The following is a 228,692-nucleotide window of genomic DNA, read 5'->3' on the forward strand; positions in this document are numbered from 1 at the left end:
TGCTCTTGAGAAAGAAGAATCCTTTGGAAGCGTCTTCCTGTCAGGGACTGGAAAATTCCCACACAGGAGGCACCACTTAATTTTAATTATTGTAATTCACGGTGAATGCAAGCAGAGCTTCCTCAGGACATAAACCAGAAGAGCCACGGAGTGATAGAGGTGCCAAAGGCGCGAAACCCAGCAGAAGAACCTACCCAAAGTGGTACTCAGATGAGAATTTGAAGCCTCCAGTAGGGTTTTGCCTCCTTAAAGATTCCTGCAATAACAGGATTTCCTCCCAAGTAATTCTGAAACCTGCCACATTTAGGTCATGCCACGCTGAAGTCCTTCGGAACTACTTACTCTGGGTTCCTGAGAAATTATTCTCAATATTCAAGCAGAAAGTCACTCTGAACCGAGAGCTGGCAAACTTTTTCTGGTACTAATACGCGTTTTCACTTTTGCAGGCCATATAGTTTCTGTCACGACTTCTCAAATCTGCTATTGTCGCTCAAAAGCCGGTACAGAAAATACAAAGTGAGTCGGCGTGGCTGTATTCTAATGAAACCTAATTTAGGGACCCTGAAATTTGGATTTTATATAATTTTCACAGGTCACAATTTTTCTTTTGTTTTTTTCAACCATTTAAAAATGCAAAAATTATTTTTAGCTTATAGGCCATACAAAACCCAGCCGGGTTTATCCCATGGACTGCAGTTTGCCAACTCCCACTCTAAGCTATCTCTTGACACAAACTTTTAACTCCATCTGTAATTTCTATATCTCTTTGAGAGAATATCCTTGTAAATTTTTCTCTCTGGGACCATCTAGAAATATTCAGCCTCCAAGAAAGATGAAGGAACCAAACATCTCTTTGAGGTCCTGCTATGTCTATTACTGAGCAAAGAGCTGTTGAAAATTCAGAAGTTATTAAAAACACATGATTCTCAAGGGTCACCACAACTACTTTTTCTGGTGTGAAATGGATTGTAAGAGCCTTTTGAGAGCAGGGTACACACCAAGTTCATCTTTTTCTTACTCAGTTTAGCTCAGTGCTAGGCATCCAAGGGGATCTCAGTTGTAAGGAAAAACCTGTGCTTCAGGGGAAAGTACACTCCTCTGAGTTATTCAGTTCTAGTTCCTGGGGGCTCTGTCCCTTTCCTTGCCTTTGAGCTACTGTATGACTCTGTGAGTTGTAGATAACTGATAGCACTGTGAAATAGCTCTTGGTTAGACAAGCAACTATGTTCTGTCTAGTGAAGGTTCAATTCGCTTCTCTCCCTCTTTGTGAAAGAGGCTAGTTTTACATCCATTTGCAAATCCATTTCAGTATTCCTGATCTGTAAATGTCTCTGCTGTTTGACTTTTTCTTTGTACCTATTGTAACACTTGCCTGGTTTCCTTATCAACAATGAGTTAAATCAAATCTTTGATATGTGTTTATTTTACACCTGTGTGAGAATCATGATTCTACCGTTTTTTTTTTGTTTTTTGTTTTTTTTTTTGATGGAAAATTATCTCCTAACACGCTGTTTAATTGTGAAATTGAATTCAGGAATGTTTTCCTAGAAGACATTTGAGCAGCATCCAAGGCGACAACCTAAAACACTTCCATCTTCCCCTTTCGAATCAAATCATCTTCTCTCCTCAAATTCTACTCTCGACTCTGCCACAAAATAGCTGCATGATTTTAAATGCCGCTTAAATTTTCCCACCTGCCAAAGAAGGGGTTGGACTAGAAAACTATTGATAAAGCAGTATTTCTCAAACTTTATGGTCTAAGGACTCCTTTTCACTTTTAAAAATTATTGATAACCTCTTTGAATTATGAAGACTGGTTTAGGTGGATTGTATCTATTCTATTTACCATATTAGGAATTAAAACTGAAAATTTTTCTTAACATATGCATCTATTAATTCATTGAAAATAACAATAACAAACCCATTACACGTTAACATACATAACTATGTTGTCCAAAACGAAGAAAAATGTATATAATGAGAAGAGTGGCTTTGTTTTACAATTTTGCAAATCTTTTTAGTGATCAGCTTAATAGAAGGCTGCTGAATTCTCATGTGTGTTTGCATTCGATCTGTTGCGACATCGATATCATTGTAGCCTCTCAAATCTCCTCTCTACACACTCATGAATGAAAGCAGAAGAGGCAACTAACAACCTAGTATTATTATAAAAATAATTTTGACCTAGCAGACCCCCTGAAAGGATCTCAGGGACCCTTAGGAATTCCCGGAACACTCTTGGAGACCTGCTGTTGTAAAGTAAATGGAGATAACCTGCAGGTGGGAGTAGTGATGGGATGTACCAGTACCTCATGCTGACCCCTTTCTTAGGGTGCCAGTTTGCTTTTGCAGGCGCTCTGGAGCAGTAAGCTTTTCCTCCCGTGTGCGTGCATCAGATGCCAGTGCAGTGCAGCAACACCTGTTGATCTGTGCTGGGATTCTGCATTCCGAGCTTGAGTGGGATACTGCGTATTCTTGGAGTAGGGACAGGAAATGGGTTGGGGGTGGGGGAAGGAAATGAGCACCATTCTCATCCTTTCCCAAAGATGGACTGGGTGAGACCTTGAAGCTACATTTGCAAGAGCCTTTTTCCTGGGCTTCTTCCCTGACCCTTTTCTCCAGTGAAACCCCTGGAAGCCTCCACTGCCACTCAGACTCTGCTTCTGACCCTTGGAGGGTTACTGGGCTCTGAGATCGCAGGGGAGCAGTTGCTAGAAAGGGAAGGGATTTTCCCCTCCCGAAAGTCCTGAAGGAAAAGAAACACTCCGACCTTCCCTGTTAAAATCACCCTTCTTGGTTTTCCTTGCTCAGGCTTCTTGATACCAGGATATGTTTTCTGTGCCAGGTGAATACTTTCTAGGTACCAAATGACTACAGTGAAGAAAAGCTAAGTATTGACAAGAAAGAATTCACTGATTTCTTCATTCCAGAGAAGTGATTCGGAGGCTTGAAGTTTACACACACTCTGCTTATTCTATAGATAAGAGCAGATTCAGAATTTTTTTAATCACCTCCCTCTGATGCACTTGCATTCTAATTTATAAGCTAGTAATTGGGAGTTAAGTTTTTAGAATCAAGGCAGATTTAGGTTCATGTCCTCGATTTCCCACTTAATAGCAGTGGGAACTTGGGGGAAATGTCAGACGTTCTAAGTTTCAAATTCCTCATCTATAAAATGGGGGTGAATTCGTTTGAGTCCCCTAATGCAGAGCCTGTATCAAGGACTTGGATGCAGGTAATTCATTGGGGCTGGTGATCTCAGAAAGCAGAAATGTAGGAGTAAAGAAAATGAAACAGATCCGGAGGAAAAAACCAATGTCATGTGTTATTGGCCTGGTTTTTATTCTGGTCGATTAAGACTCAGGCCTGCCAGAGACTATCCGAGAAACCCTACAAAACGCACCCCTAAATCAGACTCTGCAAGGCGGGTGCCTCATCCCTCATTGGTTGGGGATTGTCCCTGAGGGTATTCATTCTCCCCTCCCCCCCTCCCCCCTCTGGACAAGAATGAGTCTCTGCTGCCACTATGGCTGAAATCAGAAGTGGGTCACCAGATGTGACATGAGGCAACAAAGATGTTTGCTACGCGAGAGCAGTAACATCCATGTCATAGAGTTACTGTGAGAATTAAATGCAATGACGTCTATGCAATGTTTAGCATCAGGCTTGACACATAGTTAAGTGCTTAATAAGTGTTCACTTTACTGTTGCTGCTGCTGTTATTATTATCATCATCATCACGATTATTATCACTGCACTTTCTTGAATGAGAGAGACAGGGGTAAGTTTACGGTTTAGAGGACTCTAGGAATGAACATACTCTACAGCATGTCTCTTTCATACCATCATTTACCATGACCTATGGCCAGTTGTTATGGTTATCGTGGATTATTACAGTATTTTTACTTTCTCCCCTTTGTGTGTGTATGTGTGTGTGTGTATTGTCAAAATTTGGGTACAAGGAAAAGGCATATTCTGTCAGTTGTGTGGGGTGGAAAAAAGTTGCTAACCATTGCTCTGCAGTAGCACTTGCCAATAGAACTTCCTGAATGATGGGAATGTCCTATGTCTCTGCCGTCCAATACACTGGTCACTAGCTGCACGTGGCTACTGGACACTTAAACTATGGTTAGTGTGGTATGTATAACCAAATCACTTTGCTCTACACTTGAAACCAACACAACATTGTAAATCAACTATACTTCAATTTTTTCAAAAGCCACATGTAGACACAGTGGAGGGCAATTAGAGAAAGTGTTCTCAGTGGAGAGTGGAATGGACCCCCTCCCTGGGGCTAAAATTAAGGCGATGCAGTTAGCAGTGTTTCCTCTGGCCCCTGGGCCCACAGGGGCCCCCAAATCTCACTTCCAGGTTGGGAAGTGGCGGTATCTTCTAGACCAAGGGGCTGCTAGCTGAAGAGAATGAAGTCGTGGGGACATGGAGCTGGCACCAGCTAGAGAGGAGAGGCCACAGGCACCCTGAGACTTGGTCCATCACTCTGTGCACAGAGCCCGCTGCTGACCATCGGGGGGGTGGGGCAGCTGGGGGCGGGGCTTCATTCTCAGGCTCACAAGACGGCTTTTATAGTTATGCCTCTTCCTTGTCCCATTTCTCTGCAGGCATTTGCCCTGTGCTCAATGCATCAATGATCATTGCTGAGTACCTCCTGTGTCCTCAAGTGCTGTGCTACACACCGAGGAGGATTAAAGAGAGGCCTGCTCAGCTGGTGTTCTCTGCTCCCTAGAAAATGACAGTTTACCCTGGGAGACAAGATTCTCATAAAAGAAGTCATTAACTCCAACGTCACCTCCTCTGGCTGGCGATCCACCTCTGCCCTCCTCTGCCCCTCGGCTTCCTGTGTCCTAGAACTTCTCACCGTGACTGATAATTACTGTCTACTTGCATACTTCCTCTACTAAACCAGGAGCTCCACAAAGGCAGGGCCCATGGTGTCCACCTTAGCACAATGCCTCAGACTCAGTCAGATACTAGATTTTTTGGTGCCGATGACAAGGGCAACAGCAGCTGAGCGAGGAAAGAGATGAGTATTCCCTGAAGTCATTCACAGACAGCGTGGAATTCAGACTGGGCTTGAAACCTAGCGAGATTTGCTTACTTGAGGAGCTGAGTAATGGCATTCCCGAGGGGGTAACATCATAGGCAAAGGCATAGAGGTAGGGTTGAAGATCTTACATTTACAGGAGACAGGATGAATCAGAGGAGAGTTTAGAAAACAAAGTAGGAATAGTCAGGTGGGTTTGCCTCTCCAGGGCCTTGCCAGCCAGGCAGCTGCGTGTGGACCTGATGGGTTGATAAGAGCTCCGTGAGCCAGATTACCCTGGGTGGCTGCATGTGGGGAGGTCTGGGTTACATCAATACGTCAGGCAGGATGTGGTTGGCACCAGTTATTTTTGCCTTTAACCTTCAATCCCTGATCCTCTAGTACAAGTACTTCAATTTCCTTGGAACCACTCTCCTGCCTGTGTGGCAGAGTGATCTCTATGCCCAGGTTCAGGGATGGGTGGGCACATGAACCAGATCCAGCCAATAAGAGTCTTAGGAAGTGTTTCGGGGATACAGCCAGGGACTTTTGCTGGAGCTGCCATTATCTTTCTTCTGTGATGGCTAAACTGGTGGGATGTAAGCCTGGAGCTGCAGATACCATCCTGCTGCTGCAGGGGAAGAGTCTGTCTGAGAATTAAACCAGCACAAAAGAAAGCAGAGCCGAGGAAATGAGAGAGACATCTGATGACATCATCTGAGCACCTGGATCCAGCTGAGGCTGAATGGGGATCTGTTTCTGAGCTCTTCGGTTATTAGCCAGTTTCAGCTAGATTTCTGCCACTTGCCTCCAGAGGACTCCTGATTAATGAATGCTCGGGGGTAAGTGGCATGACTTAGAGTGGGAGGAGATGAGAGAGTGGCTACACCAGTGGGTGGACATGAGGCATTGAGGGTCTGAACCACAGAGCCCTGGGGTAGAGAGAAAAGGCAGTGAGTCAAAAGGCAAGAAGGAATGATCTAGATTTTTCCTCTCTTCGAAAGTTGTGCAAGCAGGGTCTAGTGATTCTTTATCACCTCTTTCTTCACGATGCACTTTACCTACTCTCTTTCATTTGGCTTAGACAACTGTGTGAGGCAAGTGAATCAGGTACACTGTCCCCATTTTATAGCATGGAGAGGTTAAAGGACTTGGCCAAGGTCACATGGAACTCTGGGGCCTTGTTCCTGTTCTCCAGCTCATGCTTGCTGGGCTCTGGCTTGCCTACAGTATGAACTGAGGTCACCAGGCACCATCTGTCTGTCACCTTGGTGTGGAGGTACACCCTGCCTCTGGGCTTCTTTTATTATGGACATGGAGAAGCAGTAGGAGTTCTTACTGAGGAAGGCCCGGGAGCCCGTGACCCCCTTCATTAAAAATAAATTCTGCCTGAGTCTCCTGGTTCTAAATAGAAGAGAATGTAGATTTGGGGCAGAACCGAAGGGAAAGGGATTTCCCTTGGCAAATTATTTGCAATTTGTGGATTGGAGCTGACCCAGCTCCAATTCCCACGTCATTGTGCTGTGTAAAATGTTAGCAGCTTATTAAAGAACCAGAGCTGGAGGCAATCCTCCCCTGGGGGCTCAACAGAACAGGAGCAGAGTTAAAACCCACCAGCTTCCTCCTCTCTGCGTCGCACGTCTGGGAGCTGCCGAGATTCTCAGTCGCGGGTCACGTGTTCACTCCAGGGCAGCTACTTCCTGCAGCTGTGGGAATAAGAGCCAGCGTGTTGTCAATTAGTTTGTGCCTTTCGTGAGGCGTGATGAAAAGCCAGCAATGGAGTGCACGGTCTTAAGCACCACTGCTAGCAATTCTGAGTTAGTGGGGGGCCCAATGTCTGCCTTTTTCATCGGCATTCCAGGTGATTCTGAAACAGGTGATCCAGGGATCACAGTCTGAGAAACAATGATGTAAGTGGACAAATGCACAAACTCCAAGTGGCCCCTTCCCTGGAAGTTTAAAGATGCTTTTGTCGCAGGCACGAATCCTGGGAGATCCAGCATCTCCTTACTAACAGGCTCTGTTACTCACTGGCATAATTTGAAGGACATACAGAAGGGTATCTTGACTGAGAAATCTCCAAGAAGCTGTGAATCTAGAGTTCTAAGCCTTTATCTTCTCTAGTCCTCCTTTTAAATCATGAGCAGCTTATGGAGAACAGCATGTTTTCTGTTCAATGTTTTCTTTTTGTAGAGGAGGAATCCCCGTGTGGCATACCCATAACATATTCAAGTGTGAATGCACCTCAGGTATCTTCACGGTCCAGCCTGCCAGAGCCTGGACTCTTCCCCATCACCTTTCTCTGTCCCCAGGCACTGTCCCCAGGGAGAAAGGCTTTTAAAGAGCCTCATGTGAGATGTTCCCTCCTTAGGTGCCTCTATTAACAAACCCCTAAAGAAAAGTCACGAATTCCTGTTTCCTCATCTATCTTGTTACGTGTCATCATCCTTCTCAAAATAACCATAGAATCGATGGGCGAGGTGGTCCACGGGCTTTCACAATAAAATCGATTGCATATGAAATGAATCTGAAAATTCCATTTATTAAAACAAATACATTGTCCATGGGGGGATGAAAATGTACACATCACATTCAGGTTTTTCTGCTTTAACATTTCTGTATTTCCCTCTCTTTGAAAGATACACTCCATAGATCTTATATAGGAAAAATGTGAACAGTTCTAGGGCTGGGAAAACATTAATGTATACGTAACAATTCACCATTGCCAGGAGCAGCTAGAAGCAAATATTAAAAAAAAAAAGTACAAAAATCCCTTAAGACAGCATGCTTCTCAAAATGTCTTTTGTAAATATGAGTATATGGAGAAATGGTTTAAAACTTTTCCTTGGTGAGCAATCTCTTTCAAATATTATTAGCAAAATTAGCCTCAGTTCAAAGTACTTATTCACACACTCTGACTTAAATAGCACTTGGTTTAAAATGGAAAGAAAAAAAAAAGAAAACAGATTTAATATTGAGGATGAGGCAAGATTGGTTTTTTTCTTAATAGAGTTTGCATTCTAAATATGAGCTTTATTATTACTGTTTAAAGAATTCCATGGCAGATTTTCATTACTACCCAATATATTATATATGTAAATTAGGGCCTTGAATAATTAAGCTAAGTTTTCCTATTAGTATACCCCTTAAGATAAAATTATGCTGGTGAAAATGATTGTTAAATTTCTAAAAGAATTAAAACTCTTTAGAGGCATAAGTAATCAAAAGATTAGTTCCCCCTTAACAAGTAAAAATACCAATAAGTCAAAACTCATAGAAAAACTCTGGGATTATAATTCCCTTCTGTAGCACATGAAATTATGAAAAAGTCAAACATTTTTCTTAAATTTAATTTCAGATGGGCTGTGTATTTTCTGCCTTCTTTCTCCTTTGACAAACAAGGTCACATGAAGTTTGGAACTTCCTTAACTTTTAATTACCAGAGCTGTATTCCTAAAAGTTTTAATTACATTTTAATTGCTCCAAAGACCTAGCTTTACATGAAAATATAGAGTCCTTCTGAGAAAAGTAAATGGTGTGGATTATGAAAAGCATCAGGGTCTTATAATGACGCCTTAATCACCACCAAAGAGTGTTTTATTCACAGTTGTTTTTATGTGACCACATATTCAATTCATATTTCTGCTCATTTTAAAAATGTGGTTGGGTTTTAGCTGATTCCACAGTATTACTAAGCCAATGGTACAATACTGTAGTTTAATACATACTCTGCCAGGGTTTTTCCCCTCTAAATCTTCTTCAGTGTCCCACTGACTGTAGCAAAATCCCAAGGTTTGAACAGAAGTATCTGGTTATAGGAGTGCATTCATACACTTCACAATGTCTTAATATTCTCCTCCCCCTCCCCAGGCATGAGTTTTAACTGGATGTATTTATTCTTTTACCGTCATGCCCATACAAGGAGCTAAGGAGAATGTTTATCAAGTCTGTTTCAAGATCTGTCCTTGGCATATTACATCTTTTTATCTTCTTTTTTCCCTTCCTTTCCATCTTTTTTTTTTTTAATGGGAGGAAGAGAATGGAAAGAGAATAAAATTAATTCAGAAATGGTCTTTCGGGATTTCAAAGCAACTAAGGAATTGTAAGAGAGCCCACACCTGCCTGGGAATGACACAGAAAGAAATGAGACAGACTTCCAGACCTCCCGTTACTGGTGGAGCCACAAAGAAAAATCACTTTCAACATCATTTCTTGGGAAGAGAGAGCCCGAGCTGCAAGGAAGTTTGTAAATAAGACTCTAACAAACAAAGCAGAGAACAAAAACAAAGAAAAGATTCTATTGAAAATTTTGGTGGGTAAAAAACAAAGGTCATTTCAGGGGCAAAAAGAGCCAGAACCCTTTCTGGTGGAGCTGCTGGGGGCAGCAGCTGCCCCCTTCTCCCTAGCCCGTGAGCAGCCAGGTTCTGAGAGTGGGTCTGGTCTGGAGTTGTGGGTTTATTTCTCCTGATACTTAAACAAACAAGGGCCACGTTTTTTCTCGTTAAGAACAGCACAGAAAGGCTTCTTTCAATCTAGAGTTTCTGTGATTCAGGGAAAAAGGGAATTTGCTCTGACTCTTCGATTAAAGCACTTCCCAACTCAGGGTGAATCCTTGCCTCTGTCACTTGGCCCTCCCTGTGCTGTCCTGGGTCCTGGATCAAACCAAAATGCTTTGGATTCTGGAAAATATGTGGAAGAGGTGTGGATGCCACTGTTAACTAGGAGGTATTTTAGGCATGGCTAAGGCTCTGAAGTCATCTCAATTTTCAAGATACTGAGTTTTTTCCTCCCCAGCTTCCTTTCTCTTTCATTCTTTTTCTAAAGTTTATAGTAAAACTTTTTCTTTACTTTATAGTAAAACTGAATGGATGTAACATGGGGACATTTTCATGCAGTATTACTCAAAAATTGTCACAAATATATGAAAGCACCAGTCACAACACATGATCTACTTTTACTTGCAGAATCAAAGCTACCATGTACAAATGTTAGGAACAGTGATAAAAGAATACAGACAACCGGCATTTGTTGTTGTTGTTGTTATTACCATGAGGATAAACCACGGGGAACATCTCCTTAAACCCTTTGGGCGCTCATCCTTTGAGTTCAATCTTACAGACAAATCCAGCCTTATCTCTTTACTACTCTAATGGGGAGGGGTGGAAGGAGGGGTAGGGGAGAAGGGAAAAAGAAAAAGAAAGGCACAAAGACGAAATATCAACGCCATTAAACCGAACCGCACCTACACTGGACGACTCAGCTCGTCAAAGGGTATTCTAAAGGCAATATTCATTCCAAGAAGGTCATATATATCTGAGCTCAGTACAGCTGTCTGTTTTATTTTTTAAATATGAAGCAGAAACATAAGGTTTGGGAGGGATAGCAGGAAAGAAATGACACCGATTTTATCTTTACATACTCCCCTCCTCCAGGCAATTCTGCAGACATCAGATCTCTTAACTCGGGGGTGTGGATCAGCTCTCATTCTCATAAAGGGGACCAGTTCTTTAAACATGCATAGCCTGGAGTCTCCAGGATGGTTCTCCTCCCTCTCTTTAAATGCTGTGGACTAGAAAGGCGCCCACTTTGCTAAAAACTCTACATCAGTGTCCCTGGAGCCCCGAGGCTCCTCAGGTTCCTCTTGAAGACTTAAAGGATAGCACAGAAAAACTTCTTCTCCCTAAATGGGTTCTCTGAAGCCGGAACAGGCGTCAGGAGGGGATCTTCCTTGGCATGCGCTTCACAGTAGGCCATCAAGTCTGCAGCTGCCTTGGACACCTGGAAAAGACGACAAAAACAACCAAAACTTGAGATGGGGCGTCGACGAAGGCATTGATGCAGGCGCAACGAGTCAAGGCTAAGGCCTGGGTGTCCAAACTGCCTGGGTTCAAGTGAAGCAAGATACTCATGCCCCATAAGCCTCTGTTTCCTCATCTGCGAAGAAAGGAGCTGATGATCTTGACCTTACAGGACTGTTACAAGCAGGTCCGGGATTAGGGTGAGGTGAGGCTCTGAGGGTACAACACTGAAGGAGGCGTTCAGGGTCATGCAAATATCAACCTTGTATTTGTCCAGCCCTGAGAGTGGGTGTCTCCTCAAATTCTGTGCCCCAGGTAGGTTGCTTCCCTCGTCCTAGTCCCAGCCCTGGCTGCAAGGATTAAGTGAGGTAATTCACATAAATCATTTAGTGCCTGGAACATAGGAAGATTTCCACATAGGCTGGCCATCATTATCATTCTGTAGTTGTGTCTCTCTGCTTCAGAAATTGTGTTAGGGATGCCTAAAGCCATGTTGATTTCCTTTTTTAACAAACACATCAGAGGTATTATATACTTATACATACACACATAACCTTATACGTTATGCATTTTTATATTTTATATATATTATGTACGATAAGATATTAATATGTTATCATTTATTACACATTATATATATTCCTTCAATCAAGCATTGCACCTTTTAGGGAGTCCCACTGGGAGGCTGGTCAGTGATCTCATCTCAGTGATGCTGTTGTTTCATAACACTTCTCACAACACTTCTGTAGCTCCTTGTTGGTAGTCTTCTGGAGTACCTTCCTTTGATCAGCTTTGACAGTGGCAAATTTTCACTACTTGAGAGGGGATTTAATTTGGGGTAGTAAACTAGAAGTTATTTGTAACCACATCTGGAGACTAGGTGGATGATGATCTATCTGGAGAATGCCATTGGGGGTCAAAAATCATAAAGTCAAGAGTCAATTTCTTATGTGACCTCATACGTTTGCTCTGGAAATCACTCCAAACATTCTCCACATCACTGTACTACTAAAATAGCCTCTCAAAGTGACTACTGAAAGGATAATCCTCTGTAAGAGTGGGGAGATTGCAGTATTTCTGAAAAGATTTACTGCCCCTCCTATATGTGGGTTATACATACCCATACAATGGCATCAGACTTGCTCTGGCCAATGAGACACGAGTAGAAGTGATGTGAGTCACTTTGGGGCAGAAGCTTCAAGAACCAATGCATAGTTCGCCTCTGCCATTTTGTCTGACTGAAATCATTTACTGTAAACCACCTGAATTGATTCAGAGGTTTTAGTAAAACATGGTGGCCATACTCTTGATTTGTTCCTTGTCCCAGGATTGAGTTGATTAGAACTTTGTCACTTAAAGGCTTTTCAATATTATAGTTTACAGGTTGGAAATGAGAATCAATTTCATCTTCTAATCCCATAAATCTCTGAATGTTTGGACTCTATCTTCCATGTTTCTCATACCAGATAGAGGCAATATTCCAAGTAGAGGTTGCTTGAAGGTAACATGGTGTGGAGTGGCAGCTATCTGTGATGACATGTGGGTGAGAAGAAGAATGAAAAGTATATCTTTGCTATTGTAGCCTCTAAGAATCGGAGGAGAGAGTCTTTTTTTACTGCAACAAAACCGAGTCTATGCTGACTGATATAAAGAGGTATAGGTACTGATATGTGTGTTAGTTTCCTCTTTCTGGCTAAACAAAACCCAATCTAGGTGGCTTAAAATAACAGTAATTACTCCCTCAGTCAGTGCTAGAGGCTAGAAGGTTGAGATCAAAGTGTCCGCAGGCTTGGTCCCTACTGGAGGCTCTGATGGAGAAGCATCTGTTCCATGCTTCTCAATCAGTGTCTGGTGGTCGCTGGCACTTTGAGTACCCTGGCTTGTAGATGCATCATTCCACTTTCTGCCTCCACCTTCACATGGTATTCTCTCCTGTGTGTCTCTGTCCTCGCATGGCATTCTTCTCTTTGCCTATGTCCAAATATCCTACCCACCAGTCATCAGATTAGGCCCACCCTAATTCAGTATGACCTCCACTTAACTTGATTACACCTACAAACACCCTACTTCCAAATAAGATCATATTCTAAGGTTCTAGGTGGGCATCAATTTTAGGGGATGCTCTTCAACCCAGTATAGCATATTTGTGTAAAAGTCAGTCTCACTATTTTTAAATTGTAAATAATTTTTTATTCATCTTTATTCCAGCTCCACTGAGATATAATTCACATATAATGTTGTGTGAGTTTAAGGTATACAGTGTAATCATTTGATACACTTCTATATTGTGAAATGATTACCACAGTATGGTTAGTTAACACCCCTAACACATCACATATTTGCCTTTTTCTTTAATTGTGGTGAGAACATTTAAGAGTTACTTTCTTAGCAACTTCAAGTATGTAATTCAGTATTGTTAACTATAGTCACCACATTGTACATTAGCTCCCCAGAACTTATTCTTCTTATAACTGGAAGTTTGTATCCTTTGACTGACATCTCCCCATATCCCTCACCACCCCCAGCCCCTGACAACCACCATTCTACTCTGTTTCTCTGAGTTCAGGTTTTTTAGATTCCACATATAAGTGACGATATTCATCTTTCTCTGTCTGACGTGTCTCACTAACATAATGCCCTCCGAGTCCACCCAAATGGCAGAATATCCTTCTTTCTCATGGCTGAATAATACTCCACTGTAAATATATAATACATGATACATCTTCTTTCTTTATTCATCCGCAGATGGACTTAGGCTGTTTCCATGACTTGGCTATTGTGAATAGGGCTGCCACGAATATGCAAGTGCAGATACCTCTTTGAGATGTTGATTGGATATATATATATATATCAGAAGTAGGATTGCTAGATCCTATGATAGTTCTATTTTTAATTTTTTGAGGAACCTCTCTACTGTTTTCCATAGTGGCTGTACCAATTTATGTTCCCATCAGTAGTACACAAGGGTTCCCTTTTCTCCACATCCTTGCCAACACTTGTTATTGCTCGTCTTTTTTGGTAATAGCCATTCTAACAAGTGTAAAGTGATATCTCATTGTGGTTTTAATTTGTGCTTCCCTGATTAGTGATATTGAGCATTGTTTCACACATTCGTTGGACATTTATATCTTCTTTGGAATAATGTCTATTCAGTTCCTCTGTCCATTTTTTTTTTTTTTTTTGGTGGTACACAGGCCTCCCACTGTTGTGGTCTCTCCCGTTGCAGAGCACAGGCTCCGGATGCACAGGCTCATCAGCCATGGCTCATGGGCCCAGCCACTCCGCGGCATGTGGGATCTTCCCGGACCGGGGCATGAACTCATGTCCCCTGCATCAGCAGGTGGACTCTCAACCACTGTGCCACCAGGGAAGCCCTGTCCATTTTTAAATCAGATTGCTTGTTTGCTATTAAGTTGTATGAATTCTTTACATTAACCCTTTATCAGATACAAGGTTTGACATTTTTCTCCCATTCCATAGTTTGCTTTTTCATTTTGTTGACTCTTTCTTTTAATGTGTGGAAGCCTTTTAGTTTCATGTAGTTGCACTTATTTATTTTTGCTTTTCTTGCATGTACTCTTGGTGTCATATCCAAGAAATCATTGCCAAGATCAATGTCAAGGAGCTTACCCTCTCTATGTTTTCTTCTAGGAGTTTAACAGTTTCAGATCTTATATTGAAGTCTTTGATCCATTTTGAGTTAACTTTTGTGAGTAGGATAAGGCAGGGGTCCAGTTTCACTTTGCTGCATGTGATTATCCATTTTTCCCAACACCACTATTGAAGAGACTATCATTTTCCCATCAAGCACTCTGGTTCCTTTGTCAAATATTAGTTGATGGTACATGCTAGGGTTTATTTCTGGGTTCTTGATTCTGTTTCATTGTTTCATGTGTCTATTTTTTATGCCATACTGATTTTATTACTATAGCTTTGTAATATAGTTTGAAAACAGGGAGTGTAATGCCTCCAGCTTTGTTCCTCTTTCTCAGAATTGCTTTGGCTATGTGGAGTCTTTTGTGGTTCCATATGAATTTTTATGATTTAATTTTTTATTTCTGTGAAAACTTCCATTGGAATTTTGATTGAGATTGCATTGAATATATAGATGGCTTTGGGTAATATGGACATTTTACAGATGTAGAGAAGAAACGTATGGACACCAAGGGGGGAAAGCCATGGGGGGGGTGGTGGTGTGATGAAATGGGCAATTGGGATTGACATGTATACACTGATGTGTATAAAATTGATGACTAATAAGAACCTGCTGTATAAAAAAATAAATAAAATTAAATTAAAAAATTAAAAAAAATTAATTCTTCTGACCCATGAACACAGGATATCTTTCCATTTATTTATGTCTTAATCTCTTTCATCAGAGTCTTATAATTTTTAGTGTACAGATCTTTCAACTCCTTGAGGAAATTTATTCCTAAGTATTTTATTTTTGAAGCTATTGTGAATGGGATTTTATTTCTTTTTCAGTTATTTCATTGTTAGTGTACAGAAACACAATTGATTTTTGTATGTTGATTTTTTATCCAGCTACTTTACTGAGTTCATTGATTAGCTCTAACAGGATTTTGTGGGGTTTTTTGGTGAAATTTTTAGGGTTTTCTCTATATAAAATCATCATCTACAAACAGAGACAATTTTACTTTTTTTGTTTCTATTTAAATATCTTTTATTTTTTTTTCCCTGATTGTTCTGGCTAGGACTTCCAGTACTATGTTAAATAGAGTCATGAGAGTGGGTAACCTTGTCCTATTTCTGATCTTACAGGAAAAGCTTTTAATCTTTTACCATTGAGTATGATGTCAGCTGTGGGCTTGATATATATATGGACTTTATTATGTTGAAGTACATTCCTTCTATACCCAATTTGTTGAGAGTTTTTATCATGAAACGGTGTTGTATTTTGTTAAATTTTCTTTCTGCATCTAAATGAGATGATCATATGATTTTTATCTTTCATTCTATAAATGTGATGTATCACATTTATTGACATGCATACATTGCACTATCCTTGTATCACAGGAATAAATCCCACTCGTTTGTGGTATATGATCCTTTTAATGTGCTGTTGAATTCGGTTTGCTAATATTTTGTTGAGAATTTTAGCATTCATATTCATCAGGGATATTGGTTTACAGTTTTCTTTTCTTGTAATGTCCTTATCTGACTTTGGTATCAGGGTAATGCTGGCTTGTAAAATAGTTTGGAAGTGTTCCCTACTCTTCAATTTTTTGGAAGCATTTGAGAAGAACTGGCATTAATTTTTTAAATGTTTGATAGAATTCACCAGGAAAGCCATCTGGTACTGAGATTCTCTTTATTGGGAAATTTTTGATTACTGATTCAATTCCTTACTAGTAATTTGTCTGTTCAGATTTTCTATTTCTTTCTTTTTTAAAAATAATTTTAGTTATTTATTTTTTATTTTTGGCTGCATTGGGTCTTCATTGCTGTGTGTGGGCTTCCTCTAGTTGTGGAGAGTGGGAGCTACACTTCATTGTGGTGCACGGACTTCTCACTGTGGTGGCTTCTCTTTGTTGCAGAGCATGGGCTCTACGCACACGGGCTTCAATAGTTGTGGCTCACGGGCTCTAGAGCACAGGCTCAGCAGTTGTGGCGCACGGGATTAGTTGCTCTGCGGCATGTGGGATCTTCCCAGATCAGGGCTTGAACCCATGTCTCCTGCATTAGCAGGTGGATTCTTAACCACTGCACCACAAGGGAAGTCCCCAGATTCCTTATTTCTTAATGATTCAGTCTTGGTAGGTTATGTATTTCTAAAAACTTACCCATGTCTTTTAGGTTATCCAATTTGTTTCATGTGATTGTTCATAAGTAGTGTCAGGATCCTTTGTATTTTTGTGATATCAGTTGTAATGTCTCTTCTTTCATTTCCAATTTTACTTATTTGAGTCTTTTTTTCTTAGTCTAGCTAAAGGTTTGTCAATTTTGTTCCATCTTTTCAAAAAACACAGCCCTTAAGTTTGCTGATTTTTTCTGTTGTTTTTCTGGTCTCTATTTCATTTATTTCTGCTCTTTGTGTTTGCTTCCTTCTGGTAATTTTGTGCTTAAGCTATTTTTTTCTAGTTCCTTGAGGTATACAGTTAGGTTGTTTATTTGAAATCATTTTTAGTTTTTTCTTAATGTAGGTGTTTATCACTATAAACTTCCCTCTTAGAACTGCTTTTGCTGCATCCCATACATTTTGGTATGTTTTGTTTCCTCTTTTTGTTCAAGATTTAAAAAAAATTATTTTTTGTATTTCTTCTTTGATCCATTGCTGATTATTCACAAGTGTGTTGTTTAATTTCTGCATATTGGTGAACTTCTTAGTTTTACTCCTGTTATTGATTTCTAGTTTCATACAATTGTGATTGGAAAAGATTTTTGGTATGATTTCAAGCTTCTTAAATTTGCCAAGACTTGTTTTAGACCTATCATTTGACCTATCCTAGAGAATGTTCCATGTGCACTTAAGAAGAATGTATATTCTGTGGCTGTTGGATGCGATGTTCTGTATATGTTTGTTAGGTTAACTTGGTCTAAAGTATAGTTCAAGTTCAACATTTCCATATTGATTTTCTGTCTGGATGATCTATCCATTGTTGAAAGTGAGGTATTAAAGTTCCCAGCTATGACTGTATTGTCTATTTCTCCCTTTAGGTCTGTTAATATTTGCTTAATGGTACTAATGGTTAATATTTGCTAAATAGGTACTCTGATTTTGGGTGTGTATATATTTATGATTATTGTAACCTTTTAATAAATTAACCTAGTTATTATATAATGACTTTCTTTGTCTCTTGTTACAAGTTTTGACTTAAATTCTCACTCTTTAATAGGTATTACATTGCTTATAGAAATATTTTTATTGTGTTTCTATTTTGTTCCAGACATTAAGTTTTCTTTATTGATCTACAAAATAATCCTGAGGTAGGAACTATTATCCTCCTTTTTTTTTTCTTTTTTTTTTTTTGCGGTATGCGGGCCTCTCACTGCTGTGGCCTCTCCTGCCGCAGAGCACAGGCTCCGGACGCGCAGGCTCAGCAGCCATGGCTCACGGGCCCAGCCGCTCCGCGGCATGTGGGATCTTCCCAGACTGGGGCACGAACCCGTGTCCCCTGCATTGGCAGGCGGACTCTCAACCACTGCGCCACCAGGGAAGCCCTATCCTCCTTTTATAGATGAAAAATTTAGGCTCAGTACATTGCATGAGTGGTTCAATGTCATATAGCAAAGTACACAGCAGAAGAAGAACTTGAATGTTAATGTTTTGCCATTAAGCCACAGCCATCTACATACAAACTACTCAAATGCAGGGGTAGTTCCAAAGGTTGATTGAAATTTTTTGTGCATCTTTATGAAATGGTATTATGACAGAACAAAAGGAAACAGCCTGTTCTTGTCTTAGCTCCTGTAAATGAAAGCAAAGAACAGACTTTCAGAATCTCAATTACCTCTTTTTTGTTTTGTTTTGTTTTAATTGTTCGAGCTGTAATCATTATTATGCCAAATGGGAGCTTAGCTGCAAGCAGCAGAGACTGGACAATAGTAATATGTAAAACTTACTTGTTAACAAGAGATCCAACAGTATCCCTACTCATCTGCAATGCTCACATACAAATATGTGGCAGAAACTCTCAAAATCTTTTTATGGTACAGGAAGTACTATACTGGGCAAAATTTAATAGCTTAGAGTTGCTCATATCTTGTATTTGAACACTTGACTCTGAACAATTTCCTTCTAAAAATATATCATGTGTTTTATCATGTTTCCTCAACTAGATTGCAATCTCCTGTGGGTGATGGTCCAATACAATGTCAGAATCCTAGCAGCAATTAGAACAATTGCTAATATTTATCTGCCCTTGCTACATGTCAGAACTGTGCTAACCACTTTACATACAGTATTTTATTTAATCCTTACAACATTATGGGTCACAAGCTATTATTATTATCCTCATTTTTAATATGTGAAGCTGAGGCTTCATTAGGTAAACATTTGCCCTAGTTCTCACAGCTCGTGAGTACCTGAGTCATGAGTCTCAGTGTTCTTGATTTATTCTTTATGAATGCTCTTTCTTTCGAACCCATAGCTTCATCCTTGTTCCTTACTTTTCAGTGAGTCACAGCAATAGTCTGCCTGGCAAATCTTCTTGCTTTCTAACTATCCTTGCTAACATTGTGCATACAGATTCTTTTACGTTTCACATTCCTAGGCCTAGTTCTTCCATGAAGATTTCACCAGTAACTTTAGGTAATCTCTCCCTTTTCCATCCTGTTGATTCTTCCTACAAAAATATCTCAAATTTGGGAGGTGATCAAGATGGCAGAGTAGGAGGACCTGGAACTTACCTCCCCCGACAAATACAACAAACAAACACCTAAATGTGGAACAATTCTCACTGAAACCGAACTGGAAACTGGCAGAAAACTCCTGAACAACCAAGGCTGAAAGAAAGATGTACACGGAATTGGGTAGGAAGGGAAGAGAAGCAATCAGGTCAGGACCTGCGGCCCAGGGAGGGAACTCAGAAGAAAAGGGAGATTATAGGGGTAGAGATCCTCCCTGGGGAGTGAATGGTTCGAGCTACCTATTGTAGGCTCCAGTCCTGGGGTCTGGCACAGAGAAGACAATTGGAGGGCTGATTGGAGGGCTGGGGGGGACTAACACAAGGGCTGTGGGAAGCCTGGACTCTGTCTGCTTGTGAGGAATGCACATGCGTGCTTGATTTCTCCTGAGGCAGAGCGGAGAGGGCTGACAAACTGCGTGGGTGGCTGGCTGGTTTCCCATGTCTGCCTGGTGCTCTCCAGCTTGAGGAGTGAATGCTCCAGCCCTGTTTACTTCATGTCGTAGCTCCACACTGGAGTGAGCGCTGCCATGACAGAAAGAACTCAGCTAAGAGACACAGAGGTGGCTCAGACCTGAAGCACTGTGTGAGCAGGGTGGGGGCAGCCATTACTGGCACTCGCACAGGCAATGCATCAGAAGCAGCCTGGGACTCTGTGGCTGGACCACTGCAGCTTGTACCCTGTCAGACGCTGAGAGATCAAGTGGGCCCCTCTTGCTCCAGCACTGCTCCCAAGGGTGCTGGTGCTGGGAGAGGGGAGAGTTCACACTTAAAGGGAACAGAGCCAGCTCAAACCTGACCCTCAGAGCTTCTGCTCCAGCAACTTGGGACCTGCCCGCACCCCAATTAGGGCAGTAACAGCCACTGAGCAGACAGGAAGCCCTGGCTCGCACCTGGCTCTGGCCCTAGCCTCTCCACCTCCAGCCCCACCTCCTACCAAGGTGATAGCTGCCAGCACACCCTGAGGAAAGACATGACTTGTGTTCACGTCAAATCCAGCTCTCCCACCAAAGCCATTGAGTACATGCAGACTGTATAGGGATGCTCCCAGAAAAATATCTCAAATTTGTCCCCTTATTGTCACCTCTCTTGCAACTACCCTGGTCCAAGCCTCCATCTTCTTTTCCCACAATTACTGAAATAACCTCTTAAATAAAAAATTCCAAGGGATATTTTATAGACTGAATGTTTATTTCCCCCCCACCCCCAATTCATATGTTGAAATCTAATCCCCAGTGTGATGGTGTTTGGAGTTGGGACCTTTGTAGGGTGACTAGGTCATGAGAGTAGACCCCTCATGAATGGAATTAGTACTCTTATAAAAGAGACCCTGGAGAGCTCCCTTGCCCCTTTAACCATGTGAGGTCACAGAGAGAAGGTAGCCTTCTACAAATCAGGAAGCAGGCCCTTACTAGACACCACATATACTGACACCTTGATCTTGGACTTCTAGTCTCAGAACTGTGAGAAATAAATATCTGTTGTTCATAAGCCACCTAGTGTATGGCATTCTGTTATAGTAGCTCAAATGGACTGAGACAGGATCCATGAATAGAATGCAGGGTGTGGTCTGTTAAGTTCAATGATTTAAAAAAAATTACATCTTTATTTTCACTAACCTGAAATGGAAATCTAACATTTCTTTCCATTATAGATGCAGACAACACAATTAGCATTAACAGTTTCTGTGACTTAGTCACCAATAAAAATCAGATCTTTTCCATCACATTACAGTTACTGCAGATATCTCAACATTTATTTATGTTCTTTTGCTTTATAAGTATAGACCCACTATTACATCCTATATAATCAGTTAATAAAGAAGTATATATATTTAGCTGTACCACAAATGTTTTCTGATAAACTATATTTTAATATGATTCGTTTCCTTTGTAATTTAAAAGCATTATTCTGAGAAGGAGACCATATGCTTCGGCAGACAGCCAAACAGGTTTGGGGCACAAAAGATTTTAAGAATCTCAGTTGTAAATAACTTCTCTACTTTTACAATTGTGCCAGGAGTAGTACTCTCTGTACTACAGCTAGAAAGATATTTTAAAAATATAAATTGGCTCATATCACTCCCCTATTTAAAACTTTCAAGAGCTTCCCATTGTACTTTGTGGAAAGCCAAGACATCATAAAAACAGCCTGTGGGTCCTGCTTACTTTGGGCCTGCCATCTCTCCAATTTCATGTTGTAGCATTTTTTTCCTCTCACACAGGTCTCCTCTCTCTAAGTTCGTGAAACTTCCAAGTTCTTTTCTGCCTCAGAGCTTCACATATACAATTCCCTGGAACAGTCTTCTCCCCATCTCCTCACCAGGCTGGCTTCTTCTCTTCCTTCAGGGGTGAAATAGCATTCTTTGCAGAGTCTTTACTGACTACCTCATCCAATAATGACTTTCATCATTAGTCTCTTTCAGAGCATACCATTCTTTTCCTTCACAGAAAAACATTTATTACAATTTATAATTACAACCATTGTTTGTTTATTTGATGTTTGATGTTTCCCTTTTGGCATTCTGCTCTATGAAGGCAACAATCATATCTATTTTATTCACGACTGTGTCATCAGTGCCAGCACATAGGAAACACTCAAATAATTGCTGAAGAAGTTCTCAAATACAAGCTTAATCAACAAATATTCCATTCACCTAATATTTACTGAGTACCTAATTGCCAGTCACAGTTCTGGGGGATTGGCATAATCAGGGAACAAAATAAACAAAGCTTCCTGTCCTTGGGGAACTTATGCAGTATTCTAGACTTCCAATTCTGATGATGATGGAGGAACAGCAACCAATTAAACCCTCCTGCTTTAACTTAAAAACTGAAAAAAAAAATATGTGGACAAATGTTTTTTAAATAGTAGAGAACAGGCAGCAGAGGACAGTGATCCCTGAGAGAAGGGAGGCAAGAAAAGCCCCAAGAATGTTTCAGCAGTACTGCTTGAAAATGGTTTCTAGGCCACAGCACAGGGAGGAGCTACCCAAACAGATTTCATGAACCTCCTTGAGTTGAGGAGAGAGTGACAGAGAAGAAAGAGCTACACACTTACACAAACAAAGAGAGAGAGAGAGAGAGAGAGTGAGAGAGAGTGAGAGAGCAATCTGGAGGCCTCCAGAGGATTCCTTTTGAGTCTTTAGTTAATTACTGATCAGCATATATGTGGGAGAAAACTTCTTGAGGCTGTGCAAAGAATTTCAGAAAGGATCAAGTGAAATAATCCCTGGTGATCACACAGGGCTGGAATAGTTTGTGTTTCTACTGGCTAGAGTACATAGATCACATAACACATAGGGGATTAAGTAGAGTCTTAAAAAGGGTGTGTTCAGTAGTGGTGCCAAGTAGGCCTTGGTTAAAGGCTGTTGTGGACCCACCTATCAAAGTTTAAAAGTAAGCCTTGAATAGATCAAAATGTTTCCAAATAACTTAATTGGACCACAGAACAAAACCCCCAAATATTTAAAGAAACAAGAAATTTCAGTTTGCCACAAAATAAAATTCACAATGTCTGGAATCCAAAAAAAAAAAAAAAAAAAAAAAATCCAGACATACAAATAAGTAGGGGGAATAAATCTATCCCATAATGAGGAGAAAAATTAATCCAAATTGATTAATCTCATAATGAGGAGAAAAAGACCCAGAACTGACGTAGATGATAAAATTACTAGATAAGGATGCTGTTAAAACAGCTATTGTAAATATTTTCTATATAATCAAGAAAATAGAGGAAAGCAAAATAGGATTAAAAGAGACATGGAAGATATTAAAATGACCCAAAGCAAATTTCTAGAGATAAAAAACACACTGAATGGAATTAGCACCTGATTAGACATTGCAGAAGAAAAGATTAGTGAACTTGAAGACAATAATGGGAACTCTCCAAAGTGAAGCACAGAGAGAAAACAGACTGAAAACAACAACAACCCCCCCCAATACAAAAAACAACCCCCTGCAAAAAAATCCCAGAACACACTGAGCTAGGAGACAACTTCAAGTGGCCTAATATATATATAATTGGAGTCTCTGAGGAGAGGAGAAAGATGGTATGTGGATGAGAGGAAAGAAAAAATATTTGAAGACTTAATAACTGAAAATTTCCAAATTTGATAAAAACTACAAACCCACAGGTTTAAGTAACTCAACAAAATCCAAATGAAAAAATATGAATCAAACTACACCAATGCACAGCGTAATCAAATTGCTTATATAGTATTTGAGTAGGAGGATGGAGAGAAGAAAATGAAACATAATAAATAGCTATAGAGAATGTTAGATGGTAGTAAGTTTTATAAGAAAATGAAAAGTAGAGAAGGGTAAAAGGGATTAAGAGTGTATATACGGGTGGGGGTCATGGAAGACAGGTTGCAATAGTTAGGCTTAATTGAGAAGGTAATCAATCTTTGAGTAAAAACTTATACAATAAAGCTTATGGTAAGAGAAATGGGGAGCCATTGACGTATTTTAAAGAAGCATTCTGGATGCTGTGTTGAGAATAGGACTCTATGGGAGTAAGGGTAGAAGTGGAGATTCCTGGAGACTATTGCTGTAATCTAAGTGAGAGGTGACAGTGGTTCAGAACAGAGAAATAGCAGCAGAGGTGGTGATGAGAAGTATAATTCTGGATAAACAGCACTTGAATCTAGAATCACAGGATTTTATGATGGATTAGAGATAGTGTGTGAATAAAAAATAAGAACTAAGGATAACTCTAAGTTTTTGGACTGATCTAATGGAAAGATGGAGTTGCCATCATTTCAGCTGCAGGGAGAGAAGATTTGGGGAGGAAGACTGGGAATTCAGTTTTAGAAAGGTTGAAATTGAAACATTTGTTAATGAGATATACAATGCTGGAGTTAGAAGCAAGATTTAGACTAGAGACATAAATTTGGGACTTGAGGCCATACAGATGGTACATAAAGCCTTGGGAATGAGCAAGATCACCAAAGGAGTACATTTAGATAGAAAAAAGAGGAACAAGGATTGAACCTGGAACAACTTCAATGTAAGAAGTTGGGGAGCCTAAGAGGAACAGCAAAGGAAATTTAAAAGGAGTAGCTTGTGACAGTGGGGAGTACTGAGAGCCAAATGAAGAAAGTGCTTCAAGGCATAAGGAATCATCAACCATGTCAATAGGTCAAGTGAGATGAAAACTGAGAACTGACTACTAGATTTAGCAATTTGAAGTCATTGGTGACCTTGATGAGAGAAGTTTCAGTGGAATGGTGGAGTGAAATGGGTGTAGAGCAAATGGGGCCTCCTCCTCCCTCTTCTTTATGAACAATTCAATCTTAAAGGCTTAGGGTAGGACCAAGCAAGGTATTATAGTTTCTACACTAGGTCAGGGGCCCGTGATGGGTTGTCAGAGCTGGAGCAATGTGAGGAGAGCATCTGTGCAGGGGGCAGCCTGGTGAGGCGTATGGGAGCCCAAGTGGGATGTGAAGGTATCTGCATCAGGCAGAGAGGTTATGGAGTGGGAGCTTGGTTCCATACATGGGAGTTGATCAAATAAGGATAAGGGGAGCCAGGTTTCTCACCAACAGTGAGGGGAGTTACAAATATGGAAAGTAGAAAGCTGGAATGAACCCTGTGGTGTAGGATAGGACCCGGTAGTGTCGATGTGAACTCATGGTTACCTATACACATATGTACAGATAAAGAAATATAGATGTAAAAGTGTGTGTGTGTGTGCGTGCACACACATGTCCTTGTGTGCATGTGTGTATGAATTCTCTAGCTCTGTCCACTGAGAGGACCCAGGAGCAGCAACTCTTCAGCAATGAGCACACTTAGCATTGAGATCTTGATTTCTAAATACCATTCTCAAGGGAACTAGTGCTCTTGGAGAAAAGAATGATTCCAGGGCTGGGCCAGGGAAATAACAAGAGGACCCTAGAGAATTTTTTGTGTTGAAAACTAAGGAAGTACTCAAAGAATGAGGGAGACATTTCAAAGGACACAGTAGCCAATGATTTAGCCTGTGCCAATTTAAACATAAAAAAATTAATGATGACAGTATCAGATTATAAATCATTCAATAAAAGAGGAAACCACAAGTGCATAATAAATTTAAAAAAATAGAATGTTTGATGAGGAATGGGATAGTTATATAGCCTCAAGATCCTTCCCTCAAATTCCAAATAGTTCTTAACTACAAAGGAAAAAAGAACACCTTTACATGGAGAAACCTGGAAGACACCACCTTAATCAAGTACTTAAGGTTAATATCACTAGTGACAATTTGAAATCATGTGCCACTGATAGAATGCAGTGAGATGGACACCCCATCAGTTCTCTGCTATTAATGTTTTGTTACTTTAATTAAATCATAAAGAAACAGCAGACAAACCTAAATTGAGTGACATTCTATAAAATAATGGCCTATAATCTTAAAAACTGTCAAGGTCATAAGAGTCAAGGAAGTCTACGGAACTGTGCCTGACAGGACAACTAAATGCAACCCATGATTCTGAACTGGGTTCTTTTGCTCAAAGGGACATTATTAGGATGATTTGCAATACTTCAATGGGGTCTGAGGAGTAGAAGGTAGTGATGTATCAATGTTAATTATGCATGATGACTATATTACGATTATGTAGAAAAATGTTTTTACTTGTAGGAAATATTAAAGTATCCAGAGGGATAGGGCACCTGTTAACAACTTTTCTCAAATGGTTCAGGGAAAAACAAAATTCTTTGCCTTGTGTTTGAAACTCTTCTGTACCTTTGAGGTTATTTCTGGAGTAAAAATATTTTTTCTAAAGAAAGGGAAAAGAGATATTAGAAACAGTGAATATGGACAACTTTCTCAAGAAGTTACGTTGCAAAGCAGAGCAAACAAATGAGGCAGTTGCTGGAGAAGGAAACGGGAGGTTCAAGAGAAGAAATTTAAATTTTATTTAAGATGGAGAAATAACACTATGTTTGAATGTTGTTGGAAAGGATGAAATAGAGAACCCAAACTGGTGATTCAGAATGGGCAGTGAACTGCTGGAGCGCGTTCCTGATGAGGGAGATGAGATCTGATGTGCAGTGAAGGAATTTACTTTTGATAAGAGCAAGGATCTCCCTGGATTGACAACTGCTGAAACCCAGCTACCCAGCAACCTCACCAAACTAGACTGGGGCTGAGAACCAGGGAGTAAGGGGAGGGGGCCTCTAGACAGTCCCAATAAAAGCCACCAGATTGTGATTTTAGGTTCTGAAAAAATAGGAACCCATTCTAGGCAAATGCCCTGACAGCTTTAAGAAGAAGTAGTTGCCAGTAAGGATAAAAACCAGACCCAAGAATTTAACTGGTGAGTAAGTCTATAGCTCTGTCTTCATTACACCCTGAAATTGAAACACATCTTAAAATTAATGTTGCAAAATGCTTGCAAGCCACCAGACCAACAAGCACTGATAGGTCGTCACTGCCTATGCACGTGGGAAGTTGCCTGTGTGTTAAGGGTATCAGTCATTCAATCACTCCTTCAGTTGAGTTGCCTGCACTAATGGAGCCATCAAGGGTTGACAACTTTAAATTGATGCTTAAAAGGACTTGAAAGATCACGCTGGGACAAAGGCTTAGAATGAGAAGTTATTGTGAACTTCCAACATTGCCTGCCACAAGCCTGGCAAGATAGCTGAAGGCAAAAGAAACTGCCACACCTCTGGGAAGAGATCATAAGATTTTCACACTAGGAGCGATTGACCTGATATTTGTCTAGAAAGATCTTTTTACTCAGGTCAAAAGCTGCTGGCTACTTTAAAGTCTTTATTTTTCTTTGAATCATTAATATGTAATTCAAGTAAGGGAAAATTAAAACATCTAGTTTGATCCTTAGTAAATGAAGAAGAAACATCCGTATTCTTTGCTATGCCTTGGAATTATACTGAAAATACAACAGGTGGAATGGTCAGCAAGATTAGTCATGCCAGAAATGGAAAGCACCATATCACCATGATGTCCTACATCACCAGGTGCCCGTATCACTGCTGGTGGCCAAAGGTGAGCCTAAAGGATCTCTCCACTATGACTATGAAAAGCACCCAGGATCAAACTTTGACTGTGATATAGAGAAAGTATAATTGTATGGATAAATATCTACTATTTTAAATTTATAAAATAAAGTGAATATTCTAAATTATCTTGCCCTCCCTGTTCCTCCAAGGAGATATTAAACTGATGATACACATCAATAGGATTTTTTTAAAAAAGGAAATAGAAGAATTAATTTTCAAAACACGCATCAAGAAAAGTACATGATGGGCTTCCCTGGTGGCGCAGTGGTTGGGAGTCCGCCTGCCGATGCAGGGGACACGGGTTCGTGCCCCGGTCCGGGAGGATCCCACATGCCGCGGAGCAGCTGGGCCCGTGGGCCATGGCTGCTGAGCCTGCGCGTCCGGAGCTTGAGCGTCCGGAGCCTGCGCGTCCGGAGCCTGTGCTCCGCAACGGGAGAGGCCACAGCGGTGGGGGGCCCGCGTACCGCAACAACAACAAAAAAGTACATGATATTTAATTGATAAATCTCAATAAAGAAAAGACATTCAAAATTATCATCCAAAATAGTTATGTTTTTTAAGAAGGGAGAACTTTATCTGGCCTGAAAACTAGGCTATTCAGAAAACTACATTTCCTAGGGATTTTGAATTTTCAAGCTTTAACAGTACTGCTTCTCTAGCTCCTAGGTATAATGCACAAGGCTAAGAATATACTTGGTGCTTAACAAATATCTACTGAATTTTAAAAATTATATCAACCCTCATAAAAATGAAGTTTTATGCTCAATTATTAATGTATGCCTGGGTTCAAATTAAATTTTTTGCTCCACTTTCAGCAAATCAAATGAATTAGGACTGGATATCTTTGAACACAGCCTTTTCCTCTATAAATCCTAGACATACTATACCTATTTTATTAACCCTGAAAATACTCTCAATTGGCCTATAAGGAAGGTTGAATCTTACTGTTTCTAATAAGTTGAATGCAAGCATTTTAGGGAAGAGATGTTAAAACTTTCAATTCAAATGCTGGAAAAGTATTTGAAAAGTCCCAAACCTAAGATGTCTGTCCACTCTCTAGAATGAAGCATGATGTCTACCTGGCTTGTTTCTCACTACAGCTTTCCCTGAAGTTCAGTTCCAATGTATTATGAGTCAATTGTCAGAAAGATGATTTACTTATTAGAAACGTTTATATTTGGTTCCATAATTACACATATTTGTCAGTTATGAAAATCGATCTGTTCTTTTTATGTTGAACTGTTTTCGAAAGAAGGTATACTATAAATGCTGGCTACTTATAATCATACATTTGACATGAAACAATTTACCTGTCTTAAAATGATCAATTATGCCCTTCTTGTTGGTATTTCACTGAATTTTATCCTGTTACAATGAGTTTTATTTGGCCCGTGACATCATGCTTGGAATTTCCCAAACTATAAATGTAATTGGAAACGTCATGCAAAATATAGTTCCTAATGTCTTGTTATATGACACTCTTAGTCTGTGAACTTAAAGCTATCCACTAACAAAAATGTTTTCTGACTGCCTGCATATCTCATCACCAAGAAGTAGACAACAATGTCTTTGACATTGAGGACTGTGTAGTCTAGTTTGAAAAATTATCTGATGAAGGTAAAATTATTTAGTAAATTGAGTAGTAAGTAGGATCAGAATGGAAAAGGAGGTTCATGAACAAGTGGGGATTTAAGCTGACCTGTAAGAGAGGAGTAAGATTTGGATAATGCCCTAGTCTAGCTGGGCTGCCGTAATAAAATACCAAAAATGGGTGGATTGTAAACAACAGAAATTGATTTCTCAGAGCTCTGGAGGATGTAACGTCTAAGATCAAGGTGCCAGCAGATTTAGTGTCTGTTGAGGGTCTTGCTTCCTGGTTCATAGATGCCCGTGTTCTTGCTGTAACCTCACATGGTAGACGGGGCAAGGGAGTTCTCTGAGTCTTTATAAGGGCACTAATTCCATTCCGGAGGGCTCTGCCTTCATGACCCAATCACTTCCCAAAGGCCCCACCTCCAAATACTATTCCATTGGGTGTTAGGATTTTAACATATGAATTTTGGGAGGGACACAAACATTAGGTCTATAGGACATAGGAAAAGAATAAGAGGAAGGGTGTTCTCAGTGAGGGATCCAGAATAACCAGAGAGATGGGAATCTGCATAGCATATTCTTGAGACAGTGAGAAGAGCCAGTTGGAAAGGTCTATTGGAACCATTTGGGAGAAATGAGAAATAAATTTGACATTTTTATGTGCGATTTAAAGAGCATCCAACTAGATAAGAAGCAATCATTTCACCCAGGCTCCTGGCCTTGGCTTTTTTGCACTTACATCTACATTATTCATGATGTCAACAACACCCTCTGTTAAAGGGCATTCTTCTAGCTTACAATGATTCTCACTCCTCCTTAACTGTCTGTCCCCTCCCCAACCATATGGGTGGGTTAGTTCCTAGGAGCCGTGTTTGTGCAACGTGGTTCAATTCTAGCATCAGTTGATTGAGGCTGCATGGCTCATCCTTGGTAGAACAAATATACCACTCTAGGAATATGGGAGTGAGACTAAAAGGGTTGACATGAATCTATCTCTTTCTTCATGGAGCTGAAAGTATGACATGTGATCCTCAGAGCCATGGGCAGCCACCTTGTGTCTGCCATATGGAACAGGCAGCTGAGAAATCTATTCCTCTCAGGAAAAGAAAGAGGCAGCTATACAGGGAGAAACAGAGGCATATCACAGAGCACTTGCAGTTCCCGCTGGCCTTCCAGCTCTCACTCCCCCTGCTTAATCAACTACATTTCTGCTATTAGATTCTGAGACGCCCTGTATCTTTTATAATCGATCCCTTCTTTCTGCTTAAGTCAGCTTGGGTTAGGTTTCTCTTATTAGAAACCCAGAGTCCTAACATAATGATGAATAAATAGATTTAACTGAAGTCCTACTGTCCTTTGCTTTTACACATGCTCTCTCAACTTGCGCTCTCAGGACAAGCTTTCTTTCACTGGCCTTTGCTCGACAGCAGTGTATCTTGTTTTGTACATCTGAGTGTCACAGTTTCCACAATCTCTCTCTGCTCCTTTCCCCAGAGCCCTTCCCAGCTCTCTTTGGTTTCTCTTTCCTTTCTCTCCTTGAATGAAATGCTAACAAAGAAACACAGAGAGGCTGGGAGTGTCATTTATATATGCCTGAGGCTTATGAACAGATAATGGGTTCATTAGTCCAAATCTCTCAGGATCTGTGATGCAAAGGGATAGGAAACAAGAAGGTTTAAAAATGAATATGTTATTCAGACCCTCTCAAGTTAGGGCCTTTCCAGGTTATTCTGGAGGCCACAGGAGGGATAAGGCCACCCCCTGCTTAAGGGACCTTTGACAGCTCCAGTGTCAGCTGTGTCCCCTTTTCCTTGTTCCTTTTTTTAAAAAAATTATTTATTTATTTATTTTGGCTGCACTGAGTCTTACTTGTGGCACATGGGATCTTTAGCTGCGGACTTCTTAGTTGTGACATGCGGACTCTTAGTTGCGGCATGCATGCAGGATCTAGTTCCCCAACCAGGGATAGACCCTGGGCCCCCTGCATTGGGAGCACAGAGTCTTACCCACTGGACTACCAGGGAAGGCCCTCCTTTTCCTTGTTCCTTGTTGCCTCAGCTGTACTAGGCTCTGCCAGATGGACATAAAGCCACTGCCACCTTTATAGCTTGAAGAGGTCACTACTCTAATTGGAAAATCAGAAACCTGAGATCTTCAGAGAGAAGCCCCTTCTTGCTGACGGGATCATGTACCAAAAGTAGGTGGAGAAGCCTGACCACTCAGAAGCCTGGAAGGGACTCCAAAAGGCAAGCCCTAAACCAGCTAGCTGTCAACAGTGTCAACACAGTCGCAGTTTTACCCAAGAGCTAAACTAAAAATAATCTGACACTTCACCACAGCATGCCTGCCTGGCTCTGATGCGCAGAACAAATGCTGAGATACAGGCTGCCACTGCATTTCCAACAATTTCAGGTCTAATGACGTCAAGAGGAATTCAGAGATATGAAAGTGACGATCATGTAGGAAGGCAGTCACTCATTGTTCAGCTCATCAGGCTAATGCTTTGTCGCTCTAGAACAGATAGTGATTTATTTGGTGTCTTCAGAAGCCGTATTCAAAGGGAATCAGGGTGTGGTGTTGACCTCTTTCTCATGGTATTTGGTGATTATGCTTTTTGGATATCTTATTTGTGTTAATGATAGGTCCTGTTCATTTTTTGGGTAACCTCTTACCAGACTAGGAGATCCTTGAGAGCAAGAATCATGTCTTCTTTTTCATCTAGCTCTATACCTCTACAGAGCTATAGAGATCTGACAAGGCCTGGCAATTTAGAAAGCTCTCAATAAAATATTTATTGGTTAAAGGAATAAATGAATAACCGAAAAATAGCAAAAATCCAACCTAATGATGAAGGTTTGGGAAAGTGTCTTAAAGGATATAATGACTGAGTCTTCAAGGGGTCACTGGAGTTGGTAAAGCAGAAACGTAGAGAGGAGGAGCGTGAATGTTAAAGGCATTTGAAATAGCCATCAAGGGAATTAAAAATGGTTCAATATAGCATGTGGGTGAGAGGAAGGGGATGAAGCCGAAAAGTGGGGCAGGGGCTTTGCTATCGAGTTTGAATTTCATTTTCCAGGTGATGGGAATCATGAAAAGATCTTCAGTAAGAGAGGAACCTAATGAGGTTTTCTTGTAGAAAGCTGTCTGTGGCCACATGGAGAGTAAGCGACGGCAGGGATGGAGATGGGGTTGAGACGGGATTGCAAAGATCAGCTAAGAGCACCTTTCAATCAGTAATTCAGGTGAGAGGTGATGAAGGTCTGACCTATGGCTGAAAAGGTTTGGTTTTTTCCTGATCTTCCCACTGTCAGCTTTTCATCACCACCAACACCATCACACCCTCCTTCAGGATGTGGGCCTGGGGATGCTGAGTAGTGACAGAAAATGCCAAACACAGCAGTGCTTTTCAAACACTTTTTTCTTTGTTGGGCCACGCCAAAAGGCAAGGTGGCATTTTCCAGAAGGTCCATGGGCAGAACCAAAAACAAACAAAGAACCGAATGACTCTTTTTGGTGCCACAATCTTTGGGCCACCTCACTTCTCTCAGCAGGTACTGTGCGCACTTGCCATATTATACTTTTTTTAAGAAAGGAAATAAAAAAAGAAGAGGCAAAAAAGGAGAAGAGGAAGGTAAAAAAAGCACAAGACAGATAGTGAAGACCCTTTATCATATTCATAAATAAAGAATTAAAGTTATTGCAAGAAAGAAGCTGTTTACATTTTGTGGTCCATTACCAGGACTTGAATTTTACAAAGCAGATTCAGGACAGATGGAAATTTGCTCAGTTTACTTATGGAGGAAGACCAGCTCTCCCTTCATGCTCTAGCCCAGACCTGATGGGAGTTGTAAGGAGTAAACCCCTTCCTATAGGACCATGGTTCCCAACCTTAACTATACATTGAAATTAACTGATAATTAAAAGAAATACTGCTGCCTGAATCATACCCTAATAGACTCTAATTTAATTGGTCTACGGTGTGGTCTTAGAATTGGTCCTTTTATGAAATTCCCTGGGTGATATGAATATACAGGTGGGCTGAGAATCACTGCTATACACCAGTGGTCAGCAAAGTTTTTCTCTAAAAGGCCAGAGAGTAAAAATTTTAGGCTTTGTGGGCCACAGGGTCTCTGCTGCAACTACTCTACCCTGCTGTAGTGTGAAAGTAGCCACAGACAGTATGTAAACGAATGGGTGGGGCTGTGTTCTAATAAAGCTTTATTGAGAAAAACAGTCACTGGGCTGGACTTGGCTCGTGAGCCATAATTTATTGACCCTTGTTTTAGAATCACATTCCAAAGGATGGCTGGATTGTTCAGATTGCTAAGTCAGGTATGGACGAATCTTCCAGTTTAAAAAAGGCATCTGAAAGAATGTTCTAATTTTAGTAAAATGAGATATGTTGCTGAGTTCCATTTCATAAAATGCTCAGGTCTTCTGGAAAGTGAAGCTTTGATAGTTGACATAAATTTACTTTACTACCCTACAGTAGCTATCTGTGTGGGTTAATTTACATTGAAAATCTGCCAACAAAAGGTTTAAAGTCCTGGCTTAATATGTTAGGTCCAACTTAAGGCAAAGCTGTCAGGTTAGATCTGGGGAGTGAGAGAAAGAAAGAAGTGGAGTATTAAGTTCCATGAAACCTCTATGCTGTTTGACTTCTCAGGGAGACCACATGTGGTTTTTGCGTTCTGAAGAAAAAAACTCCAGTAAGGTATAAAGAAGAAAAAAAATAACAGGCAGTGGTGGATAGAAGGATTAGACATGAAGATAGACACTAAAAATTAGAACTGACATAAGGACAGAAAAAATTAAACCCAAGTGAGAAGGGGGTCTTGTACAAGGTCAGAGAAATGAACTGGTAGATTTCTATGTTTTATGGGTTTTCCAAATCCCTTGACTAGAATTCAGCCATGAGCCTAAGTTTCGTTTTGACGTCCACATAGAGAACCAGTTTTAATTTATACTACCATTTTATTCTTGAGAAATCCAGAAGAGGCAAAGACACATGAGAAAAATGAACTTCTGCCTAACCATTAAGTTTCTCTTCCACCATCACTGGTTTTATCACTCTCTATAGAAAAGTAGCCAAATGACACATGGCTGCAAGTCACGCTCCTGACAATCAAGGCTCGCTGGGCTGTGTAGGTTACGCCATCCTTACCTTTATCCTATCGATGTTGGCTTCCATCTTCAGCTGTTCTACCAGTTTCCTGGCTTGAGCTATGCTGGCGGTGTTGTTGCTGGCCATTGGAATGCTGGGTGGGTTTTTCAGACACACTGGGAAAGAAAACAAGGAGGAAAAATGCATCAGAGAATTCTCCAGCTGCCAAATGTGCAGATTCATCATAGCTGGGGGATCCCCTCAAAATGGCTATAGTCAGGCCAAGCTCCTCCAGCCATCTACATCCCCTATCCAGCACTGAGTCTGAGTGGCAGGCAGGCCAGAAGATGAGGTTTGTTTTTCCAACTCCCTACCTCTGCCCTTCCATCCTTATTTGGGGGAAAAAAAAAAGAAGAAAGTTCATCAAATCAGATAAGATATGCTGCCACATTAAGAAAGCAAGTTATTAAATTTATATCAATTTATGAAATAAGTTCAAAATGGTAAGGGTGACAGTATGCATAATTACAGTTGTTATTTATTGGGTACTGCCATTGTTAGATACTGTGTTAAGTGCCCTCAGAGGATGAGGAATGAAAGGTGAGCAGAGGCAGGAATGGTAAATTATATAATCCCTAAGGACTAAAAACACTATGTTTACAATGTTCTCTTGATGGGCTCAAATGCTGACTCTCTGGTTAACTGTAAGCACCTCAGTCTCTTATACTGCAGAGACACTGCAACAGGACTTGTGGCTTTTTTGTGTTATTTATCCAGCACAGTCTATTTGAAATATGGCTTGATTCACAACCAATTACTTTACTCATAATTCTTCAGGAACAAACTATAATGTCAAGGGGTAGGCGTTGCTATGTCTAAATTGTTACTTGCATCGATGAGTAGACCAGCGGTATTCTAAATTAAGTACAACAGACTTAATACTTTTATGAATATGGAATGGAACATAAATGTTTAGAGAGTGGAGTTCTGTACCTATGTAGATGGTGAGATGGTTTCTTTGTCTCTGGCTCTACCAGACCCACTCCCATCCTTGTCCCCCAATCCCTTCAAGTCCTATCCCAATTTCATTTCTCTTCTAATGATTTCTTGACCCACCATCTCACTTTATTCTTGTTGTTCATCTCAGAAAGTATCCTATTTATTTTCAGTGCCCATTTCCCCCACATTCTCATCAGGTCTTGCTCCATGTCAAGGTGCCATATACTATTTCAGGGCCGTCGATGTAAATTTGCCCCTTGAGGTCACTGACACCCAATAGTGAAGGAATGTCTGAGAGCTGCAATTTAACTAGAGTGCACGACCCAAGAAATGAGAAACATTAAACACTGCTTCAGTCACCACCAGTCATATCTTGTTCTGAAGATATTATATTAAAAACCATGACTTCTACTAGCTTTGGGGAATATTTTTATCTAGGGATAAAGTAGGATCAGGCTACTATCTCAAAAAGGAAAGAGGACACATAGAAAACCTACAGAAAGAAAAATAACCCATAATAAGTTCAGTACATAGGTTTTTACATATCCATGAAAATCAAGAAACAATTTTTATTTTAATTACCAAAAAAGCAAAAGTCTATGAATTATCTTCTTTGGTTCTTATTTCTTGACATTTAACTCTCTGTAACCAAAGAGGTCCCTTCATGGATAGTGTTATTTTATAAAGAATACTGCAAAAGCCAGCCCAACAACATTTATAGTATAAATTGGAGGATAGTAAACTGTTCCCTCAATTTATTTTCAAAGGGTTTGGAGACAATAAAATGGGAAGGAAGACTGAAAGAATTTTGAAGCCACAAAGATCTCTGAACTCTACTTTCAGATGCTTGAAGATCAAGGGAGGGATCCTGCATGCAAAAACAAACAAACAAACAAAAAAGGAGGCTTTAACAACAACTGCGATTTCATCAGCATGGTTAGGGACCTAATCATCTTAGCCCCACAGGGAAATTATGTGCCCCCAAATCAAATGGACATCCACCAGCCTTGCAAAACTTCACAGGGCCAAGATGGAGTATTGACTTATCCAGTAGAGTAGCCTAACTCTTCCAGTGATCCAAAGTGGAAGGAGTCCTGGTCTACAGGCCTCTGGACACTGTTCTGTAAAGTTCATGTTTCCTCCAAACTAGAATTTATCACACTAGAATACAGACTATCACAGAATTTCCAAATCCTCATTGGGCCTGAGGGACCTCTGAGAGTCTGGTCAGCTATTCTTCTGCCCTTGAATCTAAACCAGATAACATAGTAACCTGTGGCAGAGACCACTGCTTGCTCCCAGTACCCCTTTTCCTCTTCTTCATTAGTGATAACAATTTTTTTTTTCTTTTTAACAGAGACCACAAGAACCTTGAATTTTAGTTGGGGACATTTTGCTGAAAGATGCATTCTCAGGTTCCTTTGCAGCTTGGTGTCCTGATATGACTAAGTTTGGCCAATGAGACATAAGCAGAAGTGTCATGAAGGGAAGGGATGTGCCCTTTGCCTCCCCTTCTTCCTAGAAGGGGCCTAGAAGATAGTCATATTGACCACAGAGCTCCATCTTGAACATCTGGGCTACACTCCAGGAGGAGCAGGAAGGATCTGGGTCCTTACTGATACTGTAGAGACATCATGCCAGCTGTGAACTGGCTGCCATCTATGTGAAGAGAAATAAGCACCTATCTTGTTTACGCCACTATTATTAAGGGTTTCTCTACTGTTGGCTCACAGGTCTGCCATTAACTGATTAAATAACCCATTATTTTTATTTGAGTATCCAGGAAAGTCTATGTCCTAATGCCTGTTAATGTTCCCTGGAAAAAGCTGTAGCTGTCCTGAGGAGGCTGAGATGGAAAGTGTATGCGTTTTCTATTGCTGCTGTAACACCTTACTACAAATTTAGTAGCTTAAAGAATATAAATGTATCTTAATAGTTCTGGAGGTTAGAAGTCTGAAAGAGATCCCACTGGGCTAAAGTCAAGATATTGGCAGGGCTTCATTCCTTCTGGAGGTCTAAAGGAAAATGTCTCCTTTCCTCACACAGCTTCTAAAGGTTGCCAGCATTCCTGGGCTCTTGGCTTTTTTCTTCATCTTCAAAACCAACAAAGGTGAGTTGACTCCTTCTCACTCTACATCACTCTAACCTCTTCGGTAGTCACCTCTCTCTCTGACTCTCCTCTGCCTCCTTCTTCCACTTTTAGGAACCATTGTAACCACACTGGGTCCACTCTGATAATACAGGTTAATCTCTGTATCTTTAGGTCAGCTGATTAGCAACCTTAATTCCATTTGCAACCTTAATTCCCTTTGCCATGTAACATAAAAATCTGCAGGTTCCAGGTTTGGGGACATGGACATCTTTGGGGGCCTTTATTCTACCTACAGTGGAAGGAGACCTCTGTGCAGGTAGAGAAGGAAAGTGGAAAGGTGGGATGTTGAGGTGGGAAAGAAGAGGGATGGGGCAGGACGTAAGATTAGAAATGCTGAGGAAAGAATAAATAAAACCTAAATGGACTTAAGAAAAAAAAGTAGACAAAGACTTTGGTTTGTGCTTCTAGCTTTAGGAAGATCCTGTATGTTTTTCTTTCACCATAGGACCCAACAAAATCTAGGGCCACTTTCAGAATCACTTAGTGCATTTTCCTCTTTTTCACATCCGGCTGCTTTCCCGTAAAAGCAATGAAGAAATCCCCCTCCTGAAAACTGAAAGAACTGTAGAGTCCTAGACCAGTGTTCCAAAGAAGTATGTGATATTGAGATTTATAAGAAATATATATTTGGTCTTTGACCTATTCTTGGCACAGAGCTCCTAAAACCCTTGGAATCTCCTGTGGTAAGACCAATAAAGGTCTTTAGTTATGTTAATGAGGTGACTTTTGGAAAGCCCTTAGGCAACCTGAGGATGGGGGAGCTGTTTGCCACGAGAACCAACCATGTGATTAGAGGGTTGAAACTTTCAGAACTCACCCCCAACCCCAACCTCCTGAAAGGAAAAAAGGGCTGAAGGTTGAATCAGTTGTCAGTGGCCAATGATTTAATTAATCACGACTATGTAAAGAAGGCTCCATAAAAACCCAAAAGGACAGGGTTTGGAGAGCTTCCAGGTTGGTGAACGCGTGGAGATGCTGGAAGAGTGGCCCACCCAGAGAGGGTATGGGAGCTCTGCACCCTTTCTACATACCTTGCCCTTTGCATCTCTCCCATCGGGTTGTTCCTGAGTTACATTCCTTTATAATAAACGGGTAACCTAGTATTTAAAATGTTTCTCTGAGCTCTGTAATAGTAAATTAATCAAAACCAAGGAAGAGGTTATGGGAATCTCTGATTTATAGCCAGTCAGTCAGAAGTACAGGTAACAACCTGGGCTTGCAATGGGGGGCCTGAATTGTGTTGGTGGGTAGGGGGAGGAGAAGGCAGTCTTGTAAGATCAACCCTTAACCTGTGGAACCTGATGCTATCCCTGGGTAGGCAGTGTCAGAATTAAAGAATTAAGTTAAATTGTAGGACACTCAACTGGTGTCAGAGGATTGTTTATTGGTGTGAAGGGAACTGCCCTCCTCCACACACTGGGATTGGGTCCTGGAGCCCTACTGAAGTATGTATTTTCCTAAAAAGTGACTATGGTAAATAAGAAAAAGTTAGCTTATCTTCTAAGCTTGAAGCATTTGGACAATGCATCACACACACTCACACACACACACACACACACCTCTTTTCATCTTACAAATCTGAAACTCTGTACCCATTAAACAGTAACACCCATTCCTTTCTCCCACAGCCTGGGAAACCACCATTCTACTTTCCGTCTCTATGATTTTGATTACTCTAGGTACCTCACAGAAGTGGAATCATACAGTATTTGTCTTTACATGACTGTCCTGTTTCACTTAGCATAATGTCCTCAAGGTTCATTCATGTTGTAGCATGTGTCAGAATTTCCTTCCTTTTTAAGGCTGAATAATATTACATTCTATGTATACACCATATTTTATCAATTCATCTGCTGAGGGACACTTGGGATGCTTTCACGTTCTAGCTACTGTGAGTAATGTTGCTGTGAATATGGGAGTACACATATCTCTTCAAGACTCTGCTTTCAGTTCTTTTGAGTATATACCCAGAAATGGAGTTGTTGGATCATATAGGGTAAGTCTATTTTTAATTTTTTGAGGGACAGCAATACTGTTTTCCGTAGCAGCTGTACCATTTTACATTATCACTAAAAGTGCACAAGGGTTCCAGTTTCTCTTCATCCTCATGAACACATTCTTTTTTTTTCTTTTTTTAAAATAGTAGCCATCCTAATGGGTGTGAGGTGGTACCTCATTATAGTTCAATTTGCATTTCCCAAATGAGTAGTGATATGACTTTTCATGTGTTCATTGGCCATTTGGATATCTTTTTTTGGAGAAATGTCTATTCAAGTCTTTTAAAATCAGGATTGTTGTTGTTGAGTTTTAGGAATTTTCTATATATTCTGGATACCAATCTCTAATCAGATATATGGTTTGCAAATATTTTCTCCCATTCCATGGATTGCCTTGTCACTCTGTTGATAGTGTACTTTGATGCATAAAAGTTTTTAATTTTCAGGAAGTCAAATTTTTCTATTTTTTTCTTTGGTTGCCTATGCCTTCGGTGTTAGAGCTGGGAAATCACTGCCAAAACTAAAGTTGTGAATGTTATGCTCCATTATTTTGAAGGAGAAAAGAATACGCCACTCCAAGATATGTCACTATGGCATACTGGTTATTTTGAATTGAAGTTAGTTGAGAAAATAGCCAGTGCAAGAAGAATACCCTCACTCTCTTTGTCCCCCTGAAAGCAGGAAATAAATCTCCTGTGTGAAGGCACCCTCCCTCTACCAGGAAGGTAGAAGGCATCCTTATTGCCAGAGACAGGAAATTCAGAGCCCAGAAGGCTGTATCGACAAACCTTGTTACTTCTTCAGTAATTTGCTATCCCAAGCCCAGGTCCATTCATCTTGTTGATTCTTCACAAACGTATTGTTTCCCTGTCTAAAAGGTATAAAAGCTGCCTGCTTTGGTCACTTCTTTGAGTCTCATTTCTTTATGGACTCATGTATATGTACAAAATTAAATTTGTTTTTCTCCTGTTAATCTCTTTTTTTTTTTTTTTTTTTTTTTTGCGGTACGCGGGCCTCTCACTGTTGTGGTCTCTCCCGTTGTGGAGCACAGGCTCCAGACGCACAGGCTCAGCGGCCATGGCTCACGGGTCGAGCCACTCCGCGGCATGTGGGATCTTCCCGGACCGGGGCACGAACCCGTGTCCCCTGCATCGGCAGGCGGACTCTCAACCACTGCGCCACCAGGGAAGCCCTCTCCTGTTAATCTTATGTCAATTTAATTATTAGACAAGCCAAAGAATCAAGAATGAAGAAGGGGAAAGTTTTCCTCCTCTCCAGTTTTGGTGCCTGTACACAGTTCACTCTCCGGCTGCGGCAGCTGAGAGACCCTGGGAGCTCTGGTGGGTGCTGGCAGAAGGAAAGAATTCGTACCAAATCAGTCTCCCAGGTCTCTGCCTGCAAGCTCTTGTAGAAGTGAGAAGGGTAAGAATCATTTTCTTTTTCTAAATTCAGATTAGTAGGAGAAAATATTTTTATGAATTAGTTCCTTGGGTATGGCGACTTGTAAAGATAGGTTGTGAGTACTCTTGTTATCTATTTATTCCTTTTCTCCCAGAGATGGTCATTGTTTTCCTTTTTCTCTGCCTTTTGTGTCATTTCTCATAAGGAGAAGAACCATAGGGCAGAACACAGGCATAGGTTCTAGAAGCCTGTTGTCTGATCTGGTTTCACACACTGGTGAGTTCACGGTTCTCAAGAGACTGGGAGCTATTTAGACAAACTTTGCTCTGGGTCCTCTAATGTAAAAACCGGGTGAAGTTTTCCTTTCATCTTGTTCTATGTCCTGAAAGTATAACTCTATGAGCAGTAAGAATATTCTCTGGTTTCTGCTAGCCGGAGAATGCAAGTAATAGCTTGCACTTGGTGGCCAGTTGAATAGACTGGATTCCAAGACATGAAGTCACAAGCAATGTTCTCTTTGTCCAACTGTGCCAGCTTTCAGGGAAGTTTGTTATAAGGGGCCTTTGTCATCTCAGCCTTCGTTGTCTTGCTAGTGCTGGAAAAGTCTCATTCTATTAATGCCTGCCTGGTGTCATAGATTAGTAGGTCTGTGACTAAAGTGGCCTCATGCTCTTGTGAGAGACCAGAGACACTGTTTGCACTATACCGTTCTTACTACCTATGAAAACTTTGCTTTCTTAGGTTAAATATGGAATGAAGTCTCTGGATCTTCTGAGGACTATGTCTTTTGTACTGTCCTTTGTGATGCCTCTTGCATCCATGGTTAAACTGTAAAAAGACTTACTGGTTTGAGTCTCTATTGAGATTAATGTAAGTTCCTACTCATCAATGGCCAAAGGATCCTTTGAACTGGCAATATTTGAAAGAAAGAGAGTTTTTAAGAGCGCTCTCATTCTAAACGACTGTCTTACTGGTACCTATGGAAAGACCAAATTAAAAAGAGAACACAAGGGCTTCCCTGGTGGCGTAGTGGTTGAGAGTCCGCCTGCCGATGCAGGGGACACGGGTTCATGCCCCGGTCCGGGAAGATCCCACATGCCGCGGAGCGGGTAGGCCCATGAGCCATAGCCGCTGAGCCTGCGTGTCCGGAGCCTGTGCTCCGCAATGGGAGAGGCTACAACAGTGAGAAGCCCGCGTACCGCAAAAAAAAAAAAAAAAAGAGAACACAAAGGAATATAATGTCTAGCCTTAGGGACCCTCTTAACAAGATGAAAGAACAGACATTTGACTTAGAAAAAAAATTAAAGACCACATCCAACATAAATTCCCCCTTTAAAAAATCTGGCCCCATCTCCTCAGTAAATTCCCTTAGCTCCTCAAACTCCTCCACCTTCCCCTTAAACACCCAGCTGCCTGTTTTAACTTCCCATTCCCTAAAAGATTTATAGAGAGCACTCTGATCTCTAGGCCTCAAGTATACAGGTTACTCATGCAAATGCCAAAAGCCGGGAAGTAAATTTAACAGACGTATCCAGGATGGAGAGTAAGGCTTTCTTTGCTATTCCTTACAACTCCTCCTACTTTCCAGGGCTCCATAATCAGGCTCTGCCAGCTTCAGGTCTTTCTATACAACGTCCTTTGTAGATGTATCCTGGACCCCTCCACCCAACACCACAAAGAATTCATATCCCCTGGAAAGCAACAGACCTTTTAAATGACAAAGCCCTTTACCTCCACTTTCAGAAGATCCTACCAAATGTAAAGATGTATTTAAAAGAGTATTGGCCATTTACAGCCCTTCTCCCAGAGGAAACAGATGACCAGAATTTCTCCCAGGCCCTCCTATAAAATGGTCAGGAAATGGACCAGCTGGAGGCTGATGTTTAGCAAATATTACATTATATTATATATTAAATATTATATATGATATGCAAAGGTAGAGGCTTTCCCGCCCAAGGTGAATTGGTCTAAGGTTAAATTGTACACTCACAAAAAGGTGAACATCCAAAGGCCTTTATAAAATGCTTTCAAGGGATACTGCATTAAGCCCTGAAGCCCCAGAATACAGAAATCTTTTAATTTCTTCCTTAATATGAAATTTTCTCCTAAATTTAAAAAGGCAAATTCAAAATAGTGTGCCTGGGTGAACTAGTCAACCTCTAAGCATTATGATGGAAGCAGCTACCCAATTCTTTGAAGACAGATTGCAGGAGAAAAAAAGGAACTATAATCAACAATACTTGATTTGCAACTTGAATCTTCAGAAAAACAAAAGCATAGCTCTGAGAGCAGCTCAAAGTCCACTCAGACCCTTTCCCATTTGCCTTCAGGTATTTGCAGATATAATTAAAAAATCAAGACATTGGAAGTACAATTGTCCTGACTTAAGAAAAAGAAGGAAAAAATTAAATAGTAATTACCTTAGACTTCTGATAATAGATATACTCCCAAATTCCTACATTCTTTCCCTGTCCCTTGAAGATGTAAATCTTATCATGTATTTATAAAGCAAACAGCTCAAGAGGTAAATAGAACACTGCTCACAATTGCCTGAGACACAAGATAAAAAAAGGAGGGGGGAGGCTTTTAAAAATACAAACTACTATAAACTCACTGGCCTAAATCTAGTCCACAGCATTCGTAAGATTACTTGTCAAGGACAAACACAAATCTTAAAAGTCTCCTGCACAAACATTAGTAAAAAGCTTTAGCCATTTAAGAGAGTAAGCTTAACTTGTTCTGTCCTACAGAGATACAATTTGAATTCAACTGTTATTTATAAACTAGTGAGTGTTATTTTATTGTACCTGATTCATGGCTAAAGTTTTAGAACAAAAGCTATAAAGTCTCTGTGTCTGTCTGTGTGTTTACATATGTCTATAAATCTATGTTATGTATATGTGATATTTTTCTACCTCTGTATGGTATTGCCAAAATCATTTTGTAAATGAGCTCTATTTAACTGGCTTAAACTTAAGCTCTTGTGAATTAAGCATTCCTAAAACTCAGAAACATAGAAACTAACTCAAATGTTTTTCAAGTTCATGTGATGTGGGATATCCCTTGCTAAATAAATGCTAGTTTAAGTTCGTTAAAATAGACATGTCTTCAGAGTTATCGCATTAAATATAATGCAGACATGCAACTTTTATTCTACCTGGGTTTACTAGTCAAGTAAGCTCATGTTATCTCTGTTGCAAAATTTGTAAACAAGAAAAATAACTCAAAATGATGGCTGGCCACTTTGATGTCTTAGGAAATTTTCATGAGTGATCTAGATATGACTGTTGGGAACAAGTGAATTAAATAAATGTAAGCGGGCTAAAAATTTTTAAGTGAACTTTTCAATAATAATTATGTTTTATGATATATACTTAAATAGTTTCCCAACTCCCTTTGGTAACTTATACCCTTAGAGTTTTGCTAAGTTAAATTAAATGATAGAAATTTATGGAATATCTAGATAATTTCCAAATAAGATAAGACACAGAAACATTAATTATTGAACATGGATTTATCCACTTGTGGTTTCTGATTACAGAGAAACTAAAGATATTTGGGTCTATTAGGAAATATTATGTACCACATTGAAAGGTTACAATACAAAGAAACATATGCTTTTAGAAATTATAAAATGTATTCATAAATTTGCCAATCCAAGAATGCTGGTATAATATACAATTCACAACTGCTTACTTCTTGGTTTTTACTAGAAATTAAGGTTTCTACAAATTAAAAATTCTAATTAATAAATGCAATTGGAACTACCAAAAATAATAAGAAAAACATTTCTGTGTAAGAAAAGTAGGCTGTGTTTAGGGTTAAAAAAGGTATGAGGGGGATTCAGGAGAAGATGGCAGAAGAGTAAGACGCAGAGATCACCTTCCTCCCCACAGATACATCAGAAATACATCTACATGTGGAACAACTCCTATAGAACACCTACTGAACGCTGACAGAAGACCTCAGACCTCCCAAAAGGCAAGAAACTCCCCACGTACCTGGGCAGGGCAAAAGAAAAAAGAATAAACAGAGACAAAAGAATAGGGACAGGCCCTGCACCAGTGCGAGGGAGCTGTGAAGGAGGAAAGGTTTCCACAAACTAGGAAGCCCCTTTGAGGGCGGAGACTGCGGGTGGCGGAGCGGGGACGCTTCGGCACCGCGGAGGAGAGCGCAGCCACCTGGGTGCGGAGGGCAAAGCGGAGAGATTCCCGCACAGAGGATCGGTGCCGACCAGCACTCACCAGCCCAAAAGGCTTGTCTGCTCACCCGCCGGGGCAGGAGGGGGCTGGGAGCTGAGGCTCGGGCTTCGGTCGGAGCGCCGGGAGAGGACTGGGGTTGGCGGCGTGAACACGGCCTGAAGGGGGCTAGTGCGCCACGGCTAGAAGGAAGGGAGTCCAGGAAAACGTCTGGACCTGCCGAAAAGTCAAGAGACTTTTTCTTGCCTCTTTGTTTCCTGGTGCACGAGGAGAGGGGATTAAGAGCGCTGCTTAAAGGAGCTCCAGAGACGGCGCGACCCGCAGCTATCGGCGCGGACCCCAGAGACAGACATGAGATGCTAAGGCTGCTGCTGCCACCACCAAGAAGCATGTGTGCGAGCACAGGTCACTATCCCCACCGCCCCTCCTGGGAGCCTGCACAGCCCACCACTGCCAGGGTCCTGTGATCCAGAGACAACTTCCCCGTGAGAACGCACGGCGCCTCAGGCTGGTGCAACATCCCACTGGCCTCTGCCGCTGCAGGCTCGCCCCTCATCCGTACCCTTCCCTCCCCCTGGCCTGAGTGAGCCAGAGCCCCCGAATCAGCAGTTCCTTTAACCCTGTCCTGTCTGAGCAAAGAACAGACGCCCTCAGGCGACCTACACGCAGAGGCGGGGCCAAATCCAAAGTTGAACCCCGGGAGCTGTGTGAACAAAGCAGAGAAAGGGAAATCTCTCCCAGCAGCCTCAGGAGCAGCGGATTAAATCTCCACAATCAACTTGATGTACCCTGCATCTGTGGAATACCTGAATAGACAAAGAATCATCCCAAACTGAGGTGGACTTTGGGAGCAAGTTAGATGATTTTTTCCCCTTTTCCTCTTTTTGTGAATGTGTATGTGTATGCTTCTGTGTGAGATTTTGTCTGTATAGCTTTGCTGTCACCATTTGTCCTAGGATTCTGTCCGTCCGTTTTTTGTTTGTTTTTACTTTTTAAAATTTTCTTCTTAATAATTATTTTTTTTATTTTAATAACTTTATTTTATTTTATGCTCTTTCTTTCTATTTTTTCTCCCTTTTATTCTGAGCCGTGTGGAGGACAGTCTCTTGGTGCTCCAGCCAGGCGTCAGGGCTTGCCACTGAGGTTGGAGAGCCAACTTCAGGACACTGGTCCACCAGAGACCTCCCAGCTCCACGTAATATCAAACGGCGAAAATCTCCCAGAGATCTCCATCTCAACAACAACACCCAGCTTCACTCAACGACCAGTAAGCTACAGTGCTGGACAACCTATGCCAAACAACTAGCAAGAGAGACACAGCTTCATCCATTAGCAGAGAGGCTGCCTAAAATCATAATAAGGCCACAGACACTCCACAACACACCACCAGACGTGGACCTGCCCACCAGAAAGACAAGATCCAGCCTCATCCACCAGAACACAAGCACTAGTCCCCTCCACCAGGAAACCTACACAACCCACTGAACCAATCTTAGCCACTGGGGACAGACACCAAAAACAATGGGAACTACGAACCTGCAGCCTACGAAAAGGAGACCCCAAACACAGTAAGATAGGCAAAATGAAAAGACAGAAAAACACACAGCAGATGAAGGAGCAAGGTAACACCCACCAGACCTAACAAATGAAGAGGAAATAGGCAGTCTACTTGAAAAAGAATTCAGAATAATGATAGTAAAGATGATCCAAAATCTTGGAAATAGAATAGACAAAATGCAAGAAACATTTAACAAGGACCTAGAAGAACTAAAGATGAAACAAACAACGATGAACAACACAATAAATGAAATTAAAAATACTCTAGAAGGGATCAATAGCAGAATAACTGAGGCAGAAGAACGGATAAGTGACCTGGAAGATAAAATTGTCTACTGCAATATCTACTGCAGAGCAGAATAAAGAAAAAAGAATGAAAAGAACTGAGGACAGTCTCAGAGACGTCTGGGACAACATTAAATGCACCAACATTCGAATTGAAGGGGTCCCAGAAGAAGAAGAGCAAAAGAAAGGGACTGAGAAAATATTTGAAGAGACTATAGTTGAAAACTTCCCTAATATGGGAAAGGAAATAGTTAATCAAGTCCAGGAAGCACAGAGAGTCCCATACAGGATAAATCCAAGGAGAAACACACCAAGACACATATTAATCAAACTATCAAAAATTAAATACAAAGAAAATATATTAGAAGCAGCAATGGAAAAACAACAAACAACACACAGGGGAATCCCCTTAAGGTTAACAGCTGATCTTTCAGCAGAAACTCTGCAAGCCAGAAGGGAGTGGCAGGACATATTTAAAGTAATGAAGGAGAAAAACCTACAAACAAGATTACTCTACCCAGCAAGGATCTCTTTCAGATTTGATAGAGAAATTAAAACCTTTACAGACAAGCAAAAGCTGAGAGAGTTCAGCACCACCAAACCAGCTTTACAACAAATGCTAAAGGAACTTCTCTAGGCAAGAAACACAAGAGGAGGAAAACACCGACAGTAACAAACCCAAAACAATTAACAAAATGGGAATAGGAACATACATATCAATAATTACCTTAAATGTAAATGGATTAAATGCTCCCACCAAAAGACACAGACTGGCTAAATGGATACAAAAACAAGACCTGTATATATGCTATCTATAAGAGACCCACTTCAGACCTAGGGACACATACAGACTGAAAGTGAGGGGATGGAAAAAGATATTCCATGCAAATGCAAATCAGAAGAAAGCTGGGGTAGCAATTTTCATATCAGACAAAATAGACTTTAAAATAAAGACTTTTACAAAAGACAAAGAAGGACACTACATAATGATAAAGGGATCAATCCAAGAAGAAGATATAACAATTGTAAATATTTATGCACCCAACCTAGGAGCACCTCAATACATAAGGCAAATACTAACAGCCATAAAAGGGGAAATCAACAGTAACACAATCATAGGAGGGGACTTTAACACCCCACTTTCACCAATGGACAGATCATCCAAAATGAAAATAAATAAGGAAACACAAGCTTTAAATAATGCGTTAAACAAGATGGACTTAATTGATATTTATAGAGCATTCCAGCCAAAAACAACAGAATACACGTTTTTCTCAAGTGCTCATGGAACATTCTCCAGGATAGATCATATCTTGGGTCACAAATCAAGCCTTGGTAAATTTAAGAAAATTGAAATCATATCAAGTATCTTTTCCGACCACAACGCTATGAGAGTAGATATCAATTACAGGAAAAGATCTGTAAAAAATACAAACACATGGAGGCTAAACAATACACTAGTTAATAACGAAGTGATCACTGAAGAAATCAAAGAGGATATCAAGAAATACCTAGAAACAAATGACAATGGAGACACGATGACCCAAAACCTATGGGATGCAGCAAAAGCAGTTCTAAGAGGGAAGTTTATAGCAATACAATCCTACCTTAAGAAACAGGAAACATCTCAAATAAACCACCTAACCTTTCCCCTAAAGCAATTAGAGAAAGAAGACCAAAAAACCCCAAAGTTAGCCGATGGAAAGAAATCATAAAGATCAGATCAGAAATAAATGAAAAAGAAATGAAGGAAATGATAGCAAAGATCAATTAAAGTAAAAGTTGGTTCTTTGAGAAGGTAAACAAAATTGATAAACCATTAGCCAGACTCATCAAGAAAAAAAGGGAGAAGACTCAAATCAATAGAATTAGAAATGAAAAAGGAGAAGTAGCAACTGACAGTACAGAAATACAAAGGATCATGAGAGATTACTACAAGCAACTGTATGCCAATAAAATGGACAACCTGGAAGAAATGGACAAATTCTTAGAAATGCACAACCTGCTGAGACTGAACCAGAAAGAAATAGAAAATATGAACAGACCAATCACAAGCACTGAAATAGAAACTGTGATTAAAAATCTTCCAACAAACAAAAGCCCAGGACCAGATGGCTTCACAGGCGAATTCTATCAAACATTTAGAGAAGAGCTAACACCTCTCCTTCTCAAACTCTTCCAAAATATAGCAGAGGGAGGAACACTCACAAACTCATTCTACCATCACCCTGATACCAAAACCAGAAAAAGATGTCACAAAGAAAGAAAACTACAGGCCAATATCACTGATGAACATAGATGCAGAAATCCTCAACAAAATACTAACAACAGAATCCAACAGCACATTAAAAGGATCATGCACCATGACCAAGTAGGGTTTATCCCAAGAATGCAAGGATTCTTCAATATAGGCAAATCAATCAATGTGATACACCATATTAACAAATTGAAGGAGAAAAACCATATGATCATCTCAATAGATGCAGAGAAAGCTTTCAACAAAATTCAATACCCATTTATGATAAAAACCCTGCAGAAAGTAGGCATAGAGGGAACTTTCCTCAACATAATAAAGGCCATATATGACAAACCCACCATCGTCCTCAGTGGTGAAAATCTGAAACCATTTCCACTAAGATCAGGAAGAAGACAAGGTTGCCCACTCTCACCACTCTTATTCAACATAGTTTTGGAAGTTTTAGCCACAGCAATCAGAGAAGAAAAGGAAATAAAAGGAATCCAAATCATAAAAGAAGTAAATCTGTCACTGTTTGCAGATGACATGATACTCTACATAGAGAATCCTAAAGATGCTACCAGAAAACTACTAGAGGTAATCAATGAATCCGGTAAAGCAGCAGGATACAAAATTAATGCACAGAAATCTGTCTTTCATATATGCTAGTGATGAAAAATCTGAAAGTGAAATCAAGAAAACACTCCCATTTACCACTGCAACAAAAAGAATAAAATATCTAGGAATAAACCTACCTAAGGGGACAAAAGACCTGTATGCAGAAAATTATAAGACACTGATGAAAGAAATTAAAGATGATACAAATAGATGGAGAGATATACCATGTCCTTGGATTGGATGAATCAACATTGTGAAAATGACTCTACTACCCAAAGCAATCTACAGATTCAATGCAATCCCTATCAAACTACCAATGGCATTTTTCACAGAACTAGAACAAAAAATTTCACAATTTGTATGGAAACACAAAAGACCCCGAAAAGCCAAAGCAATCTTGAGAACGAAAAATGGAGCTAGAGGAATCAGGCTCCCTGACTTCAGACTATACTACAAAGCTACAGTAATCAAGACAGTATGGTACTGGCACAAAAACAGAAATATAGATCAATGGAACAGGTTAGAAAGCTCAGCGATAAACCCACGCACATATGGTCACCTTATCTTTGATAAAGGAGGCAATAATATACAGTGGAGAAAAGACAGCCTCTTCAATAAGTGGTGCTGGGAAAACTGGACAGCTACATGTAAAAGAATGAAATTAGAACACTCCTTAACACCACACACAAAAATAAACTCAAAATGGATTAAAGACCTAAATGTAAGGCCAGACACTATCAAACTCTTAGAGGAAAATATAGGCAGAACACTCTATGACATAAATCACAGCAAGATCCTTTTTGACCCACCTCCTAGAGAAATGGAAATAAAAACAAAAATAAACAAATGGGACCTAATGAAACTTCAAAACTTTTGCACAGCAAAGGAAACCATAAAGAAGACAAAAAGACAACCAGGATTAGTCTCCAAAATTTACAAGCAGCTCATGCATCTCAATAACAAAAAAACAAACAACCCAATCCAAAAATGGGCAGAAGACCTAAACAGACATTTCTCCAAAGAAGATATACAGATTGCCAACAAACACATGAAATGATGCTCAACATCACTAATCATTACAGAAATGCAAATCCAAGCTATAATAAGGTATCATCTCACACCAGTCAGAATGGCCATCATCAAAAAATCTAGAAACAATAAATGCTGGAGAGGGTGTGGAGAAAAGGGAACACTCTTGCACTGTTGGTGGGAATGTAAATTGATACAGCCACTATGGAGAACAGTATGGAGGTTCCTTAAAAAACTACAAATAGAACTACCATATGACACAGCAATCCCACTACTGGGCGTATACCCTGAGAAAACCATAATTCAAAAAGAGTCATGTACCAAAATGTTCATTGCAGCTCTATTTACAATAGCCAGGACATGGAAGCAACCTAAGTGTCCATCAACAGATGAATGGATAAAGAAGATGTGGCACATATATACAATGGAATATTACTCAGCCATAAAAAGAAACGAAATTGAGTTATTTGTAGTGAGGTGGATGGACGTAGAGTCTGTCATACAGAGTGAAGTAAGTCAGAAAGAGAAAAACAAATACCGTATGCTAACACATATATATGGAATCTAAGAGAAAAAGAAAAGGTCATGGGATAGGGATAAGACAGGAATAAAGACACAGACCTACTAGAGCATGGACTTGAGGATATGGGGAGGCGGAATGGTGAGCTGTGACAAAGTGAGAGAGTGGCATGGACATATATACACTACCAAACGTAAAATAGATTGCTAGTGGGAAGTATCTGCATAGCACAGGGAGATCAGCTACGTGGTTCGTGACCACCTAGAGGGGTGGGATAGGGAGGGTGGGAGGGAGGGAGACGCAAGAGGGAAGAGATATGGGAACATATGTATATGTATAACTGATTCACTTTGTTATAAAGCAGAAACTAACACGCCATTGTAAAGCAATTATACTCCAATAAAGATGTTAAAAAAAAAAGGTATGAGGTATGAAGATGCATTTTTCTTAAGGGAAATGAAGGTAACTTTATCTTAAAGTAAGGCTTGTTATTTCACAATGGGAAAAAGAGAAACAAAGGACAAACTAAATGAAAATAGAAAGTTGGGAAGTGAGAGAGAAAGAGAGACTTTTACCTTGGGTAATGGAGCTGGCTAAAACGAATTGTTAATATAAGGGTTTAAAAATAAGCTTTAATATCAACAGTGTGCTTATGTAAAACTAAAGTTTAATTTTCTGCTTAAAAGAGCAAGTTTTATTAAACTCTTGGTCTGCTCCTGATAAGAGATTGTGAAAGATTTTTCTTTATCTTGTAAGTAATCTGCCTAGGAAGCAAAGATTTTATGTTTTACTAAAATAATTTTCTGTGCTTCATGTTGTCTTTATCAGGTCTTTGATTACCTAAGTGAGCCTTAATAATAAGAGCTAAATTTTGCTTAAAACTATGTAACCTTCTGTATTTGCCTTTAAAATCTTTTATCATTTTAATTAAATAATTATTGTTTCATAATTATCTGTGATCTTATTTAGTCAAGTGTCCAAACCCTTTGATATTTTTGACAAACTTCCCCAAATCAAATTCTAAATGAAGTCTTTTGATCTGGAAGTAACTTGGGATTTTCCAGAGGTTCCCTGGAACATCTCAAAAGGTTTGTTCTCTCTACTTATTAAAAAAAAGGGAGATGTTTAACTAATTAGGCTTATTTGATATGTTAAATTACATGGGAAGCATTGTCAAATTATAAGTTAATACAGGCCTGCTTTATGTTATACTTGTATAGGTATATAAGTGTTCCAGAAATTATATGAAATTCCTAGAAATCTGATATGTCCAGGTATAATGTTATTACTAGTTATTATCTTAGAATGTATGTCACAGAAATAACTAAATTTCCTTGTTAATAGCATTGTAATGAGCTTTCATTAGATCTTTAATCCTGGACATTTTAAAGTCTTTTGTCATTTATACTTTTTGTTTTACTTTGATGACTTTTGCAAATGTGTTTCATCTTCGGAGAAATTCATGGAAAGGACTCTGAGAAGTCCTGTGGAATACAGACTTCTGATAACTTTTAGATCATACCACTGAACTGGGTAAGGATTTATAGAACTCTAAGGAAAACTGGATTCACAAAACTGCTAACAAAAGACCAAGATCAACAAGAATTCATTATTATACATGGAACGCAATGAACTGAAGAGGATGATTATAATTTTTATGACTTTTCATTTGAAACACTGCTGGTTCTTTAATGTATTGTTTTTCCAGATTTAAGGAAAAATTTTTCCCTTTTCTCTTAAGCTACCCATGACTTAGAGCAATTTGGTAAATTATACCTCTGTGGACAAAGATGAAACATTTACTTTTTCTCCCTACTTTGTCCCTCAGGAATTAAGAAACTCTCAATGAGTATTCTTATTTTCATGGCAATATAATTATTTGCATAAGTTCAATAAGAATCTGTTTTCCTTGTAACAGGACACAATTGGAAACATTGGTCCAAGGCTTTGACTGGAATGTTGTATTTGAGAGAGACAAACATAGACTCAGATATGATCAGAAAGCTTTAAGGAACTAAAGCTGACTTTATGGAGCCAATAAAACGCCTTGGAAAAATCAGCCAACCCTGTTTACAGGGTTCCTGGCAGCCTTACCAGGTGAGTAAAGAACGTCACCTCCTGGCAGGTCTGGGAGCCTTAGGATATTTTGCTGATTTCAAAAAGAGAAAAATGCATCCAAATCTATAGGTACTGCAAGCAAAGTCTGACAGCAAATTCTCTGCTTCGCTTCCTAGCCTAGAGAGGCTTTTAAGAGTTTAATCTGAGATTTCTTATAAAAAGTTCCAGCAAAGCAAACTTTGAAAGAGTCTCTATGGTTAATCACTAAATAATCAGGCCAAGTTTATTGAAATTAGACTTAATTTGTGAACAAGTTAGTCTTATTGTGGTTATCTTTGTTAGAAATGCAGGTAATTATAGCAAAAAGTTTTCCTCTGTTACATTTTCTTCTAAGAGTTTTATAGTTTTAACTCTTATGTTTATGTCTTTGATCCATTTTGAGTTAATTTTTGTGTATGGTGTGAGGTAAGGGTCCAACTCTATTATTATTATTATTATTATTATTATTATTATTATTATTATTATTATTATTGCATGTGGATATCTAGTTTTCCCAGCACCAGTTGTTGAAAAGATTGTTCATTCTCTATTGAATGGTCTCATCACTGTTGTTGAAAATCATTTGACTATATATGCGAGGGTTTATTTCTGGGCTTTCTACTCTATTCCATTGGTCTATGTCTATCTTTATGCCTGTATCATAATTTTTTATTACTGTAGCTTTGTAGTGAGTTTTGAAATTATGAAGTGTGAGTCCTCCAACTTGTTCTTTTTCAAGATTCTTTTTGGCTATTCAGGGCCCTTGACCTTCCACACAAATTTTAGGATGGATTTTTCTATTTCTGCAAAAATTATTGCTGGAATTTTAATACAGATTACATTGAATCTGTAGATTGCTTTGAGTAATACTGATATTTTAACAATATTAATTCTTCCAATCTATGAACATGGGATGTCTTTCTGTTTATTTATGTCTTCTTAAATTTCTTTCAGCAATGTTTTGAAGTTTTTATTGTACAATTCTTTTACCTCCTTAGTTAATTCCTAAGTATTTTATTCTTTTTCATGATATCGGAAATGGAATTGTGTTCTTAATTTCCTTGCCAGCTTGTTTATCATTAGTGTATAGAAATGCTAGACCACTGATTCTTAATGGGGAAGAGGAAACCTTTTGCCTTCCGCCCCTTGCCTGAGTTGAGAGTAATTGCATGCAGTGAGAAGTGCTGTTGAGGAGAGGGCACTGTACCTTGTGAACATAATGGGGCCAAGATAAAGTGTTGACAGAATCCTGTTAGATGCACAGGCTGTTTCAACAGGCAAGCACAGATACTCTTTGCTAATGTTTCTGTTTCATTTTACATGTAACCCAAATTGGGCTGAAATTATTTTTCTAAGAGGGAAGGAAATGGTTTAAATACACTGACAACTGAAATAGCTAAAAGTAAAATTCTCCGAAAAGATCATGTAGACAAAGCTTTAAAATACACACACATACAGATACAACCCTCTTAAAAATAAACAAACCCCAAAAACCCCTTTTAGTTAATAAGAAAGGGTGATTAATTTATGGACACCACTCACCCCATCAGCCTAGTCTTTAGCCTGCTTTGTGATGCCCTGGAGTTTACCTTTGCAGTGGCCCAGACTGACAACCAAGTTATGGCACAGACTATGAGTGGTTATACATCTCTGAATTTGAATCAGGAGGTATAATGCTGCAGATGCATTCTTTCAGAATCCTACAGCCAATATCTCATTTTAAAATTCTAAAGTCTACTCTCTGGAAATTCCAAATGGGGTTCAATTTATTCTCCAAGCCCCACACTAGAACCACTGGCAGTAGTTCTCAGCCAGGGGAGATATCACCCAATAGGAACCATTTGGAAATGTGCGGGGGTGGACTGAGTTATGACAATAACTAGGGGGCTACTGACATTTAGCGAGCAGAGGCAGGAACTCTAATGCCCTGCAGAATGCCAGGCAACAATGAATCATGCTGTTCAAAAGGTCCACAGTACCCTCAGTGAGAAAGGACACTGAAAACATAGCCATAGAGCCATGAATGAAAAATCTGCTCATAAGAAAAGGTTCAACACACTGGGCTTTTGTACTTATGTCTTATGATCCCTATTACCCTCCCAGTGATGAATAAGTGTAAGTGCTCATAATTCTCATTAGCATTATTACGCTTTATGGATGCTTAGTCCATGTTCATTTAAAAAAAGAGTATAGTTTCTTTCTTGCAATGCACTGGTGGAATGAGATTATGCTGAGTTATATCTGCCAGTGAGGAAAAAAAAATTACAAACAACAGAAACCCCTAGAATAATCACAGAGCTTTTGTGTTAGAGATTGATGGAAGAATGTCCTAATTATCCCACCAATTCCAACCCGTGAATAATAACAGAAGACATTTTATTATTTTCAACTGATGAGACTTGTTCCCCATCCCCCAGAATGAGGGACAGGCCTGTTATAACCATCAGATGAGTTTTCTTTCTCTAAAAATACATCCCGTATTTTAATTTCTTTCAGGAGGAACTTTTCTGTTAAGAAACCATACATTTTCTTGTCATTTAGTGTTGGGAATCAATACACAACCCCTTATTTCTGTGGCACAAAGATAAAGAAATGTTTTGATTGAGGGATCTTTGCCTTAGAGACTGTAGGTTAATTGTGGAGGATTCCATTCTTTTCATACTTTAATGGTGTTTTTAAAGTGTGGATCCAGGCAGGTTTCCCTATAGCCTTTCATTTTAATTACAACTGTGTGTTTCTCTGAACTACATTTTGATATTTGCAGTAGGTGCTGAGGGGGTTTGATTTATTTGTTTTGTATATTTCCAGGTTAGGATTACATTGGCAATAAAACAAACAATGTCTAGGTCTAGAAAACAAATTCGAGGTTTAGTTTCCCAGTCACTTGCTATCTTTACTATTCTCATTTGTCAGTTAGCCCTAGCATAGCTGATTGGTTAGTAGCTGCTTTTATATTAGAGGACTAATTCCAAACTATTCCAATTTAGAATTCTTCAGAGTTTCTACAATTAGTCACCTGGAAAAATGTCTTTGTTAACTGTTCAGACACACAACCCAAGTTTGAGCTTGGTCATTCTGCCACTCATTTTTTGATCCCCACTCTAATTTATCCTGCAACAAGTAAGTACATCATCATCAAATGGATTAGATTCTATATAGGGAGGACATTTAATATCCTTTCCTGTGAAGGGCTTTCAGAGTCAGAACACTAGTAAATGTATGAACAGTGGCTACACTGTGAATCAAATAGGAATTGTAAAATAGCCTGCTAGCTTTCAGGGTTGTTTTTTTGTCAGGCATTATCCTCTAATACCAGTTGGCCATTTTGACTTGAAAATCCCAAAATAGCACATTGCAATCTCTACTCCTCAGCAAACATGAATTTCCTTTTGGTTCTCCAGCCACTAGGGACATTTAAAATCCATAAGGGATTTATTTGTGAAGCTCGTTGCTTTTCCCTCAACACTTTCAAGGCGCAGGGCATCAGGGGTGGAATTCATCTTGTTCACTCACTTTTTTCCCAATCATGTGTTTCAACAATTGGAGACGTCACAAAGGTTTCTTTTGGGTGTCACAATGTCGTGGTTTCCTCACTTGCCTTTGCTCATCTTTGAGGAGCCGTGTAGAGGTTAGAGATGGAGAATAAAATGGAGAGATGCGAATAAAATAGAGAGATGGAGAGCAAGTTGGGGGAATAGGCAGGGTGTAGGGTAGGGTATGTGCACATAGGCTTAGGAATGGAAGGGCTTGCATAGGACGGAGGCTGTGGAATGATCCAGGAGTCCAGGAGGCACTGGTGAGCATAGCAAGAGGGAGGGGAGCAGGGAAGGAGGCACGGGAAGGTATCCTCCCCAGGGAGCCTCAGGGAGCTCACGGGCCCGAGAGGATGCAGACAGCCAGACACCACCACCATGCTGGCTAAGGTGACGAATTTGTAAACAAAACCAAACAGGAGCCTTCCAAGTGACTTTCCCCTCCTCCTATCTCCCCTCCACATCTTTGAGTGTTTCCCACTTCCCAGAACTCGATTTTCCAGGCCTAAAGCTCTGTTCTTTCAGCAGAGGACCAGGAACTCAGACTAAAAATGAATATTAGCCTATAAATCAAAGGCTTGCCATGTGTCAGGAACTGGGCCAAGCACTTTAAAGAATTATCCTATTTAATCCTCACAACAATTCTAGAGAATTAAGCACCGCATCCCTGGTTGGAGGAGACTTAGATTAAGTCAGAATGTGAGCAAGAAGGCTGTTTCTAAAGCAAGGTCCCCAGGGAAAGATTTTTTTCCTTTAGCCCACCTCAATTCATGTTTTCAGAGGCAGCAGACTGATCCTAACCTGGAGACTATGGTACAGGTTGGCCATTTTCACAAACATAATAGCAATTTTCACTGTCTGTACAGCTACAGGGAGAGCTAAGGCGAACGAGGGCTGACGTGGAAGCTGTACCAACCAAAAGTGCTCTCGGGCCGAGAGGGAACAGAATGAACCAAGGGAGCAATCAATCCATTCTGTACTATTTCCATGTGGTTTGCTGGGATGGTGCCACTTGCCAAACGGGAGAAAGACAAGATGATGTCTGACTTCCTCAAATCAGCATGGGGGCCGTCTAGGCTGTGTAGGTGGAGAGTAAGACACAACCAGCCTCCCTGTCTCACTTGCTGCCAGAAACCATTCATTGAAATGACAGCTCTCCGCTTTCCAGCAAACTGTTGTTTTCAAAACAACACATCTCCACAGATACAGCTTCCTCTTGGAAGAAGGATCCTCAGTTAGCTGCTTTTAAAGACCTTGACAAACACATAACCCTGGAAAAATGTTGACTCAAAGTCATGGATTTCACGGATTTTGTAAAATGCCGCAGGAGTGAATAGGCCATGTTGCAGCTTAAGAAATGACATGTAAGCTTTTAGTTCTTATCTGAGCCTTGGACAAGGAAATGGCTTGTGTCCACAAATGCGAGCTGGCATTTTTAGATGTTAGATGGGCTTTGTTCACTCCAAGGAAACAAGATGATTATTTTATATGGCATATGTTGGGTTTTCTTTTTTTTAATATGGAAGCCCAGACCACGAATCAGTAGGGTTCCAACAAAAGAAAAATAATGAGCCTGTTTCCACAGAAATGGCTCTGTGAATCTATTGATGCCTAATACTCCACAACAAGAGGCAAGGCAGATCTGACAGGCAGCAGCCCTCTGCCTCTCTGTAGGAAATTACCTATCGGTTAATTAATTTCTTTAAAAAACCCCACAGCTTTAATCCTAAATCCTTGGTGGGTCTCAAGCCTTAGGCAGCCCCTGGAGTCCAGGAAGACTCACCTGCCCAAGCTGCCTCGCCACTGCTCAGATGGCTCCTTAGGTTTACAAAATGGTAACACCAGAAGTCCCTTGGCTGCGCTCCCCAGTACAGTCCCCCCAATAAGAATCGGACGTCCTCCATTCAGGTTAGTTTTTAATCACTGTGTTGTCTGGAGATATTCCCAGTGATGCAACTGAGAGATAGTACAAAAGTGGAAAAACAGGTACTAGGAGAAGACCTGGATTCTAGTCCGGGCTGATACTCCCAGCTGTTTACAGCAGGGAAATCATTTAATCGTTCTGGGACTCAGTGGTTCAGTTGTCGAGTGGGAATGACAACTCCCAGACTGCACATGTGTGTCTAACATTTGTGACAGTGTTTTGTAAATTCTGGAGTGCTATACAAGGAGCAGGCATGAATAGAGAGAATGACCACCACCATTTATTGAGCAACTACTAAGCACTGTAACCTGGAAGGAACATGGGAAGAGAATCAGGGACTAAGAAAGGCAAAGGGGAAAATCTACGATTATGACTAACTGTGACTATTAATCAAGACCTTAATAATAAGCAAGAACTCAATAAACAATCCAAAGAGTGGGGGAACCTTTTTTTGGGGAGGAGGGAGGATGGGTAATCTTTACCCGTCTTTACCTCCAATTTTGAAATTTCCAATTTGTGTTGACAACCTTAAAGAGATTTGAATTTTTTGAAAATCAACTGTGATACAAAATTAGTTAACAAGGATTTATTGAACGTTTAGTGTGTGTGGCCCAGAAGCATGTGCACTTGTTACACATAGTAAGTTTCTAAGGAAACCGGCCACTGGGCGGATGTGAGCACGCTGTGGGCCACCTCAATAATTCTAGGACGGCACTTTGTTTCATTGGGATCTTCTGGAAGGAAAGGCTCACATCCACATACAGTGTTTGAAAGGTTCTCTGTGGTCACAGAATTAAACTTGCAAGCCTAGTATCTGAGGCCGACAGGCTTCTGCCTCCGCCTCAGGATGATTTAATTTCCTGTATGCAAAGCCAGCAGGTGTCCGTGCACACATAGCAACAATTTCCATCAAAATCTCCCCTGCCTGCTGCTCCTCCACATCACCAGCCCTAATCTTCAGCCAAATCAGCCTGTTCTCTGTTCTCCAAACACAGCTCATCCCTCAGCAGCCATGGCTTTGCCATCTCTCTCGTCCCTCACACACATCTATATTGTATAGCCCAGCTCAAGCCTCTTTTCTGCCAAGGAATGTTCCTCGGCGACTATAGCACCCTCCTCAGCCCCTCAAGGCCACACCAGCCTACGAGCCTGTGCTATAATAATGCAAGCCAGGGCTTCCCTGGTGGCGCAGTGGTTGAGAGTCCGGCTGCCGATGCAGGGGACACAGGTTCGTGCCCCGGTCCGGGAAGATCCCACATGCCGCGGAGTGGCTGGGCCTGTGAGACATGGCCGCTGAGCTTGCGCGTCCGGAGCCTGTGCTCCGCAATGGGAGAGGCCACAACAGTGAGAGGCCCGCGTACTGCAAATAATAATAATAATAATAATGCAAGCCATTTCTCTGGCTTTAGAAAGTACAGCATGCTGACTGGTGTTATTAATTATCTTTATTTTATCCAGCCATTGTTCTCATAAGTATTTATTAAACCTGCTATTCTAGCTCCAAAATTGCTCTAAATCTGTCTGTCTTTACTGGTTAAACAGACTCAGCTAGGTTTCATCAAGGGGCCCTTGTACTTGCTGTCTCCCCTGTTTGCAATGCTGCAAGGCCCCCGGGTGGTGCGACCCATAGCTATTACTTTCTCCTTCTGGCCTATATTCAAACACCAAGTCTCCTCTTGATCACACTACCTAAAGGACCCCTGTCCAGCCCCTGTCATTCTCCTGCACATCACCCTGTTTATTTTCTTCAATGTATTAAAATAATCTGGAATTATCAAATTAATTTATTGATGATCAGCCTCTCTCCTCCTCTAGATGTAAGCTCAGAGCAAAGACCTCGTCTGTCGTGTTCATAGTAGGTGCTCAAGAAATAACTCTTAAAAGAATGAACGTCCTCCATAGCACCCCCAGCACCCCGTAGATCCTCAGTAAACGTTTGCTGCTTCTGAGGACGAGTACCTGGCACGCAGCATCATCCATGCCCCTCACCACAGCCCCACCAAACAGATGCTCCTGGATACAGATTGCTTACACTGGCTTTTGTTTGGTAGCAAATGGGCTTACAAAGTATGTTCCCTGAAATGGCGCCTCCCAGACTCTTAGCTATATCTCATCTGATCTTCAAGTATCCCCACATTCTTGGGCCAAAAGAGAAGCTTGAGACCGGTGCACATCCTTCCCTCTCACCATTATTTGGTTGTTTTGGGCAACATCTACATCATCAATAACTTTTCCCAGGTGCAAAGTTACACACAAACGCAGTTTGGAAGCGTAAACATCAGTCTGATACGGAGCACTCCTTTGTAGCACTGGCCCCTTGACCAATCTGTGACCGCTCATCTCAGACAGAATCCCACAGTCCTGAGAACATAAACCAGGAGGGCTCATCTCCTTTTAATTAGTTGAGTTGCAGGGATGGCAGGGAGCAATTCACTTTTTTAAATGTATTTTTTTCTTATAAGAGAAATACATAGCCATTATTGGAAGGCTGAAAAAAACAAAGATTCAGAAAACAAAAATTTCCTATAATCCTACCACCGAAAGACAACCAAGTTCACCTTCACAGTAATTTTCAAGTGCCTTTCTCCCACTTGAAGTGTTTATTTTTGGTGTGTAATATCATGCTGGGAAGATAATATTAACTAATATACATAATCATTTGGTGGGTCCTGCGTAAATGCTGACCTTCTGAGATGTTTTCTCATTATCCATTCTGCAAGATTTATCCTTTCCCTCTGCCCTCATTTCCCTCTTTCCCTCATTCTTAAGAAAATGAAGTTATTTTAATGTTTCCCCATTACTCAAGTGTCAAATTTTATATCTCATCTTTTAAGGCTATTACACAGCTCTGATACATAGTACAGCGTCATTTTTTCTTCTTTTAATCAATATTGTTCTTAGAACTACTGCCCTAGGTGCATAAAATAAATTTCCATACCAATATCCCTTTGATTATATGGAGTGAATAGAAGAAAAATGTAAGAAATTAAAGAGAAAGGGACAAGTTTTCTTTTACTTTGTCATAAAGTAAGGACAGCTATTACCCACACTGGTTCAGAAATACCCTGGGCTGATGGGGAGTAGAATCAGGAGAAGGGACTCTTCTCCCCAGGACAGCTATTTATTTGCCATCTCCAAAGGGTGAAAGGAACTGTCTGAAATGTTGACTTGGGAACCAGTCATCTTATAGATACTATTTTTTTTAAAGTCAGATTTATCAAGGTATAATTTATACACATTAAAATTCACCCTTCTTTCATGTGCTGATAAAAGGTTTTGACAATTGTGTATACATAGTCCTGAAACCACTTCAACGGTAGATACTATTTTTAGGAGCTATTTAACTACCTTGACCACTCACTTTATTCCTTTTCTAGCCTGCCCTCAGAATGAACACTTTTGAGACCAGTCCCCAGGTACTAAGAGCAGTTCTGCGAAAGGAAAGGCTGTGAACTTAACTCGCCTTACTTAATATACCATGGAGTTCATGGCGTTATTAAATCTCAGAGTTCAGCAGGACCCAGAAGCTACCTTGCAGAACCCTCTACCCAAAACAGAAATCTGTTTTATAACCACTGAATTAATACACTTTAATCACTGGTGACACATGTTAAGAAAATATCTATAAACATGTGGAACCCGAGCGGCCCTATGTTTTATTTAACAAGTTTGGTCCAGCTTTGGCAGGTCCTGGGGGCTCATAAAAAGGAAGGCCTCTTCAGAATTAGGGTTGAGGATTTTTCTAGGAATGAGCAAGTTAGAAAATGGCTCTTCTGCAAATTTGTGCCACTAACCCTTAAAGACAAGCTAAATATGAGACATTTGAAACCCTCTAAACCAAGACTCTAACTTCACAGATAAAAACAAAACAAAACTTAAGGGCTAGAGTGATTAAATGAATTGCCTTAGAAAAGGTGTCTACAACCCAGTGTCAGAATCAAGGACTTAAATCTGGGTTTAAGATACCTGGTTAGATGCACTTTTCACTGTTTCTTATTTCTAACATTTTGTTACCCCCTAAATTGGAAGCATTATTAAGGTTCAGATTTCTTACTAAATTCCCCACCTACCCCACATACCCTCCCATGTGTGGTCACCGTTAGAGAAACCGTATTAGGAGAATGTGGGAGGGGTCAATGAAATAAAAATAATATCCTACTCTCTCTCCTGACCCTTCAATACCCTATGGTGATCACTACCCAGCAGTGAGACATTTTAATTGATTTAGACTGAGGAACTGGGCTTGATTTTTCCACCTTAGTTATTTTTTGTACTATTTTTGCAAAGAACCTAAATAGCCAGCAAATGCGATACAAGGGTTCCTTGATTAGTGAGTGAATAGTATTTGCTAAGCAGATCTCTACATTTTAATAGAATAGGTTTAATGTTATGTGGAAGGAGAAAGAGATAATTGTGTAGATTTCCAAGGAATTTTTTAGAAGCTATCTTGTTTTAGTAAATGCGTGGTGTCTTTTGATGAAAATCTAAAGGGAAAGACAAAGGGGCATGGAGGTAGCAGAGCCACAAGGATGCTTAATGAGCTGTCCGTCATAGCTCTCCAAGGTACTGAACTGACGTTCATGAAGAAACTGTGAGGATCAGTGGAGGCTATTAAAGAGAGCTGTCGGTTCTGAGGCTGGAGGTCTGGATTCGAGTTTCAACTTGGCTGAGTAATTATGAACAAGTCCTTTCACCCCTCTGGGCCTCAGTTTCCTTTTCTGTAAAATGAGAGGATTGGGGTGGAGGACTGCTCGATTCCTTTCTAGTTTTTTTGCTTGTTGCTCAAGAGATAATAATGTAGCTTCACTCTTGTCACTCTACCATTAAATCCCACAGCTCTGGGATTCTCTCAATGTAGTTAAGTTTCAGCCCAAATTCCAAAACTCAATGTCCAAGGGAAGTAGATAAATATGAAGAAAAGCCCTGTGACCAGCTGGTTGAGAGAACGGTTTCAAGCTTCCCATTCTCTCATGTTCATTTCCTGTCTTTCCAGATTACTCCCACTGCACCCTGATTCTAAGAATTCAGGACACCAATCCATTGAGTCTGCTGCCTTTTCACTGTCTCTCACGACCCTCACGTCCTCGTGTGCCACCTCACCTGGCTTATCTCCCACAGTCCATCATGTGGCCACTCCCCTTAAACAAACAGCAACTCTGCCTCTTTCTCCCTCCATCACACCTGCTGCTAAAATCCCCAACCCTGGTTGAATCCAACTCACAATCTACCCTTGAGCAGCTAAGAGTGTTGAGTAAACATATAAGCACAAATTCACAGATATTAACTTCAAGTGGGTCCTTAGTGCTGTCCAGCTTTTCTTCCACATTTCCTTAGTCAACTTCCACTGACTTTTCTCACATCTTCTCCTTTCTCCTTGAGCCTCTAATACCTCTTCTCTCTCTCCATCATCATTCTTAGCTGGTGGCCTTACTTCTTATTTCACTGAAAAGTGAGCAGCACCTAGAAGAGAACGCCCATATTCTACCATGACTAATCCCACCAACCTATGTGCATGTGCACTTCTATGCTCATAAACTCTGCCTTCTCTTCTCTTGTGATGAGGAACTGCTTGTGCCCTGTTGTTTCCTCTGTCTTGGTGAGGAGTCCCTTCACTTCAGCCTGGGATCCCATATTTTCTTATCTATTAAAGGACTTGATCCTTGCCCTTTTTTTCTCATTTTCTCCTGCATCACCAATTTTCCTCTCCTCTTTATTGGAACAATCCCATCAGCATACAAACATGCTAAAATATCTCCCATCTTAAGAAAAACAACAACAACAAAACCTGTCCCTTGACTCTGCACGCCCTCCCCAGCAAGAAACCCATTTCTCGGCTTTCCCTTACAGATGGCCTGGAAAGCTTGTCTGGCCTCGCTGCATCCATTTCTCTTCCTGCAGTTCCTTCCTGTGCTCACTCCAAATAGCCTTTCCCCCACCACTCTATAGAAACTACATTTGTCTTGGTCACCAGCAGGTCCAGCTCCCAGCTTGCCGAGTCCAATGGGCATTTCTCGGTCCTCATCTTACTTGACCTTGGTCTTAGTTTGCTATGGTTGCTGTAACAAATTAGTTTGCTATGGTTGCTGTAACAAATTACTACCAACTTCATGGCTTAAAACAGCAGAAATTTACTCTCTCCCAGTTCTGGAAGCTAGAAGTTCAAAATCAGTGCCACTAAGTGGAAAGCAGGGCCATGATTTACCCTGGACTTTCCAGGAAAGAATCCATTTCTTGCCTCTTTCAGCTTCTGGTGGCTGCTGGCATTCCTTGACTTGTGGCCAAATCACCCCAATGTCTGCCTCTGTGGTCACAATTCCTCCTCCTCTTCTGTGAGTCACCTCCCTCTGCCTCTGTCTTGTAAAGATACTTATCATTGAATTTAGGACCCACCAGGATAATCTAGGATGATGACTTCATGTCAAGAACCTTAACTTAATCACATCTGCAAAGACTCTTTACCCTTATAAGGTTAATATTTGCAGATTCCAGGGATTAGGACTTGATATCTTTGGGGGCCATTATTCAGCAACTATAACCTTCTAGCAGCGTTTAACGCAGTGCTTTGCTTCCTTTTCCTAAACACTTTCTTCATTTGACTTCAGGGATGCTGCCCTTTCTTTCCTGATTGATTCATTCAGAATGGTGGTAAAGGGCACAGAACAAAATCTACCATTGTAACCATCTTTAAGTGTACAGTTTAGTAGTGTTAACTACATTCGCATTGTTGTACAACAGATCCCTAGAACTTTTTCATCTTGCAAAACTGCAACTCTATGCCCACTGAACTCATTTCCCTCGCCCACTACCCCTTGGCAACCACAATTTTACTTTCTGTTTCTATGAGTTTGACTACTTTAGACACCCGATGTAAGTGAAATCATACAGTATTTGTCTTTTTGTGACCAGCTTATCTCATTTAGCATAATATCCTCGAGGTTCATCTATATTGCAGCATGTGGTGGAATTTCTACCTGTTTTAAGGCTAAGTAATATACCATTGTATGTTTATATCACATTTTGTTTATCCATTCATCCATTGATGAACACTGGGGTTGCTTCCACCTCTTGGCTATTGTGAATAATGCCGTTATGAACATGGAAGTACAAATACCTCTTCAAGATCCTGCTTTCAATATGCCCAGAAGTGGGACTGCTGGATTATATGTTAATCCTATTTTCTAAAAATTTTTTTAAGGGACAATACTTTAGTTTTAAATTTTTATTTATTTATTTAGTTTTAAACATCTTTATTGGAGTATAATTGCTTTACAATGGTGTGTTAGTTTCTGCTTTATAACAAAGTGAACCAGTTATACATATGTCCCCATATCTCTTCCCTCTTGCATCTCCCTCCCTCCCACCCTCCCTATCCCACCCCTCTAGGTGGTCACAAAGCCCCGAGCTGATCTCCCTGTGCTATGCGGCTGCTTCTCCATACTGTTCTCCATAGCAGATGTACTATTTTACATTCCCACCACCAGTGCAGTGCACAAGGGTTTCAATTTCTCCACCTCCTTGCCAACACTTGTTATTTTCTTTCTTTTTTAAAAATTTTAAAGTCTTTTTGGAATTTGTTACAATATTGCTTGTTTTATGGTTTTTTTTGGTTTCTTGGCTGCGAGGCATGTGGGATCTTAGCTCCCAGATTAGAGATCGAACCCGCATCCCCTGCATTGGAAGGCGAAGTCTTAACCACTGGACCGCCAGGCAATCTGTCTTTCTTGATTCTTATTTTACTTTACTGTCAGTTCCATCTCAGTCTCCCTTCTTGGTTTTATTCATCTCCTCAATCCCCAGGTCTCAGTATGTTTGCACTTTCTATGTTTACATTCAATAGCCATCGCCACCCTGCCCTGCTAATCTCACTCAGACCCATGGTTGTATCATTGTATCATTGTTTTGCTTACACCTCAGTGTATCAAGTACCATTGTTTTGCTTACACCTCTCAAATCTGTATCTCAATTACTAGTTTTGCTCCTGAACTACAGACTCATATATCCAACTACCTACCCAATCTCTCTACTTGAATGGGCATCTCAGGCTTGATATGTCCCAAACCAAATTCTTTTTTTGTTTTGGTTTGGTTTGGTTTTTTTGCGGCACGCGGGCCTCCCACTGCTGTGGCCTCTCCCGCTGCGGAGCACAGGCTCCGGACGCGCAGGCTCAGTGGCTATGGCTCACGGGCCCAGCTGCTCCGCGGCATGTGGGATCTTCCCGGACCAGGGCACGAACCCGTGTCCCCTGCATCGGCAGGTGGACTCTCAACCACTGCACCACGAGGGAAGCCCCCCACACCAAATTTTTAATTTTTCTCCCCCGAGACCTGCTCCTCCCACAGTGTTCCTCATGCAGTCAATGGCAGTTCCATTCTTCTGGTTGCTCAGATTAAAAACTTCTAGGACATTCTTGTTGCTTCTTTGTTTCACATCTGACCTCCAATCTCCCAGCAAATCCCTGAACTGTTCTTCAAAATATATCCAGAATCACCCCTCTCTCCTCCCTTCCACTTCTGCCATACTGGCTTAGCCACCTTTATTTGCTGCTTGAACATTTCAATATCATCCTGTCTTCCCTGATTTTGCCCTCACTCCTTTCAGTCTTCTCTTCATGTAGCGACCAGAGTGTTTGTTAATAAAAGGTATGTCAGAAGGACGTCAGTCCTCTGCCTGTAACTCTCCAATGGCTTCCCACCTCATTCAGAGTAAAGAAGCTCAGTCCTTTACATGGTCTACAAGAGATGAATAATAAGCTCCATGGGCATGTCTCTGATTTCATCTTTCATCTTTTCACTCTAATACAGCTACAGTGTCTCCTTGCTGTTTCTTGAACATGGCGAGTCTACTCCTGTCCCAGGGCCTTTGCACCTCCTGACCCCTCTGGAATGCTCTTCTTATAGTTCACCTCCTCACTTTATTCAGGTGTCTGCTCAAATACCAACTTATCAGAGGCCTTCCCTGGCCTTCCTGTCTGAAAAATCACCCCTCCTTCTTACACCTCTCATCCCCCTTACCCAGTTTTATGTTCTTTCTTAGCACTTATCACCATCTGACATATTTTATCTTTATTTATTTCTATGGCTTGTATTGCTTACTAAAATATAAGCTCCTTGAGCATAGGGAATTCATCTGTTTTGATCACTGCTGAATCACTGGTGCCTAGAACAGCGCCTGGCTCACAGCAGGCTTTAAATAACTATTTGTAGAATGAATGAATGAATGAGGCACCTATAATACCTTTGTCCAAAAAAGTCATTTCCCAGAAGGGGGTTTGCTTTTACTGATCATTTATAGATGGGCTTTGAGAGCTTTGGTATTTTGGAACTTAAAAAAAAAATTACAGGAAGTTAGCTTTAAAGCACGTTTCCTGATGGACACTCTAAACGTTGCCCTTACCTGAAGGTTAGGGGATTTGATACTAACTTCTAGGTGACATTCCTGAGGCTTATTTGTTCCATTTAATTTTAGGACATCAATATAGAATGATAAGTACAATAGTGGAAGCTTACCTTCAAGAACTCATATTGTATTTTCCACTGTTTGGGGGAAACACCTCTGAGGCAAACCAGAACCAGATTTGCAGATGAAGAAATAAAGAGATCAGGCGACCTGACGAAGGTCACAGATGGTGACTACGAGCCAATTCTTATGTCTCTGAGAACTAGTACTTTCACTAGAAAACCCCAGAAAATAGAATCCCTTTTCTTACTAGGTCGTTCCTATGAAAATGACTAGTTTCTTCCATGAAGCAGGGCCAAGGATGGAGCTCACATCCAGAACATTTTGCTTATGGTGGTGATGGATGGGTCAGGCTCATGGCTACTGTGTCCCCCATCACCAAGGTACAGACAGGACAGGGCTGATCAAGCAGTTTGTGGTCCTGAAATAAAGCAAAGCTGATTCTGCCGCAGAGGAATGAAAGCGTTCAGACCGTATTTGTACAGTGTGCTAACCAAATACATCAAAGGAAGTACGCACAGAAGAGTCAGAAGAGAAATGCATGCCCAGTAGAGCATTATTGTCTTGGCTAAGGGTTATTTACACTGTCATGCAGGTTGAGGCTAAGATAAATGGGCCACTTCACAGACGGGGGTGGTGATTAGTCATCTGTATAGAAACATATTCTGGAATTTCTAGAGATAAATGCTTTCATTACTGGTGAGTTTAAAACTAGGATGACACATTTACTTCTGGCTGGAGAGAACAGATAATATCATCCTAGCAAATAGTTTTCCAGAGGCACTGAAAATCTGCTATGAAAACTTTCATTTATCTGTCAAAGTGGCATCAGAGCAACCTACTTCAATTACTACTGCCAGCCTCATCTCTCAAAACCAGCCTCATATATATGGAATCTAAGAAAAAAAAAAAAAAGGTCATGAAGAACCTAGGGGTAAGACGGGAATAAAGACACAGACCTACTAGCGAATGGACTTGAGGATATGGGGAGGGGAAGGGTAAGCTGGGACAAAGTGAGAGAGCGGCATGGACATATATACACTACCAAACGTAAAATAGATAGCTAGTGGGAAGCAGCCGCATAGCACAGGGAGATCAGCTCGGGGCTTTGTGACCACCTAGAGGGGTGGGATAGGGAGGGTGGGAGGGACGGAGATGCAAGAGGGAAGAGATATGGGGATATATGTATATGTATAACTGATTCACTTTGTTATAAGGCAAAAAGTAACACACCATTGTAAAGCAATTATACTCCAATAAAGATGTTAAAAAAAAAAAAAAAAAAAAACCAGCCTCACCTCCTCCTTGTGTTTTCCACCCTACCAAGCATAGAAAGATCAAGGGATTTGGTCTTCTCTCATCCTAAAGAATATTTAGGGGCTTCCCTGGTGGCGCAGTGGTTGAGAGTCCGCCTGCCGATGCAGGGGACACGGGTTCGTGCCCCGGTCCGGGAGGATCCCACATGCCGCAGAGCGGTTGGGCCCATGAGCCACGGCCACTGAGCCTGTGTGTCTGGAGCCTGTGCTCCGCAACGGGAGAGGCCACAACAGTGAGAGGCCCGCGTACCGCAAACAACAAAAAAGAATATTTCCATGAAAATCACACCAAAACTGAGAGAAAAGAGAGGTAGACGTACTTGTAGCTGCAACATGTGGATGTCCATTAACCTCACCCACACTCAATTACTTTGGGCGGTAGCACACAAGGCTTATATTTATGACTAAAGCCTGTGTATTCTTTCTTTACTTTTTGTCTTGCTTGGAGAAACAAATTCTGCCAGAGTTCCTAGAGAATTCTGTGGTTTATGGATACTCATTTTCAGAAAGCCTGTGTGTCCTGAAAGGCTGCTTAGTGAGTGACTCGGGACTCGGCATCCTCACACCTTTTCACGTCTTCGGCAAATGTTAAATGGGTCCTGCGGATGCGCGCTGCATCCACCATTGGGGAGTAGACAGGAATGGGATGAACAGAAGCGGTCAACGGCCCCATTAGAGCAGCTATTTCAAATAGCTGGAAAAGAAACAACAACTAGCCCTGTATCTACGCCAGTTTGCTTGCTGGGCCGTCATTCAGGTGACCCCTGATTAGGCAAATGAGCCCAATTCATTTTACAGAGGTCTAATTAATACTCTGGCATTACAGATTCATTTGAAATCCCTGGGATTTGGTCCCCAAAACCCTAATATCAGTAATCCCACTTGCTTGTAAAATGCTTCTTATTGTAAATAAAAGTCTGTAAAAGTGACTAGAGTTATGGTCTGGTAAGAACAAAAAGAGTACATAAATTATATGAGACAGTGGTTCAGTTCCTACCGTTTACTGTGATGGTTCAAAGGCTGGCAAAAGCCAAACACCCAGCAGGGACTTCAGAGAAGACTTGGTATTTCCATGAAGTGTTTTGGTATCATGACAAAACCTTATGAATCCAGTTACACAAGGGGATCGGTTCATTATTTGCTGAGAACGCCGGAAGGTGTAGTTTCAAAAACATTGTCTTCCTTTAAGTAACATATCATTCTTTCTCAGCATCTGGGTGGCCTTATTTAACGTAACTGGGCAACTAAACAGAAATCTTGCCGGCCCTCTGGCACTACTTTCCTTTCAAATCTCAGTATAATCAAGAGATTTCGAGCTTGCCTACTTAACGTGTCAGGCAGTACTGGGAGCCAGGGGTAGAACAGAGAACCAGACGCAACCCCAGTTTACAAGAAGCCCACACTATAGGTAAAAGAGACCACAAATAGGTAGTTTCAACATGGTGTCTTGTGTGCGAAGCTAGGAGGAAGCCCAGGGTATAACGAAAGCATCTAGGAAGGGTACCTAACCCATTTCTTTTCCAGAGAGAGAAAGAAAAAAAATTAGAGTTTACAGTACTACTGTGAAATATAGTGATGTGTTAAGTAAGAATTTCTCTCTAAGTAGTAAGATGGTGTTTGCCGGGGGTTGGGAGTGAGGGATATGGGGAGATGTCAGTCAAAGGGTACAAACGTCCAGCTACAAGATGAATAAGTTCTGGGACTCTAATGTACAGCATGGTGAATATAGTTCTATAGTTAACAATACTGTATTATATACTTGAAAGTTGCTAAGAGAGCAGAACTTACATGTTCTTAGTGCCTACATACACACAAAAAAGCTAAGTATGTGAGGCAATGGATATGTTAACTAACATTATTTTGGTAATTACTTCTAAATACATTGCATCACACATCTTGAACTTATACAATGTTACATACTAATTATATCTCAATAAAGCTGGAAAAAAAAAAAGAGACTCTGATACATAAAGGGTCCCCCTGGAAACAAAATAAGTACTAATATAAACTTGTTTTGTAATACCTGTGTAAGGAACATTATGATTCAATCTTGAATAATGAAACATTGAAGTCCAAAAATAATAATTTTTCTCTAGCTAATAAATGCAAAGCACTTGAGGGCATGCTCAGTACAGAAGTATATAATTGGTCCAAGTCATATACTTAAAGGTGAACGAAACGGTCCAAGTGACAGTGAGAAAGGCAAGGAGCTTAATTTAAGTATGTGACAGAAGCTGACAACAGAAGCAGAAAAGAAAGATGCCAGCAGTCTTCTCCAGCTTTGGACATGAATTGATATTTGATCCTTGGCCACATCCATGATCAAGACAAACTGAACCAGTGGAATTGCAATTTGAGCCAATGACACAAAGAATCCGACCCGCCTGACTTCAGAGGCCTGATACAGTTCACTGTTATTCATCCCACGGCAGCTGGGTCTTAATTGAACTAGAGACCCTGACTTACAAAAGAAAATCTGAATATGAGGAATTTTAATGCTATTAAATTGGGAAAAGGGATCAGAGGAAAGAAGAGTGGTGATCATAATTCAACATGACCTCAGCTCCAGATAAGCAATAGACATTTGATTCCAGACAAAATTATTTCCCATGTTGATGGACTGACTATTCACTCAGATAGAATTATCTTACCAAATGGAACCGCTAATGGTCAGGGGGGACAAAAAATGAGAAGGCCAGCACAGCCCAGGCAGGAGGGAAGACTCTTCTCTTCATTAAAAGCCCAAGAAAAGGAATCATTGAAGTACGTTTGGCAACCTGCCCCAATTCAGACAGTCGTTATCTGCCCCAACTGGCTGCCTCTTTCTGACTGGAGAAGAGCTTATGAAAGGTGCCCACACATTGAGTTATTGATTGGGCCATGAGTGAAATGAATGAGCCTGAAAATAAAGAAATATAAACATCTGGCGCCTATATCCAAGGGTTTCCTCAAACTGATTACTGTCTTTTGGTGACTTTAATACCTAGACTATTATAAATGTTAGTCTATTTTTTATTGACTTAATAATAGTTGGTGAAGGATAACAAAAGTAATCTTTCAAAAAATTAGAAATCTCTGACAGGGAGCAGCATTGGAGCCACCATGCTCCTGTGTCAATGGTCATTTTGGGTCGTTCATGCGCTAGAACATGAAACTTTGGCCTACATTTCTGCCCACTGCACCTCCTCCCCCAAATTAGTCCAAAGCTCACTCTAGAGACAGCTATAAACCCTCTGTTGTTTTCCTAACATAAGGATCTACTCTTGCCTGTAATTTCTATGATTTGTTTAGAAGGGAAGAGATGGGACATTGTTAAAAGTTAAGATCTAAAATCCACTATTTTGCTTTGCTCTTCATGACTTTTCTCTAAATAAACTTAAGTGCGTCTCGGTGAAGCAGGGAGTTAGAAGCAAACATAATGTCAAATTGAGGGATTTCAGAAGATTTGGAAGACAGCAAAACAAGCCAGTGCCAAGAGCAGATTTGAGAGCTCACTAAATACTAACAGATCACTTTTTAAAAAAGGGACATTTTCATTCCCTAAATCTCTGTTCTTCTCAAATCCTTATTCAACTTTGAAAACAGAAGCACAACTGGTCACTTCCTTGGAGACTTTCCCTTTCTGGCTCTACTCTGTCCTCATCTCTCCAAGTATATTTAAGGCTTCAATGTCAAGTCTTGAAGAAGAGAACTTGAGCACCAGGTCCCCAAGAAGGGCACGTCCTCTGGTTTTCAGAGGAGCAGACTGCGAGAGCTTCCTGTCTTCTGCACTTGGCCTGCAATGGCTATGCCATCGGTTGGGAGGAAGTACAGGGAGACACAGAATCCATCCAGTTCTATAGTTACACTACTGCCATTCGGTGGGACCTTCTGCCCTATACGAACTGGTCAAGTTTCTTAAACACTCGGCCTCAGTTTTGTCAACTGTAAAATGGTAATATTAAAGTATCTATTTCTTCGGGTTGCTGTGAGGTTAAAATAAGATGAGTCATGCATGCACCGTGCTGGAATAGTGCCCCATACATAGCACATGCTTAGAAACCGCTGGTTGTCATGAGGAGGATGACCACCAGGGAGGAGACACAGGCTGCACCAGACAAGAGCATTGCTTATTTTGAAAGCTAAGTGGGACCAGTGTTGACCTATTGGCACTTTGGGCAGATCCTCGCTTTGAGAAATTCTATACTTAGAACTCCACAGTCTGTGTCTTGGGGCTGCCTAACAACTGAAGATAAATGTCATCTATGGACTTATTCCTTTGGAGCAACTTGGGTCATCAGGGGCTGTTTTGACCTCAAGTTCCCTGTGCTGAACCACACAGCAGAACTTTGTTCTGGCATTTACTCACCTCTTTCTTCTTCCTTCTCTCCCCTGACCTGTGATACTTTCAAATACTGAAATCCTTCACTGAAGTAACGCTGTTGGTCTGATCTTCCTAGATGTCTACTGGGAGGGCCAAAAAATTAGTTCCGCTTTCTCCTGTTACAGGAAAAACCCGAACGAACTTTTTGGCCAACGCAATACTTCAAAATTACCTCTCCCGACACCATTCTTCTTCATCTGCTGACTAATACATTAGTAAAATGCATTATTAAGCATGATAATGTGCCACTAATCTCAACTAAAATGATTCAGAGGGATGACATATTTACTTTATCATTTACTAGAGGTCTTCCATGTACATTATGTCATTTGGACTCCATAGCTGTTCTCTGATGGCAAAGCAGGTGCTATCATGCCTATTTTCATTTAGGAAACTGGGGCTCAAGTGAATGAACTGATTTGCTCTAGTCCACAAAATTGTTAAGGGACCGTACATTAGGAACTCACGGCTTCTGATTTGGTCTGTGAAGCTAATCAGAACAGAAAGCCAGCTGTTTAAAGTAATTCAACTTAGCAAAACTAAGATGTGAAGGACCAACAGCGTAAATCAAGAGACATATGCTTTTAAAAAGAGAGACCTGAGAAGGCTACTGAATTTACTATTACAGAATGAAGGTAGGGGTGGGGGATTTAACTATCTTTGATCAGAGAATCTTTCTGATTTTTGCTGCCCAGTGTCTCAGGGTATCTGCTGAGGCTGAGAGAGGAGAGGAAATCCGTGCCCCTAGGGAATCTGAGCCTTTCCTTCCACAAGCAAGGGTTACATCCCATTTTTGTCTTAAATCCATATCCATTTTGCATTATAGTCCATGTTTAACGTAAAATTTTTCAAAATAAGAAAGAGTGAAACTTTTACCATATTAATCCTGGTACATGGTGCATTCTCCATTTATAAAGATGTCCCACATACAAATTTCTTTTCATTTAAATCTAAATCATATATACATAATATATAAATATATATTTTAAATATTTGCATATTTATATAGTATAAAATTTATATAAAAATGTAAAATATATTTATATAGTTTAAATATGTATACAAAATATATATATTTACCAATTCAGAACGGAAAAATGAAAATGTGTATACATATGTATTGTATATGCATGGGGAAAACTGAAACTAACCATTTGATTTCACAGCTTCAAGAAAAAGTTGTGCATCACTAAACCGACCCTCTCTTTACCTCCACAGTTCCGATTCAAGGTGCGGACTGTGTGATGACTTCTATGTAATTCTAAGCTAAGACCGGAGACCGAGAGGGAACTCTCAGAATAGCTCCGCCTCTCCGTGGGCACCACCCTGATGGTTGCAACAGGAAACGCCGCAGGCTGGCTTACCAGGGTACCACTTTGCAGGCCTGCCACAGAAAGAAACCTTAGGTTCCAACCATTTTCTACTTAATGCCTATTATTTTCTCTGCTCAGTTGTTATTTTTAAGTAAGGGCATTTTGTGAAAAATAAAACCACCCTGTACATGGCAAACCATAAAGAAAGTTATTTGGTAGAAAGGACCGCCCTGCTCAGGAAATGTGCTTTGGTCTGTTTAAAGGCAGAGCTGGTGGCTCTGGGTGACCTGGGAGAGCGTCTACAGGGCCACGAGCACCCTTTCCTCCCCCTCCCCCCTCCTCCCCCGCGCAGCCTTGGATGGAAATCAGCAGTTGCAGCCTGTGACTGGGCTCCATTGAGCCGTCCCACCCGCGGCTGCTCAGGAAGCACAGACCAGCAAACAGAATGAAAGGGGCCTTTATAAACAGGAGTCGGTTAGTTCTTAAGCAGACTCCCACATAAAGACATTTTTGTTTCTTACTCTTTAGGAAAAACTGAGCTCCTTCTGAACAGTTTTTGGAGAGGGAGGAGAAACCAAAGACGGGGAGAGGCTCCACAGAGATGCTACACGACTGGGGACGACAGAGGGGCAGTGGGAAGCAGCAGAGACTTTTCTGAGTAAAGGGTCCCGGGTTTGGTGGATGATTGGGAGTGAGGTCTGGCTGTGTGCTCAGGGCTAAGAGGTGCTGGCTCTCACAACCACTTGGGGTCTTCTCCCCCAGAAAGGGATCGATCTACGCAAGGACCATTTAGAAGGAATCCTAGTGTCCTGGTCTCCAGAAAAATGTCAGGGAACTATGTTTTCTCTAAGTAGACTTAATGTCTTTTCTCTTTTTTCTCCTTTTCTTTTTATCTAAAAAGCTATATATATTTTTTTCTTGCCACGCCACACGGCATGCGCGATCTTAGTTCCCAACCAGGGATGGAACCTGTGCCCCCTACAGTGGAAGCGTGCAATCGTAACCACCGGACCTCCCCGGAAGTCTCTTAAAAGCTACATTTTATATTTTGCAAGATTCACAAACAATTTTCTTCCCATCATACTATCCTAGTTTGTCTCTTCAATTTATTCTTTATTAATTAAACATTTAATAAAAATTCAGGTACCAACTGAATCCAGGGAGTACCATTTATGAAGAAAGTGCTAAGGAAACTACTATAAAGAAAAAATGACAGGGTTTTAGAGATTTGGATGCATGAAGGAATGAAGAGAAAATGATGCTGCAATTCTTCATTAGCTTCTTTAAAACAGAGTCTCTGCAATAGACAGAAGGTAATGCTTATAATATTTTAATAAATTTTTTCATGATTTCAAAACTCCTTCCCAAGTTTAATTTATGAGGTCTCATTATGTTGCTTAAAAAGAACAAAAACTCATTTCCTTAAGAGAATCCACATCTCAGCACCTTTGGTCACGGCATTTATCTCTGCTGCTTTGTGGTCCTGGCTGCAGGTGTGAGAGCATTATGAAGTAAGTGCTAGTTTCATATCCTGTACACACCTCATACCCAGAGGCTTAATTACTTGCCTATGTCCTAAGGAAGAGGAGAGTCCCTGTAGGTATCCAATAGAGCATTCTATGGTTGTAGCTCCTCTTCCAGCAATAAGAAGTTGCCCCTTTAAACCATGCTGAAACAAAGGGAAGTGTGACAGGAATTGTGGAAATGTAAATCTTGGTTCCTACACACTGTTCTGTTTATATGTTCGCTCCAGTGTCTTGAGCATTCTGCCTCTATTGGAGTCCCATCCTTTAAGGAGGTAACTTCCTTTGAGAGTATATTAATAATAGTAACACTTAAGTACTTACTATGAGGCAGGCAGTGTTTTAAGTTCTTTAATTCATTGAATTCTCACAACACTATGAGGTGGGTACTAATATTATCCTCCATTTTACATTTTTGGAAATGAATGCACAGAGAAGTTAAGAAGCTTACTCTAGGTCATGCAGCCAGTAGGTGACAAAGCTTACAATCTGGTTTCAGAGTCTGTACTTTTTATCACTATACTATACAGTCCTTCAGGACTTTGGATCTAAAAGGACCTCAGAAATCATCTCATTTCAATTCTCTCATTTTATAGAAGAAAGAATGAGATTCAATGAAGTTAGAAGACTCATCTTAGGACATACAGCAAGTTCTTGGCAAAGTCCAGAGCAGAACCAACATCACTCTAATCCTAATGAAATATGTAAATATTGTCCTCTTCTCTCCCCACCCCGCTCCGTGACCCTTAGAAGAATTCAGGTCTTCCTGAGGAGATCGGTACTCTTTTCAAGATTCCACATTGCCTTCCATGTTTCCATGACCCCAATGATTGCAATTTATCAGGCCTCTGTAAATTCATTATATCTTGGTTAAGAAAGATCAATATTGGCAGTAACACAGGAAAAATTCATGGTTGGGGCATTCTTGTTATCGTCCATTGTCTAAAAAGGATGGAAGGGAAGGAGAGACTAAGAACCATTCAATGGAGACTATTCTAAGAGCTCAAAATCCCTAAGGTTCACCTGGACCCTTCCATTTATAAGTTCTATCCAAAGTAAGTCTTCCTACTGTATCTCATGGCAGCCTGTTCCTATCCTTCCGAATACTTCTGTATAATAATTTGTAAATATATATATATAGTTGTGTGTTTGCTTCCTGTCTCCCCAGCTAGACTGTAAGCTCGATGAGGACAGGGGCCATATCTTTTTTATTTGCCTATAAATATCTAGAACCTGGCACATAATAGGTGCTCAATTAATATCTGTTAAATGAACCCACATCAAAAACTCAACAACACAGTGTTAAAAGATAATCTTAGGTTGCTCCATATTTTGCCTAATGGACATCTATGCTTCAGTGCCCATTACCTTTACACAGTCAATGGACCATATCCATTACCAGGGCAGAACATGTTCTAACAGCCAAAGTCTCAAGCAGCAGAAGCCTAGCTGGCTTACAAATCTACCTTTCATTCAGGGTCCAGGAACCCACTGAGTGGGGCTGGCTATACTGTCAAACCTCAATTATCAAACTAAGTAGAAGGAAAAAACAGTCTAAAACATCTAAATTATGGGATATATTGGGAGGAAATGTACGGCTGACCCTTGAACAGCTCGGGGGTGGGGGCACCACCACTCCTCGCAGTTGAAAAATCCAAGTATAACTTATAGTCACCCCTCCATATACATGGTATCCGCTGCTCCGAATTCGAGGATTCAACCAACTACGGATCGTGTAGTCCTGTATTATTTACTATCGAAAAGAATCTGCTTATAAGTGGACCCATGCAGTTTCAACCCGCATTGTTCAAGGGTCAACTGTATTACTTTTAAGTTCCAGGGTAACTTAAAGTACGTGAGCAGAGTTTTCTGCTAGATGCTTCTCTGAAGACCTGCTTAAAAGACCACATAAGCGGGCTTCCCTGGTGGTGCAGTGGTTGAGAATCTGCCTGCTAATGCAGGGGACACGGGTTCGAGCCCTGGTCTGGGAGGATCCCACATGCCGCGGAGCAGCTGGGCCCGTGAGCCACAACTACTGAGCCTGCGCGTCTGGAGCCTGTGCTCCGCAACAAGAGAGGCCGCGATAGTGAGAGGCCCGCGCACCACGATGAAGACTGGCCCCCGCTTGCCACAACTAGAGAAAGCCCTCGCACAGAAACGAAGACCCAACACAGCAAAATTAATTAATTAATTAATAAACTCCTACCCACAACATCTTCTTTAAAAGAAAAAGAAAAGACCACATAAAATAATTTGTGTTTGGTATGTTCATTCTTTATATGTAAAGGGCTATTTCAAAAGACCTTAAGGATCTTCAAAAACAAATTATTCTTTTACTATTTTAAACATTACTCTTACAAGCTTGTTTACACATTACTGCATTATAATCACTTGCATTATTATCCACAAAGAAGAGGTTTGCTAAGTAAAATTAAATGTCAATCCAGTCACTACCTGAAACAAAACAAACTGGGAATTAATAGAATTTAAATTAACAAAGCTTTTACTCTAGCTGAATTATAAAAAGTTTTCTAACTTCTATTTTCTTAATGATGATATATAAAAATGTCTCCAAAAAATAACACCTTGTCTTTTAACACTTTCAAAATGAAGAAAACAGATTCAAACCAGTAGCATTAATTTTGTGCCTAAGTAACTACTCTGCTTTAGTTTCTGTTCTATAGCTGAATTCAAGTAAAAGCTGTCTTATTTTTGTGCTATATATGTTAGTGCATTTTTTTATTTACTTACTTATTTTGAAAAGCATAAATTATTGGCAAGAGAGACTGCAAAACACAAGGTGAAGTGCTCTCTCATGGTGACCCTGTCAAAGATGAAGAGTTGCTCTTTTATTTTTAGAAAATACCTCTGATTTGCTGTACAGCAGAAACTAACACAACATTGTAAAGCAACTATACTCCAATAAAAATTAATTTTAAAAAATTTTAAAAATTAAAAAAATACCTTTCCGTAAGTTGGGATTAGTTATTTTAAAAATTTAGATTCAACCCTTAGCCTTATCTCATCCAGGTGAACCTGAAAAATCCGCTCTCTTTTTAAAATGAAGATAAAAGTCAACTTTGTATTTTTAAAGTGCTCTCTCTTGGGAGTAATGTCTACATAGGAACCATGGCCGAAAACTGCTCTGTGCAGTGCAGAGATAGTGCAGCTCTTTATCAACGTGCACGACTACATCTCCATGACGTGGCTAAATCTTATTAGGTCTCAACCTTGGCAGCTGCCTTTGACGCTGTCAAATAAACAGGCTTTGGGGATCGTTCCTATCCCACTGTCTCCCGCTGTTTCCCCCCATCACTTCTGGTTCATTACCCTGTAGCTTCAGTCTTTTTCCCTTTTCTGGAGAGAAAAGTGGGGCTTGTTTGTTCATTTTGAATATAATATAGCGTGTCTGATGATTAATAAATGATCAAAGAGGGTTCCCTTTTCTCTCTCCAGCATTTGTACCACAATGTTCATTGCAGCACTATTTACAATAGCCAGGACATGGAAGCAACCTAAGTGTCCATTGACAGATGAATGGATAAAGAAGATGTGGCACATATATACAATGGAATATTACTCAGTCATAAAAAGAAATGAAATTGAGTTATTTGTAGTGAGGTGGATGGACCTAGAGTCTGTCATACAGAATGAAGTAAGTCAGAAAGAGAAAAACAGATATACCTTATGCTAACACATATATGTGGAATCTAAAAAAAAAAAAAGATTCTGATGAACCTAGGGGCAGGACAGGAATAAAGGCGCAGACATAGAGAATGGACTTGAGGACACGGGGAGGGGGAAGGGGAAGCTGGGACGAAGTGAGAGAGTAGCATTTACTACCAAATGTAAAATAGCCAGTGGGAAGCAGCTGAATAACACAGGGAGATCAGCTCGGTGCTTTGTGACCACCTAGAGGGGTGGGATAGGGAGGGTGGGAGGGAGATGGAAGAGGGAGGGGATATACGGATATATGTATATGTATAGCTGATTCACTTTGTTATACAGCAGAAACTAACAGAACATTGTAAAGCAACTATACTGCAATAAAAATTAATTTTAAAAATTTTAAAAATTAAGAAAAAATACCTTTCAGTATGTTGGGATGGATAGATGTTTTAAAAATTTAGATTCAACCCATAGCCTCATCTCATCCAGGTGAAACTGAAAAATCTGCAATTATACTCCAATAAAGATGTTAATAAATAAATAAATAAATAAATAAAGAGTCAGATTTACTTTTGTGATTGAAATAAACATGCCTAAATAGCTCAATGGTATGGTTTTTATTTTTGTTTTAAAGCCTGATTTTTACTTTCAGGGAACAAGAAAACACCCTTGATTAATCCTAGCTACCTTTAATTAGAGGACATCAGTATGTGCAGGATTTATACCATTTGCCGGATATCAAGTAATAAAAAGACATGGCTCTGATAAACGGGGCACCAGGTTAAGTTTCTGGCTCTAACCCCCTAGAGGATGTTGAATCCTGAAGGAAGATTCCAGAGGAGATTGCAGTACGAAGGAAACCAATCACATCATTGCCGTCTGACAAATGGGATGCAATTTTCTTGTGTTTTCCTCCTGGGGCTTAGCAAGTACATCTATGGAAAAATCACCCTTTCTCCGTCACTCTTCCTGGCAGTGGCTGGGTTTTGCTGGGAAGTGTTTTACTGTTGGTATTTTGACTCCAGAGCATTTGGGGGGACTGTTTTCACTTTTTTTTTTTCCTTTTCACCTCGCCTCACGGCATACGGGATCTTACTACCCCTACCAGGGATCAAACCCGTGCCCCCTGCAGTCTTAACCACTGGACCGCCAGGAAAGTCCCAGGACTGTTTTCACTTTGGATGGAAGAAATTTCAGAAAGGCGATATCATTTTGAAAGGGAGAGGGATCAGCTGAAGTTGCACTCACATGCCTAAGGACTACCGAAGGTTTAGGGAAAGTCTGTTAGGCCAAGTCTTCCCTAGCCCGTCCCTCCTCCTTTCCAGCTACCAGCTGGTTTTTGATTTTTAGAAAATACCTTTGTATAAGTTGGGATGGATAGATATTTTAAAAATCTGCTTTACTTTCGGCAGACTCTGCCCACCTGGTACCCAAGCAGCCCTGGACAAACCTAGCAGTGTATATAAAATCAGATGTCCAGCAATGGGTAAGGTCTGAAATAGATTTTGCTTCTTAAGCCTTATGGCCAGGGAACTGGGGAACACCTGGGCACCCAGGTAATGTTCCCTGCATCCTGCCCATTTAGTTGGGCATTCTGCCAGGCCTCAACCCCCGATGGCCAGACCTTCCTTCCTGAATCTTAATAAATGCTATTAGAAGGCAGCATCGAAGCTGGCAGATGAAACCCTGACTCTATTCACTACCTGACATCCTCTGTCCATCACACGGCACCTGGGATACTTACACCAACCCGAGTGTGATCCCAGGCACCCTGCGTTGTCCCCACTGCCCTGCAGGCAGCTGGGTCTCCCTGGGTCGCACTCTTCTGCTCCTGGCTTCCTCCCCTCTTACCGACCACCGCTGACGCCGCACCAGCTACAAATTCTGTTCTCCCAGGAGACTGTGTTTAATTTCATTAATTTCCATTTCTTTTTTTTTTTCAGAATTATTTTGGTGGTGAAATTTAAGTACTTTAAGACGTTATAACATTGGTATCCTAGAGACTGAAATATGAAATAGCAGCACAAAATAGGTCCTTGTGGGAAGCCAATGTGCAAATTTTCCCACCATGTTCTGCCATTGGTGCACTATTCTCAACCACTCCATACATCTTCAGGGGGCAATTAATGGAGATGTTCCAGCACCCACTCAATCTCTGTATTTTCTTCTGGCTAAAATAATACTAGATCTAAAACATGGCTTTCTATCTAAAATTAGCCCTTGGTTAGACACTATCAGCTACCACTCAACACAAGGAACTTTCATACAGAAATAAAATGATTATGTAGATAGAACGATGCCTGATTTTGTTAATTGAATCAATCATTCTTTACTCGTTTGGTGCCTACTCTATGTAGCATGTTGTAAAGTAGGGAACAAAGAAACAAGAAGAGGTCCTGTTCTCAAGGAATTTATCTTTACGGTTGACTTTTATAACAGCCCCATTATATCCTTTGTATTTCTAATGCCTCCCTCTCTGAAAAATGACAGTAATTATAGGTTATTCTTACAATAAATATTGTTGTCACTTGTCACCTACTGTCACACTCCCAGGAGAATGAAAAAGCCCAAAGGTGGTATTCTGCAGTGTGTTTCTACCTGAGAAAAGCGTATACTATTTATTTCCAAAGTTCTAAGTACATGACCTTTAATTTACATATGTAGGCAAAAATGATTATTCCATGCTAAGTACGTGCACCTTTCAAAGAACTAATTCAGAGCAATGCTACTTTTTTAAAAAATAGCATTTTGTCACAAAACATTTTAGAAAAACATCATTTTTTTTGTTCAGGAGAAATTATTTTAAGGGCCTAACGTTCATAGAAGAAGTTTTGTTTTTTTTTTCAATAGAAGGTCACTTTAATCTTACTGGGGAAAGGTGTTGGCAAGGATTGGGGTCTGCTTGAAGGGTGGTGTGAGCCCCATCGCATACTGACAAGTCTACTACAGAAGAGAACTGTTAATATATCATATTTACCCATTTCCCCCTAATTTTCCATTTATCCCAAGTTTAATTTGTTTTCCTGCTGCTTCTCTAAATCCTCCCATATCCTGGAAGCAGCTTAGGTGTCTTTTATGAATTAATTTATGCTCTTTGTTCTTTTCATTTTATTTGAGGCAGTAACAGTTTACAAGGAACAAAACACATTATATTATAAATCAGTCATAATTATTACACTCAAACACTTCCTTTTCTCTCATTAATGGAACAAAGGCACATTAAGATAGAACATAAATTTCTCTACCAAAATTTGCCATTCTTATCCATAAGCTAGTTAATGGCCTCGATAGGGCTCTTTTCCTGTAAGGGTGATGCCCTTATTCTAAGAAAAGAACAAAGATGAAAGGAAGCATAGGGAACAGATAACTGAACTGATTAATATACTCAATTGCTAAACATGGCCAAAGTTTCTGAATAGCAGAGGCACAACAGTGAGTACTTTGGGTTACATCATTTTCTGACAAGGTAAAAGCAAAGCAAACTCACAAGTAGAAAGAAATGCCCCTGAAGTTAAACCCAAGGGGGAACTCATGAAGTGGCAGGCTCTTTGGCCCTTCTTGATGGCAGAGGGCAAGGCAGTAAGCCACAACAGGAAGCCATGTATATCTTTTCTCCATTTCCCCTGTCTTATTGAAAGAGCTCCCCATCATATTATCTTCAGGTTTCTTCGAAGACTTATGAATATGTGAGTGACTCAGGTCAATATTAAAGACCTATTCGAACCTGTATTACACTTTAAAAAAAAAACAACACATTGTTCAAATAAAGTGTGATCAAGCTAACTAGCCCATGGGAATCTGTCCAACAAGTTTCATCGGCCAAGAGTAACATCTCTCTCTGTTACTGGACCCACAAGATCATGGCTGCAACTCCTTCAGTTAGGTATTTCACTTACAAACGAATGAATGAATGAGTGATAAGCACCCGAAGTACATCACGCACACGATCTCTCTAAAGCTTTACCTAGATAAAAACTGAGGCCATCTCATTACTCTCAGATAGTGTTGCATGGGGCTTAGCACCCAAGATGATTTACCAAACTTCCTGTCAAAACAGTTTCCATTTATTCTAATTTCTTCTTCACTCTGCACCCTTAGCAGGAAGGATTTTCCAGGAAGATTCAGGAAGAAAGGATTAAGCAGGAGTTATAGTCACTGTGGTCAGTGTTTCTTTGGGTCTACCAAAGCTGCCCAAGATGGCAGTCCTCTCCCATTTTCCCTTGGTCTGATATCTATTTCTTGTTGCCCAGTGACCCCTATGCAATGATGCTGCCATGTCTGGCAGCCTCTAGCTGGAATAAAAGTGGAGACAGACACAAAGAAGAGCAAAAATGGAACGACTACATCCTCAAGAAACAGAAGATGGTCACAACTTAAGTACCTTCTGCAAAAGTATATAAAAAGGCAAACAAGTGGGCTTCCCTGGTGGTGCAGTTGTTGAGAGTCTGCCTGCCGATGCGGGGGACGCGGGTTCGTGCCCTGGTCCGGGAAGATCCCACATGCCGCGTAACGGCTGGGCCCATGAGCCATGGCCGCTGAGCCTGCGCGTCCAGAGCCTGTGCTCCGCAACGGGAGAGGCCACAAGCAAGCAAACAAAAAACCTTGAACTTTATACTCAATACAGTGACTCCCAGTATTAAGCATGTATCTGGAAATTCCTACCTAAACATTGTTCAAATAGACCTACTAAATATGGCAAATTGGGTAAAAATTTGAAATTAGGGCAGAAAGAATTTTGTGAGTCCTTTATAAAATTCATTCATGCAAATTAAAAAAAAAGCATTTGGTTATTTGTAGACATAATATGGGCCTACGGATGAAAATATGTTTGTCAAGAAACTAAATGAATTATTGGCATTGGTCTTTATTGAGGAAACCACTAGGGAGATTCTGATCTGAAAATAATCTTGGGAAAGAGAAATGTCTGAGCAATTAAGTCAAACAGTGGTCAATGCACATAACATCCTCGACCAGACTGACTGCCATCTAGAGAAGTTACCAGGCCAAGATGTTTTTGCTCCAGAGTTTTGTTTGTTTGTTTGATTTTTGCGGTACGCGGGCCTCTCACTGTTGTGGCCTCTCCCGTTGCGGAGCACAGGCTCCGGACGCACAGGCTCAGTGGCCATGGCTCACGGGCCCAGCTGCTCCGCGGCATATGGGATCTCCCCAGACCGGGGCACGAACCTGCGTCCCCCGCATTGGCAGGCGGACTCTCAACCACTGCGCCACCAGGGAAGCCCGCTCAAGAGTTTTAAAGAAAGTAAGGTTGAAATTGTGGAGGTACTGGCCAAAGCACTGTTAAAAATCAGTAAATGTGAAAAACTCCTCAAAATTGGGCAAATTATTAAGGTGGTCAAGACTCATAATATTAAAAGTATGAAGAAAGCCATCAAACGTTTATTTATTAACTCCTTTTAAGATATAGGGCAGATTCTGGAAATTTCTCACTTTAATTTCTAAATAAAAGAAATACATCCCATTCAATGTGGTAGTTAATAGTGATAAGTATAGAAAACAAGTTACATAGAGATACTACCTATATGACATTTATTTTTCATATAATACTGACTTTTTCCTGATTATAAAATAATATGTGTCACTTGAAAAAAATCTGGAAAATTCAGAGAGGTAATATGAAAAATATAAAAAGCATCTGTAATCCCACCATGTAGAGAGAAATTTTTAATGAGGTTCTTTTCATTATTTTTCATATATGTGAAATGAAACACATCAAGGGAAAAATATTTCATATATATGTGCAACATTTTTGTTGATGTTGCTGGATCAGTTTCAAGGGAAAATAGGGAGGACCTTGATCTTAACATTAGAGTTAAAAATATAACTTAAAGTTTGTAAACTTCACTCCCGCAGTAACTTAGAGTTCTGAAGCAGTATCAACAGCCATGGGACTTATTTCTTTATCTGGAGCACCACTTTTCCTTCTGTTGCCCCTGCCACACACAACCTCTCCAGGTCTCTGCTGGTCCTGTGAATGATGACATGGGAGAAAAGGCCACCAACCCTTCCACTGTACAGACCCCACCAATAGTAACTGTGTTTTTTAACTCTTCCCCATAAACCTTATTTTTTTAAATATGTTTATTTTTCCCCAACTTATTGTTTTTAGATTGAAGTATGGTTGCTTTACAATTTTGTGTTAGTTTCAGGTATACAGCAGAGTGATTCAGTTATATCTTTTTTTTCCAGCTTCTTTTCCCTTATAGATTATTAAAAAATATTGATATAGTTCCCTTTGCTATACAGCAGGTCCTTGTTCATTATCTATTTTATATATGGTAGTGTGCATACCATATGTTAATCCCAAACTCCTATTTACCCCTCCCCCCCTTTCCCCTTTGGTAACCATAAGTTTGTTTTCTATGTCTGTGAGTCTATTTCTGTTTTGTGTGTAAGTTCATTTGTATCATTTTTTTTAAGATTCCACATATAAGCAATATCATATGATATCTCCAACTTATTTTTAAAAATTGGAAACATACAGAAAAGTTGAAAGAATAAAACCATATACCATCTACCTGGATTTAACAACTGTCACTTCTGCTTTCTCTGTGTCCCCACCCACCGTTCAAAACTAGATAGCAGACAGCAGTAGGCTCCGCGTCTGAACATTTCAGCGGTAGCATCCCTCTGAAAGCAAAACTATAAGATTACAGGTTAAGCTAACTCCCAGCAGAGTTAATGAACTTTAGCAGTTTTACCTAAATATTTGTTTTAGCCTTTCCTAGGCAATCTCCCACCTCAAGGAAATGAAACAAAACCAAGCCAGGCAACTGAGATATGGATTGCAGCATAGTATCTGGAGTAAGGATTTTAGAAAGGACTGCTCACATGATGTTCCCCTGTGTGGTGACTTTGGCCTTAGATTAGAATTATTGACGTATTAGAAGAAAGAATCTAGGCTGTAACCCTGCAGGGAATAACTCTTCTCTAGAATGTCAGATTTGGTCAATCATACAATTCTGTTCTGAGAATTTCACCCCCAGGGAACTTCTTCTGGTCTGAGGAAGCCCATCAGTAATGAAAGCAGACAGGACTCAACCCACAAGAGGGGCTCTGCCCCGGCCATGGTTGCAGGTACCCCTGGACAGACCCTTGGCAGCCTTCACTAACCTGGGCAGCTGTAGCAACAGCAGGAAGTGACAGTCTCTCCCTCACCTAAGCGGGCTCAGGAGGTTTCAGTGAGGGTGTAACACTCTCAGGTCACACTCTGTATTTAGTCTGACTCACTGGAATTAAGGGATTGGGGGGTAGAGGGTGAAAAGGGCAAGAGGTGAGGGGGTGGAGAGCAGAGAGGCTCACAGTCCTGCCTAAGGTACAGGGAATTCAGCATTCTCATCTTCCTCTCCTGGCCATTTCTACCATATTTCCCCCATCCGTTCTTCCCTCTCTCCCAATAATAACGACAGCTAACATGTATGCAAGGCTGAGACGCAGTGCAGGAAAGCGGTTAAGAGCTTGGACCCTGAGCAGTGGTGCCAGGATCTGAGCTCAGATGGTGGATCTCCCAGGCCACTTTCTTAGCCTTTCAGCTCTGTGGCTTCCCAGGTCAGGACACAGGGACACCAAGGTAATGCTCAGGGACTATTCCATTCTCCAGGGCTGGGGAGCATTCCCTTCTCTGCCCCATAACAGAATTTGCTCATTCACTGTCCCCATCCCAAATCCACACACAGGCACAGTTTTTATAAAGCCTGACATTAAAGGCATGACACCATGAAAGCAGCACACCAAGCCATAGGATACTCTTTGTTTTGCATGCTTGCAAAACTGAAGCTGAGCAGCTTGGAAGCTGACAGGCCCCTGGCCCAGTTCCCAAGCGCCTGACCACATTCCCTTCTCACCCCTCAACCGCACCGCCGGACCAATCCTGAAGCTAGGAGCTCTCAACCCTACGTCTCTTTGTTAAATAATGACTCAGAACTGACTTCAGCGGCAGCAACGCACTTCAGAAGTTCAAACACTAGAGGCCAAAGGGAGGGAAAGTAGGTTGTTCTGGAAGCTCTGCCAGCTAATTCCATGCAGGCAGGTGACCCATATTATGTCAATTAAGTGCCGCTTTGGAGGCACGCTGCGCTGGGCTTTTTAAAACATGGAATGTTCTAAGGTAACGTGGAGTTGGATTAAGGTTTGCTGAATGCACTAGGGCCTTTCCTCTGTAATTCAATTAATAGAATCAGAGATGGACTTTTGTTGGAATCCTCCCAGGCGGCTGAAAGGCAAAGTGGGGCACGGACTTTTAAGTCCATGAGGGTAGGAAGGTGGGCCCTGGCAACGCTGCTCCACCCCTAGAGTGAGTGCCAAATGTAGAGCAGGTCCCAACCCGACAGTGCTCTGCCCACGAAACCCAGGTAGACAATGAGGGGAAGGACAGACGTGGCTAAGGGAGCTGCTGGGGCCTTCTTACCCAGCCGACATCTCTCCCTTCCAGCCCAATGTCCATCACTTCCCCCTCCCCTCCCTATCTGCCCCTTTGAACATTTCCAGATATGTAGGCCCTGTATGACCTGGCCCCGGGCCCCTTCTCCAGCCTCATCCCCCTGACTATGCCTTCTGCTGGCCACACTGGCTTTCTACAGTTTCTCAGAAGAGCCCAACGCCTTCCCACCTCCAAGCCTTTGCAAGCATGCTATTTGTTGCTTTGTTTCCTGCCTAGCAGAGTCTCCCCTACTGATCTCAACTCATCCTGTAGATTTCCAGTGTCCTGGCTCATTCCTAGACAGAATTAGTTTGTAACTATATTGGGAATTATTTGATCACTGTCCGTCTCCTCCACTAGACTGACGGCTCCATGTTGATGCCTGTTCTGGGTGACGATTATATACCCAGGGCCTATGATAGCATCTGGCCCTCAGTGGGTACCCAATCGGTATCTGTTGAATGAACCCATGAACGAGTGAATGAATGGCCTCTTCAACTAATGTGAAATGTTAATCTCGGCTTACACATTAGTGGCTGATATCAATGCATTACTTTTCTCAGACAGTTTGTATGCTGTTTAAAGGATCTTGAGTCCAAGGTGTCAGGCAAAGCAACAGTGAGGTTTTCAGCAGGAATGGTGCCAGGCTGTTGGGGAGAACTGGCGAAGCTGCTTTCTACAACCCCCTTATCTTCTCGTCTATTCTATTACTGCCCTCACCGATGCACGGACAGACACCTGAAGACATCAGAGTTATCTCGTTAAGGGATACACATCCCCAGTGTTCATACGCAAAGCGGAGAAGCCAAATTTGGGCTCTGGATCTATGTGCAGAAGGGCTTCTGCTACCTGGGGACCAGCCACTCACGGGCTCCTTTTCACTCTCCCTGATGGTTGCCCTGATCTCACCGCAGACCTTTGCTCCCCTTCTTTTTGTCAGGTTTCTCTGCCAAGTGCAACACCATATGCCTTCCTCAAAATCACAACAAGTAGCAAAGGGAAATAATGCTGACATTAGAAGGCAGGTGTTTTCAGTGCTTTTGTCACCGCTAGAAAGAGTGTAAGTACACTATTTTTAGCAGACAACTCAGTGATATCTAGTAAATTTTTAATGCGCATACCTTTTTTACTCAAGAATTCACTTTGAAAATTTACCCTGAAGAATTCTCAAACAGCATGCAAAGATATGTGTACAAACACGATCCTTATTTTGTCAAAAAATGGGGAAAAACTCAACTGTCTGACAGTAAAAACTGGTTAGATAATCCTGATACAGTTACCCTATTTGGTACAATCATTCAATAGAATATTATGCAGCTAGTAAAAAGAATGAATTTATATCCTGACATTAAAAGAGATCTACAATATACTATTTAGGGAAAAAAGTTTAAATAATTTTATAGTGATATTTAAATGTATTTTATTAACTGTGGTTTAGAGTGTTGTATAAATATATATTGTTAACTGTAGTTTTTAGAATAAATATGTTTTTATAGTGATATATAAATATATATTAACTGTGGTTATAAGGAGTTTACATGAAACTTTAAACTTCTATATTGTACACTATTATCTATTATTTACAGGCTTTATAACCATATTTTACTTAACTATAATAAAAATAAAGTTTACATTTTAAGCCTAGATATAAAATTTGTTTTCAAAATATGATAGATCATTATTATTAACTTGATCAAGCACCTATCCAATCACGGTTTCTAGAAAAGCTGGTCATTTGGACCTGTGGTAGCCAGCCTCCATGAGGACCTGCCTGCAATAATTCCTGCCTCCTGGTATTCACACCCTTGTGAGACCAACAGAGTGTGGCAGAAATGATGATATGTTACTTCTAAAATCAGGTTCTAAACGACTATAGCTTAAGTCTTGGGGCTTTCTTTCTCCCAGATCTCTTGCTCCAGGGGAAACCATGTCACGAGCAATTGTACAGAGAGGCCCCTGGGGTGAGGAACTGAGGCCTCCTGCCAACACCCACATGAATGATCCTGGAACCAGATGCTCCCGTCCAGTCAAGCCTCAGATGACTGCAGTCCCAGCTGACACCTTAATTGCAGCTTCCTGAGAGCACCTGAGCCACACACACCCAGCTAAGCCACTCCCAGATGCCTGACTCACAGAAAGTGTTAGACAAGAAACGTTTGTGGTTTAAAGACACTGTGTTTGGGTTAATTTGTTACGTAGTCATAGATAACTAATACAGGACCTGAACTATGTAATTTTTAGTGCCTGTTTCTCAACCTACACATAGAGCCTTTTAAATTACCATCTTTATGCTCTAAACTTAGTCTCACATTGGTTCCCACTTTGCACCAACCTCAAATTGGTAACGACTGGCAACTAAAGTCAGTATCGGGCATTTTGCTCTGTCCTTGGGAGGTCTCCACAATGATGAGGGGAGGGGGACTGAATCCAAGAGAGGTCACCGGAGCCTGGAACTGACTTGGTCTCAAAACTTCAAGTTAAAATCCTGTGCTTTTAAAAAGATTTCTGCCTTTTCAAACCATTACTTTATTGACTCAGGCAGTAATTCAAATGAAATGTCACAAGAGGACACTCCCAACAAAGAGAAAAGGACAGAACAGCTGAAAGAGCTGTCCATTATTTTCTTGTAAGTGAGGGTCTCTGATGAAAGAAATGAACTCCTTTCATACGTGGGTTTAATTCTCCTCAATGTCCAGTGCAGTGAGGGAAGTTAGCTTTCACTGCTGTAGTCTTTTCTGCTTTTATTGTTGGTGTGTTTCCACTCAAGACCCTTATTTTCAATGGTTTTTAATCCAGTCATAAGCATCTGTTTAAGTTGTTCTAGGAATGGCTTTTATTTTCTGTTTTTAAATGGTTTGCACTTGTATTGTGTGTTTCTGCATAAGTGAAAAAAAACATGTGTATGAACCACCATCTCAAAAATCAATGAGAGGTTGGGAAGCATGGCCAGCATGTTCAGGGAGAACCAATCTCTCCCAAGGCACCATCAATTCGCTGCCAGCTTGGGCCAAGGAGACTTGGCAGTGGACACCAGCCTGAGTACAATCCAGGAACTGTCATGCCCGTGCCTCTAGTGTGGCTTAGTAACAAAGTCATGGAGTCCTGCAAGGAGTTCTCCGACAGGCTGCACGTAAAATATATTCTACACATATGTGTTCTTCCGTTTTCACAAATATACGTAGATGACAGTGTGATACATCAAATGCAAATTCATTTAAAAGCACTCTTCAATTAAGGGCTTTCTTAACGGACATTAAAAGTGTACCTTCTATTATATAATATACTGAGATTTGTAAAATTTTATTTAAAAGAAGACTTTTTCAGTTGACATGTTGAGAATCATTGTTCTAGAAATGCTACAGGGAGATAAAAAAATTCTTGGTCTCCACTGAAATGTAACTGTATTCTAATTGTTTCACCCACTGCCTGAATGTGAAAATCTGGTACACTGGTTGAAGCAAATCATGCTCCATGCATACATTTACATTTACAGAATACACATTTTAGAAAAGAAGAGAAGTTTCATTATAAAGGATGGTATATAAAATGTACCATCATAATGTCATGATTCCTACTGGGTAAAAAAAAATTGTATGAAATTGTAAAATAAAGAAGGAAAGGGGAGGAAAGAAGAAACAGAGCAAGGCCTTTGAGGGCCAGGTGTAGGAAAGGCAGGGAGTAGAAACTTCTGCCTCATATGGAAGATTCTAGAAACTTCAGTGGACCAGTGACAGCAATAATCCCTTTGCGTGTACTGGCTTAGAAGGTGAAGGAAAATGTGTCTGTATCAGGTCTCTGTTGTATATGATGTCACCCCCTCCGTAGTTATGGGTGACCCATTTCCATGGCAAGTTCGGCTTCCCTTCTTTCTGAGCTTGTCTATGGTTCAAAATGAAAAAGTAATTTAAGTGAATCCAATTTCTCTAAATTTATTTTTATTTTATACTTTTAATCTAAAGGTGTGTTCGGAAAAACTCAGCTAAACCATGTAGACGAGGAATTTAGGGTGAAAATTTGATTGCAGTTTTAACCCAGATAACTAACATCTTTATTTTCGAGCTACCTACCCACTGTTGTTTTCAATTATATGGTAAATACCCAGAAATGATAACCACAGCTGTGTTAGTAAAAAATAGTTAAAAATTGTTCTGCCAAGAAAACTCTTTAAAATGAAATATTATTGAATCTCAAATCTCTAGAAAACAATACCAGAGTTTCCTAAAGACGGGGCCACAGCAAATGGTAAATAATTATTTTGGACCAACTACTTCCAGTCCCTGGATGATGGAGTGCCAGAAATCACAGAGAGCACAGCCTGCCTACCCCTGCACCCCTTCACACTCATGTAACAAGGAATTTATAGTGAAAGATAGTAAATAAGATGGCAAAAGAAAAGCATATAGATGCAGATGTATTTGCTAGCAAGGTCTATCCAAACCATGGTGTTCTGTGTGTCCCCAGCTATCTGGGCAATCAGACAGATGTAGAAACTGTTTGAAGATGTCTTCTATTATCAATGGGTACAAAGTGCCTTCTGAAGAATAACTTTTTAAAGAAATAAAGCTGATCAAAAACTCGCCAAGGGGCTTCGCTGGTGGCGCAGTGGTTGAGAATCTGCCTGCTAATGCAGGGGACACGGGTTCGAGATCTGGTCTGGGAGGATCCCACATGCCGTGGAGCAACTAGGCCCATGAGCCACAACTACTGAGCCTGTGTGTCTGGAGCCTGTGCTCCGCAACAAGAGGCCGCAACAGTGAGAGGCCCACGCACCACGATGAAGAGTGGCCCCTGCTCGTCACAACTAGAGAAAGCCCTCTCACAGAAACAAAGACCCAACACAGCCAAAAATAAATTAATTAATTAATAAACTCCTACCCCCAACATCTTCTTTAAAAAAAAAAAAATCAACTTGCCAAGACACAAATATGACCCTGAAAATCGTATCTGAATCTCACAATGGATGCAGAGGTAGAGCCTTTTAGAGCCTGGATTTTGGGCATCATTTGGGAACAGGCATGAGTCAAAAGGCTTGAGATTTGTTTGGTTGTTCTTTAAAAGTGATTTTTTTTAATCCCCCTCTCTCTCCTAACAGTAGAGTCAAAGGGGGGTGTACACAGAGCAGTTGCAGCAGTCCGGCAGCCCAGGCACCCACATGGATCATGCTGGAATAGAGCTGTGGACCAGACAGTGGATAGAGGTGGGAACAGAACACAGTTCTCTGAGCTCTGAGTCTTCATTATATCCAGCATGGGCCATCTGATTAGGAGTCAGGTCACAGTCACCCTGTCACTATCTGAGTTCTTCCCAACCATAGAATTGGTTGTAGTTGTCAGTTTCTGATCTCATGGGGACATAAAGAAAAATATTGGATACATCTTCTAAGGTTCTTGCCATCTCCTTAGGATTTATTATGCAGATCTATGTTACTCAAATAAAAATATTCTTGTTGATCTTAGAGGGAAAAAAAGGGAATAAGAAAAACTCTACAGGGCTTCCCTGGTGGCGCAGTGGTTGAGAATCCACCTGCCAATTCAGGAGACACGGGTTCAAGCCCTGGCCTGGGAAGATCCCACATGCCGTGGAGCAACTAAGCCTGTGCACCACAACTACTGAGCCTGTGCTCTAGGGCCCGTGAGCCACAACTACTGAGCCCATGTGCTGCAACTACTGGAGCCCGTGCACCCTAGAGCCCGTGCTCCGCAGCGAGAGGCCACCTCAATGAGAAGCCTGGACACCTCAACAAAAAGTAGCCCATGCTCTCCACACCTAGAGAAAGTCCGTGTGCAGCAGCGAAGACCCAAAACAGCCAAAAATAAATATATAAAATAAATAAATTCAAAACAAAACAAAAAAAAAACCCCATAAACATTGGTGGTGTTAAGCTCCTTTTAAAACAAAGAAAAGAAAAAAGAAAAACTCTACAAACAACTAAAAGCTACGGAGGTCTGGAAAGGTGTGTGCCCACTGCCATGGGGCAGTAAAGATTACAATAACCTAAAAACAGATGTCTTTTTCCATCTTGCCCAAGATTTTGAATATCACTGATGATATCTGACCAGATGTGAACATGTAAGTCTATGCTTCCACTAGAACCACATACAGTCAATTCTTATTATTCACAGCAGTGTGTTCTCTAAGTTGCCACAAACAATCAATGAGCAAACACTGAAGCATTGCATCCAGGGGAAATATAGGGTTAGGTTCCTGGGAGCCTCTGGTCACACTAGTGGTCAATCGATCAACACATAACCTTGTTTTATGTGTGTTTCTGTTTATTAAGATGCCTTATCTAATATATATTGTTGATTCATTCACATTGAACTCAGGGTCAACAACAGTACAATTCATGACTGAAGGAAGCTTATCTAACACATGTATTTTCTCCATAAGGCACATCACGGACTTCTTCCGCTTAGGAATGCCAGACAGCACGTCAGCACTATGCTTTGGGGAACATTTTAAATAGTATAATCACCACCAACAAAAAAAAGGGCACAATAATGTGAAAAACATGGCACTAAATAGACCATGAAAAGAACACTTTGTTTAAAGTATGAGAGCTGAAACAAAAAGGCAGAGCGCCGCTTTGGTTTGGCCTAAGCTGGGAACATATTATACACGCTGAGCAACTCAGACTTTTCCTTCCTCTGCTTATGTCTGTGAATGACTGTGAAAGTGCCGTTGAGTTTCGATTGGGGGATTACAAATACATTTTAGTAAGTAGGCCAATTCACAAATATGGAATTTGCAAATAGAGGAACAACTGTATACTTCGTTCAGAGAAATATTCCTGCGTACCATGAAACTGCTTTTGAACACTGTTATTACACACCATCCTTTCGAATTTATCTGTCATGAATCTGTGAGGAGCAATATAAATTGCAAAGAGAAAACAATCTTCAGTTTTGAAAAAATTAATTTGGGGTTAAACTTTAATGTGCTAAGAACGATCTGTAGTGATTTCTACATTAGCAATCTATAAGGGAGGTAAATGGTTCTTTAAAATTTCTTGTTCATTCATTAGCAAAGCAGCTTAATAAAAATTACATCCCAACAGCTTTCCATCTAGATGCTCTCTGCTGCCCCTCAAATTTTCATTCGATAGATGATGTTTTGTTTTTAAACATGGTTGCAAACAGAATACGCATATTAGTTAACATTTCTTCTAAACTTCTATATGTAATATTCACGTGTATCATTTCAAATGAGTGCACAATATTCCACTGAGCTGTCGGACGTTTTGATTGCTTCCAAGTTTTGCTATTTTAAACAGCTCTACAATAAACATTTTTCAAGAAAACTTTTTCATTTTTTTAAAAACATTGTTTTCTGAGGATAGCTCCCTAAAATGGGTGAAGAAAGTGAGCATCCCTGATTACTAGTAACTATAAATGAACTAAGTCCTTTCAGAAAGTGGTGACAAGCTTTCCTGTTTCCCCAATGGTTCTTCCGTATTGGTTTTATTCCTTTAATTTGCTAAATTAATTGCTGTGAAATTGTATCTCATGATTGTTTTAGTTTGTATTTACTTAATCACTGGTGAGGATGAAGAGCTTTTTCATATAATGATACAGTTATTCATTTAGTCAATTAACATTTATCAAGTCCCTACCTGACACAAGGCTTATGTCAGATACTATCCCTGCCCTTGGGGAACCTCCCCTCTGCCTGTCTTTACTTTTATACAAAGTTCCTATTAAAATTCAGCCATCTGACTATTAGAGGCTGTGTCATCTTTTAAGCTTTGAATAAACACTTTACTTATTTAAATTCAGACAATAAATCTTTACCTATTATAATGCCAATATCCTCTCAATTAATTTTTTCCTTAGTTTTGATGGTTGAGTTGAATAATTTTAATTTTTAAATAGCCAGAAATGAGTCATATTCAAAATATTTAACAACTGGCAAGATAAAATATTAATACATAACACAATAACTCAAAAATATTTAACCAAAACATATTTAACATTCCTTTTAGTTGCTGAATTAACTACATCCTAAAATATTCATGAATGATATGCTATAGAGAAAATGACTCACCAAAATATTCTAGAAATTTCTAAATCAATTGTTGACTTTTACAAATTGTTGTGGTGATCTTAAGTTGATGTAGCTGTCACCTAGATAAGTGATGCCCCTGTTCAAACCACAGAAGTACCACATCAATGACTTCACCATGATATTGACAGTCACACAACCTCTGGTATCTTTGTTGCAGCTGAACATACTGCAGGCCCTTCACAACAGGCATAGACCAGGATGCCAATGCCTCCCAGAGGGCCTGTGCCAGCTCTGCCACCCTTGCAACTCTAGGCAGCCCTGGCCCAGAGGGAGGACACCATGCACACCTCCATTATTGCCTTCCAGACCACTCAGTGGCTTCTGCAGCCACCAGCCTCTAGCTGGCACTCCTCCCAGGTCCATTACCACCTCCATGGCCACTGGTGGGTGACATCATTACATACCTTATAATCTTAATCAAGAGATAATTTCTCTGTACTGATATGAAAACACTGTAGTATATTAACACTCAATGCAGCTCTACCACAATGTACCAGCTGATGGTTAGCCCTGGCTACCCCATAAGAAATGTTTTACATGAAATTATTATTCAGAAATATAATTCCTGCAGATTTGACACCTGCTTAGATAACAGATCCTAAACGTTCCCAAATACTCTAGACGGTCAACTTGGCAGGATGTAGGAACACATTGGAATCGTCCTTAAATGCTCCACATTTGAACTCTGCATGCACTGGCTGACTATCTAACCCAAATGAACCAAACCCAAAGTCAGCTGACAAGAGCATTTAAATGCCAGGAGGTACATTTACACCATCACTTTTATTCAACTGTGAATACTGAGTTCCTCTTTCTGGCATTCAGACAACCAATAGGTCCAAATCTCTTTAAGGCCAAGTCCCTCTGGCTGGGAAGAACTTAGAACAGTGAAAGTTAAGTGACTGAGAAGTTTCTCTCTGTTCTCCCCTAGACGATCTCCACCCTCTTCCAGAGAACCTGGAAAGAAGGAAACAGGATTGCTCTCTGAGACTAAAACTATTAAGTCTGTTAAGAAAAATCTTCTAAAACTCAGAAATAAGGCAGAATGATTACTGTGTACCCTTCAATGTCACACAAGAGCACTGTCTAACAAACTCATCCAGCTTCATCTGACACTGCAGGAGGACAGTTTTTTGACTCACTATTGATTAGGGCCTGACTCTGTAAAGCTAGACATTCACGTGTAGAAGTTTGATAAATTACAAATGATTTTTTTCTGGTAGACATGCAAATTAGTTGATTGAAAAAATAACCCCAAAGGTTATTTCTTTATTGCCCTATAGGATATTAACCAGTTTCATATATAACTTGGTAACATTATTTCAGCATTCTTTCTCTCATTGACTGTATTTACTTCTTTAGTCAGTTTTTTCATTTGCTATTTCCTTTAATGAGTTAATTAAATCTTCGACATGTGATCACTATGTATTTGGATGAGACTCATGTTTTTAACTTTTTCAAAATTGACTTTGACAATCATAATTTAATGGGTTGCAATGGAGATTTGCAAAGACATCATCAAAGAGACAGAATTACGTACTTCCAGACAGATCCGACTAGATTGATGGCAGTGACTCAACTGAATTAATTTCATCAGCTGTCAGTTAGGAAGGGGAAATGGGTGGACCAGCAGTGGAAGCTTTGTAAGTAAATATCCACCCATCTAAGCACTGCCCAAGGGAATGTGGGCCACCTGGCAGGTACATCCCTATGTCTTCAGTAGGTAACCAGCCTGATGCCACTAACATACAAACCATATATCGAGCTCCCTTCTTTCCATTTTCAAGCTCACTGAGTAACCTATTATAGGATGGTTCCTCAGGCAGGGAAATGACTCACTGGTCAGGCCAGCATGAGTAACCCAGCCAGGCTGTAGTTTCATTTCTCACCGTAAATTAATAAATTGTCATTGGCATGTGGTTTCAGATTCCAGTTCTTTGTGGAACCTGACAGCGTGTATCTGTGTTGTGACTTCAATCAACTCTGGTTCGTCAACTAGATCGAGTTTCTAGGCCTGCAAGCTGTGGCCTACCCCAGACCACGTGATCCCACCAAGGGAAATGCCAGTTGGTCAGGACTCTGGTGACAGTGCTTCTCAAACTATCTGTGGTTCTGGAGACGTTTTTCGTTCATTTTTTTTTTTTTTGATTTCCAGTCCCTGTGGACCAATACTTTTATAAAATTTAATAAAAATACATTACCAGGAAGATGCAATTTTTCATTTTTCTTTTTTTTTTTGCGGTACGTGGGCCTCTCACTATTGCGGCCTCTCCCGCTGTGGAGCACCGGCTCCGGAGGCGCAGGCTCAGCGGCCATGGCTCACGGGCCTAGCTGCTCCGCGGCATGTAGGATCTTCCTGGACCGGGGCACGAACCCGTGTCCCCTGCATCGGCAGGCAGACTCTCAACCACTGCGCCACCAGGGAAGCCCGAATATGCAATTTTTAAAAAGCCGTAGAAAATGAAGGCCCAATTTTTTTTTAATCACTAGATTCAATAAAATCCAAACTACTCTTCAATATAAAAGTTCCTTTTAAAAGTAGAAAAGTTTCTCAATTTGTGTACTTATCTCAGGTCCAGGGATTTTACTTCATTTGGGAATTTGTTAGAAATGCAAATTCTTGGGCCTCATCCCAGATTTGCTGAAGCAAAAACTCTGGGGTGGTGCCCAGCCATCTGTGTTTTAACAAGACCTGAGGTGACTGTGATGCCTGCTCATTTTTACGAGACTCACTCACCTAGAATGAACACACATCAGAAATCACAAGCCTAAATGGCAAAGCGGCCAGGCAGGGACAAAAATGAAATTTTGACAAGATGAGGATTATAAGGAAATGTAGAGTCTCTGGCAAACTGTAGCCCCGATGTCCCACACAGAAGCATTCAAATTCAGACACACACACACACACAGACACACACAGATACACACACACACACACACACACACACACACACACACACACACACACACACACACACACACACCCTGGTCAAACGAAACTTCTACTGGTAAGTGTCAGACCCCTGTCTATTACCTTTTCTACATGTGGATTTATAGTAATCTCAGCCTTGATAAAATGATGAGTTGCTTTTTCCCAATAACTGTTTACACTCAGAGTATTCGATAGTAAATCCTACATATATGAAGCCTTGTTCTTGAGGTCTTTTCTGTCACAACAATCTATGTTTCCATTTTTAATTCTATATCACACCACTTTGAATTGTGAGACATTAATATGTTTTAAATCATCCTTGACTATTTTTCTTTGATAGTTTGAAAATTAATTCTCACCAATTAGTTTTAAAATAATTTTGTTATACTCCATAAAGTGTCCTGTCAACATTTCAACTGAAAGTGTTAACTTGGTTAACTATTAGTTAACTATTAGTTCACTTGGTGATGGGTTAGAAAAAAACAGGCTTTGGGTTCCCATCCCAGCTCTGCTGCTCTGTAACTCTGCGGCTTTAGGCAAGATACTGAGCCTTAGCCTATGAAATGGCAACAGCAATGCCTCTCTCAGAGTCTGCTATAAGAAATTAATAAAACAACATATGCAAATCACCTGCCAATTTGCAGATGCTCCAGAATGTCACTGCCTTTTCCCTTCTTCCTATTCTCAAATATGGTAGCCCCCTTCTCTTTCCTATCTGATTAACAGTTTTCTTTATTCCACAGAAGAAAGAAACAAAGAATAAACAAGCCTGAAAGTGACAGATTTCTCCCTTTGTATTGCCTGTCTATGACCTAATTATTTTATACATAGTATTTTTACTACAAATATTTTTGGGTGAGTTGTACTATGGTCATAAAATATGACATATAAGTTCTAATTTTTTGTTCTTATTGAAAATTTCTATGTGTTCAAGTAAACAATACATTTTTATAACTCCCCGTATATCTGAGAGAAAAAATATGTATTTTCCACTGCCAACAAAAATAAAAATAGATAAACTGGATTACATCAAAATTTAAAACTTCTGTGCAGCAAAGGACACGATCAACAGAGCAAACAGGCAACACCACAGTGGAAGAAGACATTTGCAAATCATATAAGGGGTTAATAGCCAGAATACATAAAGAACTCCTATAACTCAATAATAACTAACAACCCAACTAAGAAATGGGCAAATGACTTAATATACCTTTCTCCAAAGAAGATAGAGAAATGGTCAACAAGTACATGAAAGGGTGCTCAGTGTCACTAATATTTGCTTTTGCTTGTGTACTTTTACTGAGAATATAAAATGGTACAGCTGCTGTGGAAAACAGTATGGCTGTTTCACAAAAAATTTAAAATAGATATACCATATGATCCAGCAATTCCACTTCTAAGTATATACCCAAAAGAATTGAAAGTAGAGTCTTGAAGAGATATTTGTACACCCATGCTCATATCAGCCTTATTTACAATAGCCAAGAAGTAGAAGCAAATCAAGTGTCCATCAGTATATGAATGGATAAACAAATTGTGATACACACACACACACACACACACACACAATGGAATATTATTCATACTTAAAAAGAAATTCTGACATGCTACAACATGGATAAATTTTGAGGACATTATGCTAAGTGAAATAAGGCAGTCACAAAAAGACAAATACTGTGTATAAATACTCTGTGTATAAATTCTTATATGAGGTACCTAGGATAGTCAAGTTCCTAGAAAAGAAAGTAGAATGGGGGTTGCCAGGGGCTGGGGGCAGGGAGGCATGGAACATTACTGTTTAATGGGTACAGAGCTTCAGTTTTGCAAGATGAAGAGAGTTCTGGAGGTGGATGGCGGTGATGATTGCACAATGAGAACGTGCTTAATATCACTGAACTGTACATTTAAAAATGGTTAAGATGGTAAATTTTATGTTATGTGTATTTTACCACAATTTCAAAACAAGAAACCTCAAAAAAACCCAAGATGTGTATTTTCCTTTCTCTACCCTTAATTTTGTCATAAATCATAATAATTCTGCCTTACTGTTGGTACCATTCTTGCTTTAGTTCCAGCTGAGGCCTGGACTGAGCATGGCCCAAGCCCCAGGGAAGGGGCTGGTTCAGAGTCTGTGGGTTCAGCCAGAGAATGGCTGGACCTTAGCTGAGGCAAGGCCAAGCAAGAGCTGATGGGCAGAAGTGTGCTGGGAGAGGGAAAAACAGTGAGTTCCCCCCAAAGAGCCTAGAAGCAAACTCTTATTTGTCAGCAAGGTGTCAGGGTCAGAACTATGCTACAAGACAGAGGAAAGTTTCATAAACAACCTAGTCCTTGAAGATTGATTCTAGAGTAGAGACAGGTTTCCAAAAACCTGACAAGGCACTGACAGAGATGGAGATTTTATCACAGCTACCCTTCCTCCTCTTTCTTTTCCATCTTTCCTCACAGCTGCTGAAGAATCTTAAGGTCTTTCTTAATTAGTAGTCTGGATCACCCTACCTATTTTATTTTCACCAAATCCTCATGATATCGCAGCTAGAACCTAGAAGGCAGAGTTGACAGTGTCTAAGTGCTGTAGTGGACTACCAAAGAAGGTAGGGGGAGGGTCCTCAAAAAATTAAAAATAGAAGTATCATATGATCCAGCAATTCCACTTGTGGCTATTTACCTGAAGGAAACAAAATACCAACTTGAAAAGATATCTGCACCCCCATGGTCATAGCAGCCTTACTTACAATAGCAAAGACGTGCAAACAATCTAAATGACCATCAGTGAAGAGATAAAGAAAATGTGATACACACACACATACACACACACAAGCACGTGGATACAATGGAATATTACTCAGCCATAAAGAAGAAGGAAATCTTGCTATTTACGCCATCATGAATGGACCCCAAGGGCATAATTGAAACAAGTCAGACAGAGAAGACAAATACCATATGCTCTGGCTTATACGTGGAATCTTAAAACAAAAAAAACAAAACAAAACAACCCCCCCCCCAACCACCAAATTCATAGATGGAACAGACTGGTGATTGCCAGAGGCAGTGGGGTGGGGGGACACTGTGTGAAATGGGTGAAAATGGTCAAAAGGTACAAACTTCCAGTTATAGGATAAATAAGTCCTGGGGATGTAATGTATAGCATGGTGACTACAGTTAACAATACTGCATCGTGTATTTGACAGTTTTTTTAATAAATAAATTGATTAACTTATTTATTTATTCATTTTTGGCTGTGCTGGGTCTTTGCTGCTGTACGCGGGCTTCTCTAGTTGCAGCGAGTGGGGGCTACTCTTTGTTGCGGTGTGTGGGCTTCTTATTGTGGTGGCTTCTCTTGCTGTGGAGCACGGGCTCTAGGCTTCAGTAGTTGTGGCACGTGGGCACAGTAGTTGTGGCTCGTGGGCTCTAGAGCGCAGGCTCAGTCGTTGTGGTGCACGGGCTTAGGTGCTCCACAGCATGTGGGATCCTTCTGGACCAGGGCTTGAAACCCTGTCCCCTGCATTGGCAGGCAGATTCCTGTGCCACCAGGGAAGTCCCTATTTGACATTGCTAAAGAGTAGATCTTGGGCTTCCCTGGTGGCGCAGTGGTTGAGAGTCCGCCTGCCGATGCAGGGGACACGGGTTTGTGCCCCAGTCCGGGAAGATCCCACATGCCGCAGAGCGGCTGGGCCTGTGAGCCATGGCCGCTGAGCCTGCGCGTCCGGAGCCTGTGCTCTGCAACGGGAGAGGCCACAACAGTGAGAGGCCCGTGTACCGAAAAAAAAAAAAAGAGTGGATCTTAAAAGTTCTCATCCCAAGAAAAATAAATTTGTAACTGTGTGGTGATGGATATAAACTAGACTTATCATGGTGAAAATTTTGCAATATATACACATATTGAATCATTATGTTGTATGTTGTACACGTAAAACTACTGTGTTATATATTAATTATATCTCAATTTAAATAAAAAGAGAAGAAAGCAAGGGACAGTGACTTAGCCCTAGCAACACTTGTCTGGGAAGTTCTTCCCTGTAGTGGCAGGGATTGCAAAGTTACAGAGCTGAAGGACTCTGCAATGAAACAAACATTTGTATTCAATGCACCTCCTACCATTTTTTGGTTGTTGTTATTTTTAATTCATACAAAGAACTTTCCCTGGTCCTTTGTGGCTATTTTGTTTGTCATTGGGCTTTTGTTAGAGCTATTATTTTCAGTTTTTTCTTTCTTTGTTTTTTGGCCACGCCACGCAGCATATGGGATCTTAGTTCCCTGACCAGGGATTGAACCCATGTCCCTGCAGTGGAAGCACAGAGTCCTAACCACTGGACCGCCAGGGTAGTCCCCTCTTCCTTTTTTTAATGAGTGATCTTTTCAGCTTTGTTTCATGTTACTTTCTTGTATTTTTCACTTTTATTAAACAGGAATGAGGAAGTAAGGAAAGAACTCTGAGGACAATCCTTATTCCTGGCCAGGTCTGTGGTGTTCCTTCCGATACTTACCCCAACACACGTCTACATCAGACCCAGAAAAACCTAAATGCAGGGCTCTTTCTACCCTTAAAATTGTTCATGCAAGTCATTCAAAAGAACCACTAAGAAAGAAAGAAATTCTCTGTCCTTTCCTGTATAATTTAAATATTTCACAATCATTTGTAAGCAATAATATTAGCCTCAAAGGTTGGAATAATACCACTCCAAATTTTTCAGAATATGAGATGTATAAACGAGAATCTGTGGTCTCTAACATAGGTAACCACAGTTCAGAGACAATTCACTTGCGAAACCAGGGCCTTGGAGGGAAAACAAAATAAATGGAAAACAATACCCTGAGAGAAAGAATCTTCTAGAGAACACTCAGAGTGTTAAATCCACAGTCAAAGGATTGAGCTCCTTTCATAGTGACCTGCCTCCCAACAACCTCATTTCAAGGCAGGACTTGGAAAGACTATTACTATTATGCAGATATTTCCCATGGTCTTCCTTTAAAATATTATTCCTTCAATACATTGTAGGACATGTGGCTGTTATAACCCTGTGGGACCCTGGCCTCAAACCTGGCAGGGCCAAGGACATGTTCTGTCTACCTGGCCCCAGTCAGCTCCATCTAGCCTTTCACCAAAGGAGTTCCCTGCCCTCCCAAAACGAGATAAGATGAGCAGGGCCCCAGACTATTTGGTAATCTCCTCAGGGAAATACAGACCATATTACAGACAGGCTTATGTCCCTGGAAAGCAAATTTGATCACTGATTCCCCCACCCAATAAATTTTTCATCCAACTTCTCAATCCATCTCTCCTTCTTGAAGTGACCACTAGAGTTCTGATTCAATTGCAAACTTGGTTCCATCTGTATAACCTGCTCAACTGATACCTCTCAATTCTAACATTATCCTTTTTACATCACAGCTTCATGCTCACAACTTTCCCTGGAGTTGTGAGTGACATAACCCTGCCACATCTATCCTCATTCTTGTTAGCTATAGGAGCCATCAGCTGCATGGCCTCAGGAAGTCTCTTTCCTCCTCAAGACGATCAAGCCAAGGAAACTTACACATTTCCTAACTATAAGTGAATGAATGGTTTGACTCAACTATATCCATTCCAGATTAGGCCAGATGGTCCAACTCTACTCAGTGTTAGTAAACCAGGAGGTATACAACACTTACTCCCAAATTTCAAAAGGCCAAAGCTTTTCCCTGGCCCTGAGGGCTCCTGGAATATACCCTATGATGTCAACCTTCACTCTTGGAAGTGAAGTTTTCCCCCAAGGAGAAAACTCACTCTAATATCACCACTTGTACATTTTATCATTATTCGCTTCTTCCTTTTGTTTCTAACGGTTTTCCCCTTTATCCATTTTGTTGTGATATTCTCAGATATTATTATTCTCCCTTTCCTTATAATTTGCTTAATTAATGTATCATAGTCCTGACTTGTATTTTAATATATAATCTTTTGTTTTAACTACATCTGTTTTATGTGGCATAATTAAATTTATATCTGTTACGATTGTTATATTTGGACCATCAGCTATCATTCTTTATTTCATCTTATTTTTGCTATTTCTTATTTATGCTTAATACATGCCATTGGTATTAATTAAACACTGTATATATACTCCTTTCTCCTTTCTTATTTTTTTTTTGCGGTACGTGGGCCTCTCACTGTTGTGGCCTCTCCCTCTGCGGAGCACAGGCCCCGGACGCGCAGGCCCAGCGGCCACGGCTCACGGGCCCAGCCGCTCCGCGGCATGTGGGATCCTCCCGGACCGGGGCACGAACCCGCGTCCCCTGCATCGGCAGGCGGACTCCCAACCACTGCACCACGAGGGAAGCCCTCTCCTTTCTTTTGAAATATGTTCGGAAGAAAACATTGAGTAAAACTATTTTCACTTAAATCTGTACACCAACACACACACAGCCATGTCGACAATCATCAAATTCATTTTTCTGTTGTTTTCTAGTTATAGCCATGATAATAAACATCATATCCTTAGGCTTTTTCTTTTTTTATATGAGTAAAAAATATATATGAGTTATTGGCTTCAGCTCTTCCCTATCTTATCTAATTCTTAGTTTTTGGACTGTTATTCTGAAACTTCTACTTTTCTTGGGGGTTCAGAAAGACATGAATTCAAATTCTAACTCTACTACTTACCAAAGGGAGTTCCTTAACTTCTCTGAGACTGTTTTTTCATCTGAAACCAGGGGATCATACCATTAGGGTTTTTTGAAGATTAAATGAAACAATGTATAGTAAAGAACTTGATACACAGCAGTTGCTCCCTAAATATTAGTTCCCTTCCTCTCTTCCTTTTACACTTTAGATCACAATCCCATTCTGAAATGGGATGATATGGTCAGAAACATTGATCCCTCCTAGTTGATGTTTTTAGTCTCCCATCTTGAGTTAAGGCAGCCACAATATGAAGAAGTTCTTGTTTTGGATCCAAACTGTCAGTGACAATTTGGGGTTGGTGGGATATGTGAAAATCTTTCTTTACGCTTTCCCAAATGAATGACATCTTGCCTCGATCTTTTTTTTTTTTTTTCTTAAAAAGAGCTACAGATGTTGTTTCATTTCCTTGGGGAGTTCATGGTCTCAATTGTGGCTGCATCTGAAATCATTATTTGAATATTATCTGGACTTTCTTTCCAGATGTTTTAAAATTTCTTCCTCACTAAAGACTGAAGATGTTATAAGTAGTAAATATCTTGATATCTTTCTCTGGGTGTTCATTTCCATTTATAGACCAAGTCTTTAAGCAATTCGGAAAACACTTTTATCTTAAATTGTTGATTCTTCAAAATTTATTTATTTTATTGGCTCAAGTACTTACTCTATTATTTTTAAGTTAAAATACTATGCTCAATTTTCTAGAAATGAGTCATTTTGATCCACCACTATTTATACGCATTACTTAAGCCATCTAATTTTGGATTTCATTCAGTAGTTAATAAGCATACTACCCTAATTAACTATTTAGCAGTTATCAATGTAAACTCTTCACTACTTCTAGAAATGTCCTTATTTATGGTATTGCAATTTCACTACATGGCTTTTGCTTCATGGCCTTATATCTTCTTTCTTATCATTTAGAGTATATTTGAGTCATCTTTTCTTCTTTTACAAATTTTTTTTTATTTACTTATTTATTTGTTTTTGGCTGTGTTGGGTCTTCGTTGCTGTGCATGGGCTTTCTCTAGTTGCGGTGAGCAGGGGTTACTCTTCATTGCAGTGTGCGGGCTTCTCAGCGCGGTGGCCTCTCTTGCTGCGGAGCACGGGCTCTAGGTGCGCAAACTTCAGTAGTTGTGGCACATGGGCTCAGTAGCTGTAGCTCGCGGGCTCTAGAGTGCAGGCTCAGTAGTTGTAGTGCACGGGCTTAGTTGCTCTGAGGCATGTGGGATCTTCCTGGACCAGGGCTCGTACCCGTGCCCCCTGCATTGGCAGGTGGATTCTTAGCCACTGTGCCACCAGGGAAGTCCCTATTTGAGACATTTTTTGAACTCTGAGACTTTTTGGTTGTTCTGTATCAGATAATTTTAAAGTTTATTGTTCTTTTGTAATTTTGTTCTTTGGAATTGCAACATTTAAAATTTAGTTGGGTTATTTTGAAAATTCTTCTTTGATTTGCTTTTTGAATACTGAGGTTATGCTATTAAAGATGTTTGCTTGAGACATTTTCATTGGCATTTTAATGGGTTTAATATGAAGAAGGCTGTCTACACTGCTACTTAGGCTATTGGTTTCCAAGAGGTAAAAATATTTCTACTTGTAAATTCTAGTCTTTAAAAGTAAATACCGGAGCACCATAGATATTTTTTAAACAGATGATAAATCATTATCCAATAAGTAATATTCCTCATCTATTTCATATCTTGAAGTTTTACCTTCAAAAAAGCCTCTATACAGTTAAAATTATGCTTCAAAGAAAACTAAAATGTAAATATAGTAATTAGTTTCTTCTAAGATCCCACCTTTAAATAAGTCATGTCTAATCCAGAACTAAGAGAAGAAATGACATGCCTAACGACACAAAGCTCAGAGTGCAGCCTTCGCCTGCCCCACGTTAGCAAAGTTGGAATGAGGTCAAGTAGCATAGAGTTTTTTCCTTTTTTGGCCGTGTTGGGTCTTTGTGGCTATGTGCAGTCTTTCTCTAGCTGTGGTGAGCAGGGGCTACTCTTCGTTGCAGTGTGCGGGCTTCCCATTGTCATGGGTTCTCTTGTTGCAGAGCATGGGCTCTAGGCGCGCAGGCTTCAGTAGTTGTGGCACATATGCTGAGTAGTTGTGGCTTGTGGGCTCTAGAGCACAGGCTCAGTAGTTGTGGCGCACAGGCGTAGTTGTTCCGCAGCATATGGGATCTTCCTGGGCCAGGGATCAAACCCGTGCCCCCTGCATTGGCAGGCGGACTCTTAACCACTGCGCCACCAGGGAAGCCCCACAAAGCTCTTCTTTAACAGTCTTTAAGTCAGCTTATCACATCTGTCCCGGGGGATGGGACCTAGGGACTCTTCTGTATTTTAGCCTGAGAACAAGTTTTACCCGTAAGAGAAGGAAAGCAATTTATATTTATCTTTTATCTAGCCATTTAACCAAATTTCCAATTCCGAAAGAAAACAAAAACTCTTATATACTGAGGAATACATTTTAAAAGAAAGCTCAGTATTTATTTGAAAACCATTATAAAGTGTTTTTAAAAGATATAAAACAAGACTTGAACAGAGAGACTTCCTGGATGGAAAAAACTGAATGTAAAAAAGTTGATCCTTTCCAAATTAATATATAATTTTTTTTTTTTTTCGGTATACGGGTCTCTCACTGTTGTGGCTCTCCCATTGCGGAGCACAGGCTCCGGACGTGCAGGCTTAGCGGCCATGGCTCACGGACGCAGCCGCTCCGTGGCATGTGGGATCTTCCTGGACCGGTGCATGAACCCGTGTCCCCTGCATCGGCAGGTGGACTCTCAACCACTGCGCCACCAGGGAAGCCCTAATATATAATTTTAATGCAGTTTTAATCAGAATCTCCACTGAGATTTTAGATTGTAACAAAATGAGTTTAAAATTTATTGGGAAAAAATGCCAAACAACACCAAGAAATATTTTAAAAGAAGAGTAAAATGGGACTCAGTTGCTTTTCTATATACTAAAACCTAAACTATAACTACTATAATCAAGATAGTATCATATTGATACAGGAATGGAAAATAGACTCAGGAAATATAATACAAGGTATAGAAATTGATAGAAGTATATGTGGAACAATATATGACTAAGGCAGCATCTCAATTCACAGATAAAGTACATGGTGTCATCAAACTGGTTATACATTTGAAAGAACATAAATTTACATTCATATCTCATACCATATACAAAATATATTCTAGATGAATTTAATATATGTATTTTTAAAATAAATCAATCAAAATATTAGAAGAAGAGTTAAAAAGATACTGGTTTGGATAGATGAAGCCTTCCTAAGAGAGAAACCATAAAGGAAAAGATAGATATATGTGACTAAATATTGGGTTGGCCCAAAAGTTCATACCTTACAGAAAAACCCGAATGAACTTTTTGGCCAGCCCAATATAAAAAAGTTTGTATGGCAAAAGAGAATATAAACAAAATCAAAGACAAATAGTAGACTGGGAAATATAGAACTGTATCATGTAGAACCAACAAAATATTACTATCATTAATAAACTAAGAGCTCCCTACAAATTGAGGCGTCAAATCACCTTCAAGAGGCATGAGAAAAGGATATGAAAACAATTCACAGAAGAAATGCAAAAGAACAATAAAACGTGAAAATATGCTCAACCTCACCAAAATTCAAGGGAATATAAATGAAAATAGAATATACCATTTTTCACCTAGTAGAGTAACAATACTCAATGATGACTACAACATAGAAAACAAGCCGTCTCACACTTGCTAATGGAAGCCTGAACTGGTACGTTTTTGGAAAGGAATCTGGCAACATACTTTAAAATTTGAGATGCATGTGTCCTTTGACTCAACCCCTTGTCCCCTCCCCTTCCCCACTTTTGGGATTCAACCAGAGTGAAGCACTGGTATATAAGAAGAGGTTAGTTACAGGAAACACAAGCACAACCAAGGGAGACAATGTTAATTTCTCTCCACAGGGGTCAGTAGAGTGAACACAATGCATTCATTAACATGAGTGAGTTACAGCCAAACCTATGAGCTGGGTGAATGTCTGTGACATTTATCATGAAAACATAGCTGCATGGGAACGCTTACATTTGAAAAAATCCTCAAAGATAGGATATGTGTGATTGAACTGTACAAAATTGCTGATATTCAACTCTTTTTGATCTAATAAAATGGCAGTCTCATAAATCACAATATAACATACATTTTTACATATTTATGAGCATGAAAAAAATGTAGACTGATACACCCCAAGCATTAACACTGGTAACCTGCTTGGGGGGGGGGGGGGCGGGTAAGGGAGGAAAGGAGAAATGAACAACTTCTTCATACATCTTTGCACTGTTTTACTTGTTAAAAATTTTGCAAATTAAACATATCTAATAAATAAAAATGTAAAGAAAAAACAGAAAAGAAACAAGACTCTAAGGCTGGCTATTACCTGAAAATATATCTAGGGGCAGCATCTATAGCAATGGTCCATTTAACTTTATCAAATGTAGTGAACAAAAACCAATTTATTTCCTTGTCTCTTTCAACAAGATGGTTCAAAATAAAAACCCAACCAATTATTTGTTACCTAAAACAAATTTCAGAATTTGCAGTAAGATTAGGAAAAACAAAGATTCAGAGAACATTAAGTATTGACAGGTGCAGCAAGAGGACCACTTTTACACTGCTAATGAAGAGTAAATTGATGTAATCACTTTCAAACAACTTGGCATTACCTAATAAAGTTGAGCATTGCATATTCTATGACCTAGCAACTGAATGCCAAAGTATATGTCCTAGAAAAACTCCTGGATAGGACTAGGACACATGTACAGAGGGTACTGTGCAGCATTTTCACAACAGCAAAAAGCTCGAAGCAACCCAAATGCCCCAAATGGGTAGAATGGATAAATAAAGTATGGTATATTTCACACAGAGGAGGAAGAATACTGATGTACTAGTTAATACTAGACAGCAGTGAAAATGAATGAACTTTAGCTGCACACATCCACCTAGGTAATCTCAAAATAAAATGTTGGGTAAAAATCTAAGCCAGAGATAAAGTACGATTCCATTTCCAAAAGAGGTGACACTAAACAATTTAAGAAAAAGCAGGAAAATGACAAATAAAAAGTCCAGATTACAGCTTTATAGGAAGAGGCAGAAGGAGGAATGGGTCTGGGAGAAGCAAACAGGAGTCTTTAAAAGTGGTACTCATCATGGGGCTTCCCCGGTGGTCCAGTGGTAAGGAATCGCCCGCCTTCCAGTGCAGGGGATGCAGGTTCGATCCCTGGTCGGGGAACTAAGATTCCACATGCTGCTGGACACCTAAGCCCCTGCACCTCAACTAGAGAGAGAAAGCCAGCATGCCACAACTAGAGAGAAGTCTGCGCACTGCAATGAATATCCCGAGTGCTGGAACTAAGGCCCATCGCAGCCAAAAATTTTTTAAATCAATCAATCAATAAAATAAATATTAAAAAAGTGGTACTCATCAATAAAGCTAGAGGGAAAAAAGACAGGGAATGTATGTATGTTTGTTTTACTAACAGTCTTTAATGTGTATATGTGTGTATACATGCATATATTCTTTGGATGTATGGTATGTTTCACTCACACACACGTGTGCACACACAGAAAGAATCTAGGGCAATGCCTGCTCGTGCCTACAAAGCCTATCCTAGTACTGGAGAAGTCACTTAACCATCTTGCAGGCATGCTTTGCATTGTAAGTGCTTAATATATAAATGAATGGATATATTTTAGAGTAATACTCAAAGGAACAACCCTGGAAGCCATGTTCTTCCAGGGCCAGGGTAAAGTGGAAATTTCTCCCATGCATTTTTTTTGTGGTGTACCAGAAGCCGGAGAGAGTATAACAGAAAAATCCAAGATGAACACACACACAGACATACAATTTTTCAAGTCACCTTGGGAAAACTGTATTTGTTAAGTTGCAGCACAAAACAAAGGTAACATTTCTGGGTAGAGTTACATGGGTTTTACTTTCACCCTGGGTTATCCTTTTCATCCACTTTATGATTTAAACTAAATGACACCAAAACTCAAACCTTGGCTGGTAAGATTTTCAAAAGCAGGGGGAAAAAATGCTTTTTCTCGGTTACAAATTGTGAGTACCTATGAAATACTGATTTATTGGGAGTAGACCAGATGGTGCTCTGTTTCCAGATATTACAATGTTGGTCCTGATTCACTGCAGTGGAGCAGCTAAAAGCCTTCTATATAAGGCAGTGTTTCACCAGGTGAAGGAAGAAAATTAGAAAGGGAGGAAGTCTGTCCTTACTCTCATCCTCCACAGCTGTTGGAAACCAAAGTTGTTCCTCTAATTGAATCACTACTAATTCTAAGCTACTGGCTTCTTTCCTTTCCCAAGGATTATTTTGAATATTTGGACGTCTACTTTACTCTGTTCTGTCTACTGCTGTTAGGAGTTTGGTAAATAATCTGATTTAGCTAAGATGCTTTACTGACAGGATATCCTGTAGATGGTTAACTAAGGCTAGAGGAAACAGTGATTAGACAATCTGAATGCACATTATTTTTAAAAGGAAAGGAAAAGACAAAAAAGTTAAAGTGGCTACAGGCCCTTCATCGTCTCAAGTAAACCAAAACAATATGATGCCAAACCACCTCCCCAAATATGAGTTATTTACAGATGCGACATGTTTACTTCCTCATGCTAGAAAGTTCCATTTTGTGCTCATGACCTGGAAATGCAGGTGCAGCATAATCAACGAGGCTCTAAGTTTTCTCTTTAGCAAATGAAAAATGGGAAATTAAATTAATTGCTGTCCTTGAATGCTTTTCCCTAAGCAAAGGTGCAGATTGCTTTTTTAAATATGAGCTTTATTGAAATATAATGCACATAAAATTTTACCCTTTTAAAGTATACACAATTCAGTGATTTTTAGAAAATTCAAAATTGTGCATCCAGGGGCTTCCCTGGTGGCACAGTGGTTGAGAGTCCGTCTGCCGATGCAGGGGACTCGGGTTCGTGCCCCGGTCCGGGAGGATCCCACATGCCGCGGAGCGGCTGGGCCCATGAGCCATGGCCTCTGGGCCTGTGCGTCCAGAGACTGTGCTCCGCAACGGGAGAGGCCACAACAGTGAGAGGCCCGCGTACCACAAAAAAAAAAAAAAAAAAATTTTGCATCCATCACCATTATTGAATTCCAGAGCATTTTCATCACCCCAAAAAGAAAATCCATAGTTTTTAGCAGTCACTCCCCATTTTCCCCTCCCCACTCCACCCAGCTCCTGCAACCATAAATCTACTCCCTATTTCTATGGATTTTCCTGTTCCGGACATTTCAATAAATGGAACCATATATCACATAGCCTGTTGTGCCTGGTTTCTTTCACTTAGCATAATGTTTTCAAGGTTCATCCATATTGTAGTATTGAATCAGTACTTCCTTTTTATGGCAAATAATATTCCATTGTATAGATATACCATAATTTTATCCATTCGTCAGTCGATGGGCATTTGGCTTGATCATTAATGATAAAGAACAAAAGAAAGTCTAGAAAGCAGAAGGAAATGGCCCTCAGCTCAGAAACTCAACCTAAGCCCCAGACTAAGAGACAGTTACTGTGACACCTGCATTTATATCCCATTCTTGTAAACCACGCTATTCCTAGAGATTGTTGCTAGAAATATCAGCTGTGGTAACACGGACAAGAAATTTTTTTTCTTATACTATTAGTGAGGGAAGAAGAAGGGAAACAGAATTAAAACATAATTGAGTAATATCCTGCAATAGGTGAGCAGATAAACAAATTGTGGCATACCAATATTCTAGAATACTACTCAGTAATAAAAGGAATAACATATTGATACGTACAACATGGAGGCATCTCCATGTAATTCTGCTGAGCAAAAGAAGCCAGACAAAAGTGAGCACATAATATATAACTGCATTTACATAAAACCCTAGAAAATGCAAACTCTTCTAGACTGACAGAGAGCAGATCAGTGGTTGTCTGAAGATGGGAAAGGGGAAGAAGAGACTGTTACTGGGCACGAGGAAACCTTTGGATGGGTTTGTTCATTATTTTGATTGTGGCTATGCTGTCATGGATGTATGCAGCCAATATTCGTCAACTTCATATACATATCATTTATTGTATGTCCATTATATTTTATGTCAATTATATCTCAATAGAGCTGTAAAGAAACACTGTTTTTTAGAAAGTAAGTATACCTCCCCCCAAAAAGTGTTTGAATATGTGGAAAACACTGCCTTTATTTTGCATATATGGTTTCAATTAATTTTGTAACAAGTTAAATTACTCTCTTTTTACACACAAGGAAATTTGAGATTGAGAAAGCACAGAAATTTGCCAAGATGGTCACAGTCAGTACCAGGCTGAGATCTCAAAGTCCATGCCCTTTTCACTACACCACACTGCCTCTCACTGTTTCTGTTATAGACCCAACTCTTCTGGAATCCTTGGGTCCCAGCATTTCCCAAGTCAGGGAGTTTTCTGGTCCACAGAAGTTTATGCTTTAGGGTGGTATTCCAAGTTTGTTTTCTTTTGCCTATCATTTTATGTTGCCACAAATGCCTCTCTAATTATGGGGATTTATCCGATTCAATTGATTGATTCATTCTCAGTGGATCAAAGTAGTTAATCTGGATTAGATCAAGGCAAGTAATCCTGGTCCCTAGGTCAAAGGAGTGAAAATAATTGTCTGAGATTAAAAGCAAGCTGGACAAAACCAAAAACTGGCTACTCAACCCACCAGAAGTGGACATTGTACTTCTCTGGGACAATAGTCATTCCTTTGATTACGGGAGGCCCACAAATGTGGACTATTCAGAGTTGCTCTGAGGTATCTAATTACTTTTTACCACCCCTTCCCCTAAACTTGAACTTCAAGTCTAGGTTGCCATCCAAGTCTGAGCAGGACAAGCACGAGGGTGGTTTCGTCACCTCTGTACCTCCTCCAGATCGTGCTTCATCACACAAACAAGGGAATGTTCTCCAGATGCTACCAATCGCATTTGGGTCCATTTGAATAATATGGACCATGAAATTGATTAAATACAATTAATGAAAAAGTGAAAGTTGGTTAAAACAATTTTTTTCTTTTTGATAAGACAGCTAGATTTGGGAGAGAAAGGGGTACTATTTCTTTCATGCAAGACTTTCACAATGAAGGTTAACTGTGCTGGATACCTTTCATTTGCCCCTCCAAACCCATTCTCCATCCTGTTCTACCCGGCTCTACACCCTAGGAGACTAAACTACAGACTCAGAGGCAGGCTTCCTTGTCTTCCAGTTAGGTTTGGTCAATGGGGAGCATAAGCAGATAGAAGGAAAGAGGAGAAGCATTTCAGGGTATTTGTTTCCTGGCATCCCTGCCTGCAGGGTCATTATAAGCTGGCTACAGCCCTTTCCTGGAGGTCACAGCTCCACTCAGGAGGATTCTCTTCTTCCAGCCCTCATCCTTTCCAGTCTACGGGTAGTAAAGGAGCCCTGAAAAGGTACACTCTCCCTTGCAGTTTCCCTATACTCTGCTCATGTCCTTGTAAATATTCTCTTTATTAAGCTCTCCTAAAATTAATTGATTTGAGGATGCCAACTGTTTTCAGTACAGTTGACATTTTCTGAGGGTTAAGAGCATGCTTATTCAGAAAATGAACTTATTCCAAGTCCTCAATTTATATGAAAACACTGACATTCATGGGGTTGATATCAAGCTCAGACAAAGATAAACAATGGCTAGGTGAAGTGTGGAGCAGGGTAGTCAAACAGCACTGATTCAACCTTCCTGCCTTGGTGATTTTGTAAGGCAAAGGTTTAGATTTGCAAGAACAGTGAAAGTGGTGGATATATTTCTCAGATTTTAAAATGTGAGACATGTAAGACATTCAGGTTGCTATAGCATGCTTCTTTATGCTTACAGACCATGTTTCCATGGTGACTTTGACCTTTTTGCACATGCTATTCTACTTAGATTGAGACTTTAAACCACTTTTTTTTTGTGGCTTTAATGATCAAATTTAAAGAAAGATATGTTTGCTACAATAAAAACTGCCTAAATGGCAAATCTAAGAAAGAGAACAAATTTGTTCTGTGCCATCTGTTTTCTCTCACTGAGAGATATTATCATATATAGTGAAAAATGCTGTAGAAGTGAAGTGATGCTTCCTGTGTCATGCATAAGATGTAATTTCAAGTAGATTTTGATTACTTATAGTTTATATATCAAAGACGTAAGTCCCTTAAGGTAAAAGATGGATTTTGATCCTATCTAAGCCCAAAATAGCTAACCTCGCATCCCAAGAATCGCCTCAACTGTATCATTCCCAAATGAAGTACTAAAAATAGAATAGCCACTTTAAGGTTGATTTTCTTTGATGATGCCCAAATGTCATTTATAAATCTGTAAAGTTCTTTTAAGTGAAAAAGCTAAAATGTTGAAATATTAATGTGATGTGTTTATTTTTGTTTGGTTTCTGTTATTGTGTGTATGTGTACCATGGATTAGGACAGGAGATAGAAAAAGGAAACTCATTGAATTAACCTGAGACAGTGAGGTAAGATCTATCCCTGTATTTATGATGGGTACCTATTAGAACTTAAGAGTGTATGAAAGGGGATACCCAAAGAAAATCTGGCAGCTTCCATTGACTTCGGCACAATACCAGATGGCTCTTGCAAAGCTCTCACTTCCTATTTTCCAAATGAGCGGTAATTTCATTCTTTCAACTTTTCCTAGTTCAATGCAACATATTAATGAATAATACCATCTTGCATTTGTACAGTGTTTTACAATGTACAAAGTACTTTCGTATTCATTATCTCAACTCATCTTTACAGTAGTTCAGATATACAGTACTTCAGGGAAAATATTAAAACCCCCATTTTACAGATGAGGAAACTAAGGCCCGAAGATATCACACAGGATTCCTTTAGTAGCAACTTGACTTAGGTTAGGTAAAAAATGGGAATATGTTGGCTCACATCAACTGGATTGATGGACTCCAATTCTCACTGGGCTATCTCTTTCCTTCTCTTTATCGCTCTGTCTCTCTCTCTCTTTTGCTCCCCCTTTGTGCGTCAGACTTTACTCTCTCAACAGACTGAAACATGGCCTTACATGATTCTTACTACCTTGAGACTAGAAAGGATAGGACCTCTCCTCCCTCAACTTGAGTTGGAAAATTCCAGAGAAAGAATCTATTGTCCCTTGCTGGGTTGCATGCCCACCCTTCAGACCAACTCCTGTAGCATGGTGATGAAATACTATGGCATCCCCAGCTTGGGTCAAGTCCCAACCCTCTGGCCAGTACCACCCAAACAAACAGAACAGGAATAGACATAGCCGGTGAGGAAACTGTGAGGAGGGCATACGGACTGCATTAAACAACTTGTCCAAGGAGCAGAGTCAGAACAACTTCTAACTGGATCTTCAGACTGCAAGCCTCCCCTTCACTTCCAGCCTCCCACTACAGGGACCACAATGGTGTCACTGAGCCCCTCTCTTCCTCATGGTTGCCAGTGTGGTCTGGTTCAAGGCTAAAACTTGGAAAAGACTCGATTCTCGTCCCAATCCTGTCACTCGTCAGCTGTGTTCATGGGCAAGTTACCTAACCTCTGGGAACCACAGCTTCCTCCTTTGTAAAATAAACAACTTCTGTGTCACAGGGTCATCAAAAGGATGAAGGGAGATAACGTACTCCAGATGACTTTGAAAATGATGAAGAACTACCTTAAGGTTTATTACTTACATTCTGTATGTAAATCTTACAGAGGCTAGAATTCACAGTCACAGTCTTCAGTTGTCACCCTCCCTACCACCAGCCCTCTGCTGGCATCATTTTGGTTCTGACATTTTTACTCTTTCAGTTTTAAAAAAGCACATTTCAAAAAAAAGCATCAAATGGTGTCTCAAAATGAAGAGATTTGGTCCAGAAGAGAAATTTACGAACAGACGGTTTAATGGCACTCTTCATACTCACATTTCAATACAGATTAACCAGGAGATGGAAAATTTCTGGAGGGCACACACGATACTATTAACAGTGGTTATCTCTAGGGAGTGGGCTAGGAGGTGATGTGTGGAAAGAAACTTCTCTTTTTCATTTATTCCTGTGTCTACTACTTGAATTTTTAAAAATCTCACATATACATTCCTTTCATAATTAAAAAAACTAATTAAACAATTAAAAGCTTAGTTATCACAGAAAAGGAATATGGTATATACCTAGAATAGTGTCTGACACTTAAAAAGCTTTCAATACATTCTGGCTTATTAATCAAAGTAGGCATTTCTAGTTACCACCTATCCAGCAAAGTAAAATCAACTTCACTAGAATAAAGGCCACCTCTCATCTCTGTGAATGTACATTTTCCATGAATCACATTGTGAGAAATGCTCATTACCACCTGCTGAGGATATGGTTTTAAACTCTTACACCTTCACACACCAAAACTGAAAGCTACCTTCTTAACGCCCAATTATAAAACACAGTACATTGGGCTACCTCTCGACTCTATTACCACTGTTCTTGTAAGCACCTTGATTAACATCACACAGAGCATGCTGGGGTTCTAGGAACCATTCTATCTTACAGCTGGGGGTTTGCACGATATTTTCTAAGAAATTAAAGGTTACATGGCAGCATATGCCAAAGCTAAAAGACAGATTTAAACAGCATTTAAAAAATGATGCAATGGCTATGAAGTTTGGATGCTGTGCACCAGTTAAGTGCTATACTGGTTGCCTAGTTACATCTCTGCAAAAGGCCAAAAAAGTTGTCTCTAAATCTAGAAGTAATTAAAAACCTTAAAGTTTCACCATTAAACCAATGATTATGTGTGAAACCCTATGCAGTCATCCCTTAAAATAAGTGCCCGTCAGACTTTGATCAGGTGGTAGCCCTTGGGAATGTCCAAGGAGATATTTTAATAAAAGACATTTCTATATACGAAATTTTTTACCATGCTCACATTTCATTAAAGTTATCACATCTGGACTCTTGCTGTTTTGTCATACCCAATTGCAGTCCGCTACTATAGGATATTAAAAAACTTTCTAACCTAGTTGATATAACTTCTATCCCGTGAGAGGTGGAAAAAAGTCCAGTGTTTTAAATTGTTAAACCTTAAAAAAATTTTTTTATTGCAATCAGCTTTGCAAATTATAGGCCAGTTTATAATCCAGTAACAAAAACTATGCATGTTAATACTAACAACTAGTGTCTTAACTCTATGAATTTCCTGATCGGTTCTGCCTGACAGACACTTTTAAGTCCAAATATCTTCTCCCAGTAATGGGACAGGATGAACAACAATTTTGGTCTAGAAATTTAAAAACATGAGTGTATTAAAATGGATGAGACTTCCTCCAGAATTTGAAGATAGGGAGAAACAGTCTTTTTTTTTCTTCCTCTTGAAGTTCAACATTTTTTTTTGAGGTAAAATTCACAAAACATGAAATTAATCATTAACCACTTTAAAGTGTACAATTCAACAGCATTTCGTACATTTACGATGTCACGTAGCCATCATCCCTATTTAGTTCCAAGACATTTCTATTACCCCCAAAGAAATCCTGCACCAGAGTAGCTTGGATCATTTGGATCTCCTATTTACATTTACTCTGTAATTTCTCTTTGGAAAGGAATAAAAGAATCTGAGTTTAAACAACAGCATAAGGATTTCATCTCCTTTCATTTCTTCTGGAGCTTGTTTGATTCACACACACACAAAAAAAAAACAGCTGAGGCTCAAAGCTGAAAGGAGGCTAGTCTTAACAAAATGAAACCAGGCAGGATTGAGAGTCTTAGAAGGAAGGAACCCCAAAAAGCGACTGACAAGAATATCAGAATAACTCACAATCTATCCAATCTATCCTCATCAGAAACCCAGATCTTACCTCCAAGACTGATAGTGTTCAATCTTTTTTTTGGAAGAAAAAAAAAAGAATTGAAAGAGAATTCCTTGTACCTACCAACTAGAACAGTTTAGAAGACAGTAAACAAACATTAAAAAAAAAATATATTGCCAGCTCCTCAAAGTCAAAGCCTGTTCTAGGGAAGCTAATGTACTGCCTTTCCAAGTACACTTACAAACTCTTTGTCCCAGTGGCTAAGAGAATAAAAATCTCCAAATGAAGGTCACAGAAATGTAAGAAATGAGGCTCCTTCTGTATTCCTGTTTTCCTGGTCTGGCTTTGCTGTGGGTGAGGGCAGGGCAGAGCATTATGGAAGCATGGAGGAAGGGCTGAGTAAGAATCTTCACCCAGATGCAGCCAATTACTTACATCAGGGTAAGTAGCTCATGCTCTACCACTGGGAGTCAGAAAGCACCAATGTCTTAGAGCTGGATAAGACTCCAAGACATGATCCTCTCCAATCCCCTCCCCTTGGGCATCAAGATAGTATTCCTAATACTTATCTATTCTTGAACATTCTGTGCTGTCTCTTAGAGGGGAAAAGTTCAATTTTGTTATACAAAAGGCACAATTCAAACGAAGACAGCACCATGCAGCTTTGGCAAACTTGTAATTTCCATACATGCTGACATGCTGAAAAAGATTCAATGAGGTTCTGTGGTCACCTCAATAAGAAAGCTATTAAAGCTGTGATCATCAGAGACGCCAGTAACACTGGGGAATTAAAAGAGTGGGCCATGAAATCTAATAACATTTTATAAATGTTGCTGGTTCTTCTGAGTTGGTTTCGGGCAAACATGTATATGTGGATACAGATTTTTCCAGAGTTAGATTCACCCTTACCCTTACCCCAAACCCTTGAGGTTACTGTCATTATTTCATTCAATCAGATTTTCTATTTTCACAATTCATCGGCATGACAGTCACTCTCCACTAGAGCTGTTTTTAGACAGCTAGGCGCCCAACTGTCCCAAATTACCCAGAACTCCAGGAGTTTTAGCACTGAAGCTCCCAAGTCCCAGGTAACCCCCCAGTCTTGGACAAATCAGGATGGTTCGTTACTCTACAGCTAGCCCTAAGTTTGGCCTTCAGATCTGTATTGCTGACCTGTCTTGAAGTGGATAAAAAGGGGACTCACTACAAAAATAGCTGCAACATTTAAAATCTCCATCAAAAATTTCTGGCTAGGGACCTCCCTGGCAGCACAGTGGTTGAGAATCCGCCTGCCAACGCAGGGGACACGGGTTCGAGCCCTAGTCTGGGAAGATCCCACATGCCGCGGAACAACTAAGCCTGTGCGCCACAACTACTGAGCCTGCGTTCTAGAGCCCACGAGCCACAACTACTGAGCCCGTGTGCCACAACTACTGAAGCCCGTGCACCTAAAGCCCGTGCTCCACCACAAGAGAAGCCACCGCAATGAGAAGCCCGCGCACCGCAACGAAGAGTAGCCCCTGCTCACCGCAACTAGAGAAAGCCGCGGGCAGCAACGAAGGCCCAATGCAGCCAAAAATAAATAAATAAAATATAAATAAAATTTTTAAAAATTCTGGCTATATTCTACCCTGGAGATGGTTTTTAAAAAATAACCCAGTGATCCATTTCATTCACTAGATGAGCAATGGTTTCTTACTTTGTGGGGATGACTTACCTAATGTATGGTGGAAATTAAACCATACTTAGAAATTAGCTATAATAAATACCACTACAGTAAGGTCCTAAAATATTATGTTATTTTTTCCTCCAACTTCCACATGTTAGAGCCTAATAAATAAAGCACAATGTGACAGGCAGACATAACAGCATAAAATAAAAATCTCACATTTCTTTGGTGCCATTCAAAGACCTTGGAACCTGCACACTGTAGGCAAACTCTCCAGAGTTGGAGAAATGCCAAAGGCAGCACGCTCTCCAGAGGCCACACCCATAGTACCAGAAAGTCTGGCCAAGGAAGGAGCCATTGGACTTCAACCTGTCCACTTGATCCAATGCCAAATACTCCAAGAAAACTAAAAGCCTTCAGTGCCTGTATTTACAAACAGGTTTTGCAGAGTCAAGACAAGAACTTGCTTCATCAACTTGGGAACCCTAAGCCTTCTCAACTCTATACAATGAAATGTAAGATAATCCTATCTCTGCTACCTGAGGCATTTCTACCTTTCTGAACAATTAACCTCTTTTACTTTGTAGTAGGCAGAATAATAGTCCCCAAATAGGTCCATGCCCTAATCCCTGGAACCTGTGAATATATAAACTTACGTGGAAAAAGGGACTTTGAAGATATGATTAAATTAAGGACCTTGGGATGGGGAGAGTATCTTGTATTATCTAGGTGTGCCAAATCTTATCTCATGGGTCTTTAAAGTCAAAGAACATTTCCTGGCTCAGTTCAGAGGAATGAATATGGTGGAAAGACATACGGAGATGGAAGGCTGCTGGCTTTGAAAATGGAAGAAAGGGGACTCTAGAATTCTTCCCTAGAGCCTCCAGAAAGGAACACAGCTCTGTCAGTACTTTGCCTTTAGACCAGTGAGATCTCTACAGAACCTAACTTGCAGAACTGTAAGATAACATATTCGTATTTGGTGGATTTGTTTTAATCCATCAAGTTTGTTACAATTTGTTACAGCAGCAAACAAGAGAGGAATACATCCTTCATCACTGCTGTTTAATTTGCATAATGCCTTAGTAGTATTTTGCTTTAAATCTCAATATTTGACCATTTCTTGCCTAGTGTTTAATTTGCTTCTCTGTACAGACATAAAAAATAGATTTGGTACTAGAACAAATATGCTCAAAATCCCTCCAACAGTGCAAAACAATATTTCCTTTTACATGTCTATTTTGTTTAGTTTCTTTCTTTAGTTTGTTAGCACAGAGACCACTTACATAAGGAACTACTTTGCATAACTGAAACCAGTAATTTTGCATGAAGCAAAAATGCTTGTAGGTAAGAGTAACATGACAAACAACCTCTTTAAAGGTGTGTAACGACACAGTAGTTCTCAATGTCTCCTTAGGGCACTCTGGATACCCCAATGGCTGGAAGATGCCACTGGCCTTTTGTGAGCCAAGGACAGGGATACCAGAGAATACGAGGAAGAATTGCCCCATTCAACGTGTCAGCAACCCGCACCGAGAAACTCTGCTTGGATTGATTTGAAACATTTAAATACAGTGATTAGTATGAAAGAAATCAACACCAACATCAGACAGAGAACATGAAAAACTTATTTTAAAAGCCTTCATTATTAATAATATTTGGTAGAGTGTAGGGATGGCTTAGCCCTCACCTGAAGATATTAAGTACTTAACGCCAAAAGAACCTCATTATGGGGTTGCAAAAGCTATACATGGCATTAAAAGCACACATACACACAGGCCTTCCTTCTAATAAGCTCTAGACCAGAGATTCTCAGTCGTGACTACACATTGTAATCACCTGGGGAGATCTTATAAACTACAGATGTTCAGACCCCTCCCCAAGGGATTCTGACTCAAGTGGTCTGGGTAGGGTTTACATATCAGTGCTTTCAAACACTTCCCTGGAGATTCTGATGTGCACCCAGGACTGAGAATCACTGCTCTGTACCATCCATGAGCAGTCTATTGGACATATCCGTCTGGATGTGGCCACTCCACAGATTTGAATCTGTTCCTCTCTTCCTGTATCTGTAGCCCAGTTATCATCACTCACTGAATTTCCCAAAAGACAAATTGGGGAGTTTTTCTAAATGTCCTCCTCTCCTTCATCTTCAATCAGCAATTTCATCAGTTCTCCCATATCCAGCCCATCATTTGCAAATCCAAGAAGTCTACTGGTCTCCCTTCCATTAGCTTTTCTCTATTTTTTCTCTTAAGAAGGTTTTGATACTAGTAAATACTAAATATCGGCTGAATGAGTACATGGATAAATGGCTAGCTTCAGCAAAGTAAGTTAGGTTAAAAGCAGGTTTTATTTTTTATTTGCATTTTGCTGTAGCCACTAAATAGTTGTATAAACAATTAAAAATCTAACAGCCAAATTCAAGCCATCATCATATAATCCAATGCTCCAATGGGAAAAGAAGAGAAGGGGTGGAGGTATAGATGAAACAATACTGGTCATGAGTTATAATTGTTAAAACTGAGTGATAGGGATATAGAAGTTCATTATATTATCCTCTCTATTTGGTATATGCTTGAAATTTATCAGAATGAAGTTAATTTTAAAAGGGGGGGGGGAGGACTTCCCTGGTAGTGCAGTGGTTAAGAATCCACCTGCCAATGCAGGGGACATGGGTTCGAGCCCTGGTCTGGGAAGATCCCACACACCATGGAGCAACTAAGCCCATGCGCCACAATCACTGAGCCTGCGCTCTAGAACCCACGAGCCACAACTACTGAGCCCTCATGCCACAACTACTGAAGCCCACGTGCCTAGAGCCTGTGCTCCACAACAAGAGAAGCCACCGCAATGAGAAGCCCGTGCACCACAACGAAGAGTAGCTCCCACTCGCCGCAACTAGAGAAAGCTCATGCGCAGCAACGAAGACCCAACGCAGCCAAAAAATAAATAAATTTATAAATAAATAAATTAAATTAAATTAAATTAAATGGGGGGAAGTCCATGTCAGGACTAAAGGAAACTGCATCTCGGTTGGGGAGAGAAAACACATTATCACCTATCTCAGCAATATGGTGACCTTTCAAGTCTACAGCTAGATTCAAACAGCTTTACTCAGTTTCAAAAGCCAAGTCAGTTTCTTCAAGAAGAAACCCCACCAGTATTAAATTGACCTTTTATTGTGACTGTTGTTGCTGCTGAAAAAGCCCTTATAATGTCTACAACCAATCTGTTAAGAACAGGGTTTACACTTCTCTGGGCTAATCTACTCTGACATCTGTCTTTCACTATCCTCAATGGCTGCCACCAATTAATCATGTTCGGTGCCACAGAGACACAATTTGTTAAGGCAGTGACCTCAAAGGCTTCCAAACTCAGGTTTTTAGAAGAAAATGGGTGAAATCTGATTGTTTTGTTTTGTTTTGTTTGCGTTATGCGGGCCTCTCACTGTTGTGGCCTCTCCCATTGCGGAGCACAGGCTCCGGACGCGCAGGCTCAGCGGCCATGGCTCACGGGCCCAGCCGCTCCGCAGCATGTGGGATCTTCCCGGACCGGGGCACGAACCTGTGTCCCCTGCATCGGCAGGTGGACTCTCAACCACTGCGCCACCAGGGAAGCCCCGAGAAATCTGATTTTTAACTATCATTAAGGAGAGCCATTTTTTTCCCCTTTAAATCCTAAAGTCATGTCAACATTGCTAAAGACTATGAATGTTTCTTTTTGATCAACATCACATGTTAAATGCTTTCATCTCTGGGCTTAAGATTTTTCTTTAACTCTTGAAGTTCTGATTAGATTTAAGATCCTAGAAGAAAATATTTCAGAATTCTTACCTCTTCAGTTCCCAAAGCCTGAAGCTCACTGGCAGATCTGGCTGTTGAGAAAGCAGAGTGGAGAATGTATTGGTTTTTTTTTTTTTTTAAAAAAAGAGAAATAACATGATACACAAACGCTGAACAAGCAAATAAATGTTTCTGTAAATAGGGTTTGGTGGTGATGGCTGAATAGCTCAAGGGGCAGAGGGGCTCACAGGTCTACCTTTCTGAGCCAAGAAACAAACATTTTGTTAACTCTTTTTCTTTGAAGAAACAGATTTGTGAAAATAGGAGTCCCGTTCTTTGTGAACTTCCCTAACCTGAAAGAAAACATGAAAATACCAAGTCGGCTTGGGAACCTAGGGCAAGCACAGTTCTTGGTGACAGAGGCTGTGTACCGCTGAGATGAATAAGAACAAGCTTTCCTCCTGACCTAACTTGATTAGCTCCCAGCAGGACCGAAGTCCCAGATACACTCTTTCTCCAGGTGTTAGGGACAGGGGTGGGGCTCCATTCGTGTATATCTAACCCTTTAAGAGGGTAGGTTGGACAAGTTAATGGTTAAAAAACATCGTTAGCATCCAAAGCTGAAGGTTGTTTAGAAGTAGAAACACCTATACCCTTAGCCACTCATGATCTTTGGGATGCTGGGCAGAGTTGGCCTAATTCCGCCTTGTGTGAGTGTGGTTCCTATCTAAGAAAGTTCCTGTCTTTACTTCTGAAAAGATATCCAGCAGCCAGCTCAAAGGGAGCTGCCTAAGTCTCAGGGAACGCTTTACCATTCATATTTTGCTGTGTCTCAGAACTAAGAGTTACTTAGCATCTAGAGCATTATGACTGGGAGTGTAAATCAGATTCATGTTGGGTCCTGAGACCAAATGAACAGCAGTGTCTCTAGAGATCTCCCATTGCCTAAGACTGGCACGTGTGCTAAAATCTCAGCCCAACTGATTATATTCCCAGATGACTATACGGGACCATATGTTTTTAAATGAGCCAACATTATTAGAAAACCATTATCTCATGATTAATGACAGCAAAGGAAACAAAAACAAGCCAAGGGCAGAAAACAACCTATTTTCAGAGAATAAACCCTAGGGATAACAATGATTAGTGGGACTTGCAAAATAAGCCTCGAAGGGAGCTCTGAGTCCAGCACTCTCATACGTTCTTGGGAGAGCATAAATCAACACAATCTCTCTGGAAAGCAGTTGGGCAATATTTATCAAGATTCCAAATATGTTCTCACCCATTGTCTTGGTGATGTCACTCCTTGACTTGATCCAAAAAATGCAAAGTATAGACAAAGAAGTATTACCAAGGTGTTAGAAATAGCCTAAATATGAATAACATAACCCATTAAGTAAAACAGAAAAATTCCACACGATGGAACTTGGAAACAATAAATACAAAAAATTTAAGTGATGAGGAAGAATACACACGGAATAAAGTTATGTGAAAAGAGAATACAACATTATATAGAGAGTATGACCTCAGCTAATTTTCTAATATCTATCTATTATATATATGCATTTTTGAATACATTTTCATATTTTTAATATTCTAATATATCACATACAATATTTTCTAGTAAATAGTATACATATCTTTCTGATACATATTTTTCTAGAAAAAAGATTGGAAGAAGGTATGTCAAAATGTTAACAGTGTATTATCCCTTTTGTATAGAAAATGGAAGTACCAGAAATTGCTAGATATGCCCCAGTATCTGCTTTCCCCTTCTTCCATGCTTGTGATAGAACCTAAGCTAGGCACATACATGTCAAGAATAACTGCTTTTCCCAGCCTCCCTTGGTGCTAGGTGTGTGGCCATGTGACAAAGTTCAAGGGGATTGCTGCAGCAGTGATGGGTGCAACTTCTGGGTCATGCCGTCCCCTTTCCAACTTTCTCCCTTCCTACTGGCTATAGTGAGGTCCTTATGGTAGGAAGCCACTTTAGACCATAAAGCAAGGAAAATATGCTTGGAATGATGTAACAGTATGATAGAAGGAGACTGGATACCTGGATGATCTTGTGGAGGAGAGTTACCTTACCAGCCCTGGACCACACACCTCTGGATTATTATGTGAGAGAGAAATAACTTCTCACTTCTGTAAGCCACTGTGAAATCAGGTCTCTGTTCTATGTGGTTCAACCAAAAACCTAATTAATGGAAGGGGTCAGTCTTAATTTTTTTTTACACTTTAAGTATTTTCCAAATTTTCAATGATCACCATGAATTACTTTCACCATCAGAAAAAGTTTAAGTTAAGTATTGTTTACTAATCTTAAAAAGATTAAGACAGCATAGAATGAAGTTTGGGTAACATGTGCCTTCTTCCCACATATGAGAGGAAAAATGAAATCCACAGTTTTAAGAAATAGTTTTTACACCATATGCCAGGGCAAAATCACACACAAACTCCCTGCATTTGCATGACCCTTTAATCAAACTCCACGGCACTTTATTTCAAGCCTTTTGAAAAATAGTTTTAATAAGGAAAAGTTGTAGAAATAAAATCTGCATGAGGAATACTCTAAGAAAACCTCTAGTCAATGTATTATCCATTTAAGAGGATACCTAGGCTTCTTAAAGTAATCTTAAATCATTCTTAAAAACCAGTTTTGTAGGTGCACTAACTCATACCTTTAACTTAAGGGTGTTGATTGTTCTCCATACAGAATCATAATGAATCACTCCTCAGTAATCCCACTTTGTTGACTGTCCATCAAAAAAGCATGTATGTTGGGATTTCCCTGGTGGTGCAGCGGTTAAGAATCTATCTGCCAATGCAGGGGACACAGGTTTGAGCCCTGGTCCAGGAAGATCTCACATGCTGTGGAGCAACTAAGCCCGTGCACCACTATGCCACTATGCCACTATGCCACAGTAGCCCGAATGCTACTGAGCCTGTGCTCTAGAGCCCACGAGCCACAACTGCTGAGCCCGCGCACCACAACTACTGAAGCCTGCGCACCTGGAGCCCATGCTCCACCACAAGAGAAGCCACTGCAATGAGAGGCCTGAGCACAGCAATGAAGAGTAGCCCCTGTTCACCACAACTAGAGAAAGCCCACGTGCAGCAATGAAGACCCAACGCAGCCAAAAAATAAATAAATAAATGGGGGAAAAAATAAAGCACGTATGTTGATTTTACTTTCCCCTGGTGTGATGACAGATTTGGCAGAGTTCACATAACCTCCTTGGTCTCCTCTGTGATCCAGGGACCTATATTATAAGATGACTGTCCAAGATAAAGGAGTCATATCTACTCCATAAAATAGAGAAAAGAGACCTGGTCTACTTGGGGATCAGATCTGAAACAATGGCCTCACTAAAACCCGTCTCTAACTGTATTAGAATAATGCACTGAGGAGCGTTTAAATCTGTAATAATATTATGCCAGTGGCATTTTGGCACCTTTTAGAGACTCACTAAAGCCCTGTGCACCTTCACACCAGACACTTACCGGGTAGATCTGAGAGACTTATATGTAATTATATAGCAGATAAAGGACCAATCTACCCCCCTTCTTCCTGAGAGAATGCCAAATGGCCCTTTTCTCTCCTGTGAATCACAACACCCAACAGTAAAACGGCTAACTTATATTCAGTAACAAAGGGAGGATGCCAGAGTTTCTTTAATTCCCTCTCAGGACAACTGTGCCAGTACATTTTCAAGAAACCCTACACTCTCTTGTGATAGTCAAACTGAAGCTGATAGTCAACGCTCTGAATTCTCAGTTTCTCTCCGCCTCTTCCCTTTACAGGAACATAAGCAACCCAACTCCACAGGACTAATTACCATGGTAACACCATGCACCGTGATTATGAGTGTGTTTGTTTTTTAAAATGACTCACAGATTGTTCCCCCAGAAACCCCAGACACACAGGTTTCTGGCTGGTTTATAAAATCTATCCAAAGTTTTCTTGCAAATGTCTTGCTCTTCATAGCACAACTGGTGTGACAGCAAGAGAGTCATCAAATCAATATGCCCATCTCCTTAAGGATGAAAAAACCCCACTTGGTTTTTTAAACACTCCAAGATTAATCAATTTAAAACTCGGGTTAATAATGAAATTAATTTGGGTTTGTACACTGGAGAAAAGTAATCTGTTTCTAATTTAAATAATTAAGGTAGTTCATAATGTAGTTTTAGGGACCCAAATAAAATTATCAGGTGAAATAAAATCAACAGTAAAAATTATCAAATAAAATAGCCTACATCGGTGCATACATGGGCGATCATATGTAAAGTGTTTTAAAAGAATAAATGTAAGTCCTTTTTTTAAAATTAAAAATGCGTTTCCTTTTCCTTAACACTGTCTGATCGTAACAATATAACTTGATTCTAGGGTAAATGTAAGTCTTAATGCCGAGATGTTTTTAAACTAAGGTCTAAAATAAAGAGATTTATTTTTAAAAAGCAAACATGAAAGAGTCCAGATATTTGGAAGAACTGTGGACTACTTCCATCTATTTATCAATACGTATTATTTAAGACCCTCTATGTACTAAGCACCACTGTTTATAACTGAACATTGTAATAGGACTTAGGGAAGACTATTTTCTTACTGGAGACAAAGGTCATGGGCATGGCTGAGTCCTTCATCTTCTCTCAGAAGATCCTTTGTGTCACAAGGCACCATTCTGGATGAGCTTTTAGTGAGAGGGACCATGACCCAGTGATCACATCAGGCCTAGAATTCAGAGTCCTGACGTGGGCATCATGGGTGGCTCTCTCCAAAAAAAATAGATGTTGGTAATTTTGGTATATTGATTTTCCTCTGTATGAAATGGAAATAAACCCTATTTTAAAAGAAATTTAGGGCTTCCCTGGTGGTGCAGTGTTTGAGAGTCTGCCTGCCAATGCAGGGGACACGGGTTCGAGCCCTGGTCTGGGAAGATCCCGCATGCCGCGGAGCGGCTGGGCCTGTGAGCCACAATTACTGAGCCTGCGCGTCTGGAGCCTGTGCTCTGCAACAAGAGAGCCCGCGATAGTGAGAGGCCCGCGCACCGTGATGAAGAGTGGCCCCCACTTGCAACAACCAGAGAAAGCCCTTGCACAGAAACAAAGACCCAACTCAGCAAAAAAAATAAATTAATTAAAAAAAAAAAGAAATTTAAATGAAAAATTTTATATAAATCTATATAAATTAAAATGTGAAGTACCCTGATATTTACTTATGGTACAACATATGATAAGCAGACATACACACATACACAATTCATTAAAAATGACTATCTCCAGGACTCTGGGAGGACTCATGACAAGGAGTACCTCCCAGAACTTCTGCTGCCAGTGTACTTGTCCTCACGGTGAGACACAGCCACACCCTGCCTCTGCAGGAGACCCTGCAACACTAGCAGGGCTGAGGGCAGACAGCAGAAGCAAGAAGAACTACAATCCTGCAGCCTGTGGAACAAAAACCACATTCACAGAAAGATAGACAAGATGAAAAGGCAGAGGGCTATGTACCAGATGAAGGAACAAGACAAAACCCCAGAAAAACAACTAAATGAAGGGGAGATAGGCAACCTTCCAGAAAAAGAATTCAGAATAGTGGTAGTGAAGATGACCCAGGACCTCGGAAAAAGAATGGAGGCAAAGATCAAGAAGATGCAAGAAATGTTTAACAAAGACCTAGAAGAATTAAAGAACAAACAAACAGAGATGAACAGTACAATAACTGAAATGAAAACTACACTAGAAGGAATCAATAGCAGAATTACTGAGGCAGAAGAAAGGATAAGTAACCTGGAAGACAGAATGGTAGAATTCACTGCTGCGGAACAGAAAAAGAAAAAGAATGAAAAGAAATGAAGACAGCCTAAGAGACCTCTGGGACAACATTAAATGCAACAACATTCGTATTATAGGGGTCCCAGAAGGAGAAGAGAGAGAGAAAGGACCAGAGAAAATATTTGAAGATATTATAATTGAAAACTTCCCTAACATGGGAAGTAGCCACCCAAGTCCAGGAAGCGCAGTGAGTCCCATACAGGATAAACCCAAGGAGAAACACGTCAAGACACATAGTAATCAAACTGGCAAAAATTAAAGACAAAGAAAAATTATTGAAAGCAGCAAGGGAAAAATGACAAATAATATACAAGGGAACTCCCATAAGGTTAACAGCTGATTTCTCAGCAGAAACTCTACAAGCCAGGAGGGAGTGGCATGATATACTTAAAGTGATGAAAGCAAAGAACGTACAACCAAGATTACTCTACCTGGCAAGGATCTCATTCAGATTCGATGGAGAAATCAAAAGCTTTACAGACAAGCAAAAGCTAAGAGAATTCAGCACCACAAAACCAGCTCTACAACAAATGCTAAAGGAACTTCACTAAGTGGGAAACACAAGAGGAGAAAAGGACCTACAAAAACAAACCCAAAACAATTAAGAAAATGGTCATAGGAACATACATATTGATAATTGCCTTAAACGTGAATGGATTAAATGTTCCAACCAAAAGAACCAGACTTCCTGAATGGATACAAAACAAGACCCATGTATATGCTGTCTACAAGAGACCCACTTCAGACCTAGCGACACATACAGACTGAAAGTGAGGGGATGGAAAAAGATATTCCATGCAAATGGAAATCAAAAGAAAGCTGGAGTAGCAATACTCATATCAGATAAAATAGACTTTAAAATAAAGAATGTTACAAGAGACAAGGAAGAACACTACATAATGATCAAGGGATCAATCCAAGAAGAAGATATAACAATTATAAATATACATGCATCCAACATAGGATCACCTCAATAAGTAAGGCAACTGCTAACACCTATAAAACAGGAAATCGATAGCAACACAAAAATAGTGGGGGACTTTAACACCTCACTTACACCAATGGACAGATGATCCAAAATGAAAATAAATAAGGAAACAGGAGCTTTAAATGACACTACAGACCAGATAGATTTAATTCATATTTATAGGACATTCCATCCAAAAACAGCAGATTACACTTTCTTCTCAAGTGCGCACAGAATATTCTCCAGGATAGATCACATCTTGGGTTACAAATCAAGCCTCAGTAAATTTAAGAAAATTGAAATCATATCAAGCATCTTTTCTGACCAAAAAGCTATGAAATTAGAAATCAATTACAGGCAAAAACCGTAAAAAACACAAACACATGGAGGCTAAACAATATGTTATTAAACAACCAAGAGATCACTGAAGAAATCAAAGAGGAAATCAAAAAATACTTAGAGACAAATGACAATGAAAACACAACGATCCGAAACCTATGGGATGCAGCAAAAGCAGTTCTAATAGGGAAGGTTATAGCTATACAAGCCTACCTCAAGAAACAAGAAAAATCTCAAATAAACAATCTAACCTTACACCTAAAGGAACTAGAGAAAGAGAACAAACAAAACACAAAGTTAGCAGAAGGAAAGAAATTGTAAAGATCAGAGAAGAAATAAATGAAATAGAAACAAAGAAAACAGTAGCAAAGATCAATAAAACTAAAAGCTGGTTCTTTGAGAAGATAAACAAAATTGATAAACAATTAGCCAGACTTATCAAAAAAAAGGGAGAGGACTCAAATCAATAAAATTAGAAATGAAAAAGCAGAAGTTACAACAGACACCGCAGAAATGCAAAGCATCCTAAGAGACTACTACAAGCAACTCTATGCCAATAAAATGGACAAGCTGGAAGAAATGGACAAATTCTTAGAAAGGTATAACCTTCCAAGACTGAACCAGGAAGAAATAGAAAATATGAACAGACCAATCACAAGTAATGAAATTGAGACTGCGATTAAAAATTTTCCAACAAACAAAAGTCCAGGACCAGATGGCTTCACAGGTGAATTCTATCAAACATTTAGAAAAGAGCTAACACCCATCCTTCTCAAACGCTTCCAAAATATTGCAGATGAAGGAACACTTCCAAACTCATTCTATGAGGCTGCCATCACCCTGATAACAAAACCAAATATACTACAAGAAAAGAAAATTACAGACCAATATCACTGATGAATATAGAGGCAAAAATCCTCAACAAAATACTAGCAAACAGAATCCAACAACACATTAAAAAGATCATACACCATGATCAAGTGGGATTTATCCCAGAGATGCAAGGATTCTTCAATATACACAAATCAATATGATACACCATATTAACAAATTGAAGAATAAAAATCATATGATCATCTCAATAGATGCAGAAAAAGCTTTTGACAAAATTCAACACCCATTTACAATAAAAACTCTCCAGAAAGTGGGCATAGAGGAAACCTACCTCAAAATAATAAAGGCCATATATGACAAACCCACAGCAAACATCATCCTCAATGGTGAAAACTGAAAGCATTTCCTCTAAGATCAGGAACAAGACCAGGTTGCCCACTCTCACCACTATTATTCAACATAGTTTTGGAAGTCCTAGCAACAGCAATCAGAGAAGAAAAAGAAATAAAAGGAATACAAATTGGAAAAGAAGAAGTAAAGCTGTCACTGTTTGCAGATGACATGATACTATACATAGAGAATCCTAAAGATGTCACCAGAAAACTACTAGAGCTAATCAATGAAGTTGGTAAAGTAGCAGGATACAAAATTAATGCACAGAAATCTCTTGCATTCCTATACACTAATGATGAAAAATCTGAAAGAGAAATTAAGGAAACACTCCCATTTACCATTGCAACAAAAAGAACAAAATACCCAGGAATAAACCTACCTAGAGAGACAAAAGACCTGTATGCAGAAAACTATAAGACACTGATGAAAGAAATTAAAGATGATACCAACAGATGGAGAGATATACCATGTTGTTGGATTGGAAGAATCAATACTGTGAAAATGACGATACTACCCAAAGCAATCTACAGAGTCAATGCAATCCCTACCAAATTACCAATGGCATTTTTTACAGAACTAGAACAAAAAACCTTAAAATTTGTATGGAGACACAAAAGACCCCAAATAGCCAAAGCAGTCTTGAGGGAAAAAAATGGAGCTGGAGGAATCAGACTCCCTGACTTCAAACTATACTACAAAGCTACAGTAATCAAGACAATATGGTACTGGCACAAAAACAGAAACATAGATCAATGGAACAAGGTAGAAAGCCCAGAGATAAACCCATGCACCTATGGTCAACTAATCTATGACAAAGGTGGCAAGGATATACAATGGAGAAAAGACAGTCTCTTCAATAAGTGGTGCTGGGAAAACTGGACAGCTACATGTAAAAGAATGAAATTAGAACACTCCCTAACACCATACACAAAAATAAACTCAAAATGGATTAGAGACCTGCTCTAGACCTCCTAGAGTAATGGGAATAAAAGCAAAAATAAACAAATGGCACCTAATGAAACTTCAAAGCTTTTACACACCAAAGGAAACCATAAACAAGACGAAAAGACAACCCTCAGAATGGGAGAAAATATTTGCAAACGAATCAATGGACAAAGGATGAATCTCCAAAATATATAAACAGCTTATGCAGCTCAACATTAAAGAAAACAAACAACCCAATCCAAAAATGGGCAGAAGACCTAAATAGACATTTCTCCAAAGAAGACTTACAGATGGCCAAGAAGCAAACGAAAAGCTGCTCAACATCACTAATTACTAGAGATATGCACATCAAAACTACTATGAGGTATCACCTCACACCAGTTAGAATGGGCATCATCAGAAAATCTACAAACAACAAATGCTGGAGAGGGTGTGGAGAAAAGAGAACCCTCTTGCACTGTTGGTGGGAATCTAAATTGATACAGCCACTGTGGAGAACAGTATGGAGGTTCCTTAAAAAATTAAAAATAGAATTACCATATGATCCAGCAATCCCACTACTGGGCATATACCCAGAGAAAACCATAATTCAAAACGACACATACACCCCAATGTTCATTGCAGCACTATTTACAATAGCTAGGTCATGGAAGCAACCTAAATGCCCATTGACAGATGAATGGATAAAGAAGATGTGGTACATATATACAATGGAATATTACTCAGCCATAAAAAGGAACGATATTGGGTCATTTGTTGAGACGTGGATGGATCTAGAGACTGTCATACAGAGTGAAGTTAGTCAGAAAGAGAAAAACAAATATTGTATATTAACGCATATATGTGGAACCTAGAAAAATGGTACAGATGAACCAGTTTGCAGGGCAGAAATTGAGACACAGATGTAGAGAACAAACGTATGGACACCCAGGGGGGAAAGCGGCGGGGGAGTAGGGGTGGTGGTGTGATGAATTGGGTGATTGGGACTGACATGTATACACTGATGTGTATAAAATTGATGACTAATAAGAATCTGCTGTATAAAAAAAAATTAAATTTAAAAAAATTTTAAAAAACGATCATCTCTAAATTGCTACATATTTTATGTATTGTTACCAATAATATTTTTTTCTCTAGAGCTTGAAGGGATAACCAGAGCCTATCAGTCAGGATAGGCTAAGGTTATACTGTGGAAACAACCCCCAAATCTTTTAAGACAGAAAAACTCATTTTTCACTCTCACTATGTGTTCATTGCAGGTCAGTGGAGAGACCATCTCTGTGTTGTCTTTATTCTAAGACCCAGGCTTAAGAGCTCAGCCACTGTCCCTGTGTTTCCACCACTGTCAATTGCCAAGGAATGCGCTCACATTCTGGTCATTATAAGCTTCCTCCTAGAGGTGAACATCACTTCTGCTTTCACTTCACTGGTCAATGCAAGACACAGGGCTACACCTAACTAAAGCAGATGGAGACCTGTAAGCCTATCATGAGTTGGGAAGGAAAACCAGAAATATTTTTGCCTAATCACATGCATTGGTGAACAAATAGTGCAAGCCTGAGACTGTCACTTAACTAAGTCACAACACTGACGTCTGACTATGCCGAGGAAGCAGGCTTCCTCAGGTGATTCCTTACTTCAAGTTCTGAGCACCTGTGGTTCATGTTGGGCCATAATCATTTCTGCTAAAACTGGCTGAGAACCCCATGGCTAGAACTAAAGATCCTCTACTCCATCTTTGTGGTAACAATAATAATTATACTAATAATAGCTACAATTCTGAATAGTTAGTTACTATATGTCAGGCACTATGACATGTAAAATAAACATTTTACATACATTATATAATTTTCCCCTGACAATTTTGTGGAGTAGGTATTGTCATTATATCCCAATCTATAGATAAGGAAACAGAGGCACAGATAGTTTAAGCAACTTGTCCAGGACATTCTGATTCCAAACCAATGTTCTTTAACAACTATGCTCTCCTGTGTATTAAGCCTTAGAATATTATTTTTGTATACTGTAGTATTTTCAGATTATTTTAAAACATAATAAAAAATCAATTTTTTTTTGCTTAGAAATTTTCATTTTTTTTAACTTAAATTTTGTATTAGTTTAATTTTAAAAAAATGTGGGGACTGTTTGATATCAAGTTTTCTTTTCCCCCAATGGAAAAAAAATAATAAAACTGTTAGCGAAATTACTTTAATGCCTATATACAGTAATGTTCTCTAAACACAGCCATCATTCATGAAGTTTAAAAAATAATGGCAAAGGATCCATTCAATTCTCCAAAGAAAGAGTCGACTAAAAGGACTGTTAATTTTTTTTTTCTGTGTAAATTTTTTCACAATTTTTCTCATATGGTTCTGTGCAGATCAGATAAATACCCTTCTTAAACACAGCTCTGTTGGCAAAGCTTAGAAATGAACTTTTACTTTCCTGTTTAAAGATGCAAATATACGAGTAGGAAGCATTCGATCATTTATTACAGAGAAGGTATTCCTACCATTAACACTTAATCTGTTACGATGAGAATGCACAGAAATACACCTAGAGGCAAGCAGTAAAAACACTGTAATGACGGCAGCTTCACTGCAATTTCCCTTTTTCACTCCTGCTGCCTCACAAACCTAGCCTCTGAAATGAAATATCAGAATGAAAAATAGGAACCATGAAGACAATGCAACAATAATAGAACTGCATGTTGCCTCTGCAGTTGGAAAGTGGAAAACTATTTTCAAAATAACTCATAATCAGAAATTTCAGAGAGCATTCTTGCTTCTCTTACATGTGCTGTAATCCACAAAATGCATACCTCTCTAGACAAAACAGTGTTTTCCTTTAAGTCTGATAGACATCATAAACAGAACCCTTGGCCTCTCTTGCTCATTTCTTGGCCCAGGGTGGATTTTATTTAGATCAAATTGATTTAAATGACGAGTCAGGAAGACTCAATTTAATTATATATATGTGTATTTTACAATGCAGAAATGCAGGGCTAGTTGTCTAAATTAAATGCCATTCTTATCACTTACTAGGACCTGATGTAATTTCTTCTGGAATCATTTGTTTAGAAGGTGATTCTTTGCTTCATCTCACAGGAGCCATTTTGTATTTTCTTCCAGGACTCTTTCTCTAGTCTACCTAGATCATCACCATCAACTAAAGCAAGCTTTTCATTTGTGTGTATTTGTGTATGTTTGTTTTTCTGAAAGGAGAATGCATGGAAACACTGTTCAACTCAAAGTTGTATGATTTTGATAAGTTTAACCTTTTGGGCCTTGATATCTTCATGTATAGGATGGAAACAATAATAGTGGCAGATTCTGTTGAACACCCGATACCCATTCACCCCTTCTTCCTTGCTAATAGAGCTAGACCTTTTTCTGGAGTCTGGTGACCAGACCAGTTTTTCAGAGAGGCGGGCCTGCGCCATGGCCTCACAGGACACTTGAACTAGCCAATCACAGCAGCTCTGTCTGCCTCACTACTAATAGGGAAGGCACATGAGTTGTGAATGTCATCTCAGAGAGGCCTTCAGGGATTACCCAACAAAGGTAAAATTCCCATGGCCACACCATCATACACACAATCTCTATCATTCAATCTGTTTCTATTTTAATCCACCTCAGCACTTATCACTACCTGATATTTTCTTGTATTGTAATTTGTTTCTGTCAATGGGGTCCGATCCTGGCTAATTCTGATCTGATTAGTCTAGGTTGAGGCTGGGCCATAGGTGTTTTTTCAAAGTACCCCTCAGTGATTTCTAATGTGCAGCTAGATCTGTAAACCATTTGTTTATGTGTTTACCAGGTCTCTCTCAATAGAAGGTAATTTACAAGAAAACAAAGAACTGGCCTGTTTTGTTCATCCAAGTGTCCCTGGCCCCTCGAAGGACACATGGCACATTGCAGACATTCCGTTAAGACTTGTGGACAGACTGACTGTATTGTAGTTCTGTCAGTATTTGTCTGTTTTCCCAGTAGTTTATAAGCTCCTAGAATATCTAGTCCACTCTGCATAAAAAAATAAGTGACTCAAGAAAGTTCATTAAACGAATGATAAACAAACTGCATTTGTGAACCCAAATGTTCTCACCAAAAACAAACAAACAAAACAAAAACAAAAATCCCACAAATATATGTAAGGTGATGTATGTGTTAATTAACTAGATGGGAGGAATCCTTTCACAGTATATATGTATATCCAATCACCATGATGAACACTTTAAATGTCTTATAATTTTATTTGCCAATTACACTTCAATAAAACTGAAATTGAAAACAAACAAAAACCCAAGCTGTATTTGTGTGCTGTAAGGAAGACAAAGATGAAACTGGGTGTGGCTGCTGTCCTCAAAGAGTTTGCAAAAGAAAAAAAAAAAAAAAGCAGATTTTCATTATATACACAAGAATGCACTAATTGCTGTGATGAAAGAACAAAAGACTTCAGGGGAAGTAAAAATTGCTTTTTATTGGGAAAGGAAGAAACCAAGGAAGACTTCATGGAAGAGACAGCATTTGAACTGAGCCTCACAGGATGAATGGAATTTGGCTACGCAGAGAAGCAAGACTACAGGGGTGAAGTGTGGAAGGAGAAGCAGGAAAGTTCTTCCAGGGAGAGGGAAGAACACAAACAACAAATCAGCCCAGCTGGAGGTCAGGAGGGCTAGAACAAGACACTGGCTGTCAACATGGGAAAGATTAGATGGTGTCAAGATATGTTTCCAGTGACAATGCAAAGGTCTGAGCAACTGACTCCAACTTGGTTGTTTGGTGAGGAAAACAATGAAATTGGGTTTTCCTAATTGAGGGACTGAGAATGGGGTGTCATTAATAGTCGTGGAATCAGGTGAGGAGCTGGTTTTGAGTGGGGAAAGGCAATGGCAAGCACTGATTTGGAGTCTCAGTTTCAGTGGGTTGGATGTTCTGGCAAGTTTGCAGGGTGCTCGATGTGCACGTTTAGAGTAGGTGAGAGATCAGAATGGAGAATCAGATTTGGAACTGCCCCCCACCCCAGTGACAATGACAGAAATCATAGAAAAGGGTTTGATAAAGGAAGAGGGAGAAATTTAGTGGCAGAAGAATCAAATCTTGAGAACACTCATATTTGGGGAGCAGAACTTGGAGTTAATGGAGATGTTGGGAGCCTTCAGAGAGGCATGAAGGGTGGCAGAATATGCCACTCCAAAATATGCCTGTTTGGCATAAGAATTATTTCAGGTAGATTATCGTGGAAACAGGAGACACTGGAGAGATTATGAAAACATACTAGAGGTTACATTTTTGTAAGGGAAATTTACATTATAAAGGAAATCTCGTGTAAGGGTGCCTCCCTCTCTGTTCCAGGAAAAGAAGGAGTGGAACCAACTTAAACATGTATATCAAATCTTACTCTTATTTACCACACTTTTCCTGGCCGCCTCCCCATAACTGCCCTCCTCCACTCCTCCTTAATTTTGTCTTTAGCTCAAGATGGTATTTAAGCCTGAGTTCTAAACCACTTCTGAGAGCTCCTCATTTTTCCCTGGTATCTCCCATGTACACATGAGGTATACAAGTTAATAAATGTCCATTTGTTTTTCTCTTATCAATCTGTCTTTTGTTACAGGTTTCTCAGCACTGAGAAAGGTGGAGGGAAAACTATTTTTCCTTCGCTACAGGTAGGAAGAAAACAAAGTTAGTAGAGGTTACCAAAGTCAAAGGGAATCTTTGTTGGCAACTGGTTTGTTTAAATTTATATGTGTAAACTAAGCATGTTTGCAGGCAAAGAGGCAAGGGCCAATAAAAAGAAGAAGCCAAATGTGTAAGGAGATAGAATTATTGTCAGAACATAGTCCCCTAGAAAGTAAAAGGAAATAAGAGTCCAAGTCCAGGCTTGAAAGAAAAGCTGTGCTAATCTGACCTAGGAAGGGAGGAGAAGAAAATGAATGAAGACATGAGAAATTGTGAGGTGGTAAAGAATGAGGTTGAGGAATTCCATAATATATGCCTTCTCCAAATAACAGGAGGTGAGGTCACCTGTAATGAATAAAGGGAGTGGGGGCTTGGGTTTAATGGTTTTCATTGAAAATGCAGAGGGGATAGTAAAAAGTGAAATTAAAAAAAAAAAAAAAAGGATTTCCTAAGAACAGCAATGGCCCTGTTCATGTTGCAAGGAATCTGGAGTAGAGCCCATCACTCCAGTTTCCAGACCCTCTCCTTCAGCTCTATTGCCAGATGCCTGGGGCAGGGGATAATGGGAAGGTCCGATCCTGACAACCAGACTGGCAGAGGGACAAGGGAAGGCCAAAGAAATAGGGAGGAAGGGTCAGGTGACTGGGTTTACTAAGTCTTTCCATTAAGAGCTTGACTGTATAACAAGAGATAAAAGGGCTGACCCTGTCTTATATCTTCACTTCTAAGAAACATGTTATCTCTAGAGTTTGAGAATTGAACTCCCTCTTTTCTAATGTTTAAGGAAGTCCTCTAGAGATTCTGAACATTGTCTGAATATTGACTCCCATTAACTATAATTGATTTTCTTTAACGTAAGAGTTTTAAGGAACCACATATATCTCTAACGCTCTTACCTGAAAATCTGAATTTCAATTCCACATTGGCATCTTTACATTTGAACAAATTTGAACACAGAAACATAGCATATTAACTTTAAATATTACCCTCTTCTTTTTAAACAAAAGAATATGGTCTTCCAAACAATTTTTAAAGTGACAAAGTATAATGACTTTCTCTATCCATTTGCCCTACTGTGGATGGAAGTAAAATGGAAATTGAATTGGGAGGTGAGGTATTAATCAACTGTGCAGCTCTAGAAAGGTAACAAATTCTGGTCCTATTTTATTATCCGTCATGGAGGGGTTGATACAGGCTAGGTTTGTTCCCAGGTCATTTTTAGCTCTGCAATTCCATGATGTCATAGGCTGGGACAAAGTCTTAACCCAGCTCTGTTCCCCTCTCCCACCTGGGTCTAGTAAAGCCAGTCATGGGTCTTCCCAGTAACTACAGAACCAACAGATTTGCAAATTTTAAAAAGTTGGAGGTCATTATCCAACCTCCTAGTACACACACAGAGTGCATTACAAAAAATTAACACACAGTTTTTCAGGAGCTCTTCAACCCATTCAAGGTCAACATCTGCACCCACACCATAAACCTCAGGTATCACTGCTGTTCAAGAGTCTTCCCTAATCTTTCTGCCCAGATCACCTCAGCCCCACCCATACCCTGCCTCACTGGTTTTGGAATGGAGAGTGAAATCTGTGGTGGAAAGTGAAACACAGGATTCTTATTTTCAAAAGTGAAATTTAGACTAGAATCCCATTGCATTAGTAGAAACTTCTCTCAGAATCTATTGTTGTTTAACTACTATAGCCCCTTTCCAAGGTTAATCCTCTCCATTATAAAGAGTTTGAGAACAATTTAGCATGTAGTTTCTCCTCCCTTTTTCTGAACTTGCTACCTATTGGGCACTTTTTCTCCTGCAGCTAATGAGTAGAGACTAGGAAGACACTGAAGTGATGGCCCCCTCCTGGGGGGGCCTGGCCTGCACCTGACCAGCAGGATCACTGGTCTACAATTAGGGTTTGAATTCCACTATCAGGTTCTTGATATCACTAATTATCAGGATCTACGCAGATTTTCTTTCTCCTCTTGCGTTTAAAAGTTACTTTTGAGAGATGAATTTCACTTGGGCAGGGATAATACTGGTGTATGCAAGAGACTGAATACAAATATTATAATCATGATCTTTCTGACACACTATGTTAAGAGATGCCGCCATTTCAAAACGTCTCCTCGAAAACAACCCAATTAAAAAATGGGTAAAGGACTTGAATAGACATTTCTCTAAAGGAGACATACAAATCGCCAACAGGCACGTGAAAAGATATGCAACGTCACTAATCCTCAGGGAAAGGCAAATTGAAACCACAAAGAGATACCAATTCACACCCACTGGGATAGTTACTGTCAAAAACAAACAAACAAAAAACCCCAGGAAATAACAAATGTTGGTGAGGATTTGGAGAAATTGGGACCCTCGTGTACTGCTGTGGGAATAGAAAATGGTGTGTAGTGGCTATGGAAAACAGTATGGCCATTCTTCAAAAAATTAAACACAGTTACCATATAATACAGCAATTACACTTCTGGGTACCCCAAAAGAAGTGAAAGCAGGGATATTTGTACACCCATGATCTATTCACAATAGCTAAAACATGGAAGCGACCCAAGTGTCCATCAACAGATTCATGGATAAAAAACTATAGTATATACATACAATGGAATAGTATTCAGCCTAAAAAAGGAAGGAAATTCCAACATATGCCGTAACATGGATGAACCTTGAAGACATTTTGGTAAGTGAAACAAGCCAGTCACAAAAGGACAAATACTGTATGATTCCACTTACGTGAGGTACCTAGAGTCGTCATAGACAGAAGGTAGAATGGTGGTGCCAGGGGCTGGGGGGAGGAGGGAATGGGGCGTTACTGTTTAATGGGAACAGATTTTCAGTTTGAGAAGATGAAAAAGCTCTGGAGATGGATGGTAGTGACAGTTGCACAGCAGTGTCAGTATACTTAATGCCACAGAATGGCACACTTACAAATAGTTAAAATGGGAACTTTTATGTTATATATATTTCACTACAGTTAAAAAAAAATGTCTCCTGAATCTTTGAGATAGTGGCAAAGATCAAGAATACGCTAACTTTTCCCGACGCAGAAGAAAAAATGACATCTGAGTACCTACTAGGTACCAGGCAGGCACTCACAAATCACACGCAAAAGCAAAAACCAAATAAAACACAACAAATAAACAATAACAAAAAATACCCTGATTATGTACTATTAACCCTTTTTTACAGTGAAGAAAGCAAGGTTCATAACAACGTACCAGCTGAAGGAGTGAGAACCAGTGGTAGGATTCAAAGGCAGATCTGCCTGACTCTTGAAGCCTGCATTCTTTTTACTCCACCATGCTGTTTTCTGCTACCCACAGTTGTCTCTGAAGAGGCTTTGTGCTTTGACTATAGAGCTTTTATACTTAAAAGTTGAGCCTGCCTTCTGAAGTAGGCTAAAAAAGTCAGCCGACCAAATGCATTCACTACGAGCCCACCATGAGGCCCAGGACCAACCAGGAGTCGTGTTTCCACTCTGCCGTTGGCCATATGGCAGAAACACACACACACACACACACACACAATTAAAATTTCAGTGTTGGTTGACTCCCTCAAAAGCCTCCGAACACTGTGGACAAAAGTAGTATGTCTTTTAATATTCCATTTGGCCAGAAGAAGAGGAAATAGTCCCATTTTACAGGACAGGAACTTTTTCGTCTTTTTCTTAAACCTCCTGCCATCGTAGTTACGGATCTGCTGTTACTCATTCATGTTGTGCTTCAAGCTGGAATTTCATAATTAAGGGAATGTTTGGGGCTGTGCAGAAAATAGGCATCTCTTGTTTGATGTTTTCTGAAAGAGAGCAGGGGGCCTCTGGACTCCCCTGTGCCTATGAGTCAAGGTTTCATTTTCTGACTCTTTTGTGAAACACAGTGAGGAGTAAAGCAGATTGTCTACACATCCTCACACAAAGCAGGGTGTTGGCATTATCTAGTGAATCCAGCCCGTAGCTGAGTAAGTACCAGAGTGTGAGCCCCATCCTCATTCATATAGCCCGGACTCCCAACTTTCCATTTCATTTAATGACAGGCAGCTTGAGCACAGAGATCCAGTTAGGGGCATTCGGGATCCAAGATGCACCCGAGATCTCCTCTCTGGGAAGATGATCTTTACATATGGTTCCAGTTCCCGTATGTCTCCCAGACATACGGGAACTGGAACCATGGAATATGTGGCGTGACTTGTTTTGCCCACAGGTTTGATTAAATTCAATGGATTTGTCAGAGGGGCTCCATGGTTTCAATACCAGCACTATTTCGCCTCTTAGTCATCACACAGGTTTAGTTTCATAAGTATGCTCAGAAAATTTGACATTTTTTTCTTTAGTACCTAAAGATTCTTATCTCTGAAAATGCACTGCTACCCCACAAATTTTGAGAAGACAAATCAATTTCATAAGGTGACATTAAAAAAAAAAACAAAACTAGAGCTCTTCACAATTGAGAATAATGATAAATGAGGAAGCATATACACTTTCCATGGCATATTTAGTGTTTAAAACCTACACTTTAAGAATGAGTGTCTAAATATGACCTTTTTATTATTTTTACTCCACTATAATCAGTTCTTTCTTTTGAAAATTATCTCCTTTCATTGTAAAAATGCAAGACAAAACCTTTTATCAACGATCACTTATTGCTTAACCACATTTTCTGCTGGAGACACAGCTTAATTTTTAAATCAGGCTATGCTAGGATATTAAACCCTCCTACATATCCTGCCAAAGAAATCTCACAATCTCATTTCTAATCCGTTAGACCTATTTACTGCACTTGTATGTATCATTCACAAATATGAACAAGCCATGGCCATAGACTCTAATAAGAGGACCCATTGCTCAAGAAAATCAAAGAATAAAAATCAAGTTCTGATTTCACTATTTCGTCCATCCACAGCATAGGCAGGTAAGGAAACAACCTGGCAACACTTTTACATGTTGTCCATCACTGAGGCTAATATGCACCTTGACCTATAGATGAATAAAATCTATATAAACATAAAATCCATATATACACTGCTATCCGAGTCTAGACAAGTTAAACCCGCCACACTCTTTTGAGAAAGAATGCAACTTTAGGATAAGACCCACTGGTAAATGATAGCTGTTTCTGAGGTTATCCTGAAAGCAGCTGCACAGAGCAGAGGGAGGAAGACACCTTTTTTTTTTTTAATGGTAAATACTGCCCCTCACATACGCAATTCCAGCCTTTGTTGGCAAATTCTGAGTACAAAAGGATTTAACCCCCCAAACAAACAAACAAAAAGCCAAATCACAGTCCTTATGCTGCAAGATAGAAGCTACCCCAGTGCAATGTGTAAGAAAGATAATGCAATTAACATTTTACACTCCTCAAACAAGACTGCAACGTTCGGATGATCAGCCCACAGCTTCACAGCCCCAATTGATTTCCACTGGGCTCTGCTTTCCTTCCAAGAGAACTGCAAACAGCTTCTTAACATTTAGCGTGTTTTCCTGATGAGTCACCGAAGCTAAGCACTAATGAGGATTATTTTTTTTCAAATCAAGGTGTCACGAATTTGGTCCTTCTCAAAAATCCCTGCTAACACAACCCATCCTGACCATTTCCCCCCATCCCCGGAACAATGTGTCTTTCTTCCCCCTCGAAATCTGCCCTTACAACCGCAGGCGAGGGTCATTTTTCTCTTAGCGAGGAGCAACACGAAAAGTGTTTCCTTTACCTTGGCTCCCGAGGCTGGTCCGAGACGAGTGGCTTTCCTCCTCCCTCCGAGCCGCTGTGTGCAGGCGAGCTCCGGCGCAGCCCGCCCAGCCCAGCCCAGCCCAGCCCCGCAGTAGTAGGAGCTGCCCACGGCGCGGCAGCCGCTGTGTGTATGTGTAGCAGCGGCTCCTGCAGCCCAGGGACTAGTCCCCACCCAGCTTTGTCTTCAGTCATCGGTCTTTCTACAGGAAGCAGCGCATCTCCCACTTCCTCCTTTTGCTTGCTGTGAGCTGCTTACTTCTTTCCCTCTCCTTCCATTTCAGGGCTCACGGGAGCCCTTTCCTCTTCTCTTGGGCTACCGACACCAATGTGACTACAATCCCCTTTTCCCCTTTGTTCCAAGACCCTTTGGGGCCGTCTGTTCCTTCCTTCCCCTTACTCCCTCATTCTCTCGGCCCCCTTCCCCACAGAGTCTGCCTTCTCAGCCTGAACTTGGTCTGCTGTTGTTTTGGGGGGTCCCCAGCCCCTGGCTAGGCTCTGCCCCTGAGGTCCAGCCCCAGCCTCCACGGCACCTCCTGATTTACTGTGGCCCCTATCAAGGCAGCGAGCTGAGAGCTTGCAGCTTCCTGCTGCAGCATTTTTCTCTGTGGCCAACATTCCCGATGCTTCATTTCTCCAAGGTTCCACTACCACTGAGATCTCGCTTAACCCACGTGCTCAGAAAAGAATGGCCCTGATAAGTATTCTTGTGGGGCATAGGAGCTAAACCAAGTCCTGCAATGCTACCCGTGGCCTAATAGTGAAGCCATATTCCCTGAAAGATTCTCAGTGGTGGGGAGTAGCAAGGTAGAGCTGAACGCTGGATCTTCTCACCCCAGAAACAGAGCCCTCTCCCTCTCCACCCCACACTAGCAGGGCTAAAAGAACCCTCCTCATCTTCTTGTCCTTTCCCTTCACTTTAGGAAGTGGTGCAGTGTTAGGAATAAGGGTAGAGACTGAAGGCCAATCTGCCCACCAGTATTTGAGTCCCAGCGGTCATTACTGATTTATGAACTTGGGCAAATGAACTTCTACATGCCTCGATTTCCTCATCTGCAAAATGGAGGCGATTATCGTCATACCCCATAGCAGAACTCTGAGGATGAAATGAAATGGTGCACAAAATGATAATAATCATTCCTGAAACACAGGATTCGTTCGATACATATTAGCTCCTATTATTTTTAGACGACATCGATGCTCAGAGACGGCGAGTGACTCTCGCAGTCAGCAGCCAAAGCAGGACCAGTACTTGGTTTCCCGATTCCCCATAGTAGGATATTCACCACTAAACCTCAAGGCTCTCGGGACTCTGAACTTATTCAGCCTGTGAGTCATTCTTCCCCACTATGAACACAAGGTGCTTTGGGGAAGCTACAGATTAAACCCAGGCTGAGGGTGGGGCTGGGGGAATCCTTCTCGTGACCAGGCAACACCATTAAGAAACCTCTCCTCAAGAATCAGTGCCTGGAAAGCTGATCTTCCTGGGCAACAGTTAATTCCCAGCTCTATTTTTCAATCCAGGCTTGCCTTACCCCTCCAGCAAGTAAACTAACAAGAAATGTTGGAAATCTAAGGCAGATGCAGGATAACTCTATCATCAGGGAAGTCACCAGGTGAGCCTTCCTAACCCACCTTGAGGACTACATCACACTAGCCTGGAAGGTACAGAATTTAATTTCTATGGAATGTTCTGAGACAGTCCCCAGGATACTCTTTGTTTCGATTTGATGTTCCATAAACAGAGCTTGCTTATTTCTTCCTAGAAATCTTTTATCAAAAAGGACCCTGGGGGCTTCCCTGGTGGCGCAGTGGTTAAGAATCCTCCTGCCAATGCAGGGGACACGGGTTCGAGCCCTGGCCCAGGAAGATCCCACACGCCGCGGAGTAACTAAGCCCGTGCACCACAACTACTGAGTCTGCGCTCTAGAGCCCGTGAGCCACAACTACTGAGCCCGCATGCCACAACTACTGAAGCCTGCGCACCTAGAGCCCGTGCTCCGCAACGAGAGAAGCCACCGCAATGAGAAGCCTGTGCACCGTAACCAAGAGTAGCCCCCGCTCGCCACAACTAGAGAAAGCCCACGCGCAGCAAAGACCCAACACAGACAAAAATAAATAAATAAAATAAATTTTAAAAAAAGGACCCTGATGTTAACGCACTAACATCAAAAAATTACAAAGTGGATTGATTCAAGATTTAAAATGAGAAGCTACTTTTGAACCACCAGTAAATAGAACTGTAGTCATGAAAGAGGATTGGATAACATTCCCACAACCTCCTACAACCCAATGAAGATCAGACATGGATGACCTCCAAATCAGGAATCTTGGTGCCAAAGGTTACTGGAAGCTTTTAAATGAACATTTAAATATATATGATATCAAGTCTAAGAAAAATGAGAAGCACAATTATGAATGGTTGGAAAGATTTTTGAAACAAATCTTTGGTTAATTTTAAACTAGGGGCAGATTCTGGCATGAACTCTGGATTCAAACAGGTCCTTTCTGTGGTTTAAATCCTCTCTCCCTCCCTTCTCTCTCCCTCAACCGTCAGAGAGGGGCTAGTACTTATCTTTATGTCTACATAGGGAAATCTCTTTCAGACACTAAAATCTCTAGGAATTTGGTCTGCTGCCTTCTGATCTGTTCTTCCATATCTGGCCCTTATAAAACTCTCAGTAGGGGCTTCCCTGGTGGCGCAGTGATTGAGAGTCCGCCTGCCGATGCAGGGGACATGGGTTCGTGCCCCAGTCCAGGAAGATCCCACATGCCGCGGAGCGGCTGGGCCCGTGAGCCATGGCCTCTGAGCCTGCGCATCCGGAGCCTGTGCTCCGCAATGGGAGAGGCCACAATGGTGAGAGGCCCGTGTACCGCAAAAAAAAAAAAACTCTCAGTAGGTTAACCTGCCCATTGCTGGGAAATGTCAACCAACCTCTCTTCAAAGCTAAAAGCTACATTTTAAAGTGTCCATTTCTTAGGAGATATAATTACATCTCACCATGAACCGTTCATGCCATCAGTAACTAAACATGAGCCTATACATAAAACAGAAGCCTGTAAAATGCTTCAGCAGTCATCAGTGGCCCTGTTTGTAGGCACTGATACCTGTACTTCTTACATCTACCGGGCAGAGGAGGTCGATGGTAATAGGGAGGCCAGGATTTTGGTCTGTTATCTCTCCTGCGTTATTGAGCATCCTAGCTGGATGTTCCTTGGAGTTCTTTGATATCAACAGTCCCCACATTATACATATTGACTTATCCAAAGCTTGTTCTCCTGTTTTCTGAATTTTATTGAGTGAGGAATACAGCAAACCAGTTGCCTAGAGCAGGAATATAAGAATATCAGAATCATCTGTCTTTGTTACCCCATGTCTGGTTTAAAGTTCCTCATCCATGGGGCTTCCCTGGTGGCGCAGTGGTTGAGAGTCCTCCTGCCGATGCAGGGGACACGGGTTCGTGCCCTAGTCCGGGAAGATTCCACATGCCGTGGAGCGGCTGGGCCCGTGAGCCATGGCCGCTGGGCCTGCACATCCGGAGCCTGTGCTCCGCAACGGGAGAGGCCACAGCAGTGAGAGGCCCACGTGCCGCAAAAAAAAAAATGTTCCTCATCCTTCATACCCGCCATGAAATTATCTCTTCCACCAAACTCTTCCTGTCTATTACCGTGGCCATGGTCTTATTCCAACAATACTTTGGTTTTCCCTAGATGACTGCAATACTTTCTACTTTGTCCTCCTACCTCAGTCTCTCTTCTAAGCCATGCCCACTAGAAGTCCATCTCTAAAATGAAGAGGTGAGCAAATCACTGCCCTGCTATAATTTTTCAGAATCTCCCTTCCTCATTGCTTGCAGGATACAAGTCTTAATTCCTTTGCATGGCATACAAGGCCTTCTGTAACACCACCCACCTACATCCTAAACTTCTTAGCTAACCTGTTGCAACCCTACATCCACCCGTTCTACACCCACCTTCATGGTGTCTCCTGGGGCCATGCTCTTTTCTCCTCTGCATCTTGGCATATGCTCTTCCTTTTGCCAGAAACGCCCTTATTCTTTCCTCCATTTTTCTGCTGGTGACCCCCACTTATCACTTCAGACTCAGCTTCTCTCAAAAACCTCCCCTGACCATGCAAACAGAGGCAGGTCTTCCTTGCCCCATGAGTGCACAGTGCCTTGCCTCTGTCTCCATAGAGGCACTAACTGCAGTGTTTTAACAAGTTGTTAATATGTCCACCTCACTCATCAGTATCAGCCCTTAAGGCTAGGGCCAGGTTCCATTCATCTTTACTTGTCACATAGCAGGCACTTAACAGAAGTTTGTGTAATGAAAAAGCATCATTGGCAGAAATTCCAAAACTGCTGTTGTTTTCCTTCGGGTGCCTGGGGAAGGGAAAAAAAGGAAGTTTCTGATATGAGAAGTTGGTCATGGGGTAAGGAACAATGATCCCTCTATTTTTTTTTTTTTTTTCCAAATCGTCTGCAGAAAGCCATGGTACATACGTACCAAATTCTGAATATTTGTTCTCTAGGTAACCCTAAACAATCCTGGGGCAACTCCTGGTTTCATTTCTGCACTGAACTGCTTATAAAGAAGCACAGTCTGGCAACAAAAAGTTATTTAGAAAATAAATTTTTAAAAGAAACAGGAAAAAACAAAAAAAGGAAAGAAAGCTATTCTTTACTTGCATTTCCAGATGCAAGGAGACTTAAAGTACACTAATTTATAAGCCAGAGACTAATCCATAAGCCAGAAACTAATTAATAAGCAGAAACCCTTTCCACATCCCCTCGGGTTTTTGCCACCCCACAATTCTCGGGTTTTTGCCACCTCACAGCTGTCCCAGAGCCTCTCATGCCAAATCCCCAGACTCTTCCTCTAATCTTGTTAAATACTGTTCCTCCCTCTGTCCTCCCCCCTTGCCTTGCTCAGCTATTTCTTTACTGTTTTGATTGACTTGCCTTCTCTGGCTAAGCCCTCCCTGCTTTTCCGCCCATATCTCAGTATGGAGTATGGGTCTCTCTCTCCCCTTCCTTATTCTATTGTCTCCGGAAGGAGCCAGCAACTAACCAGCACTGCAGCTCCTTGAGGGCATGTGTGGGCTGCGCTGGAGACAGAATGGTGAAATGAGAATAAGAAGGTGAATTCGTATATTAATAAATCCTGTCCACTCATATGCATGAATGATACATTTAATGGCTTGCTTAACTGTTGTGCCAAATAGTCATCAAGAATAAATAAATGGAGGCTTTCCTGGTGGTGCAGTGGTTAAGAATCCACCTGCCAATGCAGGGGACATGGGTTCGAGCCCTGGTCCGGGAAGGTCCCACATGCCGTGGAGCAACTTAGCCTGGGCGCCACAACTACCGAGCCTGCGCTCTAGAGCCTGCAAGCCACAACTACTGAGCCCGTGTGCCACAACTACTGAGCCTGCACTCTAGAGCCCGCATGCCATGACTACTGAAGCCACAACTACTGAAGCCCATGTGCCTAGAGCCCGTGCTCTGCAACAAGAGAAGCCACCTCAATGAAAAGCCCGTGCACCCCAACAAAGAGCAGCCCCCACTCACCGCAAACAGAGAAAGCCCATGCAGTAACAAAGACCCAACACAGCCAAAAATAAAATAAATTTAATAAATTTTTAAAAAGGAATAAATAAATGAATCATTGAGCTGTTATCTTATCACAGAAAATCCAGAATTCCAGGCATTTCTTGGATCAACTAAAAGGAATGGAAGTCTCTTTAAAGACTTCTTTTGAAAAAGAGGCATAGTCATGATCTGATCTCTGTGTCAGCACGATCATTCCCTCCTCCGAGACATCTGAGCCTACCCCCAGCTGTTAGGGAGCCAAGGAGACTGAATCATATTTGGTTTAAAGAGAGTCAGGGGTCAGGGTGGGTAGAACTAATCCTTCTTGAGAGAGAGAGAGAGAGAGAGAGAGAGAGAGAGAGAGAGCCGCTGACCCTCACAAATGGGAAATGTCAGTCTCTGCTGCATAGCTCAGCACAAAAGTTAATAGGACAAGGGGTTTGCCAAGCCATGGCTACCTCTTCCTCCAGAGAAGCATGAGTTCTCCTTTCCCTTTGCCTGGGCGGGGCTAACTAGGGGGCTAACTGGATAGTGTGAAGTTCCCCAGATTCTTCCCTCACATTGCCTGAAATGTCACCACGATTGAACTCATTTGGATTGTTAACCCAAGTGTATATGTTTGTACTACATACATAAAGCCCTGGGGAGGTTGCCAATGATCAATGAGTTCAAGAAATTTGTTTTCCTAACAAATACAAGAGTTGATGGGAAGGGAAGGAGGGAGGGTGTGGGCTCAGAGACAAAGGGTAGATGGAAGCCGAGGGGTGCTGGAGGTGGGCTAATCATGAAGCGGGAGGTCTTGGTGAAGAGACACCGGGTATGGAGGGACACAGAAGGGACGCACACAGGAGCTGGGGAAGGCAGTTGAATCAAAGCTGGAGACAGGCAAGAAAGAGCCATAGAGGCCTGGCTGTGGATCCAAACAGCTGTGCACAGGGAGGGTTTGGCCAGCTTAAGTAGGAACAAAGGCCAGACACTCCCTGAGTGGACACTGCCTGCTTCATATCTGAAGTTCTGGTCTTCCCAGAAAATGTTTCAAATCCTCCACCAGTGGAAGGTAGGGCTGGACTGTCCACTAGGGTAATGAAAGAGTTTAAACCAAGTGCATTCTTACCATAAAAACAAAGAGCAATTCTGCAAAATACAACTTGTCCCCTCTAAAAGTCTCAGAAGATGCATACAGAAAAGCAGGACAACAGGAAACAAGCAACAAGATCAAGAAGAGGGAGTCAGCAATGAAGTTTGGCAGAGGTTAGAGAACATTGTACACAAGCAAAGTCTGGGAAAAGCAATCCTTTGAAAAGAACGTCAGAATTAAAGGATACGAATCAGTGAGATTAACATCACAGGAGTAAATCATTTTGAAATGTCTTGAAAGAAAAGCTATACGATAATAACTCCAGTAATTGGCAGGCAAGGCAGAAAGGCAAGATTTGATTTCCTCTGCCAAATACATTCCCAGAAAGGGTGATCTATTTTGATGGTAAATATGGTGGCAAAAGGCTGGGCAATAAAAGATGTTTGGGGACCTTCTGTCATCGTGTCTTTGGTGATTTCCCTACTGTAAAGAATATTCGTAGGTTTGCTTATGACCTTGATCTCCCCAGCTCTAGTTTTCTCATAAGTCTTAAGTTTCTCGCTTTGTATTTTCCTGTGATAGAATTTCAGAAACAGAACCATAGGCGCTGGGGAGGGAATTGTGATGTTGAGTGTTGGGTGGTGAATCTGTCTCTACTCCCAAGTCCGCTGGAGTCTAACTAGACTGAGTGCTGTCTGAGGGCAGGGCTGTATCTCTGGTCTCTGTATGCTGTGTGTGCTCAGCACATGTTTGTTAACTTTAGGGGAATCTGAACCATTAGGTCCCGTGGAAGAAAGTTATGAGTACTACTGACCACTTTGAAGATACAAGAGCATACGTTTTACAGAATTTTAAGAGAAGGAGCAAACAAACCACCAAGGCTGCTTAAAATATGACCCAAAATGTTTTAGGAATCCGAAAATGAGAAGAGAAGGAAAATGTGCTATTGATGCTGAAACAGGAAATATCTTGAAATGCCAACCAAGTAAGAATATTAAACAGAGAGGCAAAATCTGTTTATTTACTTAGATGGTAATGAAGGCCCAGTATATGTAGAAATATGTGTGAAGGTGTGTCAGTTGATGGCTCTCCTCACAATCTGTAAACTTGGAAAGTGCATTTTCAGTTACGTGAAATATTTGCTATAACTTCCCATGAAATGTTACAAAAATGATTCAAGTTACTTTTGTAAGAAGTTATTCAACATTCTTTAAGTATTACTTGTATGATTACACAGGGTAATTTCAGCAGAGAAGATTCGCCGGTGTATAGTAAATGTGAAAATCTCAAATGACTGATTTGGCAAACGTCGTCAATAAATAAGATTTCTTAGCAAATTGCTACTTTCACTTGTACAGTTTTCTCAAAGGAAATGGCTGGGTTAGTTGTTACCCCTGCTCCTCCACAAATCGCCTATTGCTTATCCTGATTATAGCTCTTATCACACTGTATTGTCCTTGTGTGTTTCCCTTTCTCCATCCTCTACCACCTGTGGAATTCTAGAACACATAGGTCATGTCCTACTCAATGCTGTATCTCTGGTACAGTGTGCAGTGCACAGCACATAGTAGGTGTGCAATAAATATTTGTTGCATGTATGAATGAAGGCAAAAGCATTTCAAGTGAGGTACAGAGATTAATTTTAGGAGGAAGATTATAAGCCAAACATCTGTAGATTTATTTATAATTTAAAAAAATTACATCCTACAGTATCATGTTAGGAAGCAAGTCTGTCATTAGTTATACATTGTCATTAATGGCTTTGTTTTCAAATGAAAAGAATGGGTTACTTGCTCAAGACCAGTGATTGTCACTGATTCTTTCCCAGCTCAAAATACTGAAATTCACCCAGACCACAGCCAAGCCATTTGTTTGCTATTAAATATTAACAGACATTCCCCCTAACTCCCCACCACCAAATTTTTGCATCTAGAAAGTCGAGTTATACTAGCTGAAAACTGACAGCATAAATATGACTTAAAAACAAAGTCCGTTTAAACACACTTGGTGCTCCGATATAAGCATGGGAAACTACATGACCTGAATCCTTACTTAAGGATTACATACATCAATGGTTTTATACCTGAAGAAGGTGGCAACAATAACCTCAAATAATGCAGTCAAGAGGGAAAAAAGTTGTACTTGCCCAAAACTGAGAGGACACCACTAGAGAAAAATAAGATTTCAAGGAAGAAAATAAAGTGTTCAGAATGACTGGATTTGCTTAATCGTTAGTGAGACAGACTCCCATTTTATTCTGTAATAATAGTCTAGGGAAATTCTTCAAAGATCCGCCACTTACAACAATCATCAGATGGGAAAATAAAAACACCTTTCTACCCCTAAATTTCTAGGAAGATAACTGTGTGCTCAACTTGATTAGCCAGGGTCTTGATGGTGCCTGATACGTAGTAAGCACTCACTAAATCTTTGTTAAATGAATGAGTGAACTTTACAAGCATTACTCATTATTCACATTTATAATACATGTAAATGATGAAGGTTATGAAGTAGCACCACACTCTACCCAACTGAGCTGATGGCCAGGATTAGGTTAGTATTAACAAAAGATAAAAGCTGCTGGCTCCGGTACGGATGGTGAAACTAGGTGTACCACATTACAAAAAGCAGTTACAATGACTGCTTCTGTGCAGATGTTGTGTGGAATGATAGGTATGCACACGGGGCATCAAGTCATGTCATCTCACTACTTTGACAACCAGCTTGTCTCCTCCACTCCGAGGGAAGCTGCTTCATAACATAAGGGATCAGTTTCTCCCACTTCGTATCTGGAAAGGTGTTAATGATGCACCCTCTAGGGCTGCTGGAGGAGAAAAGCCATCCTCCACCCACTCTAGATTCGGGTACAGATGCTCCTGGGGCAGTCTTCTTCTTCTCACGGTCAGTCAATAGGGAGGACATCGTGAACGTGGGCTCCACGAGCAATGTTCTCTGCTTGCAATCTGTTCTCTTCTGACCCTCAGTAACCAGAGGTCAGCAATCTCTTTAGCCTCACAGGTGCCACAGAAGTTCCCACAGTTGCCCTTGGCAGGTTTTAGGAAAAAATAGAAGAGGGGAAATAAGGGGGAAGATTAAAAGGGAAGGGTTCATTTTTTTCATGAGAGCCATTGTTTTAAATAAGACCTCTGGAGACTTCCCTGGTGGTGCAGTGGTTAAGAATCCGCCTGCCAATGCAGGTTCGAGCCCTGGTCGGGGAAGATCCCACATGCCGCGGAGCAACGAAGCCTGTGCACCAGAACTACTGAGCCTGTGCTCTACAACCCGCGAGCCACAACTACTGAGCCCATGTGCCACAACTACTGAAGCCCGCATGCCTAGAGCCTGTGCTCCGCAACGAGAGGCCACCATAGTGAGAAGCCTGCGCACTGCAGCAAAGAGTAGCCCCCGCTCACCACAACTAGAGAAAGCCCGCGCATACCGACAAAGACCCAACACTGCCAAAAATAAATAAATTAAATAAATCAATTTATAAAAAATAAATAAGACCTCTGAAAACAGAACTCAACTGAGAGCCAAATAAACAAAAGGCAATGTAACTTACTTTATTTTAAGAGGATAAAAATGAGAACTTGACCTTAAAATGAAGGGAAAAATACCACCACCACCACCATATGAAGAGGAAGAAAAGACCAAGAGACAACTGTGTTGCTTGTAAAACTCCCAGAGGCAAATTCTAATTCACTGAGTAGTAGTATTCTTTTGGGGGCAAAATAAACTTTCAGTTTAAAAAAGTGAGGATATCACTGGATTGGTCATTTAAAAGCATTTACTTTTTATCTAAAATTGGGTATAATTTATACATTCAGCTACACAATTATTTATTGGAAGCTTATTAGGTGCCAGCGGAAAACAAAAGAGTTGAAGGCTCTTATCTGAAGGAGTTTATATGATGGTAGGGGAATCAAAAATAAAATAGTTAACAAATAGATACTTGTTATGTCAAGCAGCATTAAGTCTTGAGAAGAAAAATAAAGGAGAACAGAGTGGCATACAATATTTTAAGTAGGATGGTCAGGAAGGCTACTGGTTACTCCCTGATTTCCACCTTTTGCCCACTCTTTTCAATTAATTCTCCACCCTCTTTGGTTTGCTCTGGGCCTGATGGTATCTCCAAGATGGCCTCCAATCATTCTTGCCTTCTGCTATTCACAGCTTGTGTGGTCTCATCCCCTAGATGGATCTATGTGACTAGTAGAATGCAGCCAAGGTGACAGTGTGTGATTTCCAAGGCTGGTTCATAAAAGACCCTATAGCTTCCACCTGGGTTCTTGGATGACTCACTCTGGGGGGAAGCCGGGTACCATGTTGCATGGACACTCACGTAGCCCTGTGGAGGCCCACCTGGGGGCAGGATTTTAGGCCTCCTACCAAAAACCAGCAACAGCTTGCCAACCATGTTAAGTGAGCCACCTTGGAAATGAGTCTTCCACCCCTTCAAAAAAACTGACATCTTGACTGCTATCTTATGTGAGACCTGGGGCCGGAAACCTCAAGATACGCTGCTTCCGAATTCCTGACCCACAGAAACTGTAAGAGATAATAAATGTTTATTGTTTCAAGCCGCTGTTTTTTGTTTTGTTTTGTTTTTGTTTTTTTGTTTTGTTTTGCAGTATGCGGGCCTCTCACTGCTGTGGCCTCTCCCGTTGCGGAGCACAGGCTCCGGACGCGCAGGCTCAGTGGCCATGGCTCACGGGCCCAGCCACTCCGTGGCATGTGGGATCCTCCTGGACTGGGGCACGAACCTGTGTCCCCTGCATCGGCAGGCAGACTCTCAACCACTGTGCCACCAGGGAAGTCCCAAGCCGTTGTGTTTTGGGGTAATTTGTGATGCAACAATAGAGAACGTGTACAGTACTCAACTGCCTTGGACTCGGGTTTCCAGCTGTGCTTGGCCAACACACCAAAAGTGAGGTCAGTGTGTTTATTCCTACACATTCTGCTCTGGCCCTGGTCTCCTCCCCGCAGTTACCACAGCTCCCTCTGGGCAGCCCCATGGGTCTCCAGGGCTGCAGCTTTCTCAGCGCTCCTGCAATGCTATTTCTTCCTTTTGCCCCTTCAAGCCTAGACGTGGCATCAAATCTTGCTGTTGGTTTCCTTAACCATGCACACACCTCTGTAACAAGTCCCTTCATTCTTGTAAGAAATGTGTGTCTTCTATTTCCTACCAAGACTCGGGCTGATACAAAGACCTTCTTGTAGGAGCCAACATTTGGAGACTTGAAGGAAGTGATGTCAGGAAGAACATTCCCACAAATGCAAAGACCCTGGGATGAGGGAATGCTTGATGTATTCAAAGAACAGCAAAGAGGTCAGCATGGGTAGAGTAGAATGCATGAACAGGAAAGTGAAGGGGAGAGGCAGCCAGGGGCCATGTCAGGCAGCATTCTGTGGGTCATGGTTGCATTCTGAGTGTTAGGTACAGCTGTGGGTGGGTGGAGAGTGGTCTGAACGGAGGCGTGGCATGATCTGACTTTCATTATGAGACCAGGATGTAAGTAGATATAATAGAAACTCAGAGACCAGTCAGGAGACTCTTTTAGAATTTACAAAGATAAGGAGGCTTGGGTATGATGAATAAAGGTTGTGAGAAAAGATTGAATTCAGGATATATTTTGAAACCAGACCTGTAAGAATTTGCTGCTAAATTGAATGTGGGAGAAGGAAGAGTCAGAAAGACTCTAAAGTGAATGATGAAGGCTGGAGCTATTTATTGAGATGAACACAAGGGAGAGTGAGAGTGTGAGAGAGAGAGAGAGAGAGAGAGAGAGAGAGAGTGTGTGAGTGTGTGAGTGTGTGTGTGTGTGTGTGTGTGTGTGTGTGTGTGTGTAGTGGGGGAGGGGCAATTTGGAGGAAGGAGAGGTGGAAATCAAGAGTTTGCTCATTTCATCTTCAAAAGAGGAAAATAGTAACATTCTGCTGTTAAAAAAAAAAAGGAAGATGAGAGATTTTTTCCTCCCTTTGCGAAGAAAAGGATCTACATTCATAGAGTAACCTTCTTATCTCCTGGCCTATGAGGATATTGCCCTTAGAAGACTTTTAAGATCAAGTAGTGCATTCTCAACTTTAGTTATAAATGTGATTGGTTATAGGTCATTTCTGGCTCCCAAAGATCAGACTAGATAAATAGAGGAACCAAGTCTGTTCCTGGACTCCAGGGCCCCTGTTGTCTATTATAAAACATAATCTGCCTATTGATTAAGGATTCTAATTATCATGCTTGTAAAAGATAACCTTATTGGTTAACCTCACATGACTTTTTTTAAAAATTTGAAATCTGACGACCTTCAGCTCCAGAAGCAGATGTGGCAGGAAACAACTTAACAGACACTTCCGTTTTTCTTGGGACAGCACCTCCTGCCCCACTTCCTCAGTTCGGGGCTCCTTTTACCATAAAAGCAGAGCTGTGTTTCCCACCCACACCGAGATACTCACTGTCCTGCACAACATTGGTTACCTGCTTTTACTTTGCAGACCTGAAGCTTTAAAGAGAAGCTTGGGCAATTCAGTGTGGAGCTGCTGCTCACAGACCTCCCTCTACAGATTTACTAGGCGACCAGGTCAGCACCCTGAGCTCTGAGGGGAGAAGGCAACGTCCTTGGCCTCCTTGCGATGTCTGCCTCACGCTCACCCACACCCTCCTACACAGGATGTTTTGTGATGCCAGGACACAGCTGTCTTGATGCCAAAAAGTATTTTTTTGTTATTGTTGTGTTCATAATGACCTCTGTCTAAAAATTCTGTAGTGTTCCAGGAAGGGACACAGCCGACTGTGATCAAATGCACTTCTCCTCCCTGCCCCCCTCTGGTTACCATGGCAACTGTGAATGACTGATTTCCTGGTTGCCATGTAAATGCAATGGGATCCCAGCCACTGCACCACACAAAGACGTCAGTAAGAATAGTGAGAAAACAAAAATCATATCTAAAAAGACAAAGGATTTCATCTCAAGCCTTTCTCTCACACAAAGTAGAGGAAAGGAACCAATTGTAATGAGAAATGGTGCTCTTCCTGAGGTAGGAGCCTGTCTCTCCCTCATTGGAGGGAAGACCGGAAAAAAAAGGGGAAATCCCTCATTTGTCGCCCAAGGAGTTGGCACAGTGACAGGAAGACAGATGCCATTCTCAGGTGCTAGAACCCTTCAGTAATAAGCCTGAATCCCACTGCGAGGAAATCTGAAATATTTAACTGGGGTGGAAGAATTAAGTTAGATTGAAAACAAAACAGAAAAAACAGGTTTCATGGACATTTTTTAGAACTACTCTTATTTGTATAGTTTCATAATTTTAAAATTAAGATTCTAAATGCTCTAATTTATAATATTTGTTGGATTAACTTTTATTTCTATCTAATAACCTTGGAGAAATACAAAATAGTTATTTTTTCTCTTTTTTAATTTGTAACACCCTGATAAAACCACATTCCAAAAACTGATTAATCCAGATTTCTATGGTTTTCATAGCCTGGGTGTTATCTGTGTTTAGTAATATCTAAAAAGAACACTAGCATATTACAAAACACATAAAATATATTTTATACAAAAACTAAAATTGTTTACAAAACTAAAATTGTTGATAACTTACTTCCTTGACTTTTATCATATCTTAGATTCAAATGGTTTAAAATTAATCTGTTGTTCTTTTTAAAACAAATTTTTTTCTGCTTTTGACAAATGCTTCATATAAAGGTTTTAAAAACCTAATCAGGCAGAATTTTCATGGGTTTGCTGAACACACACAGAGAGCTACTGGTGCTTTACTATTAGTTTTCAGCAGCTGAACCACTGAAATCATTTTCTTTTTCTATTTTTAGCCATAAAAAGGCACGAAATCATTTCTGAATGCCTGTCTTTCCGAAGGTTAGAGCTGCAATGAGTTGAAGCATGCCATGTTTTACAGATGCCAGAGAAGTAACACCGAGGGGGTCCGGGATACAAAGCAGACAGATCCAGGCCCAGTAACTGCCATTTCTTAATACTCTTTCTGGCATTCAACTCTGCCTCATCACAAAAGCCAGTAGGTTCCAAACTGGGTCAATAGGTGTCACACAGGTTAAAAAGTTGGGGCAGGAAATTCAGAGCACAAATAATTTTGCAAAATCTTAGGTTCAATAATGTTAAACAGGTTCATTTACTGCAGAACTTCTCAGAGCTTTTGATATGCCAATATTGATGGTGACTCTGGAGAAAATAAATAGAATATAGAATAGGAGGGGGCTCTAGAGAATATGATGTTTCCCAAATGTATTTGACCACTGAGCCATGTCTTCACAGAACATCTCTGAGTTCTTCAGAGCATACTTTGAGAAATGCTGGGCCTAATTTCTCCAATTGTAATTTAAGGATATATGGATTTTTAGGATTTAAAATTACAAGGTTTAAAAAAGTGATTGGCTCCATATGATTATCTAATGTAGCCTGTAGCCAGATTCCTAAGAGAGCAAAGAGAAAGAAAAAAAAAAAAAAAGAATTGAAAAAGGATCTACAATAAATTAGGTGACCTTCAGAATATTTACTTTAAACTTGAGCACAGAGCACATATTTTCCTTCTCAAGATTTTATTGTAGCTTCCATAGGTCTACCAGGTGAAATTCTCTAACAATAAACCCCACAAGAGCTCCCAATTGTTTCAGCAAGTTTGTGTCGAAAGACAAAGAGAAAGACAAATACCGTATGCTAACACATATATATGGAATTTAAGAAAAAAAAAATGTCATGAAGAACCTAGGGATAAGACGGGAATAAAGACACAGACCTACTAGAGAATGGACTTGAGGATATGGGGAGGGGGAAGGGTAAGCTGTGACAAAGCGAGAGAGTGGCATGGACATATATACACTACCAAACGTAAGGTAGATAGCTAGTGGGAAGCAGCCGCATAGCACAGGGAGATCAGCTCGGTGCTTTGTGACCACCTAGAGGGGTGGGATAGGGAGGGTGGGAGGGAGGGAGACGCAAGAGGGAAGAGATATGGGGATATATGTATAACTGATTCACTTTGTTATAAAGCAGAAACTAACACACCATTGTAAAGCAATTATACTCCAATAAAGATGTAAAAAAAAAAAAAAAGACAAAGAGGAATGGACCTCAGAGTGACGTGAGTGATACCTCTAGGGGTGGGGAGTGGAGGGGGGATGGGGGGACAGCGGGGTCAGCTGGAAGTTGCTGTTGATTCACCTGGGAAGGAACTGCCAATGCTTAGGGTACCTTTTGGGGACTCAGTCCTCTTTAGTGGGATTTTTGGGCTTCCATCTGACCACACTGACTATACAATGATTCCCACCCACCAGCTGTGAGAAACAACAGAGTTGCCCACAACCTCACCACTGAAGCTAAGTGACAAAAGGAACCTTCTCCTGCTTCCCCTCACTCTGATACCTTATGTAAAAGGGGGACTGTGTCAGAGAGCAGATGCGCTCCCTGCCCTTGTCCAGCCTGCCCAGGGGAGATGGAGAAGTGACTGAAGGATTACAGGATAGAATGAAGTATAATTAAGGGAGCTTGCTGCCCAGAGGAAAGGAGAGCCGGCTGCAACAAAGTAGGTAGAAGCCATCTGAAAGATAAAACAGATCCATGTTTGTACCTCACCAACTTGAGTGTCTTCAGACTGGTTGAGTAGCTGGGACAGCCTTGTAAACACTGTTGGAACACTGATGGGGGAACCCGAGAAGAGGAAGCGTAGGGAAGAGTTGGATTTATTTTGCCTGGGTTTCCAGGAGAGTCTTTAGAACAGATGTAGCAATGGAGACGGTGCTGAGGGCTGAGTAAGAGAAAGGGGACTTTTCAGGCTGAGGTACCTGCCTGTTCAGAGGCGTGAGGGTGGGACCGAGCCATGATGGTTTGGTATCTGGGAGCAGATGGCCGAGGTGTGCTGGTGAAGCCTACTGTGGATTGCAGCAGTGGGCTGGGGTCGGTTTGGGAAGTACACCCATGACATTTCAACCACTCTGGGAGAAGGAGGAAGCATAGAAGGGTGTGGTCAGAGGACTGATACGATCAGGTTAGAATTTTGGTAAAGCCATGACAGTGCGGGGCAGGCTTTGAAAAGGGGTAGCGTGGAAGGCTAGAGTAGACACACAACACGTCTGAGTGGTTTCCATAGCAGTAAATGGTCAACTGTCTAGTAACATCTGGGAGGAGATAAGAGGGAGAGAAGGGCAAGAAAGAGGAGGTGGGGAGAACTCTCAAGTCCTCTTAGGGGTAAAAAACCAGAGTAGATGGATGTGCCTTCGTCTATCCGTTCAACAATTATTTGTCTGCATTAATATAAAAGAAGCATCTCCTCTGTCTTTGCCCTGAAGACCTTCCCTATGATTTGTGTAAGAATTGTGCTGATTGCAGCACCTGCTATAGTTCAGCTAATCCTAAATTACTTGGGTTGTCGGCCTCTCCTGCTTTATAACAACATGGGTGGGCCTTTTACTGTAACATCTCACTTTGCTACTTCAGTGGCACCAAGATGAGCAGCAGAGATCTCCAGAGGAAGAGGAATTTTCTTTTCTGTCTTCAATTCTGGCAAATACCTGTACTCTGTGAAAAAGGGTCACACGTGGGCCATCCCTCTGGCAACACAGGCCAAACTGCCATCTTGTTAAATTAAGTTTGGACCCTGAGCAGGTCCATGACTCCTCTGGTGGGAACTCAGGAAACGCCACTCCTGTGCTGGGATGGTGAGGGGCCGGCTTCTCAGCATTTCGTTTAGGGGCACAGTGCCCCAGGGATAGCTGCCAGAAAAAAAACCTGCCCACCAATCACAGGGTCAGTTACTGACTTTGACAGCGCTGGAGGATGTAGAGAGAAGAAACACAATTAACTGCTCTGGTGAAGACTGAGCAAGATGTTTGCTCTCTTACCATCTCTACAAAAATAACGCATATTAAAATCAGATTTTTAGAAAACCTGAAGACCTCAACTCCAGACTAAAAACTGTAATTGTACCTTCTTTCGTGAGCCCCTATGTCTAGACTAGATATTATCAATACAACTGTCTCATATCTGAATAAGCTTTTAGTGTCGTGGCTCTGAAGAGGAGAGTTTTTTTTTTTTTACAAGGACCTCAATTTCATTACTGTTTAGGTCAGAAGAGGGCAAATAAGCATGACATCATAGATTAGACAAAAAAGGAGGGCTTTTAGGCAATGGGAACATAACATACAGTGGAATAAAAATTTCCTTAGGCAGAATGTTCAGAAATCAGCATGTTTCCCTTGATGGGACCTTCTGGGTGCTACGTGTGAAGAGTTAATTCATGTTCAGCATCATTCTTAAATATATTTGTCACTATTTCATGTAGAGTCTGCTAGAAATAATCTACTCTTTTTTTCGTGACAGAATTTGAATGATCTGGGGGCTGTCACTGAGACCACTGTTGTCCTTGTACTGCCCTGAAGAAAAGCATTTCACCACATTTGTCCCTAGCTCTGCATGCTGGAAGATGTGTCTGTTTCTCACAATCATTTCCTAATTCCTATAGAATGATGTTCTCATTTGCCTCTCACTTCTTCCTATTCTTTTTTTTCCATGGGCCTTAATGTTTTGCTTGAATAGTTCTGTTGAAATATTATCATGGTCTCTGAAGCCAGATTACCCAGGTTCAAATCCAGGCTCCACTGCTTATGAGCTGTGCCTCAGTGTTCTCATCTGTAAAATAGGGATAATACTAGTGCCTTCCTTATAGGAACCTTGTGAGAATTATATGAATTAGTATAGAACTTTGAGGGGCTCTTTCCTGGTGGAGCCTCTTAACATGGGGCTCCCAGACCTGGGCAAATGTCAGAATTCCCTAGGGAAATAGTTTAAAGTATAGATTCCTGGGCCCACTGCCACTGATTCCAGTTTAGTCCGTCTGGACAGGGGCCTGCCGCAGCTGATTCATACACTGGCATTTAAGAACCACTACTTAATTACAATTTTGGCTCCTGTGGTGCTGTCCTGGTCCTTCCCTCCTTTTCTCTTGAGCTTCCCCCATCTCATACTGTCTCCCGTGGCAAATCTCCGATTTTGTAGAGTTTGTTTGATTTGCCCACCAGTGGTGACCCTCTAGAGCAGGGGTCCCCAACCCCTGGGCCACGGACCAGTACCGGTCTATGGCCTGTTAGGAACCGGGCCGCACAGCAGGAGGTGAGCGGCGGGTGAGTGAGCGAAGCTTCATCCGTATTTACAGCCGCTCCCATCGCTCGCATTACCTCCTGAGTTCCGCGTCCTGTCAGATCAGCGGCGGCATTAGGTTCTCATAGCAGCGTGAACCCTACTGTGAACTGCGCATGTGAGGGATCTAGGTTGTGCGCTCGTTATGAGAATCTAATGCCTGATGATCTGAGGTAGAGCTGAGGTGGCGATGCTAGCGCTGGGGAGCGGCTGCAAATACAGATTATCATTAGCAGAGAGGTTTGACTGCACAGTGACCACAATAAATCGACTGCTTGCAGACTCATATCAAAGCCCTATCAGTGAGTGGCAAGTGAAAACAAGCTCAGGGCTCCCACTGATTCTGCATCATGGTGAGTTGTATCATTATTTCATTATACATTACAATGTAATAATAATAGAAATAAAGTGCACAATAAAGGTAATGTGCTTGAATCATCCCAAAACCATCCCCGGTCTGTGGAAAAATTGTCTTCCACAAAACCAGTCCCTGGTGCCAAAAAGGTTGGGGACCGCTGCTCTAGAGAACCACCCATCTTCTTACTTCTTAAACTGGTTTCATATTATACATTTGTGATCCCTCCTCCCAGTCTGTCTGTGACCTCTAGGGGGAAAAAAAATGATACATGAGGGCTCTAATGCATCTACATTTGCTGCGGTGGGAGGTGATATGTTCTAGGAGTTATACACGTGTGTGACTGAACCTGGTCTCGGGGCTCCAAATACTGCAAATGGGAAAATCCTCAGGGACTGGTTTATATAATGTAACTTCTATAGAAGAAAGGGAGGTCTCACTTCTAGCTATAAGCATAGGAGTTGTGCTAAAAGGCAGTCATTTATAGTGGTGTGAAAAATCAGACTGCTCACCTGGACGCTTGACCTGGGGCAGAAGGGCTAACACGGCTTTCTTCTCTCTGCATCTACTCACTGGATCCAAAGCTCTGTTCAGCTCTATCCAGGAAAACTCACGGAATACGTGACAACCCAGGAACAAGGCTGAGGAGAAAAACTAAAGATGCAGAGTGTTTCAAGAGGTTGGGACACAAGTGGAAGGGGGAGGAAGAGGGGCATCCGCGGAGGGGAAAAGTCCCTCAAGAGATTGGGAACTGGGCAGCTCCAGGGGTTGCATCCAGAGTGGGGAACCGAGACTGTGTCCAGTAAGGAGGGGCCACTGAACAGGCTCAAGGAGTTACTGATGAAGGTAGATTTAGTGTTGAAGGTAGACTTAGTAGACTTATTGTTGAAGGCAGATTTTGTGTGGCACATTTATAGGGGACATGACTGGTGGAAAGATGCCAACACACAGTGCAGGAACTTGAAGTTTCTTAATGGTAAAATGATAAAAGATAAAGAAAGTCTGGAGTCAGGTTAAGCTGAAAACAATGTGGCATGCTCTCAGACTCAGCTCCGCCTTCCAAGTTCCTGGGCGACTTACCTATCAAATTTATTTTAACATGATTTTCCCGGTCCAGCATCTCATCCTGAAAATTTCAAGGCTGGACATTAATTCTTCCTTTAAGCACCCATCAGCAGCAAGACTAATAGTTACAGAGTGGTAGGAAAAAGAAAAATACAGTATTCTAGCTAAGATTTTCTACTTTGGTAAGCGTTTACATTTATTTCCAATTCTGCAAGGAAGACACTTTGGGAGCGTCATAAATTTGGGTCTTTCCCTTGTTGGGAAGTTGCAGGTAGGGAGCAAGGGTTGATGATCCTATTTGTTTGCCTGAAAAGAGTCCCCCCACCCCAGCCCATTCTCCAAATGTTTTTGTTTAGGTACCTCTGCTTAAGTGTCTGCAGAGAGGCATGGAGCCTGGGGAAGATGACTGGGTTGATATGCCTGAATCATCCTATCTCAAACCATTGGTGGGTGATGCTCCAGAGCTGTGGGCAGGGAAGAGTCCAGCATAAAAACCCCTCTCATTTACCTATATAGCCTTGGACCTCTGAAATATTACACATAAAGAGAGCCAGGAGATACGGAGGTCTGAATATAAAAGTAATTTACCTCCTTCTCAAGATAAAAGAAATGAGGTCAGAAGTTAGGTTTGGAGAGAATAAACAACCTGAATGCCTAGTCTTTACTTCATATTTTCTGGGGTTTTACAACTCTTATCTGATATATTAGTTCAGTGTTCCTTCCTGCTTCCCATAAGTAATTACTGAATCTCAGTCTCAACTCTTCCCCTCAACTGAGCCCCAGGGCCATTAATAAACATCAGGTTAGCCTAGAAGCTTTACTCTTGTCTCTTTTGCTCCTTCCTCAGAGAGGGCATTAAAAAAAAAAAAAAAAGCTGAGTCTTGCTAATAATTCCAGGAGCGAAAGCCTAATTCTACAAAGTTGACCTGTTAATTTGCATTCCACTACTTTGGTGAAGACCCTGCCGACCATCAGAGTTCCCAGCTCTTTTCAGCATGGAACGTATCCTTCCCTGCTTATATACAGCAGCAGGGTGGGCATTTAGGGTATCTTTAAACCAGGCATACAATAAAGAGTTGTATAAAAGGGTTGTATACTCAGAGCATACAGGAAAATGGTTCTCTTTGGACATTGCAGAAATAAATGGAATGCCCTAAAGGGAATGAAAAAGAAAATCTATTTCCAGAACATTTGCATTCTATTAATGAATACTGCAGGCCATGTACCCAGTAACTGCATTCATTACAGCCCTAGTTGTGTTCCCAGAACCCACTTAGGTGACATCCCTTATGCTTTTCTTCTTTCCCATGAAAAGGATGCTCCCAGAAAATTAAAGTGGCTTTAGCAACACCAGCGTCGAGCAGCATGTGTTTTTCCTTACGCACCACCCGGCGGCACTGGCATCTACACAGCACACGAGCACAAAGCCTTCTACACAAGGCACTTGCTACCCTCTGGAGGGAGTCACATTAGCACCAAGCCAGCCTTTCATCTGCCACCTCTCCCAAGCAATTGACTTTTGTCTCCCAGCTGGCTGACAAGCTCTGTTGTCAGTCACCAGGGAAGGCCTGGCTTCCACATGGCTGTGACCTCAGCAGGGAGCCCAGGGCAGGGAGAAGCCAGGCAAGCCCTGGGATGGAGACCATTGCATTGCTGGGCAGTCCTGCACTGTTGTGCAAAATCTATATGCTGATGCCGGGCCGCCTCTGGAGGATTTTCTACATATAGAAAAATACATATTTGCATCCTTCCAGCTAATAGAAAGACAAGAATCCTCTGAGGTAATTCCTGCTTTCCTTTCTCCTGTCAGCCCTTAAAACACCTTTCTTCTACCTTCTCCAAAAGTCTCAGTGTGTTATTTATTCAATACACTTTCTGAATGAAGTCAGCATTCTACAGATCTTTGTATCTGACAATTTTTTTTGTCTCTTCCAATAATTGTCCAGAGAGCAAGGCCATGTTTCTAACTCAGTTGATATTGCATGATGAGGGGGTCTTAAAGGAATTCTGACACTCATGTTGAGTGGGACTCAAGCCAGCTACTGTAAGCTACTGAAACAGTGCATCCCATACTACCCACACGGCCACCAATCTCATTATTAAAAAGGGAAACAATGGCGGGGAAGTAGTGGCAGTACTGATGTGACGGCAATTTCATTCATCATCCCAGCAGAAGGCACACCGGAAGGATGCTGTGATGAACTGGTTATGGTGACAGGTGAGTGATATCCTGTAGAATGTGTGTTCCTGGGAGCTTTTCTAAAAATCAGTATTGCCATTCTTTATGCCCCTCAAATATCACAGACCTTGTCCCCTCTGCCTGAAATTCCACAAATAATGGTTTTCATTTTTTTGATTTAAGGCTTCCCAACTATTGCTAAAAATTCCTGAGGGAGGTACACATTAGGCTTCCTCAGTCATCTCCACCTTAGTGGAAAGAAGCAACGGCCTTTCCCTGAAAAGTAGGTTTTGAGGGAGTAAACCTTACTGTATTTATGTTCACAATCTTACCCTACTCTTGATTCTAAGAAGGACTCTTCCTGCCTCTTGCTATAGAGATTGTAGGTATCAAGAATTAGAAGACACCTGTAGAGGTTAAAATGATTTATATTAGAAAGACATTAGAAGAGATTCATGGGCCAAGAAGAGCTGGAGAAGAGTTTTGAGTGGGGAAAGAAGCAGCAGTGAAAGATGATGATGTTCAGGGAATGTGTAGAGGAAAAGAGAGATTTAGAGAGAAATTGTGGAAATTGCTATGAAGAGCGCCAGACATGTATTTTCCATGAAGTTTTCATTAGCAAAGGCTCATCCTAAGTCCCTGGGACCCAAGTACTGTGTTTACATGCCCATTTTATATTCTCCTACATACAGAGCATCCCTCCCCCCTCAAACTGTGTAAGCTTCAGAACTCATAAATCTGAACTTGGACTGGGTCTACAGAGAAGTAAATGAGTGATGTTAAGAAAAATTTTCCAAACCTTGAAAGGCAAATGCCTTCCCTGTCATGCCAGGATCCTGTCTAATAAGCCTTCCTAAGGGTCATCTGAATTCAGAAGGCTGGAAAGTTGTTTGACTTACTAATTCCAATTATTTATTAGAACATTTTACAATTTTGTAAGGGTAGCCTTTAAACTTTGCAGAAACCTGCTAATGCAAATATTTTTGCCTACTGCTATGGAATGAATTGTCTCCACCACCCGCCCCCCCACACCAATTCATATGTTCAAACTCTAACCTCCAATATGATCATATTTGGAGATGGAACATTTGGGTGGTTATTATATTTAGATGAGGTCATGAGGGTGGGGCCCTCATTATGGGATTAGTGTCTTTATAAGAAGAGACACCAGAGAGTTCACTTTCTCTCTCTCTGCCATGTGAGGATGTAAGGAGAAAGTGGGCCTCCTCAGGCCAGGAAGAGAGATCTCACACCAGAAACTAACCATGTTGACATGGTGAGCTTGGACTCCAGAACTATGAGAGAATAAACTTCTGTTGTTTAAGCTACCTAGTCTATGGTATATTGTTATGGCAGCCTGAGCTGACTAAGGCACCTACAGAGAATAATTTTCGACCTGTAGCAATGCAAATTATTTCTGAAAGTAGAAAAGAGAACCTCAAAGATAATGGTTTATTGTCCTATGGTAAATAAATAGGTTTTGTATCTAACAGTCTTATTCTTACATTTGTTTTTGCTTTCACTAACTATATATACATTATATTCTCTTATCATCCTTGAACTGGCTTCATCATCATTTTAATGAGTTAAAATAAAAACTTTGACCCACAATCACTATGTATTTTTATGAGAATTATGTTTTTATTTAAATTCGAAAGTAATACTTTTGACTGTGAAGAGAATCTTTAGGAATTATGCCACCTGTTGTATAATGTATTCTACTTTGGTATCTCTTTGTGAGATTTCAGTAAAAGATTTAAATTACTTTTTGGAGAAACAGTTCTACAATTCATATAGAACCACAGAAGACCCCAAATAGCCAAAGCAAGGCTCAGAAAGAGGAACAAAACTGGAGGCATCATACGTCTTGATTTCAAACTATATTACAAAGCTCTAGTAACCAAAACAGTATGGTACCAGCATAAAGCCAGATATGTAGACCAATGGAACAAAATCAAGAGCCCAGAAATAAACCCATGCTTAAATGGTCACCTAATATTTGATAAGGGAACCAAGAATACTCAGTGAAGAAAAGGCAGTCTCTTCAATAAATGGTGCTTGAAAAATTGGATGCTAACATTTAAAAGGATGAAACTAGACCCCTGTCTTACACCATTCACAAAAATTAACTCAAAATATATTAAAAACTTAAATATAAGACCTGAAACCATAAAACTCCTAGGAGAAAACATAGGGGGTAAACTTTTTCACATTGGTGAATGATTTTTTAAATTTGCCACCTAATCACAAGCAACAAATAAAAAATAAACAAGTGGGACTACATCAAATTAAAAAGCTTCTGCACAGCCAAAGAAATGATCAACAAAATGAAAAGGCAACCTATGGAAAGGGAGAAAATATTTGCAATCTTATATCTGATAAGGGGTTAATATCCAAAATATATTTTTAAAAACTCATACAACTCCATAGCAAAAAACCAAACAATCCAATTTTAAACACAAACAATCTGAATAGATTTTTTTCCAAAGAAGATATTCAAATGGCCAACAGGTACATGAAACAGTGCTGAACATCACTGTCATCGGGGAAATGCAAATCAAAACCACAATGAGCTATTACCACCCACCTGTTAGGATGGCTATTAACAGCAAGACAAAAGTAAATCTTGAGGGTGTGGAGAAAGGGAACTTTTGTACACTGTTGGCGGAAATGTAAATTGTTGCAGCCATTATGGAAAACAGTAAGGAGGTTCCTCAAAAAATTAAAAATAGAACTATTATATGATCCGGCAATCCCACTTCTGGGTATATCTCTGAAGGAAATTAAATCACTATGTCAAAGAGATATCTGCACCCCTGAGTTCATAGCAGTATTGTTTATAATAACCAAGACATGGAAACAACCAAAATGTCCATCAACGGATAAGGAAAATGCAGTATATACACACATGTACACACACACACACACACACACACAGAGAGAAAGGAAATCTTGCCATTTGTACAACATGAATAGATCTTGAGGACATTATGCTAAGTAAAATGTCAGAGAAAGACAAATACTGTATAATCTCACTTATATGTGGAATCTTAAGAAAAAATAAACTCAGACATGGAGAACAGATTTGTGGTTACCAGAAGCGGGGTTGGGGGAGGGTGAATTGTATGAAGGTGGTTAAAAGGGACAAACTTCCAGTAATAAGATAAATAAATACTGGGGATGTAATGTACAACATGCTGACTAGTTAACACCACTGTATGGCATATTAGAAAGTTACTAAGAAACTAGATCCTAAAAGTTCTCATCACAAAGAAAAAAAAATTTTTGGAACTATATGAGGTGATGAATGTTAACTGATCTTATTGTGGTGATCATTTTGCAATGTACACGTATGTCAAACCATTGTGCTGTACACCTTACACAGTGTTGTATGTCAGTTATATCTCAACAAAACTGGAAGAAAAAAATTAATTACTTTTTGGATGTTAGATTGTGATTTCTTATGTATGTAGCACTGTGTTGTCTTTGGCCATGAGGTAATTTGATTATATTAAGGCTTCTTCAGATTTTGTTAAATCTGAGTTTAGGGTAATGTTTGAAGTCCACCTCCCTACAGACCATGAGATGAGAAGGAAAAAGCACCAGGTAATATCTGACTGCTAGAAGGAAATTAGTTTCTCCTTTTTTTCTCTTAGGATTATTTGTTCATGCAACATATTACTCTTTTGTGACCCTTTTTACTGCAATACTTCTCCCTGTGGACTGTGGTTTCTGATACTGATAATCTATGTTTTATGCATCAAGGCTGCCCTTGCTGTCCTTCTCATCCATATTCATTCATTCACTCAGAGAATATTTATTAGGCACATAACATGTGTTAGAGACTGTTCAAAGGACAACACAGCAATCTAAACAGGTAACAATTCCTATCCTGTCCTCATGGAGATTATATTATATTGGGGAACACATGCAATAAATAAACAAATAACTACAGTATGTTGGATGGTGATTAGGTGCTGGGGGGAAAAAAATTAAAAGCAAAGAGGGATGGGAAGTGCCAGAAAAGAGGATGAGGGGGTGAGTTGAGATATTAAGTACAGTGGTTCCTGGGAGTGTGACATTAAAACTGTTGGAGTGAAACAATGTTTGGAGTTGGGGAACTAGCAAAGCAGAGGAAGTGCATTCCAGGCAGAGGGAATAGCAAGTGCAAAGGCCTTGAGGCTGGAACATGCCTGGCACATTTGAGGACTAGCAAGGAGGCCACCGTGTGGCATGAACATAAGGGAGAGTAGGAAGACATGGGTCAGAGGAGAAAAGGGGCAGAGAAACAGATGGTGTTGTGGAGCCTTGCCAGCATCAAAATTTTTAGTTTTTGCTTTGAATGAAATGGATACTTTGGGGAAGTTTTTTAGAAGGGAGCTTTGCCATCTAATGTTTGAAAAAAATCACTGCTATATTGAAACGACTGGAGGAGGGGCAAAAATGAAAGCAGGGAAACCAATTAAGAAGCTATTGCAATAATTCAGGTAAGAAACATTGTCAGCTTGTACCATAGTAGAAGTAACTGGAGTGATGAGAAGTGGTTAGCTTCTAGATATATATTGAAGTTTGCTGATGGATTAGACGTAGGGTCTGAGAGTGAAAGGAAGACATAGAGATGGCTCTATGATTTCTGTCTTGAGTAACTGGAAGGATAGAGTTGCTATTTACTGAGCTGCAAGAACTGTAGGAGGAACCACTGGAAGGTAAAAACAGGAGTTCCATTATGAACATGTTAAATATGAGATGCCTATTATCTATCAAGTGGAGATTTCCAATAGGTAGTTGGCATATGAGAGTGGAATACAGGTGAGAGGTCTTTGCTAGAAATATAAAATTGGGAATCATCGAGCCAAAGGTGGTATTTAAAGCCATGAGAAGAGATGAGCTCAGTCAGGGAGTGAGCACAGATGGAGAAGAGAAGAGGTCCAACCACTGAGCCCTGAAGTATCTCACTATTTAGAAGTCAGTAAGATGAAAAAGAACCAGCAAAGGAATCTGAGAAGGAATGGCTCATGACAGAGGAGGGAAACCAGGAAAGTGTGAAATCCTGGAAGTCAAAAGAAGAAAATGCTTCAAGAAGAAGGGAGTGATCAGCTATGAAATGCTACCTATCCATCCAGTAAGATGAACGCTGAGAACTGACCACTGGATTTTACAGTGGATGTCTCTGGTGGTCCTGACGAGAGCAGAGTTGTTGGAATGGTGGAGGGGAAGTCCTGATAGGTGTGAGTTTAACAGAGAATGGGAGGAGAGATTGGAGACAGTGAAGATAGACAGCTCTTTCAAGGGATTTTACTATAAGGGGGAGGAGAGGAATGGGTCAGCGGCTAGAAGGTGGTGTGGGATCAAGGTAGGGTTTTGTTTTTAAGATGGTAGGAAACAGCGGCTATGCAAACATGAGCGTGCAGTATGTGACGAGCTGGATTTAACTAGGATGCCCCATGAGTACCCTGGAGTACGAGAGAGGCAAGGGGGATGAGAGTGTGAGGGAGTAATAATAATGACGAGCTATGGAATCTGAGCTAGATAAGAGGGAGGACTAGAGGGTTGGAGGGATAGAGAAAAAATGGTTGGATCAACAGCATGTAGGTGTGTCAAAGAGCTGTTGGAATTAAATTGTTTTTGGATTAGGGGAGATAAGCGGAAACTTTAGCAGAGAATGATTGAGTCGGAGAGGAGAAGGGGTCATTGTTGATGGTAATGACCAGCCCAGGATATACACACGGGATGGACAGCTGAGGCGGGAGAGGCCAAGGCCACTGCAGGGCTGAGAGGCTGGGCGGGCAGGATGCACCTCCGGGGCCAGCATGTACCTCGCTGCTTTCCTGAAGTATTTACAGCTGGTGTCCATTCCAACTCATCAATCAGTGCCTTTGCCCTGTGAGTCGTTACGTATTTTGAGTATTAGTCCTGTGTCCAAGGAATTGCCTGGGGACTGTGATATTCCCAAGAACCGGACTGGGGTATTTGGGGAGCGCAACAGTGGGCTATGAGTCTCCGGGGAGGGAGGGTCTGTAATGACTGCCCATCAAAATATTAGGTAGAAGGAGGAGGCTGATGCTCCACGCTGTCCCTCGCCCTGAGCCCCTGCGGATGTTCCTGAAGGGTGAGCACAGGACTACAGGGGGAGAAAAATCTGAGGAGAAGGATTTCCAGAGAAGGAAAACAGGCCCCCAAACGGAGTACAATCAGAAACAAGTTATGCTAGCTTCACAATTTAGCCTTGGACCAGCCCAAGCAATTGTATTGATCTGTAAACTAAGCTACATCTTGTGGCCGTCACAATGCCTGATTCATACCTGGATATAATTCATTCCAGAATCCCCAGTGTGGCTGTGAGTCAGACAGAAATCATAAGCCAAACTACTTAGCCCAGCAAAAAGGACCTGTTTTCTTTCTGCTTTTGCTAACATCTCCTTGATTGATTCCTTCCTCCTTTTCTCCTCCTGCCTCACTTATCAGTCAGAGCCAGGATAAGTACTATCTAAAAGTTTTCAGCGTTCTCCTGGTCCCGCTTTCCTTTATGATAACAATTGGGCCCTGGAACCATTTTCAGGCAGGCACATCCTGCTGGAGTGAACTTCCAGAGCTCTGGGGAGGGGGAAAGTTGCCCAGGTGAAAGAGCTCATCCCATAACAGGCCCCTCTACCCCCATCCACCTTGAGGCGGCTTCCCGAGGCCTATGGCTGCTCCGCCTGATGCAAAGCAGCCTTGTGAAAGACTGCGGCTTTCACAAGGTGACTGAGCTCCCTGAGAGATGGGGAAAGGACTGCCTGGGGCCATCAACCACAGAGGCACCAAATAATTCACGTTGAGAAAGCCAGTCATTTCTCCCAAGTACTTTCATACCAATGATCCATGGCCACTGCCCCAAAGGCAAGCGGTACCTGCCCTCCTCCCCAGCGTTTTATGCCCAAACATCAAGCTTGTATTTACCTTTGGCAGCTTTATGCTCCCTTCTGTCCCTCCCACTCTCAGTCCCTCTCTCCAAACCCTTCACCCATTTCCATCATGCCCTCTGAAGCCACCATTTCAGACAATAAGTGTTTCAATGTTTTCTTCTCTACAGTGTTCTCCCACCATCATCAACTGAAGCCTACCTTCTCCCAAAGGTGCGCGTTTCCTTGCTTCCGTCTCCAGTGGAGGCTGCCGTTTCTCCCACACACCCTGAGACAGGAGGAAGGCGTCGGGGTCAGGATTCACACGTCTCCCTGGTGCTGCTTTTCCATCCTGCGTAAACCCCATCAAAGCTTATGCCACTTGAGGTTACCGTTTTCTATCCTCTATAAACACTGAAGATCTAGACGTGTGCTGTAGATCACAAGTTTACTCACCATGCCAAATCCTGACATAATTCTGAGATGTTTAAACCTATCTGTGGATGACCATCCAACAGAGTAGTGTTTAGTTCCTTGAACTTTTCAAGTCTCAAAGCTGAGCTAGTTATGGTCTGGAAATGTTTAGCATCAAAGGACACCAGACCTTCAAGCTCCCTCACTATGCCTGCTCTTCAAGAGAAGACCAAGATTCCTTTCTTTTCTGCTAATTCAGTGTTTGTTAAGTTTTAACAAGCATCAAAATCACCTGGAAGACTTGTTAAGCCACCGCCTGCTGAACTCCAACCCCAGATTTTCTGATTCGGTGGGTATGGGGTAGGGCTCAGGAATCTGCATCTCTAACAAGTACCAGGGTGCTGTTGATGTTGCTGGTTTGGGGACCACGCTTTGAGAACCACTGTCCTAACGTATATGCCCAGCGGTTCCCAAATTATCTTCATGTTAGAATTACCTTGAGGAGCTTCAAAAAGTATGGACGTCTGTGCTTGCATCCCACGCCCCAGGATTGTGGTGCAATTCACCTGGAATGTGGCTTGGGCTTTGGAGTTTCTAAGAGACCCTCAGGTGATTCTAGGTACAGATAATTTTGGCAATCACTGGTATCAACATCTTCGAGCCTCCCTGCCACTCCTACCCATCCTGGAAGATATGGTTAATTATCCAAACTATACTTCCCACCTGGATATTCTCTCTGTATCCTTGAGTCAGCCTTCTCCCCCAAGGAACCTCAAACGTGTGTCAGTCCATTTTCCCGCTCCTCCTAAATACTAGTCATCATGTGTGGCTGCAGAAAACCACATAGCCCTCTCGTTCTCTGGCTTATCCTAACTGTCCTCATTCATTGACCTTTTAACTTAACCTTGGTTCCCTCTAGTCTCCATCTCCCTCACCTGATAATCCCAAAATTTCAGGTGCTAATGCCCCTACTTGAACACTTCAGATGACTTCATCTCCTACTTCATCAAGTAAAATTGCTTTCATGAGGCACAGTCTCTTTCCATTGTATACTCCACCCAAATGACACGTTTATCTGTAGCCATTTTCTTTTCATCCCTTCGTCTCAGAGGATGATGCATTCCTACTCCAGTTCAAGGTCAATGCCTCCACCCTCCCACACAAATCGCCACATTTTGCTGGCATTTAGCACAATTAACAAGGTGCTCTTTCCATACACCTTCAACCATCCCCTTCTCTGCTGGCTCTGGACCCTCTGCTTCAACTCTTACTCTCTCCAGGCTCCGACTCTCCCTCTTTTCTTTGCTGCTCTCTCATACACAATCCCAGCTCCCATTCATCAGCTCTTGCTGCCCAGTAATGGCTGACTCAGGAAGAGGAGTAAATACTTCCAGATGCCTCCTGTAAAGGGTTTTGAATTTCATATTCAGAATTCTTTATTTTTCTTTTTTTCCTCCTGCCTTGCCATGTGAAAAGGGGACTCTGCTTGCACAGTCAACACCACACTTCTCTTTATTTCTGTAACTTAACTTCTTTGCTCAGTATGCTAGACACTAATGAGAAAGCTGCCTCAGAAGCATAAAGCATTATAGTAATGATACTTTTGCTTCCAGCATGTATTTAATGTTCAACAAAAGGCAGGCACATAGTTCCTGTTAGCACAAGGAAGAAACAAACCCAGCAACCCTTTGGGAAACCAATTCACATGGTGACAATTCCAGCAGAGGCAGGGGGCAGAAAATGAAGGAAAATGACAAAAACACACAAAGGAAGCACAGTCCAGGAAATCAACAAGGCAACAGAAGAGTGTCTGTATGTTTTGTTTGCTCTACTATCACAGTTAAGTCAAGCTGGGTTTAGGAAGTGTTCTTGCATTGGTACTGTGGCCCAGGTGACAGATTGGGGATCCAGGTCTGGGTGATACGCAGTGAATATCTCTCATTGTGGCTCTGAAAAACCTTAACACTAATTTATAACGGAGTACTGTTATTGCTTCTATTCTAAATACAAAGCAGGTCAGGAGGGATAACAGAGAAATCTTTGGTACTAATTTCCCTCTTAACATATATTCGAAATAACGTTAAACATTATCTTTACATAAAATTACATATTTTGCATATAATGTTAAATATATTTATACAAAAATTTTAATTTTAACATAATATAAAAATGGTTGACATCAAAAGTATGATACTTAAAGAAAAAAATTGCTAAGTTAGACCTTATCAAAATTAAATACTTTTGTGTTTCAACAGACACCATTTAGAAAATGAAAAGATAGGCCATGGACTAGGAAAAAATATTTACAAATCATAGATCTGTAAAGGACTTGTAACCAGAATATGTAAAGAATTCTTATAATTCAATGATAAGAACATAATCCAATTTCTTTAAAGGGCAAAAGATTTAAATAGACATTTTATCAAAGAAGATGAATGAATGGAAATCAGAACATGAAAAGATGTTCAACATCATTGATCACAAGGGTAATGCAAATTTAAGCCAGAAAGAGATACAATTACAAACCCACTAGAATGACTAGAATCAAAAAGACAGACAATACCATGTGTTAGTATGGATGTGGAGAAATTGAAACTTTTATGCGTTGCTGGTGGGAATGTAAAATGATGCAGCCACGTTGGAAACCACTTTGGCAGTTCCTTAAAAAGTTAAACATAAATTTGCCATACAATCTAGCAATCCACTCCTGGGAATCTTTACAAGAGAAATGAAAACATGTGTCCACATAAAGACACAGATATGAATGTTCACAGGAGCATTATTAATAACCACCCAAACTGGAAACTTAAAATATCCATCAACTGGTGACTATGGTAAATATTCATGAATAAAATACGGTAAATCCTTAAAATGGAATAATATTCAACAATTAAAATGAAAGAACTACTGATTCATACTACAACATGGATGAACCTCGAAAACATTATTCTAAGTGATAGAGGCCAGACACAGAAGACTGTATATTGTATGTCTGATTCCATTTATATGAAGTGTTTAGAAAAGGCAAATTTATAGAAACAGAAACAGCTCTGTGGTTGCCTAGGGCTAGAGTTGGGAGCTGTGATGCCTGTAAATGGGCATGAGGAAACTTTTTTTTTTTTTTTTTGCGGTACCTTTTTTTTTTTTTTTGCGGGCCTCTCACTGTTGTGGCCTCTCCCGTTGTGGAGCACAGGCTCCGGATGCGCAGGCTCAGCGGCCATAGCTCACGGGCCCAGTCGCTCCGCGGCATGTGGGATCTTCCCAGTCCGGGGCACGAACCCGTGTCCCCTGCATCGGCAGGCGGACTCTCAACCACTGCGCCACCAGGGAAGCCCGAGGAAACTTTTTGAGGTGAGAGAAATGCTCAAAAACTAGATTATTTTAATTATACCTTGATAAAGCTAACTTTCAAAAAAGTTAACAATATATAATTCTTTAAATTACCAGTGAACCAAATTTTTATTTTTAATTCCTAGAAATAAAACATGATTAAAGACTTTCAAAGATGGTATAAGAAACAATCAACCCTTCCCCCAACCCTTGATTGTCATTTACTACACACAGAGAAAAGACTTTCAAGAGCTGCGTTTGACCAGACTGATATGAGCAACTGGCATCTACACCCAGACTGAAAAGTCTTCATTCCTCTGTCCTCACTTCCCCTTACAAAGGAGAGGAGAGCCAGAGGCCCAGACAATCCACTACTTGGATCATCATTCTTGAATAATAAGGTAGCTAACTCATTTTTTGCCAGACGTCAGTTATTTTTGCCATCATCATATATTAACTATGGTTAAAGCTTGCCTTGTTCATCCGTAAAGGCCATCAAACCACATGAGCTAGCTGTACCAGAGGTATTTTCTTGTCTGGGATTGTGCCGAAAGGTGTAGGTGAAGCACCAGGACCATCCTCCACATGCCCTGAGCATCCTTCACGCACAAGACACTGGCGAGCCACACAACAAGGTGCAGCCTCTGCACTCCGAGAATCTGGAAGCTGGCTGGGAAAGAGAGCTAAGAAATAGTTATCAGTCAACAATTAGTAAATGATAAAGAGAATATTGTAAAACCAAGTTGAAAACCTCAAAATGTAAGACAAGCAAGTTGCACTCCTTCCTTGTTCCAACTTGAACATTCGACCACTTTTTCAGAGAAAAATCTGGATAGCTGGTATATAGGCTGTGGCTGGGTGACTTAAGGAGTTGCTGTGCTTCTGTGACAACTACTTATTTAATGATGGTTTGGGGTCTGTTTTTAAATTGTGTGAATGACAAAATTGTTTCATTTCCAAGCCAAGATCTCATCAGTAAAGCTGAGCCAGATGTGTATATGTGTGTGTGTGTGTGTGTGCGCGTGTGTGTTTTTGCGTGCAGCTGCAAAATTTTCTTTCTGTCTCTTTTTTGCTGATGCACTCAGTTCTGCAAAATGACAATGTTGATATTATAAAGTATTTCTGTTATGATGACAAAAAGGGTCACAAGGCAAATTTCCCAGTACTGCGCATGGGCACATTAGCTTACCTTGCCCTACTAAATCAACCAGAGGCCCTTGGTGCTAGGTGCTGAACTTGAGTTTCTAACCAAAACCCAGATCTATAAACTGAAGGCAGACCACCATCATGTGTACTGAGCCTCTTGATCCACACTGTGGTGGAAGGAATGGCTTCGTGAGTGATTCATTTCTTATTGGAAAGTCACCCTGACTTTTGAATAAATATATGAATTGTACACATTAATGCCAGCAGCCTAGGTTTCTGCAGACCAATTTGCATTCAGCTTATATAGTGTTCCTATGGTCTTTAAAATATTTGGCAACTTGTGGAGATATGAGTCATTGTTTAACACAGGGTCAGGACTGAGGTTTGTATGAAGTGATGCAAATTAAAAATAATATCTTCTCCATCTGCTCTCTCTTCCTCTCATCTTATTGTATTCATAGACCTCTATAGAAATGGAAGTGGCAACATCATACCTAGGCATTACTAAACCAATCCTTTGTGCATTGTGAATGCTCCTGGGGTTAGGGGGTCCATAAGCATATTCCTGCTTTTTCTATTTGCACATGCACCAGTCTAAAAGATACCCCCAGAAATGGGAGTCTTCCTTGTTTCCAAGACTTAACTCATACTTGGCCCTACCCTGCCCCTACCTCCTGGAATGTCATATACTTAACTCATGTTCCAAATTACATGATGAGGTTTATTTTATCAGAAACATTATCCAGACTTCCTTTTAGCAATCTTGTTCTGAAATGCAATACAATGCAAAATATAATCTTATTAAAAATTATGCTTACCCAACTGCTTAACTCTGAAGAGAAAAAGAGCAAGTTAGACCTTTATTTTACATGACATGCCAAAATAAATTCAAGTGGATAAAAGCATTAGACATAACAGTCCATCAAAACATAAAAATCCTAGAAGGAAAGATGGCTAAATATTTGTCTGAATTATGAATAGGAAAGCCCTTTCTAAGGTTGTAATCAGTTGAAGAAATCATAAAGGAAAATAGTGGATTGACTACATAGACAGCAAAATCTATATATAAGTAAAATTATTAATAAAATTAAAGAGTAAACAATATGATATATATATATAATGGAATATTATTCAGTCATAAAAAAGAAAAATCCTGCCATTTGCAACAACATAGATGGATCTTGAGGGCATTATACTTAGTGAAATAAGTCAGACAGAGAAAGACAAATACCATTATGATCTCATCTATATGTAGAATCTGAAAGAGCCAAACTCATAAAAACAAAGTAGAATGGTGATTGCCAGGGGCTGGGGGAGTAGGGGAAGTGGTGAGATGTTGGTCAAAGGGTACAAACTAACAGTTAGAAGATGAGTAAGTTCTGGAGATCTAATGTACAAAGACTTTAGTTAATAATACTGTATTGTACACTTGGAAGTTGCTAAGAGCATCTTAAATAGTCTCACCATACACACAAAAAGATAATTATAAGGTAAAGAGGTGTTAACTATTATCATGGTAATCGTTCCACAATACATATGTATATTAAATCATCATGTTGTACACCTTAAATTTACACAATGTCATATGTCAATTATATCTCAATAAAGCTGGAAAAATGTTTAATAATATGAAAAATATATATTTGTAATAGAAAAGCAGGATTCAAAATTACAAGTGCAGTATGATTATACTTAGGTAAAAATAAATCTTACCCATAGAAGTAAAGATAAGAAAATATACCCAAGTGTGATTATAGTTCAGTTGGGTGATGGGACTGTCAGTGGTTTTTTTCTCTTCTTTTCTATGTGGACCAAAATGTATCAATGAACTTTTATAGTATAAAACTGTACTATAGTTTTGTCAGCCTTTTGTTGAATAATTCATGCAACAAACACTGATTTTGTAACTACTGTGTGCCAGGCCCTATGTACGCTGTTTGTTGGAGATTTCAAAACTGTTATGACACAGTCGTCCTGGAGGAAATCACAGCCTAGTATAGGAGAGGAAGAAGGAAACACATGATTAAAATATTTAGTCATAAGTTCTACAGTAGAAGGGGCTGAAGGCTATTGGTGCTATTGGGTCCCAGAGGCAGGGCAACTCATTCAGGTTGGCTTGGAGGGGAAGAGGCAGCAGGGCGTCTTTCACATGAGGGGTACCAAACAATGACACACTGTGATGAAGGTTTGAAGAAAGGGTTAAGTATGTCACATATTCAGATGGCAACATCTTAATAATGGTGACTGTCACATAAGATGTATACCCAGAGGATTCTAGGATGACTTGCAGGTTTCTGGCTTATAGATGCTGGTGTTCTTTAGAAAGAGAGGAATCCCATTTGGAGCTTGTCCCCTGTCTTGGCCCCGTTGAGTTCAGTGTACCTGGGGGCTGGGCTGGTGGAGTTATATAATATGTGGAGTTTGGGAGAGAGAGCTTGGCTGGAGACAGAAGCAGAGGTTGTAGTTGTAAATTTGAATGAAGGACCCAGGCAGGACATGGAGAGTAAGAAATAAAGCAGAGAGCCCTGGACAGGGCTCAGAGGGAAACAGACATTTAAAGAGTCGCCTGAGAAGAATCGCTCAAGGAACCAAGCCCAGGAGAGAGTGAGTTCCAGAAGCCAAGGGAGAGAGAGCTGCAGTTCATGGTGCTGAGTGCTGTGGAAAGGGCTGGAGAATAAGCTCTGAAGGGCCACTTCAGGAGTCAGAACTTCTATCCAATCTGTGTATGAAGGGGAAGCAAGGCAGGAGGAGAAGATGGAGATGGGGAAGAAGATGAAATTTGGGGAGGGTGAGGGGGTAGTGGTGACATTAGGCCATTGTAAGATCCTGGAGTGTGTTCCTAAAGGCAAGAGGAAGCTCACGTGTGCCAGAGGTTAGGGTAATGGCATAAAGGCAAGCAAGACATAGATTCCCTGTGCTTCCCGAATTTAAGATGTTATGGGGACACAGGCAACACCCAAGTGACTGACTAAAGAATAACTGCTTTTCTTAACCTTCTTCCAAACTTACCTCATGGTTACAGAATGTAATCTGTCAACTGGCTGGCTGCCAGCCAGAGGTGCCTGGCCATCTGCAACTTGAGCTGAGAGCCCACCCAAGCTCAGATAATGTCATCGCCAAAGGTCCTCGTCCCCTGCTACAGGCAGCCACACCTCGACTGCTCTGCTGCCAGACCCATTAAATGCTCTCTCTCTCTTCCCAGCCACCCTGGACCCCTGCCAGGACAATACTGTCATCCAAGAGCCTCCGATACATTTATCTGTCTTCCCAACAGAAAAAGCAGTGTCCATTTAAAGGACAAGTAGACAGAGATCTGCTCACTTCAGGTGTGCAGGCCATGATTTCTGGAAGCTTGCCTGGAGCTGAAGCAAGGCCAGCAACACAGCAGGACTGCGACACGGTGGGTGGGGGCAACCAGATGTCGTGGGTGGGGCAGGCAGCCCTGATGCCCATTCAGTTGCTCCTGAAGAGTTGTTTGCATCCTTCTCTTGGTACTGACATTGTGTTGTGGTTCCTAAGGTGTGTTTTGTCTCCGTGTGTAAATTGTAGACCCTTGTAAGACAGGGCGATTAAATCTACTTTTTCATGAATTCCAGGACACAGTACTTCTTACAGCCCATACCCTTTCCCCCCTTTCTCCCTGTATTGCATCCAGACTTGATGTATGGAACTTGAGTGGCCATCTTGGGGTCAAAAAGTTACAAACATGGGGGAGGAAAAGGTCAAGAGCATCACCCAGTTTCTATCCATGACATCACCAAGCTGCTGAATCAATGCCAGCAGCCAGCTAGTGCAGTCCTTTAAGTTATGAGAGAAAAACAATTTTTTGGCCTAAGTCCCTTGTAAGTTAGGTTTTCTGAAACTAAATGTAATTTACCCAGCATCCTTTCTCACTCAGAGACCCCCAACTTTGTTCAGATAGCCATCCTTCCTCCACAGAGCTAGGTGCCCCAGGTGATGCTGATTCCATCTCCAGTTCCAGGGGTGGCATTCATTGGTCAAGTGTAATCCCATTTCCCTTGCCAGTGTTGAGTTAAGGAGCCAATGAGACATGGGGGCTGAAATCTGTTGGGGCTTCTGGGGAAAGGCTCCCATGATACAGCAGCAAGAAGATCTGCCTCTCTCTCCTTCTTGTGAATATTGCTATTGCTATGTCCAGGTTTTGTACCTGAACTGCTGTAATCACCTTGCCTCTCCCCTGAGGATGATGCCAACACAGAAGATGGTGAGTGAAGAGACAAAAATAACCTGGATTCTCATAGACATTGTTGCTCTGCTGAATCAACCGGCCTTGAAGGCTGCCTGACCCTTGCACTTCCTGTGCTGCCACAGTGTAATTCTTTATTCTTTAATGCAGTTTGAATTGGGGGTTTTGTTACTTACTCCAGAAAGCGTCTTTACAGATAATCAGGGTATTTTTAAAAGTTTTGTTTGTGATTATCTAACTCAAGCTTTTTATAAGAAAAGGTAGGTGAAGCATCAGCCTGTGTATTTAACATTTTTCCAATGTTGAATATGATGATATTTCTTCCATCTTAAAGGTTTAGATACAGACAGTGGTTTAGATCAAAATGTATCCTGAAGCAATTGTTAATTGTATACTGGTCAACCTGACTCAGCCAGAAGTATGCTCAGATTTATTAAACTTGTGTCCCTAACGAAGGTAGAGAAATTGAGCCAATAATAATAGATTATCTTCTTACTGGTGGGGCTTTAGGGAACAATGAGCCAATGAGAAATAACATGCTCACTTCTGTTGAGACTTGAGGAAGAGAGAACAGTGATTCGCTCCTCATAGGAGCTGGGACTACTGCAGTTGGCATTTCCTTGATCCCCAATCCTCTCCCCGTCACCTCTGGGACCATAAACATGGGGACCCCTGCGAATGATCTGTGGTTGGTACAATTAATACTTATCAATTAATACTAATAATTAATTCTGGATCTCAGAGTCATTTCATCCCAAGGAGAGGAATGCCTTGAGACCTGCCAGGTTAATATACTTCGCACAGTGCCTGGCACACAAAAGGCACTCAAAACTGTGTGTTTATTGGATGAGTGAGGGAGGCCAGGCAAGTGGTACCATTTCTATATCCTCCTCTCCCCGACCTGTTAATCCAATAAACTGTCTTCTCTTTGTTTAAATGTTCATTGCTAAATATAGTCGAACAATGCAGGTGGTTTAGGGAGACTTGGAGTAGCCTGTCTGAGGTCACTGAATTATTCCAGAAACATTCTGCAGTATAACGCCTCAACCCCTGAGCCAAAACTTTAAGCCAAGGACATTTTTAGAAGCTGTGAGCTAGAGCTATTTCTTCGGGACCCAGAATTTAAACACACAATGGTGGCTCTAGCCTCTAATCCTGTCATGCTCTCAGAGACGACTGCATGAGTCTCTCACCTTTGCCCTGACAAATCCTTCCAAAAGGAACTGGAAACATTTCAGGGACATAGCCATGTCCCTCCTGCTCGTGGTGAGATAGTCTGGAGAGTGTGGTCCCAGATAAAGCTATCAAATGCCCACCTTGCCTTTGAGGCTCTCTGCAAGAGGTGTTTTCTTAAAGGGCTTAAATCTTCCACTTATTCTAATTTGACACTTGCTTCATAAGCAGCATTTCCAGACATGTATTCCCACTTTCAACCCTGAACATCATCACGGGGGACTTGAACACTTTCTCCTTTTCTCAGATATGTTCACCTCCTCTGGATGCCCAGGATCCAGCACAGTGAAGCATAATAAAGTGCTCAGTACATGTTTGTGAAGTTAAAGAATAAATTGCATGGATAACTAGAGTGGGAGTAGACATAGGAGACTCCTAATACATAATTACCTCACACTTAAGGTGAGGTATCTGACAGAGATTCTAACTTACAAATTTGATTTAAAAAAAATGCAATGCGAGGGAGGATCTGAAAGCTGAAACTGGGAGGGTGTTTAATCTTCGATATATGATCATAAATATAAATACAGCTATTCGTTGTTTATTCTACATACTTGAATTGCTGGCATGGTATTAGGTGCTACATATATGGAATTGCATTTCATTCTTACAATGACCTTATATAGTAAATATTATTGTTGTAATTCCTGTTCTAAAGATGAGGAAATTTAGGACCCAGAGGATTAAGTAATTTTCCTCTGGTCATGCAGCTAGAACTGGTCTATGCATGCACTTGACTTCTTTATAACCCTGTTAGGGTGACCAGGGGTCACCTGTTAGGGTAACTCTAAGACCCTTATCAGATCTGAAAGAGGAAATAAGAGTAGAGGAAACTTGGAATCAGGTAGACGCTGAGAAGACTTCAAAGCTGTAAAAATCTCTTTAGGCACTGTTGAAATCCACACGAGCATGGGTTTGGCTAACATTTTGTCCACTTTCCAATGAGAAGTTTTCAACTCTTTCCCTATTAAAAATACTTCTAATGCTTTGACCCAAGTCAATATAAATGATAGATATGTGTATGACAAAGAAGAAGGACAGAAGGTAACTGCTTCCCCTGCACTACAGTGCTATAATGAGAGCAAGCTTGTTTAATCTTCACACAGAAATACTCAACAGCTCAGCAGCTTCGCTCAATAGAACTTGTGTGTTCCGAATTTTGTGCTAGCATTTTGTCTTGCTCCCAGAATGTCCCTTAATCCCACCACCATCGGCCTAAATCCTGCTCTTCCATTAATGTTAGCTCAAATCCGATTCACCATTCTAGCTTGCAGTGATAATTCTAAGAGTTGGCATTTATTGAGCCCTTACTATATGCCAGAGCCTGTGCTAAACACTTTAATTATTACTTAATTGCCACAATAGTGCTGTGTAGGAGGAACTACTATTAATCTATAGACAAGAAAACTAAGTCACAAAGCAATTAAATAACATTCCCACCATCATATAACAAGGAATAAGTAGAAGAAGAGTCATCTCTTTTTATTTGTTGGTCAATCATATTTTTAAAAAATTGATTCCAATTCGGGGGCACTTAAAATAGATCCCTTGGTGTTTCATTTATCAGGTGGTTGTCTTAAAGACATGAAAGGTACCCAGATTCAAGGAAATTTATCCACTCACAGTAACTAGTACAGAAAAACTCACATGAATATATTGCCTTTTGGAAATTTCTGTTTTCAAGGGATGTCTTCATTTCATGGCATTATTACTTTTTTCATACTCAACTAATGCCCTAATTCCTCAGTGAAGCTTTATGATGCAGCTTAACAGCCGTGGAACAGTTTTAGTTTTATCACAATAGGTAGGTGTGATGCCCTGGGAAAGATTCAAACATTTTAAGACATAGTTTCTGGTACAAAAAGATTAAAATCATGATTTTGAAGACTATCTAATGACATGGATATAGTTGATTTAAAAAAAAGTACAGTACAAAATATACAGTATCAAGCCATAATTTAAATTTAAAATATCCACTTTAGATACATATTTTAAAAACCATGGAAATAAGTACAATAAATGTTAAGAGTGGCTAGTTCTAAATGGTGGAGTAATATGTGGTTTTCATTTCTTTTTTTATACTTTCTTTTATTTTCTAATTTTTCTACAATGAGCATGTAGTGCTTTTATAACCAGAAAACAACAAAAAATCGCTTTCCAGTAAAAAGAACTAAGGTTCTTTGGGGGAAATGGCTGAGCCCATGTCCAAGGCAGGAAAAGTACAAGGTGAGCCTTGACACATTGTTGTTTCGGAAAGTAAGGAAACAGCTCAAAGACTAATGGGATTGTGTCAGAAGGTTCTAGGAAGGGGCTCAGAGGGCTCCCACTGGCTAAATTTAGAACAAAGAAAGTATCAAAAATAATGATGGGTGTAACTAATGGCAACACACTAAATGACTATGATAGAGGAAAAAAGGAAAGAAAACATGCTGGATAAGAAAGGTTGATATAATGATAGTTAGAAAACCATTTTGCAACTCCTAATGTAATACTTGATTAAAGCAAGAACAATCAATGGATGATAAAACTATCAGGTGAAAGGTTGCTGAGAGACTAGATAATATCATTGTACAGACAGAGTATTTATTGCAAAGAAGATAAATGTTCCTTTAACGAGACATTTGGCAGATCTTACCTTAGCCAAGTAATCAAACTTAACATCAGTAAGAGCGTGGCAGTCTGACAGCATGTTCTCCTGATATGATGCAACATGAAGTTCACAACATCTCTGAAGTATTCTTGTCAGAAATATTTAACCTGAATCCAATCAAGCCTTGAGACCTAGCTTTTCTAGATCACAGGCAATTGAGGAGAAAGGGAAGTTAATAACATCATGAGCAAACAATAAGACAAATTCAGAATGCAATACACTCTATAAGGTAATTAATTTTCTCAGATTCTTCAAAAAGTCAAAGTAATAAAAAGAGCAGAAGTATTCTTTTTTTAATTTAGTATACTTTATTTTATAGAGAAGTTTTAGGTTTGCAGAAAATTTGAACAGAAAGCACAGAATTCCCATATACCCTCTTCCAATCCCTGTAATTTCTCCTATTATTAACATCTTGCATTAATTTTATATTTGTTACAATTGATGAACCCACACTAATACATTATTATTAACTAAAGGCTATAGTTTACATCAGGGTTTACTATTTTCATATTTGCGTTGTACATTCTATGGGTTTTGACAAGTGTATAATACCATGTATCCAACATTACAGAATCATACCAATAGTTTCACTGCCCCCCCCAAATCCTCTGTGCTCCACCTATACATCCTTCCATCCACTCCCTAAACCCATGGCAACCACTGATCTTTTTACTGTCTCCATTTTTTTGCCTTTTCCAGAATGTCATAGAGTTGGAATCATACAGTATGTAGCCTTTTCACATTGATTGTTTTACTTAGCAATATGCACTTAAGGTGGATTACTCTTAAAAGTGACCAAATATAGTAATGCATGAACTTAGATTTGATCACGATTTTTTTTTTTTTTTTTTTGCTGTATGCGGGCCTCTCTCTGTTGTGGCCTCTCTCATTGCGGAGCACAGGCTCCGGACACGCAGGCTTAGCGGCCATGGCTCACGAGTCCAGCCGCTCCACAGCATGTGGGATCTTCCCGGACCGGGGCATGAACCCGTGTCCCCTGCATCGGCAGGCAGACTCTCAACCACTGCGCCACCAGGGACGTCCTGATCACGATTTTTTAAATGAATATAAAAGACATTCTGGGGACAACTGGGGAATTTGAATATGAACAGGATATTAGAAAATATAAGAGAATTAGTAATAATTTCTCAGACATGATCATAGTGTTTTGGTTAGGTAGAAAAATGTCCTTAGTCTTAGGAGACGCTGCTGAAGTATTTAACATTAAGTATCATGATGTCTGCACTTACCTTCAAGTGCCACAGCAAATATATATGTGTTTGTATGTGGGGTGGGACGGGGGAGGCTGAGAGAGAAAATATGGCAAAATATTACAATTACTGAAACTAGAAGGATATGCAGGTACTCAATGTAATATTACTTTGACTTTTGTATTTGTTTGAAATTTACCCCTTAAATATTATGCTAAAGATTCTGCTTGTCTTTGGTAAAGTCCCTTTTGGATCAGTTCTACCAGAATCATTAACTGTGTTCCTCAATGTGACTCTAAGTTAAGGAGAGCTCCTCACTTAGTAAGGGTTCGATGCTCAGATAAGACGATTAGAAAAAACACACTGATAGTAGCCCCAGGGATTTCACAGATGTTACATTTTAGTATACTATATAAATCAATCCATGAAAATGCTGAATGAAACTGAGAATTTCTTTGGACTTAAATTAAGTTCCCCAATAAAATCTCCTACCTGTACAATTGCTAACCAGTTAGATTTAAAAAGCATCACATAAATGCCCCAAGTCACAATCTGACCCTTTATTTTTCTTCACAGCATTAACCTCACCTGCCATATTATATACTTATTTGCTTACTGTCTCTCTCTTCCCATTAGAATGTAAGCTTCTTGAGGTGTCAATAATCTTAATTCCTAAATTTAACTTTTCAGCAACCACTTTTGATATATCAACCACTATATTACCAATATTTGGGATGGTACCTAGTACATAAATAGCACTCAATAAGTATATTTGTGGATATTCAGTTGTTTCCAATTTCTCACTATTATAAAATAAGGTAGCAATAATAATTCTTGTGCATATGTTCTTAGGCATTTGTGTAAGAGTTTCTCTAACATATATTCCTATGAGTTGCATTGCTGGATGAAAGTTACGTACATCTTCAAACTTACTGGATATTGCCAAAGAGTTCTCTAGAGAAAGCTAATTTTCATCTCCTATTTCTTTTCCATCATTCATTCTTTCATGTATTTATTCATTCAATGAGCCTTTATTGAGTACCTACTATATCAGATACTATCACAGGTACTGAAGATAGAGTAGCAAACAAAACACAGCCTTCAATGAGCTTATGTTTTAAGAGTGGTAGTTCATCTTCTTTGGAGAAATGTCCATTTAGGTCTTTTGCCCATTTTTGGATTGGGTTGTTTGTTTTTTTGATATTGAGCTACATGAGCTGCTTGTATATTTTGGAGATTAATCCTTTGTCAGTTGCTTTGTTTGCAAATATTTTCTCCCATTCTGATAGACATTTCTCCAAAGAAGATATACAGATTGGCAACAAACACATGAAGGGATGCTCAACATCACTAAGCATTAGAGAAATCCAAATCAAAACTACAAGGAGGTATCACCTCACACCGGTCAGAATGGCCATCATCAAAAAATCTACAAACAGTAAATGCTGGAGAAGGTGTGGAGAAAAGGGAACCCTCTTGCACTGTTGGTGGGAATGTGAACTGGTACAGCCACTATGGAGAACAGTATGGAGGTGCCTTAAAAAACTAAAAATAGAACTACCATTATGACCCAGCAATCCCACTACTGGACATATACCCAGAGAGAACCATAATTCAAAAGGAGTCATGTACCATAATGTTCACTGCAGCACTATTTACAATAGCCAGGACAGGGAAGCAACCTAGGTGTCCATCAACAGATGAATGGATAAAGAAGATGTGGCACATATATACAATGGAATATTACTCAACCATAAAAAGAAACAAAATTGAGTCATTTGTAATGAGGTGGATGGACCTAGAGTCTGTCATACAGAGTGAACTAAGTCAGAAAGAGAAAAACAAATACCATATGCTAACACATATAAATGGAATCTAAAAAAAAAAAATGGTTCTGAAGAACCTAGGGGCAGGACAGGAATAAAGACACAGACATAGAGAATGGACTTAAGGACATGGGGAGGGGGAAGGGTAAGCTGGGACAAAGTGAGAGAGTGACATGGACATATATACACTACCAAATGTAAAATACATAGCTAGTGGGAAGCAGCCGCATAGCACAGAGAGATCAGCTCAGTGCTTTGTGACCACCTAGAGGGGTGGGATAGGGAGGGTGGGAGGGAGACGCAAGAGGGAGGAGATATGGGGATATATGTATTCATAGAGCTGATTCACTTTGTTATACAGCAGAAAGTAACACACCATTGTAAAGCAATTATACTCCAATAAAGATGTTAAAAAAAAAAAAAGAGCGGTAATTCAGGGAGGAGGAAGACAGACAATAAACAAATAAATATGTATGTCAGGTGGTTACAAGTATTACCAAGGAAGAGAAGGCAGGGTAAGACAGAAAGGGACTAGTAGTGCTAGTTTAGGTAGGCTGGTGTAATAATCTTGGCCCCAGAGCCAGAGCCACAGGCCCAAGTTGAGCCACAGATGCTTATTCCCAGGCCCTGAAAGCTAATGGAATGTGCTTTCCTGGATTTTATTATTGCTTAGGACATGTGATTCCTTTCTACCGTCTGTTTTCTCCCTTTTGTAGTAAATGTCTATAACCACTACCGTATGCCTGTCCCACCACTGGATTTTGGAAGCAGTTAACTATTCTTGTTTCACCAGTCTACATGGAGAGGAATTTTGTGCCAGGAATGATCGTCCCAGAGTCTCTCCCGTCCCTTTAGATAATTTAAATGATGAGATATAGGACTTCTGAGCTGAAAAAATTGAGATGAGATTTTGGCCTTGAACTGATGATTGAATGGGTTGAGACTTTCGTGAATATTGGAATGAGGTGAATGCAAGTCATAAACATAGTGATAGTATTGAACACCTTGGAACTGATTGAGATCAGTTAAGCAGTGGGTGAAGGTAAAGAGGAAAAGATGTCTAGAAACTCAGCCCTGAGATATGCCAACACTAGAGGTCATTAGGAAGAAGAGAAACTGGCAAAAAAAAAAAAAAAAAAAAGGAAAAGCCAGTGAAGCAGGAAGAGAAGGAAGAGAAGTATTCTGAAATAAAAGACAAGGGACCAGTACCTGAACATGTCTCAGGAAAATGATTTTCAAACTGGAATTCTCCCTCTAGCTAATTTATGCATCAAATTTGAGGATAGATAAATCCTCAGAGATTTGCCTGTCTTCCACCCTTTCTCAGGAAGCTATTGGACAATCTGCAAGGGAGTTAACCATGAAAGAGGACAATAGGAAACCCAGGAAAAGGGGATTCATCACAGGAGAGAAGCAGAGGAAGTTCCTAAGATAACAGTGAAGGGAGAAGCTGGAAATCTCTGGGAGAAAGCTGTTTTCCATAGGGGAAAATGGAATTGACAGTTATCAGATACACTCGATCAGATTTAATTAGGGAAGTGAAAATGCATGTGTGTATGTGCTTCTGCGTGAGCATTTGGTGCAGGGGAGACGGGGGCATGAGCCAAATTTTCATCTTCTCTATTCTGCTGAGAAGTCAGGAGATAATATTAATTTAATATCAATTTAAAATTGATAAATCAAACAATAGCCATTTACGAATATTATTCACTTAAATATTGGAAGAAAGAGCTAAAGAGTTAAAAGTGGTTGCCACTGAGAAACAGGAATCAGGAGAGGTGAAGAATGGGACAATGGGCCTTAGTGTTTTATTTATAAGCCTTTAAGCGCTTATATATATACGTTATATATATATTAGTAGATATATATTCTTTTTCAGATTCTTTTCCATTAGAGGTTATTACAAGATATTGAATATGGTTCCCTGTGCTATACAGTAGGTCCTAGTTGTTTATCTATTTTATATATAGTAGTGTGTATATGTTAATCCCAAACTCCTAATTTATCTCTTTTAAAAAGATAATTTAAAAAGGAACAAGATAAGTATTCTGTAGATCAAGTGAACAAAATTTCTTAAGAATAGTAAAATCAAGTTAGCTGAGGCCCAAGCATTGAACAGTGGGTTCCTCAAAGGGCAGGTTATCAGACATTGGTAAGTGTCAGTTTGGAAGAATAAGAGTAGGGGAAGCCTGAATAAAGTTCAAGAAAGAATGGGAGAAGAGGAAATGGACATGGCTTGTGTTTTTACAGTTTAAATGGGCTTTGATGCACAGAAGTTTTAATTCCAGTTCAAACCTACCCATTTCCTTTGCGGTTTGTACTTATTTTGTGTCCTTTTAAAGAAAGCATTCCTACATTTTCTTCCAAAAGTTATTGTCTGTGCTTTCTTATTGCTTTAAAGACATAAATTTATTAAAGTGAGAAACTTTATTTTAAAATAAAAAATGATGACACGAACTTTCTTTTCCCACAGTTTTCTAACTTCCTTGGACAAAAGGTCAAATCATTTTTTCTCAAAAAGAGGATAGCAACTAAATATTCCTCTTTGGGGGATGTCTCATGGCATAATTTGAAACAGCCCTCTAGCAAGTTTAAGATATGGAAGTGTTCATTGTGTTTTTATGGGGAGATGGGTCCCTTGAAGGAAAGAACAAGAAAGTATATCAGTATAGATTATCAAAAATCTTTACCCATGGAACTACTAAATTGTAACGTAGTGTTGCAGAACTCAGTATGGTTGCTTTACCCCTTGCTACTTGAAGTGTGGTTCATGAACCAGTAGGTCAGCCTTGCCTGGGAGTTTGTTAGAAACACAGAATCTCAGTCCCCACCTCCAACCTGCTGAATTAGAGTCTGCGTGTCTTTTTAAATAAATTTATTTATCTTTTTATTTTTGGCTGCGTTGGGTCTTCGTTGCTGCACACAGGCTTTCTCTAGTTGCGGTGAGCGGGGGCTGGTGGCGTCTCTTGTTGCAGACCACGGGCTTTAGGTGCATGGGCTTCAGTAGTTGTGGCACATGGGCTCAGTAGTTGTGGCACATGGGCTCAGTAGTTGTGGCTCACGGGCTCTAGAGTGCAGGCTCAGTAGTTGTGGCACACAGGCTTGGTTGCTCCGCGGCATGTGGGATATTCCCAGGGCTCGAACCCGTGTCCCCTGCATTGTCAGGTAGATTCTTAACCACTGCACCACCAGAGAAGTCCCAGAGTCTACATTTTAATAAGGACTCCAAGTGACTCCTATGCTCGTGGAAGCTTGAGAAGTGTGGTCTTAAACCATGAGACATAGAAGTGTGCAAAGATATATCTCCAATAATTTTCCTCTTCTGAGTGTGGTGGTTCTCAAACTTTCCTACATGTTGAAATCACCTGGATTTCAGGTGATTTCACTGATCTGGTGCCTGAGTCCCACTCCCAGAAATTCTGATGTGATTGGTCTGGAGTACAGTCTGGACACTGAAATTTTTTAAAGCTCCCCAGGTGAGTCTAGCGTGCACACAAAGTTGAGAAGCATAGCCCCAGAGAACCTGTAATTTAGAAGTGCTTTTGGCTGCAAGTAATAGCAAGCCAGAGCAGTGGTGGCTTAAGCCAGTGGTTCTCAGACTTTGTTGCACATTAGAGTCACTTGAGGAGATATAAAAATCCTGATGCCCAGGCTACACCCCAAAAGATGCTGACTTAATTATCCTGGGTGCAGTCTGGTGGTAGATATTGTCAGGCTGGTTGAGTAGCTCGGTCAGGTTAACTAATACCCAGCTCTCTCTCCCCTCTCTCTTCCATTGAATAGAATTGTAGATGGGACTTGCCAGCCCTCTTTGTAGCCTGGGTAGCCACATGCCTGTGTTCTTGCCAATGGAATATGAGTAGAAGCATGTGTCACTTCTGGGCCGGCACCATACAACTTCCTAGATGTGCCCCTCCATACTCATCCCCCTCCCTCCTGGTTGGAAAGGTCATGCCCAGAATAACCTTGGAAGGCATGTGTTGAAGATGACTCTTACCAAGAGTTCCTACATGGAGATAGGAGGAGCCACCCACCCACCTGACACTCCCAACACAGACTGTTCTGTGAAGAGACACAGTCATCAGAGTCTTTGCATTATGTAGGCATTTTAGCTATCTACCAAAATCAGACATCATCTTTTCTTATCTTTGTAATACCCAACTGTGGCAAGTATCACTATGCCCATTTTACATATGAGAAAGCTAAGACATAGTCACATAGCTAGAAGGTGGCAGAGAATAGGCTTCAAACCAAGTTTTTGTTAAACAAAACCCAGGCTCTCAATCGCACACCATACATTTTCCCATGGATTTCTAAAAGCAAGAACATTTAGAGTTGGAAACAATGAAGTCGATAGTCTGTAGTTAAAGCAGAAAACATCTGTGCTTCAAAAACTGAATGATTGATTCTGCATTTGGTGACTTGTTGCTCAGTAATTTTTTTTTTTTTTGCGGTACGCGGGCCTCTCACTGCTGTGGCCTCTCCCGTTGCGGAGCACAGGCTCCGGACGCGCAGGCTCAGCGGCCATGGCTCACGGGCCTAGCCGCTCCGCGGCATGTGGGATCTTCCCAGACCGGGGCACGAACCCGCGTCCCCTGCATCGGCAGGCGGACTTTCAACCACTGCGCCACCAGGGAAGCCCCTCAGTAATTTTTTGTGTGTGTGTGTGGTACGTGGGCCTCTCACTGTTGTGGCCTCTCCCGTTACGGAGCACAGGCTCCGGACGCGCAGGCTCAGCGGCCATGGCTCACGGGCCCAGCCACTCCGTGGCATGTGGGATCCTCCCGGACCGGGGAACGAACCCGTGTCCCCTGCATCAGCAGGCGGACTCCCAACCACTGCGCCACCAGGGAAGCCCGCTCAGTAATTTTTAACTGCGTATTTTTGGCTCACCTATCCCATCCCCCTGGCTGCTTCTTTTTCACATGTGTTCTGTATGTTCACGTGTCTGTTCTATATGCTGCCACTATGTTAGTCTCCCTAAAAAACGACCTTCTCATGTCACCTCCTTTCACTTCCATCTTCAGAACCTACCAGCCAAAGTTCAAATTCCTCATCCAGTCCTAACCATACTCCTCCTACATAGGCACTCTGCTCCAGCCACATTTGCCTATCTCACTCTACCAATTCACAAACTTTCATGGGAAGAAGGAACTTTAAGGTCAGGTAATTCAACGACCGCCTGCATCAGCTAACTATTGCTGTGCAACAAACCTAAAACTTAGTGCCTTAAAACAATGATTTCTTATTTCTCACCATTCTGTGAGTTGACCGTGTGGTTCTTCTGTTGGTCTCACTTGTGTTCACTCACATGATTCCATCTGGCTGGCAGCGAAGTTGGACTGGAAGTTCCTTAAGGCCTCTCTCACATGACTAGGGGCTGTGTGCTGTCAGCTAGGGCACCTCCAGGCTCCTCCATGTGGCCTCTACAACAGGATAATCTGGACTTCCTTATATCTGGCTTCCAGCTGGAGAAAGGCAGAAACTACTGGACCTTTCCAAACTTAGGCCTGTATCCTACACAATGTCACTTCTGCTACATTCTATTGGTCAAAGCAAGTCATGGGGCAGCCCAGAGGGACTCCATCTCCTGAAGGGAAGAGTGGCAAAGAATCTGCAGCTATCTCTAATGCACGGTGCAGCCTCATTCCTTCTACATACCTCCTCCCCACCTCTACCCAATATTCCTTCTCAGCACAGCCACATTACAGTGTTTCAGGAGTGGGCCCCAGGGCTGGACTTGCCTATGTTTGAATCCCAACTCTACAACCTACCTACTCTGTGAACTTGAGCAAGTTACCACACCTCTCTGTGCCTCAGTTTGTTCAACCATAAATTTGGGAGGTAGGGTTGGGTGTGGATATAAATCCTACATTTAGGGTTGTTGTGAGAATTAAATGAGTGAGTACAAAGTGCTAGAACAGTGCCTGGCTTTGGTAAGTGCTTCATAAATATTATCTATTGCTAGTAGTTGGTTCATCTAGTTTTTCTTAGTTTGGTGCAGAACACAAAGGGGTCAGCCTGGGCCTGGGGGTTAGGCTCCAGGGCAGAGAGTGCTAAAGGAAGAGATATATACAATCTCTGAGGCACCATCCTTGCACCAAAATGCCTTGACTTCGTTGATTATGTGAGGAGTGTTTTAGGCAGAGGAGGGCGTCTATGTGCTTCTTTCTCAGCTTCTGAAAGTGCTCCCCTAAGATAGAATCCCTACGTCTGTAAAGCTGAACCACACATCTAACGCCCTAAAAAGTAACCTCAAAAATCATCTAAAGTCCAGCTTTCCTGGTTGAATAGTGCTTCAACTTCATCCTAGCAAACTCTGGACACCCCCAGTACTTAAATACCTTGTTTTTCACAAGGGCACTTTTCAGATCCAAAGGAGAAGCCTACAGCAGAAGCTTGTCTGCAGGATTCGGGATACTGGCAATTCCAATCTTGGCACACGGCACACTCAGCCCTGAGTAGCCATGATTTATAGCAGCAGAGTCTGGGCAGGAAATCCAGCAGCTCCCACTACACATGACAGAACACAGAGCCCAAAGCACACAGACCACGTGGCGAGGGGAGTGGGGCAGAGCTAGGGGAAGGAACTGGGAGCCCAGGGCAGACCTCTGTGGGCATTGCTAGCCCCTCTCTCTGACCATCAGTCATATTCTGTGCCTGTGAGTCTTATTTTTCCATTCCCATTCTTTCGCAAATGGGTTTATCATTGCTCTAAGAGAGAGAGGAGGGGAAAAAAATGATTTAAATTCACTCAGAGGCTGAGGGTAATCATACTAATACATTAGTTCAGATGTTATTTCAGGACAAGACGGCTATTAGTCTGCCATAATTCATCTGAAAATTCTGTAATAAGCCTTCTTGCCATTATTATTTGTTTTACAGCACAAAATACGCAAAGTGTAGTCTGAGAGATGAAAATCATATACAGAGCTTAGGCCTAAAATTCTGAAATAAATTTATTTTGCGTCCTTATTGTCTTCAAGCTATATTTTTGAAGCATCAAGTATGGATATAGCACTGTGCTAGGCACTGGGAGGGGTGGGATACAGGAAAAGAGAATTAGATGTTTATTGAGTCCATAACTCTGGTTAGGCACCCTGACAATATTGGATTTCTAATGAGCCCTGGAAATTATAGGCTGTCCTCAACAGCTTATAATGTAGAAGTGGAGATGGCATGCACACACATGAATGATAACATATTCATGTTACTCGTATTTCTTTCCAGCTTTATAGAAACATAATTAACAAATGAAAAATTGTATGTATTTAAGGTCTACAACATGATGTTTTGACATATGTATACCTTTTGAAATGTTTACTAAAATCAAGCTAATTGACATATCCATCATTTCATAGTTACTTTTTTTTTTTTGGTAATAATGATTAAAATCTACTCTCAGCAAATTTCCAGTATACAATACACTATTGTTAACTATAGTCGTGATGCAGTACATTAGCTTTCTATAACTCTTTCATCCTGCATATCTGAAACTTTCTATCCTTTGACCAACATTTTCCCATATTCTCCATCCCTCAGTCCCTGGAAACCACCATTCTACTCTGCTTCTAAGAGTTTGACTTCTTTAGATTCTACATATAAGTGACATCATACAGTATTTGTCTTTGTGTGTCTGGCCTATTTCACTTAGCATAATGTCCACCAGGTTCATCCATGTTGTCACAAATGACAAGTGTTCCTTCTTTTTTTTTTTTTTTTGTGGTACACAGGCCTCTCACTGTTGTGGCCTCGCCCGTTGCGGAGCAACAGGCTCCGGACGCGCAGGCTCAGCGGCAATGGCTCACGGGCCCAGCCACTCCGCGGCATGTGGGATCCTCCCAGACCGGGGCATGAACCCATGTCCCCTGGATCGGCAGGTGGACTCTCAACCACTGTGCCACCAGGGAAGCCCCAAGTGCTCCTTCTTTTCAAAGGCTGAATAATATTAGAGCATATATATATATATACACACACAACATTTTCTTTATCCATTCTTCCGTTGATAGTTACGTAGGTTGTTCCCATATCTCGGCATACTGAATAACGCTGCAATGAAATTGAAGTGCAGATATCTCTTCAAAATACTGATTTCATTTCCTTTGGATATATATCCAGAAGTAAAATTGCCGAATCTATGGCAGTTCTATTTTTAACTTTTTGAGGAACCTCCATACTGTTTTCCATAATGGCTGTACAAGTGTACATTCCTACCAACAGTGCACAAAGGTTCCCTTTTCTCAACATCCTCAATACTTATCTTTTGCCTTGTTGATAATAGCTATCCTAACATGTGTATGGTGACATCTCATAATTTTAATTTGCATATCCCTGTTGATTAGCTATGTTGAGTAGTTTTCATGTACCTGTTGTCCATTTGCATGTCTTTTGAGAAATGTCTATCCAGGTCGTTTAACCATTTTTAAATCAGGTTATCTATTTTCTTGCTTTGAGTTGAGTTTCTTGTATATTCTGGATATTAACTCCTCAGCAGATACAGTTTGCAAATATTTTCTCCCATTTTGTAGGTTTTCTCTTCATTCTATTGATTATTTCCTTTGCTGTGTAGAAGCTTTTTAGTTTGATGCACTCCTATTTGTCTATTTTTGCTTTTGTTGCCTTTGCTTTTGGGGTAATATCCAAAAAAATAACTGGCCAGACCAATGTCAAGAAGCTTTTTCCCTATGTTTTCTCCTAGTAGTTTTAGGTCTTGTGTTTAGGTCTTTAATCCATTTTGAGTTGACTTTTGCATATGGTGTAAGATAAGGGTATAGTTTCATTCTTCTCTATGTGGATATCCAGTTTTCCCAACACCATTTGTTGAAAAGATCATCCTTTCCCAATTGTGTATTCTTGGCACCTTTGTCAAAAATTGTGTATTTGTACATAAATTGTGTACAAATTTGTACACAAATTGTGTATTCTTGGCACCTTTGTCAACTGTATATGCATGAATTTATTTCTGTGCTCCCTATTCTGTTTCAGGGGTCTAAATATCTGCTGTTATGCCTGTACCATACTGTTTTGATTACTATAGCTTTGTTGTATGTTTTGAAACCAGGGCATAGGATGCCTCCAGCTTTGTTCTTCCTGCTCAGGATTGCTTTGGTTTAAGGCAAGAGATTAACATAAAGAAATACTTTGAGACCAACTGAATATGGATTGTAAGTGTGAGCTCCTGTGGTCATGGGAGACTTTCTCAAGGAGCAGCACCATGCCCTTCAATCTCTAGATTATTAATCTAGAGGTTGAAGAGCATGAACTCAGAGTCCGGATTCAGGGTCTGCCTTTCCCATGTACCAGCCGTGTGAATCTGGCTAAGCTACTTGCCTCCTCTGTGTTTTGGTTTCTTCACCTGTAAAATGGACATGAGTTACATCTACCTCACAGAGTCGTTGTGAAAATTAAATGAAGATAAAATACTGAGACTAACCATATCATTAGTATCATCCAAGTGCTGGTTATTAGTATTTTTTTAATTGTTTTGATGGGCAGAGGAGAAGGAGGTGAAATAATGTCAGTCTCATGGTAGAGGATGCATAAGCCATCTGCTATAGGACAAGAGTAATTAGCACAGTGTTGGCACGGCCTCTCTCACTCTCCATCCTTTTGCTTGCTTGGCTCTTAGAGTCAGAGAGTGTGGGAAATAGAAATGGAGGGGACACAGGATTTACTCTAGTCAATCTCGTGTATTCTCTTTGACATTTTTCAAGAGGTTGCATAGGGCTTGCAATGGCTTTTCAGCTACTTTTGCCCTCAGACTGCTCTTTGTTTAGATGTACCATGAGACAGAGACTGGCAAGAGGGGCTTCTGGTCATTTCCCCCTAATCTGAAGTGATCCAGCCACATCTGAACCCTCGGGGCACTTTGTCTGAACGACTATTTTTGTGTTTTAACCCGTGCCTAGTCTGTACCATAGTGTGTTTACTTTTGCACATGTCACACGACCCTGATGAACCCCATGAGGGTTAAGGCTGGGCCTTACTTGCTTTGTATTCTGACCACAGTGCTTTAAACAGAATAGCTGCTGTAAGTATTGCTGAAATAAGGAAAGGGTATATTCTAGGGTGTGTGATAAGCCCACTACTTGAAAAAAGGATTCCAACCTTAAATAGTGGAAGTTTAAAGAATTTCATAATCCTGATCTTGAACAAGATTTCTGTTCATTCTAGGAACTGGAACGACATCTTCAATTTGAAGGTAAAATGTGACCACTTGTTTTCATGTCAGATACTGGCATCAGAGAGAAAAGCCTTGGTCAGCCTTGGGCATGGAACAACAGCACCATGCTGGTTCCCTCCTGAAACTTTATCAATAATGAGCCGGAGCTGGGGCTGTAATGCTATGAATGAAATTTGCATCCTAGTCAGATAGCTGTGAGCATAATTTGAAGGCAGAAACAGATATTTTAAGATCAATTGCACTTTCAGCCAATGATGCTAAGAAACGTCTTCACTGTACAATATTTAAAAGGAAACTCATCATCCATATTGCAGTTTAGAAAATAATCACAGGAGAGGAAAATATCCAGATAAATTTTGGTTTTCAGCTATCTCTTCCAGTGGTATCACTGTATAAGAAATTCTTATAATTCAAAATAGAAGTTTAGAGAAGTAGTTGGATATTTACAGCATTTAATTCACTCCTTCCCACTAACCCCCAGGCCAGTGGGGATTAATACATGAGAAGGCAAGTTTCACTGGGGTCAATTGAAAGGATTTCAGAGAAATAAGAGGTACAAGGTAAATACCATTAACAAAGCAGAGTGTGACCTATTTGTTAAATGCTGTTTTGAGGGTGGAGGCTACAAAACAGTGGTTTTCAATCCTGGCTGTACATTAGAGTCATTATTTTTTTTTCCTGTTTGTTTTTATTTTTACTTTTTGTTGAGATATGACATATGTTCCATGAAGTGTACTAATCTTAAGTGGAACGCTTAATGAATTTTTACAAGGGCACCTACCTGTGTACACCATCAGATAGGATATAGAACATTTCTAGCACCCTAGAAGCCTCCCTAGGGGTAATCGCTCTCCTGACTTCTATCACCATGGACAAATTTTGCCCAATCTCAAACTTCATATAAATAAGATCATGCAATATACATTCTTATGCACTTTTTTTTTTTACTGAATATAATGTCTATGTGATTCATCAATGGTATATATACTTATATGTTGTATGTATATTATATATGCTGTTTAGTGTTCTAATATATGAATATATCACAGTTTATTCTACTGCTTGATTTCTTTTCAGAGTAAAGCTAATGGATCTGTTTATACATGAATGGAATATCTCTGGAAAAAATTTAACAGTTCCTCTGGGAAGGGAAACTGAGTGACTACAGGGCAAGAAAGAGACAGAAATTCACTGTCTACATACAACTCTTTGTAGCTCTTGATTTTGTACAATGTATTTGCTATATATAATACATATAAATTAAACATTTATTTAAAATTAAGCCCTTCAGGACTTCCTTGGTGGCACAGTGGTTAAGAATCCACCTGCCAATGTAGGGCCTGGTCCGGGAAGATCCCACATGCTGCAGAGCAACTAAGCCCATGCGCCACAACTACTGAGCCTGCGCACTAGAGCTGTGAGTCACAGCTATTGAGCCCACATGCCACAACTACTGAAGCCCACACACCTAGAACCCATGCTCTACAGCAAGAGAAGCCACCATAATGAGAAGCCTGTGCACCACAACGAAGAGTAGCCCCTGCTCGCCGCAACTAGAGAAAGCCTGCATGCAGCAGCGAAGACCCAACGCAGCCAAAAATAAATAAATAAATGAATAACTAAATAAATAAATACGTTTTAAAAATAACAATAAAAAAATAAAATTAAGTCTTTCTTACTTAAATATAAAACATGATACCATAAAACTCCTAGAAGAGAACAGAGGCAAAACATTCTCTGACATAAATCATACCAATGTTTTCTTAGGTCAGTCTACCAAGGCAATAGAAATAAAAGCAAAAATAAACAAATGGGACCTAATCAAACTTATAAAGCTTTTGCACAGCAAAGGAAACCATAAACTAGACAAAAAGACAACCTATGGACTGCGAGAAGATATTTGGAAATGATGAGGCCGACAAGGGTTTAATTTCCAACATATACAGACAGCTCATACAACTCAATAACAACAACAACAATAAAAACCCAAAAAACAAACAACCCCATCAAAAATTGGGCATAAGACCTAGATAGACATTTCTCCAAAGAAGACATACAGATGGCCAATAGGCAAATGAAAAGATGCTCAACGTCACAAATTGTTAGAGAAATGCAAATCAAAACTACAATGAGGTGCCACCTCACACAGGTCAGAATGGCCATCATTAAAGAGTCTACAAATAACAAATGCTGGAGAAGGTGGGGAGAAAAGGGAGCCCTCCTACACTATTGGTGAGAATGTAAATTGGTGTAGCCACTATGAAGAACAGTATGGAGGTTCCTCAAAAAACTAAAAATAGAGTTGCCAGATGATCCAGCAATCCCACTCCTGGGCATATATCTAGAGAAAACTATAATTCGAAAAGATACACGTACCCCTATGTTCATAGCAGCACAATTTACAATAGCCAAGACATGGAAACAACCTAAATGTCCATAGACAGATGAATGGATAAAGAAGATGTGGTATTATATACAATAGAATATTACTCAGCCATAAAAAACAATTAAAGAATGCCATTTGCCACTACATGGAAGGACCCAGAGATTATCATACTAAATGAAGTAAGCTAGAAAGAGAAAGACAAACACCACATGATATCGCTTATATGTGGAATCTAAACTATGACACAAATGGATTTATCTATGAATCAGAAACAGACTCACAGACAGAGAGAACAGACGTGGTTGCCAAGGGGGAAGGGGGTTGGTAGAGGGTTGGATCGGGAGTTTGGGACTAGCAGATGCAAATTATTGTATATAGAATGGATAAACAACAAGGTCCTATTGTATAGCACAGGGAACTATATTAAATATCCTGTAATAAACCATAATGGAAAAGAATATGAAAAAGAATATCTATATCCATACCTGAATCACTTTGCTGTACACCAGAAGCTAACACAACACTGTAAGTCAAGTATACTTTAAAAAAGAAAAAAAAACTGAAAAAATTTAAGTGTTTCTTGTGTCTTGACTCTGGAAATTCATTCAACTATTGACAGACACTTGGATTGCTTCCAGTTTTTGCCTATTATGAAAAAAGCTTCTGTGAATAACCTTGTACATGTCTTTTGGTGCCAAATTCTCTTGGGCACATACCTAAGCGTGGAATTGCTGGGTCATAAGGAAAGTATATATTTAGCTTTAGTAGATACTGTCCAACATTTTCCAAGATGGCTATATTAATTTATATTCCTACCAGCACTGTATGAGAGTTCCAGTTGCTCTATGCCTTCTCTAGCAGTTGGTATTATCCAATTAAAAAAATTATAGCTTAGGGAGCATTATAAGGTACCATCCCCAGAGAGCCTTGTGTGATTCTTCTGGGGCAGGACTCATGCATTGGTACTTTTGGAAGTTCTCCCAGCTTATTCCAATGTTCAGCCAGGGCTGAGAACCACACACTAGAATGATGCTCTAAGGTGGCTGGATTTCATAATCAGCTGGAGAAATTTAAAAGTTGTAGGTTCTTGGGTCTTACTCCAGACCTACTGAATCAGATTTTCCAAAGGAGAACCTACGATTGTAACTAGTTCCTGGAGGTGATTTGGATGCAACTAGCCTTAAGTTAGGAAACCACAGATTTAAGACATGTTTATTAAAAATTTTAGCAACCATTTTTTTCCATTGAAAAAGTAAAAAGCAAACAAAAAATAAAAACAGTTCATTTATATAGACAATGGAAAGTAGGTCTTTCTTTCCTGACTTAGACTCCCAGTGATTCTCCATAGAGGCAACTGTATTGTTGAGTTTCATGTTTTGTGCGTATCATTCTAAAAATTTTCTGAACATATTGTATTTGTTAGGACCATTTATGTTGCAAGTGGTCAAAAACTCGTTGCATACTGGCTTAAATTTTAAAAAGAAAACTTGGAGAGAATTGCTGTGTATAACTGAATAGTCCAAATTTAGCCCTGGCTTCAGGTACAGTAAGATCCAGAGACTCAAACTCTCAGTCTTGGTTTTTCACACGTTTTGGCTTTTTCTTTATCATCATGCCCATTCCCTTCATGGTAGCAAAGTGGCTACAGCAGTTTTTGACCTCAGAACTTCACTTCTATTCTGAATGGTCAGCATAAATCCTAGTAATCCCCCACTTAAGACTCACGAACTCTAAAATTGGAAGATTTGTATAAGCAATCCTAAAAACGGTTTCCTTCCTATTTCTATTTACCATTTGTGGCTGGTATAATAGATATTGTCTAAAACTAGAGCAGAAGTTTTACTAGTTTAAATGGATTAGTAAACAGTTTTTGGAGGGTGGTAACAATATTGGAAACTCGTGTATACCACAAACTTCCTTATATACACTTTATATTACCTGCCCATTTTTGTATCATAATGCTTTTGACAGACGTAACTTATTCCAGCTGACTCTGCCACTACAATTATTACTATTATTATAAATTTGTTTAGTTTTTTTCTACCTTAACAGTGGGAATCCTCTTCTTTTTCTTTTCAAACACTAATCTAGAGCTTTCCAAAAGTATTCTTGCTTTCTGATAGTTTCAAAGTGTTTTCAGCCTATCTTGCTTTCCTTCTTAGACAGGTTCCAACATCCTCCAAGGAACTCTGGCTCCTTTTAGTGGAAAAAAATGAGATGGGTCAGAAGGTGGAGTCAATGCTGCACTCTGGATGTGACTTCGACTTTGGCTGCAGGAGTGACAGCACCAAAGCAGCAACATACCATAGAGCATGGTTCTCAATGTGGGTGAATTTGTCCCCCAGGAGGCTTTTATCCAGGGACATTTTACTTGTCATGACTTGACTGGCGCTGGGGGTGTTTACTACTGGCGTCTAATGAAACGAGGCCAGGGATGCTGCCAAATCTCCCCCAATACAGAGAACAGCCACCTCCACAGAGAATTATCTGGCTCCAAATGTCAATAGCGTTGAGGCTGAGAAACTTTGCCTAGAGCATTAGCTCATGTTGATGCTTTCAGTGTACCTGCCCTTGTTCCTTCCTTTTATTTTTCTAATATTTTGTTACATACATAGGTAACTTTCCAACCCTTTTGTATATACTTATATGTACATATACATGATTTGTATATATTCCTATCAAATTTGACATTTTATGTTACACGGTATCACATCAAATCCTATATTTGAATTACAGTGCTGATGGCTTCATTTTAGGTTTTAGGGTGACTAATATGATTTACAAACAGAATACATAGTGGAAACTTCATGGGAAAGTGTGGTGGTCATGCTTTTCTTTTTCCTTCTTTCATCCTTCCTTCTTGACCTTCAGTTGAGATGTCCAGAAATTAAATCCAAACAGTGCAGAGTCTATGATCTACTGGTTGGTACTATCCAAGAGTAGCATCAGCTCAGAAAAGGAAAACAAAACCCAACCTCTACTGCCCACCCTCCCGGAGCACCACGGTAATCGTTAGGGCTGGCAGCCCTAGAATGACAAGAAAAGCCCCGTTATGGAACCCATTTTTATATTTTCCTGTTAATAGTGCTATTTTTTCATTCCCTCCTTATTTTTCAAACATTTTTTGAAATATACTATACACACAGGAGAGTGCACATAAGTGTGTAATTCGATGAACTTTAAAAACCTGATTACATCTATGCAGCTAGCACCTAGACTGAGACCATGACTAACAACCAGAAATCCCCTTGCATTCGCTTTCAGTCTCTACCCCACACCCCCAAGCAAGAGTCTAGTAACTTCTAACAGCATAGATAAGTTTTACCAATTTTTATAGTTTCAATAAATGCAATCATACAGGATGTACTCCTTTGTGTCTGGTTTCTGCCACCCAACATTATATTCGTGAATTCATTCACATTGTTGCTTGTTAGCTGATAGATCCCTCACTCTCGGTGCTGTACGAATATACCACACTATCCGTCCCACTGCTGAACATCTGTGCAGTTTCCACTTGGGGGCTACTTCAAATAGTGCTGTTATAAACATTTTTTTGGCTGTTGTTATAAACATTTTTGTAAATGTCTTTTGGTGAACATGTGTAACACATGTATGCATTGCTGTTGGCTCCTACGAGTGGAATTTCTGCATCATAAATAAGCATATGCTTCACTTCAGTATATAATGCCAAACAGGTTTCCAAAGCAGTTGTGCCAACTTACACACCCCTCATTAGTGTCAAAGAGTTCCATTTGCTCCCTATTATCACCAACACTTGATATTTTCCATCTTTTTCTTTTTAGCCATCATGGTGGGGTTATCGTGGTATTGCCACATGGTTCCGATTTGTATTTTCCTTATGATGAATGCAACTGGACATTTTTTCATATAGCGCTTGGCCACTTAGATATCATCTTTTGTAAGACGTCAATTCCCTATCTTTTATTTTAAAAATCTTACGGTGTTTTCTCCCTCATTCTTTTTTATTTTCCTTGCTGTAGAAAGACTTCCTCTTTCTTCCTGCTCTGACCCCTAGGGAGTCTTTATAACATCTGAATTTTTAGGGTAACATTCTTTCATTTTATTTTTGAGCCTGTACTAATTCACCCTTGGTTCCTTTTTTTTTTTTTTAATGAGGTGTATTTTATTTTAATGATCAGTTGTTAGGGCACTAAAGATATAAGATAAAGGACTTCTTTTTTTCTTCAGAAACTTAAAATGTAGAAGTATGACCTACTAGGCAAAGCAAATCCTGCTCACAAGGTTTTCTTTTTGGCAGACAGATTAATTTGAAATGTGATAAAAATGCACATAAAGATTTTTTAGTGAGTGCGTACAAGATTACGGAATACAAGGCTACTTTCTAACTCAGAAAGCTTACATAGAACGATAGACTCATAGAACAGATTAGTAGAGCTAGAGGTGTGGGGTAGGGAGGAGAAATAGATGAAAGGGGTCAAAAGGTACAAACCTCCAGTTAAAAGACAAATAACTTGGGCTTCCCTGGTGGCGCAGTGGTTGAGAGTCCGCCTGCCGATGCAGGGGACACGGGTTCGTGCCCCGGTCCGGGAGGATCCCACGTGCTGCGGAGCGGTTGTGCCCGTGAGCCGTGGCCGCTGAGCCTGCGCGTCCGGAGCCTGTGCTCTGCAACGGGAGAGGCCACAACAGTGAGAGGCCCGCATACCGCAAAAAAAAAAAAAAAAAAAAAAAAAAAAAAAGACAAATAACTTCTGGGAAATAAAGTACAAACATCATGAGTATAGTTAAAAACACTGAATTGTATTTGAAAGTTGCTAAGGAAGTAGATCTTAAAAGTCCTCATCACAAGAAAAAAACAAGTTGTAACTGTGTGTGGCGATGGATGTTAAACTTGTCTGTCTTAAACTAATACAATGTTACATGTCAATTACATCTCAGCTTAAAAAGAAAGAAAAGAAAATCTCTCAACTGAAATATGACAGATTTTTAAATTGTTAGAATATTTGTTTTTACTGACTTTTAATTTTTAAGTCAATAAAAGCTTCAAAATTACTTAGTGAATACATTCATTAAAAAAGAGAAACAAACGAAAAACACACACACACACAAAAATAAAAAAGAGAAACAAACTGTTACTCTTCCCCTGCCCACATTATAGCTCATCAGGAAAAAGCACTGAGTTCAGGCCAAAAATCATAAAAACTTTCAATTAAACTAATAATTGCTGGCATGTTTCCGTTTAAATTTCCTTGTCTCATTATCTCTGATTGCTTTTCACACCGTTAGGTCACTAAAGCCTGCTTTTGAGACAAAAACTATTCATTCCCCAAAAGTCAGGGGAACAATTAATGATAAGGATGTAAGTTAATTAACACAATCATTTTGGCTTAATTATTTAAAGTCCAGTGTTATTCCTCCAGCACACCTGTCCCCTAGCTTTCAGAACCATACTGAGATCTGTAATTTTTCACTGATGAATTTATAGCTTTCACATACACAAAGAGAAGAAATAGAATCTTAAAGGCAATGCACACAAAAATTATTGTCAACACACACACGCCAACTTTTACACACACACACCCCTACATATTTTTAAAAGATGTCTTCTTTAATATTAACAATGGGATTTTTGTTTCCAACTAAACAATTTTAGTAATTCTTTTGAGACACCTTTGCTATTAATTTTTTTAACTTTATACTCTTTGAATACTGTAATTTTGTTTTTACCATTTTAACCATTTTTAAGTGTACTACTCAGTGACATTAAGTACATTCACACTGCTGTGCGACCATTACCACCATCCATCTCCAGAATTTTTTCATCTTCCTAAACTAAAACTCTTTTCCCATTAAACAGTGACTCCCTAATACCTCCTTCTCCCACCATTCTATTCTACTTCTGTCTCTCTGTGTTTGACTACTCTATGTACCTCATATAAGTGGAATCATACAGTATTTGTCCTTTTGTAGCTGGCTTAATTCACTGAGCGTAATGTCTTCAAGTTTCAGCCCTGTTGTAGCGTGTGTCAGAATTTCCTTCCTTTTTTAAGCTAATATTCCATTGGATGTATATACCACATTTTTTAATCCATTCATCTGTTGATGGACATTTAGATTGCCTCTACCTTTTGGCTATTGTGAATAATGTTGCTATGCACATGGATGTACAAATATCTGTTTGAATCCCCGCTTTCATTTCTTTTGAGAGAAGTGAAAAGAATCCCGGAAGTGGAATTGCTGAATCCTATGGTAATACTAAGTTTAATTTTTTTGAGGAACTGCCATGGTGTTTTCCACAGGGGCTAAACATTTTACATTCCCACCAGTAATGCACAAGGTAAACACTGTATTTTATTTGTATTTTAAATCTATGAACTCTGAATAGCTTTTGTACACATCCCATGACCCCAAGACCAGCATTTGTCTGTCTGTCTGTCGATCTATCTACATAGATATTTAGAATGGAAACATTAATTTGCAACTGGTGGAAGCACCCTGAGTCAAGAAGCAGTTTTGATTGGTGTACCTAACTGGGCCCTCTCTTGCTGGGGGTCTCTTATTCTTCTGGGTATCTGAGGGAGGTTGGGATGGGCAGACAGATTCCCCTACCCAGCTCTGTAGCCAGAGGGGCAAGTCCTGGTGACTTAATTGCCCTGGGTGACAGAGATCTGGTCTCTCCCAGAGGGCTTTTCTATGGGTTTATAACAGTTTTCTAGAGGTGGTCTCCAAACAGCACTGCCCGGAATGGCTCTTTATTTGCAATTTACTTCATCTTTGACAATCTAGTTGAATTCTCCTATTTCTCCCCGTTTAGTTTTCTAATTAATTTAATCATTTGTCTTTTAGTATTTTTGCCAATACTTGTCTGGGAATTTGCCCACTGGGTTTCCTTGTACCCAGACCTTTTACACCCTAGGCAGGAAGCTGCTTTCTGAAAAACTTCCAGAAGGTGACCTGCATTTTGATGAGTATTTGTTAGTTATAATTGTTGTGCCCATGGGAATGGCAAAAGGGTTTTTTATACCTGAAATATATGGGCTGACAGACTTGCTTATGTTTGGTGTGTAGAACTGACTTTTGTCACTTGGGGTTGGGGAGAGGTGCAGGTGGCACAGTGGTTTATCTCACTGGAGGGAGCGGTTCTTTGGAGTCGAGCCCTCGTGTTTCTTTGAACTGTTACAGCCTAAGGATTCTCCTGTGGATGTTTCTCTAGCTTCCCTATACCTTCTGATAAGACCTTCTTCCAAATAGGACTGTGGCTTCTGTGAGGGATCCCCTTATTCACAGCCTCTAAATGGTTGGGGTCCCCTGGCACTCTTAGACCTCTTCTCCGGTCCATTTACATTCATTCCCTAGGTGATTTCTACCAGGCCCATGCATTAAATAAATCTGTAGGCTAATAACTTCCAGATATATATCTCCAGTCTTGCCCTTTCCCCAAAACTCTAAATTTGTTTATCTAACTGCCTATATAGCATCTCAGATTGGTTGTCTGAGAACAATGTTGCTTTGAACATACCTAAAACCAAACTCTTTACTTTTTCCACCCAAGTAAATTTTCACCTTCTTTCTTTTCTAGTTCAGTAAATGGTTCCATCTTTTATCCAGTCACTCAGGCCAAAAGTCTTGTTGTAATCTTTCACTCTCAACTGTTAGGTCAAATTCAATCTGCAAATCCTGCCACTTTTACTTTCAAAATACATCCTAAAGCCTACCACTTCCCCTTCTCGCCACCTTCACCGCTCACAACCTTTCCCTGTGGCCATCGGCTCCTTCCTGGATTCCTGCAATGGCCTTCTAACTGGTCACTCTGCTTCCATGCTTGCCCCTCTATAGGCTAATCTCCGTAGGGTTCCCAAGATGGATCTTTAAAAAATAATATCCAGATCATACCACCTCTGCTCTCATACTTCTAAGGGCTTCTCATTTTATTCCCAGAATACAATTCAAAATCTTTGTCATGACCTGTAGGTCATGTAAGACCCTATGTGAATTGTCTCTGTCTCTGGCTGCCTCTGACATCTTACCTCTTACTGTTCTTTGCCTCCACAGCTCTATTGGATCCACACTGGGCCTCTGGATGTTCCTGACACAGACCCAGCATCCCTCAAAATCTTGTAACTTGCTTTTCCCTTATAACTTCCCTTATAACCTCAAAATCTTGTAACTTGGTTTTCCCTTATAACTTTCTGGAACACTCTTCCCACGGTTTTTACATGGCTCGTTCCCTCACTGTGTCCTGGTTTCTACTCATATGTCAGCTTCTCTGAGAGGCCTTTTCTCACAACCTTATGTAGAATCTCACCCTCCCAACAGTACTGCAGATGGCACTATATGAAACTGCCCTTCTTGTAGGTCAAAAACGGTAGAATATTGTCAATTTCAATAGTTTTAGTGCACACATATAACATTATTGTACTTACCTGTCATCCTTTATATATTTACAGGTTTATTGTTTATTTATTGGCTTGTTTATTTATTACACTTCCTCCCCAGAAGTGTAAGTATATGGAAGGCAGGGACTTGGGTTGCTCCTCTCTAGACAGTACCTGAAACAAAGAGGCGTTGACACATCGTCAGCTGTACACTTCTTCCATCTTTTGCCCTTTGGTATGTTAAGCTCATCAAACTGCTCTCTGTGCAGGCACACTGGTGTTTTTGGAGGCCAATCCCTTTCACTCCTCATCAAGAGCCACACTCTTACATCCTTAGTATTTTATTTTTGAGATCCTGTCATCCTCTTATACAGATTTCTCTTTCTGATTGTCTGGTTATGGGACTAGACTACACTTTCCTCTGAGCTTCTGAGAGCTGTATACTGACATTTAGGATTCATGTCAGAGCCTCTCCAGAATTGCTTTTCTTGGGCATTTTAATCACCCATGTGAAAGACACTCCCTGATTCCCAGTCCTCTAGGTTCCTGTATTCCTGCTTCAATAACCAGTTCTTCCTGGGAGGTCAGAATTAAATCTAGGAGGAAAGTTCTTTCTGTTTCTTCCTCTTCCTCTGCAAAATGCAATTATCACCAAGACAAGGTCAAAAATATATCATATGTTCTGCTTTTATAGAAATGAGATTTCCAGTCAAAACTCAGAGCTGGTAAATTCCCATTTTGCTATGACTTGCAATGTGTCAATTCTGTGATCTTTTTAGGAACATATTAATCAGCGCTCCATCTTACTTAGCTGAGGCTATCATATTCACTTATGGTAGGAAAGGTGCTTTCCAAACCGCTTGACAGTGAGTGGAATCTTCAATAATCAACACAGTAATGTTTAGTACTTTCCCCCAAAAATGTACCGAAAGACTGTAACTTGAGTTCCTAGTTACACTTGATTCAAACTGATTTTCGAGTGTCCATGTTAATGAAAATAATATTTAATGACACTTGTTAAAGATGGTAAGGTAGGGCTTCCCTGGTGGCGCAGTGGTTGGGAGTCTGCCTGCCGATGCAGGGAACATGGGTTCGTGCCCCGGTTCGGGAAGATCCCACATGCCGCGGAGCGGCTGGGCCCGTGAGCCATGGCTGCTGGGCCTGCGCATCCGGAGCCTGTGCTCCGCAACGGGAGAGGCCACAACAGTGAGAGGCCCGTGTACCGCAAAAAAAAAAAAAGATGGTAAGGTAGACTTTATTCAGGACCATAATGAGGGTACAGGGACCATGGCAATGGGATTTTACAGTGGGAGAGAGAGACTGGGCTCAAGGCAAATGGGATTTGTAGCCAAGGAGCAGGAAGCAGGGGGTCAGTGGATGGAAAATTATCCCTAAGAGGAAGCATTAGGGATAAAGGGGGTTCTGGCTAAACTGACCTAACAGGATTCTTTCTGAAAGCAAGCCAGGGTGATCAGACATCACTTGGTGGGACATCACTGAACTGATCAGATATCCAGGGTGATCAGATATCAAGGGGAGTAGAGGAATCTGGTTAAACTAACTTAGCAGGGTTCTTGGTAAAACTAGGCAGCGCACTGATGGCCTAGGAGAAGTTTCAGGAGCTTGAATAAAGTTTGGTCAAGCAAAGAATCTTTGTCACCAGCTTGCAAATGGGGGTGGACATGGAGGGGAATAGCACAGAACAAAAATCAAGGGCCTGCATTTGGAGTCAGACATACTTGTTTAGGAATCTTATTGCTCCTATGTATAGTAGTCAGAAAACAAACCAATAATTTTAACAGAAAAGAACTTAATAGTGGGAATTGGTTAAAAGGATGTCAAAGACCCGAAAAGGTAAAAGGAGATATTGGGGCACCAGAAAGATAGTAACTTTAGGAAGCAGTTCCCGTCCCCAAGGCTAGTGGCACAAAGAGAAGAGGATAAGGTTATTAGAGCCCAGAAGCTTGGAGTAGAGGCCTTTATAACTGGAACCCAGACCTCTGGGAAGGGGGTGCCAGTTAACTGATGTTGGTATTTCTGAGGGGCTGGTTCTAGGAATGTGGAAAATTACTGCTGCTGAGGTGAAAAACCATTACTGGGGTGATGCTGACAGTACCAGGAAGCAAGCAGGGAGAAGAAAGTCCCTTCTTCCTCGTCTAGCCTTAGACTGTCCTCACATGCCAAGAAAGAGCCACAGACAAAGCAGAAATGTGATTTGCAGAGTCCTAGCCTCAGCATCACAGAACAGAGCAGAGAAGAGAGGTTTTGAAACAGAGAGAAATTGCATAATCACTAGTTTAATGGTTTTAAAGAAATGGCATAATCTCTTTTTTTTTTTTTCTTGCGGTATGTGGGCCTCTCACCGTTGTGGCCTCTCCCATTGTGGAGCACAGGTTCCGGACGCGCAGGCTCAGCGGCCATGGCTCACGGGCCCAGCCGCTCCGCGGCATGTGGGATCTTCCCAGACTGGGACACGAATCCATGTCCCCTGCATCGGCAGGCGGACTCTCAACCACTGCGCCACCAGGGAAGCCAGACATAACCTCTTTAAGCCACAATTCCTCTACCTATGTAATGGGGAGATATGCCTCCTCTTAAGGTTCTTGTAAGGATTAAATGAGTGATGGATACAGATGACTCAAGTGCGTTGTCAGTAGCTTCAGATCTGGCTATGTCCCTGACGCCTCACCTTCAACCTTACTCCAGCATCCAGAGGGTGATAAGGAAAAGGAGAAGCAAAGATGGAAAGAGGAGAGAAGAAAGAAGTTGAGAAAAGAAGAAGGGGGAGGGGAGGATGGCAGAAATGTGACCAGTTCGCTGGGCATGTGTAGCCACTTGTACAAATGGTTTACCACCACCAGAGAGAAGGGCCAAAGCCCTGTGGACCATCCCTGGGCTCCTTGGGAAGGCTTTTCCCACTTTGAACAAATTACATGCTCCAGAGCTTTTAATGATTCCTGGGGGTTGGTGTTATGATTTCTGCAAAATCATGGAAACTAATAACAGTAGCTGGAGGCATGTGATCATTTTCTAAAAAGTGAAGGCTTAGTGGCTTGGCAAAGGATGACAGCAGGAGGTCTTAATGAGTTAGACCACAAATTAATCCTGCCTTATTTTTCCTTTAACTGTTTTTTTTTCCCACTGTGTCTTTGGCTAGCTCCAGCAGCTGTTCTAACTGTGTAATCAAGTCATTTCTAGGAAAGCTGAGCAGCTGGGTCAGTACTATATGTTCTAGTGATCATTGGCTGTCAGGTTGAAGCTTAAATTAATATTCTGAACAGTTATCGAATTTCGGCTGCCCCATCTTCACAGAAGCCAGCAACTGGAAATGTTACTGGTACTCAGGTTTCTACTTTCATCAACACATTCAAGGAGGGATGAAATCCAGAGCCAGCCTGGTACTGCCAACAATATTTCTTAGAGTTGCTGTTGATGTGAAAAATAGATAATACTAAGTTGGGTCTAAGGAACTGAAAATGTTACCATTCACTATGTCTGCCAGAGCTGAACAGGACGACTGTCATCCCACCATGCTGAGCTGTCTCCCTTGCCTTTAGGTCTCGTTTCCTTCCTGGATAATAAACATAAAATCCCTATAATGAAACCTAAATAGACATTTCTCCGAAGAAGATATACAGATTGCCAACAAACGCATGAAAGAATGCTCAACATCATTAATCATTAGAGAAATGCAAATCAAAACTACAATGAGGTATCACCTCACACCAGTCAGAATGGCCATCATCAAAAAATCTACAAACAGTAAATGCTGGAGAGGGTGTGGAGAAAAGTGAACCCTCTTGCAGTGTTGGTGGGAATGTAAATTGATACAGCCACTATGGAGAACAGTATGGAGGTTCCTTAAAAAACTAAAAATAGGGGCTTCCCTGGTGGCGCAGTGGTTGAGAATCTGCCTGCCAATGCAGGGGACATGGGTTCGAGCCCTGGTCTGGGAAGATCCCACATGCCGCGGAGCAACTAGGCCCATGAGCCACAACTACTGAGCCTGCGCATCTGGAGCCTGTGCTCCGCAACAAGAGAGGCCACGATAGTGAGAGGCCCCCGCTTGCCGCAACTGGAGAAAGCCCTCACACAGAAACAAAGACCCAACACAGCCAAAAATAAATAAATAAACAAACAAACAAACAAACACCTAAAAATAGAACTACCATACGACCCAGCAAGCCCACTACTGGGCATATACCCTGAGAAAACCATAATTCAAAAAGAGTCATGTACCATAATGTTCACTGCAGCTCTATTTACAACAGCCAGGACATGGAAGCAACCTAAGTGTCCATCAACAGATGAATGGATAAAGAAGATGTGGCACATATATACAATGGAATATTACTCAGCCATAAAAAGAAACAAAATTGAGTTATTTGTAGTGAGGTGGATGGACGTAGAGTCTGTCATACAGAGTGAAGTAAGTCAGAAAGAGAAAAACAAATACTGTATGCTAACATATATACATGGAATCTAAAAAAAGAAAAAAAAAAGGTTATGAAGAACCTAGGGGCAGGGTAAGCCGGGATGAAGTGAGAGTGGCATGGACTTATATATAGTACCAAATGTAAAATAGGTAGCTAGTGGGAAGCAGCCACATAGCACAGGGAGATCGGCTCGGTGCTTTGTGACCACCTAGAGGGGTGGGATAGGGAGGGTGGGAGGGAGACACAAGAGAGAGGAGATATGGGGATATATGTATATGTATAGCTGATTTACTTTGTTATAAAGCAGAAACTAACACACCATTGCAAAGCAATTATACTCCAATAAAGATGTTTTTTAAAAAAATCCCTATAATGGGGACTTCCCTGGTGGTACAGTGGTTAAGAATCCACCTGACAATGCAGAGGACACAGGTTCGAGCCCTGGTCTGGGAAGATCCCACCTGCGGCGGAGCAACTAAGCCCGTGCGCCACAACTACAGAGCCTGTGCTCTAGAGCCCATGAGCCACAACTACTGAGCCCACGTGCCACAACTACTGAAGCCCGTGCACCTAGAACCCATGCTCTGCAACAAGAGAAGCCACCGCAATGAGAAGCCCGTGCACTGCAACGAAGAGTTGCTGCCAGCACGCAGCAACAAAGACCCAATGCAGCCAAAGAAATAAATTTATTTTTTAAAAAGTAAGAAAAAAGATCCCTATAATGCAAAAGGACCACTTTCGGGAAGTGTAAATGGAAATATGCTGGCTGTATAAACTTGTGAAATTAGTTTTGCTGGTGGAAGAAATCTTAATTAAAGGGCTGCTTTGAAATAAGGAAGAGTAATAAAGCATTTTTCATTGTGTTCGCCTTGGCACCAGCCACATTCACTTTAATGATCTAATTTCCATTTTTCTTATTTAATGGATGACATTAGATTAGCTTTCCCAACACATTCATTTCCAAAAATTTAATGAAGTGAAGCTAAGTATATATGATAAATCATTAGTATTTCTGTTTAGAGCCACCAATATCCCACAGTCCTGGATTCTACTTTCTGTTTGCAGACAAGATAAGATTTATCAGAAAAATTTGTACTTCTCATACTAAATGGCTAATGTCCTCTATACTAGGAAATCAATGAAATATCAGAACTACAGAGGAAACAGTACCTTTTCCATCACCTCCAAATGAGTAAACTTGGCATGAGATTAATTTTTGTGACTTTCCATAATAAAGAACTGAACCAAAGTAATAGATTTAATGTATGAGAATCAAAACTTGGGAATTTAAACTTTGATGTATAGGAACCACACAAGAGGGAGTGAGGGACAGGGTTTTAATCATTTATTGAAACAATTTTTCATGAAATCTGTTTTTTAAAGGTGAGATTTTACCCACTCTCTCTTACATCAGGCTTCTTAAGGAAAGAGCACAGCTTTCGGGGTCAAAGACCTTGGTTAGTTAGTCTGCCATTTCCAGTCAAGATGAAATAACAGAGACTAGATTTACAATTCCTGCCTAAAGCAACCAAAAAACTAGAAAAAAAAAAAAAAACAGTGGTTTTCAAAATATGAGCATTAGGAAACAAAGGGCTGTGACACTTGAGAGACAAACAATCCAATTTTTAAAATGGGCAAAAGATTTGAATAGACACCTCACTAAAGAAGATATACGAATGGCTAGTAAGCACATGAAAAGATATTTATCATCATTCGTCATCAAGGAAACGCAAGTTAAAACCACAATGAGCTATTACTACATACTTATCAGAATGTATAAAATGGGAGAGACCGACCATACCAAGTGTTGTCAAGGATGTGGAGAAACTGGAACTCTCATATGCTGCTGATCTGTAAAAATGTACAACCGCTCTGGGAAACAGTTTCCCTGCTTCTTAAAAACTTAAACATACACCTATCACAGAACCCAGATATTCCATTTCTGGGTATTTACCTAAAAGAAATGAAAGCCTATGTCCACTACAAGGACTGGCACGTCAATGTTCTCAGTGGCTTTATTCATAATAGCCCCCAAATAGAAATAATCCAAATTTCTATCACCAAGGGAATAAATAGATTGTGGTATATCCATATAAGGGACTATTCTTCAACAATAAAAAAGAATGAACTAGTTAGTTTCAGACGTAGAGCAAAGTGATTCAGTTATACATATATACACTCTTTTTCAGATTTTTTTCCATTATAGATAATAGAATATTGATTATAGTTCCCTGTGCTATACAGTAGGTCCTTGTTATTTATCTATTTTATATATAGTATCAAACACATTTCTTAATCTCTCTGAACCCAAATTCCCTCAGGGGTCAAATGGAGACTCTAACAACAAGCCCCTCGCAACCACAGGGAGTTGTATCAGGTGAGACCCTGTAGTGACAGTCCTAAGAGAAGCAGTAAGTACATCAGGCAGGGAGAGCGTCTTGTCCTCTCCGTAGAAGACTTCATTTTCTTATTAATCCCGCAGACAGTGTTCTCTCTTGAGGTCGTATCTTTTATCTTCAATAATCAAAGGATATGCTTTTTGAAGCTAAGGTGGCTCAATCTCTTAAAACGCCTTTAGAAACAAAGTCAGATGGGGAGAAGTGAGAATACATGGGGGATTAAAAAGTAACAGCCCAGCATCTGTAGCTTTGTCGAACACTCAGGTGGAAACTGGGCTTGCCCTGTTATCAAGGGACACAATATATTCAAGCTATCGGGCCTACGTGTGACCCTCCAACCTTGCCTCACATTCACATAACAAAAATTATAAAAAGAAAATACATTTAAAATGTAAAGACCATATGCTTTGGAGTCACACCTGACTCATCACTCCGTGGGTCTGTGACTCCCTCTTGCTAAGCCTCACTTTCCTCACGTGTAGACCCACTATCACACAGGATGACCATGAGGAAGAAGTAGGAAAAGCACCTCGGCAGCACTTGACACAGGGGAGGTGCTCAGTACAAGGGTTTCCCCAGGGTAACACATTGGATTGTGGTAGCGCTTGAGTAGGAAGCTCCTGGCCCTCATTCCATTCCCTTTTCACCATTCTCTGTTGCTAGCTCGCCTGGCTGGTCTGTGATGGGGGGCGATTAGACACCAGGGGACTTAGCTCAGCCTGGGTTCTTGCCACTGTGCAAGAACACCATAATGGATCAGAATTCATTTATCAATTAGGGAAAATGGCACCAAAAGATAAAATCATATTGGTTGGGAGATCAGGAAAAATCTCTTTGGACCCTACTCCAATGCGATTCATGACCAGCTCAGCCCCCAGCGTCTCTCCACGGGTACATTCTCTGACTGCTATGGGCCCTGACCCAGAACCCTTTCCAGAGCCGTACATCTGGTAACCCCGGTGCCGGACTGGGCAGGATGCTGTGGGTGCATTAATGTTGCTGTGGCAGCCCTCCACCACAAGATGGCACACAACTCTCTTCTTTCAGAAGAGAAAGGCTAGCAAAGCAGTGGAAGTCTGAAACCAGGCATATTTCAAATCAGATGAAAATGCATTCATTTTAAAAAGTTGCCTCCCCCACCCTTAAAATAGTAAGGACAAACCAAAGAGTATGAAAGGAGTTCTGATAAGGCATGAAAGATGATGGGAGAAGGGGAGACTGCAGTGGGAGACCCAGGAGGGTTGCTTAGAAGCTGAAGGACTTGCCTTCTTGGTGTCTGTACTTGGTCTTGTCACCTCCCTTTTTGTCCATATTCTTGTCGAGCTCATAACTCCAAAATGGGCTATACTTGGGGTCTCCATCCTTGATCGAGGGTCTATTTGAGCCTTGACTAGACTTTAAAAATCCTGGATTCCTCTTCTACTCATACGAAGATGCAAGTGTGTTTCTTATTTCTTTTCCCATAATGACAAGGGCATGTTTTTCACATTTGCCCCCATGTTCTCTGCTGCTGCATACCTTTCACTTCAGACATTGTGCACTGTCGTTGTTATGCCGATACAGGGTTATGGGAGCCGATTTTAATCTCCAGCTCACCTTGGATACATCTGGCCCGGGCTGCAGTGGTCCCTCCTATCCTCCAAGCCACGGCTGTATGTCGCCCTCTGCTGGTAGGGCGATCATCTTCTTTCCACGTCCTTCCTCCTCTCACAGCTTGTGAGAGGCATGTATGGAACCTAAAGCATTGTCCTACCTCCTCAGTAGCTCATACATCTCACTTAGCAAGCAAGAGAGTATTTTGATTGCTTAAAGTAATTCAAAGACCTGAACTTAAATCTGGTATCATCATCCCTCCTATTACATTTTGAGGAAACGTGCTATAGGCACATAGACAAATAATTGCAATGTAAACAGGAGGGGTGGAGAGGGTAGGTGAGAGATGGTTCCCAAAGACCGAGCAGGAGTAGCTAAGTCTAGATGGGTGGAGGAGTGGGGCTGGGATGACGATAGACACTCTCCTTGGACAGCACTGCCTGACGGGCGGGAGGAAGGCACAGCAAAGCACAAGCAACACCCACAGGCAGTCCTGTCATGCTGGAGAGTGAAATGCATTGAAAAACAGCCGCTGCCATAGGCAGTTGCTAGATAGAGGGGCCTGTGTGCCATGTTAAAAGGCTGGGGTTCTGCCTCTAAGTGATGGACTGAACCACTACAGAGTTTGATGAAGGCGGTTCATATTTTAAATAGATTGCTCCACCCTTAAGGTGGAGGACAGATTTAGGAAGGATTTCCCTGTGTGGAGGGAAACCAGTTCAGATGCTATGGCAGTAATTTAGGCAGGAGATTATGGTGCCCTGAACCAGGACGGTGGTAAAAGGTATAGAGGTGAGCATTTAGGCCCACTCAAGAGGACCCCATCAACCAACTGAACGTGTGTGATCAAGGGTGATTCCTAAGTTTCTAGCTTATAGGAGGAAGAGTTGATCTAGAAGCAAGGTGATAAAGGTTTCGTGCACATTGATTCTGAAGTGCTCAGAGGACATTTGGGTGAGATGACCGCAGGCTGGTGGATAGACGTAGCCAAAGCTTGAGGGAGGGCCTAGGCTAGCGATACTGATTTGGGAGACAGCAACAGGTAAGTGCAGTTAAAACCAAGAGAGTGGATGAGATTGTTCTGGAATAGAGTGAAGAGGAAGAAAAGCAGCGGGTCAAGGAGTGGGTCAGTGTCAATCCCTTAACATCAATATTTAAGGGATAAGGAGCAGAAGACAACTATTGGAAAGAGAAGTCCACAAAGGAGACAGAGAAGGGATATTGGTCAGAGAGGCGTAAGGATGAGCAGAAAAGTGCACTGCCATAGACACCAAATGATTAGAGACCACCCCCCGCCCCCAAGGAGGGAGGATACAATGGTTTCAGAAGCAGCAGAAAGGCCCATACAGACTGCAAACTCTCCCCAGTATCTGGCAATGGGGAGGTTGCAGAAGTCACATGGCAGGGGACTGGGGAATGAATGGAAGGGGAGGATGTGGAGATGGTGAGGGCAGGTTACCTTCTGGATGGTCCTGGGTGAGAAGAGGAGGAGAGAGATGGGGTGATGGCCCATGGGCTGGGGACCCAGCAGGGCTGAACTGGATATAGGGTAAAGGAAGCTTTGGGATTTTGTTTGTTTGTTTTTTAAGTATGTATACTTCTAAAAAGTTTTTGTAGATTTAAAGAAAGTTGCAAAAACAGTACAGAGAGGTCCAATGTATCCATCATCCAGCTTCTCCCAGTAGTAACGTCTTACATTTCTGTAGTATATATTTTCAAAGCCAGGACATTGACATTGTTACAGGCTACAGACCTTATTCAAATTTCAACAGTTTATGCATGAACTCATACGTGTGTGTATGAATAGTTCTACACAACTTTATCATCTGCATGGATTTGTGTAACCACCACCACAGTTAAATGCAGAACTGTTCCATCACCAGAAAGAGCTCCCTCATGCCCCAACCCTTGGCGACATGCATCTGTTCACCATCCCTATAATTCTGTCATTTTGAAAACATTATACAAATGGTACCATATAGTGTGTAACATTTAAGCCTGGCTTTTTTTCATTCAGTTTTTTCCCCACGACATCAGCATTGCTGGAAGTATCAAGAGCTTGTTTCTCTTTATTACTGAGGAATATTCCATCATATGGATATACCACAGTTAGTTTAGCCATTCACTCCCTGAAACACATTAGGGTTGTTTCCAGTTAGGAGCTATTAGAAATAAAGCTTCAATGAACATCATGTAGACATTTTTGTGACATGAGTTCACATTTCTCTGGCATATATGCCTAGGAATGCAACTGCTATATCACCTGGTAAGCATATGTTTCATTTTCTAAGAAACTACCAAACTATTTTCCAGAAGACTGTACCATTTTGCATTTCCAACAGCAATTTACAAGAGATCCAGTTTTTCCATATTCTCACCAGCGTTTGGTATTGTCACTATTTTTTATTTGAGCTGTTCTAATAGGTGTATGATATAAGAAGCTTTTGTTGTGGTGTGTTTTATTTGTTTGTGGGTTTGTTTAGTGAAGGAGAGCCTTTGACACGTTCATGGGTTGAGGGGAAGGAACGAGCAGAGATGATGAATTGAGGGTGCAGGAGAAAGGAGGTGAGTGGACAGAGTCCTAAGGGCTGGAGGAGAAGGGGTAGAGTGATGAATGAGCTCCTATGGCTGCATGCCTTATCCTTGGAGATGGGAGGAAAGGATGTTAGGGTGGGTGAGTGTGGAGAGATAAGTGTAAGTGAGATGTGAGAAGTGGACTCTAGCAAGAGAGCAGCAGAAACACGATTAGAGGTGGAGGCCTGGAGGCCTGTCACCTGCTGGGTGACAACGAGTTCTGGAGTCAGGCTGATGCCAGCTCCCACAGTTTCCAGCTATTTGACCTTGGGCACGTTATCTAATCTAAGGACTCAGTTTCCTCATTTATAAAATGGGGATAATAATAAATACGAGTAGGATTATGGTGAGAATTAAATAAAATTCTATGCGCTCGGTGAATGAGAGTGACAGCAATGATGATCACGTAGTGAATCAAAGAGCTAAACATGCCAGATAAATTCATAGTCCAAATAGTTTGATCAGTTTTGGCTTATGCGTCTTTCCACTGCCTTCTGCAAGACTGAAAATAACTTGAGGGTAGGAGCCAGATGTCTTACGTTTTTCTGTCTTCTTAGCATCCAGCTCAGTGCTTTCCCCATGGAGGGCTCTCAGTCATGTGTATTAAACACCTGAATAACTGGACTGCACGTGGTCAACCCCACAGCAGCTCAGGGTGCTGCCTCTCAGGCCACTTCCCTTCCACTGACCCTCTCGGTCGAAATTTCTCCTCTCTGCGTTTGCTCCCCTTGTTACACTAACTCATCTTGCTTTGCGGTCACTGGCCGAAAGAATCATAGCTCCCTGATTTGGGCTCTATATTTCCATTCTGGAAACGCAAAGCACGTTATTATTCATCACTAAAGTCAGGTGATCTCTTTCTGTTGGTTATAAATGCCCAAGAATTAAAAAGGAAAAGGAGAGAGCAATATATCACTGGAGAGACTTCTTTAAATTACCTCTTTTTATGACCACTTGCATCCTGGGCCTGAACTTCAGCAAGTTGATGGGATCAGTGTCTGGACGCTGAGTGAGCCACTCCTAGACCCCGAGGGACAGAGGAAGGGCTGCCGCAGCGGTGCAGCCATTTTGCCGTCTCGCTCCATCCTCAGTGGGTTCAGGTGCGCCGGCCAGGTGAGAGGCAGAGTGGGACCTGGGCTAATGAGGAAAAGGCAGCGGCCCACATAATAGCAGCCACAGGCACACCTGTGTCTGGTTGTCAGTTTGCTAACCTTGGCCACGCCCCCAACCTTAAAAAGAAGAACGTACTGTGAAAACACCCAACTTCTTGTCTTTCTCCCCCTCTCCTCCCTCCACGGAGATGCAGAAATGCAGCTAAAATGCCGCCTAGAGATGTCTGGGGAGGGACACTGACAAGACGAGTCAACGATGGAGGCAAAACAAGGAATTTAGAAAATCCATAACCTGGCATCACCCCTCCTCAAATCATCCCAGTCTTGGCAATCCCACTTGCAAGCAGAGGTGGAGTTTGTTATAACTTTTCCTGGCATTGCAAATAGCCAAATGCTCCGGGTCCCTCCTACCAAACCCCTCGCTCTGACCACCAGGGGTCAGGCTGCAGCCAGGAGCAGACAGAGAACACCCCAGAGCCGAGCTCCGTTCAGTTCCCCCCAGGCCCTGCCCTGCCTGCCCGCCTAGGAGCTCACCAGAGCGCATCCAGCAGTGGCCTGTGAGATTCCGTTACCATTTGTAATCGAAGCTGCCTGGAGTTGGGATAGGTCCCCAGGTGAATCAGATCATTCCCTCATTTGCATTTGTTAAGTTTGAGAACCACTCACCTAAAGAATCATGTTGGGGGGTGGGGGGCGGTGGGAGGGTCGGGGGGAGCTTATGAAAAAGCGGATTCCGGGGGCTGCTTCTGGAGGCCCATTCTGGGGTGGAGGGGTTGCCTCCCGAGCATCTGCCTATTATGCAAACTCTTTGATTGGTTCTGAAACAGACGCTGCAGAACCACACTTTGTCAGGGTGCTTGAAGCCGTTGTTCCAACCCAAGAAGTCCCTAAATGGAGCCTTCACCTTTGTGCCATGCCCAGGACTCCAGCAGGCAGAGGACTGCCCACGTGCCCAGCCACCCCAGTGCTGTAGGCCATCACATGTATGGTCTCTGGCACACCTGAGGCGACACAGCTACTCCTGGCACATTAATAAACACCCAAGGTGGGATGAAGGCGGCAGGAGAGGAAGGACAGTTCATACTGCCCAGCACCTGAGGAACACCACTGCCAGCCCACCCTGCCCTCTCCCGATGCCCTTTCTGCTCTGCATTCCTTCCAGCTATTTCTCGGCACTGGTTTCCTTATTTTATGCCCTTTGATGTGCCTCCCTCCTCCTCATTGCTCGGCAAAAGCATCCTGGATTTAGAGGCAGCTAAGCTAGAGAGCTCAGGATAATGCTTGGTGTCCTTCATTGATGCTAAGACACGGTTTATAACATGAGCACCCTGATGTGCTAACAGCTTTTCAGGGAGGATGGGAGTAAACGGCAACATCACATACGTACATCGGTTGTAAGATGCAGCGCAGGTCCAGAATCAATAAAACGTGTGTCGTAGAACTGAGGAAAGTGTCTCTCTTGTTCTCATAATCTAATGCTGCTTTGTTCATTCGACTCGAATTCATGGAGTGCCTGCCTACTGGGCCAAGAACCTGTTCCAGGTGCTGTGGGTGGAGAGTTCAGCCGTGCTGATATTATGGTGTAGGAAGCATGTAATCAAATAAGAATAATAAACGAGTTAGGAAATCTGAGAGCTGGAGATCGTGACATTTGTTATTAGAGAACTAAATAGGGACAAGGGGTAGAGATGTAATGGAAAGGTCAACTTCAGATAGGGTGTTCAGGGACCATTTCTGAGGAGGGGTCATGGAGCTGAGGTTGGAATGAAGAGAAGGACCAGAGGAAGACCTTTCCAGGTGGAGAGGACTTTCATGTGGTTCTGCCAAGCCCACCTGGCACCCTGGCCCGTGGCTGCAGGCCTTCCACTCAATTGCTGAACTTGGCATTTATCAAGCACCTTTTCTATGCCAGGTGATGCTGGTCCCTCAGGCTGCAGTTGTGAGCAAGAAAGACGTGGTTTCCACCCTCAAGAAGTTTATAACTTGGTGCAGTTTATAAAGATGAGGTTCAGCTGACCCTGAATTTCTACATTTACCATTTATCTTCATCATAGAAAATCTATTTTAGATTTTGGATTAGGATGGCCTTGATGGGGAGGGCTTTGTGACCACAAACAACTAGAATCCAATGGGGAAACCATCAAGAGCCTGAACACAGCATCTGGTGGCTCAGATAAAACAATAAATCCAGCCACCATTCCCATTTGGGGCTCTTTGCTCTCAGTGTTCTCCTCATATTATCCCAGGACTGTGTGATCTGGGTGAGAAGACACGGGTTCCAAACGCAGAGCTCACATCTTCCAGAACTGAATTTAGCCCATTCCTGTACCATCTTTGTTTCCCCCTCTTGGTGCCGAGCACTACTCAGACCTTGGAGGCTGTCAAAGGGGAAAGAAATATTTGTCTCTGAACCTCTCAGTTGCCTTTCAGAGGTTCTCACTGAAGATGAATCATGGGAATAAAAATGGCGACAGTCTAAAGGAGAGCTTTGCTCCTGCGCCTCCCAGGAAGCACCTGCTTCTCCTATAGCACAAATTCATAACTGTCAGATGCTGTCAAACCCCTGCAAAAAGCAGATTTCCCCCCCACCCCCCTGGGTTTCGGAGAGTTTCTTTTGCATCTGAACAGCTAGTAAAGGAGAAAGAAGAGAAACAGCTCAAATAGAGCGAGGACTGCCTTGGAGTCATGGGCAGGAGTGGTCTGGAACCAGCTTGCACGTGGGCTCCCAGGGGTGGTAAGAAGAATGCATGTGTGCATCAAAATCCTGGGCCTTACCCCTGGAGGTTCTGATGAGCAGGTGTGATGTGAGGCCTGGAAATATATCTATCTTTCAAAAATGCCTCTTTGAGTCTTTCTGAGTATCACTGAGGTTCGTGAACCCTTGAACTAGGGAACAGATGGATCAACAGTCTCCTCATTAGCTCTCCTCCCATCCTGATATCCTCTGTGTCTCCCCGCCTCCCTCAAAACCAGGCCTCAGGTTCAATCTTCTGCCCCGCTTTTGGACATTAGCCCCCAGGGGCCTGTGGCTGAAACCTGAGTCAGCCCCAGCCCCCGGCCAGGGGGAGCAATTGACTTGGGCCTCTTCAGTAGAGGGTTTGGGTTACCAGACACCCATCTGCTGCCTGTTCTCACTAAGGAAATGGGAGCCAGATCACTTTCACTGGGCATCAACCCCACGCCTCCCAGTCTGCAGGGAGGAAGGGAGAACCACCAGCCTTCTGGTGCCTTCACTACAAACAGCTCCCATGTGACTCCCCCAAACCATTTTCATTTACATCTCAACACCTCCCAGCATAGCCTGCATGCTTTCTCAGGAAGAGCCCGTGTCTGAGAACAACGGTCCCCTCTCCCATTCCGCCTCCTGGGCTTGGCACCCAGGTCTCTGTTCATTCAAGACAAACTTATAGCCCAGTCCTCAAAACAAAGATTGACCTCCACCCCACTGGTGTCCATTTGCCAGTCCTGTACTCTTTAGGGTCTCTGGGAACCCAGGGTTCTATGCTAGTGACTGAAATTAGTTTTATCTCCTTAAAAAGAATGAAAAAAGAGGGCTTCCCTGGTGGCGCAGTGGTTGAGAGTCCGCCTGCCGATGCAGGGGATGCGGGTTTGTGCCCCGGTCCGGGAAGATCCCACATGCCGCGGAGCAGCTGGGCCCGTGAGCCATGGCCTCTGACCCTGCGCGTCCGGAGCCTGTGCTTTGCAACGGGAGAGGCCACAACAGTGAGAGGCCTGTGTACCGCAAAAAAAAAAAAAAAAAAAAGAATTAAAAAGGAATTTTAAAGTAATACATTTACGTAATTTGACAGTCCAATGTACTATAAAGCCTCTAACAAAAAATAGCCAATGCAGGGGACACGGGATCGAACCCTGGTCTGGGAGGATCCCACATGCCGCGGAGCAACTAGGCCCATGAGCCACAATTACTGAGCCTGCGCGTCTGGAGCCTGTGCTCCGCAACAAGCGAGGCCGCGATAGTGAGAGGCCCGCACACCACGATGAAGAGTGGCCCCCGCTTGCCACAACTAGAGAAAGCCCTTGCACAGAAACGAAGACCCAGCACAGCCATAAATAAATAATAAATAAAAAATTGCAACC

General features: G+C 40.9%; 1 protein-coding gene across 3 annotated transcripts; it reads right to left on the reverse strand.

Annotated features, from left to right (window-relative positions):
• Window positions 1-7,563: 7,563 nt before the first annotated feature.
• On the reverse strand, window positions 7,564-146,369 carry GNG2 (G protein subunit gamma 2). 3 transcript variants are annotated; one of them, XM_082648107.1, is made up of 4 exons: window positions 146,205-146,369; window positions 125,549-125,589; window positions 33,972-34,087; window positions 7,564-10,819 (listed from the first exon to the last, which is right to left on the reverse strand). In XM_082648107.1, exons 3-4 carry the CDS (start codon window positions 34,056-34,058, stop codon window positions 10,691-10,693), a joined length of 216 nt encoding a protein of 71 aa, XP_082504233.1. In that variant the 5' UTR covers window positions 34,059-34,087; window positions 125,549-125,589; window positions 146,205-146,369; the 3' UTR covers window positions 7,564-10,690. The 3 variants fall into 3 exon arrangements, with proteins under 3 accessions (XP_082504233.1, XP_082504234.1, XP_082504235.1); XM_082648108.1 differs by lacking the exon at window positions 125,549-125,589; XM_082648109.1 differs by lacking the exons at window positions 125,549-125,589; window positions 146,205-146,369 and adding an exon at window positions 120,092-120,110.
• Between the last annotated feature and the right edge of the window lie 82,323 nt (window positions 146,370-228,692).

This window comes from Grampus griseus (genome assembly GCF_964374135.1).
Source record: "Grampus griseus genome assembly, chromosome: 2".
Taxonomy (NCBI): Eukaryota; Metazoa; Chordata; class Mammalia; order Artiodactyla; family Delphinidae; genus Grampus; species Grampus griseus.

Excerpts from the sequence above, each read along its gene's own strand:
- GNG2 (XM_082648108.1), bottom strand. The coding sequence starts at position 34,058 with ATGGCCAGCAACAACACCGCCAGCATAGCTCAAGCCAGGAAACTGGTA. Across the intron at positions 10,820-33,971 it reads CCAACATCGATAGGATAAAG|GTGTCCAAGGCAGCTGCAGA; the intron begins GTAAGGATGGCG and ends CGTCTTTTCCAG.